This window comes from Ipomoea nil, unplaced genomic scaffold, assembly GCF_001879475.1.
Source record: "Ipomoea nil cultivar Tokyo-kokei standard unplaced genomic scaffold, Asagao_1.1 scaffold0176, whole genome shotgun sequence".
In the NCBI taxonomy this organism is placed as follows: Eukaryota; Viridiplantae; Streptophyta; class Magnoliopsida; order Solanales; family Convolvulaceae; genus Ipomoea; species Ipomoea nil.
In genome coordinates, this window is record NW_017616604.1 from 2,342,400 (window position 1) to 2,589,427 (window position 247,028).

Genomic DNA, 247,028 nt, shown 5'->3' on the forward strand with positions numbered 1-247,028 from the left:
CACCAAATTGTAATGGCACATCAAGCAAGTTCTCATTCTTGTTAGGCACTCTTGTCATGGTGTTTCAGCGATGGTGTAACAGTGCAAGAGCATGAAGTGGGCGGGGCGACAATGTTGTCCATCACGTTTGTTTCCAGTAAAACAGAAAAGGGAAGGCTTAAAAACACCTGCAAAAACACGGAAGCACAGAAATGTATAAAAGCTACACTAACATGGCAGCCATGGATTAAGGAGTCACAGTTTTTTTAGACAAAAGAGAAGGTTAAAAGATGGTAATAACAATTTGGTACCTGTTAAGCCGTTAAGGTATGTTCTGCTGCTGCTCTTTATGCACTTTCTAAATGCCACTCCTAGTTATGAGTCTTGACAAATAAGAAAAGATCATCATGAAACATACACCTGAGTGCTTAGATTGGAACCACAGCATATATGCATGCGTACATCTAAAAAAACGTAGCTTAAAGATGTCACACCAACTATTTAATTTTGCAAGGAAAATTGGAAAGGAACTTAATAATCAAAATAAGGCTCAGACTTATTGTTCTGACATGCATAGTAGAGAAGACCGCCGTGGCTGCCAAGTGCCAACCCAGTTACACCAGTGAGATATCTGTCAGGCCTTCCAGACAGCTCCACCAGCAGGGTGGTTTTCCATGCTAGATGAACTTCTAAAATTAAACATCACAGCCACACTCCTAACCAATATCAGAAGTTGCAGCACAGGTGGCAATGATGATATCGATAAGAGTGAGGATGAGGATGGAGAAGCTAAGTTGGATCTCAACCCTGGGTCTAACCCAAAGCTTAAACTACATATACAGACAGATTACTATACTATATGGGTTGTTTAACTTTGGGAAAATCATAGGTATACAGAGATGGGCAACCAACCACAGAATTCCCAAATCCCCTACAGCCTTAGTCATCCGTATCAAAGTTGAGAAAATTGAAAACAGTGAATCTCTATAGATATTTGATACCTCCATATACATATAGAGACAGTTAATTAGATCCTTGCCTAAGATCTTGAAGCCAAGTGTAGAGGATGTGGAGAGCCAGTAACATTGTACATGAGAATTTAACAAAGTGGGGAGGCCTTAGATAAAGAACCAGGATTCAGGGTTCATCTCTTTTTCCTTTTCAACAAGTATTATTCACAACCATCAAATTTTCCCTTCCAGAAGTGCTATCCAACCATGTCTGACTGAATTGTCCCTATCCAAAAAAAATTCAAACAAAACAAAACTTTGGCTTTGCACATACAACAATGTTTGCTTATAGTTCAATCACACACACGGTATTAATGGTGCTATATATGACCACACAAACACACACACATTTACATATATATTAGTTCAACACATTCATGAAGAGTAAGGATGGAGGCTCAGATCTTTTACATGATTGGGCAAAAGTAGAGTAACACCGCCATGGCTACAAACATCAATTTTGTGCATGTTTACCTTGCCAAGATACAAGTTTTGTGATCTCCATGCCCATGAAACTCTAAGAAAGGTTTTACCACCATCACAGCCTACCAAGATTAACAGTGACATTAAGTGTATTTCAATGAGCAGAAAGCAATGAAATTCAAGGTCCCCCTGCCATGAATGCATTGGTTGCCCAATAAACTCTAGAACATCATCTTCACAGCCTCATGATCCCCATCCATGAAAAATCAGAAAATAAGAACAAGGATAATCATGATGAAGAAGAAGAAGATGATAAATAAGGTTACATGGTTCTACAGCATAATTTGCCAATAAGGGGAAGCTGGGCTGGATATCAACCCTAACTCAAAACCAAACCCTAAACCCACATACGTATACAGGACACATTGGCCTGTATTCATATTCAACCAAAGAAAAATTATGTAAGGGCTGTTAATTCTGAAATACAGACATACAGAGATGGGCAACCACCCTTAAAAAGCCCCAAAACCTCCTGCACCATCATTCATTTCTGAAAAGCAATTAAATCTCATGACAGAGATTTGATGCAAAGTGTACAAAATTTCCAAGCCAAATATAAAAGGTTTGGCCAAAATTGTCAAAATGCATAAATGTTTTTTTTTTTTTTCAACAGCATCTTCTGGAATGAAGAGTAAGAATGGAGGCTCAGATCTTGTATATATGAATGGGCAAGAGGAGAGAGACACCGCCATGGCTGCAAACCTCAGTTTCATCCAGATTTGCCCTGCCAAGATACGGATCACATTGCCTCTAAGCCCATGGAACACTAAATAGCTCTTACTAAAATCATCATAGCCTATTGGTGGGAAAGTAACAACACCTCTAATAGAAGCGTCAATTGCAAATCAATTGTTATACCAAGGACCATAAAGGACAGCAAATATATCGTTATACCATGGACCAGAAAGCATAGCACATATATACTAGTACTACTACTCCGTACTGCATTTCAAAAGGGTAATTTATTTTGACGATTAGGGGAAATCATTGGCATGCAGAGGGGAGAAATCACCCTTAGAAACTTCGCATCCCCCTGCAGCCTCTCAAAGGATTAGAGCGTGTGGCGAAGAACCACGTTGTCGATGGCCCGAATCCCTCCTCGCCCACAACCGGCCTAAAGGGAAGTACTTTCCCCCTAGTGGTGTGACAATCATGGTCAGGATAGCGAACCAAATTGGACCTGGTCTTAACTTCATGAGCTGAAACTCATTCAGTGTGACTATAGATCCAATTTTATCATCAAAATGAGTCTCAGATCTGTCATTTAGACAGGCATGGTAGAGAAGACAACCCCCATGGCTGCAATCCAGTTCGCACATGAGATATATCTCGGGATCACAAATCGCCACGCCATAAAGGGATCGGCTTTTCTCCATCCCCAGTGAACTCTAGAAATTCATCATCACAGACTCACACGTAACCGAAAATCACAGGTTATCAGACACTTAAGTCCCATGAATTTCGTGGTTGCTGTGGCAGTGGCGGTGGCGCCGATGAAAAAGAGGGCAAGAAGGATGAAGATGAATGAGAATTAAAGCATGTGCTCCATCTCAACAAAAGCCTAAGCTGATAGTTGATTACTCGGATATCAGCAGCCAATACGCTGGGGTAATCCAAGATTCCGTGAACCAAACGCCCCATTGGAGTCAGTAGTACTCAAAAAAACTCTAAACAGTGATACCAAACAGAGCCATAGATAGATCACAGATATATATATATATATATATATATATATATATATATATATATATATATATATATATATATATATATATATATATACATACATAATAAGGGTTGTTTACATTGTGGAAAATCATCGGCTTACAGAGACGGGCAACCACCCTTAGAAATCCCCATGGCTCTCTGCAACCTCATTCTTCTCCAGAATTCATTGTTGATAAGTAGCAGGAGGCTCAGATTTTCGCCTATTTAATCAAGAAAAGGAGCTAAACTGCCAGGCTGCTAACAACAGTTGTCTAGAGAAAAATGGAGAAAGAATTTAAGAAGAAACAGTTAGGCTCAACTTATAATCTTCCTCCATCACCCAGACCTTCTGAGTTGCCAAGCCAAGCTAATGGAATAGCTCAAAGTCTTTTCAAACAATTATTATTACTAAAAAAGGTATCATCACAGCCTCCTCAGTATTGCAAGTTTCTTTCTCCCCTTTTCAGTGGCAAACAAATTAAGACTAGTGAAGGAGATGCAAATATTTTCTAACAGAAGCACAGAAATAAGGGGGCGTTTAGTTCAAATCAGTATATGTATATAATTGGAGAAGGAAGATGTTTTTTTTTTGTCCCTTCAAGCCGATAGTTAGATAACATGTTTATAGTTTATATTATATGTTCATCATATATTTGTTGTGTGTATAATTCACCATAAAGGGCTGTTTCGCAATTTGCTGATTATGATGAAATCAGTGGCTATGTTTCAGAGAGGGGCAACCACCCTTAAGAACTCCCATGCCTCTCTGAATTTGAGCCTCATTCTCACAACAGAGATTTCACAAGATGCCAAACAAATTGATAAGCACCCCATACCATGGGCCCATGGCCATCAAGAAATCTCAGCTGCACATCTCCAAAACAACACAACTACTCAAAGATTTGCTAAGCAAGTCATATTGACTCATATATATAAGTTGCGGACGAATGCGGCACGATGGTGCCTAAGTTGCAGACGAATGCGGAACGATGGTGCCTAAGTTGCGAACGAACCGGGAACAGCCCAGCTTTATATATGACTATACGTGGGGTAACCCAGCGAATTGAAATCTCTATTCTTTTCAAGAGACCATGAGGACACGGCTACTTACTATTGAAATTTTCATTCTTTACAGCTGAAATTCCAACCAAAACAGACAATGGAACAGGTTTTAATGTTTTATAAACCACAAGGTCCTAGTTCGATTCACGGAATCATCAGCAGAACTACTGCAGTTGCGAGGCTCAGATTCGAGCTTCAAAATATCATCACAGCCTTGTTGAACTAAACACAGACTTAGGGGGTGTATTCCATCAAGATTTTATCTCCCACCAATACGGCCCGGATCTAAACCACAGAACCTGATCACGCAACCATGGCTGCAAAATCTGCTAAGCTACGGGTCATCTCTGTCGCCGATTTGATTCAGACTGGGCTTTTGATAGACCAACCATCAATGATCATACGCGAGGCTCAGATTTGCTGCTGGGCAGAGGGTTATTCCTACACCGCCATGGCTGCAAACAAGCCGGGTAGCCTGTTTGCCCCGCCAAGATACGGGTTGGATCAGTCCGTGCCCGATAAATCCGCTCAGAGAGAATCATCACAGCCTCATGAATCCAGGATTACCAAAAAAAAAAAAAAAAAAAAAAGAAAGAGGATATTATTATTGTTGTTTCAGGGAAAATTGAAGAAATTGTAAAGAAGCTCAGAAAGACTGAGAGCGTCAGCTTCAGAACATCTGAGGGCTAAACCCTGAGATTTGGGGGTTATGTTAATGTTGCATTATCCATACTTCAATTCCATGAAAGAGGGCTGTTGAATTGTTTTGGAGATGAAATCAATGGCGTAGCAGAGAGGGTCAACCACCCTCCAAGAAACCCTAATCTCTCTGCATGCCTCATTCATGTGTGTTATGTGGATGTGAACCAAAGTACCAACACAAACAATGGAAAAAGTTCAACCTTTTGGTAACCAAATGTAAAATTAAAATTTATTAAAATTTATTAATTAATAATATTATTTCTATATTCACGTATTAACCTAATTGGTAAATCTATTAATTGATACGGAGTAATATTTTTTCTTTATATTCATTTATTTATATTGCGTAATTATATATAGATATGTATACTATTTATATTCCTTATATTCATGTATTCATTTATTTATATTTACTAACATACAACTTTTACAGCTCTAATATTTATCCTTACCTAGGATATTTCTCCATTGAAGACTTGCATAACTATTAGACTACAATATAATCGTCTAGTTTCAATAATGTGTAAATATAATCGGTGATATTAAGTTTTTTTTAAAGGCACAAGTGTCAAATAGGCTCATCTACTACTGCGAAGTGCTCAATTTCCACCACGAACTAAATTAAGTGTCAAATAGGTTCATCTACGAGTTAAATTTGTTCAATTGACTTTTTTTTACAGGTTAATAACAGGTTACCTATTTAATTATTAAAATAAATAAATAAAATAAAATAAAAAAGAATACAGCCACCGGCTGTATTCTTTTTTTTTTTTTAATAATAATTTTTAAATTATTTTGAAATTATTTTTTTTAATAATTGAATTGGTAACCTGCAAAAAAAAAAAAAGTCAATTACCTGCAAAAAAAGCTAATTGAACAAATTTAGTAGGTAAGTGTGGTTAATTAGTCTTTAATTTAATTTAGTTCATGGTGGGAATTGAGCACTTGATAATAGTACATGGGCCTATTTGACACTTCTCCCTTTTTTAAATGAAAAATTGCTATATATCTAGACAAAAAAAATATATCTTCCATACAAATGAAGAAGGATGACAATTCATTTCTATAACTGAGTTGTTAGAGAGCGAACACATTTGCCTAATTTATGAAAATACTAAATAATGATAAATAAAATCTTCAAAGTTATAGCACCGCATGCGTACATCTAGATATTAGCTATTAATATGAGCAATTATTTGCACAAATTCAAGCAATGATAACATCAAAATATATAAACGATCCAAATTATATCTTTAATTGTACTATATAATATTTGATGTTCTAATTTAAATAATTATATATCGATTCATATATTCTTAATATATTACAACAAATCCATTCCGTGCATCGCACGGGTGCAAATACTAGTTATTGTAATACCCTTTCGTAATTTTGTCTCCAGATGACTATGAAATCAGCATATTGATTGCATTTCCTAAAGACGAATCATAGTAGTCCAATCCGATTAAAAAAATTTTACAATTAGTTAATAAAGTTTCGTCTCAGGCCTATCTTATATGGTCCCCATAAAGGCGTTGATAACAGTTTCAGAGTCGAGTTCCACGTGCACCACACTGAGGCCCAAATCTCGCACTAATGATAAACTCTCATGAAGTTCCCAAAACTCCGCGACAAAGCTTGTAGTTTTGCCAATTTTCACAGTAAAGCCATGGATCCAATTCCCTTCATGGTCCTTGATGATCTCACCAACACTCCCTAGTCTAGTGACCGCTTTTCAGTGCACCAGTGATCAATTTAACCTTGCTTGCGATCAGGAGAGTTCACGTAACCTACGTTGAATATTGCGATCCATATCCACTCGCCTCTCTAGAAGTTGATCAGCTTCCTTTGCATCCTGCTTTGCCTTTTGGATCACCTCCATCGCCAACTAGTGTTTCCCGTTGAAAACAAGATCATTACGAGCTTTCCACAATTACCAAACCACGTAGACGAACAAGGATTCTCACTGCACATTATCTTTCATTTTATTAACGTTTGCACAAATAGCCTCCAACCAGATTGTCGGTAAAGAAAAGTCAATCGATCTAGTTATAATAGGCGAATTGCACCATTAAATTAAAGTCGAAAACAAAAATTAAAATAAATAAATGTTCAGTATAGTTTTTAAATAATAAATAATTAATACTTTAGTTTAATTGTTATAATCTACTAATCTACTAAATATAATAAAAATCAATGTTTGTAAAATTATAACAAGGTGAGAATAAAAATTAGAGTCAAATATGCCATTTAACTGCATACGATAATGCAATTAGGCCACTTAATCTAAAAGTTCTACAATTAAATCTCTAAACTAACCAAAATTATTTCAATTTACAGATTTCTAACAGGTCACTCAAATTTAAAATAATTTTTTAAAAATAATATTTTTGTTTAAAAGGACTTCGTATTCTTCGTCTCCGGCCACTACCGGATCAGGAGCCTGGTTCTGTGTAGAGAGTACCCATTAGATCTAACAAAGCGATTAGAAGACTTGCACACAATGCAAAGGAAAATCTGTTGGATTTCTGCATTTGGGTGCAAATTGGAATGGTGTGTCTAAGCAAGCTGGTTAGGCTTGTTTATCTTTTATGGGTAAGTTAGTTGTTGATAGGCCCTAGGAGATTGATTAGGTATTCAGGTTCCCGAAACGCGAACTCTATATGATATTTAGGTACGAAATGCGAACTCGATATTCAGGTACGAAACGCGAATTCTATACGAAGAATCATTCTTCATCTCCACAATTGAAGAAGAAGAAATTCTTCGCCTCCGGTGGGAGATGAAGTCCTACTTTTTTTTTTTTTTTGAGAATATTAAATAATTATTTTTTAAAATTACATTATCGATCTATTCGACCCTTATTCCTAAAAATTGTGTTGATTTAATAATGCAAATTAATAATTCGTACATTTTAACTTATTCATGGTATATAACGACAAAGACATTTTCAAAATTACTATTATATATATATATATATATATAATATATATGATGGATTTAATTAACTCGGGATGGACCCGAATCAATAAACCCGGATAAGAATATAATAAGAATAATAAACGAATAATATAGAACGATTTCGTAAAGGTCGCTGGGGACCGTATATTATATTTGCCGTAGTATTTGGCTATTACAAAGATCCGATAGGACAAAGTGTGTAATAAGTGTAGAATATGTAATGAATCGCCCTTTCTTAGGACAAGGAGGGGGGTTTTTATAAAAGCTAACCCCCCAACCGCCTCCCCCTATCGGGGGTGGTTAGATCTCACTTTGACCGGGCCCGGGCGGACCGGGTCGGGTCGGGTCCCGAGCTTGGGTGTGGTGCCGAGCTCGGGTAGGACCGAGCACCGCGTAGGTCGGCTCGGGTCGGGGCACCTCCATGGTGCTCCGGGTCCGTGTTGGTCTTGGGCACCTCCATGGTCCCCCGGGTCCGTGTTGCTCTTGGGCACCTCCGTGGTCCCCCGGGTCCCTGTTGCTCTTGGGCTCCACCAAGGTGCTCCGGGTCCATGTTGCTACCCCGGGTCGGGTCGTGGGTATATATATATATATATATATATATATATATATATATATATATATATATATATATATATATATATATATATATATATATATATATATATATATATATAGGGTGCGGATCCCATGATACCCCCATATTAAATGAGATCATGAGATCACATCCCATCCATTAATACATTTGTAATGGAAGGATGAGATTGAATGAGAAATATAGTGTAAATAAGGCCATATTTAAAGCTGAAGGGTTAAAAAGTAATTGTATTAATGTGTTAATTTTGGTTAGAATTAGAATGAAATCTTTGACACAATAATAAACCAAATAATTAATGGAAATAAGTAGTAATCCATTATTGTTAGTAGCTGTAGCATTCAGACTGTGAAAACAAAGTGGCGAAGCACAAGGACAGTCCAGAAATTGGGGATGACGACACAAAACACGGGTATGTGCTGGTGTTTTTATTTTTAGATAGTTATTGCACGTCGATCTGTGCATTTTGGATCTGTGGCGTCTGCATAAGAGCGTATAACGCATTTGTATTTTGATTTTGTTGATGTGTTATGAGCTATTTATATGAAACACTAACACGAAGGGATGGGGGCGGGGGGGGGGGGGGGGGGGGGATCTTGTTTCTGATTTTAATTAAAAAGAAAAATGTTTAAGCCATTGGGTAATGGGTTTAGTTTTAGTGTGTGCGTGTGTTTATATTGGTGTGTGCAGTTTATAGATTAAGGGGAGTTGGAATTGTATTGTCGTTAATGTTGTATCTGAAATTATTATTATTAGGGGTGTTCGTGTAATGATATTGATTTTTCATTTCGAATGAATTAGAGGGTATATGTATTATTTGGTTGTTTTGCTATGCAACGTTTGGTTGTTTATACACGCTGGTGTGTGCGTTTACGTGGGAAAGTGTGTGCATCGACCAGGATGGCACGCACAAACCTCATCCCATAGTGAAAATGCACACGCCAATAGACAACAATGCACAAATTGTTATTTACGGTGGTGTGTGCATTACTATGCAATGGTGTGTGCAAGTTACTGTACCCCGGACTTTGCATGACGTTTTTAATTTTTTTTATTTGGTTTTATTAAAAAAAAATTGTTACTTAGAGTGAGTGTGAATTCATGGTGGTTTTTTTTTTTTTTTTTTTGGTTAATTATTAAATGAATGCCAAAGCAGTGGGCATCTGAGTTTAACGATTGTGTGTGCATAGGTGTGTGCATATTATAGGTCTGAGAACATTGCATCTTTTTTTTACCAAAATTGTTATTAGGTGTGTGTGTGAATTCATGTTGTTGTTTTTTTAAAAGAACAAAGAAAAGAAAAAAGTACTTGTCTTCAGTTTTTTTGTTTTACCAAAATTGTTATTTACGGTGGTGTGTGCACTGATATGCAGTAGCGTGTGCAAGTTACTGCACACCAAACTTTGCATGGCATTTTTTTTTTAAATAAATAATTGATATTTAGAGTTAGTGTGAATTCATGTTGGTTTTTTAGTTTTTAGTTTTTATTTTTTATTTTTTTAAATGAATACCAAAGCAACAGGCATATGATTTTTACGGTGGTGTATGCATAGTTGTGGTATGACGTGCGCATTGGTGTGTGAATATGATTTTTGTATACGCGTTTGCATTTCTGAGTGGATATAAAGTGCATAGTAGATATGCGTTTCGTTCTTTTTTTTTTTTTGAATTTACTGCGTAGGTGGAGTGCTATTCCTTTTTGTGTGATAAGACTTGTCTCGTGTTCGTGATTTTATGTAGTTATTCACAATGCACATACTTAATGCCTAACTTGCATCGACCTTTACTCACACTAGCAAAAAAGGGAAAAAAAGTTCAGATCAAGTCATTCAGCAAACTCTATTATGCTACGGAGGCACGTCATTACTATCATGCACAAAGAAAAATGTGGCACTTCCTAGAAGTGCAACTTCATCCATTCTGTACAATATATAGAGATACAAATACACAATCACATGTGTTTCCAATTAAACAGAGAGATTCCGGAAGTGGATGGGTGTCACAAACTTGTATTTGCAAGCAGAACTCCACGAAAAAAAACACGTTGACCGAAGTGGTAATTAATATACTAAGGTATTCTTCAAGCAGACAAATTCAGTGGTAATATACTACTTTCACATTGCAAGATCTTTACATAGAAATCTTGATCTTTCCTTTCAAGAGAGCATTATTAATCATAACTGAGCAGATATTTGAAAGGTCGAAGGATACTCCATTCGAGGAAAATGGAACAAGTAACAAATTGCTTGCCCAACAAGCCTCTAAAGGTCCAACATATTTCCATTAATTTAGATAGCAATTCCACATATCAAAAACAGCAAACCAAATCAATTCAATAAAAATTCTGGTCACAATACATTATACCTGATATGAAATGAATACCTAAAAAAGCGTTATTAAGGAAATTATAAAAGAAATATAAGATATTCAAGATTAAATTGCTCATACCAAGCATCAACACCACCAGTTGTTGCAATTGCTTCTCCGTTTCTATCATCAAATGACAAGTTCCACAATGCTCCTGCAACTTCTTGCCTATTTCAGAGCAGATAAAAATGCTCAAAGTAAGATAATGGATAAGCTTTTATCATGAAATTGGAATTAGAGGCCTGAAAATTATTTAACTTGCTTATGCCAGTCAGTCGATTGACTACTGTATAACAAATATGTAACAACAAAATCTAGCGGTAATAAATTGACTTCGCGCTAAAGTCTTTCAAGAAATGGAAAAAGTATATGTTCGATACCTAAACACGCCAATAAATTGTCATCGAAAAGGTCAAACAATGCCGTAGCACGCACCAATCTTATGCAAAAACTTATGTGCATTTAATTAGGATGAAAATAATGAGCAGTAGTACGTGTAGTTGCAACCTCCTATCAATAAACTTGAAATAGTGCTCATGTGATCTAATCTGATCTGGTGGTGGCTATAGATTGTTGAGTGTTATCAACCAGGTTGGTTAACATAAACTCCCCAAAACTCACGCCGGAACCACAAATAGGTTATTAAAAATAAAAAATAAAAAACAGAACTGTACAACAAAAACCCTAAACACCCTAGCGCCCACCACCGCCACACCCCGACACCACCCCCAACTACCGTAAAAACCCCCATACAAAAAACTCTCCCACCGGGAACAAAACCCTAGGCCGAAAAATGTAGAACGCATAATAACTTACCAAAAAAAAAAAAAAAAAAAAAGAAAGAAAGAAGGAAAACAACACAAAAAAGACCGGGGAAGTCGGAATACCTTGAGGGGATCCGGAAGAACTGCCCTTTTGAAGCTTAGAATGCCTGATAGAAGAACCCGCCATGTAGACTACCTGGATGACACGGACAGACCGGCACTGGAGAGGGACGAGCTCGCCAAAACGGAGGAGGCCACCTACCTTGCGTCGTTGAGTGCAGAACAATCTATAGGAGAGAAACTGAAGAGACACGAGCAAGGGGTGAGAGAAATATATTGAAAATTGATTTGAGAACCAAAATTAACGCTAAAACCCTCTACAGATGGCGTCATTAATTAAGGAAAAGTAATAAATACAGTGAGAAAATACCAAAACTGCCCTAACTACATATAAACTCTATCAGCACGTGGCATCAAATACAATAAACTGAAACTTTAAAAACTCAAAATAAACGAACAAAATGTCATCTCACCGACTCATCAAATTAGGCGTCTCATTGGATCCAATATATATATATATATATATATATATATATATATATATATATATATATATATATAAACTTTAATAACAAAATATTTTGTATTTTGTTAACTTACTATGAACCTTTTGTTTTTAGATTTTAAAGAGTTTTTTCCCAAAATGGTCCCTCGACTATCGCTCATTCTCAATTTTGCATTTTGACTTTTAATTGCACTCAATGTGGTCCCTTGACTTTTAAAAACTCCCCCAAATTGGTCCTCCGTTAGAAATTTCGTCTATTGAGTGTTAAAATGAAGGGCATTTTTGTCCGTTTACCTGTTATATGCCTAATATACTCTAAAAAATAGTCGAGGGACCATTTTGGGAATAGTCGAGGGACCATTTTGGGAAAAATTTATTTATTTATTTCCATTTTTTTAAGACTATCATATTAGAATTCCTATAGATTTTTTTTCTTACAAATATAAATAGTTTTTAAACTTTCTCTACAATTTTTCCTTCTGTCTAAACATACAAATTTTTCCTCTATCCCTATCAAGTTTTACAATAAGTTTCGTACTTTGGTAAAAAAGTTTAACTTTCAAATTTAAGTTTATTAATATTCATATATAAAATACAAACAAACTTCAAAATGACAAGAACTTGTAATATTGAAAAATGATGAGGCTTTAGGTTTAGAATTGCTTGTTTTGTGCTAATTATTTTTGCATTTGGTTTATTTTACTTGTCCTTTAACACATAAAATTGATAGCCATAGTTGTAGACTCTCTTTAGCATGATGTACTTCTTGGTAGATAGGCATTTGGAAATGGTAGTTATGATTTGTACTAACTTTGGAATGAAACTAATGGCCTTGCAAGTTAAGTTAAGCCAACTTTTCAAAAATATTTTCTAAGATTTTGTCATTGACCGAGAAGTGACGCGTACTTCTCAGTTCCAAGAAGTGCTAGAAGCATAGCGATTGATTGTAAAAATAATAATTTTATTTTCAAAGGCATACTGACCGAGAAATGAAGCATACATTTTGGGTGTCTAAACTGATAAAAATAGTAATGTTATTTTTATTAGTAAAAATAATATTTAATGTAATACATAGTGATTGATTGTCTATTGAAGTTTGTGTGTGTGTGTGTGTGTGTGTGTGTGTGAACATAAAAAGTATATGAGTATTATATTTTTGAAACTTACGGAACTTATTGTAAAACTTGATAGGAATAGAGGGAAGTTGGTATGTTTAGATAGAAGGAAAAAATTTGTAGAGAAAGTTTAAAATTTTGACTTTTGATTGTGGATTTTAACTATTTATATTTGTAAGAAAAAGAATGTATAGAAATTCTAATTTGATAGTCTTAAAAAATGAAAATAAACAAAAATGAAATAAATAAATGAGTTTTTCCCAAAATGATCCCTCGACTATTCCCAAAATGGTCCCTTGACTATTTTTCAGAGTATATTAGGCATATAATAGGTAAACGGACGAAAATGCCCTTCATTTTAACACTCAATAGACGAAATTTCTAACGGAGGATCGATTTGGGGGAGTTTTTAAAAGTCAAGGGACCATATTGTGTGCAATTAAAAGTCGAAATGCAAAATTGAGAATGAGCGATAGTCAAGGGACCATTTTGGGAAAAAACTCGATTTTAAAAATATGATCAAATGTCAGCATTTTATACATTTTCACTTTGAATTGAAATAATTTTGTAAGTAAAAAATTAAAATTAAAATTTTCAACATTAAGAGTCGAAGATTAACCTTGAAATTACCATTATACAGCTGATGAATGGTGAGTAGCAAAATTAACTCTCCTGTTCAGAGTAAAATTACAAAGATTATTGAATAACAAAAGATCTCTCTTTTCTTTTTCAAAAAAAAAAAAATGATCTCTTATTTGGCTTTCTTAACATATTTTCATAACCTAATTAGTTATAGTGATTTTACAACAAGAACAACAACAACAAAACACTCCACCTGCTGCTAGCTCTTGAGTCCAATCAGAGATGTAATGGAATCACAAGTTGACACTAAAAGATGCAATACAAAACCAAATTGTAATGGCACATCAAGCAAGTTGTCATTCTTGTTAGGCACTCTTGTCATGGTGTTTCAGCGATGGTGTAACAGGGCAGGAGCATGAAGTGGGCGGGGCAAGAATGTTGTCTATCGCATTTGTTTCCAGTGAAACTCCGAAGGGATGGCTTAAAAATGCCTGCAAAAACACGAAAGCGCAGAAATGGATCAAAGCAACACTAACATGGAAGCCATGGATTAAGGAGTCACAAGTTTTTTAGACAAAAGAGAAGGTTAAAAGATGGTAATAACAGTTTGGTACCTGTTAAGCCGTTAAGGTATGTTCTGCCGCTGCTCTTTATGCACTTTCTAAATGCCACTCCTAGTTATGAATTTTGACAAATAAGAAATGATCATCATGAAACAGACAACTAAGTGCTTAGATTGGAACCACAGCTTATATGCATGCGTACATCTAAAAAAAACGTAGCTAAAAGATGTCATGCCAGCTATTTAATTTGCAGGGAAAATTGGAAAAGGAACTTAATAATAAACTTGTAGAGAGCAAACCCTTAATCCCTCTGTGGCCTCATTTCCTTCTTGAGTTGAAACTCCATTTACTTTGTGAGTCTAAGCAATTTCATTATCAAAATAAGGCTCACATTTATTGTTCTGACATGCATAGTAGAGAAGACAACCCAGTTACACCAGTGAGATATCTGTCAGGCCTTCCAGACGGCTCCACTGGCAGGGTGGTTTTCCATGCTATAGATGAACTTCTAAAATAAATCATCACAGCCTCACTCCTAAAGTCCTAGCCAATATCAGAAGTTGCAGCACAGGTGGCAATGATGATATCAATAAGAGTGAGGATGAGGATGGAGAAGCTAAGTTGGATCTCAACCCTGGGTCTAACCCAAAGCTTAAACCACATATACAGACAGATTACTATACTATATGGGTTGTTACCTGTGGGAAATTCAGAGGCATACAGACACACACACACACATTTGCTTAGAGTTCAATCAAAAACACACACGGTATTAATGGTGCTATATACGACCACACACACACACACACACATTTACATATATATTAGTTCAACACATTCATGAAGAGTAAGGATGGAGGCTCAGATCTTTTACATGATTGGGCAAAAGTAGCGTAACACCGCCATGGCTGCAAACATTAATTTTGTGCATGTTTACCCTGCCAAGATACAAGTTTTGTTATCTCCATGCCCATGAAACTCTAAGAAAGGTTTTACCACCATCACAGCCTACCAAGATTAACAGTGACATTAAGAGTATTTCAATGAGCAGAGAGCAATGTACTTCAAGGCCCCCCTGCCATGAATGCATTGGTGGCCCAATAAACTCTAGAACATCATCTTCACAGCCCCGTGATCCCCATCCGTGAAAAATCAGAAAATAAGAACAAGGATAACCACGAAGAAGAAGAAGAAGAAGAAGAAGATAAATAAGGTGACACGGTTCCACAGCATAATTTGCCAATAAGGGGAAGCTGGGCTGGATATCAACCCTAACTCAAAACCAAACCCCAAACCCACATACGTATACAGGACACATTGGCCTGTATTCATATTCAACCAAAGAAAAATTATGTAAGGGCTGTTAATTCTGAAATACAGACATACAGAGATGGGCAACCACCCTTAAAATGCCCCAAAACCTCCTGCACCATCATTCATTTCTGAAAAGCAATTAAATCTCATGACAGAGATTTGATGCAAAGTGTACAAAATTTCCATGCCAAATATAAAAGGTTTGGCCAAAATTGTCAAAATGCATAAATGTTTTTTTTTTTTTCAACAGCATCTTCTGGAATGAAGAGTAAGAATGGAGGCTCAGATCTTGTATATATGAATGGGCAAGAGGAGAGAGACACCGCCATGGCTGCAAACCTCAGTTTCATCCGGATTTGCCCTGCCAAGATACGGATCACATTGCCTCTAAGCCCATGAAACACTAAATAACTCTTACTAAAATCATCATAGCCTATTGGTGGGAAAGTAACAACACCTCTAATAGAAGCGTCAATTGCAAATCAATTGTTATACCATGGACCATAAAGGACAGCAAATATATCGTTATACCATGGACCAGAAAGCATAGCACATATATACTAGTACTACTACTCCGTACTGCATTTCAAAAGGGTAATTTATTTTGATGATTAGGGGAAATCATTGGCATGCAGAGGGGAGAAATCACCCTTAGAAACTTCGCATCCCCCTGCAGCCTCTCAGAGGATTAGAGCGTGTGGCGACAAACCACGTTGTCGATGGCCCGAATCCCTCCTCGCCCACAACCGGCCTAAAAGGAAGTACTTTCCCCCTAGTTGTGTGACAATCATGGTCGGGATAGCGAACCAAATTGGACCTGGTCTTAACTTCATGAGCTGAAACTCATTCAGTGTGACTATAGATCCAATTTTATCATCAAAATGAGTCTAAGATCTGTCATTTAGACAGGGGCATGGTAGAGAAGACAACCCCCATGGCTGCAATCCAGATCGCACATGAGACATATCTCGGGATCAAAAATCGCCAGGCCATAAAGGGATTGGCTTCTCTCCATCCCCAGTGAACTCTAGAAATTCATCATCACAGCCTCACACGTAACCGAAAATCACAGGTTATCAGACGCTTAAGTCCCATGAATTTCGTGGTTGCTGTGGCAGTGATGGTGGCGCCGATGAAAAAGAGGGCAAGAAGGATGAAGATGAATGAGAATTAAAGCATGTGCTCCATCTCAACAAAAGCCTAAGCTGATAGTTGATTACACATTAATAGCTATATGCTCACAATGAGAAGCTACCGATTGCTCGGATCTCAGCAGCCAATACGCTGGGGTAAGATTCCGTGAACCAAACGCCCCATTGGAGTCAGTAGTACTCAAAAAAACTCTAAACAGTGATACCAAACAGAGCCATAGATAGATCACAGATATATATATATATATATATATATATATATATATATATATATATATATATATATATATATATATATATACATACATAATAAGGGTTGTTTACATTGTGGAAAATCATCGGCTTACAGAGATGGGCAACCACTCTTAGAAATCCCCATGGCTCTCTGCAACCTCATTCTTCTCCAGAATTCACTATTGATAGTAGCAGGAGGCTCAGATTTTCGCCTATTTAATCAAGAAAAGGAGCTAAACTGCCAGGCTGCTAACAACAGTTGTCTAGAGAAAAATGGAGAAAGAATTTAAGAAGAAACGGTTAGGCTCAACTTATAATCTTCCTCCATCACCCAGACCTTCTGAGTTGCCAAGCCAAGCTAATGGAATAGCTCAAAGTCTTTTCAAACAATTATTATTACTAAAAAAGGTATCATCACAGCCTCCTTAGTATTGCAAGTTTCTTTCTCTCCTTTTCAGTGGCAAACAAATTAAGACTAGTAAAGGAGATGCAAATATTTTCTACCGGAAGCACACAAATAAGGGGGCGTTTAGTTCAAATCAGTATATGTATATAATTGAAGAAGGAAGATGTTTTTTTTGTCACAGCTAAAGTTCAAGCTGATAGCTAGACAACATGTTTATAGTTTATATTATATGCTCATTATATATTCACCATAAAGGGCTGTTTCACAATTTGCTGATTATGATGAAATCAGTGGCTATGTTTCAGAGAGGGGCAACCACCCTTAAGAACTCCCATGCCTCTCTGAACTTGAGCCTCATTCTCACAACAGAGATTTCACAAGATGCCAAACAAATTGATAAGCACCCCACATTATGCATGGGCCCATGGCTATCAAGAAATCTCAGCTGCACATCTCCAAAACAACACTTAATACAACTACTCAATGATTTGCTAAGCAAGTCATATATATAAGTTGCAGACGAATGCGGAACGATATGATGTGCCTAAGTTGCAGACGAATGCGGAACGATATGATGTGCCTAAGTTGCGGAACGATGGTGCCTAAGTTGCGGACGAATGCAATACGATGGTGCCTAAGTTGCTGACGAACCAGGAACAGCCCAGCCTTATATATGACTATACGTGGGGTAACCCAGCCAATTGAAATCTCTATTCTTTTCAAGAGACCATGAGGACATGGCTACTTACCACTGAAATCTCCATTCTTTTCAGCTGAAAATCCAACCAAAAAAGACATCAGAACAGGTTTTTATATAAACCATGAGACCCAGGTTCGATTCATGCAATCATCACCATAGCTACTACAGCTGTGAGGCTCAGATTTGAACTTCAAAACATCATCACAGCCTTGTTGAACTAATTGCAGCCCTAGGGGGCTGTATTCCATCAAAACTTCCACCAATACTGCCCAGATCTGAACCACAGAACCTGACAACGCAACCATGGCAGCAAAATTCGCCAAGATACGGGTCATCTCTGTCGCCGATTCGATTCCGACTGGGCTTACGATGATCGAGGCTCAGATTTGGTGCTGGGCAGAGGGTTATTCCTACACCGCCATGGCTGCAAAGAAGCCGGGTAGCCTGTTTGCCCCGCCAAGATACGGGTCGGATAGGTCCATGCCCGATAAATCCGCTCAGAGAGAAAAAGAACAGTATCATCACAGCCTCATGAATCCAGGATTACCAAAAAAGAAAAGGATATCATTATTGTTGTTTGAGGGAAAATTGATGAAATTATAAAGAAGCTCAGAAAGAAAGAGAGCGTCAGCTTCAGAACCACGAAATCTGAGGGCTAAACCCTGAGAGTTGGGGGGTATGTTAATGTCGCAATATCCATACTTTAATTCCATGAAAGAGGGCTGTTGAATTGTTTTGGAGATGAAATCAGTGGCGTAGCAGAGAGGGTCAACCATCCTCCAAGAAACCCTAATCTCTCTGCATGCCTCATTCATGTGTGTTGGATGCCAACACAGACAATGGAAAAAGTTCAACCTTTTGGAAGAAGACAATGGAAAGAGTTCTATTACAGCGTAGATCCTTGGAACTGCTCATGAGGGGATGTTTGGTTCATGGAAAATTTTCCTTAAAGTAAAGAAAAATGTAGTTTTCTTGTGTTTGGTTTATGAAATTTATTTTTCAATGGAAAATGAATTTCTCAAATTTGAGGAAAACAAAATTCTTGGTTGGACCAAGTATTTTGTTTTTCATGGAAGATGGGAAAAAAAATTGAGATGGAATGCCTATTTTACCTTTACTTTCTTTTTTAATTATATTACTATTATTAATTTGTAGGGACATATAGGTCTTTATACTCATTATTCCTTACAATTCCAAATCTAACCAAACAATATTAGTATTCCCAGTAATTCTTTTTCCACCAACCAAACAATGAAATTCATCTTCCTAGTAATTATTTTTCCATGGAATTCCAATTCCACTTCCTTTAAAATATTTTTCGCGAACCAAACGAGTTCTGAGTGTTCCATTTGGTACTTATTTGTCTTACTAGTTTTTTCTAAACACTTTGTGCGAAAACTATTAATTGCTGTGAAGTTTTATTTTTTTGATTTGATGAAGTGTCATAAGTATATATATATATATATATATATATATATATATATATATATATATATATATATATATATATATATATATAATCCTTCTATTTTATTTTTCGGCCGAATCGTTATACAAAACTTATTTGGTAACCAAATGTAAAATAAAAATTAATTAAAATTTATTAATTAATAATATTGTTTCCATATTCACGTATTAATCTAATTGGTAAATCTATTAATTGATAATATTTTTTCTTTATATTCATTTATTCATTTATTTATATCTTCCTTATACTTATATTTGGGAGTTGTCATTTGCCCCTCAAAAATGGCACCACTTGCTTACCATTGATTTCAAATCTAATGGATGAAATTTTTTTATCTAATTTTTGATTTATTTTTTCATTTTAATTGCCCTCAATTTTTAAAGAAATATCAACTTTACCATTACTTTTTTGTATTCTTCCTCTTTGCCTTGATGTGATCTTTGTCTTTTTTTTTTCCCATCATTCCAACACCTCATTCTTTTTTTCTTTCTTTTTTTTTTTTCAACATTTTTTTTAGAAAACCACTACATTATTTTAGCTAACATCTTCATTCTCTCCCTCAAAACCAAATCTAATGTCATCCCCCATGTTCCTAATTCAATTCTTGTATATCATGTTAGTATCTAAATAACTTATTTATGTATTCTTATTTATTTTGTCATATAACAATTACTAAAAATTATATATATTATTATTTAAAAATTAGAACATACTCGGATCGTTTTAAAAATAAAAAATAAAAAATTAGAACATATATAATAATTGATTATTGGGCATGACTTTTCGCGCAAAGCGCGTGCCCTTGACTAGTTGAGTAATTATATATAGATATGTATACTATTTATATTACTTATATTCATTTATTCATTTATTTATATTTACTAACATACAACTTTTACAGCTCTAATGTTTATCCTTACCTAGGATATTTCTCCATTGAAGACTTGCAGAGCTATTAGATTGCAATTGGTGTGCACCTATATGAAGTTCCATAGAGAAAGCGGAGTGAGACCTAAAATCTAGAGAGTGCATGTTTCACGATCAAGATGTATTTTTTTTCAATTTTTCTTTTTTCTACGACTCCAATGTTTATCCTTGCTCAGAATATTTCTGAATTGAAGACTTTCAGAGCTATTAGATGGTGATTGGTGTGCAACTATATAAAGTCCTATAGAGAAAGGGAGTGATTCCATAAAATCTAGAGAGTGCATATTTCATGATTAAATAGTTTTTTTTTATTGTGTTTTTTTTCTAGAACTCGTGTTGTATATGAAATTGAGAAAAAGATGCATTACAAAGTTGCTTCCTATACTGCAAAAATAAATTGCAAAATAACACTTTTCTTTTTTACTCCATTGTAGGGAACTTCATGCTCATATACCAAGGGAGCATGTTGGTAAGTACTGTAAGCTTTTCAAAGAATGAAAAATTTATGTCATTCAAAATTTTGTGGTGATAAGTAATTTCTATATTTACAAAAAATGCACTCATTATTTTATGTTGTAATTCAACTATGCTACATTGGTTAAAGAATAAAAAAAAATGACAATTTTCCTAGACAAATTTATTTATTGAAATCATTTTCATCTTTGAAGTATGTAGATGATAAACAGTTCGTTGGTGAGTTTCATTTACAATTTTTTTTTTTTTTTTTTTTTTTGTATTAACATGTTTGGCGTTGTTGGTAGGGTCGTTGAGATATACTCCCCATTGGATAATATCATTGCAGGGAAGCCTTCTTAACTTATTGATTTTCTAATTGTACGTGGATACAAAGTAAATTATCTAATTTTGTTATTTTTATTGTATGTATTTTTTATTAAATAGTTTATTTGTTTATAGGGACAATCAATTGAAGGTAGATCAACATATACCAAGAGTTGAAACCTTTTTTTAATTCTCGCCTTGCAAATCATATGGTTGTTCTTATGCAATTGTGTAGAGTTAATAATGATACAAAGAGTTAATCTAAACACGAAGTGTTTTAATTTTTCTTTATATTTGAAAGTGTTTGAATAAGGACAAGTAATGAATGTTCTTTTTTATTAGCCGGTAATGTCAAAATATGTAACTCTTGATACACAGCTCCTTTTCAATCAGAATTTTCAGAGTTTTGTGATTTTCTCGAAAAGTAAATTTATTATGTCTTAATCATTATCATAATGTTTTTATCATTTATTTTTGTACATATTTTGTTTATGATTGTCATTTTTTTTTCTTTTCAGTTTATGTGTTGACTAGACCCCTCTAAAAAATATTATTGATATTTATGAGATGATTGAGATAAACAGTAGCAATAAAACATTTTTTTAAAAAAATTGATGGAGTGCATCAAATTTTTTTAAATGATTTATTAGTATTTTTTTTTTGAAAGTTACTGGTCCTATTACATTGTAGTATCTGTTCATATTTTCTAATCATCTTTTGCCACTTTATCATTAGTATTTTTTTTTTGAAACTTACTGGTCCTATTACATTGTAGTATCTGTTCATATACTTTCTCAACCTACTAAAACACAAAGAACCAATAATGCCTCCACTAAGGCTCGAACTCATAATCTTCCAAATGGAAGTCCAACCCGGGTACCATTAGACCACATAGTCCTGATAATGATTTATTAGTATAAATTGCCACACTTTAAAATGTATTTTTTTAATGTTAATAAATAAATTAGCTTTAAATAATACATTAATTAAAATCCAAAGGATAAGCAAAGTATAGGCTCTGTTTGGCAAACCTAGCTGGAATGCCTGAATAGCTATAAGTTAGGAGCTGAAAGCTGAAGAGCTGTTAAGCTAGCTGTTATGATTGAAAGTGTTTGGTAAAATTAGCTTTTTGATAAGCAAATAAATGTAAAAAGACTAAAAAGGACATCTTTATAAAATTTAAATTAGTTTGTTTACATATTAAATTTTAACATTTTGCATTTAAAAAAAAATTACATTTTGAAATAAAACTATTAGCATAATCATGATTTAGCATCTCATAATGAAGTAGCAATATTGTTGCAAATATCATAATAATAATAATAATAATAATAATAATAATAATAATAATAATAATAATAATAATAATAATAATAATAATATTGTGGATGAGGCGGTGACTACTTTCTGCCGGGATTTCATTCAGACTGCCAGTTTACCAAGCAAGGCTAACGATACTTACATTGTTTTAATACCGAAGAAGTCTTTCCCTGAGACCATGAAAGATTTGCGGCCAATAGCGCTGTGCAATGTGGTGTACAAGATCGCTGCCAAGGTATGTGCAAATAGGTTGAAACCCCTACTAGAAGGGATCATCTCACAGGCTTATACCAGGACGCTTAATAACTGACAACATAATGCTAGCCTATGAGGCACATCACTACTGATAACACTCATTCTTGACTTCTTTTAACCCCATGTTTTAAGTCCATTTTGTACATAAAGTGCCCTTAACTAAGTGTTAATTGAGACTCATTTGTGTGATTTATTTTCTTAGGTACAATTATTCACAATGAGTAAAGAATGGAGCACTTTGGAGCATTTCAAGTCTATTTTGGAGTCAAGGAAGCAGTGCAAGAAAGAATGGAGAATTGGAGCAACATTTAAAAAATGGATTCAGGATAACTGACATGGCCGTGTACATGGCCGTGTCAGCACATGGCCATGTCTGAAGAAATTTGGCACGGCCGTGCCAATCTGAGGCAGAATGCCTCAGATTTTGGCTGAAAATTGGACACGGCCGGGGACACGGCCGTGTGCCTGGCCATGTCGCTGCGCGGAAATTTGACAGCTTTTTAATACCTTTTGTTCTGTTTTTTTTAGAGAAGTTAGAACCCTAGAGAGCAAAAACTCATTCCATTTCACTTCCTTTCATTTCCTTAGCTTAGATTAGTCTAGTATTACATCTCAAACTCATCTTCCAAGCTTGTAATCACGGATTGGAGTAGGATTCAACCACAAAATCTTCATCTTCAATAGAGAAGTTTCTTACTCTTCTTTTTAAGCTTTTGTGCAATGTTTATGATACTTTCTTGTGCTTTGTTTTTATTTATGTTTATGAACTGTGAGTAGTTCGTTTTTGGGCTTGGATTAGGGTGATGTTGCCAACCTAGATGCTAAATAGGTGATTATTGCATAAGGGGGAAGATATCTAACCTAGGGTTCATTTGTTTGTGAAGGATTTATGTTGAATCTTGTTAATATTTGGTACGTAACTCTTATTAACTTGCTTTTGGATAGTTTTTCTCTACAATGAAAGTTGGGGGAAGAATTTAAGCCTCTCCTTTCTCTAAACCCATTTTCTTTCTATGAAAATAGGGAAGAATTGGGGGCCTAAATGCTTATGTGCTTTGAGAGCTAGGATTTGATACACCATGAAAGTGGGGCAATCCTTGCTCTAATCCTTGTTTATTAGCTTATGAAAATGGCTTTAAGCTAGGATTTTTATGTGCTTTGCCCTTATGTTCCCTTGGTTGATGTTCTCCCCTAATCCCTAAGTTGTTAAAGCATCTAGAAGGCAACATCCCCTAATTTGAGCCCATCTTTAATCATTGTGTTTACTTGTGTTTAAATTACTTTGTCTCAACTAGATTTTTAGCCTTTAATTGTTGACATTACCCAACCATGAATTTGAATTTGCTTGGATTCTTGTGGGTTCCAATACTTTGGTGCCTAGAATTTTAGTTGTCACTCAAGTACGTGCCATAGTCCCAATCCCTTGCGGAACGACAAATTTACACCCGTTACTCACCATCTCTTTCCCATACATCAACTTTTTGGCGCCGTTGCCGGGGATTGGTTTATTTGGTTGTATTGTGTGATTTCTTTTTCTTTCTAGCATTAGAGTTAGTGAACTCTAAGGAGATCAAGTTTTTATTTTTCCTTTGTTCGTTCGTTTTGAATTGTGACTAAGTGCTTCCAAGGTTGTCTTTCCTTGAGTTTGGTTGTAGGTACTTCTCTTGGTGCATGCAAACTAGGTCTAAAGGAAGCCAAGACCTTCACCCTTTCAACCAAGAACTCTCAAGGGAGCTAAGGAGACAAAGAAGAGACTTGCTCGGTTGGTTGAAGGAGTTTGAATCATTAGAGATAAACATGGAGACGGGTGACACTAGCAATCCCGGTCAAATCTCACCCAATGATACAAGCACCCAACATAGCCCGAGACAAGGGGAATTCAATGAAGCTCATGCTAATGTCTCTCAAGTGCCAATTGCTCCCGTTCAATTACCGGCACAAGACTTCATGGCAAATCCTAATGTCAATCCTTATGTTGGAGGAGGAATGGGGTTTCCACAAGCTCAATACCCATTTTATCCTAACATGAATCAAGGGGGCATTCCTCGAGGGTATGGGCAACCTCAACAACAACAAGGCCAAGGGGTTGGTATGCAAAATCTTCTTCACCAAATGAACCCCAACTTTGCCAATCCTATGTTCAACATGCCTCAAAACTTTCCACAAGGAGTTCCTCCTATTTTCTATCAAGGTGTTCCACAAAGGCAACCCATGGCGGCCCATCTAGCTCCGGAGTTTGAAGAAGAGGATTGCATTGTTTACCCGGGGGTGGATGCCAACAATTTTGAACTCAAGACTTCTCTTATCCAAATGGTTCAAGCCAATCAATTTGGAGGTTCAAGGGTTGAGGATCCTAAGGCTCATGTTGTACACTTTGATCGGATTTGTCAAACAATCAAGATGAATGGGATTCCTAGTGATGCAATAAAGTTGAGGCTATTCCCTTTTTCATTGAGAGACCAAGCATTGAGTTGGCTCAATTCCTTTCCGGCCAACCATTTCACAACTTGGGAACAACTTTACAAGGCCTTCATGCAAGAGTATTGTCCTCCTTCCAAGGCCGCCAAATTGAAGAAACAAATTCAAAATTTTCAACAATTTGGAAATGAGAATTTGTATGAAGCTTGGAAAAGATTTAAGGAGTTGAGAAGACAATGTCCAAAGAATTTGCTAACTCCGGGGGATTTTATCTCATCCTTTTATGAGGGATTGTTGGATAGCTCAAAAACCATTCTTGACACATCTTCATTTGGAGGCATTTTTATTGATATGGGTCCGGAGTATGGTGAACAATTGATTGAGAGGATCACTTCTAACACGGCATATTGGTATAATGAAAGAAGTGACCCACCCAAGAAAGAAAAAACCGCCGGGATGTTTGAGGTTGAAGAAAAGATGGCCATGCAAGCTCAATTGGATTCAATTCAACACATGCTCAAGAATATGATGCAAGCTCCGAAGCAAAATGTGCAAGCGGTGACTCAAACTTCTCCTCAAGTATCTTACATGTCTACTCCGTATTCCTTGCCACAAGCTACTTGCAGTTCTCCCGGTTCTCAAAGTATGGCACTAGTAGCTTGTTGTGCCATATGTGGAGGAGCTCATGCTTCTCAAGCTTGTCAATTGTTAGATCCTAGTGGCCAAGGCTCTTTATCAAACATGGAGCAAGTGGATATGATTGGGTATTCTAGACCCCAAAACCAAGGGCAAGGATATGGAAATTATGGTCAACAAGGAAGGAATCAATTTGGGTCTTCTTGGAACAATCACGGTGTGCAAGGAAGGAATCCACCTCCGGGTTTTCAAGGAAATCAAGGAAATAGAGGTGGAAATCAATTGAATCAACAATGGAGAGGAAATCAAGGACATGGAAACAATCAAAATCAACAGGGATCCTCTCAACCTTCTCAAGATGTGGACATGAAGACATTAATGAACATGATGATGTCTCAAATGTCTCAAATTAGCAAGTTGCAATCTCAAGTGGAGAATCTACAAGCCCAAAATCAAGGAGGAGGCACTCAAGGGTCTACACAAGCCTCATCTTCTAGTGGTAGACTTCCGGCTAACACCGAAAATCCTAGAAATCATGTCAACGCCATCACCACTAGAAGTGGAAAATCTTTGAAAGATCCACCTTTTCCTTCTAATGATCTTACACTTGAAGAAGATGTTGAGAAAGATGAAGATGAAGAAAGGCCAAATGAAGAGGAAATTGAAAAAATTCTTGAAAGTGAAAATGATGATGAACCTCTAATTCAAGGAAACAAGTCAAAAGGGAAGGAGCCAATTCAAGAAGGAAACAACTCAAGTAAGAAGAATGTGAACAAGGGCAAGCAAATAGATGACTCGGTGATTCCTTGCAACTTGTTGCCATTTCCACAAAGGTTGTGGAAAACAAAAGAAACCGAGAGAGAAAACAAGTTTAAAACAATGCTTGATAAGTTGGAGATTTCTATGCCCTTTGTGGAAGCCATTACTCAAATACCTTCATACAAAAAATTCTTGAAGGATATTTTGAGTAACAAGAAGAGATTGGAGAAGAGTGCGGTAGTGGACCTTAGTGAGGGAGCTTTGACATGTGCCGTTCTCCAAAAGAATTTGCCTCCTAAGTTGAAAGATCCGGGAAGTTTTTCTATCTCTTGCATTGTTGGAGGATTTGTGGTGAGCCGTGCTTTGTGTGATCTTGGAGCTAGTGTGAGCCTTATGCCATACTCTCTATGCAAGAGGCTCAATCTTGGAGAGCCCAAGCCCACTACCATGACACTCCAAATGGCGGACCGTTCCATCAAGCGCCCGGTGGGAGTACTTGAAGATATCCCGGTCATGATTGATCAATACTACATCCCGGGAGATTTCGTGATTCTTGACATAGAGGAAGATGCCAAGGTTCCAATAATCCTTGGTAGGCCATTTCTAGCCACCGTCGGGGCAATCATAGATGTCAAAAGAGGGAAGCTTGTGATGGAGGTAGCCGGCCATAAAATTGAGTTTGACATCTTCAAGATGGCCAAACACCAACCTTCTTACATTGATGAGTGCAACATGGTGGAAGCCATAGAAGAATGTGTTGGAGAGGTACTTGGGATTGGAGGAGATAACCAAGGAAGCTCTCTTGTGGGAAATTTCTTTGAAAAGTTGGGAGAGTGCACCCAAATCAAGGTGGACCTTGGCATGCAAGAGTGGAGAAGCAACTTTGAAAACATGACGGGAGCTCTTGCCATTCTTGAACCCCTTGGAGAGGAGCATGCCCCAAAGGTAGAATTAAAACCTTTACCTCCAAATCTCCGGTATGCTTTTCTTGGCTCTAACTCTACTTACCCGGTGATTATTAATTCTTCTTTGCACAATGATGAAATTGATAAATTGCTTAATGTGCTTAGAAAACATAGGAGGGCAATTGGGTACACAATTGGGGATTTGATTGGCATTGATCCTAAGTATTGCATGCATAGAATCTATTTAGAGGACAATGCCAAGCCCATTGTGGAGCCCCTTAGGAGGTTGAATCCTAACTTGAAAGATGTGGTAAAGAAAGAGATTCTAAAGTTGCTTGAGGCCGACATTATATACCCTATTTCGGATAGCAAGTGGGTTAGTCCCATACATGTTGTTCCGAAAAAGGGTGGTATAACGGTCATTGAAAATGAGAATAATGAGTTGATTCCTACTAGACTTGTTACCGGACACCGAATGTGCATTGATTATAGAAAATTGAACAAGTCTACTAGGAAGGATCACTACCCCCTCCCATTTATTGACCAATTGCTTGAAAGAATGTCCAAAAACGAATATTTTTGCTTCTTAGATGGATTTTCAGGATATTTTCAGATTTCTATCCACCCCGAGGACCAAGAGATGACCACGTTCACATGGCAATATGGCACCTTTGCCTTTAAAAGGATGTCATTTGGTTTGTGTAACGCGCCGGCCACTTTTCAAAGATGCATGATGGCTATTTTCTCCGAGTTGGTGGAGGAGATCATGGAGGTGTTCATGGATGACTTCTCCGTTTATGGGAAGTCATTTGATGAATGTTTAATCAATCTTGACAAAGTTTTGTGTAGGTGCCAAGAGGTGAATCTCGTGCTAAATTGGGAGAAGTGCCACTTCATGGCAACCGAAGGAATAGTTCTTGGGCACAAGGTCTCGGCAAGAGGAATTGAGGTGGACCCGGCAAAGATAGAAGTTATATCAAAATTACCACCGCCGACCACTGTGAAGGGAGTGAGAAGTTTTCTTGGGCATGCCGGGTTCTATAGAAGATTCATAAAAGACTTCTCCAAGCTTGCAAAGCCCCTTACTCATTTGCTTGCCAAAGATGTTGATTTTCATTTTGATGAGTCTTGCCTTGTAGCATTTGACAAGTTGAAGGAGGCCCTATGCCATGCTCCCATCATTCAACCCCCCGATTGGAGTCTTCCGTTTGAGTTAATGTGTGATGCAAGCGACTATGCGGTTGGGGCGGTATTGTGCCAAAAGAGGAACCGGAGCTACCATGTGATCCACTATGCAAGCCATACGCTTGATGAAGCCCAAGTGAATTACGCAACAACCGAGAAGGAGCTCCTAGCGGTGGTGTTTGCCATGGACAAATTTCGATCTTATCTCATGGGAAGCAAGGTGATAGTTCACACCGATCATGCGGCTTTGAAGTACTTGTTCCAAAAGAAAGATGCCAAGCCAAGGTTGATCCGTTGGGTTCTTCTTCTTCAAGAGTTTGATTTGGAAATAAGAGACAAAAAAGGCTCTGAGAATGTTGTGGCGGACCACCTTTCAAGACTTGAAGGACACAAGGAAAATGAGTTGCCCATTGATGACTCATTCAAGGGAGAAACACTTTTTATTTTGAGTGAATTGGGAAGAAATTATGTTCCTTGGTTCGCGGACATTGTGAATTACCTTGTGAGCGGGTACATCCCAAAGGATTTCAATTTCAACAAGAAAAAGAGATTTTTGCATGATGTGAGAGATTACTTTTGGGATGAGCCCCTATTGTTTAAGAGATGTGCCGATGGAATTGTGAGAAGGTGCATACCGGAGGAGGAATTTCTAAGTGTTTTGAATCATTGCCACTCTTCACCATATGGAGGACACATGAGTGCCGACCGCACGGCTCTAAAAGTGCTACAATCCGGTTTATTTTGGCCTACTTTGTTTGCTACCGCTAGAGAGTTTGTGCGTAAGTGTGAAAATTGCCAAAGGACCGGCAACATTGGAAGAAGACATGAGATGCCTCAAAAGGGTATACTTGAAGTGGAGTTGTTTGATGTGTGGGGGATGGACTTCATGGGTCCATTTCCTCCTTCTTTTGGGAATGAGTATATCCTTGTAGCGGTGGATTATGTGTCAAAGTGGGTAGAAGCAATTGCAACTCCGAGGAATGACTCAAAGACCGTGCTCAAGTTTGTCAAGAAGAACATATTCTCCCGGTTTGGCATGCCAAGAGCTTTCATAACCGACAGTGGCACACATTTTTGCAACAAGCTTTTGGAGAAACTTCTTCTCAAATATGGTATTCATCACCGGCTCTCTACGCCCTACCATTCACAAACTTGTGGGCAAGTAGAGTTGGCCAATAGGGAAATCAAATCTATTCTTGAAAAGGTGGTGAGTCCAACAAGAAAGGATTGGTCTTTGAAGCTAGATGATGCACTATGGGCCCTAAGGACCGCATTCAAGACTCCTATTGGCGTTTCTCCGTTTAAACTTGTGTTCGGGAAGTCATGTCATTTGCCGGTTGAGTATGAACACAAGGCATATTGGGCGGTTTCAAGATTGAATTTGGATGAGGACTCGGCAAGAGAAAAGAGGTTGTTACAATTGAATGAGCTTGAAGAGTTCCGGATGGATGCCTATGAAAATGCAAGGATCTACAAGGAAAGGACCAAGTACTTTCATGATAAGAGAATTTTGAGAAGGAACTTTGAACCGGGGGACCAAGTGTTACTCTACAATTCAAGGCTCAAGTTGTTTCCCGGTAAACTCAAGTCAAGATGGTCGGGCCCTTTCCGAGTAGTGGAACATTACCCATCGGGCGCCGTTTCAATTGTGGCTAAGTCGGGAGATCCTTTTATGGTCAATAGGCAAAGGTTGAAGCTCTTTAATGAGCCGGAATTTAAAGAAAAGGAGGCCAATGCGGTTTTGGATCTCTTCTATCCCACCTACACTTGAATATGAAAGGTCAAGTCGAGCTAGCGACGTTAAACGTAGCTCTTCATGGGAGGCACCCCATGTTATCCTTTATATTCTTGCATTTTTCTTTATTGTCATCTTACTTTATTCCCTTATATGTTTTTGATGTGTTTTAGAGTTAGAAATGTGTCTCTTGTTGTTTCTTGTGAATCCCTTGATTTTTATTGTGTCAATTTTGCTTGCATTTGAGGGGTGAATTTATTGGTTTCAAGTGGATTAAATTGGAGAGTAATTGCGTGAGAATTGATTTTTATTGCTTAGCAAGGGTTGGGAAAGATTTAAATTTACTTGGTGTTGTTTTGACTAAGTTTTGGAGTTGTTTGAACTTCTTGTTGATTGATTTGCACAGAAAAACAGAGTAGTTTGTTTTTTTTCACTCAGATGACACGGCCAGTGGCATGGCCATGCCACTGACCGTGTATTTTTGGCTCCCATTCCAGTAGCCACTGGAAATTTGCACATTTTAAGACACGGCCATGGGCATGGCCGTGTCATGTTTTCTATTAAAAAAAAAAAAAAGTCAAACCAAAAATTTTTTGCAGCAGTTTTTTTTTTTTTTTTTTTTCTTTCCTTTTCCACGTTTCTTCTTCCCTTTCCCGTGACCCCATTTCCCTGCCATATTCCTTACAAAATCTCTTTTTATTCCTAGAATCTTCTCCTTTCCCAAAACATCAATTCACCCCTTCTTTATTTCTCCCTTCCACGCAACATGAACACACTCTGTTTGGAGAGCAATACATAGCCATAGCGATCTTTTTTTTTCTCCTCTCTGTTGCGTGGAAAATCTGCAAGGAAGACCAACTTTTGCTCTCATCTTCTTCTTAAAACCAAACAAGCAAGGTGTGATTTTCTCTTTCTTAAATGTTGTTGTTTTGCTTCTATGATATGTACATTGTTATAGTGAAATTCTTGAAAGCTTACCTTACTTGTTCATATCTCTTTGCTAAAATCTTCATCTTCTTAAAAAAAAAAAAAAAAAATTGCAGAACAGACATGGCCAGAGACACGGCCATGTCTCTGGCCGTGTACAGTTTACAGCACACACTGCCGGCGAGACATGGCCGTGTCTCATATTTCATAGCATTTATTTTATTTTATTTTATTTTTCCTTTGCTTCTGAATGTTTGAAAGGATCCTCTTGACTCTCCTATGCATTGCTTGTGAATATTTGCCCTCTTCTCACACCATTTTGTGCATAAGCCCTCAATCTCTCATCTCACTTCTTTGTACTTCCTTTGTTCCAATCTTAATTGTTGCATCTTATTAATTGGAGAACAAGTTTGCTGTATTTCTAGATGCCAAAGAAGAAGACAGTGGCCAAAAAGAGCACCCCACAAATTCCTACCCGTCACGGAAGTGGGAATTTAACTTCTAAATCCAATGATGTGAAGGCTCGCTATGAATGCTTTGCCAACAAAAAGATTTTCAAGCCTTACGTCATCAACATGGAGGTGCTCAAGGGCTATGGCATACATGATGAGGTTGAGGCATTAATGGAGTCACCAGAATGGAGATTCTTACTTGTGGATTTTAGGGAAGATATCCATGAGGATTTGCTCCATGAAGTGATGGCAACTCTCCAAGTACCGGCAAGTTATGCTCATTCATCTACCAAATGCATCCATTTCTCGGTGGGCAAAACTGCATTCCATTATAGTTTTGATGACTTAAGTGAGGCCATGGGGTTTGATGAAATACAAGACCTTTCTCAAGAAGATAAGAGCAACAGATTGATGGATGTCCCAGATCCTGAAGCTTTTTGGAGGGAATTGACCAGTGGAAAGACATCTTTCACAAGCTCAAAGAGCAATTCCACTGAGTTCACCAAGAGGGAGCATAAATTTCTGCAATACGTCCTTGCTCGTTCTATTTGTGGGAGAAAAGCGTCTAGTGGAAAGGTTACCAATACGGACCTATTGTGCTTGTTTGGGATTATAAAGAGAAAGAGCATTCACATGGGGTATGTTCTAGGTTGTTTATTCCAAAATCAATACCCCGAGAAAGGAAACTCAATTTTTCTAGGTCCGTATGTCACCCGCCTCATCAAGAATTCCAACAAGGTGCAAATTGTGGAGCCGGTCTTTGGAAAACTAACTGTTATCACGGATGGTATTTTAAAGAAGGTGTTTCCATCCTCGTCATCCAAGAAGAAAGAGAAGAGGCCTCGACTTAGTGAAGTTGAGGATGAGGAAGAGGAAGAGAGTGAATCAGAAGGAGAACCCGTGGTAGTTGGTGAGGGGGCATCCTCTGCTAGCATGACACCATTCAAAACTCAAGTTCTTGCCCGTCTGGATGCTATGCAACTTGAACAACGGGAACAACGGGTGCATTTTGACAACCGTTTTGATGCATTGTACAACCATGTCACCAATCGTCATGCATACTATCACCCACCTGGGGGCCCTGACCAACCCTATGATCCTCGATACCATGGATTCTGATGATGCTTTTGTGAAGCTGGTTCTTTGTTTGGTTGTGGTTTTGGTTATGGGATCGTGTTCAAAACTTTTGCTGCTTTAACTTTCAAACTTTAATTTTCAGCCTTTATTTACCTTTAATTCTTAGCATGCTTATTAGTCTAGATATTTTGCCTTAGTAGTCTTCTAGTATGCTTCTTTTATACCCCAAGCTTGAGCCTTACCCCTTTGTGCATATTATTCTTGATTCTTATTCTCGTTTTGATTCTACATTGGGGACGTTGCAGTCTTTAAGTGTGGGGGAGCGAATAGTTTGGGTGTTTTCTAAAAAATTGAAAAAAAAAAATTGAAAAATTGAAAATTTTGAAACTTTTGCTTGAATGACTCATTGAGTTTTGTGTGATTAAATTGCCTATCTATGCTTGAAATTGTGATCACTCCCTACTTGTTGGTTTGTGGTTTGATTTGGGGGTGCTTGTTGCAATGCAATTTGTGATTGATGATTTGAGGTTTACTACATGATTGGTCTATTCTCTTGCCAATTGCCTTGTTAACCACTTAATAAATGAATAAATTTTTGATCTTGTGTGTTATGCTGTGCTAGTGAAGGCTTATGTGAGATTCCGGTCATGGTTGTTTTGCTAGAACTTGCCTAATTACTCCCCGAGTGAAGCTTAAGATTTGCATGTTTTGAAATGATTTAGGCCATTTTTGTTTAGCTCAAGCCTTTAAGCCTACCCATTAAATGTGTGTTTATCCCTAGTTGTCCCCTTTGAGCCTTTTGTTTGTTTAATAAGTGCTAAGCACTTGTCCCATCTTTATGATTGTTTTTCCTTGTGTTAACCCTCATCTTTTAACCTTCAACCCTTAGCCAAAAATTATTTTCCTCCACCCTTGAGAGAATTGAGCATTTGTTCTTTTTCATAGAAGAGACTTTTATTGGAGTTTGTTTGCTAGCAATCCTCTAGATGATTTTGTCTTAGTGTGGGGGTCTTGGTTCATTGAATAAGTTGTTTGTGGATTTGAAAAGAAAAAAAAAATGAAGGGATGAATGAGAAAAAAAAAAAACAAAAAAAAAAAAAAAAACAAAAAAAAAAGTGTTGAAAAAAAAAAATGAAAAGAAAAGGAAGAAGAATAAAAGCTTAAAGTTTGATTCTATTTTGTGTTGAAAGTTGTACTCAACCCCACCTCTTTAGAATGTTGTTTTGTATCAATTGTAAATTGCTCCTTTGTTCTTAGTTGTCATGTCTCTTCTAGCTCCAATTGTGAATAAATGTGAAATTCTCTCCTTTGTTTTATTCCTATACCCCTTCTTTGTTAGCCATGCACCCTTAGCCCCATTACAAGCCTAATAAAAGACCTATTTGATCTTAGCATGCATCCTTAGAGTTGAGCTAGTGGGAGTATGAAGGGCAAGCCTATGGAATCTCATTCAAAGCCAAGTTTTGCATAATCTTAACTTAGTATAGTGCACACTTGATCTTCTCACACTTAAATAATTTTGGTGCTTGGTTATTGGCTTGAGAATGGAACTTGTGTGGGATGCTAAAATGATTCTTGAAACAAGTTGTGTTGTAGCAAGTAGGTTTGTGGATTGATAAGTTGTGCAAGTTGGGAGTGTGATCAATTTCATTGCTTGGATGGTGATTTGTCTTTGCTTGAGGACAAGCAAAAATTCTAGTGTGGGGGAGTTGATAACACTCATTCTTGACTTCTTTTAACCCCATGTTTTAAGTCCATTTTGTACATAAAGTGCCCTTAACTAAGTGTTAATTGAGACTCATTTGTGTGATTTATTTTCTTAGGTACAATTATTCACAATGAGTAAAGAATGGAGCACTTTGGAGCATTTCAAGTCTATTTTGGAGTCAAGGAAGCAGTGCAAGAAAGAATGGAGAATTGGAGCAACATTTAAAAAATGGATTCAGGACAACTGACATGGCCGTGTCAGCACATGGCCATGTCTGAAGAAATTTGGCACGGCCGTGCCAATCTGAGGCAGAATGCCTCAGATTTTGGCTGAAAATTGGACACGGCCGGGGACACGGCCGTGTGCCTGGCCATGTCGCTGCGCGGAAATTTGACAGCTTTTTAATACCTTTTGTTCTGTTTTTTTTTAGAGAAGTTAGAACCCTAGAGAGCAAAAACTCATTCCATTTCACTTCATTTCATTTCCTTAGCTTAGATTAGTCTAGTATTACATCTCAAACTCATCTTCCAAGCTTGTAATCACGGATTGGAGTAGGATTCAACCACAAAATCTTCATCTTCAATAGAGAAGTTTCTTACTCTTCTTTTTAAGCTTTTGTGCAATGTTTATGATACTTTCTTGTGCTTTGTTTTTATTTATGTTTATGAAGTGTGAGTAGTTCGTTTTTGGGCTTGGATTAGGGTGATGTTGCCAACCTAGATGCTAAATAGGTGATTATTGCATAAGGGGGAAGATATCTAACCTAGGGTTCATTTGTTTGTGAAGGATTTATGTTGAATCTTGTTAATATTTGGTACGTAACTCTTATTAACTTGCTTTTGGATAGTTTTTCTCTACAATGAAAGTTGGGGGAAGAATTTAAGCCTCTCCTTTCTCTAAACCCATTTTCTTTCTATGAAAATAGGGAAGAATTGGGGGCCTAAATGCTTATGTGCTTTGAGAGCTAGGATTTGATACACCATGAAAGTGGGGCAATCCTTGCTCTAATCCTTGTTTATTAGCTTATGAAAATGGCTTTAAGCTAGGATTTTTATGTGCTTTGCCCTTATGTTCCCTTGGTTGATGTTCTCCCCTAATCCCTAAGTTGTTAAAGCATCTAGAAGGCAACATCCCCTAATTTGAGCCCATCTTTAATCATTGTGTTTACTTGTGTTTAAATTACTTTGTCTCAACTAGATTTTTAGCCTTTAATTGTTGACATTACCCAACCATGAATTTGAATTTGCTTGGATTCTTGTGGGTTCCAATACTTTGGTGCCTAGAATTTTAGTTGTCACTCAAGTACGTGCCATAGTCCCAATCCCTTGCGGAACGACAAATTTACACCCGTTACTCACCATCTCTTTCCCATACATCAACTACTTACACAGGAAAACACAAGGAAGGGACGGAGTGGCTGCCCTTAAAGTAGACATGAGTAAGGCCTACGATCGAGTTGAGTGGAATTTTCTTGAAGCTATGATAGAGAAATTGGGTTTTGCAAGGCGGTGGATAAACATACTAATGGAAACGGTGCGATCGGTCCAATATAAAATACTACACGAGCAGCAGCAGTTGGGACCCATAGTACCGGGTATAGGCTTGCGCCAAGGAGATCCAATGTCTCCATACCTTTTCCTTTTGATAGCAGAAGGGCTTAGTGCCCTCATTGAGAGGCGTGTGCAAATGCGTGAACTGCATGGGGTTCGCGTGTTGCACGGGGAGCACCGCAAATATCACACTTACTCTTTGCGGATGATTGCTTCTTGTTTCTTCATGCTAGTGTCCAGGAAGGTGAATGCATGAGGCGAGTTTTGGATATATATTCAAGAGCATCCGGTCAGAAGATCAATTACGATAAATCTATGGTATGCTATAGTACGAATGTAAGGCAGCCTGCCCGACATGCGGTAAACCAGATCCTTGGCGTAACAGAGGTCAGAGGGTGACACTACTGGGAAATACTTAGGGCTGCCATCTCTTGTTGGGAGGAGAAAGAAGCATATTTTGGGCTTCTTAAACGACCGAATACTGACCAAGATTCGCAGTTGGAATGCAAAGTTTCTGTCACGAGCTGGGCGAGAGGTACTACTTAAAAACGTTATCCAAGCTATGCCTAGTTATGCAATGATGGTGTTTCTGCTGCCTGTGGGTATATGCAAGGAGATTGAGGTTCTCATGAATGGGTATTGGTGGTAGGGATCAGTTGGCTCTGGCAGGGGTGTGAAGTGGAGATCCTGGGATGGTCTAGCTGCTCCGAAATCTGCGGGAGGAATGGGTTTCCGCAAGTTGCGTGAGATGAACGTGGCATTACTTGGTAAGCAAGCATGGAGATTAATCAGTAAGCCAGACTCCTTGGTAGCAAAAGTGTACAAAGCCCGTTATTTTGCAAACTGCTCATTTTTTTATGCTTCACCAGGTAGTAACCCGTCTTTCATCTGGAGAAGTCTCCTTGAGGTCCAAAGTGTTATGTGTGATGGGTGTAGACGTAGCATTGGGGACGACACTGGCACAACGGTTGGGGGGCATGCATGGCTACCGGTAGAAGACGGACCCGTACATCCAAACTCATTTAAGTGCCGAGGATTATGAAGCCCCGGTAGTAAGTCTTTTTAATACTCAAGGTACGGGATGTAATGTGGGTAGAATTATGAATACTTTTGAAGCCCGTGATGCTAATCTGATTTTAAATATTCCCATCTCCTTGCGTAAACCACGAGACTCGTGGTACTGGTATTATGATAAAAAAGGTGAGTGCACAGTTAAATCGTGCTATAAGTAGTTATGTGGTATGGTGTATGATGAAAGACCCTGGTCTCGTGTTTGGAATTTATTTGTACCGCCTAAGGTCAAGCAATTTTGCTGGCAGTTGGCTTCTTCCTACTTACCGACCAGGGATGCCCTACAAACAAAGAATATTCATTGTGCTTTATCTTGTCATATGTGCAGGAGGGATCCTGAGAGTGCCTATCATATCTTTGCCCAATGCTCGGAAGCGGTGCGAGTTTGGAACTTACTCGGCATACCTGTGTCGAGAGTTGCTAATGGTAACACTGTTGAATGGTTCTTTGGTGTAGTAAAACTTTTAAGTGGTGAAAAGCTTCCAAAGTTTGTTATGGCATGTTGGGGAATTTGGTGTAGTATAAATGAATATGTTTGGCAGGGGGTTGTTTTCGAAATGCATGTTATGTTGCACAGAGCAATCACCTACTGGCAAAATTATGTTCATGCTAATACTAAGGACAATGCAGGTGACTCGCTCACTGAAGTTCAACATTGGACCCGTCCGGATTATGGGAGGATAAAGCTCAACACAGATGCGTCATTGGATTTATCAAATAACAGGATGGGGTTAGGGTGGGTTCTGCGAGATCATGATGGAGTTTTCTTGGCAGCAAAGAATGTGAGGCTAGACGGGACCTATACCGTTAATGAAGCCGAGGCTATAAGTGTGAGGGAGGCTCTGAGCTGGCTTAAGGATACAGGTCTGGGCAATGTTGATGTGGAAATGGACTCCAAAACTATTTTTTATTCTCTTTCAGCTTCCTCTTTTATTTCAACTTTCGGTCTTTTAGTTCATGATGTAAAAGAATTGGCATCCATGGTTGATGATGTCCAATTCCGTTTTGTTAGACGATCTGTGAATTGTGCTGCTTACACTGTTGCTATGGCGGCATTTTCTGAGTCAGATCACGGGGAATGGTTTGATATCCCACCAGCTTTCCTTGTAAACTTTCTTTCTCGTGATTTAATGCATTAAGTCTTTGTTATCAAATAATAATAATAATCACTACAAGAATATTAGTATTTAGCGATGTTTTTTAAACGTCGGTAAAAATAAAAATGCGTCGCCAAATGTCTTTACTGACGAAATAAAAACGTCATCCGGACCGTCGGGTTAGCGGCGTATGGAAAGGTATTACTGACGAAGTTAATTTTTCGTCACAAAATATTACTATTACTGACGTTTTTGCATGGTCTTGATAATGTCATGGAATACATACTTTTTGAAATGAAATATTAACAAAACGTCGGTAATAGTTTGTGACGAAGTAAAATATTTCGTCAGCAAATGTGTCTTTACTGACGTTTTCCATACAATTATACTTGTCATGAATAAATTTAATTGGTGACGAAAAATGAAATGCGTCAATAAAATTACATTTACTGACGATTGTATACATTATTATGTTGTCATTAAAAAAATTAATTGATGACAAAATAACAATTTGTCAGTAAAAAGGCATTTACTGACGTTTTTTTTTTTCATATTAGTTGTCATCGCAAAATTTTATATTTGGGAATATTTACAATTTTTTTTTTAATAATTGATGATAATTTACATATACTTGTATATAAAAAGGTTTACACAACAACTTCATGTAATTGAGAACAAAATATTTTAGCATCAATTAAATGTTCAAAATAGAAGAATATTTTTCATAGTATTACAAGGATGTAATGTGATACAAATGATTCTTAAATATGGTCTGATTAGACACGAGAATATATACAATTCTATGCACATAAGTAATAATTATCATGTTTAGAGGCCGGCACTTTGGAAGTCCTTTGTCTTGGGAAGAAGGCCTGATTTGATGAGTACATCTAGATATGCAATAATTCCCTGCCACTGAAAAACATAAATATTTTCAAGCATGAATAATAAATTATTCAAAACTATATATTTAACTATGGTACAAGTATTTTTAATTTTAAATATTTAAAATATACAATGATGGTGGTGGTGGTAGTACTCTTTAGTCTTTATTCCTTTGGGTGGTGGATTCAGGACTCAGGAGCAAAAATGATTAAGACAAACTCAATAAATAGAAACAAAATTACTACCAGCAGAGAACTAAAGGTCCCCAATTGAAAAAGGCAGCCAGATTATATCAATACACATAAATTGTGGATTAGGACTAAGTAGTTGTGGTAGAAACAGAAGTTCAGATGCTTTTAGAAAGAATTTGTTTCCCTATGTGACTAAAGTTTTTCCTTCATTTTTATTTGGGTAGCTTAGTACGTATATCATTTACTCAGTTATCTGATTGTTACAGCACAATAGTCAATAGGGAGAGGGAGACAAGACAGTGTGGTACTTTTTAGCACACCTTGATAACCACTACTCAATGCTAAATGCTTAACCCTTGCCAACCTCCACATGGCTCTATTGAGCCTAAGAATGATCAACACATATAATGTAAATCCAACATTGGTTCATACCTGTGTATGGCGAAAACTGTTCACCTTGACCACACCAACTGCTACCAGTCCTTTCTCTGCTCTACTTTGTCTCTGTGATCCTGGTTCTTCTACATGAATGTTCAGATAAAGCAAAGTGGGTCAAAGGGTGAGCTACATGAATTTCTAAACCTCTCGTAGCAAAACCTTTTGAACCAAACAAATGAATCAATGCCATAAATGTTTCATGGAGAGGCCGTAGACCTTCACTCAACTCCCTTCTATGCATGAAAAGTGATAGTCTGAAGCTGGTTTTTTTCATGAAAGATAAGTTTTCTTTTTCTATGCAATTTGGACAATTTGACCCAACTAAACATAAAATTTTCATTTTTCCAGTGAGGTATTTAGAAATTTTAACTCTATTTACACTAAAATAAATAATCATATTGTGCACATCCAAAATATACTATCGGTTAAAATTCTAGTGGTGTCAACTGGCCCACTAGTTCAAAGGGGTGGCTTTGCCACTGATCTGGAGAACACTTTATTTACTCCAACAGGTGAAACTTGTTTGCCTGTATAATGTTTCAAGATACTTTGGTCAAGTCAATAATGGATAGTGCACACTATTTTACACCAAGTAAACATGCTATAAATGTCTGGCATACAATAACATCTAACTCTACAAATGGAAGAACTTTGAATATGAGAAATACATTTTGCGACTGACCTATCATAAGACTCAGCCCTTGTATATACTTGGATCACCCAATTATAAGTCTCTGTATCAAGTTTCATATGAGCTGCAAAAAAAAAAAAGAAAAAAAAAAGAAAAAAAAAAGCTAATATTAAGTTTATACTGGTAAATTTAAAAGAATAGGATACTGTTTTGATCTAATAAGAAGTAATCAAGCCACAAGCACAAACAAGAAGTCCTGCCTGCATTAATCAAGTTACATAAAAAGTAACTTAGGTATCTGCATTCTGCTCAAATACTTGTAGAAGCCAAAATAGCATGTAATAATGCTATGTCAAAACCCAAATTAAGGCTATGATTACTTTATCTCACAGGAGTGTGATAAGAAAGACATTGAAGATAGTTTTATCCTATACCATGACCATCCAATGGCCAAATAAGATAAACTTCCTGTACCACAATTCGAATGGATGAGTTTAATTTGTTGTGCATTAAGGACTACCCTAAAAGGAAGTAGTGTACTTGTGTGTGCAGATCACTTTTCAATCCTGTTAGGTAACAGGGCAAAGAAAAAAGATTATTTACTTTAGGTAACTCTAGAGAGTGTAATTTGTTGTCTTCATATGGAACAAAGTTTATCATTGTTCAATGCTTAGCCAAGTTATTAGCTTATGATATCTAGATTTAAGCATGCACATTATGAGAGATAGGAAGCAAACATGTTAAACAAATCTGCAGCAATAGAAGCAGAAAAGAATCACCTACGAAAAAGGAGGGACATGAATTCATGAAAGAGGAGGAGGTTTAAGTAAAAGCCTGACAAGAGAAATGAAGAGACAAACCTTCTCCATATTCCATGTTTTCAAAGGTTGCAAATGCAACTTCAGGTATACCACATATAGCCTAGCACAAAAAAGGGACAGGAAAAATAATTGTTATGTTAGGTGAGTTCTCATCAGCCAAAATGAAAATGATCATAAAATATTCCTTTTCTGCAATTATTGATGCAGTAGTTTATACTAGGAATCAATCAATAAAAGAAGTAAACCCAACTATCAAATAAAGAACATCATGCCCAAAACTCAACCCAACTGTCAACTAAATGATTTATCTTTCATTGTTCCTTTATATGCCTATCTCTTTTGCCTTTTGTTTCCAGGGGTATCTGAATTCAAAACATCATTTGAAGACATTTATAACCCTGAAAAAAGCTAATAGAGAGTAGTATATCTACACAAAGACATCTTCACTTATGAGGCTTATGCATAATAGATTGCAGCTACAGAACAATAATAAGACCAAAAATCTTAATAAACAAGGAAAAAATATCATATGAATTAATAGCCAATTGTTAAATTTTCTTTGCCAAATAACATCAAATAGTTACAGAATACTTTTGAAAATTTTTTAATTCACAACTTTCAAATATGGAAAATTCAACAATAAAATTACTAGAAAAAACATATAGATTTAGGGCTTAATGAAATTATGAGATAGAGATAAATGGATTAGGAATTTAGGGATTAGGGTTTATGATTTGAGGACTAACCTGTGACGGCATTGGAGACGTCGACTAGTGAGGCGACGGGAAGAGTGTCGATGACGGCAGAGACGGGAAGATGGTGTCCTGTCTCGACGGCGGCAGCAGCTGGAAGAGGCAACTTTTGTGGAGGAGCGATGGTAATGGGAAGAGGAGTTGGCTGACTCGACGGTGGCTTAGATGGCGAGGGAAAGTTGAGATGGAGGAGACCAGAGAGCTGAGATGGCGATGGATGGCAAAGCTTTAGTTTGTAGTGAGGTGTGAAATACTCGTTCAAGATGTGAACGACTCTAGAGTCTGATATTTTAGACATCTTTTTTTTAATTTCTAAAGAGATTGTATTTTAATGGCACCAAAGGATAAATAGTTTTCCCGCACAAATATTTTCACCTTTCCTGACGTTTTATGTTAAAATTGATTTTTAAAATAGAACATTTAGGGACGTTTATTATAAAATGTCATTGATTCTATATTTTTACTGACAAAAAAATTATATTTCATCAGCAAATATCACCCAACAAAATTATTATCTCTACCAAAATATATAGTGACGTTATTTAATATAACGTCGCAAATTGTTATATTTAGCGATGTTTTCTAAAGCGTCGTTAAAATTTTCGCCGGGAAATGAAAGATTTGTTGTAGTGAATAATACTAATAATAATAATAATAATAATAATAATAATAATAATAATAATAATAATAATAATAATATTTGCGGTGAAAGTTGCGGATAAAAGAGAATGAGAAAAGAGTTTTAATTGAGAAGAGTAAATTATGTCATTTCTTTAAAATAATAAGGATAAAGATGAAAAAAAAAAGTTAGGAAGATAGGAGCTTATTTTGGGAACATTATCAAATAGAACTTATAGCATATTAGTAGCTTAAAATAAGCTATAAGCTCCTAACTAAGCTCTGCCAAACAAAGCCATAATTAAAGTATAAAATAAAGCCAAAGTTGTACATGTTTGCAAAGTGATGGAGCATTGTAATAGTCTTAGTGCATCCAAATAAAGGCATAATTTAACTGATTATTTCTTTCTTATCTCACATTAAAGGTTCAATACTGTAGATATATATAAAGTATTAGTAATAACATTGATACTGCTAAATGTGTATATAACTAATTATTTATTGATTTAGGATCAAAGAGTGCCCTATATGATCTTATAGCTCAAATTTTACTTCCATATATATTATAAATAACCAACATACATCAGTATTATCTTATCTTCATATGAACAAAACTCATCATCCTTGAAGTGGTGAAAACAATTAAGAGCCCCTCACTACAATTTTTCTCTCTGTAATCACAGTTTCTTTCGTATAACTTAAAAAATAAATGCTTCACATATCATAGTAAATTGAATTATAATATAGTAGAAAATAGGAATTAATATTATTGGTAAAGCATATATTAGTTGAAATTGTACTTATCTTTAGTAAATCTTTTTTTACACTTCTAGAAGATTCTTTTGAGCCTTCAACATGTGTGCATGTTCACATACAGAATTATAAACTGCAATTTTTAGATTGAATTCATCTTTCATGCGTAGCTGTATTTTCACTAACTAATTTAATAAAGCTTATTTTGTAAGCAAATGTAAAATGTATATTAACTAAAATCTTGGTAATATTGTTTTCATATTCACGTATTAACGTAATAGCATAATACCATATAGAAAAGACATATTAGTTATATTCTATAATATAATAATATTTTTGGTAACATTATTGTTTGCAAATTCTCCGTATTTTTTACATATTTATAATACCGTGTAGAAAAGACATTAGTTAATTAGGTAATAACATATATAATAGCATACTTGGTAATATTATGTATGGTATTACCGTATAGAATTTTTGAATGTTTATCACCAACTAATTTAATACAACTTATTTTGTAAGCAAATGTAAAATAGAAATTAACTAAAATCTTGGTAATATTGTTTCCATATTCAATGTTGTCACGTACTAACATAATACCCTATATTAACCAATTTAAACAATTTATAATATAACCAATTCATATATATATATATATTCTACAACTTCACTGTCAAATCTATACTATAATTAAAAACAAAATCATATTTACTTGATTTTCTGCCCAAACAATAATAAATAGTAAAGGTAAATTAAAAAAAAAAAAAAAGAATGAAAAAAAAAAAGAAACATAAATATTTTCACGATAATATTCTACATCATCAATTAAAAATGGAATGAAAATTTGGTAAATTGGAAAAAGAAAAGAAATGAATATTAATAATTCACTGAAAATTAAAAATGAAAAAAAGGAATTGAATTTAGGTTAATTGGAAAAGGAAATGAATATTAATAATTCACCTAAAATGTATTTGTTGATGTTTTTGAAATTTTTCACAAGAAATTCACATTATGATGAATATATACATTTTTAATTTTATATAAGGATATTTAATGCTATTTTACAACTATTTTGTACTTGTGTTATTTAGTTAACATGTATTTTCAATTGTTTCCAATCTCGTATAAAAGTATGTTGTTTAGTGGTCCTATAAGTTTTGAAAATGAATGTGACAAATGTTGTAACTATTAGAGGGTGTAATATTTTTATTTTGTTGTTTGCTGAATTGAACATACGTCTAAAAATAAGTAATAGAAGTTGTTTTGTTTGAGAATACCATTTTTGTTACATATAAAATGACCTATTTTATGAAGAAAGCACATTGATGTAAAAGCAATTCTAAATGAATAAATTTTGTTTTAATGTATGCATTGTAAAACACATTAACTTGCAATTCATCTAAAACCAACAATGGGAATAAACAGAGGGAAGTAAGAACCTGAAGGTGGCGGAGACGGAGAAGAGATAACAGAGGGCGGAATAACAGACTACAGTTTTAGAGATAGAAACAAATAAAATGATGAAATTATTCTATGGTGCCTTCAGTGTCCAATGAACAGTTTAAATAGCTATATACATCCTAACATCAAGCAATATTCCAAAACTAAATAAAGTAATAAATGAAAATAAAACAAAAAATTCTTAATTATAGACATAATCATAGCAATTAAGAAAAAAAGGTAATGAAAGTCCTCTGTTGGGTTCTTCGTACAAACTGACAAATTGTTGTGTTGTGTACATGAAAATTCAAATATAATGGAAGCAGAAAAAAACTAGGTTTAATTGTTGTGAAAGACTTTTCACTTTTAATTAATATAAACTTATTATTTATTTATATGAAATTACATATTGCTTGATTAGACACAATATTGATAATGAGGGCCTGCATGCAATTTGAAAGAACTATACTAAACTGCAGTGCCTCACCATCAAGGACTGCCATCAAATTATATAAAATTAACAAAAATATTAAATAATTTACCTTTGATTAAATTTGAAAGAAAGAAGGCAGTAGTGATTCCACTTAAATATTGAAGCGCAATTCATGTTCATACCCATTGAATGCCGTTGATTGCAGCTCTTCTTCCCGCGGTTGAGAAGGTAATGAAGAGGATTTCGCTGATTGTAGATCCCAATTGTTGGTATAGAGATGGGTAATGAAAGATGAGCGGATGAATGATGGGAGGAATCTGCGGAGAAGAGACAATGAAAAATGAGTGGATCAATGGTGGGAGGAATCTGCATAGAAATTGAGTGGAAGATTATTGTGATTTGCAAAGAATCTGCGGAGAAGGGGCAATGAAAAATGAGCGGGTGAATGGTGGGAGGAATCTGCATAGAAATTGAGTGGAAGATTATTGTGATTTGCAGATCCGGGTAATATATTCTAAAATGAAATAAGATAAGCTGAGGAATTATAGGAAATATGAAAGGAAAATGAGTGTTATCTAATTTTTTTCTTCCCAAATTTTACCTGACCAACTGAGCTGTCCATTCGAGCTTATCTAATTCTTTTCATTAGCATTTTGGTTGTTTTCTCTAAAGACATAAGAGATCATAGTACTCCAATTTGATTAAGAGATTTCTGCCATCAGTTAGCAAGGTTCCAGTCTGAAGTCTACCTTATGTGGTCCCCATGAAGGCGTTGATAAACGGCTTCAGAGCCGAGTTCCACATCCACCGCATTGAGCCCCATATCTTGCACTAGTAACAAGCCCTTACGAAGTTTCCAAAGCTCCGCAACAAAGCTTGCCGTTTTTCCAATTTTCGCATGAAAGCCAAGAATCCAATTCCCTTCATGATCCCGCCAACACCCCATATCCCTGTGATCGCTTTTCGGGCCGCATCCTTGTTCAATTTAACATTGCCTGCGGCTGTGGGAGTCCACGGAACCAAACGTTGAATACTGCAATCCATAACCACTCGCCTCTCTAGAAGTCGATCAACTTCCTTTGCATCCTTCTTTGCCTTTTGGATCATCTCCATTGCCAACTAATGTTTCCCGTTGAAGACAAGGTCATTACGAGCTTTCCACAACTGCCAAACCACGTAGACGAACAAGGATCCCCACGTCACATTGTCTTCCATTTTATTAATGTTTGCACAATTAGTCTCCAACCAAATTGCCGGTAAAGAGAAGTCAGCCGACCTAGTTATAATAGGTTAATTGTGCCATTAAATTAAGCCCAATAAAAAAAATTAAAATAAATAAATGCACAGTACAAATTTTAAATAATAAATAATTAATACTAATTTAATTGTTATAATAATAATATAAAAAAATGTTCATCATTGTTTTTTTTGAAAAGAATAAGTAAAATAAGTAAAAATTCGGGTTGGACTTCCATTTGGAAGGTTGTAAGTTCGAGCCTCAGTGGAGGCGTTATTAGCTCTCTGTGTTTCAGTAGGTTGAGAAAGTATATGAACAGATACTACAATGTAATAGAGCTAGTAGCATTCAAAAAAAAAAAAAAAAAAAGTAAAGATTCAATTAAAGCAAAGGTTCAATACAAGCAGGAACAAAATGAGACCATATAGAAGGACCAGTAGCAGAACGAGCAGCTCTAACCATAGCATGAGCTAACTGATTCTCTGATCTATGAACAAACTGAATAGACACAAATGCAAAGTGTCGTTTAAGGTCGCGGCATTGCTGGATAACGCAACCCGCACTGAAAAAATCCAAAAGAGAACCATTAAAGAACTTGCAGACGGTTTGGCAATCTGATAGAACCACCACATTCGAAAGCCGTCGTTCATAAGCCCACGAAAGAGCCTCCTTAATCGCGATAGCCTCTGCTAGGTGGGCATCCTGTACACACCGTATTGGACCATTCTTCGCCGCAACATAATTGCCATCACTGTCCTTTAGGACAACTCCATAGCTTGCTAGGTCGTCATTTGGGAATACAGCTGCGTCAACCAACAAAGTGAAAGCATCATCTGGGACTACTGCATGAGTTCGTGCGGCCGAATTCAGAGCTGAAGCAGATATGCGGTTCCCAGCAAGGGGCTGCCAACTTTCCAGTGTTCTAAGAGCTTCCATACTAGCTACTGCTGCATTCCAATTCTTTAGAGACCAAACCACACAGTTTCGTTCACACCAAATACACCAAAGCCTAGCAGCACATTGGATCATAACAGTTTCGTCTCCCATTAATCTTCCTGCTAGCCAATCTTCAAGACCCTCATCACCTATATGCATCAAACAATTTGGAAGAGATTGCCAAAGAGCAGTAACCTAGGTACAATCACACATTAGATGCCTCAAAGATTCATCATAAAGGTGACAGAGGGGGCAAATGGTGTCCACCTCAACATGACGGGTCGCCAACATAGTCAAAGTGGGTAAAACTCCATGCAAACACCTCCATAAAAAATTCTTCACATTAGGCAGGATTTTCAGTTCCCATATTGCCTTCCATGTTGTCGACGTTGTCCCCGTAGCGTTCTCCTCCGTCAGTAAACGATAGCCTTGTTTCACTGAGTACATACCTCGTATGTCACCATGCCAACACCACTGATCTTCAAAGGTAATTGCAACTGGTATTTTCATGATAAGATCAACATCCCTTGGCTCAAATATTGTAGACAGTAGGTCCGAATTCCAGTCATTTAAGTTTGGATCAATCAGATCACTCACCTTCATAGCTGGATGGTCAATAGTAGCAGGTGTGTGTATAAATGGATCAGTAGTGCAAGGCGGCCAAGGTTGATTCCAGACAGTGGTTGATACCCCATTACCAATTCTTCGATAGCATCCTTTTTTCAATACCTCTTGGCCTGCTAAAATAGAACGCCAACAATAGCTAGGATTGGCTCCAATGATAGCCTCCATAAAATCAGAATGTGGGTAGTATCTAGCTTTATATATTTGTGATATTAAAGTCTGTACATAAATGAAAAAAAAAATGGTAATTTTGAAAATGTCTTATAATTGTACAATGAAATTAAAATGTACAAGTTATCAACTAACATTATTACACCAACATAATTTTTGTTCTTAGTTCGTTATTTGATGAAATGAGAATTAATTATATCAAAATTAGCTTACATATTATTATACAAAATAAAAAATGTTATACTATCTAACTAATTTATAAGAGAGAATTTAAGACACATATTTAAATTATGTTTCTTTTATCTATTAAACTTTTTGCATGGTGTACATTTTTTCTTTTTCTTTTTTTTTTTTTGGGTACATTTTGCATGGTGTACTATAATAATAGTTATAATCTCACAAATCCACGGAGATAAGAGATTTTGGAATTATATAGTGTGTATCGATGGGTATCAGCAATGGTATGTTGAAGATGGAGAGAGATTAGATTTTGAAATTAGTTGTAACGTGTTGATGGAGATCGGCAATAGCGAATTATATATGGAGATTAGAATATTTTGAAATTAATTGTTACGTAATAATGGAGATTGGTGCTTAAGGATCATATGGAGATTGATTGTAGTATAACTACAAACACCTAGTAAGAGGTAAAAATGTCAAAATGATAGATATAGATTTTGGTATTCAACTTAAGATTTTATGAAATTATGAATATATAATGTTATTAAAAAAGATAAAGTTTCAAATATATATATATATATATATATATATATATATATATATATATATATATATATATATATATATGAAGACGATGGAGTATATAATTTTGGTAGAGGGCTTAAAGGCATTGGGGTCCATTGATCCACCATGTCCAATATGACTCCATCCCTACATTTGCTTTTACATTGTGAAGCTTAAGACTGTAATACTCTCTAACTTTAAAAATGTCTCACTTTCTATACATATACTTAAAATAAATAAAAAATAAAATAAAATAAAAAACAGAAGAACTGCCAAATGATAGCAAAAACTACGGAATGCAAGCTTGCATTTCAGCTTTAAACAAAAATTGATTTTGTTTTTCCACCTCATCCTGAAGTCCTACTTTTATGGTTGAGGACAATCTAATTCCATAATTATTATACCAGTAACCATTGTCTATATTATATTATAATATTAGACCACTATATATAAATTTTATGGTTCATTTTTAGATATTTTTAGATATACTATTAAGAATGAACATTTTTGATACATTAAAAATATACTTGTGGTCGTATAGTTGTGACCCCTCAAATAAAAGGTTCAAACTCTTGTGCTTCAATAGGTTGAGAACGTATGTATGAACATATACTACATTATAATAGAGTCAATAGTATTCAAAAAAAATAAAAACACATTTAGTATACTAAAAATGAATATTTATTAATGATTCATTTTTCAATATAAACCATAATCCACGATAGAATGATTGGTAAGAATGTAATATTTTTTAGTATTATAAAATTTTTCTATAATTCTAAAATATTATCAACCAATTTGACAAATATGCTTCCTAATTTTCGAAGTTATGACACATTTTTTTAAAAAAAAATGTCCAAGATTTATTTGTTTAGAGAAAAAAAAAAAAAAAAAAAAAAAAGATCAAATGTCAACATTTTAGACATTTTCACTCGACATTAAAAGTTGAAGATTAATCTTGAAATTACCGTTATTATACAACCTATGAATGGTGAGTAGCAAAATTAACTCTCCTGTTGAGAGTAAAATTACAAAGACTTTTGAATAACAAAAGATGTCTTATTTGGTTTTCTTAACATATTTTCATAACCAAAGTAGTTATAGTGATAACAACAACATAACACTCCACCTGCTAGCTCTTGAGTCCAATCTGAGATGTAATGGAATCACAAGTTGACACTAAAAGATCCCATCTGCATGCAATACAACACCAAATTGTAATGGCACATCAAGCAAGTTGTCATTCTTGTTAGGTGCTCTTGTCATGGTGTTTCATCGATGGTGTAACAGTGCATGAGCATGAAGTGGGCGGGGCGACAATGTTGTCTATCATGTTTGTTTCCAGTAAAACTGCAAAGGGATGCGTTAAAAATGCCTGCAAAAACAAGGAAACGCAGAAATGAATCAAAGCAACACTAACATGGCAGCCATGCATTAAGGAACCAGCATGAAACAGACAACGCAGAAATGAATCAATGCCACTCCTAGTTATGCGTTTTGACAAATCAGAAAGATCATGAAACAGACAACTAAGGGCTTGAATTGGAACCAGCATATATGCATGCGTACATCTAAAAAAGAAAACATAGCTTAAAGATGTCATGCCAACTATTAATTTGCAGGGAAAATTGGAAAAGGAACTTAATAATAAACTTGTAGAAAGAGCAAACCCTTAATCCTTCAGTGGCCTCATTTCCTTCTTGAGTTGAAACTCCATTTACTTTGCGAGTCTAAGCAAACTTGTAGAAAGAGCAAACCCTTAATCCTTCAGTGGCCTCATTTCCTTCTTGAGTTGAAACTCCATTTACTTTGCGAGTCTAAGCAATTTTATTATAAAAATAAGGCTCACATTTATTGTTCTGACATGCATAGTAGAGAAGACAACCCAGTTACACCAGTGAGATATCTGTCAGGCCTTCCAGACGGCTCCACTGGCAGGGTGGTTTTCCATGCTATAGATGAACTTCTAAAATAAATCATCACAGCCTCACTCCTAAAGTCCTAGCCAATATCAGAAGTTGCAGCACAGGTGGCAATGATGATATCAATAAGAGTGAGGATGAGGATGGAGAAGCTAAGTTGGATCTCAACCCTGGGTCTAACCCAAAGCTTAAACCACATATACAGACAGATTACTATACTATATGGGTTGTTACCTGTGGGAAATTCAGAGGCATACAGACACACACACATTTGCTTAGAGTTCAATCACAAACACACACGGTATTAATGGTGCTATATATGACCCCCCACACACACATTTACATATATATTAGTTCATCACATTCATGAAGAGTAAGGATGGAGGCTCAGATCTTTTACATGATTGGGCAAAAGTAGAGTAACACTGCCATGCTAAGTTGGATCTCAACCCTGGGTCTAACCCAAAGCTTAAACTACATATACAGACAAATTACTATATGGGTTGTTAACTTTGGGAAAATCATAGGCATACAGAGATGGGCAACCAACCACAGAATTCCCAAATCCCCTACAGCCTTAGTCATCCGTATCTGAGAAAATTGAAAACAGTGAATCTCTATAGATATTTGATACCTCCATATACATATAGAGACAGTTAATAAGATTCTTCCCTAAGATCTTGAAGCCAAGTGTAGAGGATGTGGAGTGTCAGTAACATTGTACATGAGAATTTAACAAAGTGGGGAGGCCTTAGATAAAGAACCAGGATTCAAGGTTTGTCTCTTTTTCCTTTTCTTTGGCAAAGGGTCGATGGCATTACCTTCAATTGGAAACAGACAATTAGATGTTCAAAGAGATCAACCATCAAATTTTCCCTTGCAGAAGTGCTATCCAACCATATCTCACTGAATTGTCCCTATCCAAAAAAAAAAAAAAAAAAAAAAAAAAAAAAAAAAAAAAAAAAACAAAACTTTGGCTTTGCACATACAACAATGTTTGCATATAGTTCAATCACACACACACAGTATTAATGGTGCTATATACTATATCACACACACACATTTACATATATATTAGTTCAACACATTCATGAAGAGTAAGGATGGAGGCTCAGATCTTTTACATGATTGGGCAAAAGTAGAGTAACACAGCCATGGCTGCAAACATCAATTTTGTGCATGTTTACCCTGCCAAGATACAAGTTTTGTTATCTCCATGCCCATGAAACTCTAAGAAAGGTTTTACCACCATCACAGCCTACCAAGATTAACAGTGACATTAAGGGGGCGTTTGGTTCAGGTTATATAAGATAACCAAGGGAATGTGACATTCCAAAGCTCACATTCCGGTGTTTGGTTCATATTATCTCAGGGAATCTAACATTCCCAAGGAATGTCACATTCCCTCCACATAGGATTTTGAAGGGAATGTGATTCCCTTCAAAATCTTAGGTAATCTAAGATAACCTTGGTTATGTTAGTTATATATATATATATATATATATATATATATATATATATATTTGTAATTATATATATATCTTTTTTTTATTTTTATTATGTTATGTTAGTTTATAAAATAATTTTGTTTTTCAAGTTCAAGATTTTAGTTAATATTTTAAAATCATGTGATTATATATGATACCGTTATCTTATTTATTTATTTTAATTTTTAAATTTATTAAAATATATGAAAATATGTTAAGGATATTACAGTGTGTATAAAAGATAACCATAAACCAAACATCATTATATTACATACCCCAATTTTAACCAAACACAGGAATCTAACATTCCCAGTAATCTAACATTCCCAGCAATCTAACATTCCCTAAGGTAATCTTACATTCCGTGAACCAAACGACCCCTAAGAGTATTTCAATGAGCAGAAAACAATGTACGTTGTATATAATAATAACAATAACAACAACAAAGATAGTGCGTGGATTGCAAATATGATAATATGAAGTGAGAGAGTATTGCAAGGATAAACAAAGCATAATAGTACACTGTAATATCCAGTACTAGATTCCAAAAGGGTTGTTGATTTTGAAGAGAGTTGGGGAAATCATTGGCATACAGATGGGCAACCACCCGAAGAAAATCACATCCTTATGCAGCCTTGTTTCCTTCCTGAGTTGAAACACTGCTTTCATGGTCAACCCATACACAATTTTATTATTATCAAAATTAGGCTCAGATGTGTATTTAGACAGGCATAGTAGAGAAGACAACAACCATGGCTGCCAACCCAGTTGCACTAGTGACATATCACTCTTGCCTTCAAGGTCACCCTGCCATGAATGTGCATTGGTTGCCCAATAAACACTCTAGAACTTCATCTTCACAGCCCCGTGATCCCCATCCCATCCATGAAAAATCAGAAAATGAGAACAAGGATAATCATGATGAAGAAGAAGAAGATAAATAAGGTGACACGGATGCACAGCATAATTTGCCAATAAGGGGAAGCTGGGCTGGATATCAACCCTAACTCAAAACCAAACCCTAAATCCACATACGTATACAGGACACATTGGCCTGTATTCATATTCAACCAAAGAAAAATTATGTAAGGGCTGTTAATTGCTGAAATACAGACATACAGAGATGGGCAACCACCCTTAAAAAGCCCCAAAACCTCCTGCACCATCATTCATTTCTGAAAAGCAATTAAATCTCATGACAGAGATTTGATGCAAAGTGTACAAAATTTCCATGCCAAATATAAAAGGTTTGGCCAAAATTGTCACAATGCATAAATGTCTGCACTTTTTTTCAACAGCATCTTCTGGAATGAAGAGTAAGAATGGAGGCTCAGATCTTCTATATATGAATGGGCAAGAGGAGAGAGACACCGCCATGGCTGCAAACTTCAGTTTCAACCGGATTTGCCCTGCCAAGATACGGATCACATTGCCTCTAAGACCATGAAACTCTAAAGAGCTCTTCCTACCATCATCACAGCCTATTGGTGGGAAAGTAACAACGCCTCTAATAGAAGTGTCAATTCAAATCAATCGTTATACCATGGACCATAAAGGACAGCAAATATATCGTTATACCATGGACAAGAAAGCACAGCACATATATACTAGTACTACTCTATACTGCATTTCAAAAGGGTAATTGATTTTGACAATTAGGGAAGATCATTGGCATGCAGAGGGGAGGAATCACCCTTAGAAACTTCGCATCCCCCTGCAGCCTCTCAGTGGATTAGAGCGTGTGGCGACAACAACGAACTACATTGTTGATGGCCCAAATCCCTCCTCGCCCACAACCGGCCTAAAGGGAATTACTTTTCCCCCTAGGAGTGTGGCAATCATGGTCGGGATAGCGAACAAAATTGGACCTGGTCTTTCCTTCATGAGCTGAAACTCATTTACTATAGATCCAATTTTATCATCAAAATGAGTCTCAGATCTGTCATTTAGACAGGCATGGTAGACAAGACAATCCCCATGGCTGCAATCCAGATCACACATGAGATATATCTTGGGATCACAAATCGCCACGCCATAAAGGATCGGCTTCTCTTCATGCCCAGTGAACTCTAGAAATTCATCATCACAGACTCACACGTAGCCAAAAATCACTGGTTAATCAGATGCTTAAGTCCCATGAATTTCGTGGTGGCTGTGGCTGTGGTGGTAGGGCCGAACGAAAAAGAGGGCGAGAAGGATGAAGATGAATGAGAAGCTACCAATTGCTCGGATCTTGGCAGCCAATACGATGGGATAATCCAAGATTCCATGAAACAAACACCCCCTAAGAATGTGGAAGTGAATTGTATGGATAAAGGGGATGTTTGGTAAATGGTTGTTAGCTGATTGGGTTAGTGGGTTGAACTAGTTGATAGCATTAGCTGATTGTTGAAAAGTTTTGGTAAATTAGCTCTTAGCTAGGTGTTATCTGATTGCATACAAAATGACTTTCTTAAAAAGCTAATAAAAAAAGAACAACTTTTTGAATTTTAGCATTTTGGAGCAAAGATAGCTAATAGGCTAACTATTTTACCAAACAAGGCCAAAGATAGCTTAAGCTCTAAACAGCGACACCAAACAGAGCCATAGATAGATCATATATATATATACATACATACATAAGGGCTGTTTACATTGTGGAAAATCATCGGCTTACAGAGACAGGCAACCACCCTTAGAAATCCCCATGGCTCTCTGCAACCTCATTCTTCTTCTTCTCCAAAATCCACTGTTGACGATAACTAAGGGGAAGCTGGGCTGGATATCAACCCTAACTCAAAACCAAACCCTAAACCCACATATGTAACAGGACACATTGGCCTGCATTCATATTCACCAAAAAAAAAAAAATTATGTAAGGGTTGTTAATTGCTGAAATACAGACATACAGAGATGGGCAACCACCCTTAAAAAGCCCCAAAACCTCCTGCACCATCATTCATTTCTGAGGTGCGAAAACTGAAAAGAATTAAACCTCATGACAGAGATTTGATGCAAAGTGTACAAAATTTCCATGCCAAATATAAAAGGTTTTGCCAAAATTGTCACAATGCATAAATGTTTGATTTTTTTTTTTTCAACATCTCCTCGAATGAAGAGTAAGAATGAAGGCTCAGATCTTGTATATATGAATGGGCAAGAGGAGAGAGACACCGCCATGGCTGCAAACCTCAGTTCCATCTGGATTTGCCCTGCCAAGATACGGATCACATTGCCTCTAAGCCCATGAAACACTAAATAGCTCTTCCTACAATCATCACAGCCTATTGGTGGGAAAGTAACAGCGCCTCTAATAGAAGCGTGAATTGCAAACCAATTGTTATACCATGGACCATAAAGGACAGCAGATATATCGTTATACCATGGACCAGAAAGCACAGCACATATATACTAGTACTACCCCGTACTGCATTTCAAAAGGGTAATTGATTTTGACGGTTAGGGGAGATCATTGGCATGCAGAGGGGAGAAATCACCCTTAGAAACTTCGCATCCCCCTGCAGCCTCTCAGCGGATTAGAGCAGAGCGTGTGGCGACATGAGTCTCAGATCTGTCATTTAGAGAGGCATGGTAGAGAAGACAATCCCCATGGCTGCGATCACAAATCACCACGCCATAAAGGGATCGGCTTCTCTCCATCCCCAGTGAACTCTAGAAATTCATCATCACAGACTCACACGTAACCGAAAATCACTGGTTAATCAGATGATTAAGTCCCATGAATTTCGTGGTGGCTGTGGGCCTATGGCGGTGGTGGTGGCGGTGGCGCCGAATGAAAAAGAGGGCGAGAAGGGTGATGATGAATGAGAAGCTACCGATTTCTCGGATCTCAGCAGCCAATACGCTGGGGTAATCCAAGATTCCGTGAACCAAACGCCTCCTTAGAGTCAGTAGTACTCAAAAAAGCTCTAAACAGCGATACCAAACAGAGCCATAGATAGATCACAGATATATATATACATACATACATAATAAGGGTTGTTTACATTGTGGAAAATCATCGGCTTACAGAGACGGGCAACCACCCTTAGAAATCCCCATGGCTCTCTGCAACCTCATTCTTCTCCAGAATCCATTGTTGACGAGAGGACCCGAAACATTTATATCGACCCGTTATTTTTACTACTTTTTACTTGTGCACATCCATTTTTACAATTTATATTTTTCGGCCTGCATTATTGATGTAATTTCACTTTTAGGCTCTAAACTATAAGATTGCTCTTTACTTTTTTTTTTTTTTTCTACCAATACAATCTCTACTTTCTAAACCTACTGAAACACAAAAAGTCAGCATCACTTCCACTAAGACTCGAATCGACAACTTATTAGAGAAACTACAAATTTGGGTGGATATATATTGGATAAAATGCAATCATGTTATTAGTACTAGTTTTTTACGCGTATTGCGCGATTGAGATAATGCTCAATGTTTTTTTTTAATAAGTACTTTAAAGTATATCAAGGCAAGATTATATTGGAATTGTTTATGCATAGATAATTGAATGTTGAATTTGTGTATTTTAAATAGATAATTATAAGTTTACAAATGCAAAATAATATAGTCAAGATTGATTATAATTGTCAATAAAATAATTGTATATGTATGGTTAAAACCAAATACGGGATATAAGGGAGAGCAAATAACCGCTGGTCAAATCCGTTAACACGCGCTAACCGCTAACTGCTGATTGTCAAACAAGGACATTGTGAGACAGTTCTCACTTCAATTTGTTATGTCATGTGTGATTTGAATACTACCCTTTTTGTCAACAAATCCCTCAAATAGTTAATATGATTAGCTTTATTAATTATATATATATTTTTTAATTTTTTCATGGTATTAATAAAATACTTGGTAAATAAATATATAGCATTATTTTGTATTATAACTTTGATATTTAATTAAAAAATAGTGCACAAAAAAGATAATAGACAATGCAGTGAATATAATCATTTGATGAATTTGAATGTAAAGAATTTTTACATTGGAGAAATATAAAGACAATATAACTAATAAAATTATTTCTTTTAATTAATTTATTGATAATGAATAATTTTTTTAATAAAGACATTGTAGGGATAATTAGTGAATATAACTAATGATATTATTTCTCTTATTTAATTTATTGATAATGAATAATTTATTTTTTTTAAATAAAGACATTGTAAACACATAATTCTAAATTAAAGAAATGCATGTATATATATTATTTTTTGTTGTAGCTACTAATTAAATTATTATTTAATTTAATAAGAATAAAATAGAGTACTAATTATGCAAACTTTGATTGGGATGAGGTTCGAACCTGAGACCTTTCTTATTGAAATCAATGAGTAAGTTAACGGTGAACTAACAGAAATTAACGGAAAAGATAATATTTAATGGAAAAGTTAACGGATAATCATATTCATTAAGGATAAATTAGGAAATCTTAAGGAAAAATTAAAATCTGATCAATCTGAGCCAATCATTTGATTAAAAAATTTGACCACCATCTTTTCTATCCATTAAAGGCCTAACTCTCTTGAGCTCTTATTAGTATATATATATATATATATATATATATATATATATATATATATATATATATATATAGAATAAAATTCTGGTGCACCCCATTCTTAAAGTGTGTACCGTGTGCATTCATCACAACCGTACAGTTTAAAATGATCAATGGTTGTTAGTGAGGGTGCATAGGCTAGTGTGTGTCGCGTTTTAGAATAAAGTTCTTCCCATTTTTCAATTGCAGATGCGATAACAGGGGAGTAGAATTCTAATTGGGTTTTATCTCATCTTCAACCTCCAGTAGCTCGTTCTCTCTCTATTCCTCTCGCCATTGCAGGTTGATTGTCGAGAGCTAATGGCCCGTCCAAGTGGATATCGTCGAGTGAAGATTGGTAGGGATGGGCGTCCGGTCACGCCGGCAACGCCGCCGGCAGCTGGGTCGCACAGGGTTGCGGTGGGGAATCGGATCTTTAAGCGACGATCAGGCCGTCGTCCGTCGTGTTCGGCTGCTCGTGGGTTCTGCGATCGTCCAGCTTCCGGGGTGGCGTCTAGGGTCGTTGCAAGGAGACGATTGGCACAGTGGGGTTAGTTCCATTTCGTTTGTGTTGTTTCCCATTTTTTTTTCCTATTTTTTTAATTCCTTCGTTGAATTAGGGGGGTTGGGGGTGATGCACACAGAATGGGAATTCATCCACTCCCCTTCTCCACCAATTAAAGTAACAACATTGAAGATTGCGAACCAAATTCCAGGACTACCACATTTGCATGATTACCTAATGTGCTCAAATTAGATAATGGTGTTAAACAAATAGGTGAATGTGTACTGCACTAATCTATGGTACATAGAACTGCACTAGATTAGGGGGTACAAGTTTAGACAGTGTAGGTATGTAATAGCAAAAAACAACATGCACGGGTGAAACAAATAGGTGAATGTATACTGCACTAATCTATGGTACCTAGAACTGCACTAGATTCAGGGGTACAAGTTTAGACAGTGTAGGTGTGTAATAGCAGAAAACAGTTGTATGTTGGGCAAGTTTAGGTGAGTGTCATTAGCAATAATAGATAGATTAGCAATAACAGATTCTTATGCATTATAATGATACTACGTTCAGAATTTTTTATTTCCTCGTTATCTTGCCACGTTTGTGTCCCCGTGGTGAGTATTGCAGAAATAGAATCAAACTGTGCAGTAGACTAGGGGGTGCAAGTGCTGATTTAGACAGTGTAGATTTTTAATATTTGAAAACAGCTGTATGTTGGGCAAGTTTAGGTCAGTGTCATTATAATAGATTAGCAATAACAGATTTTTATGCATTATAAATATATGTATTTATACACTTTTAGTTGGAAGCGAATTATGTTGGCATAGTGTTATACAGATTGTGTATATTTGGATATGTGTAGAAGTGTGGTATTATATATATATATTCGAGCTTGGTGGGGTAAACAAATTATTTGGTATAAAAATAATGTTTAATTAACTTTGGTCATGGAGGATTTATCACATATAAAAATTATATTTAATTAACGTTGGGTTGTCTCAGGTCGGGATGCACCGCAAGTGGGTTTATTAACTGATGACGGGGGTGTGTCTGGTGAGGACTTCTACTCCCCGCCGCAGGTCCTCGATGATGTGGAGTATGAAGGATCTTTGCGGGCTGAGACTGGACATGTGGTCTGCCCGTTTCCCCATATCAACACGCGGGGGATGCCCAAGGAACTCGTGCGGGTTGTCGGTTCATTAACACAGCAGCAGATGGAGGATGTCAACAGTATTGGGTTGGGGAGCCTTCTAGGCTTGCGTATCAAGGAGTTACCACTTCGCCTTGGATATTGGTTGGTGTCTTGTTTCAACCCTTCGACAATGGAGTTGGACTTGGGCGGTGGGAGATGCATCAAAATTACCAAGGAGGACGTTGCAGCTGTATTGGGACTCCCAAATGGTACAATACCCGTCACAGAGCGTGGTACACATGCTGTAGGCCCTGACCTGTACCAATGGAGGGCCGAGGTGAAGCAACAGAGAGGGAGGGTCACAATTAAGGCGTTGAGCACATTGATGTTAGGTCTCAAAGAGGGTGGGGTTTGGTTTAAACGTCACTTTAGTGTGGTCGCTGTAAGCACTCTAGTTTCAAGCACCCCCAATGGCTATGTAAATCAGAAGATTGTGCACATGTTCAGTGACGTAACCAAGATCAAGGATTTGGATTTGTGCGGGTATCTGTTGCACTCGTTGGTTACCACACATGCTAGCTGGTTGGAGAACACCGCTCGCCCATTTACGGGACCATTGCTCTTTCTAACGGTAAGTGTTATTTTCTGATAGAACATATGTGGGAATGTACGTTGTTAATTATTGGTTGGTAATGTGTGGGTAATCTGGTTGGTGCAGCTCTTATATGTCGATAGGGTGGTGGTCATCGCACGGGATGTGCCGAGGACAGTCCCAGCATTGGACGGGTGGACCATGGAGCAGATTACAACACGGGAGTGCCGAGAGGTTAGTTTAGGGGCGTTTGGGACTGGCCGAGTGGAAGCACCTTTGCGTGCATCAAGCTGTCCAACGACAATGGGGTCGACCAGGACGAGGACATGGGTAGTCCAACCGGGAGGGCAACGGAACAACGGTATGCAGTCGGTGCACCCTGTGCCTGCGTTGGCGCATAACCAGGTATGCCAAGAATATCAAGTTGTATTTTATGTTGGAAAACAGTTTCAAGATAGTTTAATTCCACGTGTGTTGTAGGGCTTTGACGAAGAGCTTGCATCCATCATCGGAGACCTACTCTCAGTTGCTTCACTGGTGGTTGATCGGGTCGGTGCTGCAGTGGAATTGTTGCGTGGGATAATTCACGAGCCCAAACCTAGGGAGACACCTCAACCCCCCACCCCGGCAGTGGTTGACCACGAGGAAGCGATGTGGCATGACCCTGAGTTTTTCAGGGAGTTGGACCGTCTCGAGAAAGAGGCGATAGAGTCTATTGGGGGGGTTGATGCTCCTAGTTTTAGCCTAGGACTGACCCAAGAGCTGTCCACGCAGAATCTGGAAAAAAACAGGGCGCGGGCGCGGGCGCGGGGTGTTGGCACACCGTCTCCCCAGGTTTGTGACTAAACTTTCTAATTGTCGTGTGCTACTATGGTTACTTACGTGTATCATGAATTCCGGTGCAGGTACATCTACAGATGCAGCAGATGCAGCCATCCCCCGAATGTGTAGGCTCGGTGAAGGGGGATGTGGCTGTTCGCAAAGGGAGGGGTCCGATCGTTCAGGAGGAGTATCAGTTTGGCATGGTTTTTAGCACCACTGACGGTAACCCTACCATTCCTCTTCCACCTGTGCATGTTGTTTGGCTGTGGGTGTTCGGCTGCCGGCACGGTGACAGGTAAGCGGGGTTCTTGGATCTGAATACTCGTTTTGTCATTTTGTTTGCGGTGGATGTGCTTGCTATAGATAGGGTCTCATGTGCGGCATAATTGGTGCTAGGAATTCAAGGGGGTCAAATGTGTGTAAAATATATGCTGCGTGTAAATATATCTGTGATCTGTTGTGTATTAAATAATTAAGTATATACTATTGCTTGTTTTTCTTTTCCTGCTGTTATCGCAGTACCGTTTAAAATTTTTCTGCACAACAATAAATGCCACGAAGCAATCAACTGCTGTTTTTTTTTTTTAATATTATTAACAGTCTGGGTTATCTGTGTAGCAATGAGGTGCTCTTCCAACATATCAAGCGGAAAGCAAGATGGTCAGATTTCAAAACTTTGAGGGAAAGGACTAACGTGGCAAAGGTTATAGTGGATGCATGGTGCAGCGTGCTCAATCTTCGCGAAAAAAACAAGCGGGATGATGAACCTTCCCGCATTTTTTTCACGACTAGTACCACGGTGAGTATCTTAACCCCTATCTCATGAGCCCATTGCCCTGGTCAATGGTATAAACTACTGGAGTATAACATATCTTGTTGTAGATTGGCACCGTCGTTGCCACTTCTGCCAGCCAAGATGAGAGAGTAAGATGGTTTACGAGGCATCTAGATGAGGAACTGAAGGCTACGAACCATGTAGACATGGCGACTATAGATATGGTAATGGTCTAGAAACTTTAAAATAATGTTTGCACAACGATGTGTATCATAGAACACCGCGATAACTAACGCGATCGAGTTGATATTGTATAGTTTATTTTCCCAATAATGCACAAGGGTCGGTATTACATGATGAGCATAAGTTTCAAGCACTCCAGGTTTGATATTATCGACAGCTCGTCCACGAACAGACCGAACCAAGAGATGTATGGCAGTGCACCACAAGAGTTGGTACGTGATAAACTAAATGGCCTTTCTGAATTGGTGAAATTTAGCTTACCGATTTTTTTTTTTTGGGGCAGATTGATTTACTGAGCACATACCTAGTTAGCAAACAACAGACGCTTCGTGCATTCAGACTAGAAAGCATGAAACCAAAAAGGATGCAAATGGCATGGAGAGACACCACGTCTACCCTCGACTCTGCGGTGTTTACAATGCGACACATGGAGTCATACATTGGGCAAAGGTGCAGACACTGGAACTGTGGGTTGCAGCGGGGTAACAGCCAGAATCTACTGGATCTACGCAAGCGTTTCATGCACAACATACTTATGTGCGGGGTCAATGAACACATGGTGGATATAGTCTCTCGTGTTAGCAATAGTTAGGGAGTACAATTTTTGGTTTGGTCACAATTGGTTTACGTAGTATTGGGTGTTATTTTAGCTAACTATTATGGGTGCAATAAGGATGTGGTTTGGGTCATCCTTTTTCTACTCACACACGCTGGATTGTGTAGGGAGTAAGGGTTCATTTTTATTGTCAATCTGGTGGTGCCTCAAGCCATATATCTATGGTATTAAAATCTTTCGATTATAATGACCCAACCAGATCACAAATTGTTGCCTTTTGGGGAACCAAATCTGAAATACATGCATGCCTTATACCAAATTAGACAATAGGTGACAAGTGTCTCACACATTGGTCACAATAATAAGTTTATTAATATTCCCTTAGTTTATTAATATTCCCTTTGGGACATGCATCAGTAACTTAACCAGAATATCTTGGATTCTGTATCAATAAAAAACATCAACTTAAAGTACTCCTAATGCCTCTTTGACAACGTTAATATGTACTGGGTAAGGAGAACAAAACGAAATAACTCAACACCAATTAAACTAAAATGGATCAAACAGTGCATTGTTCACTGGTCATTTTCAGTTGTCTGTGCAAAAGCTGTGCACTGCGCAATACAAATAAAGCTAAATCAACTAATCTAGAATGCAACAAGCACTGCGTAAGACAAGTTAAGCTAAATCAACTAAGCTAAAATGCAACAAGCACGAAGACAAACAAATCAAATTTATGCTAAATCAACTAAGCTGAACCGTATTGGACTTGGAAGGACAACTACGGGCATTATGTCGCTCGTACTCACCGCACAGCCCACACTTTCGGCCAACTTTGGCACTGTTCTCTATGGCTATCTCTCGGCTGCTTTTAAGACGCTTCCCACTCCCTTTGTTCTTAGCTTGGGCCGGTGCTTTAATAGTTATGAATGCCGGTGGTTGCACCCCACATAACGCCTCGATCGCAGCACTGTTACCCTTTGCCGTCTCGGTGCTTGAACCGTCACTTGAAAATTCCACACAAAGCTCTTTCAATACCTGCACCATTCGGGCTTGTCGTGTTGTGCTCTCACCCACTAGCCCTACACATGTGTTTATCTCATACCACAATTCTGTTGCATTTGTTTTTATGGCGTGCCTGGTTGGGCGTGGCCCTCTACAGGAACCGCAACTCAGGTGTTTGCGCCAACGGTCTACGATGTACTGGGCTGGTAACTGCTCGAGTTGTGCACTCTTGAACACCAAAAACATATGTCGGCAAATCAACCACATTCGTTGGAACATCTTGCAGCTGCAAAAAGTACTACACCCATCCGGCGTGTAGCGTACGGTGTACTTGGTAGGGGAGTCATTTGTGATGTCGTAAAAAATGTCCCCACCAACCTCGCGGATACCCACAACTTGGCAATTGAAACATGCCGCTTCAATCTCTTCTTGCATATCGTAGAAAATAGCGAGTGTGAACAACTGTGCAGCGTTCCACTCTAATGCCAAAGGAGTTTTAAACTCAGGCATGTACCCCTCGCACTTGGCATCTAATTTCGTTTGATTATGGTGCTGAGTTTCAAGGACACTCTCAAATTGAATGTAGAACTGAACCAAACTGGAACGGGGACGGGTGAATTTCCCATAAACGCTGTTCTGTGCCTCAGACCGGGATGTGGTGCGTACCAAACCACTCAATGGCAAATCAGAAAAAAAACGCAGGAATCCATTGCTCTCTTTCTACAAACAATTTACGAAACCACCGGTGCTCAGTCAGGTTGTATTTCTCCATTAGCAATTGCCATTGTGCTTCGAAATCGCTGCTGGAGATTCGTTCGTTCCAGACAATATCATTCAAACTCTTGCGGAACACCTCATTCTGTGCTAATTCAGGCCCAACTTTTTCACTCACCTTCGTCATAATTAGACCTGGCAATTATGGACACGACCCGTTAACACGACACGAAACCGGACACGAAAATAACGGGTTAGTGTTTAGCCTTAACATGTCCCGGGTCGTTAACGGGTTGACCTGTTAAGGACCCGTTATGTTTCGTGTCTTAACGGGTCAACCTGTTAAACCTATTAAGAACCCGTTTAACCCGTTAATATTATCGTGTTAACCCGTTTACACGAACCCGTTTACACAAACCTGTTTAGAACCCGCTAAGAACCATTGTCATGAATGAGATTACAAAAGATATCATGAACATGAGTACATGACTAAGGATGAATTTACTACATTAGGCTAAAATCCTACACCAATTATTGACGTTCAACAATATGAAGTTTTAACTTTTATTGTGTTCAATTTTATTCTAAAACTAGGCATGGACTTCTTTAATTATGATTTTTGGATATTATTTTATTATTTTATGAATGTTATAAATTGAATATTTTTTTAGTTTGTTTGATTGATTTAATTGTAGGTTTTATTTCTTTTATATATAACTTAACTTTAAATTTTAGTTTTTTTTTAATATATTAATAGGTTTAGTGGGTTTAAACGTGTTTCGTGTCATATCGTGTTGACACGACCCGAAACCTATTAACAAAACGTATCTATCGTGTCAACCCGTTTAACCCGTTAACAAATCGTGTTCGTGTACGTGTTACAAATTTGGACCCGTTAACCTTATCGTGTCGTGTTCGTGTTTAGCCTTATCGTGTTCGTGTCATTATCGTGTCGACCCGTTAACGAACCCGTATACACGAATTGCCAGGTTTAGTCATAATGTGCCACATACAGTAGCGGTGACGACACTCAGGTATAACCTGGTTTATAGCAATCTTCATAGCTGGGTCTTGGTCGGTGACAACACATAGTGGAGACCGTGTCGTTGCACTGATGAGTCTCTCCAGTAGCCAGCTATATGACTCCGCATCCTCTCTAGTGATTAAACCGGCGGCGAAAGTAATGGAACGCTTGTGGTTGTCCACTCCAGTAAATGGCACAAACACCAAATTATATCTGCATTGCGGAACAAAAATTAATAGTTCAGATATCCATAAAAAAAAACACATAACAAAACGGGGGATAACACACCTGTTCGTGCTGTACGTTGCATCAAACGAGATCACATCACCATAACAAGAAAAACTACCCCTACCGATAGGGTCCGCCCAAAAGAGTCGTGAAAGTCAATTTTCTTCGTCGAGGTGGTAATCGAAAAAGAAACCGTCACAGAGTTCACGTTTTGTTTTCAACCGCTCAATAATCAGTTCACCGTCAACTACGTCAACATACTTTTGCAAGTCCCGCTTAAAATTGTGGAACTCCATCTCAGTTGCACCAACGTTCTCAAACGAACCGGCCACCTCCTTACATAACTTAAATCCGGCTGAAGAACCAACGTTTGCCTTAACACAGTTTGCTAAAAATGCTTGTTGGGCCACATTAAGCTTCCGGTTACACCGCATAAATAATTTAGCACCCTCCGAGCACAAACTATGGTTGTGTTCCTCGATAAATATAGACACCATAAACTCCCCGGTACTCACTTTCTTGAATCCCAGCTTAGCGCGGCACCCCACTCTATTAGAAATCCGTCTCCTTCGTTGCTTGTTGTTACCATTGCTAACACTAACTTCTAGTATGGGTTTGCTCCGGCCACCTCCTTTGGCTCCTTGTCTGCTACATACTAAATGCCGGGAAATGATTTCATTATCACGATTTCGCTTACCATTATTATGCCTGATGTCGAATCCACCAGCTCGTCCGTAGGTCTCGTAAAATTTGATTCCTTCGTCTAGGGTGTTAAAACGCTGCCCGACGGCGGGCAACAAGTTGGCGTCAACATTCGGTATCCAATATTGTTTAACTGTAGTATTAATCCTCGTGCTGTGCGTTGCATCCCCGGTGCCTGAATCACTTCTAAGTAACCCTACAGTAGGTGCACAATAACTTTGTTAATCAACATGCATTAAAGGTGGATAAAAATGCATTCTGTACATTTCAGGTTCGGCTAATAGCATGCAAAAAAAAAAAAAAAAAAAACACCAACATGCATGAACCATAGCAAAGCTTGAGGCATGTGTATGTGTGTAGATTATAAATTGTATTAAGTGGGGCATGCCTTGGGTTGCAGTCATCCGAACAATAAAAACAGGGGGCAGAAGGAAAAAAAAAACACCAACATGCATGAACCATAGCAAAGCTTGAGCCATGTGTATGTGTGTAGATTATAAATGGTATTAAGGGGGACATGCCTTGGGATGCAGTCATCCGAACAACAAAAACAAGGGGCGGAAGAAAAAAAAAACAAACATGCATGAACCATACCAAAGAACTATAGACGCACGCATACTGGCATTTAACTAACAGAAGAAAAAAAAACACGGCAACCTCCGGAGCGTACCCGGCCAGTTCACGGAAGAGATACGAAATCGCAGCAAGATAAAAATAACAATACAAACACAAAATAAAAGGGGGGGGGGGGGAGTATGGAACCTGTATCCGCCGTCATCCCTGCTGCGGCAACCGCCGGAGGTGCTGCACCGTGCGTAGCCATTGTTCTGAAGATGGGGAGGAGATTGGGAGTGTTAGCCGAGGAACTAATGTCTGTGGAAGGTTTCAATTGGTCGGAAGTTGGGGAAGATACTGGTTCGTAGAGTTGTGATAGAGAGAAACTAACGTAATGGTAGAATTCAAATCCTTCGCAAACTAAATGACAAAGGGGTTACCGCCAGGGGGGAGTGCGCATGTGTCTCGGTGCGCCGTAAGGGAATGTGCGCTAATTTGTGGGTTGTCAGATGCACAAAATCAATGCTCCAGATTAAAGTGCACAGTACACACTTTAAGAATAGAGTGCACCAGAAAATTAGCCTATATATATATATATATATATATATATATATATATATATATATAAGTAGATAGTAGATAGATAGTAAATAGTAGATATTGATCATAAAAAGTATTTGAGGTCATCTAATAATATATTGTAATTGATTAATTATAAATCATTAAGTTATTTATGTATATTTTTATGACAGCATGATGTTTTTTACTTACAAGAGCAATAGGCGGTGGAAGTATTAGCTAATCTTACTTGTAGCTAGGGTTGAGTATCGGACGGATCATATCAGAACGGTTCGGATGGCGGGATGTTAATCTGAACAGATTTCAGATGATAGTTTTGAATACACAATCCTTTGTTTAAATTATACTTATTCGTTCGATTTTGATGTACATCGGTTCGGTTCGGACCGGTTGAATATCCGCATGTTAGTCGGTTTTAAACAAAACTAAAAAGTAATTTAAAAATCTACTGAAACACAAAGAGCTAATAACACCCCCACTAAAGCTCAAACTTACAACCTTCCAAATGGAAGTCCAACCCAGGTACCATTAGACCACATAGTCCTGGTATTTAAAAATCAACCTAAAATGCTCATTAATTGAAAAAGTAAAACTGATACTAAATTAGCAATTACTAATTTAGTATTTAACTGATAGTCTAATAGACTAATACTCTAATACTAACTTAGTAATTAGTATTACTAAGTAGTCTATTAACTAACAGTCTATGTGTATAACAAAAGTTAAATAAGTTAATACATATTTACAGATCAAAAGGATGGATTACAGATTTACAAAATACACAAGTGTCAAGTGTCAAACACTCAAGCAGATCAACAAAATACTTACATTTAATCTTTTACACTTTACAGCAAGTCAGCAACTGAACAACAGATGATGAGTCCTAGACCTACTCTTCTTCCTGTGAATTGTGACAAGTTAGTGAAAAGAATTAGCACACAAGCAAGCATTAGAATTCTAAATTAAACACGGAAAAGGGATTATATATTTATATAGTTGGCTCAGTAAACATTATTCCATATCAATTTTGGATTAAGGGAAAATTGCTACAATAACCAATAAGTATAGAGCAACATATCAACTTAATCATTTTCATATTATAGGTAGAAGTTTCACCATAGCCACGGAAAAGGGACAATTGGACAAAGATAATAAAATAGAAACATTACCAACCAAAATACCAGATGCACAAGGGACTTGGGGCAGCAACTTACTAAAAGTTACCAAGCCTTCAAATTAGTGCAACATTACCATTATCATACATTCATACTTACAGTGGTCCAATGCAAGCAAATGATCAAGCCAACAACTTAATAAAATCAGTTACTATGGCCTCAAAAAATACCAAGTGAGATTAGATTGTAATTGAGTCAAATACTGTAAAGATTGCAATAAATCAGACACAAGTAATTGAGTAAATGAGTAATGTAAAGCATAACATTACAGGAATCGTAGCCAGTGTAAAACCAAGAGACCTCCCACTTCCACCATCACCACTTAACTCTGCAAAATAAGCAATTTTCAATTAGAAATAAGGAATGTAACATGTGAAAAAACTAAAGGAAATCTAGTGTAAACAATTTTACCTTTTTCAAACCTCTCAAACTCTTATAGGTTCTCCTTAATACATAAGGGAGTATTTTACTGTCTAAGCCAATCATGGGTACACACCAAAACTCCACAATTTTTAGAGTTAATGAACTTCTAAAATGATCCAATACTCTCACAGATGTACTGAAGGCAGATTCAAAGACAACAGTTGAGATTGGGATGACTAGGACATCCCTAGCAAGCTTAGACAGTATAGGAAACCTTTCAGAGTTAATCTTCCACCATCTAAATATATCGAAGGAGTCTTCCTCTTCAACTATTGCCTCACTCAAGTATATATCCAACTCAGTTTTTTTTTTCTTACACCGAAACTCCAATCTTTGTTTTTTTTTTTTTTTTTTTAATTTGGGACTTGAGTAATGTTGTGGCCTACCAACAGAGGCAGATGCAGACACAGAAGAATCACTACCAACAGAGGCAGATGAAGATTGAGTAGAAGCAAGAACATAAGGAACACCAGAACTGACAGAATAATCATCAAATAACTCAGTCAAACCAGCAAGTACTTTATCATAATATGGTTTACCCTTTTCCTCACCATACATATGATTAAGTTGAGTAAGTGTGACAACCCAAAATGTTTTCTCCAAATTTCTATTTAATAAATATTCAAAATAAAATTTATTTTTATTCCTACGATAATTTTTGGCCGAATGAGTAATAAAATATTTTAAACTCTTTCCGAAATGATTTAGTATAAAATATTTATATATTTATTTATGATTTTGAAAGCACTATTTAATTAATAATATATTTATCTTCCAAAATCTTGACCCAAAAGTTAATCTGAGTAAAACCTGAGAAACTGATAAACTAGTTTGACTCAGACTTGACTTCAAAATAAACCCAACAATATTTTATTAGTGAAATTCCTCCAACCTTAAATCCCTAACCCATATCTTCTACCCTAACATTGTATATTTACATTTACCCCCAAAACCCTAACTATAAAAGATATCATTTTCCCTTGTTTCACTATTCATTCCTTAAAATTCAGCAGCACTCACTCCCTCAATCTCTCGTGACTCTCTCTTGGTTTCTCTTCTTCATGGAGTTCTTCTTCTTCCCAAGCTCTAGGGTTCAAGATTTGGTAAATCTCCTTCTCTCTTTCTTCTTCCTCCTTCTCTCTTCTTCCTAGCTTCTCATAGTAAATATGTGTATGTTTGTTGTATGTGTTGTTTGGTTGGAGTCTTAAGAAGATGGTGAATGAAAAGACCTAGCTTGAGGATAAAGATGGTTGAATCTTGAGGTTAAAGCTAAGAAGTTTGATATATAACCCATGGATTCCCAAATCTATTATTTTGCCCTAAGTTATGTGATTTAGTTGTTTATGTGTGTATATGTGTTTTGGGTAATTAGAATGATGAAATGTATGTTATTTGATGCTTAAAGTGATGAAATTTGGTGTTGTGATGCTATGTGTTTTATTATGGACTTTTGGTGTATCATCTGTGTTGCTTAAGGAAGGCAGAGACCCATCTCTGTGCAGCCACGGAGCTTAGTAACGGATCTTCACAAGATTTATTACCAAGGTTTGTAGTAGCTCATCGTTATAATACCAGTGTGTATCGTGTTAAGGCCTAGGATCAATTCTCATAGTTGACAATTTTTTTTTAGCTTTAGTTGTTGTTGTTATACTTTGGTAAAATTGTTTAAGGTAGGATTTGAACCCCTACTCTCATATAGTTTCATAATTAATAATTAAAGTCCTTTTCTAATTGAGCAATATCAATCTTTGTGTGTGTGTGTGTGTGTATATATATATATATATATATATATATATATATATATATATATATATATATATATATATATATATATATATATATATAAAATTATGTATAATTGTATATATTTGCTTATATAGATATTTGAAGCTTATCTTATGACTTTTCTAAAACTACTTAGTTATTAAGACCTTATATTTTGGGAAATACTATGTATCTTTAAAGGTTTAACTTAAGAACTTTTGATCTATAAAAGGTATAACTATGGACTCTCAAACTAGTTTTTGCTCTGATTTATTGAGGTTTGGAGGTGTGTTTTGTTGCTTTGAGTTGTTTACAGGTGAAGAAGAAGGCACTGGTGCACACTGTCTGTGCACCAGTTGTTTATACCATTATGTGTATTTGTTTATACAATTATGTACATTCATGTATACAATTATGTGTATTCTAGTATAAAATTTATGTACATTTTTTAACATGAGATTTTTTTTAAAGAAAATTAACCGCCAACACAGGGTAGCAAAATTTCAAAAATAAAAAATAAAAAATTGAAATAACGTCGTTTTGCATCAGGACACACAATGCAATGTGTGCCCTGGTGCACGATATAAATTGCCGGCCACGAGTCATCACGGCAGAAATATCTTTGGCTTAAGTGTAGTCTAGGATTATACGGTTGGACCTTCTATTCATAATGTAATAGGATTGTGCCTCATATTTCTAATGTAACAAGGGCTCCCAACATGAGGTAATCTAGAAATTTATTTTCTTTTAGGGGCTATAAGCTCACTTTTATAAACAGACCTCGTACATATGGGGAATGAAAAAGCAATGTTTAGCAATACAAAATATTCATTATCTCTAGATTTCATTTATGCTCATTATTTTAACGGTTGTGTTGGTGAGCCGTTGACTATCCAAAAGTCATAAAACTTAACAAGGAATATATCAAGATAAAGTGACTTTATTTATATTATTTCATGACGATAAAAAATCAACACTTACTATCAAAATGTGTATATTGGGTAAAACACTTGTTATGTAATAGCCCATTGTTGAGCAATGTGCAATCCAACTATCAGCTTAGGCTTTTAGTTGAGATGGAGCACATGCTTCAATTTGGTATCAGAGCCAGACCAAAGTTCATGAGTTTGAATCTCTACGTCACCCATAAGCGACTACGGTCCACGTGTTGTTTGGAACCCACCGCACACGTGAGGGGGCGTGTTAGCCAAAACATTGAGCTTGTCACGGAGAGAGTTAAAAATGAAGAGACGACGGAGACTTTGTGAAAATATCCCGCTAGTTGATCCTTGGTTGAAATAAAGTGCATTTCTAACTCCTTTTTGGCTACTTTATCGCGAACAAAATGATAGTCAATCTCAATGTGCTTCGTGCGGGCATGAAACACTGTATTGGCACATAAATAAGTAGCTCCCAAATTATCACACCATAGTCGAGGAGGAGACGCGGGAGGGATGCCAATTTCGTGTAACAGAGAAACGAGCCATGTAACTTCTGCAGATACATCAACGAGTCCCTTGTATTCTGCTTCAGTCGAAGAACGTGCCACAGTCTGTTGCTTCCGACAAACCCAAGATATAAGATTACTGCCCAAGAACACAACAAAGCCACTAGTAGATTTGTGATCATTCGGATCGTCAGCCCAATCTGAGTCAGAATAGGCGTGAATATCCATAAATGTAGACTGAGAAATACGCAGGCCAAGATTCAAGGTGCCTTTGACATACCGCGGGACTCTCTTTAGAGAGGCCCAGTCTGTAGTAGTGGGAGCATGCATATGTTGACACAAGAGATTAACAACATAAGATAGATCCGGACGAGTTACCGTAATATACTGGAGAGCACCAACAAGACTCCTGTATTGTGTTGGATCGACATAAGGAACGATCACGTCGTCTGTGATTTTCGTAGAAGAGACAGGCGTGATTACTTGCTTGCAGTCCACCACGCCAGCACGTTTGAGAATATCCTTCATAGACCGTTGTTGGGATAAAAGCATACCGCCAGATAACGGGACAATTTCTATTCCCAAGAAGAAAGAAGGCACACCATATCACGAACCTTAAATTCAAGTGCTAATTTATCAATAAGAGCAGTAACACGATCTGAGTCAAAACCCATAATTAAAATGTCATCAACATACCCCAAGAGATAAAGAAGAATATTGTCACAAGAATAGATAAAAAGAGACACATCCGTTTTAGAAGGCGAGAAGCCCACAGAGACAAGAAAATCATGTAGCCTTGTGAACCATGCACGTGGAGTCTGTTTGAGACCGTATAGAGATTTTTTAAGCAAACATACATGATTAGGTAACGACTTATCCTCATAACCAGGTGGCTATCGCATGTAAACAGTTTCAGCTAGCTCGCCATTTAAAAAGGCGTTGTGAATATCCAACTGGCGAATAGACCACCCACGAGATATAGCTAAAGATAAGAGAAGAAAAACCGTAGTGAGCTTAACCACATGACTAAAGGTCTCAAAAAAGTCCTCTCTAGCAACCTGATTAAAACCCTTGGCTACTAACCTTGCTTTATGACGGTCTATTGAACCATCGTCCTTCCGTTTGGTTCTGAAAACCCACTTGCAACCAACAACATTCATACCTGGTTGAGATGGAACGAGACGCCACGTATGATTATGGACCAAGGCCTTGAACTCCGCGTCCATTGCATCACGCCACTCAGGAAACTTGACCGCCTGAGAGTAACAGGTAGGCTCCGGCAATATAGTGGAAATAGTGGTTAAGGCAACATGTTGATGTGGGCCGGAGCTGCGAGTGTTCATGTTATGCGACCGAGGAGGCGGAGTAGCACGTCGAGGACGTCCGCGCGGCCTGCCGCGCTGCTCAACCTGCTGGTTCGAGACAGTCCGGTCTCTCGATGCAGACTGCTCGTGATGGTGACCGGCATCACCGCTAGAAGCCGCCACGGGCTCGTGAATCTGCCGAGCGCCATCAGTAACCGTGGCCGAGACATCACTTCCTTGGCCCGTCACAATTGGTGCAGTAGTCCACGGTTCGGAATGCGGTGTAGCAACCTGTGAGGCAATAGGAGAAACAAAGGGAAACACAGTCTCATCAAATCGCACGTGACGACAGATAAAAACCTTGTTAGTGTTAGTGTCCAAACAACGATAGCCACGATAAGACGGATGATAGCCTAGAAAGACACAGGGAGATGAACAAAACTGGAGTTCATTGAGATTATAAGGACGTAGGACAGGAAAGCACAAACAGTCAAACACTCACAAGTAAGAGTAGGACGGAGGAGATAAACGGAAGTGAGAGGACTCATCAGACAGAACACGAGTAGGCATTTTATTAATTAGATACACAGCAGTTTCAAAAGCATAGTCCTAAAAACGAGACGGGACAAATGCTTGAGCCATTAAAGACAACCTTGTCTCAACAACATGACGATGTCTGCGTTCTACTCGACCATTTTGCTCGTGAGTATACGCACAGGATTGCCTGTGGCGAATACCCAGCGAAGCAAGAGTGGAACCAAACTTTTTATATTCTCCCCCTAAACCAGATTGAAAGGAAATAATCTTGTGAGAAAAAGAACGTTCAACGAGTGACCGAAACTTATCAAATATAGCATATAAATCATATTTAGCACGCATGGGATAATACCATATATAACGAGTGTAATCATCCACAAACAACACAAAATATTTATAGCCAGATGCAGAAAGTAATGACGCTGGATCCCAAATATCTGAATAAATTAATTCCAAAGGATGTGTACTAGTAGTTTCGACACGAGTCAAAGGAAAACCAGAGGATTTTCCCAATTGACAAGAGGAACAGACATTGGGAAGATCACTAGAATTAAATGTACCAATAGACGAAGACGCTAAAATTTTACGTAAGACTCGAGAATGAGGATGCCCCAACCGCATGTGCCAAACGTACGAGGATCACACAGCAACAAACGCAATAGGAGCTGAGAAGAACGCAGGCCATGTGTAGAGACCCCCAGACACATGTCCCTTAAAAAGAACTTTCCTGGTCAAAATGTCTTTCACATAGAAACAAAGGGGATGAAACTCAAAGAAAACATTATTGTCCTTTGCAAAACGCTGGACAGATAATAGAGAAGAAGAGAGACCAGGGACATGTAAAACATTATGTAATTTAAAAGACCTAGAATTAGTAGCTAACGAAGCGGAACCAACATTAACAATAGGCAAACCTGTACCACTGCCGACTCGCAGAGTCTCCGGGCCATCATAACTTGTCGCAGAAGTCATCAAAGAAGAATCAGATGTAGCATAATTTGTAGCACCAGTGTCAGGGAACCACTGATGAGGATCGTTGGAATCGCCATTATCACCAAAGACAGCTACATTAGCCTGAAAACCCGGAGCCCCTGAATAACGCCGAAAACAGTTGGCTCCCGTGTGACCAAAACATTTACAAATTTGACAAGGATCATCATAGCGCCAAAAACAATTGGCTCCCGTGTGACCAAAACATTTACAAATTTGACACGGATCATCATAACGCCAAAAACAATTGGCTCCCATGTAGCCGAAACTTTTACAAATTTGACACGGATCATCAATGCCACGTCGTTGACTGGACCGCTTCTCATACGGTGTATCTTGGTTCGATGCCATCGGCTACTGCTACGAAGCGAGGTGACATGGATGTTGGAAAAGAAAACCCTAGCTAACTGATACCAGATGATAATATAATTGTGTTGTATTCAATAATAATGTTTGAGAGTACATGGAGCGAATATATAGAGATGCTAGATAGAATCCTAGTCTAACACGAATAATATAGTCCTAGTCTAATATGAATAATATAGTCCTAGTCTAATATGAATAATATAGTCCTAATACTCATAAACTACATAATAGATGCAAAATGTAAACTCAATATGGGTAAAATTTGATCATGTTATTCAAATGTGTATATTGGATAAATTATGATCCTATTATGTAATAGCTCATAGACTACACAAGAAAGGTAAATCACAAATTCAAATTGGGCAAATTATGTTTATCTTATCCAAATATGTATTGATATATATGAAATACAGATCGCATGTTGTATCCCGAGTAGAATGAAGAGTCATTTACGCTCATTAGTCATATTCGACCTGAGTGGGTTGCAACATAAAATTCCCACTTGCACAATTAGATTTTTTGTTTTTTTTGTTTTTTTTTTTTTTGTTTTTGTTTGGTTTTGTTTTTGTTTTTGTTTTTGTTTTGTTTTGGTAAAGTCCCTTAAGGTCGGAAAGTGTAAAGGGTGAAAGTATCCATCTTGACCGATCAATTAGGAGATGAAGTAACTAAGAAAAGTACCTCCCAACGCACGCTAATTGTCTGGTTAACATGTCAAACTTATAAAGGTACATGACTCATTGCCCCTTGTCGTCAAATGCACGTGAGCCACGTGAAAAGCATGTTAAAGGATCAGCACGTGTCTCGGAATCTCCTCTATATATAGAGCATACATTGCACTTAAAAGGGGCCAAGGGGGAAGAAAGATCGACAATCACCAGCTTTTTACTTAAATCCCGATCATCTATAGTACATTAGCATCATTCTGTATAACAATTAACTAATTACTTTACGAACATATAATCAATAATATCTTTTACTTGTTTTATTAATTTCAAAACTCTGTATTTACACTATTATGTATCTAGGTGAATTTTACTATATCTTATATAATAATTCACATACTATATAAAATAAGGTAAATTGCAATCTCAATTGAGTAAATTCAATTTCTATTATTTAATATGTACATTAAATAAATTTGATCACTTTATATAATATTTAACATAAGAAGAGGTAAACACAATTTGTAATTTGTAGTCCCTACTTCCTATCATAGTAAATTCGAACATTGGTCGGTGGTGGGTCTAGATTTTATAGTAAAGTTTGCATTAGATTTTATAATAATTGAAAAGTAGAAAAGAAAAAGCGACCAAATTTACATGTCTTCCACCTCGTCGCTCCCCAGTCCCCCACTCATTCTCTCTCTTTGCAGATCCCAATGCATGTATCATGTATGCTTCCTGGCTATCAAGTACTCAAGTGAAAAATCTTGAGCTGATGAAACCCTCAAAAATCCATCATTAACCAGTGAGCTGTGAGCCCCATAGACTTCCATTCTTCTACTAATCATTGCAATCTTCCACTCAAACAGAGAGAGAAGCTAATAAATGGATGGGGGGAGAAGAAAGGGTGTGGTGCCGTCAGGCTCTGTTTGGGAGAGCAGGATTAGACTTGATGAAGTCAAAGGTGGGATAAAAGCCCTTATCAACACTTCCCAAACTGAAGAAGAATCTGAAAACCCACAAGAAATTGATGGCCAAAATGCTGCCTTTTCTCCCCCTAGCAATGATGGTGTCCATGAAGAAGATGGGAAATCCAGTGTGGGCCCAAAACCCAGCCCTGTTGGAGCAAGTGGGAAGAGGAAGACTTGGAAAGCTGAGAGCTTTGAGGGAGCCCCAATCCAGATTGCCAGGAAATCAACAAGATCTGATCTCACCAAGAGTTTTGATGAGGAGAAGTTCAAGGAATTGGGTGTGAAAAATCCAATTCAGAGCAAGAAATCAAGATCCCAAGAGGGGATTGAAAGAAGCTCATCTGAGAAACTAAAGTCAAGATCTGGGCTGCAGAAACAGAAAGTGAAGTCCTTGTTGAATGACAGTGGAACTGAGAAGAATTCTCAAGTGAAGAGGGTTAAATCTGAAAACACACTTTCTCTTCATCCACTAAACACAGATTCAGCATCAAGCAAGGATTTTGATGAGAATGTGAAGAGTTGTGAGGGTGTAGATGAACCAAAGAATGCAACATTTTATGAAAATAAGGTTGTTCAAGGGGAGGAGTCAAAATCTGAGGGAAATAAGGTTGTTGATGAGTCCAAAAATAAGCTTAAAGAGTGTTTGCCCAATAATGAGAAAAAACCAACTGAGGTTCAGAAAACAAAATCTGATGAGAATTCTAAAGAACCAAAAGTGGCCATTGATCTGGTCAAATCTACACCTAAAGTGGAAGGGGATGATTCTGATAGAGACCAATGGGAAGAAGCTGAAGAGAAACCTGAGATTAAGGTTGAGAATAAGAATGTTGTTAAGGAAATCAGTGCATCATCAGAAAAAGAAAAGCCTAAAAACATTGTGACAGTAGAGAAGAAGCTTCATCATAGCAATACAAGAGTTGTGCCCATCTCACCAATAGAGAAGAAACAGCCTTCCCAAATCACAGGCCATGCCAGAATTCACCCCACTCCATCAAGAACCAAACCAGGTTACCACAGTTGGGATCTGAATGATGATTCTTTGAAAATAATGATAATATAAAAAACCAACAATTTTAATTATTTTGATTTAATATATTCACAACTTGGGATTTTAATTATGTTATTTTGGTGCTTCTCAGTTCCAGCATCAGAGGAATCCCATAAAACTCATAGACCTCACAGCAGACTGCAGAGCTATGGTAAGTTATCAATTTTTTTGGACTGAGTTATTTGAGTTCAAAAAGTTGCTACAATGTACAAAATTTCATATTTTTAGGTCTGATTTGTTATCCCGGTTTTTGAAAATATTTCAGCTGATTTAGTGTTGTGGAGAGATATAACAAAATCAGCATTTGTGTTTGGTGTTGGAACATTTCTGATTATTTCATCTTCATATGTTCAAGACTTTAATGTGAGGTTTGAATCTTTCACCCATAAAAAAATGAGAGCTTTTTTCTTATGGAAACTAAAAAAGAAAAGAAAGTTCAAGGCTCAGTAGCTAACTTTCTTCGGTTTAACTTTCACAGCATGACTTCTGTGCTTTCATACATGGGTCTAGTATATCTTGCTGTAATTTTCACATTCAGATCCTTTTTTCACAGGTAATTTGATAAAACAAAGTTTACTGTTTTGTAGCCTTTCCATCCCATTTAGTTCTCTAACTTTATATTTCTATATCTTATATTAAATAAAAAAAATTAAATAGGGGAACCATACAAGTAGGCGAGACAAGTGATTATGTTGTTGGAGAAGATGAAGCAGTCCGGGTAGTAAAATTCGTACTCCCTTGCATAAACGAGTTCCTCTTGAATATCAGAGCCTTATTCTCTGGAGACCCTGCAACAACAATGAAGGTAAAGTTGTTTCTTTTTTCATGTTTTTGGAACTTTTACCTCGTTATAACTTCAAATCTTCAATAATTGAGCTCCCTTTTGTTTCACCATTTTGAAACCTTTATTAGAATTCAACAAAACTTTTTCCATTTGCAGATGGCAGTGCTGCTCTTTATTTTGGCACAATGTGGCAGCTCCATAACCGTATGGAAAATGGCTAAATTGGGTAAGTGTTTTTTACTATGAGTTGAGTGCGAAGAATGTGAATTCCATGGGAAGATAAAGATTATTTCGTGTTACTCATTTTACTTGAAAAAACTTTGTTCTTTTGTCGGTGAAATGCAGTGTAAAAAGTACATGAATGGGTAAATTTTCCTAGTGTCTGAACTTTCTTTGGTATATTGAACTCACCAAGAATCATTTGCTGACACAAATGGCTTGTGTTTGTGACTTTGTGTAGGCTTTTTTGGCGTTTTCATTGTCCCAAAAGTCTGCTCTTCCTACTCCTCTCAGTTAACTGCATTTGGTAAAATTCTATACTCCCCTTTAATCCCTTTACTTTTTTTTTTTACTGCTAGTATATGAAATTCCTCACATGGTGACTTGCTGACATGATACGATACTTTCAATGGCTCAGTACTTCTTTCTCCTAACCTAGAATTTTTGAGAATGGCCCCGGTCCTCCTACCTAAGAGGCCACTGAGTCGCTGTGATTTACCCCTCTACCATCCTGTCAAGCCGGGGTGTTGAGGCCCTTGGGGCAAAGGAATTTCTGAGAGTGACACTTTTTTTTTTTTTTTTTTTCGTAAAGCTTTAGTCTTGAAATTTCTTGAAACAAATGTTTTTGCTTCTTGTAATAGTATCTTTTAATGGTCCCCACATAAATGAATCTTTTATTTATTTTTCATCAAACTATATTTAAAGGTCCCCAAAATTCCACAAACAATAAAGAGAGACAGAAGGAGAAGATATTTCCTTTCAAAAAGTTCAAAATTTATTATCTTTTTTATTCTTGGACATACTTTTCCCTTTTTCCTCAAATTTTTGTTTTACTAATTTGTTATCTTATGATTGATGATTCTAAAGTATCCAATGCTGATTATTGTGAACAAGAAATGGACCCTTTCATTCATGAGTAGTAATTTGGCCGGCCTGGTTTCCTTCTTTTGTTCAAGGGATGATGAAATGTTCCAAAAAGTATGCAATTAGAACGACAAGTCTCAAATTTTTTTTTTTCCCCTAAAATATTGAAATGAAACGTGATTTCTGTATAGGTACACTTTGGATTCGGCGCTTAAAAAACTCATGGGAATCGTGCACTCATAAGAAAGCCATTGCATTTGGCATCTTCACGCTGGCATGGAATTTATCTTCGGCCATTGCTCGAATTTGGGCAGGTAAAAGATTGCCAAAAAAAATTACTTAGAAATCTAAAATTTCATGGGTTTGTTAAATTAATGTATTCCTGCAATGCAGTTTTCATGTTGTATGTGGCATTCAGATACTATCAGCAATCTTTGATGAGAGAATCTGTTGGGTCTAAGCCCGTAGATTCCAGACAACTTGGGAGGAGAACCAATTTAACAGTGAACGCAAACAAGCTGAAGAAACCTATGTAAGAGTTACTTCATATGTGTTACAAGTTTAGTACACTTGCCAAAAACCCAAAAGGTAGCTCAGGTCGCAAATGAGCTTCTTTGTGGTGACGATCCTAAGGATAACCCGCGCGATACCCACAGGTGACAATTCCCTTTGAGTCAGCTCTCATGCCTCCTGGAACGAACGGAGATTAGTCAGGTGGACCTGGACCATATGGACGGAGAAAGACCTGAAACAACTCGTGGTTTAAAAAAAAAAGTATACACTTACCAAAAGTAGTCGGGTCTAAGTCCGGAAATTTTACCTTTGAAAATAAAAGAAAATGTAGTATATGTACTTGTTTGAATTTCAACTTTATAGAGGGATTCAAGAGCTAAGAGACCTAAGAAGTAAAATTTTACTATTTTTTCTTTCTTTTGAACTTTTTTTTTTTTTTTTTTTTTTTTTTTTGTGGGAAATTTCTTTTGAACTTTTCGTAAGTAAACATTGACTTTTTTTAAAAAGAAATATGTTAATTTCATATTTTAAGCTTCTGCTTTGTAACATAACCTCTGAAATTAAGAATAATTTTAATATTTATGTTTGTTAGTTTCTTTTACTAATACTAGTATTCTACTATTTTGGGTGACGAGAGAAATTTACCACTGTTATTCGAGAATGTGTAATAAGTAAACTACGTTGCTTTATAATAGCTCGTAAATTACATAGGTGATGTAAATTGTACTAAGAAGATCATGTGTGACTAAAAAGGCATTGACAAGAATCAAAATTTGAGAATTATGCTTCATTCATTTGATCGCTATTATTCTTTCACTTTTAACCCTCTCGAGAGTAAACTTGTAATAGGAATAGGATTGAGATTTAACGGATTAATCTCATCTTGTTAGATACGAAAGTTAGGCAAATTATATTATGCACCGCGCGTCTTTTTTTTAAATGAAAATTAACAGTGTTTATTTTTGCCGTTTCGCACCCTTTTACAAAAAGTAACTGTTATTCAGTGTCATTTTGTATACACTGCAGTTTCAGTTGAACACAACTACAGTTTCATTTTGATATAACTATAGTTTCATTCGATATTTATAGACTCAAATATGTGAAAATGTTATTTTATTTTATTTTATATACACTATAGTTTTATTAAAACACAACTACATGATCATTTTGATATAATTACAGCTTCATTGTACAATATACACTCAAATATGTGAAATATTATTCAGTTTCAGTTTATATACACTGCAGTTTCATTTCACTATAACTACAGTATCATTTTGATATAACTGCAGTGTCGGTTTGGATATACTGTAGTGTCAGTTGGTGTTTAATACACCAAACAAACGGACTCCGTTAACTCTAACGGCGGGCCGTTTCTTTACTTAAAAAAACGGCGTCGTATATGGGCCGCGGTGCATAATCGATTATGCACCGCGGTCTATAATATAACAACTGCGAAAGTTAGTTTTAGGCCGGTGTCTTTGGTTCTCTAATTCTTAGATTGGACTCAACATTTGGGCCTAGGTTGGCTTTTCCACATGGGCTAGAGCCATTTCTCAACTAATCCATCATCTTGATATGGGGTTGTTATACCATGGACCAGGTTGCAAGGTGGACTATAGTGGCAATATATATCCTACACTACGGCGCGCGTTGCATTGTGCGCCCAGATGCAAAACGACGTCGTTTCAATTTTTTATTTTTTTTTTGAAATTTCCCGCCTCAGTGTTTGGCAGTTAATTTTTCTTTAAAAAAAACCCATGTTCAAAAATGTACATAATGTTATACATGAATGTACATAATTGTATACATGAATGTACATAATTGTACAACAAAATATACATACTGTTTTTTAAAAGAAATACACATAATCTAACATAATACATAATAAACATAAACTTTTAACCTAATACACATCAACTCTTAACATAATACACAAAAATTTCCTGATTCGGATGTACATAATTGTATAAAAAAAGTGTACATAATTGTATGAACAAATATACATAATCGTATGAACAAATATACATAATCACAGCAACTTCCTACCGCGCCTCCCAAAACGACGTCGTTTTGGGAGGCGCGGCGCGCACAGTGCTACGCGCGCCGTGGTGTAGGGTATAACGATTGGACTATAGTCCTAAACGATGTATAAATTATGTATTTTTAGTATTAGAATTGTAAACTTCTAGAATATAAATTGTATTTCTAAATCAAAACACATAACATCTGTAGAAGGGAATTTGTGAATACAATACATGTCTGCATGGGTAGCTTAGTTGGTCACATGGGTGAAGTTTGGGAACAACAACAATTGTGAATACAATACAGAGTCATCAAATCCTATAAATGTTAATATTGTGTGACAGCAGTATTTGAAAGAAACTTGTGAATACAAAACAAGGTAATCAATTACATATATGTTAACATTATGTGTTCGTAGTATACAAATTGTGAATTTTTAAAATATAAGTTGTGAACATTTAGTATGTAAATTGTGAACATTTTTACTCGGGTCCACCATGCAATGTGAACCCGGATCCACAAAATAATTTTCCCTTGATGTGTTATAAGTTTGTAAAATTATCATATATATATATATATATATATATATATATATATATATATATATATATATATATATATATATATATATATATATATATATATATATATATATATATTTGAAAGCAAACCAATATGGTTATATTAGAGATAAACCGAAATAGAGTCGGGAGGGACAGAGTCCCAATACATTGCCGTAGTCTGATCAAAAGCTGCGGATGCTAAAGTATGAGCTAATAAATTCTGCGATCTAGGAACAAAAATAACTAAGCAGGTAAAAATAATAGACATGCTAGCTTTGCAGCTATGAATAGCATATCCAATATATGATCGGGGCGGAGTCCCTAGTGAGGGTATGTAGCACTTCAACGTTTGGCAATCTGTGTAAAGTTGGATGGCCTGCTCACCACGTGCTCGTAACCATGATAATGCTTCTTTGCACGCAACTGCTTCGGCCATGAGGGGAGATAAGCAATTTGGTAAGGGGGCGCAGAATGCCGCCACATAGCTTCCGTCCTCGTTGAGCAAAACCGCACCCACCGTGGCAGAATTTATGGAATGATGATATCCAGCGTCCACATAACACCTCTTCGATCGTGCAGCAGCCGTAATCCCCGTAGCTGTAGACGTCGAGGTAGCAGTTCCGGGTGGCAGCAGCAGTGGGAGGGCGGCGGTACCGGCTGCGGCAGTGTTGTCGGTCCTTGTCACGGCGGTTGTGTGGACGGCTCGCCATGTTGGCAACCGTCATAGTGATCAGCTTCCCGGGCAACGGTAAACAGGCATCCCAAACAGCTCCCTTTCGTTCTCTCCAGATGTGATATAGGATTGCAGCTGCATATATAATTCCATTAGTGTCTAGAACATTTAAGATTGCACTAAACCACTCATGAAAAACATTTGTCACAATATTGGGGATTGGAAGGTTAGATCGGGTCCATATGGAACTTGCATAACCACACGTTACTAATGAGTGCATAGTGTCCTCTTGCATGATTCAACACAGGGCACAAGTTGGATCAACATCCACCCTCTTTATAAGCAAATTGGTGGTAGTGGGAAGAATATCACTTATAGCTCTCCATAAAAATGTCTTCCATTCCGGGAGAATTTTTAGCTTCTATAGGGTAAGCCATTTATCAAAATCCCATTATTGCTACTCGTATAATTTCCAATAATTTGCTTATAACCGTTCTTTACAGAGTAGCATCCGTTTAGGTCCCCATGCCAGTACCACACATCATCATAATCTGGAGAAACTGGTATCTTTAAAATTCTAGGCACATCACTTGGTTGAAAGATATCAGCTACAATATGAGGGTCCCATGTCCTAGTATCCTGATCAATCAATCCTCTCACTTTAGCTCCTGCCAACTGGGGTGGCATCTCCGTACGGATCATAGGGCCCAAGTCATCCTGCAGCCACGGATGCTCCCATATTAAGGTAGAATTTTCATTTCCAATACTGCGTCTCACCCCACCACATACCATATCTTTAGCTGCCATAATACTACGCCAACAATAGCTTGGGTTGTTTCCTAAGCATGCTTCAGAGAAAGTCTGCTTAGGATAATATCTTGCATTATAGACACGAGATAGAGCAAGTGTTAGTAAGCATCCTCCACGCCTGCTTACCTAGCATTGCTAAATTAAAAGCTCTCAAATCTTTGAAACCCATACCTCCATATTTCTTTGGGATACACAATCTATCCCATGCTTTCTAGCTTCAGAGAAAGTCTGCTTAGGATAATATCTTGCATTATAGACACGAGATACTAAAGAGCAAGTGTTAGTAAGCATCCTCCACGCCTGCTTACCTAGCATTGCTAAATTAAATGCTCTCAAATCTTTGAAACCAGACCTCCATATTTCTTTGGGATACACAATCTATCCCATGCTTTCTAGTGAATGTTCCGGTCAGTACCGGATCCCCACCAATAATGATTCATTACCCGTTCAATGGCTGTGCAAACAGATATAGGTAGCAAAAAAACTCACATTGAAAAAGTAGGCATAGCCTGAGCTACACTTTTCAATAGGATTTCTTTACCTGCCTGTGACAGTAGCTTCTTATTCCATGACCCAATCCGCTGCCGGATTTTATCCTCGATATTCGCAAAAGCTGCTTTCTTATTTCTCCCAACAAATGATGGCAAACCCAGATATTTCCCGAAGTTAGGAGCCCGGACAACTCCTAAAATCTGTGCCACTTCCTCCCTATTATTCTCACATGTATTCTTACTGTAGCATATATTGGATTTATTATAATTGACCACCTGTCCTGACAAATTCTCATAAATAGATAGACAGTTCTTAATCTCTGTAGCTTCCTGCATATTAGCCTTGAAGAACAACAGGCTATCATCTGCAAAAAATAAGTGTGAGATCTGGGCCCCCCTAGCAACCCTGCATCCATGAATCAAAACATCATCCTGTGCATGCTGTAATAACAAGGAAAGTCCCTCCGCACAGATAATAAACAAATAGGGGAATAGGGGATCACCCTGTCTTAATCCATGCGTGGGCGTGACCCGATTACTCCTGGATCCATTAATCAGAAACTTATAGGATACAGTAGAAACACACAGCATAATTAGCTCGACCCACATATCTTCAAAACCCAGAGCCACAAGCATTCCTCGCAGAAAGGGCCACTCCATTTAGTCATAAGCTTTGACCATATCAAACTTTAGGGCCCCCAACCTACCGCCCCACATTGCTTTCTATTAAAAAAAGTGGCCTACCTCTGCAGCTATTAATATATTATCTGTAATAAGCCTATCAGGTATAAAAGCACTTTGTGAGTCAGATATAATATTTTCCATGATAGGTTTCATCCTGTGAGTAATCATTTTAGTCATAACTCTGTAAATCACATTACTCAAAACTATTGGTCTTAGATCAGTGACTAGCTCATGAGTATTTTTCTTAGGAATTAACACAACATCTATCTCATTTAAACTAGGGGAAAGGACATGGAATTTAAGCAATTCACTATAAAATTTGAAACATCTCCTCCCACTACATCCCAGAAGTGCTGATTAAACTCGGGTTCATTCCCATTTGATAGTAAAATTATCATATTTGATTTCATCTACCCTAATTGTTTCGCTATTTTTGATATTTTGAAATAGGATTTATATCTCTAATGAATGAAAAAAGGCCATCCCCATTTGATAGTAAACTATAAACATCATTATTAACTCATTGTCATCCTTTTTGCAATACAAATGTATATATAACCGCCTACTCAATTAAGAACAAAACGCAACTCTCGTGTTGCTGGTCCCTGTGCTCTCGTGTGAACCTGCACCCCAACGGTCTGAAACCCGAAAGTTCAGCCTGTTGTGAAGATTAAACTCATCTGTTACGGAATTAATACTGTTTTAATTTCAATTTTAAATCTGAGTTTAATCCTACTTAGTGGGTGGCTGTTACAAGTGTTACACAATTAGTTTTAATACCAATTTAATGGCCATGTTGAATGCTATCACTCCAACATCCCTATATAAAGAGAGGTAGAGCAGTAGCATTTTAAACAGAACTAGAAACAAAGGAACTCCAGTAACTTTTAGCTTCTCAAAACTCTGCTTCTACTCTCTTCTTTACCAACCAGTGTTCTTGCTCTTGCTTTGTTTGCCGGGTTCTTTGTTTAGGTGCTTAAACAAAGAATCGTAGCATGTTTTATCTTGGGAAACCTAGGCTACAACGCTCCTAGCACTTAAGGGAGGTAGCAAATAAGGTTTTAAGGAAAAGAACAATCTGTTCAACTCGTGCTAACCCTTACCCAGATTTTTCCACATTTTTCTTCCCAGTTTTTCTGTTTTTTCTCATCTAATAATAATCTTTCCGTAGGATTATTATTTTGGGATTTTCTACCTTTTTACCCAACACTAATTATGAATAAAATGTTTGTTACATAAAAAGTATAATACTTTTGAAGAAAAATGTAATACTTTACATCTTGACTCACCCGTCACACGGATAAAGATCAGTGAGGCGGTATCACATAAAAATCACTCTTATATTTTATATTTGTACTTCGAATGTATTTAATGTTCATATGTGATAATAACGTCCATATTCATCTTATTCAATGTTACATAGTACCTATGACACTGTCACAGTTAAACTCCATTATAAGTCCAAGCTAAGGAAGAATGAAGGAAAGCACCGATGTTCTTGTCGGCATGGACACAGTTAAAATTGGGTGTGATCAATCTGGTTCAGTAATGAACGAACCAGATCATATACTATATATCTTGTTTTGTAAGATCAATAATGTTGTTGTGACTTCTTTGTCTGAAACGATATGGCAGTTTATTAAGGGTTCAAACATGCACACACTTGTGTCTTGTAGTGGAAGTTGGTTAAGAATAGTTGATTTTGGTCGGATCACTTAAATTTAATTTGAATGACAACTCAAATTCTTGATAAGTATTATTTTTGATATCGAGATAATATTACATGTATTAACTGACACAACTTTATATGATTAACTTGTAATGAGATTGAACAATTCATAAATATAAAAAAAATTGTGATATTTATTTATTAGCTAGGATTCTAAAGAGTGCAAAATCACTGCAAATTATGTTTAAGTATTAGCATTTCTAGAAACGTTACCATATGTCTAATTTATGACTCAATATATAAATTATATATACCTTATGTCGATATTTAACTACTAAAATATCAATGTATCATCTACTAGGGAGTAGGAATGACAAATTGTCATGTATTCAACCATTCCTCTAGAGCTTTGAACTTTAATAAGGTCAAAATTCATACCTCTAAGTGGATTCAAATTGATGTAGTAAATATGGGGTTTATACTACTCGATATAGCAATTCAACGACTATCGTCTAACCTACCCGAACACAACTTAACTAGTCAACCAACTCAAAATAAGTTCATCATAAGCTTTGTTTTGCTAGCAATGCATGGTGCAAGATTTGAGATTTGTGATAGGAATTAAGGTCAAATCTTGCACCATGCATTGCTAGCAAAACAAAGCTTATGATGAACTTATTTTGAGTTGGTTGACTAGTTAAGTTGTGTTCGGGTAGGTTAGACGATAGTCGTTGATAATCTTATTTGGGATGAGTTTGGGTAGTAGTGAAATCCTGTTTCCAATACTCAATTGTGTTTCTCTCTCTCTCTCTCTCTCTCTTTTAACCGTTTCAAATGTAGGTGTTTGGAATTGATATATACACTATTCATTATTTGAGCTCAAGACACGTATTCGAGTAGTTATAAATGTATTCAGTTTGAAAATGACTTTAACGGATAAGTGTGCTATCCGTTTGCCATTCCTATCTTCTATTTCTCACATAGATAATTTCTCCATTACTTATACTTTTTGGATAGTTTTTATATGATTATGTGAAATCAAGACAAAAATTTATAAGATTTAGGTCAAGTTTATCAAATAGTATATTGTAGGTAATTCAAACATCATTGTCATAAATCTCAAGTCTGTCCAAGTAAAATTATCCTTTTAAATATGGAGAAATCATTTTTTATCGAGGCTAGGGATAGTATATATAATAATGTTATGGTGGCAATTGGGAAGACCATGACACAAATAAATAAAAAGTGAAGCAACTTGCAATATTTTATGTGTCTGTTTTGTTGCTTATGGAATAATAATAACAACAACAATACCAACCATTAGTGATTTGATGGGAGTGAAATCAATGTTTTTTAAAAAAAAAAAAAATTAAATAAAGTTTCAAATTTGAGTTTTATGAATGAAACAATGAGTGTTTAGAGAGTTATGATATAGTTAAAATTCGAGTAATTCATAATGTCATTAATATAATTAAGATATTCCAGTATAATGCAATTAGATAATGTCGGGAAATTTTTTACAGAGATTTTTTTCTTGATTTTGAGTCCTATCAATTTTTCACATTCAGAGGTGCATGACTATCAAATTCCGGTGACATTTAGTTCTCAAATCAAATGTCTCTCCCGTCTTGTTTGATTTTTATTGATGCTAACTTTTTTTTTTTTTTTTTTGAATGCTACTGGCTCTATTACTATACTTTCTCAACCTACTGAAACACAAAGAACCAATAACACCTCCATTGAGGCTTGAACTCATAACCTTACAAATAGAAGTCCAACCCGGGTACCATTAGACCACATAGTTTTGGTAATGATGCTAACTTTAAGATCACTGTATTTTATTGTGTTGACATGCTACTTAAATTTAAATAACTCACAAGATTATCGAGTAGGGATTTCAACTAAAGTTGCAGAAAAATTCATCAAAAACATCAAATGTGGGGAAGGAATTTGATAGAGACTGCACGCACCAAATGTAAATTAAAACATTATTGGTAATTAAAAATTAAACCAAATAATGTTAGAGATGTACAATACTCAATAGACCAATAATACGTCTTGTGTAATGCCGTCTCATGTGATACATTAACAATATTGCAAAAATTGTCCTAGGCGCTAGGCGGTGGTCGACCACCTAGAATTTTGGCAAAATCGCTGTTCTAGGCGGCTGACCGCCTAGGTGCCTACCTAGGTTGCGGCGACCTAGGCAGATATTAGGCTACCAATTAGTTATGTTTTGTTTTTTTTTTTTAAATGGGTTATTTCGCTAAAACCGATACCGTTTTTAGTGAAATAACCATAAATTGTTCAAATTGGTTGCAAACCCAAATAGTGTAATAAAAAAAAATTGAAATCAGGTACTCTAATATTAATACTTTGTGAGATTGTAACTTTGTGTTGTGTTTTGATTCTTTAAATATTTATACAATTTACAATTCTAGATGTTTTAATATTTTAGTATTAACTATTAAAGTATTAAATAGTTTATAATTACCAAAGTCTTAAATTTTTTTTTGAAAAGAGCCTGTGCGGCATTTATTGAAAGTAAGATGAAATAGAGTCTGGCGGGCCAGAGTCTGAATACATAGCAGTTGAGTAATTAAAAGCCGAAGTTGCTAAAGTGTGTGCTAAGTAATTATCTGATCTACGAATAAAACTTAATGAAACATAATCAAAGGTAACCATTCGGTTTCTGCAGCTATCAATGGCATAGCCAAGGTATGAGCGAGGTGTATCATTCGCAAGTGATAAATATTGTTGAAGTGTTAAGCAGTCCGTTAAGATGTCGACCGATCTCTCTCCACGATCCCATAACCAAGATAAAACTTCTTTACATGCAACTGCTTCTGCCATAAGAGGGGAGAAACAGTCTATCATCGGTATTTGTAGAGCTGAGATATACAATCCCTGTCCGTCTAGGAGAATTGCCCCTATAGCTGCTTTACTCGTGGTGTGGAAATACGCCGCATCAAAGTAGCATCGGTGCCGCACGCCTCCATGGCTTATAGATGAGGAGCTGGCCGTGTGGCTTTCGGTGGCCACGGCAGTAGGCACCTGGACTGGAAGCCGAACAGCAGCAGCGTGACCGATTGCCCCTTGGGCTTGTTCGGCGTTTGCCGTGGCAGATCCCCGTACGGCTGGTCGCGTGCGGTCCGGGTGTGCAAGTCGCCACGCCCGGATCGCTGTGGTTACAGTAGCAATCATCTTCCGTGGTCTGGGTAAGCATGCATCCCACACAGCCCCATTTCTCGCTCGCCATATATAATATAATAGGCCCACTGCATAAATAATTCCATCATCATCTAAGATATTTAATATTTCATTAAACCAAACATGAAAAATATCTGTGACACTATTGGAGATTGGAAGGTGAGATTGTGCCCAAATGTTCATTGTATAATCACATCTAACTAAAGAGTGCATAGTATCCTCATGCACGATTCCACACATAGCACATGTTGGATCAATCTCCACTCTCTTTATAATCAGGTTCTTTGTAGTGGGTAATATATCATTCAAGGCTCTCCATAAAAATGTTTTCCATCTTGGGGGTATTTTGAGCTTCCATAATTTGGGCCATTTATCAAACATCCCTGTTGTTTGAACATAGCTCCCCACTATTTGCCTGTAACCACTTCTAACCGAGTATTCACCTGTTTTGTCTCCATACCAATACCACACATCCTCATAATCTGGCGACACAGGTATTTTCAATATTCGTGTCACATCCGCTGGAATAAAAATATCTGTTAAAATGTCATGATCCCATGATCCCGTTTCCTGATCCATTAAGCCCATAACTGTTGCCTGCGCCAATTGTGGTGGTTTTTCAGTAATTATTTTCGCATTATTCTCATCCTGAAGCCAAGGATGATCACATATCAGGGTTGCCCTTTCATTTCCAATCCTGCGCCTAACTCCTCCACAAATTAGTTCCTGGGCAGCCATAATACTACGCCAACAGAAACTTGGGTTATTCCCTAAACAAGCATCGAACGATCCTTTAGGATAATACCTGGCTTTAAATATTCTTGATACCAAGGACTCAGGTTTCGTGAGTAAACGTCAGGCCTGTTTCCCAGCATGGCTAAATTAAAGGCACGCAATTCTTTAAATCCCAACCCCCCATATTTCTTAGGGATTTATCCCACGCCTTCCGGTTGATGCCCTGGTCATCTTTAGACCTCCACCAGTAACGGTTCATAGTTCTCTCAATAGCTGTGCAAACATTCATAGGTAATAAAAAGACACTCATCGAAAAGGTGGGCATAGTCGCATAGATTGTGCCACACTTTTCAATAAAATCTCCTTACCTGCTTGTGATAACAACTTCTTATTCCATGACCCAATTATTTGTCTAATCTTGTCCTCAATATATGAGAAAACAGCTCTCCTATTTCTGCCCACAAATGATGGAAGCCCTAGTGTCACGCCCCACTTCTAGGACATGACTCGGTGGTACCGTTACATGAAAACTTGTAACAATACGAAGCCTAACCGCACGTATCTCTCGAAACCTTCATAACAACACTTAAATACATAACAATTCCACAACCCAAAATGACAAAATATAAGCAACTAGTTCTTCCCAAAAGCTCATTTAATCCACACACAAATATTTACAATCATGAGTAGTATGTCCAAAATACATCACAAGCACAACGGGTTACCAAAAATACAAGGGTTAAAGTGAATATCCAAAAGAAACAAAAATTCGTGATAAGCTCCAACACTAGGACTAAGTCTCCTAGTTTCAAAAGTCACCTTCGAGACCCCACCACTTGTGCTCATGCTATTCACATGTCCTTACTACTCTGAAACACGAGAAAATAAAATACAAATAATGAGCTAATGCCCAGTAAGTGATACTCCTCTCAACCTCGGATCAAGTAAACCCAAAATAATACAAAATGCTTTAGAGTAATAACTCGATGCAAAACTCGATCTTTAAACTATATCGAAGTCATAATATACTTTCGTCATACTATACACAAGTTCACAAAACAAGAAACTTTAGCTACGTGGGCATCAACAATATTTCATAATACAATACTTTCAAAAGCACAAACCATTCCTTAACATATGACTCATTGGCAACCTACAACCACCATTATATTCTGTGGCACATGCCATTATTGGTATAATGGTCCAAAAAGACTCGACGATTCGGAATGAGTCGGGCTCAATGATTCAGAATGAGCTGGATGGAACGTTCCAATAAATAATTCAAAAGACTCGACGATTCGGAATGAGTCAAGCTCGACGATTCGGAATGAGCAATTAGGAATGTTCCAAGCCAAACAAAACAAACAACAAAATGTAGGTTGCCTCATGAGTTTGATCAAATAATCAAAATAGTTCTTATAATCAAATAGCCCGATGTAGCAAAAATCATTTCCTTAAAATCACATAACAAAGTACATATTTCCAAAATAGATAATAAGTTTATCAAACTAAGAAATATGCAAGGTTTAAACCATTCTCAAAATAATAATTTTCTTAGTACATAACTCTTTAAAAATCATAGAATGGTTTATTAAACCAAAGTAATTTCAAAGGGATTGAAATGGCTTAGTTGGAAAGAACTTAAATTAATAAGCATGAGGTTAAGGGTTTAAGTCTCACTTTAATTAAATAATTCATTTAATTAGCATATATTACATATATAAAATAAACATAAGCCATATTAGCAAGCAAAATCGAACTCTAGATCAATAAACTCTAGCACAGTAGCCATAAACCATTCTACCATCACTACACATGGTGATAATTTCAGTCAGAAATTTAGCTTAACTCTCATTCTGAAAACACAGTCCAACAAACCCAAACACCTTCTCAATCCAGACTTCAGCTTAGCATTTCAAACCCAAAAACATATCATAGTCCAAAATATCTTTAACTCATACTAACCCTAAAATGGATATTCAAAGTAGTTGAGATTATTATCCCATAATAAGTTATGGGTTTTGCAAAATAAGGAGAGAAGAGTTAATCACTTACCTAAAACATCCAAATCTTAGCTATTTAGCTCGCCAAATATTCCTTGTCAAAAATTCCTAATATTTGCAAACATCAATCTTAGGGCTCAAATGATAAACCCAACTCAAAGAGCGAAATATGAAGGTCAAACTCACCTAGAATACTCCAATAGCTTTGAGATCTAAGCTTGAAGAAGATGGAGATCAAAGCTTCAAGGTTTTTCCATTCCTCTATCAATCTAGCCAATATTATCTTTTTCTTCTTTCAAATGAGATGGTCTTCCAAGTTAAAAGAGATTCCTTAAGCTTTAAGGATAAAGAGGGGTAATTTAGTAAATTCATCCAATATCAATTTTAATAACCTTTGACTTGTTGACCTATTTTAAAAGATAGTGGGTATTACACCTAGATACTTTCCAAAATTTGGAGCCTGCACCACTCCCAAGATACTGGCAACCTCCTCCCTGTCCTCATCACGTGTGTTCTTACTATAGCAAATACTTGATTTATAGTAATTCACTGCTTGCCCAGACATTTCCTCATACACTGATAAACATCGCTTTACCACTCCAGCCTCTTGGGCAGTTGCTCTAAAGAAGAGTAAACTGTCATCTGCAAAGAATAAATGGGATATAGGGGGGGCTCCTCTAGCTACTCTGCAACCATGTAATTCTCCCCTTGTCTGGGCCTGTTGTAACAATAATGAAAGTCCTTCAGCACAAATAATAAAGAGATAGGGTGACAGGGGATCACCCTGCCTCAAACCTCGAGTTGGACTGATTTGTTCACTTCGTGTTCCCCCAACCAATATACTGTACGAGACTGAGGTTACACATAACATTATTAACTCCACCCATCTTTCATCAAATCCCAACGCTAGCATCATATTACGCAGAAAGGGTCACTCCATCCGATCATAGGCTTTCGCCATATCCAGTTTCAAAGCCCCCCATCCTGTGATTCCACATTGCTTTCTGTTCAAAAAATGACCAACTTCGGCAGCAATCAAAATATTATCTGTTATTAATCTGTCAGATATAAAAGCACTCTGGGTGTCAGATATAATATCCCCCATGAGTGGCTTCATTCTGGCAGCTATGACCTTAGCCACAATCCTGTAGATCACATTACTTAACGCTATCGGTCTATAGTCCGAGACCACTTCAGGGGTTTTCTTTTTGGGGATCAGGATTATATTCGTATCATTTAGGCTAGCAGGAAACGAGCGAGTATTAAGACAATTCACAATATAGGTCGACACATCACCACCCACTACATCCCAGAAATGCTGGTAGAAACCCGGATTCATTCCATCCGGTCCTGGTGCTTTGTCAGGAAACATAGAAAATAGAGCATTCTTAACCTCAATAACATCAAAGGGTCGCAAGAGCGTCTCATTCTGTACCTGTGTTACTCGAGAGCCTATATTTCCAAAGAACTCCCCATTATCATTAGGAGAACCGGAGCTAAAGATATTCCGATAATAGTTCAAGATAATATTCCTCATAGCCTCTCCCTCAACCCAATTCACACTATCATTCATAATCTTAACAATAGTATTCTTTTTCTTGCGATAAGATGCATACCTGTGATAAAATTTCGTGTTCGCATCCGCATCCTTAAGCCAATGCTGCTTGGCCCTCTACCTCCAGTATGCATCCTCCTGGGCTTCAATACGATTCAGGCACTCCTCTAAACGTTGAAATTCAGCCAATGAGGCTGGGTCATTACACCCCCTTAGACGTAACTGCTCCTTTCGTAGGTTCCTTATTCGTTCACCAAACTTATGAAATCGATCTCCTCCCCAGCGCGCTAAACGATTTCCACAAAGAGAAATACATTCCTGCAAACTCCTTCCTCCACCTTCATTCCACGACTTTTCCACGACATCTCTACATCCTTCATCATGCAGCCATGCCATTTCAAAATGAAACCCTCTTCTCAAACCACCCCTCCTCTCCCGAAGATTCAGAATCCCAAGGAAAAGAGCATAATGATCCGATTTTCGGGTTAATATATTCTGCACACTAGCATCCGGCACTTTCTCACGCCAGCTCTGGTTAGCCAAAACTTTGTCTAACCTTTCCTCTATCCAATTTGGTGTGCCTTTTCCTTAAATTAATTTTATTTAAAAAAAAAAAAAAAACACCTAGGCGCTAGGCGCTCCCCAGACGCCCAAAGAACACCTAGCGATTTTTACAACCTTGTACACAATAATTTTTAATTAAAATGTAATTTCTTATATGTTCATAGAAAAATATTACATTTCAACTAAAAAATATTACATGTATCATATAAAAAGTGTCACACAAAACTAATTCAGAGACTAAAAATGGAAGAAATATATATTACATCTAATTATTGGAAGAGAAAGTAAATTAATAATAATAACAATAAATTATGTCGGTTGAGTAGTTTCTACTCTTCCAATACCTCATGAATGCAAATCATTAAACACCCATCCAGGCCACCTCTTGCTTCATGGTAACCTCATGAGTAATTATATTGAATACTGCTGTATGAATTATATCCTTATATTTGTGTCTTTTGCCTTGTCCTCCCTATGATCTGATTTTTTATTTTTTTATTTTTTATTTAGGTGAGAATGGAATCTCGTCTTCATTATCCAAAAGTGTGCATTAGATAAATATCGAGTCACTTTCGTGTAAGCTCGCAAACCATATAAGAGAGGTAAATTGCACTAAAAATATCCTGTATTGCAATGAGAATCACACAATTGAGAGGGTGTTGACAATAATTAAACTTGTAATCTGACTTTTAGGTACGAGAATCATGTTTCACTCACTCGATCTCTTTTAGGGGCAAATAAAAATATTTTAAAATCTTAATTGCATGATGCACAATAGAGTTGTTGCAGCCAAGTCCCTAGGTCCAAGGTTGTAACGAGTGATGATATAGATGGGAAAAGTAATACTACACAATCCATAATCCTTTTTGGATGGGTCCACTAAGGGAATGCCATTATGATTTATTCACCCAAACAGCTCATTATGTATTTATGTGGATGTTACCATCACAGTGTTCCCCTTTACAGATGGTAAAAAGTGAATTTAATGATATCACAATTTCCATATGTTATCAATACACACATTTTATAATTTAGTATTCATCATACTATTAAAATTAATATATTGACAATAATATATATATATATATATATATATATATATATATATATATATATATATATATTATTGTCAAGATCAACGCTTATCAATTACTACCACGCCAAAATTAAAGCTACTCGGCCCTCTAAACATCGACCGCATATCATGATTCTAATTATGCAATGGGACTCAATCCTCCAAGTCTTGTTAATTAGAATCAAATGCTTACTACGGCATTAAAAGCTATATTTGGTAGTAAAGACGTAATTTTATTTCTTTATACTGCATTTCAATAGTAGAATACTGAACTCGACTCTCCAAATCTTCACCCAACAATTATTTTATAATACTCAATTTACATTATCATATTATAAAAACTATAGTGACTATTATTGTATTTTATCTTTTGCTAATTATAAGTAATAAAAAAAACATAAACAGTGAATATATGTTGTATACGATTGTATGCTATGTTGATAGGATGAGTTTCATATTTTTTTATGGACAAAGGTCACACAGTGATGATAACAAAAAGTACATTTTTTATTTTTTAATATATTAAAAGTACACCAAGACTTTGTCGTTTAGTGGCACCAAGTTGTACTTAGCTTTCATATGAGAGATTGTGGGTTTGAGTTTTGGGTTCGAGTTTTAGTGGGGTGATATTGACTCTTTCTGTGTCTATCACAGAGTCAGTAATGCTATAAAACAATACTAAAAATACATTATACAAAATAATAATATACTTTCCTTAAATATAATGTACATTTTAATAAATTAAAAGAACATTATTTGTATATTGATGGTATATTATTTGATGGTATAATTCACACAATAATGATTGTTTTTTTTTTTTTTTTAAATTTATGAATGACAGATGTATGTTTAGGTGATCTGCACTTGTATGAGTACCTTTGTGTATATGTGTAAAAAATTAGTATGCAAAATATTATATAAAAACATGCATGCATGCATGGATATTTTGATGCATGGATATTTTGAATTCTTTATGGTTGAATTTACATGCATGCAGGGTGGATCCAAAAGGGGACAATTGGAGCAGTTGCCCCCTTTCACCCCTTTATATATATATTTATATATTTATATATATATATATATATATATATATATATATATATATATATATATATATATATATAGTACGGAGTAGTAATTTATATATAGAAAAATGTATATACAAATACTAGATGTTTAGGTACTTTAGTTGGTTGTTCCATTAAATTAAAATGTAGTACTATATGTCATGATCAAGTCCTATTAGCAATACTTTCTTTTATAGGAGACTATATTTGTGATTCATATCAAATTCTCATATTTTGCTGTAGACATTTTTTAATTCATTTGAATTTTGCCACCACTAAAAAAAATTCTTTGATCTGTCCCATGCATGCATAGTATCTTATGAAACTTTAAAACATTTATACAAAGTACGTAACAAGAAGGTTGGTAATCATCTAAGTTGGTCAGACAGTTGATTTAGAAACCTCCTTAATTAGTTTGAGTCGCTTATCCTATGGACAATTTGAATTGATTTACTCACTAGGGTTACAAGTCGGACTTTTCTCAGAACACACTCTCGAATAGCGAGGACATATTTTCTTAGGTAAATAAATAAATAAAAAAGCTTGGTATAAATATAACTACATTATGTTACAAAATTTTACATTTATACATAGGGATTGGACTTTCTTGTAAATCAAAGAAGCTTGGTATAAAGATAACTACATTAAGTTACAAGAATATACATTTATACTACTTATGTATATATAGTATATACAAAGATTTGTCAAAAAAAAAATGTATACATACAAACATAAGCTTTGCTTTGTTAGCAACTATAGGTTGTAGGGTTCAAATTTACCAAAAAAATGAACTAGTTTGGTTGGCATGAGTGACCATACACTTCCATCCCTTAAGAGAGGCCAGAAGTTCAAAATCTCCTTTCTTATGAAAAAATCAATATGATCAGTATTTTGTCCCTTAATTGAGCCTACCCGGTGCAAACGAAAATTAGTCTAAGTATGGTATGAACTTAAATGTGCCTCCTATATTTAGGGTCTACTCATGACACACCTCGTGATCTGACACGCCTTATTGTGGAGGCATATTTCACTATTTACCTGATTTATCTTCTCCACCAGTCTCTCTGACAGGAGCGGGACTTAAAATTAGGTTTCAAACTTATGTATATATACAAACATATTCAAGTATATGTATTAAATGATGAAACAATGTAATCAATAACAAACTTTTTTTGCTTCTTCTTCAAATGGACCTCTTTAATTTGCATTCATTTACAACTATATTGCTTGTTGCCTGTTGTGAAGCAGTTGGACCTGGTAGGACCTGTGATGCCACTATATATGGAGGTCAACCACTGCATTCATCACTAGTAAATGTGGAAGGAAGATGCAGTAGAATTAATTGTTCACCGTAGTAAAAATTCTAACTCAATTACTTTATGACTTTACTGATGTGACTTGAATCCAAATTAATTTTACTGTGATGAAACTGACTTTATGAGGTCATCGAACCTATGACATCTTATTTGGAAGAGTTATAGAGGTACTAGTGAACTACAAGCTACTTGGTAAGAAAGAGTGATTTATTTTAACAAGTTATAATAATTTTAGGGAGAAAATGGGAGCTCTAATTAGCTGGAATCTTCCTTTCTTATCACAACAATGATTAAATTACTAAATAATTTTAAAAATCTCAAAGGAAGATGATTCTAATGGAAACAAAATCTGGAATATTTTATTTCTATGAACAACCACAGTGCTAGAATTAGAGTTTATTTAGTATCAATTCAGAGTACATTCTGATAACGAATTCGAACTTTTTCAGAAATAAATGAGTTTTTCTTTTTTTGAAATCAATGAGTTTATTTAGTAGATTTATAATTTAAGATTTTTTACTAAATAATTTAAAATCTTTGCAATTAAAGATCAATATATTTCTAAAATACATTAAAATATTTATTAAATGTAAAGATTTGACTTTTAAAATTAGAAAATCATCAAACACAAAAATAAGTAATGACAAGTCTATTTAGTTATGTATAATACATGAATAGTAAGATGACAAACAAAATAAGACAAAAAGAATAAATTATGCCAGCATGACTGGTGTTTATTACCTTCCTTTTAGGGTTCCTAGTCTCATTGAAACTGTAAATAATTTTGTTTTTTTTTTTGAAGTTTATAATGCTGTAAAAAAAAAAAAAAAAAAATCTTGGCAGAGGGGCCTTAAATCGAGTCTAATCATTACTCGATTGGATTAATCTTGTTCAATATTTCGTAGTGTGCAAGTATGTATATATGCGCGTGTGTGTTATGTGTATGTATGTGTGTATCAGTCGTTATATTATGGAATAAGGTTCAAATTGGTCACTGAACGTAACCTGAAAATGCAATTAGGTTACTGAACGAAAAAAAAGTGCAATTAGGCCACTGAACACTCCAAAAATGTACAATTTCACATGATAGCAGGTTACCCTCAATTTTAGCAGGGTATCTGCTTACGTGGCAGCTGAGTTGGCATTTTTAATAAATTTTAATTAATTTTTAATAAATTTTAATAATAACTTTTTATTAAATTTTTTTTTTAAAAATAAAAACGACTTTATTTTATTTTTTATTTAATTTTTTCTAATTTTTTTTAATAAAATTTATTATTAAAATTAATTATTAAAAATTATTTAAAAATTATTAAAAATGACAACTAAGCTACCACGTAAGCAGGTAACCTGCTAAAATTGATGGTAACCTGCTATCCGGTAAAATTGCATACGTTTGGAGAGTTCAGTGGCCTAATTGCACATTTTTTGAGTGTTCAATGGCCTAATTGCACTTTTTTTCGTTTAGTGGCCTAATTGCATTTTCAGGTTACGTTCAGTGGCCAATTTGAACCTTATTCCTTATATTATAGACCGCGGTGCATGTGCACCGCGGTCAAAAACGACGCCGTTTCTTTAAGTAAAGAAACGGTCCGCCGTTAGAGTTAACGGAGTCCGTTTGCTTGGTATATTAAACACTAACTGACATTACAGTATATCCAAACCGACACTGCAGTTATATCAAAATGATACTGTAGTTATAGTGAAATGAAACTGCAGTGTATATAAACTGAAACTGAATAACATTTCACATATTTGAGTGTATATTGTACAATGAAGCTGTAATTATATCAAAATGATCATGTAGTTGTGTTTTAATGAAACTATAGTGTATATAAAATAAAATTAAATAACATTTTCACATATTTGAGTCTATAAATATCGAATGAAACTATAATTATATCAAAATGAAACTGTAGTTGTGTTCAACTGAAACTGCAGTGTATACAAAATGACACTGAATAACAGAGTTACTTTTTGCAAAAGGGTGCGAAACGGCGGAAATAAACACTGTTAATTTTCATTTAAAAAAAAAAGACACGCGGTGCATAATCGATTATGCACCGCGGTGCATAATATAATTTCCTGTGTGTATATATATTTATAGTTAATTCAATTTTTTGTCCTGAATTTATAAGTATCTATTTACGGTTATAGTCATTTTTTTCAAAGCATCCCTTTTAGTTATAATATTATTGTGACATGACTATTTTTAGTCATCTACCAACATAACAGTTTAAATGTTGTTAAATACAATGATATTTTGGTCTTTAATTATATTTTAAAAAAAAATATAAAAATAAAAATATAGCAGGTCAATCCACTTTGTATTAAAAAAAAATCGAAATGTCTTTATATTTAACAGCATTAAACGATTTTGTTGACGAAAGACAAAAAATAATCATACCACAAAAATATTATGACCAAACGAAAATGTTCAAATAAAAAATGACTAATTATGGACTGTCACATATAAATGTATGAAAAAAATGAAATAAACTCATATATATATATATATATATATATATATATATATATATATATATATATATATATATATATATATATATATATATATATATATATATATATAGTTGCTACTTATTTCCTTTTATAACGCTATAATTTTATTAAAATAAAATATCTAGGGGAGATGGGTAGTCCCAAATAATACTTGACCAAGTGTATATACTAGTATTGTTCCAAACAAGGCTTAACTCAGTGTAGATACTGGTGTAATATAAATAAATAAATAAATAAATAAATAAATAAGGTTGTTAATTATTTGGTTTTATAAATTTTATAATTTTTTTTTTAAAATTATGATATTGCACTGTAATATTGTAGAAGTTTGAAAATATGATTAAAATGGGAATTTTATTTATGATTCTAGGTTGAAAAAAATTGCATATCCATTAAATATTTTGACCAAAGTATAATTTTCTCCATGATATTGTATTCAAGAGAAAAAAAAAAAAAGGCAAGACTTGAAAGACCATATATTCATTCAATCCTGCAGCAGAATCATTAATTTCCACCAACAGCTCTCTGCTAAATCCATTATTCATCACCCAAAAGCCCCTTTCCTTCATTCCTTTTCATTTATGAACCTCAAACTTTAATGCCTCACCCCTACCTCACCAGTGTCAATTTGCTGCCCCCAACTAGATTCTAAAAACAAAGTTAAAAAAGAAAATTGCTTTTGTGTTCTCTGTTTCACTTCAAAGTAGCTTTTGTTGTTTCATTTGAGGAGGGATGTTCTAAGAATTTTGGAGCATCTCAAGTGCTATTCAGCTTTGGGTTTTGTTTTCTGTGTTGGGTTCATTAGACATGCATGGTTCTCTGACAAGGTAAGTTTTGTAAGTTCACATTCTTTTGTTTTTCTTTTCTATCATACTGTATTGTCCTCACAATCCCACACTTTCTTTCTTTTCCTATACTGCAGCCTTTCACTTGTGTGCCACTTCCACTGGTTCTTGGCTCAAACCCACTGCTCAAGATTTGATTTTTGACCAGAAATAAAATTATTTTATGTTATGTGGTTTTGGTTTTAGCAGATGTCTTTGGAATCTGTGTTGGTTTTTGATAAGGTTTGAAAAGAGAGTGGTAATAGTCTGAGAAAGGAGACTTTTTGGGGTTGTTGACTTGTTGGTGTTTTTCAATTCTGAGGGGAAATTAAGAAATTTCCCTTTTAAAGAACAGTAGCCGTACAGATTGGCGCCTAATACTCTGATGGGGGTTGGAATTTTGGGGTTTTTTCTGGTGGTTTCTGTGTGTTTTAGGCCATTGGTTTGCCAGCAACCCAACACTGATGGGTTCTTTGTCTCCAGTTTTCTGCAAAATATGGGTTTGAAGTCTTCCAAAGTTCACAACTTTTCTGCTCACTTTTGTTCTTGGCAAGGTGTGTTCTGTGACTCCAAAGAGGAAAGGGTTGTCAGGTTGGTGGCTACTGGGTTGGGTCTATCTGGTGTGGTTTCTGAGAACACCATTGGCAAGCTCACAATGCTTGAGATATTGGATCTAAGTAACAATAATCTCACTGCTTTGCCTTCTGATATTTGGAGTTTGGGTTCTTTGAAGTTCCTTAACCTGTCATTCAACCATCTCTCTGGGGTTCTCTCTAGTAACATTGGGAATTTCGCTAAACTCGAAAGCTTGGACCTTTCTCACAACAATTTCTCTGGGAGCTTGCCAGAAGCAATGAGTTCTCTTTTAAGTTTGCAGTCTCTTAATCTGAGCCGAAACGGTTTTGATTCAAAGGTTCCTTCAGGGATTATGAACTGCCACTCCCTGGTTTCCCTTGACCTTTCAGGGAACAAGCTCGGTGATTCTCTCCATGATGGCTTTGGTGCCGCGTTTCCTAAGCTTCAGTTCTTGAATCTTGCGGAGAATGAGATTCATGGGAAGGATTCGGTTTTATCGGGGATGGTTTCACTCACTTATCTCAATGTTTCAGGCAATTTGTTCAAGGGCTCTGTTGTTGGTGTTTTTGGAGGTCCATTGGAGGTGGTTGATTTGAGCAGAAACCAGTTTCAAGGCCACTTTTCTCAGGTAAACCTTGGCTCCAATTTCAGCTGGTCTAATCTGGTTTATATCGATTTATCTGAGAATCAGCTTAGTGGAGAAATTTTCATGGAGTTAAATAGTGCTCAGAACCTTAAACACTTGAATCTTGCATACAACCGATTTTCCCATCAACGATTTCCACATATTGGTATGGTTCGTGATCTGGAATACCTGAATTTGTCTTCGACCAATTTAATTGGTGAAATCCCGAGTGAACTTTCGTTACTTAGTAGCTTGAAAACACTTGATATTTCCAGAAACCATCTTAGCAGTCATATTCCCATGTTAAACACGAAAAAGTTGAAAATCCTTGATGTTTCGTACAACAATTTGAGCGGTGAAATCCCGCTATCCCTTGTTGAGATACTTCCATCGATGATTAGGTTTAACTTCTCCTACAACAATGTGACCTTTTGTTCTTCGCAAATCCCCCCTGCTACCCTTCAATCGGCTTTCATTGGGTCATCTGATGGGTGTCCCATTGCTGCTAATCCTTCTCTTTTCAAAGGAAAAGCCTCGAAGCACAGGGGACTTAAACTTGTTTTGGCTTTAACCTTTTCCCTAACCTTTTCCATAGTTGTTATTCTTCTGGCCTTGCTGTTTCTAGCCTTTGGTTGTCGTCGAAAACCCACAAAATGGGCTGTAAAGCAGAGTTCTTGTAAGGAAGAGCAAAGCATGTCGGGCCCATTCTCATTTCGGACCGATTCCACCACTTGGGTTGCTGATGTGAAGCAAGCTAACTCGGTTCCCGTGGTGATCTTCGAGAAGCCGTTGTTGAATTTGACGTTTTCAGACCTCTTGTCTGCAACTTCTAATTTCGACCAAGGCACGTTGCTGGCTGAAGGAAGGTTCGGGCCTGTTTATCGAGGATATTTACCCGGTGGCATTCATGTGGCTGTCAAAGTCTTGGTTCATGGATCAACTATGACTAACCAAGAAGCTGCAAGGGAGCTTGAATACCTCGGGCGGATTAAACATCCTAACCTTGTCCCCTTGACGGGTTACTGCCTGGCGGGAGAGCAAAGAATCGCTATTTATGATTACATGGAAAATGGGAATTTGCATAATCTGCTTCACGACCTTCCACTCGGGGTCCAAACAACCGAGGATTGGAGCACAGACACCTGGGAACTGCAGGACGACAGTAATGGTATTCAGAATGTCGGGTCCGAGGGATTGTTAACCACTTGGGTATTCAGACATAAAATTGCACTTGGCACGGCAAGAGCCCTCGCGTTTCTCCATCATGGCTGCTCGCCTCCAATCATACACCGAGATGTCAAGGCTAGCAGCGTGTATCTTGACTGTAGCCTCGAGCCCAGGCTTTCTGATTTTGGACTAGCTAAAATCTTCGGGAATGGTCTTGAAGATGAGATTGCTCGGGGTTCACCTGGATACATACCACCCGAGTTTCTCCAACCAGCTGAGACAAGCTCCCCTAAAACCCCAACTCCAAAATCCGATGTCTATGGATTTGGTGTCATTCTCTTCGAGCTACTAACTGGTAAAAAACCCGTTGGAGATGATTACCCAGAAGAGAAAGACGGGAATTTGGTTATTTGGGTGAGAGGATTAGTGAGGAAAAACCAGGGATTAAGAGCTATTGATCCAAAAATCCATGGAACAGCACCAGAAACACAGATGGAAGAAGCCTTGAAGATTGGTTATTTATGCACAGCAGACTCTCCTTCAAAGCGGCCAAGTATGCAGCAGGTAGTTGGACTTCTCAAGGATATCGAGAGCATTACAAAGCAATGAGGACCGATCGAGATCTAAGTAATCTCGACTTCATAATCCTCCTCATCTGTCTGCTTTCCATTTTGAGTTCCCATAGCGGGGACTGTACAGTACTCCAAGCTTTTTGTTTGCCATGTTTCTCATATATATATCTAATTTATATGCATATTCTTGGCACTTGATGAACAGCAGATCATTCCAAATTTCCAATTATTTTCACTTCTTTCTCTCCGCTTTGATTCATTTTCGAGCTTTTTGGCACATCTTATCTGTTTCCCGGTTTTCTTTCACTCTGAAAAAGCAATTTGCTAGTGTCAAATGTTACTACAATTATAGTTGCATATAATCATGCTTTAGTCACTATGCTTAAGTCTTCAAATTTTATGCAGTGAAGTTTTCTTCTTCACCCAAGTCCTCATCTTTTCTGCAATTTGCCTATTTATATTATACTTTGAAGCTTGATAACAATGACTGTTTTGTGAGTGTTTTTGTGTGTATGGGACATAAAATCTGCCATTTTTGTGCTTGTTTTGTGGTAGAAGGGTTTGTTAGGTCTACAAGAGGAAGCCATGGAGTTGCTACAACTCAAAGTTACATCACTTATTGCCATGATCTTTCTTCTCATACTTGATTGGATCTTTTTATATTTGATAATATGAGTATGTCTTTATAATGGTCAATTCATGAACACTCAAGAAATATATATAGATAATTATGTTGTCATATCAGGATGAAAAGGTAAGATCTTGCCAATCTTACTAGACACTTTAAGCATGGGTATGCCTTCATAATGTTGACTAATGCTAACCTTATCAATTAGGGGTGTACATGTTGCATATATAATATGCAAACATAAATCTATAATCTAACTATTAGTTTAGACTTTTAGTTGAAACGTAGTACATCATTTGAGTTAATATCAGAGCCAACCCCCCATACACAAGGTCATAGATTCGTGGCTTTGAATCTTTATATCACTCATAAAAAGAAAATACGGTTCACATGTTTCGTGGAGTTCATAAAAAGGTAACTGATCCACACAAGTTAGAGGGCACGTTGAGTTTATAATATATAAGGGCGGATCTACAATGGGGGTAGATGCCCCCTCCCCCACCCTCATCCCCTTTATATATATATATATATATATATATATATATATATATATATATATATATAGAGGTCCCTTATGTATATACATAGTAAACACTTATATTTATTAAATATACCTAAATTTAATCAAAGGTTGGGCTAGCTTAGATGGTGATGTATGTTGTTTCCATCTCAAATGTCATAAGTTTAAATAAATCCTAAAGCATGAATTTTTTAAATTTTGTGTCATTTATAATGTGTTTTCTATTCGAACCATTTTATCTAATTAATTATATTTCATTTTTTTTTTACCGTGTTTTGATGTATTTTGATTAATTTTTTTTTTAATCCCTATTCAACAATATTTATCGTGTTTCATTTTCTCTTTCAAAATATCTGATTAGTTTTAATCTTTTACCCCACTGAATAAGATTTCTAGATTCGCCCAATTTGCAATCCAACTTTAATTAGTTTAAATTTTTAGTTAAGATGGAGTACAGAATTATACAATTGATTAATTCGGTAACTGTGATATGAACTTTTAATTAATTGGAATTTTAAATAGTTTAATGGTTAATCAAATCAAAATATGTAAGAATTGAATAATGAAAATAACTTAATGAGTTAATACTCAAAATTGTCCTCGACTATAGTGGTTTTTCTCAATTTTGTCCTAAACGACTTTGATGACTTAATATAGTCCCAGAGTTTTGTGTTTTTACTCAGTTTAGTCCCAAATTTTTGTATTTTTGCTCAATTTAGTCACACATTTGTTATTCCATCCATTTGTTGTTAAATAAATAGACAATTCAGTCATTTTAATATTAGCATCTCTTTACTCGTAGACATGTGAAGTGCGACATCTCTCTTTTTTTACGAATTACTCACAGAATAACTCTTAAACCTGCGAATATAAAATTTGATTCGTAGGTCTAGGAGTAATTCTGGGTGTAATTCGTGCAAGAAAGAAGGATTTCTCACTTCGCATGTTGAAAGTAAAAAGAGGTCGATATTGATATTATTGAATTGTCCCTTTTTTTAACACCAATTTGACAGAATAACAAACGGAGGACTAAATTGAGCGAAACACAAAAGTCTGAGACAATATTAGGTCACCAAAGTCATTTAGGACAAAATTAAGAAAAACCACTATATTCGAGGACAATTTTGAGTATTATAAGTTAGCATAATGAACAAACCTTCTATTATGACTTTTTCTCCGATCCTAATCACACTATAATGATTCTCTTTATATATTCATTGTATTATTCCTCGTTTGATGGACCTTTTATATCCCTATAAATAGTATCTTCGTGTATATTATATTATTAAGTATTCAATAACAATTAATTCTTCCAAAGTTATTATTCTTTTTAGATTTATTGTTCTCGTCTGGTATCAACAAACCTAAAAAATTCATGGCTGCCAACCCAACTCCCACCACCGATGACACTATGCCGTCACCAACCATAGGTGACTTAATGTCCTCTTCTCATACCCTCTTTGATATATCATCTACCTAAGGGCGAAACCAGGATTTGTTGGTGCGGGGGGCCAATCATAATTTGAGAGAGAATAACGATGAATTGAGAATAATTAACAACATAACTTGAGGGTAAAACTTCTCTACCAACTTGCAAACGTCATCAATTTTGAATGATATATGCATCTCTTTTGGATCTAACGATGAACTGAGAATAATTAACTTCATTGCTTTATCATCAAACCTATTGCTCAACTCTTGTAATTGAGAATCAATCACGGCATTAAAAATATCATATTTGTAATGTTGCCCAATTGTTAATTCATCTTGTTGATGCCTAGACCTTCCTCTTCTTGCAATATATTAAGCATCAAAATTCGGCACAATTATGTTGACAGTTTCACAAAAAGACTTCACACTTGCAATTAATTCATCCTTCACTGTCTTTTAAATTTTGAATAAGCAACTTAGTAGATGACACAAGATGCATTAAACATTGTAAAAACCCTTTAAACAAATTTGAAATTAGAAGTGTGGATCAAAAAGGAAAAAATTCATTAATTTTAGATAAATGAATATGGGAAAAAAAAAGAATAAGAAATATGTATAAGCCATATTTTTGGCATATACATATTTCAAGAAGAAGAAATTTTGAGCATGTTAGATAATATGTGATTGTGTATGTCCAAGAAAAAGAAATCATATTTTTTGCCGGGGTTAGTTGTGAACTTGCGAATCAAATAAGATTTTGAAAGATTAGTTTAAAAGTTTTTTGTTTGGAGAGTGCAGATACTTTGGTGAAGTAATTGTTATGCTGTGGAACTGCGTCCACCTTGTAAGGTGGACATGGTTCTATGCTCATAATTAATGAACTATATGTTTATAATTACAAAGCTATATATTCATAATTTTTGAACTTCATATTCATAGTTATTGAACTTTATATTCACAATTACAGAACTCTATGTTTATAATTACTGAACTATAGGTTCATAATTATAAAGCTATATATTCATAATTTTTGAACTTCAAATATTCACAATTATTGAATCTCTATATTCATAATTACAGAACTATATGTTCATAATTATGTTCACAACTCTATGCTCATAACTATAGATCTTTATGCTCATAATTTTTGAACTATATATTCATAATTATGAAAAATTTTGAAATCGTATCCACCTTACAAGGTGGAAACGATGTAAGGTGAACACGCCACAGTATAATTATCATAATTTGCCTTGGCGAAGGGGGCCAAAAATATAATAATAATATACTATTAATATTTTTTTGAGGGGGAAGGGGGGCCAAGGGCCCAAGACGCCAAGATATAGTTTTCCTCTAAATCATCCACCCATATTATTATTAAATAAATTTTTTGGGGGAGGGGGGCCAAGGCCCGGCCCCCTGCAGTACTAACGTCCCTCCGCCCCTGCATCTACCCCTCCACCATTCATAAATACCCTATAGACAATTCATCACTTTGTATCCATAAAACTTACATCCTCTAATTATTTATTCTGGAAGACCCATCTTGTTTTGTTTCTTCGAGGGCAAGATTTCAGTGGTTATGTAAATGACACACTCATGTGTCCAACTTCTTTTATTAACGCCCCGGATAGATTTTCCTTAGTATGTAGCCAATCTTGCGGTTCAAAATTGAGTACATCAGGATGCATATATTTTGTCAATGCTCATCTCATCGTCTCTATCCGATGAGGTTATGTACGTTGTTGTGGGTCATACCACGTCCCGTGCCCTGTGGTTAGCTATTGAAGATGCATTTGGGTCTTCCTCTCTGGCACGTTCTTTGAGTCTCCTTAGTCAGTTGCAGTCTTTGTGCCAAGGAGATTCCACAACGAGTGAATATCTTGACAAAGTCAAGGTTTTAATTAGACTACTTGCCGAAGCTGGTCGACCAATTGTATTATATGAACATAATCTCTATCTTTTCAAGGACCTCCAACCTGAGTATCGCACGATGGTTTCATCGTTTACTACCAGGGAACCAACTCAATGATTACCTCACTGCACATCGGTTTATATATGTCGATGATGTCTCTTTAGCTACTCCTTCAGCCTAGCCGTCAATACTTGTTGAGAGAACAAATACCAACCACTGCATCTTCGCAACAGTACAATTTTACTCAAAATCGTGGTCGTGGACATGGAAATAAAGGAGGCCGAGGTCGTGGACACAGTCGGGGTTAGGTTCTAAAGTGTTAGATCTACAACAATTTTGGTCGTACTGCTCTACAATGTTACCAGAGATACTCAGGTTCCCCCATTCCTCGGCCAAATTTGACTTATGCAAATGATCTAGCTGCGCTCCGTTTTCTCAGAATTGACTTCCTGACATTAGAGCTACACATCATGTCACTCTAGACTCCTCTTCGCTACAACCAGTGGAAACCCACATCGGCAATGACACTCTTCAAGTTGATAGTGGTAAATGTTTGAATATTTCTAGTATTGAAAACACTTCATTATCCCTTCAATACCGTACCCCACGTTGTGTATATCTCTCAGAGAGAAAAGATAATTTTTTTTTTTTTTTTGCAGACTATTACATAAAAGTGATGTTTATTTAATAATCACTCATTCACACACACACACAAAAAAAAAAAAAAAAAAAATCACTTTGAAATATTACTCAGTGAGACATGCTTATCCACAATTTATTATGGTTGTGATGATTCTTATATCACATCACTTTAATTGTAATGTTCCATAGTGTGGTTTCAACATTCAAATATTTGCTGCAAGTCAAATTTATATCGCTTCTTCTCATCATCTTTCTACTCGTACTAATTCAACACATGCAATTTAATATATATATATATATATATATATATATATATATATATATATATATATATATATATATATATATATAATTGTACTGATTATATGTAAGATACTTGATAATAGTAATGAGTTTAAGCATTGAAATTTAAATGGTAATGAGAATCAAATACTTGGTAGTAATAATGAGTTTAAGTAAAAAGAATCACTTGGTAGTAAATAAGAATTAGAATCAAAATAAATAAAAATAAAATAAATAAATAAATAAATATATATATATATATATATATATATATATATATATGTGTGTGTGTGTGTGTGTGTGTGTGTGTGTGTGTGTGTATGTGTGTGTGTGTGTGTGTGTGTGTGTGTGTGTGTGTGTGTGTTAAAATTCCATATTTAATGTATGGATAATGACCTTTTTATTTTTGTTTTCATTTTTTCCTTATTTTTGATTCTATTGTTCAAAAGTAGAAGAGTAAAAGGGTAATGGATTTAGTAATTATTAAAGGATTTAATTCTAATAGTAGGATAATAAAATTAGGCAAACAAACATACTATGAGTATCAAAAGTTCAAAACTCATAGTAGGGTGCACAAGTCCGATCCCTAACCAAACACCAACTTAGTATAGTCTAATAATATGTGTGATTATCTGTTCTATACTTTCTCAAACATTCTTAATCTTGCGACTACCCATTTGGAATAGTAATAGATGTGTCATCAAGTTATATAGTAGACTAGTAGTTGGCTGATTTTATCAAATAATAAAAAGACATATTATTATTTAGGCTAAAGTGTCATCCCGCACCATGAGTCATTCCCGGTTATTCATGCCGCACCATGATCGTTAATAAGTGATATTTAGATCCATAAACCATTCTTTTTTTTTTTGCCTAGAACTTTTTATAGGTTTCCCGATAATCATGATGACATGACACGGTAATAAGCTGATGTGGTCTTATTTCTCGGTCCAAGTGTTTTTTATTTTTTTATTTTTAAAAAGAAAACTAAACGGTTTTCCTAAGAGTTAATTCCAGCAATGGTCCCTCGAGTATGTTGATTTTCCACATTTAGTCCCTGTCTTTTAATTTGGACAATTTAACCACCCAACTATTAAAATTTTTCCAATTGAGATCCTTCCGTCAATTGTTGTTAAGTGAGCGTCAATTTCAGGGGCAAATGGATACTTTTACTTACTCAGCGTATTTCTCCCCATCTATTGGCCACGCCGCCGTGAAAACGCAACAACTAGTTCCAGTTCCTAGGATGCTAATGCCTATGACCATATCTCTGCTCACAAGCTGGTGGTGAGGGATGTGATGTCCGATTTTTCCGGCTCCAGTCGAGTAATTGCAGGTGTTGTTGTGGATATGTTCAGCACAAACATGATTGATGTTGCCGATGAGTTTGGACTTCCCAACTACGTGATTTATACCTCCGACGCTGGCTTTCTTGGACTCAAGTTTTACGCCCAGACGCTCAAAGATGATTACGGCCGGGACATTGCCGACTACCGAGGCTCAGAAGCGGAGCTGTCGGTTCCGAGTTTCGCGCACCCTGTACCGGCTAAGGTCTTGCCTACTCCCGTGCTGGACAAATATGGCCTTTTGATGGTCCAAGACTGAGCTCGAATGATCAGACGAACAAAATGAATTCTGATTAACACATTCTTGAAGCTAGAGGCGCACGCGATTGCATCTCTATCTGACGAGAAGTTCCCGTCCATTTACGAGGAAAAGGAAGAAGAAGATGAAGAACGAGTTTTAATGTCATCATTATTATGACCATTCCCCGCCTTCCTCATTTCGTCGAGATTTCTGAACGGAAAACTTTGGGTCGGGCCGCCGAACCCCTTTTTTCTAAGTTTCTGGCATCTCAAGAAAGGGAGAATGCAGGATTTTCCATAACAGGATGAAAATAGCGGCCAAGCCTAAACTGAAAGCCTGCAAAACTCTAAGAATCTCCATTTTCTATATAATTTAATAGTCGGATGGTTATATTGTCTAAATTAAAAGATGGAGACTAAATGTGAAAAATCAACATACTGGGAGACCATTACTGGAATTAACTCATTTCCCTAATTCCTACCCCAAACTCTAATTCGGTATTGTCGGAAACGGCTTTGCACTGGTGGTCGCCGACACCTCCGCCGTGCACAGCATTCTCGTCCACAAATCCAACGAGGATAAAATCATGATCCTCGATTCTCACAAGCTCATGGGCGCTAGCGGCAAAGCCGACGACCGTGTTCAATTTACGGAATACATTCAGAAGAATGTAGCGTTGTATAGTTCCGCAACGACATTCCTTTGACGACCGCCGCTGCCGCGAACTTCACCAGAGGCGAGCTTGCCACTGCCTTGCGAAAAGAATCTATACTTTGTGAATATCCTCCTGGCTGGCTATGATAAGGAGACATGCCCTTCTCTATACTCTGTAATCGGCATCAAATGCAAGGATGGAATCGTCATGGGCCGGTGTGGAGAAGCTGATTGCTTCGAAGATGATGTTGCCAGTATCTAATCGGCGAATCACTTCGTTCGTCGCCATTCCGACATTTGCTGCTGATGGGAGGCAAATTGTTGCAATAACTAAATCTGAAGCAACCAGCTAGCTATCTATGGTGAACCTATTCCAGTGAAAGAACTTGCTAGTTAATAGTTATGTACACTTTATTATGGTGGCTCTGGCCTTTTGGTTGTGGGGTGATTCTTGAAGGATATGATAGAGATGGACCACAGTTACGTTGTACATGCTTGAACCTTCTGGAGTTTCTTATAGGTACTTTGGTGCTGCCATTGGAAAGGGCAGGTAAGCTATTAAAATTGAAATTGAGATATTGAAAAACCTTTTGCTATGGACCTGTCATTGAAGAAGTTAATACTGAGCCGGTGGTGGAACGCGTGAAGGAGGAAGACGACCACGACATAATGTGTTCAACAGCCCGAATTCCGATACCTATATATGTCATATTTGGAGAGGCAAAGATTGAATATTTGAGCTCTCAGCTTCAGTCCCAGGCATGAAAATGAAAGCAGGCTTTGCGTGCAAGGTAGATAGTCCACGCTGTCAGCAAGAATGCTAGAAGAAAAATGAAAAATGAAAAAAAAAAAAAGTCCATGTCAACATATGATAACCTTTAACCGGTAGGCAACCTATAAAAAATTCTAAGCGAACAAAAATTAATAGTTTATGAATCTAAATATCACTTATTAAAGATCATGGTGCAGCATGAATAACCAGAAATGGTTCAGAGTGCGGGATGACACTTTAGCCTATTATTTAACACCAAAATGAAGTCTTATCTCTGTCCCATTTTATATGTCATACTTACTATTCATTGGTCAATCAACTCTTTCTTCTTTGTTTATTTTCTTTAGTATTTTTTTATTATTTTTAATTTGATTTTTTGTGTAGTTTCTAAATATATAAACTTTGTATAATAATAATAAACTTAATATTATGAAAAATTGTATTAAAAATAATTTCAGTTAAGTCTCATTAATCAAATCAGAAACATAAAATGAAACGAAAGGAGTATCAAATATCTTAAATGAGTTAATACCCAAAGTCGTCCTCGACTATAGTGGTTTTTCTCAATTTCGTCCTAAACGACTTTGGTGACCTAATATCGTCCCAGACTTTTGTGTTTCGCTCAATTTAGTCCTCCATTTGTTATTTCGTCAAAATTGGTGTTAAATAAAGGGACAATTCAGTAATGTCAATATTGATCTCTCTTTACTTTCAACTTGTGAAGTGTGAAATTCCTCTTTCTTGTACGAATTACACCCAGAATTACTCCCGGACCTACAAATCAAATTTTATATTCGCAGTTTTAGGAGTAATTCTGGGAGTAATTCGTAAAAAAAAAAAAGGGATTTCGCAGTTCACATGTCTTTGAGTAAAGAGATGCCATTATTAAAATTACTGAATTGTCTATTTATTTAACATCAAATGGACAGAATAACAAATGAGGGACTAAATTGAGCAAAAACACAAAAGTCTGGGACTAAATTGAGCGAAACACAAAAGTCTGGGACGATATTAGGTCACCAAAGTCGTTTAGGACGAAATTGAGAAAAACCACTATAGTCGAGGACGATTTTGGGTATTAATAGAAAATGATTTTAAAGTTATTACAGGAATAGAAACGTGTTACTATTACTAGATGCAATATAGATGTGTACATTATGTTTTCTTTCTTATACACTCATAAATTATTTCAAATTTTATAAAATTCCTATTTTTTTGAAACAAAAGAACATATTTCATTAAATCATTAAACTGGCGATACAATCAGGAGGTACAAAAGACCAAAATCTCGAGTCAGCCGAAGAATCAGTTGCCCGTGCAAGAACATGAGCCACTTGGTTCGCTGATCTCTAAAATTCCTATTAGTTGTTAACACATTTAAATATAATATATACATTGTGCATAATTTGTTATATATTTACAAATTCTTTCAATTTTTTATTATTTGTATTATCTTTTTTCTCTTTATACATTTTACAATTTTTTTTTCTCATAATAATTCTAACACTTGTGCTTTTACATTTATTTTAATTATATAATTCCGTTATCATTTTTATTTATTGAGTATTTTTACTGGATGTAAACCAACTTAGGTTATCCATAGTTGATCGTTCAAATCAAGAAAGAAAATAGGATGCTCATGTTGGAAGTCATATTTGTAACCGTGTGGTTACCAAGTCAACAGTCTGACCAACTTTATTGAGATTGTCATTTTGCTTGTGGTTATGTTTGACAAACCTATTTGAAAAGTTATAAGCTAGAAAACTGAAGAACCGTTAAACTAGTTAATTATACTTAAAAGTGTTTGGTAAAATTAACTTTTTGATAAACTGATAAATGTAAAAAGATTAAAAATGACATCTTTCATAAAATTTAAATATGTTGTTTCCATATTAAAATTTAACATTCTGAAATGAAACTATTAGCATAATCATGATCTAGCATCCCATAATGAAGTAGCAATATTGTTGCGAATCTCTTGTATCTCAATAGAGATCTCACTTAAATTTTTGTTGATTGATATATTACTATTTGAATCTTGAAGTTCATCAGGCGGTATGTAATTTGGATGCTGCTCAAGCACATTGAACATCATGTCATCTTGTAAATTCTCTTTTGAATATAATTATGTAGTGCAAATGTGACCATAATAACATTAATTTGGGTCTCCGCACTAAACTGTGACATTTAGCAAGTATCTTCTATTTCTTTTTCAATACTCCAAACGACCTCTTAATAAACTTTGAACAAAAAAATGTGGACAAGTGAAGCATAAAATATTATAGAATTCTATAATATTTTAGTATAGAATTGGAGTATAATTCTATAATATTCTATACTCCGATACTCCAAACGACTTCTCTTTTTCAATACTCCAAATGACCTCTCAATATAGAATTTTATAAAATATTATAGAACTCATATGATTGTATAGAATTTTAGGAAGAATTTTAGAAATATAATCATAGTCATACGATCAAGTAGATCTTCACCATCCGTTGAGAATGCTGATGAGTATAAATAACCTCATGAGCTTTGTTTTGTAACAATTCAAGTGGCCCTAGTTGTTAGAATGATGAGGAAGAATGATGTTTGGGGGTGAAGGAGTCGCACACTTATTTAAAATAATAAGGATAAAGATGAAAAAAATTAAAAACTACTAACTTATTTTTTAAACTTTACATAAAATAACGATTAAAAATAAGGTATTATTTTATAATTTTGTTGTAGTACGCGGCAAAAAGAAAAAGAATGAATTAACAAATTTGCAAACTTGGGTACTAGACATGAAGTTGTCAAATTTTTATTATTTTATAATTTTGTTGTAGTCATTATCTCAAAGCAGTCATTTTCTTTTTTCCAAACTCCTATAGAGAGAGTGACAGGTTGTAGAGAGAAAGCTATCGGCCATGTCTGACGAGCACCATTTCGAGTCGAAGGCAGATGCAGGGGCATCCAAGACCTTCCCGCAGCAAGCTGGTACCATCCGAAAGAATGGCTACCTAGTCATCAAATCTCGCCCTTGCAAGGTCTTCTTCTTCCTTACATCTATCTGTAGATATGCATATTGACTCTGGTAGATGATCTCTCCGGATTTTATGAATGTCTGCTCTCTATTTTGAATGGGTCTTTGTCTAAATTCGAGATCTAGATGTATATGATTTGTTTGTGCGCATGTGTTTATGTGTATAATCTATCTGTGATTTTATTGTAATGGAGGTAACAGTAGAATTTTTGTTGATTATCTCATCATCGGGACTGGAATGGTCTCGATTCAATGGTAGTTTAGCACTTCAATTTTGAGTCTTAGTGATTGCTTTTGGTACATAGTGCTGTTTTTCTCTGCCATTAGCTGTTAGGCAATATGGGGTTATGAATTAGCCACAGGGAAATGATGGGTGACCTCAATTTTGGTTCTTAGCCCCTCAGATAACACTCTTTTGAACCTACTTTCAAAAATGATCTGCCATGTTGGATGCATTGTATTTTAGATTTGACCACTAGAGCAAAGACTTATATTTAGTGAAAAGTGGTGTTTCACATTCAGGTAAAAAAAATTGTGCAAGTATGCTTTTTTATTAAGGCTATACTTGATTGTGAATGTTGTTAGCCCAGATGTGTCAAATCAATGTATTTCAATATTAAGCTTTACTTTTTTAGTTAAAAATTGTATGTTATTGTAATGAATTTCTCAGGCTTTGGAGCTGCCAACTAGCAATATTGGTCCTTAATTTTTGATAGACATTACTTCTTTTAGTTGACATTCTTAAATGAAGCGTTCATTAATCATTTTCTTCTACTTAACTATCATTTTCTAATCAAAGATGTGAATGCAGGAGAAATTTTGATATTCAAAGCTGGAAGACACTTTAATATGACTGTAGCGCAGGCTGTTCTTTTTGTTAATAAAAAATCTATTATAGGTTTCACTGTTTTGTTTTTGGGTAACTTGGAAAACTGTAGCTCCTTAATTTATTGGTCTACTTTTCTGCTGTGGGTTGCCTAGTTCTGTTAAAGAGGATTTTGACTTTTTTGTGAATAGGTTGTTGAGGTCTCCACTTCAAAAACCGGCAAGCATGGGCATGCTAAGTGTCACTTTGTGGCAATTGATATTTTCAATGGGAAGAAACTTGAAGATATTGTTCCTTCTTCTCACAATTGTGATGTAATTCAATTTTGGCCTTTTTCTATTTTTATTCGTTTTTGCTTTTGTATATTGTATATTTTATGCTTTAAGTTTGATTTCTCGTGTATGCCTACTTTTTTTCATCAGGTTCCTCATGTTAATCGCACCGACTACCAGCTGATTGACATCTCGGAAGATGGTTTTGTAAGTTGCCTACTCAAATTCATATCTGAAAATTTTAAATAAGACTGGTTTTATTAACAAAATGGGAAAATCTATGGGTCCTAATTTGGAAGTCGGTGAGGGTTGATGACTTTTTTTCTAACTCACTACCATTCCTCTCAACATAAATACTACATTGAATCTAAATCTCGTAACAAATGCCAAGGCAATTTTTCATTCTTTCACCTTTTAAGTTTGGAACGGGATAGCTTTTTCTATTATTTTCTTCTTGTACTTAGCTCAGATTTAGGAATTTGGGAATGCTGCATTGTTTTAGGTGTCTCTTCTTACCGAAAACGGGAACACCAAAGATGACTTGAGGCTTCCCACCGATGAAGCTCTGCTTGGCCAGGTAATTGATTGTAACAAAACAGGAATAGTAAACTAAAACTGATTTTCTCATATGTATTAATGTTTGCTTGTTACTGCAATTGATGATTGGCATCTACTTGTGCACAGATTAAAGGTGGATTTGATGAAGGAAAGGATCTTATTTTGACTGTTATGTCTGCAATGGGAGAAGAGCAGATTTGTACGGTGAAAGACATTGGTAAAACTAATTAAGTCGCATGATTTCCAACCCTATCGAAAGCATATCTCTCAAGCGAACCGTTCTCAGAAGAAAGTTTAGCTTCATATCTCTTAAGCGAACCGTTCCCTAAAGAAAGTTTAGCGAGACAGTGAGCTTGAGATTTGCAGCAGCAGGGATGGAGATTTTACTCTTTTTGGTTATGTTTTATTTCTGTGCTCAACTGTTGCAATTTTTTTTGGTGAGGAAAGAGAGGTTGAGCCTCAACTATCTAACTCTGCAGTTAAATTCAATCTTATGTGCATGATTCCTTCCTTCCCTTATGAAGAAAATGGCATTATGAAAGAATCTCCTTGTGATTTTTGTCTCTAATGCAAAGGTTGATTTAGAATAGGTCTTGTGTGTCTTTTATGCTCATCAGATTATAATTGTTCTTATATTATATTTTAAGGAAAATTGATGCTTATTGACATGGCACTACAATGTTTGTTTTTTTGCGTCGAGTATTGTGGGGACAATATTCGGTATAAATTCAAAAGCACAAAATAGGGATAATATTCGGTATTAGCTCTTGAGAGCCCTAGAGAGAAAATTCTAGAGAGAAGAGTGGTGCTGTCCCTTTTTTAACACTCCCCCTCAGCACTGACTCTTCTCGGTCATCCAAAGCTGTTTTCTTCAATCTGCAAATTTTGTAGGAGCCAAGCCTTTCGTGAAAATATCGACTACTTGATCATCTGTCTTGACCGAATCTCGATTTTGCCTTGTAACACCTCCTCCCTCAGGAAATGATAATGAACTTCTACATGTTTGGTCCTCGCGTGGAATACCAGGTTCTCTGCCATCCGAATAGCTGATATATTATCACAATGAAGTATCACTGGATAGTCACTAGGCTGATGCAGAGGTACTTGAGTAAGCAAATGTGGAGGAGAGGTACTTGAGTAAGCAAATGTGGAGGTACTGGGTTATATTTAGTGTAAAAAGCATGGTGTCACATGCTTATATTTAGTGCAAAAGACAGGTGTCGATTGATATAAATGGCTTTTTTATTTTTTTTTAATATATAAATATACTTAAACTACTATAATAATATAAGATATACATGATACATCAAAACAAAACAAATACAAAAATGTCAAAACAAAACAAATACAAAAATGTCAAATTTGATTCCTTCTACAATGGGTCATTGATTCTGAAGCAAGTGATCATATATCAGGTAATCTCAGTATTTTTTCAAATATCATTCCTTTAAATATGGTACTACGGCTACCTTAGCATATGGTTCGTACACCTCTATTTTGGGTAAAGGCAATGTTAGTGTCAGTCTTCCATTCAATTTACTGTCAATATGTCAAATTACCCGAAACCTAAATTGTTGTGTTATGCTCTTTCATGGTTATTGTTTTTTTGTTTTGTTTTGTTTTTTTTTTTCAGGATCTCTTGATGAAGAAGATTATTGGTAAAGGGAAGAAAACTGGTGGATTGCATGTGTTAGAACAACTTTCTCAATTTTATGAAGTGTTTCGACCGGTTTATTGGGCAGTACGTTTTCTTTTCTATTACATTGTCGGCATAGTCACCCACATTTGCCTATCTTAAAGAAGTTATGTCCGGCCCGGTCCGGGGTTAGAATCTTTATCTATCTTTTAATGTGAGTCATATGAACTTACTAAACATTGTCGGGTATCTTACTCTCCTAGAGTCAATAATAGGATAGAGTATTTATTCCAGTTTGATTCATTCCGATGTATGCATGTGGTTGATGAGGGCTTTGTCAAGTTGGTTAAAGTTTTCCTTTCATAAAGGGATTTTTTTATTTTTATAAGTGTAATCTCAACCTAAATTAACGATGAAAGAGATAAATACAATAATACGATGGATAATTTAGGGTCGGTCAATGAATGTATAATTAAGTGTGAGTTCAGCTTAGAAAAAAAAATAGTCATTTAATCCCAATGATAAATCTCTTAAAGTGGTTTGGTTGTTGTACGTGCTTCCAGCTTGAGGGGTATCAAATTGATCCAAAATGATGTTCTTCTGCTTTTGATGATTCCATTTTCACTACGCAACTTCCCTTGTGAATAGCTATTTCTCTTTTTTATGTGATGTTTTGCCTTCAAACATATGATTTACTTCCACCGAAAAAAGAAAAGAAAGGAAAAAAAAATTAAACAACAAGGCCAATAAGCCCAAAGAAAGAGAGCCCGCAAATTATGCCATGGAATCATGTTCACTGAGAATGGTGACACAAGGCAAAACAACGTCGTTTTTAGGCAAAAAAAAAAAAAATCGTGGATGTGGAGTTAACGGCGCGCGTTTGATCAAATTATGAATTTTCTGTTATGAGATTATGAATTTTATGAAAATTCATAATCTCATAACAGAAAATTCATAATCGCATAACAGAAAATTCATAATCTCACAACTGAAAATTCATAATCTCATAACAGAAAATTCATAATCTTATAACAGAAAATTCATAATCTCATGGTTCCAAAGTGAATGTGTAGGCATGGTTCCAAAGTGAGTGTGCAGGCATGGATTCATAATTTATGAATGTCCGTGATTTCGGACGGGAATATGTAGGCATGGTTCCAAAGTGAATGTGCAGGCATGAATTCATAATTTATGAATGTCCGAAATTATGAATGTAATGAAAATTCATAATCTCATAACAGAAAATTCATAATCGCATAACAGAAAATTCATAATCTCATAACTGAAAATTCATAATCTCATAACAGAAAATTCATAATCTTATAACAGAAAATTCATAATCTCATGGTTCCAAAGTGAATGTGTAGGCATGGTTCCAAAGTGAATGTGCAGGCATGGATTCATAATTTATGAATGTCCGTGATTTCGGACGGGAATGTGTAGGCATGGTTCCAAAGTGAATGTGCAGGCATGAATTCATAATTTATGAATGTCCGAAATCTTTGTTCACCTCAAATTAAAGTGAAACCACAAAATGTGAAAATAAAGAAGAAAAGTCACGCAATTAATTAAGAAAAAAAAAAAATAACGGTGTACTAACACCGTTGGAACCGTGTTCACCATGAATGGTGAACACGGTTCCATGGCATAACGTCCCAAGAGAGCCTAGCCTTTCTAATTCACTACTCACTAGTTAACATAATGATTTACCCTGAAATGAAAGTAAGTTTGACAATATTCAGTTCACAACTCTCTAAAAACTGGATTTATGTAGTAACAAAATACCTGTCATAGTGTATATATATATATAGTCCGCATCGGCCCTGGGCATAACTGCCAAGGGCCAGTGCACATTGAGTCCCCAAAAATTGGGAGTCGAATTGTTTTATATATAGAGAGAGCTGATGTAATGCATGGAAATTTGGGCCATTTTGTTATTTATTAATTGCTTCAATCAAGGCTAAATTTTGGCCAATTACATTAACTTAAAAAAAAAAGGAAAGTATGTATACAATATATTCTCTGATTCTCTATTCCCTAATCTCTACTAGTGTATTCAATCATGACTTTTGTAGAGTTTTAAAAACTTTTAAAATGATAGATTTTAATAAACTTTGATTGACTTTCATAGAGTCGTTCAAAACTTTTTAAAACTTTATAAGACTCTATAAAAGTCTATATAAAAAACATTCATAGACTTTTATCAACTTTTTATTTTAAAAAGTCTACAAAAGTCATTGAAATTCTAAATTGAATACATCCTTACAAACTTTTAATAATTTTGATTCTTATCATTTATAATTTTATTACAAAACATTTATAATATATCATAAAATTCTTCTTATTATATATTTCTTCACTCACAACAACATTCTCAACATTATTATTTTTATCCATAGTATGCTAAGACTTATATGCTAATTACTTATATATATATTATTAATAAACATCAACAAAAAAAAAAACTATTTCATTAGAAATTCATAACAATATTGAACAATAAAATTTATAATAAAAGAATTGATCAAATAAAATATTTAAAAGTCTTAATCGAATACCACACGACTTTTAAAGACTCTTTAAAAATCTTGATTGAATACCGCCTAACTTTTACAGACTCTCTAAAAGTTTAAATTGAATACCTCTAAACTTTTAAAGTTCATAAAAGTCTTTAAAACTCTACAAAGTCATGATTGAATACACCCCCCCCCCCCTAAGTATTTGACAAACTAGTATAGCACTCGTGCAATGCATGGATAGTAACATATATTCAATAATTATATTATTTATTAAATTTAAATAATGTAAATAAATAAATAAATACTCAAAATATTATATAATATTTTAAAATATCTTATTATGATAAAGTATGTATAATACCTAATATCAAATTTTGCTTTATAATGATTTAGTGTTGGAATTAATTTTTTTTTTAAAAAAAAAGACCATATGCACATCACTTGTCAAACTACAAAAATATCATGAGCATACAAAGAGAACTATACCAAAAAATCACACAGAGTAGACCTAACTTGTGCGTATTTATAAGCAAGTTAAGGGACATCTAAAAGCTATAGTGCAAAGTGACTTTGTTAAACACATTTTGAATTTAAAAATTTTAATTAAATGCAGTCAGCACAACAAATAATGTATTTGGCTACCCAAAAGTATTAGAATTTGCATATACTAAACTATTACACTAAATATAATGTAATATTAGTAAGTGAAGGCTATGTATATTTTTTAAGGTTTCTTTTTTGAGAAAAAAAAAAAGAAACCTTTGGGCGTTTGGTTCAGGTTATATAAGATAACCAGGGGAATGTGACATTCCAAAACCCACATTCCTATGTTTGGTTCATATTATCTTAGGGAATATAACATTCCCAAGGAATGTCACATTCCCTCCACATAGGATTTTGAAGGGATGTGAGGATAACAAATTATTGTGTGGATCGTGGTCTACATAGTGTTATGTGGACCATAATAAAATGTACAATATTATTTTTGTAGCATTATTTTTGAAGTGTGTTGTAGCATTATTTTTGGGATCAAATCAATTTCAATATTTTTCATTATACTGCCGTGGCTCTTCAGTTCCTATATTGCTAGAGTTTCCTCCATCGCTGCAACGCAAGGGTTAGGCGGACTCCTCCAGTTTTTGCGAGCGCGCTCTTCTCCGGTGCCGGTCTGTACGTGTCGTCCAGGCAGTTGATCTACATGGCGTCGGAAGGGGAGTTCTTCCGGTTCCACTCAAGGTATTTCGAGTTCCATATCTTTTTTTGTGTGGGTTTCCGGTTTTCGACATGGGTTTTAAATATATTTCTGGTATTTTTGGTATGGAATCAATTGTCAATATATTTCTCTCACCCCTTGCCGTGTATCTTCAGTTTCTCTTCTATCAGACGGTTCTGCGCTCAGCGACGCAAGGAAGGCGGCCTCCTCCGTTTTGGCTAGCTCATCCCTCTCCGGTGCCGGTCTGTCCGTTTAGTGATTGAAGTTAGTGATTGAATTATGGATTTCATGATTTATCTGAGGGGGTTTAATTGTAGGGAGTGGAGAAGTTGATAGCCTCGAGGATGATATTGTCCGGATCGAATAGAAGAATTCACTCTGTTCATCGCCATTCTGGCATGGTACTGCCGTTTTTTCTTCTTTTACTCTTTGTTCTGTATTAATATTAATCGCGGATGCACACACATATATAAATAGATATAATATTAACATCAAGAATAACCTATTTATTTAAATTAACTTAATTCTAATTTTTATATTGACGTTGTTGGTTTCAACTTTGATACACTACTATTTTGTGTAAAAGAATATGTTTTCTTTTGTGTTTGATGATGTTTGGGGATTTGGTTTTTGTCAACTTTTGGCTCTGTATTTTCATTAATGAAGGTAACTCTAAGAAAAATTTTGGGCACATTGCATTTAGATGTCCTGTGATTTTGTCATCCTTGTCTATTCAATTGAATGAGAGTGCATATACATGGTATCCATCCTTTTTACTCATGATTAGCGATAATCAAGGGAGGTTGTTAGCTCACTCCCCTCCCTTCCATTCATATGAATGTGGCTGTGTTCTCAGTGTGTATATAGATGTACAGAACACTAGTGGAAGTACAGTTAAATAAAAGATAATCATCTCTCTCTCCCGCTCTCTAAGTTTTTCACTCATTTTTTACTGGGAATTCATTCTCCTGTCCTTACAGTGACGGAACTGTAATTAGCACACGCCATTGCATACAAATGCACACACCGACGTACATAATTATTCTGGACAAAACCAAAGCCAATTCAATACACCCAGTCTCATGCACACACCAAAATCTCTGTATGCACAGACCTAATTTACAGCCCACCAAACCACCCCACATCTACGCCTAGTCCACTTATTTCGCATTATTTAAACACATTTTAAGCAAAAACAAAACATGCGTGGATTCAATCTCCATCCAAATAACAACTTTGCTAATTATATAACAATTAAAATCCCAAAACGTTAACATGATGGCATTCTTAAGACTGCAACTCAACCACTTGCACAGGCAGTTACATGGCAATGCACACACCCCCATGCATAATAATTCTGCCCCATACCACAATCCGTTCCGTCATCAGTTGCTTCATTGGGGCCTGGATCGCACAGACCAATAAAATATTTTATATATTTTTATAAATAATTGAATACGTCATGACAATCACGCACACACCGAATTAAAATTCATAAATCATACATCATATAGAAATTCGTTTTAATAATACGCACACAGCCGTTGCACACACCTAAACACATACACGCACAGACCAGTGCAGATTGAACCTACGGTGCATTGTAAAACAATTAATAATACTCTTGCTGTCTTTTTTTCATTCAAAACAAACTACAAATATCAATCCCAACAACAGCCATGCACATAGCATTGTTAATAAACAACTTCGGTACCTAATAAAAACCTAACACTAGGTATCTTTTTAATCTTCACTGTTATAAATAAAAACTACGTCATGAATTAGAATACACATTTGATTATAGTTTCTGTAACAATTATTAAACCTGAACCAAAATATGCACACGTAACTTACACGCACACACCACCATTAAATATAACTCTAGTTGACGAATAAAAAAACCAGCACTTCCACTTTTTAAATCTTTTTCTTGACAAACAACCCACCAACATGACTTCACGCACACACCAAATACTTATCTGGGTTTTTAAATACCAAAAAATAAAAATAAAAATAAAAATCAAATCTCCCATCCATTCAATTTGCACATGTCAAAGCACATATACGCACACACCACCGTAATATATGCCACATGTTGGGGGAGAATTAAAGTTTTTGCACTATTTAATTCTTTTCCTTCAAAAAAAGTCGGCGACATGTATTAATGCACACACCTACTAATCATGTTCAAAGCAAAAAAAAAAAAAAAAAAAACCTTCAGAGCCACAGACTAGTAAATATGCACATGCCAAATACCTAACACGCGCACACCACCGTTATAGATACCTCTTGTTAACAAATAAAAACAACAAGTCCTTCCAATTTTAAAAACATCCAACCAACATGAACTCACGTACACACCAAATATTAATCTCGGGTTTTAAAATTAAAAAATTTAAAAAGTAAAACCCCCATCCATTCAATTTGCACACGCCAAAACACATATACGCATACACTACCGTAATATACGCCACATATCGGAAACAAAAAAAAAAAAAACAAAAAAAAAACCCCAATTTCACTATTTAAGTCTTTTTCTCAAAAACAAACCCACAACGTATACTAACGCAAACACCAACTAATAATCTTGAAAACCCTAAAAAAATTGCAAAGAACCAAGTTCATACAAAATGCACACACCATCGATCTTACTCGCACACACCGCTGTAATATACGCCACATGACAAAAAAAAAAAAAAAAAAAAAAAAAAAAAAAAAAAAAACCTGTTGCACTGTTTAAGTCTTTTTTCCCAAAAACAAACCCACAACGTATACTAACGCACACACCAACTAATAATCTTGAAAACCTTAAAAAAATTGCATAGGACCAAGTCCATACAAAATGCACACGCCATCGATCTTACTCGCACACACCACGGTAAAGAATTAGCAAAAAAAAAATTAATTACAGTTGCACGTACATTTACTATCCATTTGCAAGCTCTGAATTGATGTCGTATTCAGCCTACTCTATGCACATTATCTCTTCAACAGCTCTATACACATGTTATAACTAGTTGTTGCCATTTATATTGTCCCTAATATCAAGCTAATGATTTCAATTTGATTCTCACCAAATTTAAACACATGACTACAATTACTTGTTTATCCTTCTAGTTTAAATATATCCTTAATTAATTTACATTTCTCTTTCAATCTTAACCATTTATTAACAATGAATTAATGGATGTGATTAGATCTCATGATCTCATGCATCATAGGGGTCTCACTGGATTCGCACCTTAGCGGTTCTAGTGAGACTACCATGATATATGAGATCATGAGATCTCATCACATCCATTAACACATTCCCAATGGATGGTTGAGATTGAAAGATTCCTTTAAACTAATTAAGGACATTTTGAAAACATAAGGATTAAAAAGTAATTCTAGTATTGAGTTTATTTTTGGTTAGGATTAAATTGAAATTTTAAGCATAATATTAGGTGAAATATTAAAGGTAACAACTAGTAATAATTTGTATTGAGAGCTGAGAAAAAATTCAACGTGTCTAAAGTATGTAATGAGTTTATAGTTGATTATGTACGACGGTGTGTGCGTGTGTGTAGCATGGCGTGTAGAAATCTTATGAATGAGTTTTTTTTTTAATTTATTTTTGTGTAATTTGAAGAAAATAGTTTATATGTGTGTGCGTCAATTCATATATATAGTTTGTTTTTAAAGAATAAGATTGTAAGAGTACTACGTATTTTTTTTTTAATTTTATTTTATTTGGATACCGGAGTTGAAATTACGGTGGTGTGTGCGAATATGTACTTTGGCATGTGCAAAGTTTAGGGATGGGGGCATTGCGATTTACAAAAAAAAAAAAAACGAACATTAATAATATGTGTGTGCATGACTTTTTGTTTATGTTTTGTTATTAAGAAAACAATTGTAAGTGTACTATTTCTTGGTTGGTTTTATGCACCGGAGTGGTAATGTACGGTGGTGTGTGCATATATGTGCAACAGCGGGTGACGGTGTTATTATAATTTTGTATTTATTCGTGGAATTTGAGTTTTGGATAAAAGTAATTGTTACTAAGTGTGACCATGAATGATCCACGTTTTTTGATATACTAAAACTTAATTTAAGAATGCAGAAGCAATGTAAAAAATTATTTTACGTTGGTGTGTGCGTGTATGTGAGCTGGCGTGTGCAAATTCTATGGATGAGATTTTTTTTTTTTTTTTTTGCTTTTTTTTTTTTAACGCAAATATTTAATATGTATGTGCGTGAATTCATGTTGTTAGTTTGTTTTTAAAGAAGAAGATTGTAAGAGTACTATGTGTTGTTTATTTTTTTTGGTTCACCATGTTAGAGTCTTAATATTATTATGTGGTTGTGCTGAGTCTTGCTTGTACATAGCCTAGAGTTTAGGAAGCTCTTTAGAGTTCTCTTGTTTTAGGACTCTTGGTTTTACAGTTTCAATCAATTAATTCTTTCCCCGTAACTTCATCTCGTATCAGCCTAATTCTTACCGATCCTAAGCCATGTCGACACATTCATCAGAACGTACGAACAGTGCTGCCAATCTTCCCTCCCCGATCACCACAAACAACTTAACATCCGCTCACCACTTCATCTCCCTAAAACTTACAAACAGAAATTTTTTATTTTGGCGCACACAAATCGTACCGTTCCTACGTGGGCAAGGGCTCATCGGTTACGTTGAGGGTGACATCCCGTGTCCACCCGCCACCATCGCAGCGGCCCCCTCCGGTGATGGCTCCAGCAGCTCGTCTCCATCACCGCTCTCGAATTCGGCTCACGCGCAATGGACACAACAGGATCAATCGATCCTCAGTCTCCTCGTCTCCTCCCTCTCGGATGAATGCATGCATTTGGCGGTTGGCCGTGAGACTTCCAGGGACGTGTGGCTGTCCATCACTGTCGCGCTTGGCTCATCAACGCGTGCCCGGTGTCTAAACCTTCTCGGTCAATTCCAATCTCTCCGACAAGGAGACAGTTCGGCGGCCGAGTACTTGGGTCGTGCGCAGCTTCTGGTCGAACAACTCTCGCAAGCAGGTAGGCCTATGTCCCTCGACGAACAAAATTTATATGTGTTCAGGGGATTGAGGCCGGAATTCAGAGCGGTGGCGGCGTCTCTCACGGTTACGGGATCGCCGGTGACCATCCCTCAACTCGCGGACTTCCTCCAGGCGCAGGAGTTCATTTATGCAGACGAGTTCCTCCCGGTCGATCAGCATCGGAACTCCTCTCCAGTCGCCATGTACGCCGGGCAGGGCCAGAACCGCCGGCAGAACAGCAATGGCGGTGGCCGTGGGCAGCATCGCGGCCGCGGGCAGAACAGAGGACGCGGCGGCCGGGGGCAGAATCGCGGAGGTGGTGGTGGTTCCCCTCGCTGTCAGATATGCAGGTGTCATGGACATACCGCCGTGTATTGCTCCAAGAGATACAACACCCAGCCGCCGGCACCACCGCAGGCCCACGTTGCGACCACCGGAGACGACGGGGCAGGTTCTGCGTCGGAGACGTGGTTCCCGGACACCGGTGCAACTGCACACGCCACACCGGACTCCGGGATGATCGGCCAGGCCGAGGAGTACACTGGAGGCGATGTCCTTCGGGTTGGAAACGGTACAGGTTTGGGAATTTCCTCTGTTGGACATGCATCTATTCCGTCGGTTTCTAAAAATTTAAAACTCTCAAATATTCTGCATGTCCCGAAATTGTTTGTTCCCCTTCTTTCTGTTCATCGTTTTACAAGTGATAATGCAGTGTTTTTTGAATTTCACAATACTTATTTTGTTGTTAAGGATTCAATTACCAAGGAGGTACTTCTTAAGGGTCCCAGTACGGATGGCCTGTACAAACTGTCAATTCCGCGATCTCACGTTGCTTTCCTGAGTTCCCGGGCATCTCCCAATATTTGGCATCAGCGGTTGGGTCATCCACACTCAAAAGTGCTCCAGAAAATACTACCACAGTGTCCAGTCACCACAAGTCGTTCCAGTTCGTCTGAATTATGTTCCGCTTGCCAACTCGGCAAATCTTCCCGATTCCCATTAGATAGGGTTTCTTTTATTTCAAATAATGTACTGGACCTTGTATACACGGACATTTGGGGGCCGTCACCTGTTATTTCGGTGAGCGGCTTCAAGTATTTCGTTTTATTCGTGGATGATTATTCACGATTCTGCTAGTTTTACCCACTTCGGCTAAAATAAGATATTTATAGTGTTTTTCATTCTTTTCGGGTCATGGTAGAACGTCAGTTCTCACGTTCTATCAAGGCAATACAGTCAGATTTAGGCGGTGAATATCGCCGTCTGCACAATGTCTTTGAGTCGTTGGGTATAGTACATCGCCAATCGTGTGCCTATACCCACGAGCAAAATGGGCGCGTAGAACGTCGCAATCGGCACATTGTCGAGACGGGTCTCGCTTTATTAGCCGAAGGGTCTGTTCCTATTAAACACTGGGACTCAGCCTTTGAAACAGCCACTTATCTAATCAATCGGCTACCATGCTCCGCACTCAAGTTTGAAAGCCCTCACTACCGACTATACAAAACCACACCTTCATACACTTTCATAAGAGTCTATGGGTGTCGTTGCTTTCCCTACCTACGCCCATACAACAAACACAAAATTGAGTTTCGGTCAACCCCATGTGTTTTCCTAGGGTACCCCCCGTCCTTTAGAGGTTACAGATGCATGGACCTCAGCACAGGAAAAACCTTTATCTGTAGACATGTCCGTTTTGATGAAAATATATTTCCTTTTGCCACAAGTACAGGTAATCCAGAAGTCGTGCACCAAGCCGATATACCATGGGCTTCTGGTCCTATTGTGTCACAGGCTGGACCTCCCACACCGCCGGCTGCACCCTTGGATGTTGATCATCCTCCCTTAGCCATTGAGGCACCACCAGCTGCACCCAAGCACGGCCGTGGTCGCCCAAGGAAGAACCCCCCGCAACCATAACAACCACAGCAACCGCAAGAGCATGGCCATATCATGCGGCTACGACGTATGACAAGGGGTGCAGATGAACAGTTTCAAGCTCTCACGGCGTCTGTGGATCCAACTTGCTATACGCAGGCCGTGGGGCACTCACAATGGCGAGAGGCAATGGACCAAGAGTTCAACGCCCTGATTCACAACGAGACCTGGCAACTTGTCCCGGCTCGACCAGACATGAATGTAATCAGGTGTAAGTGGGTGTATCGCACCAAACGCAAGGCAGACGGCACCATAGAGCGCTACAAGGCGCGCTTGGTAGCCAAAGGTTTCAATCAAGTCGCTGGAGAGGACTTTTTTGATACATACAGTCCTGTGGTCAAACCGACTACAGTACGCTTGCTCCTGTCCTTCGCCGTTTCACGCAATTGGACCCTCCGCCAACTCGACGTCCATAACGCCTTTTTAAATGGGCGCTTGGCTGAAACCGTGTACATGCGGCAGCCACCGGGCTATGAAGATCCTCTACATCCGGATCATGTGTGCCACCTGCGGCGGTCTCTATATGGCTTGAAACAGGCACCACGAGCCTGGTTCAAGCGTCTGTATGATTTTCTAATCTCTACAGGATTCAAGTCGTCAAAGACTGACGTATCGCTGTTCCACTACACCACTGGGACGTCACGGGTCTTCTTACTTGTCTACGTGGATGATATCATCCTTATGGGCGATGACGCTGCACTCATCGACACAGTGTTACACCGCTTGAGTACCACGTTCAAGATCCGGGATCTCGGCGTACCAAGCTTCTTTTTGGGCATTGAGACCATTCCGATAGAAGGCGGGCTTCTGCTGTCTCAACGGCGTTATATGAGTGATCTCCTGAAGCGCGCAGGCATGACTGACTGCAAGCCTCTGGCTACTCCAGCTGCTCTTACACAGCCTGTAACACCATCCACAGAGGACTTTGACAACCCCACTCAGTATCGCCGCCTAGTTGGAGCGCTCCAGTACCTGACGATAACACGTCCGGATCTCTCCTATGCTGTCAATCGCCTGTGTCAATTCATGCATACACCAACTGCTGACCATTGGGCCCTTCTGAAACGTGTCCTCCGATATGTTAAGGGTACGATTACACATGGTCTTCGCCTGACTGCCTCGGCCTCAGCAGATATTCACGCCTACTAAGATTCAGACTTGGCGGGTTGTCCTGTAGATCGCAAGTCCACCAGTGGGTATGCAGTGTTTCTAGGGACCAACCTTGTCTCTTGGGTCTCGCACAAGCAACGGACGGTGGCGCGCTCGTCAACAGAGGCAGAATACAAGGGTCTCGCCGATGTTGCTGCAGAAGTCACGTGGATTGCCTCTCTTCTACGTGAGCTGGGCCTCCACTCCGGCGTACCACCCACGCTATGGTGTGACAATCTCGGGGCCACCTACTTATGTGCTAATCCGGTGTTCCATGCCCGCACAAAACACGTAGAAATCGACTTCCACTTTGTTCGAGATAAAGTGACTTCTGGCGAGTTCCTGGTCAACTTTGTCTCCACCAAAGACCAGCTTGCGGATATCTTCACGAAGCCCCTTCCGGGACCACGCTTTGCAGCGCTTCGGGACAAGCTCAATGTGGCTTCTCATCCACCTTGTGCTTGAGGGGGAGTGTTAGAGTCTTAATATTATTATGTGGTTGTGCTGAGTCTTGCTTGTACATAGCCTAGAGTTTAGGAAGCTCTTTAGAGTTCTCTTGTTTTAGGACTCTTGGTTTTACAGTTTCAATCAATTAATTCTTTCCCCGTAACTTCATCCACCAAAGTGTAACTTACGGTGGTCTGTGCGATTTTGTTATTTGGCGTGTGCAAAGGTTTGGGATGGGGGCTTTGATATTTATTTTTTTTATAAAACAATCATTAATATTAGGTGTGTGCGTGGATTTTTTGTTTACGTTTTGATTTTAAGGAAAAGATTGTAAGTGTACTATTCCTTGTTTTTTATTTTTGTGCACCGGAGTGGTAATGTACGGTGGTGTGTGCGTATATGTGTAACAGCGTGTGCGAGTTATTGTAATGCGGTCTAGGAATGACGGTGTTATAACAATGTTTTTATTTTTTTATTTTGGGTTTTGTATTAAAATAATTGGAATTCAGAGTGAGCATGAATGATCAACGTTTTATGTTATGTTAAAATTTATTTTAAAAATGCAGAAGCAATGGGCGTGTTAGTTTGACGAAATTGTGTGCGTACTTGTGAAAAGGCGTGTGCATATTACAATATTGTGGTCAATGCAACCGTTGTTTGTTTAAAATTTTTACGAAAACTCTAATTACATGTGCGTGTGCATTCACGATGTTTTTTTTTTAATTAAAAAATATAAAAAAATTCTAAAATTACGTGGCATTGGGTTATTTTTTTTGTTCCGAAATTATTTACTTATGGTGATGTGCATGGTCAACTCAATCGTTTCTTGTTTTACTGTAATTACATGTGTGTGCATGGTCAACTCAACCGTTACTTCTTTGGGGCGTGTGCATAACGCATCCAACACCAATGCAATATACGAATCTGATTTTGATATTTATGTTGTTAGTTAATTGTTATTCGTTGGTGGATGTGTGCATTGGTTTGATATGGCTTGTGTATTGGTTTGATATGGCTTGTGCATTGGTTTGATATGGCTTGTGCATTGGTCTGGTATGGCGTGTGCATTGGTGTGTGAATAAGATTTTTGTATACGCTTTGCATTTCCGAGTAGATATAAAGTGCATAGTAGATATCGTATTGTGCATTTCGATTTTTATTTTTATTTTTTGAATTTACTGCGTAGGTAGAGTGCTATTTCTTTTTGTGTGATAACACTTGTCTCGTGTTCGTGATTTTATGTAGTCATGCACAATGCACATACTTCATGCCTAACTTGCATCCACCTTTTCCCCCACTCCCAGTTTATATTTTGTGTGTTAGACTAGAACCTTCTGAATAACACACACACCACACAGCTGACTCGCACATGCAAAAGTTTCATGGTAAAATCATTCACGTTCCAGAATATCAATTTAGCAAAGCATTAAAAATTTGGCATCAAACAGCTTACGCAACATTATTTTGCAAAGGATAACCAAAACCATAAATTACCAACAATAAAGAATAAAATGAAAGGAAAAATGGTTGCCTTATAATTTGCTGCTAACCAAGAAAATTGCCTAGAATTCTTTGTTAAAGCCAATGAGATCTGCTCGCAGCCGCACCAAAAGCTACTGCCCGAATTTTACTCCGTTCACCGCCGGAAACATTGAACCACCGCCTGTAATTTGAAGCACACCCCCACAAACCCAAAAATCCCACTGGAAACCCAGACCCCCGCAGAAAATAAGAAAAAAAAAAAAAAAAAAACAGGCCACATAAAAAATAAAAAAATAAAAAACAGACCAAACCTTCCAAAGAACTCCGAAATGCAAGTAAATAAAGGAGTGGAATTCAATGAAGAAAGAAATACCCAGAACATCAACGGAAGAGCCAGCCATAGAGAATCCAAGAAGAAAACCGACAACAGAGAGGGGCGGCGGCAGAGAGCGACACTGGAAGCCTATAATACGAGGAGTTCGGGCAGCTCCGATTATCGTTAAGAAGAATACACGCATAAGGAAATCTCCTAAAATAACTCATAATTCAAATTGGTAAATAATTAATGACAATGAGAAATTACTACAAAGCCCCCAAACATAATAAAAAAGCAGCGGCAAAGACTAAAAAACTCTTAATCTGAATCTTTAAAATAATAAAAAGGATGCTCAAGATCGAATCTCACGATCTCACCTACTTAGGGTGATCTCACTGGATCCAATATATATATATATATATATATATATATATATATATATATATATATATATATATATATATATATATATATATATATATAATTATTTTGTAATTATATTTTTTTTATTATGTTATGTTAGCATATAAAATAATTTTGTTTCTCAAGTTCAAGATTTTAGTTAATATTCTAAAATCATGTAATTATATATGATACCGTTATCTTATTTATTTATTTTAATTTTTAAATTCATTAAAATATATGAAAATATGTTAAGGATATTATAGTGTGTGTGTGTGTATATATAAAAGATAACCCTAAATCGAACATGATTATATTACGTACCTCAATTTTAACCAAACACATGAATCTAACATTCCGTGAACCAAACGACCCCTAAGGTTTCTAAGGTAATATATTTCTTTAGTAAATGCAGGTCATGCGTGTTGCTTCCATGGTGGACCAGGGTCACCTTCCATGGTGGATCCTGGTCCAAAACGAAATCGGTTTATATCAAATGTTCAATTAGTACATCATATTTAATAACATTATCATAGACTATGTTCATAATATTTGTTCTATATGTTCATAATATTCATTCTATATGTTCATAAAAATAAAGCCTAATGTTCATAGACAATATACTATGAATGCGTCATGTTTAGTAATACTCATTGTGTGCTATACTCATAATATTTGTTCTATATGTCTATAAACATAAACATTCATGTTAATTTATTAAAAAACATTAATGTTAATAAACACTAAACTAAATATACATCCTTGAGAATAGGGGAAATCACATATCCTGTATATATTTACATCCACTCTATACTAAGTTCATAATGTTCATAAAAACAAAGTTTAATGTATATAAATATTACTATAGACACATCATGTTTAATAATATTCATCTCGTACTATGTTCATAATATTTACAAAAAAATTTCACTTTTCGTCCCTTGACAATTATACATGAATCACATTTGGTCCTTGATATTATTAAAATTTTCTAATTAGGTGTATAACTATGTAATTTGTATCACATTTGGTATTGTCGTCCAATTTCCCAGCTTAGTATTGCCGAAAGTGCGACCAAATGTGATACAAATTACATAGTCATGCACCTAATTAGAAAATTATATTAATCAAGAACCAAATGTGATTCATATATAATAGTCAGTGGACTAAAAGTGAAATTTATTCTAATACTAGTTCTTATACGCACTTTCCACGAATGGAATTGATAGGATATACGCCCGACCCGTTCGGTTTCACTTCCCGACCAGAGTCCCGTGTGATCCACCGCTCGTCCAATCAGCCTGCGTTGAGTGGCCTTTGCTTGACCGACTTAATTAGTCCGACCGCCAGCATCCGACCGGATACTCTTGTGTGCTTGATTGAATCCGTTTTGCGCCCTCCACGCGTCAACAGCAGCAGGTGCCAGAAAGACAGTTCTTAGCTAAAGACACGTATGTGCAACATGGTCGACATGCCGAAGGCCCGGATTTTGTTCCCCCCACCCCCCACCCCCCCCACCCCCCGCGCAACTATCGCGCTAAGTGAGGGGACTTTTGGACAGAAACAAAGAGACCCTAGAGAGCTTCCCGACCGCCACTCAGTCGTATTTAGAGATAGGTCGTCCCTCTGATCTATGTATTAGTACTATCATTTTGGCGCCGTCTGTGGGGACCCGATACTAGAAGTCGCGAACGACGAAGATCAATCTCCGATCATGTATCCATTCATGTATCAGCAGGATGAGGACGCGGTCAGTTCATCCGACCACCAGGCTCGGCGTGGCCCAGCCGTTGACCTCAACCTTTCACCCGGACAACAGGTAACGCCTGATCCGGTCAACTTTATACACCCTGCACAGCAGATGCCCGGTCAACATTACCCTTATCCGGGATTCCCGCAAGCCACCCCTGCCACCGCTTATGGCTATTGGCCTGGAACGCCAATCTACTACCAACCAGGACCTTATGCCCTATTCCCAAGCATGTATCCGCAGCCGCCCTACAACCCTGCATATAAAACTCTAGTCCCGGCCCCTCAGCAACCAACTGGATTACAGACCGAGTCCGAACTCCAGCCTGGCCACCAGGCTCGTCGCCCGGCTCGCTCGCGGTTGGGGTCACAGGGGGTCCGAGACGACCCACGGCGGGAACCGGGACCGCAAACACAACAGGTGGAGGACTCGGAACCACAAGTGCAGCGAGCAAGCGCCTTTGAAAGACTTCGGCCGCCGATGCATCAGCGCCTAGGACCTCAGGATGGCGATCGAAGGTCGGTTGATTCACCCATGAGAACGGTCAGCCGCGGAGATTCCTCTTAGGCCGGTGTTTCTCGAGCACCTCGACGCCGAAGAACCCGGGAGCTCGGAATACAGTGCAGTCCGAAGCGCAATGATTATTAGATCAGGTTCGCAAGAGTTTAATAGGTGGCAACAGGAACACGGGTCGGGCTCGACAGAAGTCGCCACCCCGTTGTTGCGAACACCGTTCACAGCTGACGTCATGGCTCAACCGTACCCTCATGACTTGCGCATCCGTGGTGCCAAAGATTATGACGGGAAGACCGATCCGGAGGTTCACGTCAATTCGTATTTTGGCAATATGCTAACGATGGGAGTGACGGACGCGTTTATGTGTTGTGCATTTTATTCCACTTTAACTGGACGGGCCACCGAGTGGTTCAAGTCATTAGAACCCAGTTCCATCACCTGTTTCGCCAGCCTGGCCACCAAGTTCGTTCGAAAGTTCGTTACATCCAAGTCCATCCGAAAACATTTTATGTATTTGGAGAAGGTGAAGCAATTGGAGGGAGAAACATTAACGGATATTTTTATCAAGTGGAACAGCGCTATCAGAGAAGTCGAGCCTATGGATGACCTCACTCGTCCCTTCGGGCAGGAGGCCTATATCAAGATTTCATCTTACACCCACCCTCGACATATGAAGAGGCTATCCGCCGAGTGACCAATTATGTCAATGCTGGAGAGGCGAATGCGGCCAAACGCTCGCAAGAAGTTGGCCCTAGCCAGAAGCCGTCCGGGCGGCCCGAGAATCGTCAATCGGATCAGTCGGGTAAAGGTCGCGGCCGTCATGTTGATTTTACTCCCCTGAATCGCTCAGCTGCGGGAGGCCCTACAATATGCTCAATTGTGCAATTTAATCCGCCTTCCTGAACCATCAAGAGATGGTCGGGATAAATCAAAACATTGCGCGTATCATCGATCCAGAGGACATGACATCGAGGAATGCACAACTTTAAAGCAATTGTTAGAAGATTTATTGCAGGTTGGAAAATTGGATCGGTTGGTGGATAAGAAAGATGAAGGCAGTCAGTTTTCATGGAGAATGCCTTCCAAGAAAACTTATCAGGCGGGGAAGGATAAAGGCTCGGATCACGAACCTCCACCGATTAAACAGGTTATTCAGGTGATCTTTGGGGGGATAGAAGATAGTGCTCGATCGGGAGAGCGTCTGCCGGTCGGAATTATTGAATCCCGAGAAACTGGGAAGAGGCAAAAAATAGAGCCGATCACGTTCACATTGGAAAATCAGTCTGAAAACATGGATCAGGAAATAGAGGTCCTAGTTGTCACCGTCGACATTATGGGAATCGATGTGCAAAGAGTGATGGTCGACACCGGCAGTAGCGTTAATGTCCTGTACCTTGACGTTTTTCAAAAGCTTAATCTAAACCTAGCAGAATTGACTCCGATCGCTACTCCGTTGTCGGGGTTCACCGGAGATACAATCCACCCGGAAGGAAAGATAAGCTTGCCAGTGGAGATTGGGTCTCCAGCTCAATTAGTCAAGACGATGATGGAATTCGTCGTGGTGAATCTACAATGTGTACATAATGCTATTCTGGGCCTCCGGCCATTATGAAAATTGGAGGAATTATCTCTATGTCACACCTGTGTATGAAGTTTCCTACCCCCGCCGGCGTGGGAGTCTTCCGGGGAGATGTTCAGACCGCTCAAAAGTGTTATTCTCGGGCGGTGAATAGGCGAGATACTGGAACCTCGCAGGTCAATACTATTGCCAAGGACCCACATGAAGGACACAAGGAACAGCCCGAGCCATCTGAAGAAGTAGAAGAAGTCCTGCTCCGTAGTGACCAGCCCGATCGGAAAGTTAAGATTGGAAAGTCTTTAGCCCCTCAGTTGCGGAATGAGATTTTGTTAGTACTTCATGAATTCACGGACATTTTCGCCTGGGGACCAGAAGACATGCCGGGTATTGACCGAGCCGTCATCTGCCATCATTTGGCTGTTAACTCGAATACGAAACCGGTAAAGCAAAAGACCCGTCACCTTTCGAGCGATCGACGGGGGTTAGTCCGAGAAGAGGTAAAGAAAATGGTGTCAATCGGTCATATTCGGCCCGTTATTTATCCGGATTGGGTGGCGAACATAGTATTAGTTCCTAAACCCCCGTCATGGCGGATGTGTATCGACTTCACTGATTTGAACAAGGCTTGCCCGTTAGACCCATACCTCTACCCAGTATATATCAGATGGTCGATGAGACAGCTGGGGCTGAGTTGATGAGCTTCATGGATGTATTCAAAGGCTATCATCAAGTCATGATGGCCCAAGAGGAAGAAATCAAGACTTCCTTTTGTTACCCCGGATGGTTTATATAGTTATAGGGTCATGCCCTTCGGGTTACGAAACTTCGGGGCAACTTATCAACGGATGGTTAATACCTTGTTCGAGAAGTTGATATGCCATACCATGGAAGCCTACATCGACGATATGTTGGTCAAAAGCCGAAACCGATCAAACCACGCTCGAGATCTTCGCCAATGCTTTGAGATCATGAGCACATATCAGCTGTGTTTGAACCCGAACAAGTGCACATTTGCTGTCCAGACGGAAAATTTTTTGGGTTTTATGATGAATAAGAGCGGAATCGAGCCTAACCCTACGAAGGTAAAGGCTATCCTCGACATGAAAGCACCCTCTACCGTTCGGGAAGTCCAACAATTGAACGGGCGACTCGCGGCCTTAAGTCGTTTTCTCTCCAAGTTGGCCGAGCGAGCAATGCCCTTCTTTAAGGTCCTGAAGAAGATCACTGGCTTCGTTTGGGATGATGGCTGTCACTCGGCATTCAACGAACTGAAGGAATACATGATGTCCCCGATTGCCTTGGCCAAACCTGAGCCTGGCGAAGATTTGGATGTATACTTGGCCGTGTCCGACCGAGCTGTGAGTGCGGTGCTATGCCGGACTAATAAGGAGGGAGTGCAACGACTTGTATATTATGTCAGCCATGCCTTACAGGGACCGGAGCTCCGATACTCCCGGATGGAGAAGGCGGTTTTTGCACTCTACACAGCCGCAAAAAAGTTGGCCCCGTATTTCCAAGGACGCACCATAAGAGTCTTGGCCGATCAACCAATCGGGGCCGTCCTTCGAACGGCATCTTCGTCAGGTCGATTAGTTAAATGAGTCATGATGTTTACCCAGTTTGTCATAGATTATAAGCCTCGACCGGCCATTAAAGGTCACGCCTTAGCAGATTTTGTGGTCGAGTGTATCGCCCGCGATACCCAGCCGCGTGACACGGAGGATCACGGCGCTGCATGGTGGGAGGTAGCCACTGATGGATCCAGCGGGAAGAAAGGCTCGAGGGGGAGGAGTGATGATCACGAGCCCTGAGGGATTTAAAGTCTATTATGCCCTGATATATCACTTCACCCATGAGTTCTCGGGTCATGTCATGATACTTTCAACTCGCTCTTTTTTCACTTTCGTGACCTCTCATGACTCCCGAAACATGCCTTTGTGTCAAGATGACTTCAAAACACATCCAAATGAGCTCCAATTTACATGATGTTACAACCAATGCCTCCAAATCACCTAAACAACACAAATGAATCAAATAAGCACATATTTAGCTTCCAATTAACATGAAATCATGAGTTTCATATCAATTATGCACATAAAAGTACTAAGAATTAGTGCTTATCAAATCGCAAGTGGTAATCCTTTGCACATCTCTACTATCTCTCTAGCAATCTTTTCAAATTCAAGGGACAAAATTATTCTCTTAGACAACACCTTGTAGTAGAAAATGTTCTAACATTCATATGATCACAGAAAACACTTGTTATGACAAAAATTATTACATGAGCTAGCATACTCGACCATATTTATAAGTTGTGTGGTCAACAATATTCGACTTCCATTGTTATTGTCCTGAAAACATCTCATTAAATCATCTCAAACTCCAGTACTCCATATGTCATTTATTACAATCAAATACCTTTGACCTTTGAGACATTTGTATACTCGCTCAACTAATTCATTGCTTTCAAAGACCCCTGGGGCAAGAGAATGTAATATGGATTGGAACACTTGTCTCGAATTATACTCTTGTGAGATAGTAACCCAAGCTCGACAATCAAAGTGAGAAATGAATGAAGCATCTTCATAAATCTTTCTAGCTAAGGTGGTTTTACCACTGTCGCCCATTCCCACAATTGAGAAAATTTCTTGTTTCGACGATTGCTGGTTCAGCTTGTCCATTGTCATGTTGAGCTCATCATCATAGCCCACTATTTTGATTGTTGACATTAGCTCTGTTTGGTAATATAGTTAGCTTATCACCCAATTTTGGCTTGTTTAACCACTATTAGTTGTTTGACTTTGTTAAATAGCCAATATGTGTGTTTGATTAATTAGCTTTTTGTAATAGCTCATTGCTCCAAAATGCTAAAATTCAAAAAGATGCTCAAAGTAAGTTTTTCAATCAGCTTTTTGAGAAAGTCATTTTGCATGCACTACGCCAAAAACGTCATTTAGCAGTGGTTATTTTGTTGTTTAGCGGTGGTTTAACCTCTACGATATGGTTAACGGCGGTTATCCATCCGTTACTAAATAGTGTGTCGAGAAGTATTTAGCGGCGATTTTCATCAACCTTGGGAATTATTCACTAGATTTTATTAGCGGCGGTGATAGTACTAATTCCCCCGGTATACGGGTGTATGTACTAGATGTAAATGTATGTGTATAGGAATGTATGAACAAGAAGGAACAACACAAGAAATAGCTCAAATCTCCCTCTTTTATTAATATTGTATTCTTCTATGTAGCTTTTGAGAGGAAAGGGAAGATCATGTAATGTATAGAGAGAGAGAGCCGAGAGAGGAGAGTCCAAAAGGAGGATCCCCCATTTGAAGGGCTAAATGCCCTTTTATAGGGCTATTGAGGTCGCGGGTTTGACCCGTCACCTTTGATCCCGACCCGTAGGCCACGATCCGAACCGCGAGACCCTGACCCGACTGTAAGCGATGGCACAGACCTGGGGTATATAATTTATCATAAAGCCCCCACAGCCCGTGCTCTGACGACGAGTTACCGAGGAAGGGTTCGCGCTGGAAAAACTGGTTACACGATCCGTGACATGTGCCGGTTGCCTCGTTAAAAACCTTAGGCTAACAAAAAACCCAGTGGGAAAAATTTTAGCCAAGGGAAAAGAGTACAACGCTAAACACAGTCTAGTGGACCAAAAGGGAGTGCCCGACCCAATGGTCGGACTTGCAACGCAACTTGCGAAAGGCTAAACTCAACCGGTCCGATGAGTGGACTGCTGAACGTGACCGGGTGGTCGATTTGATTGCGATCTGGAGATCTATTTAACCAACTACGGGGTTGGACTTGCTTACGATCGAGAGATTGAATTTACTCGGGCGAAATGTTAATCGGCGAAACGAATGCGATTTGATCAACGAACGCGTCAAACGCAAAGGCGACACGAACGCAAATCGACCGATGAACGAGGTAAGTGTTTTGGGAATCGCGACTCGACCAACGAGCGAGGTAAGCTTTTTGGCAAACGCGATTAGACCGATGAGCGAGGTATTCGGCCGAGAAGAACACAACCGAGTGATCGGGTGATCAACCTCTAACTCGTAGGTCTTGAAGCCGAGATACGATCCCATTCTACCTGGACCGGCGATGGTAATGCCAACCTAACCGATCGAAGGAAATGCCTACCTTGTTGGGCTTAAAACCGAGATACGATCTCGGGCTAACTAGATCGGTGGTGGCAATGCTGGCCTGACCGGATTTAGAGCGCCAGTGGTGGCAAAGCCAACCTGACTGGTCTTTGAAAGGCCGAAGGTGGCAGGCAGTGCCAACCCACTTGGGAAAACTAAGAAGTGAACGAGCTACCCGAGCCGATGTAGCCCCCACTCCCGTAGGTGCGAGAATCGTCAGCATAAGGGAGTGGAGCCGACGGGTTGCCGAGTTCGCTTCTCTAACTTTGATTGCGATCGGGAAAAGACCCGAGGATTTGGTGCTAAAGCATCGAGCTACACCCACAATGTCGAGGATCGGGAAACGACATCGCGATCGAGAAATGACTCGACCGGGTTCGCGATGCGAGTGCACCCGGCTATATCCACCACGTCGACGATCGGGAACGACATCGCTAACGAGAAGTACATACACATCGCTGAAAAGCGGTAAAACATCGCACAAAGGCGGTAAACACATCGCTAAAGAACGGCATCGCAAAGAAGCGAGATAAATACATCGCTGTGGAGCGGCATCGCTAAGAAGTGGAATATACATCGCTAAGAAGCGACATCGCCAAAAGGCGGTAAACACATCGCTAAAGAGCGGCATCACTAAGAAGTGGAATATACATCGCTAAGAAGCGGCATCGCCAAGAGGCGGTAAACACATTGCTAAAGAGCGGCATTGCCAAGAGGCGGTAAATACATCGCTAAAAAGCGGTATCAACCAGTATAACCGGACTCATAGCTCCGGTGGTGGCAATGCCGACCTAACCGGTCGTAGAGTGCCAGTGGTGGCGAGGCCAACCTAACTGGTCTTAGAAACGCCGGAGGTGGCAGTGCCGACCTACCCGGTCCAAAAAAAGCGCGTAGCTTACTTTCACTTCTCGCCGGAGGTGGCAGTACCGACCTACTCGGACTAAAAAAAGTGTGTAGCTTACTTTCACTTCTCGCCGGAGGTGGCAGTACCAACCTACTCGGACTAAAAAAGCGCGTAGCTTACTTTCACTTCTCGCCGAAGGTGGTAGTGCCGACCTACTCGGTCTAAAAACGCGCATAGTAGGCCGACCAGGCGCATGGCCTCAGGAGACCCACATACCAGTATGCCTTACCCGGACGATGCCGTAGTACGACTATTCGCCGGGTATGAAGCCTGTCCGTCGAGTAAAGATCATTTCGGATTGCCCGGGTGAAATTTGAGCGACTTTGTAGTCGTAGGGTTTTTACCCCTATCGGTCGGTGCTGAATGTGGGGCATTTACCCTCATCGGTTTTAACCGGAAAGTTGGTCTCGGTGCTATCAGGCAAGTTTTAACGACATTGTGGTCGTTGGGTTTTTACCCCCATCGATCGGTGCCGAATGGGGGGCATTTACCCTCATCGGTTTTAACCGGAAAGTTTAACGACGTTGCGGTCGTAAGCTGGAGGCAGCGTGACCGACCTGTCCGAGCTTAGGGTGCCGGTGGTGAAAATACCGACCTAACCGGACTTATTACAAATAAATTCTAACTAGTACAAATTTCTAAGTATAAATCTATGGTCCGTACAAATCATAATCTAATAGAATTTTCTAAGTAAAGACCTATAACTTGTACGACCAATAACGTAGCCTATACAAATTTACTAGGACTTAAGTAAATATAGAGCTACGTCTTATACAATTTACAACTTAGGAATCGATTGCAAATTCCTTTGACTTTACTTCGCCGGTCAAATTGAAGCTATAAAAATGGAACGGACTCCAAGCGTTCTGCCTTTTCTTTGCCACATAATTTAATTTTCAGCTCCTGGGGTTTCACGCCACCGCCACCCACGACGAATAAGAGTGCATGCATGCACTTTTCCACTTTTAGTTTCCTCTCTCCTCTGTACCACCGCCACCTACAACCAATAAGATTGCATGCATGCACTTTTCCACTTCTTGCTTATTTACACTCTACCCCCTAGTGTTGAAGATGGAAAACCATAGCCCAATCTCCAGGACATTCCACTACTCATCTTTCAGGACCTGCAAAGCTATAACAAAAATAAAACCTTTGGTACAACTGAGAACATGAGAACGCGAACGTGGAAAACGTGTTTGGTAACAACCCAAGCTTTCCTAACAGAGACTGAATCCAGGTGACCTCAGCCGCAACGTCAGCTAGGGCTTTGTATTCAGCTTCGGTTGAAGAGCGGGCCACCGTACGCTGCTTCCTAGAGACCCAAGACAGTAAATTGGGACCTAAAAACGCAGCATACCCTCCAGTTGATCGCCTGTCAATGGAGCAGCCAGCCCAGTCTGAGTCTGAGAAGGCGTGCACGACTGGTGTAGCTGAGGGGCCGAGACGAAGACCAAGGTCCAGAGTACCCTGGATGTAACGCAGGACCCGCTTGAGCGCCACCCAGTTTTCTTGGGTCGGTGCATGCATGAATTGACAAAGCCTGTTAACAGCATAAGCCAAATCTGGGAGTGTAATTAACAAATACATAAGCGAACCAACAAGTTGTCGATATGGCGTGGGATCATCAAGAGCAGCTGAAGGCGTAATCGTGTGCTGAGCAGCCACAGCGATGGGTGTGGCCAGGGGTTTACAGGACTCCATGCCCGCCTTCCATAGAAGCTCGTCATGTAGCGCTTTTGATATAGCACTAGACTGCCGGCCTTATCAATGGCTTCAATACCCGGAAAAAACCTTGGTTTGCCAAGGTCACGAATGCGAAACACATCTGAAAGTTTTACTAGTATATCTTGTATCATATCTGGATCATTCCCCATTAGGAAAATATCGTCCACATACACAAGTAAATAAGCACGAGTATTTCCTGAACATAAATAAACAAAGTCCGTTTTGGACGGGGAAAAACCAATCTGAAGCAGGTAGTCATGGAGTCTTGTGAACCAGGCCCGTGGGGCCTGTTTTAAGCCGTACAACGACCGTTGCAGCTTACACACATGGTCTGGATAGTTCGGAATCACGAACCCGGGCGGTTGCTTCATGTAAAGGTCTTCAGTTACATAGCCATTTAAAAAAGCGTTGTGGACGTCAAGTTGACGCATAGTCCACCGATTGGAAACAGCATAGGACAACAAAATTCTGACAGTTGTCGGCTTCACTACAGGATTGTATGTTTCCACGTAGTCCTGTCCGGGTATTTGATTGAACCCCTTGGCTACCAAGCGGGCCTTATAACGCTCGATGGTGCCATTAGAGTTCCTTTTGATGCGGAACACCCATTTACTCCCTATTACATTCATACCGGGGTAATACGGTACCAGATTCCAAGTGTGGTTGTTAATTAAAGCATTAAATTCCACGGACATGGCATCCTGCCATTGTGGTAGTCGAACAGCTTGAGAATGGCATGATGGCTCGTCATCATCAATGGACGCAACCAAGGCCGTCGGTTGCCGCCTCTGTGCATCAGTAGTTGTCCGCAAGCGCATAACATGCGTGCGGATGAGAGGTCGCTGCTGGCGTTGTCGGCGACGGCGAGTTGTCATCGTGGAAGAGGTGGACGGCTGAAAAGAAGACATGGCCGCACCTGCTGTCGAAGACGATGTAGGGACTAGCCGACCTGTTTGATGAGCATCGGAAGCAGGAACCGCCGTTGCAGAACAGGTTGGTGGCGCCATATGACGTTGTAGGGGGGCACACGCCCATGGTTGTTGCGTATCACCTGTGGTAGAGGAAGGCGGCATCGGCTTAGCAAATGGGAGCACCGTCTCATTGAAGCGAACATGGTGGGCAATGTACATCCGGCTAGAGGACAGATCTAGGCTCCTGTATCCAGAGAAAGAGTCCGGGTATCCAAGAAAGACACACGGCACAGTGCGATAGTCCATCTTGTGAGTGTTATAAGGCCGGAGATTAGGAAAACACTCGCACCCAAACACTCGTAACATCGTATAATTGGGTTGTTGATTATAGACCTTGTAGTACGAACTTGAGCCCCCAAAAACAGTAGAAGTCATGCGGTTTATTTAAAACACTGCTGACTCAAAGGAATATGACCAGTATTTTTGGGGAACGCGACCATGAGCTAACATAGCTAGGCCTGTTTCAACCACATGCCGGTTGCGGCGTTCTACACGCCCATTTTGTTCGTGTGTATGTGAGCACGACTTTCTATGATTTATACCTACAGCGGCAAGAGCCGTACTTAACTTGAGATACTCACCCCCCACGTCTATTTGGACACATTTAATCGAGGTGGAGAATTGTTTTTCCACCAAGACACGAAACCTAGCAAATATTGAGTACAAATCTGACTTAAGATGCATAGGATATATCCACATAAATCTGGAAAAATCGTCTACGAAGAGCACAAAGTATTTATGCCCATCCACAGACGGGTCCGGTGCTGGACCCCAAATATCCGAAAAAATTAAATCTAGAAACTTTGTACTCGATTTTTCAAGCCGTGACAATGGGAAGCGTGCGGACTTGCCCATCTGACACGCAGTACACAATTTATTTAAAGATTGAAAAGAACCTATAACTGGACAGGAAGATAGAATTTGTTTTAACACACGGGAGTGTGGATGCCCAAGGCGTTCATGCCAAATCTCTGGAGACGCTTTGGCTGACACAAAAACTGCTGGTTTGGAGAGATTCAACGAGTACATCCCTTGTGTGCTAGGACCCCTAAGAAGTGTTTGCTGTGTGGAACGGTCCTTCACAACAAAATAATTGGGGTGAAATTCAAAAATACGTCATTATCTTGAGTAAATTTTTGAACAAAAAGAAGAGACGCACGTAATTTAGGAACATGCAACACTTGATTTAGAAACAGAGACCGAGACTTAGAATTAAACGAAACGGAACCCGTGTTTTTATTTTTTAATAAGAAAACCTAACCCATCTCCGATGTGTAGCGACTCACCACCGGCATACGGTTCGACTCCGACTAGGCTGTCGGCATTGGGAGTTGCATGAGCGTTAGCGCCCGTATCCGGCAGCCAAACATTCGAGAAGGGGGCAGTGCCGATATCATTTTGCTGAGGTTGGTAGACCACATGCGCCTAAGGTGTCGGATTTGCAGGACGTTGGCCGCCAAAATCCTCGAACCACCGGTAGCACGTGAGAGCGGTGTAACCAGGGATGTCACATATCTGACAGCGTATGCCGCCGCGCCCCCGTTGTCCTCTACCTCGCTGGCCACGGTGGTTGCGTCCACGTCCTCTCCCGCCGTCGGACTGGCCTCTGGAATTCGACGGCTGCTGTGCTACCATCGCGACAGCTGGAGACGGAGCATGCGGCAGTGTGTCTTTTTCAGGAAACAGATAGATGTGAGTGTTGAGAAGATCCGCCACCGCTGGAATGGTAAGCGGAGCAGACTTAGTGGTTAGGGATGCCACTAGTGACCGGTATTCCAACCGGAGTCCCCTGAAGATGTGGAGGTTCTGCTCATCCAGACCAAGAGGACGGCCAGCTTGTGCAAGTTGTTCTATCAGAACTTGCGCACGCCCTAAATATTGAGAAGGTGTGGAGTCACCTTGTTGAAGCCCCTGCAACTGAGTTAGTAAACTCAACGTGCGAGACCGGGAAGTAGAGCCCAGAGCCGTCTCCGCCGCAACCCAAACACCTCTGGACGTGGAGTGTCCAATCGCCAGGTAAAGAACTTCCTCCGAGAACGAGGAAAACTACATGCTCAAGATCGATTGATTTTGCTGTACCCAGGCTGCATGAAGAGGATTCACCGTTGGAGACGCCGTCGATGTGGTGGCGGCAAAGAACTCTGGTGGGCAGGCGTTGGTACCATCGACAAACCCATAAAGATTCTGGCCTCGCAAGAACGGCACAAGCTGCGCTCTCCAGAACAAGTAGTTCGTGGCTGTCAGCTTGATGGATACGTAGAGGTGAGCCTGGTGAAGGGCATTGGGCGGTCGCTGATCGGCGACCGTGACTACGTCCGACGAGGGGGTGGTCGTGGCTACTGCTTCGGTGGTGGCATTGGTGGGATTGGCCATAGGATCAAAATAAGGCTGATACCAAGTGAATTAGAATAGTGTATTATATTATTCTCCGTGAACGTACAAGAGTTTATATAACTAGTCTAAGCACCACAATAGGTGGAGCAGTACAAGATAAGCTGAGGACTCTAACAACTCTAAACAACCTTAACCAATAAACATTTAATTCAAAATATGTGCACCAATACCCTGAGCGGATAGTAAGCAAATTCCCGATTGTGGCTGAGACTCCGTTCCATTCGCATCCCAACTCTAATTTGGATCGGTGAAATAAAGTCAAGGCTGCAATAGTTGAATTTTATAAATTTGTACTCTAATTTTATAATGTAATTTTCAAAATTATAGAATTTGTATAGGCTAAGTCATAGTTCGTGCAAGTTATAGGCCCAACCTTAGAAAATTGTATTAGATTATAAGTGGTATGGGTCATAACTTTGTATTTAAAAATTGTAATAATTAGAATATAATTGTAATAAGTCCAGTTAGGTCGGTATTTCCACCACCGGCACCCTAAGCTCGGACAGGTCGGTCACGCCGCCTCCAGCTTACGACCGCAATGTCGGTAAACTTTCCGGTTAAAACCGATGAGGGCGACAAGCCCGACGACCACAATGTCGCTAAAACTTGCCCGATAGCACCGGGACCAACTTTCCGGTTAAAACCGATGAGGGTAAATGCCCCCCATTCGGCACCGACCGATAGGGGTAAAAACCCAACGACCGCAATGTCGCTAAACTTTTTCCCGGCACTGACCGATGAGGGCAGTAGCCCGACGACGAGACCACGCCCTAAGTTCGCACGGCCGGTAATTCCACTGCCACACGCCCTTATCCTTAAGTGCGTCTGACAGTGGGGGGCTGGACAGGGTAGGTCGGTCGATTGAGGAGCGGCCGGGTCAAATCGTCTGCTCGGGTAACATAATGATATGTGGATCGCCTGAGGCCATGCGCCCGGTCGGCTTACTGGTATGTGGGTCACCTGAGGCCATGCGCCCGGTCGGCCTGGAGCGGCCGGTTCAACTCGTCTGCTCGGGTAACATACTGATATGTGGGTCACCTGAGGCCATGCGCCCGGTCGGCCAACGCACTTCTTTAGTCCAAGTAGGTCGGCACTACCACCTCCGGCGAGAAGTGAAAGTAAGCTACGCGCTTTTTTAGACCGAGTAGGTCGGCACTGCCACCTCCGACATTTTTTAAGACCAGTTAGGTTTCCCTCGCCACCACTGGCACTCTGCGACCGGTTAGGTCGGCATTACCACCACCGGAGCTATGAGTCCAGTTATACTGGTTGATACCGCCTCTTGGCGATGCCGCGTTTTAGCGATGTTTTTTTCGCTTTTTAGCGATGTGTTTACTGCTTCTTAGCGATGCCGCTCTCCAACGATGTATTTATCCCGCTTCTTAGTGATGCCGCTCTTTAGCGATGTATCTATACCGCTTCTTAGCAATGCCGCTCTCCAGCGATGTATTTATCCCGCTTCTTAGCGATGCCGCTCTTTAGCGATGTATCTATACTGCTTCTTAGCGATGCCGCTCTCCAGTGATGTATTTATCCCGCTTCTTAGCGATGCCGCTATTTAGCGATATATCTATACCGCTTCTTAGCGATGCCACTCTCCAGCGATGTATTTATCCCGCTTCTTAGCGATGCCGCTTTTCAGCGATGTATATACCGCTTCTTAGCGATGTCGCTCTTTAGCGATGTGTTTACCACCTTTGGGCGATCCCGCTTTTAGCGATGTGTTTACCGCCTTTGTGCGATGTTTTTACCGCTTTTTAGCGATATGTATGTACCGCTCGTTAGCGGTGTCGTTCCCGATCGTCGACGTGGTGGATATGGCCGGGTGCACTCGCATCGCGAACCTGGTCGAGTCATTTCCCGATCGTCAATGATGTGGGTGTAGCTCGGTGCTTTAGCACCAAACCCGGGTGGGTCTTTTCCCGATCGGCAACCCGTCGTATCTACTCCCTTATGCTGACGATTCTCGCACCTACGGGAGTGGAGGGCTACACCGGCCCGAGTAGCACGTTCGTCGGTCGAATCACGTTTATTTCGCCCGAGTAACGTTTCGCCCGAGTAAATCCAATCTCTCAATCGTAAGCAAATCCAACCCCGTAGTTGGTCAAATAGATCTCCATATCGCAATCGAATCGACAACCCGGTCGCACCCGGCAGTCCAGTCGTTGAACCGGTTGAGTTTGACCTTTCACAAGTTGCGTTGCAAGTCCGACCACTGGGTCGGGCGCTCCTTTTTTGGTCCACCAAACTGTCTTTAGCGTTGTACTCTTTTCCTTGGCTAAAGTTTTTTCCCACTGGGTTTTTTGTTAGCCTAAGGTTTTTAACGAGGCAACCAGCACATGTCACAGACCGTGTATCTAGTTTTTCCAGCCCAAACCCTTCCTCGGCAACTTGTCGTCAGAGCACGGGCTGTGGGGGCTTTATGATAAGTTATATACCCTGGGTCCGTGCCATCGCTTACAGTCTGGTCGGGGTCTCGCGGTTCGGGTCTTTGCCTACGGGTCAAAGTCAAAGTTGGCGGGTCAAACCTGCCACCGGGCGTATAAAAGGGCTTTTTGGCCCACAAAGTAGAAGAGGTCATTCGATTCACTCTCGGACCCTCACTCTCTAATCTAAGCATACTACTCTCCAATCTCTCTATGCAAAATGGATCTGAGAACATAACATTGAATAAAATACCCCTTTTTCATATCTGCTTGTCTGCGGTGGTGGTGCGGCGGTTGCTTGTCGATGGTTAGGAATCATAACACTGCAGAAGTGAAGACTGTTAACAAACACGAGAGGTGAATAGAGAAGCTTAGTAGTGTATTGGTTGCGATGTTGGTTTCCCAGTGTGTGCATCTGGGTTCGAATCTCTTCCTATTTCCAGTAATTGTTTTCCAAAATTGAATTTTTCCCCAGAATTTTTAGTAGCTCTTTGGTTGTTGATGAGAACGTAGCTCTTTGTCACGATCCCCACAGACGGCGCCAAAATGATAGTACTAATTCCCCCGATATACGGGTGTATGTACTAGGCTATTTCACTTTGGCATTTAGCGGCGGTAACCGCAGCTAAATATATCTAAATTTATTTATTGCTTTAAAATATTTGTGGCAATTATTAAGTGTCGCTAATAATTGTTATTTTTTTTCATAATTAATTGTGTGTGTGTGTGTGTTTTTTTTTTTTTTTTGGAGTTTTAAAACCACCAATAAATATATATATTTATTTTATAATTACATAGTTAAATTTTTATAAGAGAAAATTTCAATTTTGGTCATATGACTATAGGGGCTTTGTTAATTTCAGCACTTGACTTTTAAAAGTGTCAATTTAGTATCTTGACTATGCAATTTTTATCAATTTTGGTCACTCCAGTCAAATTGCTGGTCAAATTTCGTCGAAAATTTTAACAGTTAAAATAATAAGGGTATTTTAGTCATTTCACATCTCTTCCTTCTTCTCCGACGAATTCATTTTTTCCGGCGAATCCGTCACAGCAGCACACCTTCCATCGCATCAATTTCACCATTTTAAATTCTTTGAAATATGAGAGTTGAATTATTTCGTTTCCTGCGAAATCCATCGCTCCGGGAGGGGTGAATTTCGTTTCATATACTCATTCAAATTATTCAGTCTTCATTAGATGGCGCAATGTGGATTTTTGCAAGCTGCTAAGGATAAAATGAGTTTCTTCATCTTCTCATGGGTGGCGTCATGGATCAAGTTGCCGTCGGAGTCGAACTTCGCAGGAGGCTGTAAAGATTGCCGAGACGCCCAATCAACCGCGTTTAAAAAAAAAAAAAAAAATTAAAGGTGCTGATAGAAAACAGCAGTACATTATTGTGGCACATTTATGGTTAGGTTTAATTTCAGTTCACTATATGTTAATTTGATCTTTTTATGTTTGGAGGTACGTACCGGCGATAATGTTGAAAGCATCGCAGCGCACCTCATCCTCGGATTCGCTGGAAACGATGAATTCGCCTGAGAAGAAGGAAGAGATGTGAAATGACTAAAATACCCTCATTATTTTAACTGTTAAAATTTTTCGACGAAATTTGGCCGAAAATTTGACCGGAGTGACCAAAATTGATAAAAATTGTATAGTCAAGGTACTAAATTGACACTTTTGAAAGTCAGGTGCTGAAATTAACAAAACCCCTATAGTCATATGATCAAAATTGAAATTTTCTCATTTTTATAATTACCATTTAGTTATATTTTCTCATAAATCTCAATATTCAAATATGTATTGCAGTCACAAATAAGCTTTTTATATACACATTTAATTTGAAAGAAAGTCAAGTGTAAACTACTATTCGTTAAATAATAACATTAAATATGATTCAGTAATATTTGGAGCATAGTATGCTATATATCAATTAAATTTCATAGAAAACAAAAAAGTATTTTAATATGAAAATATAAAACAACATAATTTATTCAATCGAATATATCATGTAGAAGATTGTCATCAACATAATGACTAGAGGATGAATGTTGTTTTGGTGCTTGTTTCCTTCATCTAGTACCTACATTAAAAAGTTACGGAGTACTGCTTAAAGTTCTCCCATAAACAAGGAGTGGATAAAAGATGTCAATGGGTGAAGCTCACAGCGTACCTCACATTTGATCAATCTTGTAATCAATTAACTTTACTGTGATTACCTTGACAACCCATGGCTCCACCTTATTGTAATCAATGTGCAGTCATAAATGCACCAACTTGATCAGTAATGAAATTGAATTAATCAAATAACTGTGTCTCTGTTTGCATGTCCGATCCCAGAAAAAAAAAAACAAAAAAAAGGCTAATTGAAACATTACATAAAAGATTTTACCTGCAGAACATCCTTGATCACAGAATAAGGAATTTGACCAGATTCACTAGAGCCTATATTATAAGAAAATGTAAAGTCAGTAAAAATGAATTGTATGCACCCAACACATAGGAACGTATAGTTACCATAGCTTTTCAATAGTGGAATTTGCTGGTTGGAAATCCAGGTATGCATCCAACCTCTGAGTCAAAAAGATCTTAAGAAGTTGATACACCGTACCAGAGCATATTTAGCATCATTCTCCAATTGTGCAAAAGCAGGTATATCGAGTAAATCACACTGCCATGTAAAACAACTCACAATCATTGAGAATCCATGACAGAACCGAATAAATAATGCTTCTAAACTAAAAACCTAATAGGTTAATACACACGGGAATCTCAAATAGAAAATTACAACCATATATAAGAGAAGATGTCAACACTTAAGCCAACCAACCTCATCTCAAAAAGAAAATAAAAACTGCTCTGTAATTATGAAGACTAACTAGATTGTACCGCACGGCCAAGCTTGTGTTGAAGTCTTCAGATTACAGTGCTGGGGCGAGAAGTAGCATTTATCCCCGAAACAATATTTTTTTACAATCACTCATACAAATACTACTACTACTACTCAAGCCTAGAGTAGTGTTAAGGTACTTCACACTATAAAGCATTTGTAACCCACATCAAGCATAAAGAAGATGGGTGTTGAAAGAAACAGAGGCAAACAAAACAAAACTGCAAATTCCTAACCTTAAAAGATTATTAAAATCTTGAATGGCAGCTCTATGATAACACAACAGAAGTATCCTTTTGCTAAGCTTAACAATTAAACTAACACTTGTTTAACAAAGAAAAAAAACAAGAGCCTTACCCTTCAAATGAATTAGCCATTCCTCTTCCAATCAATTAATAAATCAAAGATATCCTAATTACCTACCAACTTAAAACAAAGTAATTACAAATTGCAAAATCATTTAACAAAACATCATAATTTGAAAATTCCATCACTGTAATTTGAAAAAATCAAAAATCTTTAGATCCAATACATGATAATTTCCTCCACACTTATTATGAACAAATACGGTGACAATGGGTCCCCTCGTAGGACTAACCTGCCCTGTCACAACACCATTTACTAGCACATTATATTTTATCTTTGAGATACATACCATAATCAACCTTATCACCCAATCCTCCTCAAACCCTAGCTTTCGGAGCATGCACTCCTAGAAGCCCCACCCGCCTGTCCAGTGTGCACCCTACTCTCACCTTAAATAACCAGTGGGCCTGAAAACAAAAAATTTAAAAGGAGAAAACTTACTCAATATGAAAGTATAAAGGGTATTGTATATGTGTATAGTCTATCTGTACTCTTGTATCGTTCTATTGTGAATACACTTACAGTTTGATGCGTTGGTAAAACCTCTGGGCAACATACCATTTGAATATGGTTTAGAAATTAATCGCTGAAATTGATATAAATTTTGATTAAAATGATGAAAAATAAGGATTCAAAAATAAATCTTAATTTAATATTATTTTTGAAAAGCCAAGGTAGATATAGAAATCTGACCCAGAAATATCAACAACAAATGTGTCATTTCCATACTCTTGCTGCTCATTTTGAATACGCTTAACAGATGATATAAGTGACTCTAAACAACTTTCTAATTTGATTGATTTGAGAGTAGTTATTTCTACAAAATCACTAGGAATTTCTTTCAAATCTATGTCACAAAGGACTAGATTTTCAAGGACGGGAAAATGATTACTAGTGGCTTCCCAATATTGTAGAGGACTCCCATATATCTTCAAGAACTTTAATTGACGAAATCCTCCATCTTTGGGTTTCCATTTTTGATCCTTAACAGCACATCTATACAATGTGAGGTCCTCAAGCTTAGACAACTTACCAATAACATCCATATCCTTCCATTTTAAATATGTTTTCGAGAAACTTAACACCTTAAGATTTGGCCAAAAATTCTCTAGGCTTAGCATCCCCATAGAATAAATAGTTCTAAACTCCGGAAGTTCGACATCATCAACCACCAGTGTTTCCACTTTATATAAATAGACAAGACTTTCAAACCAATTGGGAGCTTTGCATTTAATTTTATCATTAGTAGTAACTTTCAATGTCCTTAGATTTGGGATCCTCAAGAACAACTCCATTGTACAACTCCTATAATCCAACCATCTAATGCTCTCCAAATTATGATGAACCGATCTTGGAGGAACTAGTGTAACGATTCCATTAACATAGAGATTCCTTAATTGAGGTAATCCCCAAATATCAAGGGGTACACATGGTGAATAATTAAAAACTCGTAGCTCCTGTAGATTCCGCATCATGAACAAAGGCAGATAATGAATATTTAACCCACACTTAATAGTTAAGAATCTCAGATGCACTAGACCCACAATCTCCAAAAAAATATTATGGACATTTATCTGCACACTGGATACTTCCAATGCCCTTAAAAACTTAAAATGTGCATACACCCCCACCCGTCTTGAAGTCCTGCCAAAATAAATTCTATCAATCAGTGAAGAAGTGTTGGTAGTAGGAGTTATAGTGTTGTAACTGCAAATTCTTGATTGGATGCTCCATGGTTGAGATATATGGGAAGACTTTATTGATTCATTTCTCTTCCACCTCAAACTAATTATATCATAACCCTTCTTGAAACATAAAAGATTTTCTTTTTGGGCTTCTCTCAAAGCCAATTCACGCAAGACATCATGCATTTGATATAATTCTATATCATTTCTGTCTCGACGAATTAGAACAAGATTTCTATCCACAAGATCTTGAAAGTTCCTCCTTGCCACACCTTCCAAGCTCTCATCAGACATCAAAACCTTTAGAAATCCCTCCCGAACCCAAAAATCAACCATCGTCTGTTCAGAAACCACATAATCTTCTGGAAAACACCCAAATGACAAAAAACAAAGTTTAAGGTGATGAGGCAAGAAGGTGTAACTCAAATCAATGATGTTCTCACCCTGCTGATTAGAATGATCTAAACTCAAAGCAGGGACACATTTTGCAATATGCTCCCATTCATGAATAGTTTGGTTGGAGTTTGAGAGGAGTCCAGCAACCACAACAATTGCAAGAGGTAATCCTTTGCACTTGTCTACTATCTCTCTACCAATTTTTTCAAATTCAGGGGACAGTAGAGTTATTGATCTCTTACACACCTTGCTCTGAAAAAGATTCCAACTTTCATTTGAATCCAAAAAGCGCAAGGTATGGCAAAAATTATTACCTGGATTAGCATAATCAGCCACATTTTTTTGCCGAGTGGTCAACAATATTCGACTTCCAGTATTGTCATCCTGAAAACATCTCATTAAATCATCCCAGACATCTGTACTCCAAATATCATCTACTATGATCAAATACCTTCGATGTTTTAGAAGCCTGTATACTTTCTCAGCCAATTCGTAGTTGCTAGCACCATTGTTGTCACTGGCCCCGGGGGCAAGAGAATGAAGCAGGCATTGGAACACTTGTGTTGGATTATAGTCCTGTGAGATGGTAACCCAAGCTCGACAATCAAACCAAGAAATGATTGAGGCATCTTCATAAATCTTTCTAGCTAAGGTGGTTTTACCGATGCCACCCATTCCCACAATTGAGACAATTTCTCGTTTTGAGGATTGCTGGCTCAGGTAGTCCATTATGGTGTTGAACTCATCATCGCAGCCCACCATTTTGATTGCAGACTTTGAATCACCAACAGTAATGTTATCAAGTTCCAGCCCTCTAAGAGAAGCAGGATTGTTGTTTTGTGAGTTGTTGGATTGGTGGTATGCATTATTCTTAACCTTGAACATCTCTTTGTTGATGTAAGATGTGAGGCTAATTCCTTGGATGAAGAGTTGACGAATCCTTTGTGTAGCATGTATCCGTTGTTTCATGTATTTGTTGAGATAAGAGGCTCTCAGTTCTTGTCTGATTACACTTTCTGCTTCATACAACATATTCCTCCTTCTCTCTGCCTCATCATCGCTTTTCCTTTCCCGTCTGAAAAAAAATTTCACCTTTTTCTTTATTTGAGACGACACGCGCCTTACGGGCCCAATGAAGTACCTATGAAGTACTTCATTCTTGCTCTCTTGTTCATCATCATCCTCACTCTCTGTTTCATAATGGAAAATTTTTTTGGCATAGAGTTGATGCTGCGTGCAAAAGGATTTGACCCTTTTGTTTATATGAGGCGGCATGCTTGATACCGGCAGCGTGAAGTGCTTCCCTATGATCTCCATCACAGAATTGAAATCCACAGTTTCCAAGCCGCCTTTAATTGCTCGATTCAATAACGGAAGAAGCTTTTTAGCAGAGTGAAGCCTAAGCTTCATGGATTTCCCCAGGTAAAACAATCTCAATTGGTGTTCCATTTGGAACCTTAGTTCAACCGAGACATATCCCACTTGTGCTTCCAAAGCTTTGATAGCTTCATCACAGTCCCCCACTTTGAAATCTTGTTGAAGAGAGGTTTGCAAAGAAGAAAGATTTTTGTAAAGTAATCTGACCTTTGTTTTGTTGCGAAGAGGGAAACGAGGAGTGGGTTGGAGGAAGTGTTGATGGAGTACTGTGTCCATTAAAATGGTTACAGCACCAAAAGCCGCCATAGCCAGTGATGTTGCTCTTAGAAGAGGTAATGAAGAAATGAGGGAGGAATTTTTGCAGACCAGAGTATAGGATAAACACAAGTTTTTTTTTTTTTTTTTTTGGAAAAATAGAATTATTTTAGTCACCTTCATGAATTATTGCATCTGAGTTGTAAGTCAACAACTACTCCCCCACTTATTCTGTGTAATTAGTGGGGAATTTTTTGTTTAATTTGTTTCCCCTTAAAATTAAGCTGCCAAAAGTAGCGGATTACGAAGACGGAGCCATTCCGGCCTTTTTTTTTCTTTCTCCACCCAAGTCACCAACTCCACTTTCTTTCTTTTATTTCTTTTCTTATGGTGTCTTTTTCTTTTTGCTTTTACTTTATTCTTTTTCTAATTATTTCTCCTTTTGCCACCAACTTCTTTCCATTTCCCATCTCGTGTTTATTTTCAGTCTTTACAATCTTTAATTTTTAATTACTTTTTTTTTTTTTAGGTATGACCGTTGGTGAGGAGATTTGATCAACCACAAAGGTATAAACCATTTATGGTGAAATTTAGGCACTAACCAGGGAATTCACTGGAAGGCATGTCATAGATTATGTATCCCTAAGAAGTATGGTGGGTTGGGCTTTAAGGAGCTCAGAGCTTTTAATTTAGCAATGTTGGGGAAGCAGGCATGGCGACTACTAACAAAACCTGAATCCCTAGAAGCGCATGTCTATAAAGCCAGGTATTATCCGAAAGATACTTTTTCAGAAGCATCCCTTAGGAATAATCCAAGTTTTTGTTGGCGAAGTATTATGGCAGCAAGAAGCATGGTTTGTAGTGGAGTACGGCGGAGGATAGGGAATGGGCAGGATACGAGAATATGGGATCACCCCTGGCTGCTGGATGAGCAGGAACCAATGATCCAAACGAAAATGCCTCCACAATTGGCTAATGCACGAGTGGTAGGTTTAATTGACCAGGATACTGGGACATGGGATGCCTCAATTTTATCTGATATTTTTTTGCCAGAGGATGTATCCAGAATAATGAAGATTCCGGTATCACCAGAATATGCAGACACATGGTATTGGCATGATGATCCTAGAGGGATCTATTCTGTGAAGAGTGGGTATAGATGCATTGTTGGGAGGTATGATAATACGAATACCACCTTTAATAAATGGCAGGTGCTGTGGAAACTTAAAATCCCCCAAATGGAGAGCCTTTCTATGGAGAGCCCTAAGTGATATTCTGCCTACGACTATGAACCTGATTAACAAAAGAGTTGATATTGAGCCAAATTGTGCCCATGTGTGGGATGATGCATGAGGATACGATGCATGCATTAGTTTTATGTGATTTTGCCAAGACCGTATGGGGGCAAGCCAACCTCCCAATCCCTGTTATTCAGTCGAATATTTTTATGAGTGGTTTAATGTGATCTTGGATAATCTAGACACTGATGGTCTGATGTATGCAGCTGCAATTCTATATCACATTTGGATGGCAAGGAACAATGCGGTATGGGATGCCTACGTGTCAATGCCGAAGAAGACTTTGATAACGGCTACCTCCACATTGCAAGCTTGGCGTGCCGTGCACCACTTACCCGAACACCATGCTGCCGCCCCAACACAAACCCACACGGCCCTCGCCACTGCCGAACACCACGCTGCGTCACCGCACGGTGCAGCCATCTCGCCGATGCTATGTGGATGCGAGCTATCACCATTCCTCAAATACGGCCAGGGTAGGTGCAATTTTATTGGATGGAAATGGTGGATACATCTCCGCCTATGCTTCTTCGCTTCCAAGTTGTTTCTCGTATCTTATGGTAGAGGCATTCGCGTGTAAGGAAGCTTTGTCTTGGCTAAATGATCGTGGTGAGGATTCTGTGGAACTACACACGGACTGTTTAATGGTCAAGCAATATCTGACTTCTACGGCTCGTCCTGATCGAACATATATTGGCTATGCAATAGATAGTTGCGGGAATTTAATTTCTTCTTTACATTCTTGTTTAGTTGCTTTTGTTCCTAGATCGGAGAACTTTTTAGCACATGCTCTAGCTACCTCAGCTATTAGTCAGTATACAGCTATGTATTGGGATTTACTCCCACCAGCTACAATTTCACACTACTTTGAATAAAATGTCACCCTGGCTCCTTTCAAAAAAATAAAACCTACATAGTAGTATTGTTGCAAATTCATTACACAAATGGTCAAATTCATTACGCGTTCTCATCAACTACTTCTTGAGTTCTTGATCACACAAACATTCAAGTTCTTCAATTTTCTTGACAGATAATTACAAGTACGTATAAATTCACAATTCTTGTTTATTGGCACGGCTTAATAATTTTGAATAATATATTCAAGAATATGTTTCTTGATTAATTATTTATTCATAGTGGTTTAAAATAAATTCTTTTTTGTTCCTTAGAATTTTATAATTATGTTTTCTAGAAAATATTCATATGGGTCTGAGAAGCGTAAAAGGAAAAGAAGAATTGATCAACTAACTCGGATCAATCTCAAAAGGGAGCTCTTGAAAAATTCATTACAAAAGAAATTCAAATATATGATCAAAAAGAAGCTACTAAGAGCATCTCCAACCCATCCAACTCTAAAACACCAAATTTTTTTAGCAAATGTCACATCAAAAGGAATATTCTCAGCATATTCTCACACCAAATTTTATTCATCTCCAACCCATTTACACCAAAACACCAAACTTTTACACTAAAATAATTTTATTTTTCAATTATTAGTTCGAATTTAGTTAGTTTAATATAATTTAGTTCGAACTTAATTAGTTTAATATAAAATATAATTTGTAATGTAAATAACAATTTTTATTAACATTAATTTTTTTATAATATTAATTATTTTAAAAATTTTAATTTATTCCATAATAATATAGTATACAACATCATCTAGTACATTTAATTATCGGAATTACTAAATCGTTCCCACAAATGCTCAATCAATGCATTACGGAGTTCATAATGAACTTCTTTATCTTTAAATTGTCTGATATCAATATTATGTCATATGTATTTTAATTTTTATTATGTTCTAGTCATATTTGATGTATATTGTATGTATTTTAATTTTTATTATGTTCTAGTTATGTTTAATACATTTGAAATTTTAATTAATATATATTCAATATTAGTCTTGTTTTGATCGTCTTAACGAGATCTTTAAAATGGTATAATTTATATGTAATAATACAAAATTTAAATATAAGTATTTAACAAAATAAAAAATTACATATAAAACAAATAAAGGATACATTTGGAATTATAAAAAAGAGCAAGGGCAAAATGGTACTTTCCTCACCCTTTTATATTTGACGCAGATGAACAGTGTCACGCCAAATATGGCGCAGCACTGTTCATTAACGCTAAAAAGTTTGGCGAGATGGCGTTTTAGCGATGCACATTGGAGATGAAATTTTTTGGCAAAATGGTGGAATGGCGCTGAAATTTGCAGTTTTACCGCCGGTTGGAGATGCTCTAAGGAAAAATTGTTAAATGCTAATCTTCATATAGAAGATTCAGGTGATTGTGAGACAGTTGTTTGGTAGATGATTTTGCTCTACCCATAAAACTTTTTAAGTGAAATTTTAGATTTAAATTTTTATACAATATTTATATTTTGACATAATTTTTTTTAAACAATTATTATTTATATATAAGAATTACTTAAAAAGGGGTCCAAATTGAGATATCGAATAGCACCCCTATTTTTATTGGAATAACCATGTATATAGTTTAAAATATATTAAATGTATGGAGGGGTAAGGTACTATTCATTCAATATGCTGTTAGGGTCCTACAATCCAAAAGAAACAAAATCTATAATATTTTTTCATGAACAAACCTAACATCAAATCCGTTCTAGTCTAGTTGGTTAGGATATTTGGCTCTCACCCGAAAGACCCCGGTTCGATTCCCGGCAACGGAAATAGTAAAAGTGAAACATGAAACAATCATCTTTGATATCCACTGCGCTTTATATAAACATATATTTCATTTTGTATCCAGAATTCCAGATTACACAAGTATTAGTACCACACTTTTGTAGCTTCAGCTTCTTCAACATTGATAATTTCAATCTCATATATTTCATTTTGTATCCAGAATTCCAGATTACACAAGTATTAGTACCACACTTTTGTAGCTTCAGCTTCTTCAACATTGATAATTTCAATCAACATTTACCGAGCCCGAGATTTCGTGAGATCCACTGCTCCACAATATTGTATATATGAACAAAGAATGCTCACCAGTTGATCAAAAATCTTTCCTCAGAGGGTAGCTGCCATATATGTAAGAGCCAAATCCCCAAAATGTAATGATCAAAGATAGGATCTTGAAACCACTCATGGGGTCACTCAGCAATATGACAGCTGCAATGTTTGTGACTGGCACTCTTATGGCGTTGAGGACGCCAGCCAGCACGGTGGACGAGAGGAACAGAACCGCGGTGCTTCCCAGAATGCCTAACTGGAACGTTATGATGCCCCAGATGATGACTTGGTAGTACGAACTTTGACCGCCTATAAAAGTTCGAGCCTCGGATTTCATCCCTTGGAAGTCGTTGCTCACGACCATCCCGATTGTTGTGAACACGAAGGCGAAGAAGGAGACCATGATTTGTTGTTCCAACACCACATGGAACGACCTTCTGCCTAGTAGTTTCACGAAAACCAACTCCGATAGTGCAAAGATTAGCCCGTGAAGAGCGGATCCCAGAATATCCCACACAAAGCCCATCGCATATTGATGGTCTGTGATGTACGAATATCTGTCTGAATCAGAATCAAGGGCAACGATGACCATAGCAGCAGTAATGATCACAATAGAATTAATGATTGATGCATTGATCTTATTTTTCACCAGAAGGAATCCAAATAATGCAGAAAAGATCAGTGATGTCGATGCCAGAAGAGCAGCAGTTGAAGCCGGAAGGTAGGCATAGGCGTAAGCATACATGAGGTTGTCAGCCGAGCTTAAGAAGCCCAACCCGATATAGCATATAGTTAATTTCAGGTCTAGTGGAGTAGGATATATTCGAAGAACGAAGTACATAGGAACTAAGATTAGTGCAATCATAGGCCACCCTGCAACCGCAACCCACGAAATTATCCACTTGCTCTTCCCACCGTTGGCAAAATAAAGTCTAGACAAGAGGCTAGAAGCGGGGAATGCAATAAGCATTGCTGCACAACTTAGGAGTAGAAGAACCCAGTGCGAGATTGGCTTGCTTCTATAAGCATCCCAAACCATGGTCCTATAGGCAGAAATCTTTTGCCGTATTGATTGTGGCTGTGAGCCTTCCATTTGTTCCTCTAAAGAGAGTCAATAATCACAGAACATCACTGATCAAAACTTGAATAAAGCACAATAAATGGTAAAGACAAAGAATCAAATATACATAAATCAGAAACAAATTCAGGTGCTGATGTGATGCTTCAAATCTTCACATAACTCAGAATTGCTCGAGGCTTTAACCCTTTTCCCCTCCCGTTTCCCTTTTATGCACTTAGCTGCTTAAGGACTTCCACTAAGAATTAGCTACTGGGGAGGATTTCTAAAGGACTAATGCTGATTTGTACAACAAAATGAGCAATTGTCAAGCAAAATATTGAAATGGTTAATGTCCCAAATTACCCATAAAATGAGAATCATTGCATGGCTCTCACATAATCACATTGATAGTCATTTTCACCGCTTTATTTCTCTAAGAATTGATGGAGCATAGAAACTCTAGTTAGGAGGCATATTCTTAAAATACCAATAATAGGTGTGTAGTTCATGGTTACTTATATATAAAAGAAAATTAATACAGAGTAAATAAACTGTATAGTTCACAAGCGTATAGATATTGATATAGATTTCAGAAGGCGTTTCCAAAATAGTTTAGAAAGCAAGGTGCCAGGGATAGGTAATCAACCTCAATTTGTGCCCCTTTTTCATGGTGTAACGAAAACCAATAAAAATGAGAATAACCACTTAAGCTGCATAGATTACAAAGAATTAATATACTGAGAGGTAGCTGAATTGTTACTACAAGTGAACCGCTTCATAGACCTCATGAAACACAGTGACTACAAATCCAGGAGACTATGGCGGTTGAGACTTAAAACTCAAATTTCATTGTTTCCTCTTTAGTATTACTTCCCACCAAAAAGACAAGTGGATGAGAAGGATTGAAGGGGCAAAAGGAAGAACTAAACATTGTTGAAGCATGTGCTAATAATCTAGTACTCTAGATGGGATAAAGAAAAAAACAAGAAAATATTTTCGGAAAGTTTGCTAGCACTTCAATATTCCCATTTCTCGAATGCTTCTGGAAAACTAAGAGGAGCGTTTTGGCTTCTCCAATTTGTCAGTATAAACTAATCTCAAAACGAATTCCCCAAGACCATATGAACCTTTGGGAATCACCCCATCAGTATTAAAACATTCCAAGCCATGCCTAAAAGGTTAATGCTAGTTCTGTAGATTCTGAAGTACCCAAATGCAATAAAGATTAAAGAACAGCACGATCAACCATTCAAATCCTCATATACATACATACATACACATATACATAATAATAAAATCCTCAGAAACGCAGAGTCATGAACACTCACAAACCCATGATTAATTCTACTCCATAAAACGTGGATAATTTTTTTTTTTGTTTTGATAACCCAGGTTTCCCGACTTCGGTGGACTATATCCTGGACCTATGAACCTGCTCCAGACCCATGAGATAAATCGAGTCAATCTAGTTTCAAAGACTCAATATCAAACTATACACTTCTGCCCAAGAAGAGCACAACCCAAACCCATACCCCATTGTGGATAATTCAACACCACAAACGAGGAGGGAACAAACATAATACAACAAATTAATAAACAAAAGAAAACAATAAATAAATAACTCAACAAAAATAATTCTGCTCAGAAGTCAGATCTGAAATTCCACATCCAACAGCAGATATGAGAAAACCCCAAATTTATCTATCAGCCGCCATATCCATCCAATTATGCAACTTGAAAGCCATAATTTAGCTTAATTAAACCAAAATAAATTCCGACTAATGCATACACACATACATGTATATATTCAAAGAATTAGGGAAAATTGAACGAACCCATAACCGGAACGAGCAATGCTTCCTGCATGAAGCACTCTGAAATGCAAACAATTCTGAATTCTGGTGCCCCGAATTCCAAGCTGAGAAGTGGAATGGCAGTTCAGACTGGGGACAGGAAACCTGGAGACTGGAGTTTTTTATATTATGGGAAAGAATTATGTGACTGTCCACTGTTCAACTGACGGAGAATAAGAAAATGAAGAAAACGTGAAATCTTGTGCTGCTGGAAACCAAGAACTATTGGATACTATAATACTGTTGTAGCTGATTCACTGTTTCAACTTTGAAAAAAATGAATTATGTCACTATCTGGCTGGTTAATTTGATATTGTTCGAATCAAATCCATATTATAAGGTCTAATTTTGATTCGTAATCGATTTGAAAGCATACATTTTGATAAAATAAAGACTAAATAGGGGAGCCTACCCAATTTTGCATCGACTTTGTGGTCAAGTGATATGAAGTGACTCTCTTCGAATGAAATGTCATAAGTTCCAGCTTCAATGAGGACGGTATTGACACTCTTTTTGTGTCTCAATGGAGGCGGTATAAATGAACAAATACTCACAAAAAAATCTTTGCATCGACCATAGTAATAAAAATAAAAATTAAATATATATCTCTAATATCTTATTATATTTATCTGAAATAGATAATTGAGTGATAGGGTATGATTTTTGTATCAGAACTGCACAACGTTATGAGTTGAATTTTTTAATATCTTTTTATTAAGTATGTCGCAAATGATTTTTCTAGTGTAATGTAATAACTATCTATAAAAGTGAAGTTTATTTATTCATACCAATAATAAACTTTGTATATTTCACTGGTCATTAAAAGAATTTTTTAAAAACATTTTTAGGCTTAACAAAATTTAACATTTTTAATCAATCATGTTAAGTTGAAAATGATGATTAACAATGTGAAAAATTTGTGTGCACTATGATTATATATATATTTTAAATTGTAAATTAAAATATAAAAATAATTATCTGAATCATGAAAGAATAACACGGCATTAGAAAAAAAAAAAAAAAGAATAGCACTATTTTGTTCTCGATTTTCCTTCAAGGATGATGAGGGTTTCTTTGTCTATAGATCTAAGACCAAAACAACATGATAGCCACTTATAATTCTTCTATTAATTTTCTAATTAAAGATATGACACATATGTGACGATTTCTTACGAATTTAACTTTCAAATAGACAAAAAATACTCATAAGTTATTGTGTTAATGATAATATGAAGATGGTTGGTTTAAAATATTAATAACAATATTTTGATCAATTCATACATGTTTTTTAAGTTTTTTTTTTTTTAAATCGATTGCTTAATTATTATTTTCATGTACTCAACAAATTATTATTTTCATAAAATTTGCATGTTTATTTAAATATTTATATTACTAAATATGATGACTTTAGTCAACCTAATGTATAAAGAGATAATACCTAAATATGTTATTTATAACCAATTGTTCATTTTCACTTTTCTTCTACTCAATCTTATTATATTGGGATATTATATTACATTATTTAATTAAAGATTCGCCATTCACTTTGTAACTATACCCAAAAAAAAAAAAAAAAAAAAAAAAAAGTTGTATTCTCTTACAAATTAAAGAGTTAAATTTGATCATAAATAATATGGTATTCTTATTATAATTGACACAAATTACCTCATAAACACTTACAACCTAAAATATAATTATCAACAATAATTTTTCTACATGAATTTGGATGGCAACTATGAGTAACTTTTTACATGACGTTGATTCTATTTTAGTATGAACTTGTCTATTTATGTATTTTATTTTTTCGTTGTTAAACAATTGATTATATTAGTTCGGTGCTATATATTTTATTTGAATGCACAAATGTGTATGTATGACAATATAAAAGTTGGTATAATAAGCTAAACAAAAAGTTAATTGTGTGATTTATCAAATGGAATAATATCCTGCCAAGCATCTTGTACTCAGACAACATTCGGGTTGGACTCCTATATAGAAAATTATTATGAGTTCGAGTCTCACTGGAGGTGTTATTGACTCTTTGTGCTTCAGTAGGTTGAGAAAGTAATTATAAACAAATACTACATTTTAATAGATTCAGTGGCATTAAAAAAAATAAAATAGAATAATATCCTTAAAAATTAAGATTAACTAAAAACAATTGTGTTTCATAAAATCAAAGTACAAGAAGTCAAGAATTGTTGGTTACTTCTTGAACTCATCTTTTTAGTAGGATTGCATCTCCCAACTCCCTGCGTAGAAGTACATGGTGTCATCTCGCCACTCGCCTCTGTCCTCTCTCGGTCTCCTCTCTGCGGCTCCGTCAGCTTCACGGACCACGGTAGTCTTCTTCAGTTCTCCGTCTTCATTACTTGCGAATTTCTTTGACCTGCAAATCAGTTCATTTGCCCTAATTACTTGCTAATTTTGCCCTAATTACTTCCTTAATTCTGTTTTCTGTTTTTGCAGATTTTGAGGATTTGGGCAGATTGCAGATTTGTGGAGAAAGATTGAATCTTTGATTTGTGGAGAAGCCCATATGTGGGGAAAGATTGAATCTTTGGGTTGTTTGGAACTGAAAGTCTAGAGGTTGGGTCTACAAACAATGTCTTTGGGGTTCCAAGCTACTGCGCTGGTGGCTTCGCCATCCTGCGGCAATGCTATTGCCTGGTCGGACGAGAATTTGTTGGCAGTGGCTTCTGGTCACCTTGTTTCCATCCTGGTAAAAATGTTTTCTTCAGTTTTTTAATTCTAGGTCTTATAGTTTTGTCGTTTGATGGAGTGAAATTTGTCTAACCTCCAATCTTTTAGAACCCAGCTAAGCTTTTTGGAGCTCGAGGTCTTATTACAATCCCTGCCAGCAAGCCTTTTCATCTTGGGTTGATTGGCAAAAAAGGTAAATTTGTGCAATTCTTTATGCCATGGAATAGATTAGTGTTACTTTTTCCATGGTGTTCTTCAAAGGCTCAATATTAAGTTTTTGAGAAATTCAATAGACTGGTAAGAGCCTACTTGCCCACAGAAAGGCAAAATTCTCTTGCCACAAGGGCGCCAGACCCCGGCCTGACAGGATAGGGGAGGGGTGGATCACGGTGACTTAGTGGCTCATTAGGTGGTAAGCACCACACTGGTGCCCACAAGGAGCCCACCACATTGGGTGCCAAACAGACTGGTGGATGTAGTCGAGCAAGCTTAGGGTTTTTTTTTTTTTTGTTATGATTATGCATTTTATATAGTATTGATGCAATTTTTCAATCAATTTATGCTCATATTTGTTCCTTCTTGGGGTTTGGACAGACTTGCTTTCTGGCTGTTTATTACCTACTTGTGTATCACGGGACATTCGCCCTTGTGTTAGGTCAATTTCTTGGTCTCCTATTGGATTTGCTCCAAATGCAAGGTTTGCGCTTCTAACCATTACTAGTCTACTATTATCTGTATCAGTTTTCTGTTGTTAATACGTCTTGATGATTTGTTTAACTTGATAAACAGTTGTTTGCTTGCAATATGCACCAACGAGGGGCGTGTAAAGGTTTACCGCATGCCTTTCCGGGAGTTTAGAGTTGAGTGGGTAGAGGTATGCACAGGAAACGTGTTGATATTTTCTTTTGTTATCGTAACTTGTCTTCTGTTTGGTGTTATAGCCTTCTTCCTTTAACGTTAATAGGTAATGGATATATCTGAGATGCTATACGATTATCTTGAAAAAGCCAATTTCGAGGTGTCAAGCATATCTTCAAATGTTCCAGATGTAAGCGGATAACTTACTTTTGTGATATCTTTTATTACCTTTTTAGACATTCTTTCTCTTGTAATTCCGTGTTTTTTTTTTTTTTTTTTTTCATCTAGATAATTTATTCTTTTTCCCGATTTGATAAACAGACAACTGAAGCTGACAATGACCCAGATGACGATGTGCCAATATCTCAGTTCATGAAAGCAAATAAGAAACGGAAACTGAAAGCCTTGACTGTAACGTACACCATTTGCTACTGTTTCACTTATGTTATGTAGCTTAAAATATGAGGGGAATTATATTGTGGGAATCTTTAGATTTAAAGATTCACATCACATTCAGAAAAAAGCGGGGAAAAAAAAGAGAAACTAACCAGCTTTCCTTTAATAATTTGATTTGATTAGACCAAAATTTGCTTATGATACTTTTAATTCCCATACATAGGTGGTAGAAAAAGATTCAAATCATGTTCCGGCATCTGAGGCAAAACGCTCCAAGGCAGCATCACGAAATTCTGGTCCTCCATTAATCACTGCTGAAGAATATGCATCTCGTAATGCAATGCTATCTTTGCTCACTGTTGCTTGGTCACCCTATCTACAATCGGCTTGTGGGGCCCGTATACCTTCGACAGATGGCTGTACAGTGCTTGCGGTTGGAGGGAAGTCTGGTAGACTATCATTCTGGAGATTCCGTAAACCACAATGCTACTCCACGCAGAGTGGTACAGATTCAAATTCGGCATCGCTTTTGGGTTTCCTTCAAGCTCATGACACTTGGGTTACGGCAATAACTTGGACATTACAAGTTTCTGACGCTTCAAATCCTCGAGTTTTGCTTTGCACGGGGAGTTCTGATGGGAGGTTAGTACTCATAGCGGATACAATGATTACCCGTAAGATCTTATAAGTTCCCGTGTGACATTTTCTGAGGCTTATCTTATATTAAACTTCAATTGATAGTGTGAAGATTTGGCGGGCGTGTAATAGAGAACTTCAGGATTCTTCCGACATTAGTCATGATTCTTTCTCTCTTTTAAAAGAGGTCAAATTTCATTAGAGCATTATATTTTTATTTCTTTGTTCAGTTATAAGGGGACACAATAAAATCTATTTTTTGCCTATTGGTGACAGGTTACAGTCATCGATTATGCACCGGTCTCTGTGCTTTCAGTCATTGTGCCTTTAGATTCACCAAGAAAAACGTGTTTAGCTATCGGGAAAGGATCGGGATCGATTGATGTGTGGGTTTGTGAGACACCTAACAGCACATTTGAGAAAGCTGGCTCATACCACGGGCATAATCACATCGTGAGTTCTTATTATTGATCCATGTTTTGTTTGCGTAATTGTTACCCTAAACTTGTGTAAATTTCCCAGGTCACGGGTTTAGCCTGGGCTTTTGATGGTCGTTGTCTTTACAGCTGCAGCCAGGTAATCTCCTTTCCCTTACCAAAGATCCTTAATAAGAAAATAAAATAAAGAACTCAAAGCTTTTAAGTCGTTCAACCTATGGGATCAAGATGAATAATTCGGTTCTTTTTCTGAATAATGTACAGGACAACTCCCTTTGCAGCTGGATATTTATGGAAAATTCCCTACGACAAGTTCCTTTTCCATCAAATACTCCCGTAGTGAAGAACCCTGCTGATGTAAGGCATCCCGCCATGTATCTTAGTTTCACTCTTTTGTGGTTATCAGCCATCTTTTTCAACGGTGATGAGAAATTTTTTCTGCAGGTGCCAAATGCTTTTGATTCGTGTTTTGGTCTTGCGGTATCTCCTGGAAATCTCGTCCTTGCTGTGGTAGCTTTCTGCCCGTTAAAAATGCTTGTCTGGCCGTTATTTTAACTCTTTAGTCCATTTCTGATCCATTTCTTATTCATCCACCGTTCACCGCTTATGCAGGTTCATGGCTATGATGTTGAACAACTAAATCCAATGTACGAGGCAAGGTCAGTTTGTTAAATTTCCGTTTCCTTCATTATCTTCGTCATTAATTGCTTCTTTTGAGCTATAAGGAATTTTCTTAGAGGAGTTTCTTGATGATTGCTAAAATACCCAGGGCTTGTAAAGCTGCAGTAGCATTCCTATGGATTGGGGGGCAGCATCTAGATACTTTCCCCGATTTACTTCCAGATTGCAATGTAGAATCTTTCCCCGGTTTCTCCGAGCAAGAAATGATCAGTTGGGAAAATAATATAATATGGTCGCTACGCCAATGTGAGCATCTAGAAAAGGCGGTAGTTGTGTGGGATGTTATAGCAGCACTCTCGGCCTTCAATCAGTCCGTTCCTAAATATGTAGAACGTGTACTGTTAAAATGGTTGGCGTCTATATTTAGATCCCAATCCGGGATTTCTACGATCTTATCCGAGGCCTCCAGACATCTCCCGAGGATTGCATCCCGAGTGTTGCAACTCCTCAACATCATTACCAATCAGGTAGCGTTGAAGAAGCCGGAGGCAGATAAAACGATCAGCGAACAGTGTGACTTGAGAAGTTCCAACGAAGCTGAAGAGGAACAAATGACGTTGTGGATGCAATTGCAATCGAACATTGAAAAGGAATTAAGGGAACGGCTCGTTGGGTTAAGCCTGTCTGTTATTTTGAGTCTCGTATCTAATTCTAATGAGAATAATGGTCACGAGGAGTTTGGATGTTGGACTCCTATTGGATCAGCGCAGATGGAGAAATGGGTCAATCTTAATAGAGCAGATGTGAACGAGCATCTAAAACTCCTCGCAGAAAAAGTTGGAAAAACCAAGAAAAGGTACGCTTACGCTTACGTTATCTTTTCCCGTGATAAATGTGTTTATGCTATGACGTAGATAAATATTTGATTGACTCCATCTGAACAGAAAACTTCGCTCCATTTGCGAATACAAAACGGAAGAGGAATGCAACTTCTGCTCGGCTTTAGTTCCATTAGACTCTCCAGAAAACGCGTTTTGTCGAGGAGAGAAGACCGATGCTGGAACCGGACCGAGTCATAAGCTGTTGCGCTGTGCTGTTTCCATGCGGGTATGCCTCCCGACTCCTTCATGGCATTGCGTGTGTTGTAAGAGATCGGCCTCACAACTCGTGCCATCGGCCCTCTTTGCACTGCCAGAATATCCTTCTGATTTCGAGTCTTTTGTCGGGCGTTGCGCACACGAAAAACCAGTGAAACCTTTGTGTCCTTTTTGTGGGATTCTTGTGCAGAGACTGCAACCGGAATTTCTATTGTCTCCATCTCCGGTGTAGATTGTATCTTATGTAGAACTTAAACGCTAACTTCGAGTTAGGCTAATTTCAGATCTTGTATGTAACATTAGCTTTTTACTATCATTTCCAAATAAATAAATGAGTAAATACCCAAAATGGTCCCTCGACTATAGCTAAATTCACAAATTGGTCCTTAACTTTCAATTTTAACCAATTAAGTCCTTAACTTTGCAATTTTGACACGATTTGGTCCTCCATCTATTTGACCGTTTGTTGACTGTGATTGACGATTTCCAGAAGAACCTTCAGCTTTCGTCGGAGCACGTGGACGCCTCCAGGATGACGTTGCACCCGTTCGGAAACACGTCGTCTTCTTCGCTCTGGTACGAACTCAACTACATTGAATCCAAAGGGAGGATGAAGAAAGGCGACCGGATTTGGTAGATTGCTTTCGGCAGTGGATTCGAATGTAACAGTGCGGTTTGGAAATACAACTAGAATCTTAAAAAACCGATGGACCATGAAATTACATATATATCCTCAAAAATCACAGTCAACAAACGGTCAAATAAACAGAGGACCAAATTGTGTTAAAATTACAAAGTTAAAGACTTAATTGGTTGAAATTGAAAGTCGATGACCAATTTGTGAATTTAGTTATAGTCGAGGGACCATTTTGGGTATTTATTCTAAATAAATAAATAATTGGTTGAAAGGATGAGTAGAGAATGGAAGGGTGTTTGATTTGTTGTTTTGCTGGAACGATTTGAAGATAAGAGGAAAGCTGATTGGTCTATAATTTTGAAGGGTTGCAGCAGGAACATGTTGGGTAATTGGGTTGGTTGGTTTTGCACTCTTATCTAACCTTTCTTTGAGAAATGATAAGTTATGGAACAATGTCTCGGTTACTTCCACACAAGTGATTGAGAGAACAAAAAGCTCGTGCAGGGTATGTTAAACTTAATACAGATGCTGCACCATTTGATCACCAAAACAATAGGATGGGGCCTGGGCTGTGTCTTAAGCCATGGAGACGAAGCTACCTTTGTCCTCGTGGCCAGAGACCCACCGGCCATGGAGACGAATTGTCTCAGGCCGTTCTCTTTTTTTTTTAATTAATTATTTTATTTAATTTTTGTTTAATCGGTAACCGCCATGTCAACGTAATTTAAGGTAAATGTGTCATTTTGGCTTTAATTGTATAAGTTTGTGTTGTTCAGGGACCCAATTACATGACAATTTATATCGTGAACCACGGCGCACATAGCAATGTGTGTCCAGGCACAAAACACGCGCGTTTCATGCTTACGTCACTCCGTCCGTTCGAACAGACCAAACCCCATTATGTGTATTCAGTTAAAAATTTATGTGTATTGTGTTATGAGTTTATGTGTATTCAGTTAAGAGTTTATGTGTATTATGTTAACCAAATCCCATTATGTGTATTCAGTTAAAAGTTTATGCGTATTATGTTATGACTTTATGTGTATTCTGTTATGACTTTATGTGCATTTGAAACAGAGGATTTTTAGGTTTTTTTTTTTTTTTTAATAACAAAACGACATCGTTTATTACAGTTTGGTATACCCACATATACAATCTACACCTACACCAAGACTCAAACCCAAAACCTCCCACATAGGGGAGCAACCGGATACCAATGTCCCACAAGGTCCTTGGTATTGAATATTTGAATGTCTTATTTGGCCATTATTCCTTTTATATATTTTGGTGTTGTTGTTGTTGTTGTTATTATTATTATTATTATTTTGAAAATTATTATTATTATTATTATTAGTTAATCCGGGTGAAGTTGGAATATTTCAAAATAATCCTAAATTATTTAAGAAAATGAAGATAATCACATTACTGACGGCATATCAACTTTGAGGTAATATACCATTATCACGTAACTCATAATAACTTAAACCAAATAAGGTAATATACTAATATAGCATTGCCAACGCCCCTAATTAATGAAAAGAAATCTACAACCAACATCCATACTTGTACTTCCCCTTTGCTTACAAGTTTCAAATTAGCACAAATATAGTTGTAGATAGTAATTAAAAACTAACCTTACATTAGTTCCTAAATAAAAAACTAAAACGCTAACTTCTAGTTAGGAACGAATGTCGAATCTGTATGTAAGGTTAATTTTTAATTACTATCATTTCCAAAAATAAATAAATAACAAAGTTACGAACTAATTTCAAATCTTGTATATAGTATGTACGTTTAACTTTTTTTAATTACTATTATTTCCAAAAATAAATAAATAACAAAATTTGCTTAGCTTGAAACGATGAGCACAATATATTTTTTTTAGATAATTGAGTGAAACCCGCAATTATTACTCGATATATATTGTTTTACTGTTTTAGATGATTAGTGAAACTAGCGTTATGTTGTGGAACTGTGCCCACCTTGCAATGTGAGATTAGTTGTAGATTCATAGTTTCTATACTGTAGAATCATAAAATTTATAATGTAGATTCATAATTTTTAAACCATAAATTCATAATTTAAATACAGTAGATTCATAATTTCTATACAGTAGATTCATAATATCAGTACTGTAGATTCATAACTTAAACATATAGTTTTGTTAATACAAAGTTCAACAATTGGATATATGAACATCGAAAATTATGAACATATAGCTCTATATTTATGAATATATATTTATAAAATTATGAACATATAGCTCTATATTTATGAACATATATTTATAAAATTATGAACATATAGCTCTATCACATGTTCACAAACCTAATAGTGTAGATTCAGAATTTCTAAACTGTGCGATTGCGAAGAGAGAAACGCCGTTAACGGCAAGTGAAAAACAATTTTTTTTTTTTTATAATTAGAACGGCGTCATTTTCGTTGCAAACAACGCCGTTGTGGAGTTTCCACGACATAATTTTCCGTGAAACTTGCAGTCACTACTCGATAGTGTACTGACGTATTGTGCATATGGTAAATGTTATTTTTGTGAGTGAAACCTGCAATCACTATCCGATAGTGAACATAGGGTAAATGTTATTTTTGTATAATATATACCGACGCTAAATTAAAAAAGTGTTACTCTGTATTAGTAATAATTAAATTCATGACTTCTGATCTTAATACAAAAATCATGCTTTACTTACCAACATATCAACTCTTTTTGAGGCTGCTATTACTACTTTTTATATTATTTTTTGTTGTTAACAAAAACGAAGAAACAGTAACCAAGTGATTGTTCCAATTAAAAAAATGAAAGTTTTAGAGTTTATAAATTACAGAGTTGCCAAGGACCATGTGATTTAGTGCCACCAGATCTCTTTCTTATATGGGACAATGTGGGTTCAAGTCTCAGAGGTATTGAGGTAGTATTAATCAACTTTTTGTATAGTGGTTCAATAGATTGAAAAAGTAGCTATAAACATATACTACATTATAACTCACAGATCCCATTTTGCTTATAATATGCCACCATAGCACTTGGTCACCACTACGTACACAAACGTAACAATTTGTCACCATTGCGTAATTTTTTCATTTGCTTTGCATTTTCATTTTTGTATCACAACAGTATAAAAATAATCATAATTTGCTCTGATTCATGATAACATAATCAGCATATGTCAATTAACATGGAACAAAAATTAAATCCTAATTTTTGTACTAACAATAATAATAATAATAATAATAATAATAATAGTAATAATAGTAATAGTAATAGTAATAGTAATAGTAATAGTAATAATAATAGTAATACTAATAATAGTAATACTAATAATAGTAATAATAATAATAATAATAATAATAATAATAATAATAATAATAATAATAATAATAATAATAATAATAATAATAATAATAATAATTGATAGGGTATATATATTACCCAGTCGGATTACCGTATATCTGCTAGGGTATAATTGATATATCGTAGATGTCACTTTTCGAGCAGATCCGACCTCATCAGGCTTAACCCGATCCGATCCCACAAGTAAAATAGCTATCTGCAACCTTCAGTAATTGTACCACGTTCCATGCACTCAAGGCTGGCATTCTCAAGCGCGATACTAGGGTTGATCAACCCGAACTCGAGACCCTTTTCCTTAAAAAAACAAACGATCATTCACATCACCTGCTCAATCACATTAGAACCCGACATGTCAAGAATCTCCGTGCACTTTGGCCTAGCTAGCTATCAGGTGAGTCTCCACCCCCGCCCATGTTAGGCACGTGGCAGACATACCGGCTGTCCGGCATGGGTCCCTTCTAGATTTTTATAAATAGTGCATTTAATGTTTTTTTTTTTTTTTTTTTTTTGAAAGAGTGCTTAATGCTAGATAGCAGGGAGATTTTTTATCTTTCTCATTAGCAACACACTCAAGTTCAAAAATCTCCGACTTACTGTCTAACTACCCAAGCTCACATACCTATGTATATAATCTTACTTGCATACACCAACATATTTACCACATCAGTAATGGATGGTAGACTTATTACACGATATAAGTGTTGCTCTTGCAATTGATGAGCTCCTATAGTGATGATAATGATAATGTAATATTAAATTTTAATTGTATTTTTAATAATAATAATAATAATAATAATAATAATAATAATAATATACCTTGCATTGGCGGTTAATTTCTTTTTTTAAAAATCTCATGTTAAAAAATGTACATAATTTTATACTAGAATACACATAATTATATACATGAATGTACATAATTGTATAACAAAATACACATACTTTTTTTTTTTAAAGATAATACATATAATCTAACATAATACATAATATACATAATATTTTAACATAATAAACATCAACACTTAACATAATATACAAAATTTTCTGTTTTGGATGTATATAATTGTATAAACAAATACACATAATTACGTCTACTCCCTTCATAACTTACCAAAACGATGTTGTTTTGTGAGGCGCAGGGCACACAGTGCTATGTGTGCCGTGGTGCAGAGTATAACGATTGCTCATTTAGAGAGGTTGCTCCCACACACTGCTGCTACTCAATCCTTGGTCATTCTTTCCAACTTTCACCTCTATAACCAGTTGAGCTGTCCATGCTGGCTGGATAAATAAATCATGGTTGACTTCTACGTATATATATATATTTTTAATTTAATAATTTAATTCATTTAAATAAATATTGTCACATCAATATTTTTGCCGGGTCATTTTCGTTAATTCCCAATTAAGAAACATTTATTGAAAATGGAATTACAACCAAATTGGGAGGATTTAGGACTTGCTATTAAGTGTATAAATATGGATGGGTCACTTGTGTTATATCATAAACAAATCATAAATTATGAATCAATTCGTCATGTTTTCTCCCACATTTTTCGCTTTGATTATTTTTGTGTTGGCAACAGGTAAGCCATATTTCTTTAATTTCAATGTTATCTATAGTTGAATTACACTTACTATTTTGTTTTACAGAAAATGTTGTAACCATGACCTAAGGTATACAAGATAAAATCTGTTCCGAAATCCTAGTAAGTAAAGTGTCTTAAGGAAATAAATCAATCTAGGCAAGTTCTAGCTTATCGGTTCAATTGAGAGGCCAATAAATAGCCCTAATTGAGAGTTGAACTTGTGACTAAGGTCACAATGTCACTGTTGAAAATCTCGATGTTTCCGTCCAACCATAATGTTAGTCGGTATTTTAATAAAAATCTCAACTTTACGCCGCTAAAGTTTAGGGGACGGATCAAAAAGTTGGTTAGAAGTTCAGTCCAAAGAATGTTGGATGGAAATTCCGTCCAACGTCCAGAGTTGGAAGGAAATTCCGTCTAAAATGTAGTGTTGGTTGGTAAGCCTGAATTGATTGGTAGGTGAAAAGTAAAAATGATAGGTATTTTTAATTTTTTGTCCAACAACAACGTTGGAAAGAAATGAAAATATTTCATGTCCACCCTGCGTATTTCAGCTCACTTTTTTACAACTTGCTTCTTAATTACTCTATTCTCTTGTTTCAAACTTGCTTCTTCATTCAAAATTAGCATGGGTAACAACATAAAGTGTGATTTTTGACCAAGTGCATTCAAATTCAGGTATGATTTGAAGATAATAGCTTTTAATTTGTGTTTGTATTTTTTTTTTTAAATGTATATATCTACTCTTGCAATGCTATTATATTTCTTTTATCATAGTTATATATATTTTAATTCAGTTATATATATATATATATATATATATATATATATATATATATATATATATATATATGTAATTCAATACCCGACCAACTCAGTTGGGGGCGAAGTCCAATTACGCATACTACTTTTTTTTTTTTTTTTTTTTTTTTTTTTACACTATACGTGGTTGTTAACATAAATGGGAAAAAGATAGACAAGTGATCGCCTTAAATATAAATATAAATAAACTGAACAAAAGAGTTTATTTTTAATATTTATTTATTTTAATTTCTAATCTTATTTGCTAACGCCCAAAAAAAAATATTACATTTACTAAAACCTATTACATCTATTAAGTGTTTGGTTCGAAAGCCTATTCCTATACATGTATTATCTTTTTGTTAAAACAACTTATTTCTAAATATATATCTTTTTTTTATCACATTTTTAAATTATTTAAAAATATTTTCTATAAATTTTTTGCTGTGTAGCCCAAATCCTTTATATAATAAAGCTATATGGTTTGAGAAATAATTAATGTTACAATTAATGCCACAACATCTTTTATTATAAAAAAAAAAAAGCACAACATTTAAAAAATAAAATAGCTATATATATTATATAATCATATAAAAAATATACTTTTGAAAAATAAAATAGCTATATATTATATAATCATATAAAATATGTGTTCAATTAGAGTTTAAATTTACACATACAAAATTTGAAATTTGCTTTCCAAATGTAATTATCTTAGTTATTATTCGTATTGTGAAAATTAGAATATAGATGAAATACAATAAAGAATAAATCAATGTAATTATGTAAATTCTCTCTAGAAGTTTATTTGAATATGCACATAATTAGATATTATATTAATCATACAAAATTTTAATTTTAATTTTAATTTTAATTGTAATTTTGTATTCTATAAAAATAATAAATACTTGACCAATGGAAGCTCAAAAATATTATTATATTAAATAATTTAAAATATTTTAATTTTTATATTTTTTTATTTATATTTATAATAACATAATTTTTTTCCGTGCATCGCGCGGGTGAATTACTAGTTATATATAAAGAACAACATTTTAAAATAAAATGGCAAAGGTGGGGAGAGTCGAATGCAGTCCATTGATGTCCGGGGAGGGAATTTAATGATGTTTTTTTTTTTTCTTTTTTCTTTTTTTATAAATACATTTAATTAAAGGAAGAGGATAAATAAAATGTAACTCAATTAAGTTACATTTCAGTCTCATGTTAAAATTAAACATTCTTCCAAAAGGTTGAACCTCAACTCTAAGGGCCCGCACATCCCGACCCGACAGAGCATTTGGGAGGATGTAGTTAAAATTAAACATTGCTCTTCTGAAAGGATGGCTGAGTGTTGGAGTAAAATTTACGTTATTAGATGATCACGAATTTGATCCTTGCTGACACATTCTCGGTTGAGCTCTTTGCACAGAGCTTTTCTAGTGTAAACTATTACAGCCTTACCGGATAGTAGAATTTACTTAGGCCCTATTTGGTAAAATAGTCAGCCTATCAGTCAATTTTGACTTATTTGATCACTATTAATTGTTTGACTCGGTTAAAAAATCAATATAAGTGTTTAGTTAATTAGCTTTTTGTAACTTCAAAATGCTAAAATTCAAAAAGCTGCTCAAAGTAACTTTTTCAATTAATTTTTAAGAAAAGAAATTATATCAAACAGCTATTATCTAACAACTAATTTATCAAACATCTTTCTACAATCAGCTAATGTTACCAACTAGTTATACCCTTTAATTAACCCAATTAACTAATAATTAACAACTATAAACTAACAGTTATTTACCAAGCAGGGCCTTAATATACATTCTTAGATAGTGATTATGAATTATTTGAATTGATATACGGAGTATATATTATGTCACAAGCTTAATAAATGTCGCAATATTAGGGGCGTATTCATGTGGCAATATGGCTCTGTCGACTTTTCAAGGAGTGGGCATAAACGATACGGTGTCGTACGAGGTGTCACGAGACTATCAATGCGTGGCGAATTTTGGACCGTGCGATACCGAATTCTGTGATGTAGATTGTTGTAGCAGGCTTTGCTTGAGTTCATACAACGAACAAAATCCATGTTTCCTATGTAGAGGATCTCCTATCAAGTTCTGTATTTGTTATCATGATTGCTACTGATAACTTACACCTTATTTAAATATAAATAATGTATTCCTCAAAAAATATATAAATAATGTATCTTACCTCTAAATATTCAATGATGAATCAATAAAATATCACTCTCTGTTTTAGTTATTAGTATTTACATGAAGGAAGACCTTTTGCGACCGGTTCAATCAAGAAGGTGTTGGTAAAACCAAATTCATGTATAGTGGCGGTAGGGAATTTAAAATTGTTTGGACAATTCGGGATTTATCTCCTTCATGGGCCTTGCGGCAAGTTCATGAGTTTAGGATATAGTCTAGAAAAATAAGAAAAATTGTATTATTAAAAGAGCAAAAAAAAAATTTGTGACTTTCAACTACGAAAATCATGCATGTTTTATCCACTCGTTCACGTTTTTGGGACTAAACATAAGATATTTGTGAAATAATTTTTAGACGTCAATAATGAGAGTAACAACATCTTTCGTATCAATAGCGAGGGTATACTTTTAAAATAAGTATATAAAATTAAAATTTCGTTACTAAATCATAAATCTTTGACGAGTAATTTTTAACCCTCACAAACATGCAAATAATACATTGCAGCCTCTTCATTTATTTTACCGAATTACATGAGCATCCGTAGATGGAGAAGATCAAGATTGCAATATACAATTTGTTTTCATTGTATTTATAGCTGTAAAATGTGATAAACATAATTTGGAAGATTTTCAAAAGGAAAGTGTAATTAATTATTTAAAGTTTTTAAATAGTAATTCTAAATGTCATTTTTGTCCAAATGTTTAATATTACTAAAATAACCCTAATTTTGGGTGGGAAAACTTGTCCACACACTTCTGTTATTATATATATATATATATATATATATATATATATATATATATATAGAGAGAGAGAGAGAGAGAGAGGGGCGCGATCTCGTGCGAATGGCTGCCCATGTGCGAAATGTGAACCAAACAACGCGTGCCACGTGTCTTACTTTCACCTACAAGTGCACCTACTTTTACCTACAAGTGAATGTAATTTTGCCTCTACTTTCACCTACAAGTGCACCTACTTTCACCTACAAATGCACCTACTTTCACCTAGGTGCACCTAGTTGTAACAATATGTGCACCTAGATCTGGACACGTGGCGCGTGCTGATTGGTTAGCATTTTCGCACCAATAAATAAATAACTATATATATATATATATATATATATATATATATATATATATATATATATATATATATATATATAAAATTTAACTTTAATTGTATTACAATTTACATAAGTGAGGGTTTTCTTTTTTCCTGGGTGATGAGGGAAACTTGCATTTATTATTTGAGAGTCTATACTGGGTAAATCTCATCTTGTGACTTTAGTCGGCAAATTACCACAAGGAGGTAAACCAACTTAGGTTGTTCATAGCTAATTAACTCGCTCAAAATAAGAAAATTAATAGGCTATTCCCATTGAAAGTCGAAGGCTATCAAATCAACAACTCGACCAACTTTATTGGAATTGCCCTATATCATAGAATGCAATAGTCAAACTAGTAACATCCAAAAACGTATAGTAATACACCGAAAGCATGCATCATCATCATTTAATATATAAACATCAATGAAGAATTAGATATTAGTTGAAAATTAGGAAACATTTAATGAAAATGGAATCTACAACCAAATTGTGTGGATTTCAGACTTGCTTGCATCCGTGGAGATATAAGTATGGATGGGTCACTTGTGTACAATGTTCTTGTAATAAACAAATCATAAGTTTAGTTTTCTGGGAATCACTTTGCTATGTTCTCACCAACATTTCGCGCTTTGATTATTCTTGTTTTGGCAACCGGTAAGTCATGTTTCTTCAAGTTCAATGGGTATCTTTTTTTATTTTGGGGGAAATGCTCCGGGAGGTGATGGGAACTGGCCCGAGGAGAATCGTCAGTTGTGGGAATCTAACCCGGGTTATCTCAAAATTTCTCTCTCAAAGAAAACTCATTTGTCACTTGAGCTATCACCCCAGGTTCAATGGGTATCTTTAGTTGAATTAAAATTACTGCTCTTTTTGCCTAAAAAGGATAATTGAGTGGATGGAGCATGATTCTCATACTAGAAAATCAAGAGTTTGACTCTTGCCAACACTTTTTGATCGAGTCAGACATACAAAAAAAAAATTTAGTGCGATTTGTTCCATATAGGTTTTGGCTTTCCGTTCGCTCTAGAAAGACTTTATGTGACAGGTTTGACTGAAAGGGTTCACTGCTGGAAATTATTGAATTTCCGACCATCTGAAAGTTATCTTAAATCAAGTAGAAAGTTTTGTTCCGACCATTTTTGGTATCCGGAAAAACCTTTGTTGCTATTTCCGACCACTTTTTGCTTTCAACTTGATTTAAGATCACTTTTAGGTGGTCAAAAATTTCATAATTTCCAGTAGTTTGACAAGAATAAATCCGTAACTTTTGAATTAGATTCAAATCCAAGTCGATAATCAGAAATGAGATGTAACTTAATATTAAGGTAACCCTAATTCGGTGTTGGAATTCTAGAATGATCGAGATTAGGCTGTGTTTGTTTTGAATATATAGGATTTACTATTCATATTTTAGGAATTCATCATCTTAAGGCTAATGAATACCATGGGAGAAGGTGGTGTAAGGCTAGTCGTCCTATCATAATCTTTAAGACAAAATTTGAAACTAAACTAATTAGAAAATGGACAAAAAAAAAAAGGAGGTCTTATCTGATTTGGATTTGATTTTGTTGTAGGCACTAACGCATAAGTATTTGAGGGTATGTTGACGAGTTAAAATGCATCCCACAATTTACGCCATCCACCATTCTCTAAGGCATGAGTGGTGAAAGGCTATTAAGTTTGGGGTTAAAACATAAAAAAAAAAAAAAAAAGAATATGAGTTTAGGCAGTAAAGATTTTGGAGAAAATGAGTTTTTAGTTCTTCAATTGTTCGTTGCTAGTTGTTTTAGTCACTAGCGTTTTATGTTGCAATATACACTCCTAACTCTTCAAAAAAAATTATAGTTTTAACTCCTAAACCACAAAACTAATAAACTCTATTAAATTTTTACTTAGTACATCAGTATTTTAGTATAGAGTACTTTTTAATTTTCTTCTTTAATATCAATATTTCATTTGTAAAATATAAAATTTTATTTTAACATGTTCGTGTAGGGAAAATATGGACGATGTACCACAATTGAAAAAGAAAAATATAGGGAAGAAAGTTGTCAATTTTTTATTTTGCAGATGAAATATCAAAATGGAAAAAGTTATAAAGAATAAAGATAATAAATTTTTAAAATGATCATTTACTAAGTAAAATTGTAATAGAATTCAATAATTTTGTTGTTCCATGTGTTAAAACTTCAACTGTTTTGAAGAGTTAATGGTATCACTGAAAAGTTAGAGGGTAAAACAACTAATTAATCAGGAACAATTTAGGGACTAAAAATGCATTTTTTTTTCTAAAAAATTTGTATTTTATTATGTTGTGAGGCTAATAAATGTTGTTGCAACATTAGGTGCGTATTCATGTGGCAATATAGCTCCGTCGAGTTTTGAAGGGGTCGGAAGTAACGCGACGATTCCGTATGGAGTGATGGGAGACTATCAATGCGTGGGGAATTTTGGACCGTGTGATGACGGCCATTGCTCCGTGGATTGCTGTAAAAGGCTTTGCTTGAGTTCATACAGCGGACTTAATCCATGTTTCCTCTGTCAAGGCTTCCCTATCAAGTTCTGCATTTGTTATCATGACTGCTATTAGTATCTTAATTACCTCCTAACTATTTAATGATATGATGATAAGAAGAAGATATCCTAGCTTATTCGGATCGAGATTAATCGATCTGATGATCGTTGATGTTGTGATAGTGTTGTATATCGTGTGATGAACCTATAAAGTATTATCTGTATTTTATACTTGCGTTTTATCTTACTGATTATTAAAATTGAAGGGTTTAGTGACTCGTAGCCTCGTTGGGTGTTAGTTTTAAGGGAAAATTGTAATTTATGCATATTACAAATATACCAATTATCAATGTCACTCATGAACTATTAGTGGGTAACTGTTGCCCCTTAATTTTCAAAACACGACATATATTGCCATTCTCCTAATAAGAAGAAGGAGAAACATTGTTGTCGTCGGCGAAAGGAGATCAAACAAAGAAAGAAAAATAGAGGAAAAAAAAATATGGTCTTCGAATAGGAAAAATGGCGGATAACCACATTTATACCACTAATAATTCATGGGACGGGCAATATATGTCACGTTTTGAAACTTGGGAGGAACATTTACACCACTAATAATTCAGGGTCACATTAATAATTGACATAAGTGTGATGCGCATAAATTACAATTTTTCCTAATTTTAATATTAAGTTGGTCATGTGTATAATATTTGTGAGGGTAAATAATTTGTAATTATGTATGAGGATCAAATATCGTTAATCTTATGGGATAAGTTTGTTTGAGTATAAGTACATGACGTGGTAGTGACAGAGTAACAATATCAGAATTAGAAATCGAGTCTGGATTATATTACATGCAATAAACTCCTATTATTTGTAATTAGTCTTTTTAAAATACTAAACATATCGTCAAATACAATTGTTATGCCATGGACCCGGCACCTTCAGGTCCAAAACGACGCAGTTTTACACGTCTGGAATAACAGTGTTGTTAGTGGCACTGCTTCCTCAGCCAATACCACTTTTTTTTTTTTTTTTTTTTTTTTTTGTAAATATAGAGTTCAAAAATTGTGAATATAGAGTTCTGTAATTGTGAATATAGAGTTCATTAATTGTGAATATAGAGTTATGAAATTGTGAATATAGAGTTCTGTAATTGTTAATATATAGTTTTGTAATTTATGCCCCTCATAGATATGTCAATTATCAATGTCACTCCTTAATTATTAGTGGTGTAAATGTTGCTCCACAATTTTCAAAACATGACATATATTGCCCTTCTCCTAAAAGAAAGAAGGAGAAACATTGTTGTCGGTGAAAGGAGATCAAACAAAGAAAAAAAATGAAGGGAAAAAAATATAATTTTCGAACAGGGAAAACGACAGGTAATCACATTTACACCACTAATAATTCAAGTGAGAAGCAATATATGTCACGTTTTGAAAATTGAGGGGCAACTTTTACACCACTAATAATTCAGGCTGACATTGATAATTGATATATTTATAATGCGCATAAATTACAATTTTCCCTAATTTTAATATTAAGTTGGTCATGTGTATGATATTTGTGAGGGTAAATAATATGTAATAATGTATGAGGATCAAATGTTGTTAATCTTATGGGATAAGTTTGTTTGAGTATAAGTACATGAAGTGGTAGTGACAGAGTAACAATATCAGAATTAGAAATTGGGCAAATTATGCTGTGCACCATGCATGGTGCATACGGTTGCGAAAAGACGTCGTTTTACTTTTTTTTTTTTTTTTTTTTTTTAAAAAAGATGAGAAAATGACACTTTTTTTCCCATGTGTTATATACCTATAGCATTTTTTCTCCCTAAATTATTGAAGTGATTGTTTTTCCCCCTGAAATGTTAAATGGACATATTTACCCTTAAACTAAATATTTAATTTATTTTTTTTTTCTCCAACAAATTATGACCATAATTTGGATCAAACCAAACAAACACTATAGAAACCAAACCGAAATATTCCAATTACAATTTAGAATCGAAATTCGATATTTAGATCGAGTTTATTAAAATCGTGAACCGGAACGGACGGTTCATGTTCCGAACTGAAAAAATAAAATACATTTATTGTTGAATTTATACTATTTTAAAATAAAAAATAAGATTTTAAAATAAAGACGTTTCAAAATCGCGAATCGAATCCGGAACCGCCGGTTCACGGTTCAAGATTCAATTTTTTTGATACATAATTTTAATAAATTGACATTTAAATATTGGGTTCTAGATTTGAATTATAACCGAAAACTATTAATTCGATTGCTTTAGTATCCGGTTCAATTCAAACCGATCCGTGGTCATCCCTACGTATACGCAATAATTTGTTGGAGTAGTAAAATAAATAAAATGTGTACTTTAAGGGTATAAATGTCAATTTAATATATCATGGGGGAAAAGCACCACTTTTAGAATAATTGAGGGGGCTAATGTGCTTACCTAAATAATTTAGAGGGAAAAAGTGCTATAAGTATATAACTCAGGGGTAAAAAGTGTCATTTTCCCAAAAAAAAAATCATTTTTAAGCCGTTAGTTACATAAATATATGTTCATAATTTTATAATTTCACATTCTGGATGTATAGTTAAGAAGTTATGGATGTGTAGTTATGCAATTTTGAATGTATAGTTATGAAGTTATGGATGTGTAGTTATGCAATTCTGAATGTATAGTTATGAAGTTATGGATGTGTAGTTATGCATGCAATTCTGAATGTATAGTTATGAAGTTATGGATGTCTAGTTATGCAATTCTGAATGTATAGTTATAAAGTTATGGATGTATAGTTCAAATTATGCCCAACATAACGCCGTTAACGGCAATCGAAACTGATTTTTTTTTTTTAAGTTGGACGTCACATGGTGCACACGGTTGCACAGCATAACGCTCCTAGAAATCGAGTCTGGATTATATTACACTAGTATTTCCCGTACAATACCAATTAGTCAAAAACAATTAGGCAGGCGTGGAGACATGTTAGTATCTGTTGAAATATACTTTCTCAATCTACTAAAGTCTAACGAATCAATATCGCCTTCATTGAGGTTTGAACCCATAATCTCTCATTTGGGAGAGTCACTTAGGAAATTAAATATTAGTAAATATTTCAAATTAGGAAATATTTCAAATTGGTAGAGTCAATCCACTTTGGCGTGTGGATTAGATATTATTTGCAAATTAGGAAATATTTAATGAAAATGGAAACTACAACCAAATTGTGTGGATTTCAGACTTGAATTGCTGGCATCCGTGGAGGTATAACTGTATAAGTATGGATGGGTCACTACTCACTACTCACTACTCACTACTCACTTGTGTACAACGTTCTTGTAATAAACAAAACAAATCATAAGTTTAGTTTTCTGGGAATCACTTTGCTATGTTCTCACCAACATTTTGTGCTTTGATTATTCTTGTTTTTGCAACCGGTAAGTCATTTTTCTTTAAGTTCAATGGGTATCTTTAGTTGAATTAAAAATACTGCTCTTTTGGTCCAAAAAGGGTAATCGAATGGGTGGAACATGATTCTGATCTCATAGCAAAAGATCAAGAATTTGACTCTTGCCAACATTTTCTTGATCGAGCCAGACACACAAAAAGTTTTTAGTGCGATTTACTCCACATAGTTTTGGCTTTCCCTTCACTCTAAAAAGATTCTATGTGACAGGTATGACTGAAAGGTATTGACAAGAATAAACTCATGACTTTTGAATTAGATTTAAATCTAAGCCGATAATTAGAATTGAGATGTAACTTAATATTAAGTTATACACTAATTCCGTGTTGGAATTCAACAATGAGATGAGGTTGCGTTTGTTTTGAATATATAGGATTTGCTATTCATATTTTCGGAATTCATCATCTTTAAGGCTAATGAATATCATGGAAAAAAAGTTAGTAAATGAGTATTTTAAAATTTTAATAGAATTTAATAGTTTTGTTGTTCTATGGATTAAAACTGCAACATTTTTGAAGAGTTAATAATAAATATTACAACACTAAAAATTTAGAAAGTAAAATGATTGACCATGAACAATTTAAGGACTAAAAATGCATTTTTCTAAAAATATTATGTATTTTATATTGTGAGACTAATAAATGTTGCAACATTAGGTGCGTATTCATGTGGCAATGGTATATCTCCATCGAGTTTTGAAGCGGCCGGAAGTAACGCGACGTTTCCGTACGAAGTGATGACGTCAGACTATCAATGCGTGGGAAATTTTGGACCGTGCGATGACGGCTATTGCTCCGAGGATTGCTGTAAAAGGCTTTGCTTGAGTTCATACAGCGGACTTAATCCATGTTACCTCTGTCAAGGACATCCTATCAAGTTTTGCATTTGTTATCATGATTGTTATTAGTATCTTACTTTGAAGAAGATATCCTAGTTTATTCGGAGATAAATCAATATGATATTGATGTTTTGATAGTCTTGTATATCGTCTGATGAATCTATAAAGTATTTTTTGTAGACTTTACTTTTTTTTTTTTTTTTGAACTTTGAACATGTTTGAGTGGACAATAATAATGGCTAGCTACATATTATAGAGTGGCCCATTATAAAGTATAATTGGGCTTGACAAAATCTAGCCCAATAATAATGGGCCACTCTATAATAGTCTTGTATATCGTCTGAGGAAATTTAACGGTACTGTTGCCCGTGTCCAGCATGCATGTTGGACACGGGTCTATAACATAACGATTGATAGAATCCCAATCAAGTTTAATAGCTGACCCAATAAATCCTGTGAAAATTTTACAATTCTTTTTATTTTTACTTTTGAAAATAATTTATTTTTCGTATGTCATACGGTAATTATAGGATTCATCTCAATTTGTTGGTCGTGCTTACTTTTTATCCCTAAATTATAATTGACGTTGTAAATTTTATCTTTTTTCTAACATGTTATGCTCACTTCTCGTTACTAAGCTATAACTGATGTTGCAAAATTCTGTCCCTAATATTTTGTTAGAAAAACTATGAAATTTACAATATCAGTTATAACTTGAAAACAAAAAATGAGCACGATCAACAAATGAGAATCAATCTTAATTTATTGATGAAAAGTATAATTTTTTCTTTTTTCTTTTTTTAAGTAAACAAAGCTTCGAGTGAGAATATGAAACTTGGGGCTAAAAGTTCATATTATTATCATACAAAAAAATGCTGCCACCGTAATAAATGAGTAACGAATTCATGCCCTAACTTTATCTCAACTCTCCAGTCACCGTCCATGACTTTCTATTTGATCACCATCGCAATATTTCTCCTAGCCCTCTTCATAAGCTTTCTCTCCATCCTTGGTTATTGTTTTTTTCTTCAGATTTCTCTCTTGAGGTGCTCACTGGATTGTTCTCCAACCATGCACCCCAGCTTTTTATCCAATCACATTCTTACCTTTTTTTCTTATCACCTTTCTGACTTTCTCTCTAATCACCATCTACGACTTTCTCTTTAGCTATTATCTTGAACTTTCTGTTTGGGACTTGAGCACCGTCTCAAACTTTATCTCCAACCATCATTTTCAACTTTCTCTCGTTTAAAAGAGTAAATACCAAAAATGGTCCCTCGACTATAGCTAAATTCACAAATTGGTCCTCGACTTTCAATTTTACCTAATTAACTCCTTAACTTTGCAATTTTAACACAATTTGGTCCTCTGTCTATTTGACCGTTTGTTGACTGTGAATTTTGAAGATATATATGTAATTTCATGGTCCATCGTCGGGTTTTTAAGGTTCCGCTTGCATTTTCAGACCTCACTGTTACATTTTAATCCACTGTCGAAAGCAATCTACCAAATCCGGTCGCCTTTCTTCATCCTCCCTTTGGATTCAATGTAGTTGAGTTCGTACCAGAGCGAAGAAGATGACGTGTTTCCAAACCGGTGCAACGTCATCCTGGAGGCCTCCACGTGCTCCGACGAGAGCTGAAGGTTCTTCTGGAGATTGTCGATCACGGTCAACAAATGGTCAAATAGATGGAGGACCAAATCATGTCAAAATTGCAAAGTTAAGGACTTAATTGGTTGAAATTGAAAGTCGAGGACCAATTTGTAAATTTAGCTATAGTTGAGGGACCATTTTAGGTATTTACTCCGTTTAAAATTATGTTTATATATATATATATATATATATATATATATATATATATATATATATATATATATATATATATATATATTTTAAATGTGTTTTAAAAAGAAATTTCGAAGATTGAAAAAACAAAATGAAAGTTTTGAGAAATGAAAAATGGAGAAATAAAGTAAACGGAATACTTTGTACCCACCAATAGAAGCAAACGGCGTTAATAAAGAGTTACATGCACTCTCAAATTATACTCCTTCATTTGTACTCCGGTGGCAAACTAGGATTGATTATTTTCTATCATGTGGATACACAGAAAAATATTTACATCAAAAATTTGTGAGAGAAAGTACAAATTGAGAGTATAAAATAAGAGTACACCAAATATTTTTCGTTAATAAAATGATCCAAAAAGACCACCTGACGTTAGGCAACACCAGTCAACAACACGCAGTGTCAGTCAGCGAGTCTGTCACGCTGATTGAGTGTTAAAAAAAGATCCGATCCCAACCCAACGGTTCATAATTCTTTGATTTTTTTTACAACTTTTAATTAATTTTAATTATTCGGATTCGTATGACTTACTTTTTCTTTTTATTCCCCCTTATTGCCCCTCCAATATCTGCTTGCACCAATCCCCTTTAGCCCCTTTTAACAATTGAATATAAATTATTACTCCGTATTATTTTTTAAGATGGGGTGGCAGAGGATGGAACTCTGGATAACTTGTAGAATCTGTATTACTTAACTTCTAAAGCTAAGAGACTAGGTGGATCTGCGCTAACCAATTGCGCTAAAATTTATTTATTTTTATATATCTATCTTTTCTTCTTCTTCTTCTTCTTTTTCTTCTTCTTCTTCTTTTGACAAGGAAAACTATATACAGTATTTGCAAATGTTCATTTGGTAAACTTTGTTAATGTGTAATAACTTGTAAATTACAGAAATGAAAGTGTTGACAATAATTGAACTCCTCACATAGCCACCTATTTCTCGACAAAATTAAATTTATTACTTAATTTGTTTTTTTTTTTTAATTTTCAGAATTGTCCATTTTTCTTTCTTCCCATCATTAACAAAATATTCATCTATCTCCATATTATCATGATATACACACACACAACATTTTTTTTAAAGCGTTGTCAAGAAAGTCGGATAGTTATGCTCTCCATCCGTATGCACCATGCATGGTGCATACGGATGCCAAAACGACGTCGTTTTATTAAAAAACGCGCGTCTCCTTTTTAAAAAAATTTTAGGTTTGATTCCCAGCAACAACATTATATTGTTCATTCATTCTGGAATTTTAGTTCATAGATTATGGAATTATAGTTCATTGATTATGGAATTATAGTTCATCGAATATGGAATTGTAGTTCATCGATTCTGAAATTTTAGTTTATAGATTATGGAATTTTAGTTCATTCATTCTGAAATTTTTAGTTCATAGATTAGATTATGGAATTATAGTTCATATGTTGTTGCTGAGAATCGAACCTGATTTTTTTTTTTTAAGGGGAGACGCGCGTTTTAATAAAACGACGTCGTTTTTGCATCCGTATGCACCATACATGGTGCATACGGATGCACAACATAATTTGCCAAGAAAGTAGGGGAAAGTTACCCACCACTTTCAAAATATTTGTATATAACATAAAATATATCCGAATCAATAACCTATTAAGTTCACATAAAATTTAGTTTAGATAATATTAATAATTTTGTGAGCTAATATATAAAATATTTTTAGATATATTCATTTGAACGACATGTATATAAATATATAATTTTTACTTTAAATTATAATATCGTAATATATGTGAAATTTCAATATCTGATATCCGGACTAAACTTGTATTATAATATAACATAACTAAAAATATCCGAATCAATAATCAATTGAGTTCAATCAAAATATAAAACTTGGTATAGAGTTCAATTTTTAATTTTGATAATGTGAATAATGTCTAACTTTAAGCATAAACAAATAAGTTATGTTTAAATAAGTAATGTAAGTAGAAAAGATAGAAGATGATGATAAGTAAAAGAATATGATAATGAATGTAATTATAACAATGAAAAAATATGTAAGTAGATAATGGTGAGAATGTAGTTATAGTGACATATAGCTAAATAGATGATAGATGATTATGTTTTCCATCTAAAAAACAGTTTTTAATAGTTTTACAGTTTCTAAAATTGGAAAATTGTTTCTTGTTTTCAAAATAGTTTTATAGTTTCCTAGAAAATTGTAAAATTATTTATTGTTTTCAAAACAAAAAATTGTGCTAGTAAACATGTTTTTTGTTCTCTAATTTTTCAATTTTCTAGAAAATTAGATAACTTTTACAGTTAGTAACGAGACAACTTTTTTAATATATTTAGTTTTAGACTATTAAGTTTATACCAAGATTATGTGGTTTAATGGTACTCGGGTTGGATTTTTATTTGGAAAGTTATGAGTTCGAGCCTCAGTGGAGGCGTTAACATTTAAAAAAAAAAATATCAATTTAGTTATTATATTTGAATATTTCTATTATTTTAGGTTGAGTAAGTATATTTGAACAGATACTACAATGTAATAGAGTTAGTATCATTCAAAAAAATATAATTAGTAAATTTTATTATGGAAGTAATGTAAATATTATTTAATTTCTTTTTTAATAAGATATTATATAAACTCGGAGATGAAAAAATAAGGGTGTTGCTATTTGCACCCCCTTTGACCAAAAGTAGGTATAAAGTATTTTGAAGTTATAAAAAGGTGAAAACTTTTAATAATTAATAGGTGGTGTAAATAGCTAAATAAGGGTCATTTTACTATTTGCACCACTTGGTCAAACCTCATTTATGATGTGTGATTAATAATATTTTAATTCAAACTCTAATTAATTAAAATATTAAATTAAAAAAAATTGAACCCCGTCACTGTTTTGCTTGTTTTTGTTTTTTTGTTTTTTTTTTTTTTTGTTTTTGATTTTTTAATGCTAATTATTTATGAAATATTTTTTTAAGTTTTTATTTTCAATACATATATTTTTAAGTTTCTATTGTCAATACATTTTTTTTGTTCAATATATATTTTTTGTTCAATACATATTTTTTCAAAGTTGCTAATTGTAATACATATTTTTTTTAAGTTTATAATTTCAATATATATATTTTTTAAACAATTATTCAATATTGATGTTTGTGAGATGAAATTACTGGTAATTTGGGTGTCAGAGAATACAAATTGGACTCATATGACTATATATATGTGTGGTGGCTCTATTTGGCAGAGCTTATTTAGGAGCTTATAGCTTATTTTAAGCTACTAATAAGCTATAAACTATGTTTTGTAATGTTCATAAAATAAGCTTCTAGCTTAAAATAAGAGCTTATTTTGGAACGCTACTTTAGGTAGCGTTTCAAAATAAGTTCCTAGCTTCCTAACTTTTTTTCCATCTTTATCCTTATTATTTTAAAGAAATGACATAATTTACCCTTCTCAATTAAAACTTTTTTCTCTTCTCTTTTAATTTATCTGCAACTTTCACCGCAAATATTATAATTCAAATATCTTTTTACCAACCGTTGATATAATTCGCTGGTCAAATCCGCTAACGCTAACCGCTAACTGCTGATTGTCAAACAAGGATATCGTGACGTAGTTCTCACTTCAATTTGTTGTGTGATTTGAATACTTTCTTTGTCAACAAATCCCTCAAGTAGTTAATATGATTGGCTTTATTAATTATATTTTTTAAAATTTTTCATGGTATTAATAAAATACTTGGTAAATAAACATATAACATTACTTATATTATAACTTTGATATTTAATTAAAAAACAGTGCACAAAAAAAAGATAATAGACAATGTAGTGAATATAATCAATTAATAAATCTGAATGTAAAGAATTTTTACATTGGAGAAAAATAAAGACAATATAACTAATAAAATTATTTCTCTTAATTAATTTAAAGACAAAATGTTAAATTTTAATATGTAAACAAACTAATGTAAACAGAGCCTATGTATCACACAATCTATAAGTCATGGATCATTAGATAGAAGATTTTTTTTTTTTTTTACAATAATCATAATCAAAGCCAGTTACTTAGTTACAATGATCAAAATCAAAGTCATAGACATTATGAGGTATTTTAAGTTGTTATTTGAATTGTTATTTATTTCTATGAGTGTTGCTATTTGTATTTTAAGCCAGTTTGTTCTTCCTTGCTAGGTAATTAGGACTCATTTAAATTAGATATAATTTCTCAATTGACTAAATAACAATCTCATTGTTCCATTTCAAGAGAGAAAATTATAGTATAAAGAGTACTGAATTTGTGATTTTATTTATTGGGTGACTTGTGAGTCTATCTATATACTGAATTAATTTAATTTGTTGTGAATAGAGTTGTAAATTAATCAATTTATTGTATTTACAGTAATACAATATAAAAAAGATAGGTAGAAAATCAATTTATTGAGTAATATTGAGTACATAGAGCAACATATACTACAAAGAATACACAATTGTAGGAAACTATTTTACAAAGACGGAAGAACGACCATAAATACAAAATTCAAAATAGAAAGAGTGTAGGAACACATGCAGTAGACTTATTTTATGATTAGAAGCCTTTGACCTCCACTTATTTTATGATTAGAATTTTAACTACATCAAAATTGTTAGAACTCTAACCCATATATCTTTATAAAATTGTTACAGTATTTACAGTATAAAAAGATAAGTAGAAAATCAATTTATATTTCAAAGTCTCAATAGAACTATAACCCACATATCTTTATAGAATTTTAACTACATTAAAATTGTTAGAACTCTAACCCACATATATCTTTATAAAAGATAGGTAGAAAATCAATTTATATTTATTTATTTCAAATATCACTAGTAATCATTTTATATTTCAATTTATAGTTAAATCAATTTAAAATAATATATACAACAAATTTGAGTTATAAAAAAATTAAAATAACAAAATTAATTATTATTTCTCTTTATTTAAAATTAAAACATAAACAAAAATAAGTATTGAAAATATAAACTTAAAAAAAGATGTATCGAACAAAAAAAAAGATGTATTGAAAATAGAAATTTAAAAAAAATATGTATTAAAAATAAAAATTTTAAAAAATATTGAACAAAATAATTATGCATTAAAACATAATAATAATAATAATAATAATAATAATAATAATAATAATATAATAATAATAATAATAATAAAAAGAGATTGATTATTAAATAAAAATAAAAAATAAAGATTAATGTTTGACTACATTTAATGAGGTGGTGCAAAAAGCACTTTTTTATTTGCACCACCTATAAAGCTATTACACCTATTAAATAGGGGGGGTGTAAATAGCAAAATGGGTGGTGTAAATAGAACTCCCAAAAATAAATAAACATTAAAGTAAAGGAGTGCTCATAGTAAAACAAACCACTATTTCCACGCTCCACTAAAGAGTAAGAGGAAATATAAAACAACAGAACAAAAAGTAATAACCAACAGAACTATTCGAAATACCTTTACCTTCTCTCTCTCTCTATTCTCTGCACGCAGAAAGTGCATTGTTGGGGCTCGGGAATCCGCCATGGATGACACCGGAGAAGCGTCTAAGCCATCTCTGCAGCTCCAAAATACATGCGCCGACAGCGGCGGCGGAGTTGGCGGTGGTGATGAGCCTAGTGGAGCGACGACTGGAACTGAGACTTCAGAAGAAGCTGAAGTGGGAGGTTCTGACTCCGAAGAAACCCTAGATACGGTGGACTCGCCTTCCATACAGTTGAATAAGAGTGCTAGCCGACCGGATTCCCTTGCTTCCTCCTCCTCGCACGTGCTCTCTGGTACTTCTGATTCTCTCTACTTTACAGTGTGAATTTGAATTTTCGATTTCATAGTTTTTCTGTGAGACTGTGCATGCTTGATAATTTCAATGCGCATATCGTTTTCTGGCTATACTGCACGTTTGTAATCATTTTGTTGTATTCTGCGCAGAAGTTCCAATCGAGTATAGCTTGCACCCGACCGAATTCCTGAAGGAAATCAAGGTGAATTTATTTAACAATATTTATTTATTTATTTACTTTATATCTACATGATTACTGAACTCCTGTTCCCTGCTGCCTAGTTTATTTGGAAATGAGCAGGTTATGAAGTGTGTTGGCGTATTCCTATCCTTAACTGGTTTTCATTTGAAATATGGAGTAAAAAGTGCGCATATAGTTTGTTTACCACTTGGGAATTATCTGTTGTGAGAGTAGGTTATCAAAGTAGTAATTTCATAAGCGTGTATCAATGAGAAGTGTGAGTGGTATGGTGTTTGTAATTGGAGCAGTCTTGCTGCTTGCCAATTCCTGAAGTGCTTGGCACTTTTAACCCTGAATTCAGAAATTATAGCATCTTGTTTTGTATATTGGAAGCAATAGCAAAAAGTAGAGGGCATAAGAAACCTGGTTGGACCCTTACTAAGCCGTGGACAGCTTTGTTATGGTCATGCTCAATGCAAAAGCTGCTGCAAAAAAATAATTGGAACTTTAACATTATATACCTAAATGATGTGTGTGAATAAACTTTTAACAACACATTATTCTATATGGTACAGTGTTGGAACTACTTTTCTTTGGCATATGGAAGGCTGATTTAAGCTACTAATCTAGAAAGAAATGAACTAATTAATATAAAAATGTAAGTAATCAAAAATTTCAAATTTTTATTAGAAGCACATTGTAAGCCTTGATGCAACAATCAAAACGGTTATCTGTTCTATATCCAATTATGGATTATATGGTAGTGACCTACAAAACAAAGTCAAGAGCCATGTTGAGGACCTTATGTCAATACTTGATTCAGGTTTCTGATAAGCAGAGTGCATCTTTAGATATATGATAGCTTAATATGGCATGTAGAACATGTATTTGGAGGGATCATGGATTTAGACCATGTGATAGGCTGGCTTAGATGTGCTTGGGCCATGGTGCTGACTAACTGACCAACCATATCTGCAATGAGTCTGAACCTTTCTTGTGGGTTATTTGTCTCTTTGGGCCTTTTTCCTACAAGAAGGATCACTATATAGTAAACCTTAACTCCTTAAGGAATTCAATTGATCCCTGAAGGTCTGCCTTATTCTTCTCCACTTTGTTTTTGTTAATTTGATGCTGATGTGAATTCTTATCAGAGTAGTTAGAGGAATGTGAAACATTAATCAGCATCTCAGTGACCTGTGAGGGCTTTACTGAAGCTTAACCAAAGACACATGAATGAAACAAAATTTACTTCACAATCCTATTAATACTGAGTTTCACCCATTTAACAGTATCCATCACTTGCTCTATGCAACAAATTCATGGACAGGATTCTAAAAACAATTGAAATGTTATGCTGAATAGGCACCTAAATGGATCCCGAGCTATGGTAGTTCATTCTGCACCTGGTTACTGCCCTTGGCTTTTATAGTTGCCATGTTAGAGCATGTTGGGTAAACTATTTTTTGGGCCTTACTATTTTCTGTGTATACAAAAATGAGAGAAATAAGATTCAGAATCTCTAACTTTAGATTGACTTGGGGTGTTTATATTTTAGCTATTTTATGTTCATTCAAATTCAAACATTTGTTCAAACTTCAGAGCTGTTCATGTGATGTTAAAACATGCTATTAAAGATCTAGAAATGCTCATAGGAGTTTCACATATGAACTTTTATGTTGATCTTAATTAAATTCCTCAGGATGAGGTTGGCATTTCTAACCAGAAAGCTTCAACTGTTCAAGCTCAAAGGCGGAACCAACTGCAGTCTGCTGATGATCCATCTGTGTTGGAATTATCTCCAACTTCTGTTACACAGTCCATTTCATCCATTCCCAGCCCAACTCCAGGAGAGCGAAGATTGTCTCCATTAGAGAACAGAAATGGCGCATGCATCCAAGAAGTAGATAACCAGAATTCTTCCAACTCCAAAGCGTTATCTCTTGTTCCTGTCTTAAAGATACAAGCACCTGATGGGTACAATTGGCGGAAATATGGTCAAAAGCAAGTGAAGAGTCCTCAAGGTTCTCGGAGCTATTACAGATGCACATATTCTGACTGCTGTGCAAAAAAGATTGAGTGTTCTGATCACACTAACCGTGTTACAGAGATTGTTTATAGAAGTCCTCACAATCATGAGCCACCCCGAAAAGTAAATACCCCTAAAGTAAACACCCCTAAAGTAAACAAGCTTGCAATCTCATCTATGCCTCGTAGTCAGGATAGCAAAGTAGCTCGCCTAAATAGTAATGCTGATGAGACAGTGCCGTCCACTTCAAAGAAACATGTTAAAGAAACAACACCAATATCGGAGACAAAGCAGCGGGATTCCTCTGGATTGGATGACAATGCTGAAACTAATGTTAAAGGGGAGGATTGTGATGAACCTACACAGAAGAAAAGGTGAGTCTGTGGAGCTTTGTCTCATACTGACATTCCATCTTACTTGTATTCTATGGCTAATCCATTTAACTTTAAAAAAAAAAAACAAAAACAAAAACAAAACAAAACAAAACTATTCACCTTACATCATTTCTCACCTTTAAATTTCAGATTGAAGAAATGTTCCTCAAGTCCTGAGTCTCTTCCTAAACCTGGCAAGAAAGCAAAATTGGTTGTTCACGCTGGTGGTGATGTGGGAATCTCAAGTGATGGCTATAGGTGGCGCAAGTATGGACAAAAAATGGTGAAGGGTAATCCCCATCCCAGGTTAGTTACTGCTTTTAGCGTTATATATTGATAGATTTATTTTTTTGGTTTTGTGTAATTTAGAGATATAGTAATGTCATATTCGGTTTTTATATTTAATTAACAAGTTCCTTTCCTGTTGTGTCTCATTTTCTGTATTCAAACACTTAATTGAATGAGAGGAATGTGGGAGCAGAGGTCCTATAGGAAAAGATGCTTTATACAAAAGGAAATAGTGTCTATAAAGCAAGTGTGCTTTCAATGTGTGTTCAAGAAATAGAAAAAGGAAGCAAAGCAGAGTGCCTGAATTATAAATATCTATCCTCACCAAAATGTACTCTGTATATGCCATGTCATTTGTCTGTGTTTCTAAAGAGCACAAACAATTTCTTACTCTCATACTGAATGGATTTCAGGAACTATTATCGGTGCACTTCGGCTGGATGTCCTGTTCGGAAGCACATTGAGAGGGCTGTAGACAACACGACTGCTGTCATTATAACCTATAAGGGGGTTCATGATCATGGCATGCCAGTACCTAAGAAACGTTATGGCCAACCTAGTGCTCCCCTAGTTGCTGCGACAGCCTCCGCTTCCATGACTGATTCGCAGACTAAGAAATCTGAACCAACCACCCAGTGGTCAGTAGACAAAGAGGGTGCATTAACAGGCGAGACATTGGAGCATGAAGGGGAGAAAACCGTGGAATCAGCTAAAACTCTATTGAGTATTGGATTTGAAATCAAGCCTTGTTGAAACCCCCCTTTTCGACTTTGATCTTGTTTCTTATTATTTCTCCTAGAGCTGCGGTTTTTTTTTTTTTTTTTTCAGTAGTGTGTATCTTTTTCCCCATGTTCTGTATCTTTGCATTCGAAATCTGTAGGCTTGAACATATTGATAGCCGTGGGGCAGTGTATAAATGATTGTACTCATCTTCTCTGTAAATTGCTATGTATCAAATGAATTCAAATAGAACAGATCAAGGATCAGCCACACCTGCTGATTCTGCTCCCCTCCACTTTCTTAACTTTATTCATTACTGTGCATAAAGAGTACATTTGATATTTTGTACACTCGTAGCGGTAAGTTGGTATTCCCACTTCTGCGAGGGCTCAAGTCTCAACCAGAATATCTTATATTATCTTGCTAAATTGTCATCTTGCACCATGCCGGTCTCAAGTCTCAAGTATCTCGTATCTGATGTGGATCTTCTTTTTAAGTCAATCCCCAAATTTTTAAGTCAACCCCCCCCCATCCCCCTCTCCTGTCGGCTGGCGGAGAAAAGCTTTGCTGTCACCTTCATCAACACCCATTCTGTGCACTACCACCTCATCAAGAGCAACCGCTGCGACAATGGCATGTTCTCCAGCATTCGCAAGCCCGGCCTCGACATCCGCTATGTCACCATCTATGATGGCCTCCCGCCAAAGTGAGATAGGGCGGTGAACCACAACTAGTTCATGGCCGTGCGCTCCTGCATGTCTATTAATTGGATCGGGTTCTTTATTCCATTCGTTTCTTGGGCTTTTATTTTTATTTTTTATTTTTTTTCATTTTCTTTTTATGAAAGTTTTTCCATTAATTTCTTGTAATTGTATTCATACTCCAACATTGAAAAACTCATATGAGGTGTTATGTTGTTTTTTCTTAAATTTTTGAGTGATGAAGTTTACCTGCACGCAAGTCGCCCGGCCACATATAGATTTGACGAGATCAGTAAGCGTACCTAAGATAAAGCTAGCCATGGTGGGGTTTGTTCGCTCAATGAAGACTATGTGGCGATAAAGCTAGCCATGGAGAGGTTTGTTCGCTCAATGAAAACTATGTGGCCTGTCTACTTATCCATGACTTTAGTAGGTTTCCCGTTGACAAAGTGTTTTTTTTAATTTAATTTTTTGATTTTCGAATGTATTGAGTGAATGGATATGAAGTGATCACATAAATTATATTGGAGTTAAATAAATTACTGCAACTGTTTAGCGGGAATGGGGATTGCAGGATGGTTGCGATTCAACACCATACATTGAAAAACTCATATGAGGTGTTATGTTGTTTCTTCTTAAATTTCTGAGTGATGAAGTTTACCTGCACGCAAGTCGCACGGCCACATATAGATTTGACGAGGATCAGTAAGCGTACCTAAGATAAAGCTAGCCATGGTGGGGTTTGTTCGCTCAATGAAGACTATGTGGCGATAAAGCTAGCCATGGAGAGGTTTGTTCGCTCAATGAAGACTATGTGGCTTGTCTACTTATCCATGACTTTAGTAGGTTTCCCGTTGACAAATTGTTTTTTTTTTAATTTAATTTTTTGATTTTCAAATGTATTGAGTAAATGATTATGAAGTGATCCGCATAAATTATATTGGAGTTGAATAAATTACTGCAAGTGTTTTGCGGGAATGGGGATTGCAGGATGGTTGCGATTCAACACCATACATTGAAAAACTCATATGAGGTGTTATGTTGTTTTTTCTTAAATTTCTGAGTGATGAAGTTTACCTGCACGCAAGTCGCCCGGCCACATATAGATTTGACGAGGATCAGTAAGCGTACCTAAGATAAAGCTAGCCATGGTGGGGTTTGTTCGCTCAATGAAGACTATGTGGCGATAAAGCTAGCCAAGGAGAGGTTTGTTCGCTCAATGAAGACTATGTGGCATGTCTACTTATCCATGACTTTAGTATGTTTCCCGTTGACAAAGTGTTTTTTTTTTTAATTTAATTTTTTGATTTCCGAATGTATTGAGTGAATGGATATGAAGTGATCGCATAAATTATATTGGAGTTAAATAAATTACTGCAACTGTTTAGCGGGAATGGGGATTGCAGGATGTTTGCGATTCAACACCATACATTGAAAAACTCATATGATGTGTTATGTTGTTTTTTCTTAAATTTCTGAGTGATGAAGTTTACCTGCACGCAAGTCGCTCGGCCACATATAGATTTAACGAGGATCAGTAAGCGTACATAAGATAAAGCTAGCCATGGTGGGGTTTGTTCGCTCAATGAAGACTATGTGGCGATAAAGCTAGCCATGGAGAGGTTTGTTCGCTCAATGAAGACTATGTGGCCTGTCTACTTATCCATGACTTTAGTAGGTTTTCCGTTGACAAAATGTTTTTTTTTTAATTTAATTTTTTGATTTTCGAATGTATTGAGTGAATGGATATGAAGTGATCACATAAATTATATTGGAGTTAAATAAATTACTGCAAGTGTTTAGCGGGAATGGGGATTGCAGGATGGTTGCGATTCAACACCATACATTGAAAAACTCATATGAGGTGTTATGTTGTTTTTTCTTAAATTTCTGAGTGATGAAGTTTACCTGCACGCAAGTCGCCCGGCCACATATAGATTTGACGAGGATCAGTAAGCGTACCTAAGATAAAGCTAGCCATGGTGGGGTTTGTTTGCTCAATGAAGACTATGTGGCGATAAAGCTTGCCAAGGAGAGGTTTGTTCGCTCAATGAAGACTATGTGGCCTGTCTACTTATCCATGACTTTAGTAGGTTTCCCGTTGACAAAGTGTTTTTTTTTAATTTAATTTTTTGATTTTCGAATGTATTGAGTGAATGGATATGAGGTGATCGCATAAATTATATTGGAGTTAAATAAATTACTGCAAGTGTTTAGCGGGAATGGGGATTGCAGGATGGTTGCGATTCAACACCATACATTGAAAAACTCATATGAGGTGTTATGTTGTTTCTTCTTAAATTTCTGAGTGATGAAGTTTACCTGCACGCAAGTCGCCCGGCCACATATAGATTTAACGAGGTCAGTAAGCGTACATAAAATAAAGCTAGCCATGGTGGGGTTTGTTCGCTCAATGAAGACTATGTGGCGATAAAGCTAGCCATGGAGAGGTTTGTTCGCTCAATGAAGACTATGTGGCATGTCTACTTATCCATGACTTTAGTAGGTTTCCCGTTGACAAAATGTTTTTTTTTTTAATTTAATTTTTTGATTTTCGAATGTATTGAGTGAATGGATATGAAGTGATCACATAAATTATATTGGAGTTAAATAAATTACTACAAGTGTTTAGCGGGAATGGGGATTGCAGGATGGTTGCGATTCAACACCATACATTGAAAAATTCATATGATGTGTTATGTTGTTTCTTCTTAAATATCTCAGTGATGAAGTTTACCTGCACGCAAGTCGCCCGGCCACATATAGATTTGACGAGGATCAGTAAGCTTACCTAAGATAAAGCTAGTCATTGTGAGGTTTGTTCGCTCAATGAAGACTATGTGGCGATAAAGCTAGCTATGGTGAGGTTTGTTCGCTCAATGAAGACTATGTGGCATGTCTACTTATCCATGACTTTAGTAGGTTTCCCGTTGACAAAGTGTCTTTTTTGGTTTTTTTTTTTAATTTAATTTTTTGATTTTTGAATGTATTGAGTGAATGGATATGAAGTGATTGCATAAATTATAGCGGAGTTAAATAAATTAATGAAAGTGTTTAGCGAGAATGGGGATTGCAGGATGGTTGCGATTCAACAGCATACATTGAAAAACTCATATGAGGTGTTATGTTGTTTCTTCTTAAATTTCCGACTGATGAAGTTTACCTGCATGCAAGTCGCCTGGCCACATATAGATTTGACGAGGATCAGTAAGCGTACCTAAGATAAAGCTAGCCATGGTGGGGTTTGTTCGCTCAATGAAGACTATGTGGCGATAAAGCTAGCCATGGTGAGATTTGTTCGCTCAATGAAGACTATGTGGCATGTCTACTTATCCATGACTTTCGTAGGTTTCCCGTTGACAAAGTGTCTTTTTTTTCTTAATTTAATTTTTTTGATTTTCGAATGGATTGAGTGAATGGATATGAAGTGATCGCATAAATTGTATTGGAGTTAAATAAATTACTGCAGTGTTTAGCTGGAATCAGGATTGTAGGATGGTTGCGATTCAACACCATACTATCATGTAGGTATATATGCAGTTAGTTTCCTTAAAAACACTGATGTATGTATGTTGTTTGGTTGGTTAGTTGCAGGGGGGAGCAAAAGTAGGGCGGCTTGAGAAGAGGAATGTAAAACTGGGGATGCTCCTCCTGGTGATAAACATTTGTATTACACTTTTAAGTGTAGCGGTGTTGACATGGTGGAGGAGGAAAGAGTTCTTCCACATAAACTCCCAAATCTTACTCCCTAAATTTTACTCCATGATGTGCGTTCTGATAAGCTACTTTTTTCATGTGGATCCCAATACAAAAGTATTTTGTTTGTGGGAGTATAAGTTGGAAGTATAAAATGGGAGTACACATAGTATTTTCCAGGAGGAAAGTAATGATGTGTGTAAAAGCAGCACTGATCAAGGAGAACGAAGCCACAGAAGAGGCGGGGAGGAAGAGCATGAGCAAGAGCGTGGCGGTGGCCAATGCAAGCCACGAGGTGCGGACTGCTCTTGTAGGGATAACTGGTTTATAAGAAAAGAAAAAAGCCCATATCAGCATAGATTACCTGTAACTTGTAAATAACTTGTCAAAACATAGTTATTGAAAGGTTAGGGTGCAACATGAAGAATCCATAATAATTCATGGTGCAGGATGACACTTTAGTCTATCTTATATTATATTTGTCATGTGCAATCCTTTGAATTTACAATTTTATATTTACTTATTATTATTTATTTATTTATTTATTTATTTATTTATTTATTTGTGGTTTGATTGGTTGGGCAATTGGGTTGATTGTGACCTAATTTACATTTAACTTGTAATGGTTATAGGTCTCTTATTATGTAAAAATTTAATCCTGCAATCTAACCATGAGGCATACTTATTGTCATTAATGAAGCTTTAAACACTATGAAAGGGGAGCAAGTTAGCTTAGTGAAGGGTGGCAAAACAACCAGCTGTGAGCAGGAAAGGAAACTGCCATTTCATTTCCAGAGGGACTCTCTTGTTCCCCCATCTACACCTTTCAAGAATTGAGTGAGGGCCCTATAATCACAAATGCACTGTTGAGAAAACCACATCCTATATCCTATATAAATGAAAAATAAGATGAAACCAACAACCTTTTGGAATAGAATTAAACAAATCCCATAAAACAGGGGTCCCTCCATTTCTGTTAATGTTGTCTCCAGCACTGGGGACACAGTTGAAATGATGATGGGTTTGATTATGGAAACAGAGGACTCATCAACTGTTCATCTTTTGCTATATCTGTAAAAGCTGGCTCTGATGAGTCAATGTAAGTTTCAGCTGTCCAACACATTCTATGAACACAGCTACAGGTCCCTACATCTTGCTGCATTATTGCTTTGCTTTTGTTACAAAAATGATGGCATTGCAAGAAAAATATGGCTTGCTTTAAAAATAATTTTTTTTAAAATTCCTACTCCGCATTATATTACACCCGAATTTAGGTTAAAGGTATATCCCGACAATCCTAGATATAAATATTTATAGTTGTTTTTTGAATGACGAGGAGAATCCACAGTCACTACACTAGAGAGTATGCATTAAGAAATTCTCCCCTTGTAAGTTGTAACTCTAGCCGGTAAATGACTACAAGAAGGTAAAAAGAAAACCTGCAACCACTATTTAACCTAGTCGGCAAATAATCACAATGAGGTAAAGGGAAACTCGCAACCAGTGTTGTAAAAATCAGCCTAGGCGGCCCTAGGTCAATGCGATTTTAACCCTAGGCGGGTTTTAGTTGGCTGGCCGACTAGGTGCCGATTTGGGCACCTAACTCCGCCTAGTTGGTTCTTAACTTGGGCGAGTGGTATTTTTTGTCTGCTTGGTTGCTCCTCTTATATATTCCTCTAGCCATGTACTCAACTAACTATCTAACATATGTAGTTGACTAGTTTGTTGGATTATAATAGTCTAACAACTTACAACCCTGAGTGGGAAAAGTGAAGACGATATACTCAAATTACTTGAACGCCTAGGAGGCGCTGCCTAGGCACCCGACTAGTGCCTAACACCTTTTGCAACATTGCTTGCAGCCACTACCTAAGGATATGCACTGAGTAAATCCTATCGTGTGACCCTAGCCGACAAATGAGGAGGTAAAGTGAAACTCATAGCCACTACTTGATGATGTGCATTGAGTAACCCCACTTTGTAACCCTAGTTGGCAAATGACCACAAGGAGTTAAAGGGAAATCCACTATCACTAACTGGGGTGTTCATTGAGTAAACCCCGCATTGTGATCCTAACCAGCAAATGACCACAAGGAGATAAACCAACTTAAGTTGGTCATAGCTGACCATCTCAAACCAAGACGGCTAATAGGCCATTCTCACTGGGAATCAAACTTGAAACCTTAACAACTGACTAACTTAACTGAGATTGCTCCTAACAATCTTGTATATAAATATTTATAGCTGCTTTAAGTCATGTTCATCAAAATTATGAATAGTTTGTTCACTTCTTCTCCTGAGCATGTCTACTGATGAACATTCACGATTTTAATAGATAAGACTTAATTTACATTTATGATGAATGTCTGTACAAAGGGGTACAAAGGATGGTGAGATGGGGTGCACAATATACCAGTTGTTCACATGGTAAATATGAAGATGAGTAAAAATTTATTTCCAGGTGATCTACAAAACAATAATGCAGACTGTCAAATTCTTCAAACACTTGAAACATGTTCATTCAGTGTCTGCAGCAGAGCTTCAAACAATTAACTTGATCATTCAGAAGAGAAACTTAACTCGTCGATCGATCTACACATCTCTGACTCTTTTGCCCCCTCGTCGCCTCTCTCCCCAGCTTCATCGGGCTCCTGTTTCCCGAGAGCTGCTGCTGCAATGCATTCTTGGAATCTAAAGCAGCTGACGAGATGGTCATTTGTTATCCCGGCAGCCTGCATGAACGAGTAAATGACTGTTGGCCCGACGCCCCTAAACCCTCTCCTCACTAGGTCCTTGCTAATCACATCAGCTTTTGGCGTTTTCACTGGAACCTGACGAGGATAACTGAATCTGCTAACCGTCGGTTTGTGGTTCACAAAACCCCAGATATAATTGTCGAACGACCCAAATTCTTGTATAATCTGGGAAAAAAAACGGAAAGGAATCACTAGGATAATGATACAACTGTTCTGCAGTTATTATTACAATGACAAGATAGAACTCCTATAATGACAATGTCCTTTGCCTATGTAGACCCAGAAAAACCCCGGGCAGTCAGAAACAACACTTAATTTCCACCTAATCCGCCCTATATTGTACATTTTCTTGTCTCAAGCAAATGCAACAAGAATAAAAGAAGTGGTCCATATCGGGAAAACAAAAATCACGAGGATTTGGCATGGGGTATGAACAGTACTCGAAACAGTAGTAACTACATCAAAGCAGTGATGAGAAGACTAGATTCATTGCTTCCGTTTATTGGCTTTAAATACATATGGCGGCAGATCCATATTAACAACTTCACAACTTGTGGTGCTCGGTTTTTAACTATTATTAACTCGCAATGGATCTAGCTAGGAAAGGCTCTTATAGTCTTGATTACTAGGACTAGTTAGATTTAACCTTAAAAGTTAAGCATCACATTAAACCTGAGTTACCGTTAAAAAAAAAAAAAAAAGTTTATACCTTGGACACTTGACGAGCATTCTCAATGATGGTTCGGAGTTTTAGCTCTGACAATAGTGAGCTTGCAGTACTCCCGGGTGCTATTATTTTCCTCTCGTTAAACTTTGCAACAGCTACAGGGTCGAAATCTGCAAATACTTCCCTGCATCAAGAAACTTATCATAATATAAGGAATTTTAAGGAATTAAAGGGAACAAGGTAAAATAGAAAAAAGGGTTATCCATTTTTCTGTTGTGAATGTTTAATACAGAAATATTTTAGATAAACAGGATCTTAAAGCTCGGGGGCACCTGAATATGTGTCTTTTACTGAGAATAGAAGGCCATGTAAGTTCCGCCAGAGCCCCACATAGAACGAGGAGCTCAAATAATTTCCTACAAAAATTCAACAATAGTTAGCAAAGGGCGAAATCCTCCGTTCTATGAAGAATGCTGCAAAAGACATTGCTTTGCAGTGACATACTTATCATCATGTACAGGAACTCCCCATTCTTCATCATGGAAATTAGCATAAGACGGGTCTGGTTGAACCAAATAAAAACAAAACCGTGAGATATCAGAAATTCAAATTACAGACAGTTTGCATATAAATAGACTTTTTTTTAGTACTACTGACTCTGTTACAATGTAGTATCTGTTCATAGCTACTTTCTCAACCTACTGAAGCACAAAGAGTCAATATTGTCCCCACCGTTCTTTTATTTTTCTAACTTTGATGCCGGATATTCTAGATAATATAAAGAATTAACATGCAAAACCACTTGTTCTTGATTCATATAGCTTAGAAAAAGTCCATACAAAAGTTTAAAGCAAATCTAAACCGGGAAATCAGTTTTGAAGTGACTAAACAACAGGGTTCCATGTCAAACAAGGATAGACTCGGCTTCAAATTCCAAGTCTTTGCATCTAATTCTTACTTCATATCACTTCTGTATCTGTATAATTGAAGTGTTTGTCTTAATCTTTTCTCCGTTGACATAAATTTGTTCTGGTTCTCAGTGTTACTCACGAATGGCATAAAGCTTTTCCAAAATATCATTACTATCAGCGCATTATGAACTATTAGTTTCACATCTATTGGCAATAGCTACTAACACAGTGCAATTCTAGTAATCGGGGCTAATGGTGCAGGCTTAAACAAGTCAAGATAACAAATTTCCAACATTCATAAACGTCAAAATGTTATTAAACTAGAGAAACGAGAACGAACCAGTATTTGGTGTCACCCAGGCACACCTTTTCTTGGAGTGTACACTATCAGGTGAATGTGATGAATCCGAAACAACAACAACTTTAGACCTCGAGCTCGACTGCTTCCTCCGGGAAGAAGCACTGCTGCTTGTTCTATATATCTGACCCGTGGAAGCCCTGCTACGGAATGAATCTGTTGAAGCATCGGATGAACATGACGCACTGAGAGACAAATTAGAATGCATCAAGAACTCGTGTCTACGAAGCATGGATTGAACACCACTCTTATCCTTCTCCACCATATCTCCCTTTTTCGAAGGCTTAGAAAGAGGTCTTTGAACACCTCCAGCAGGTACATAAACTGCCATTTCTTCTGAATCAGACACATTCTTAGACCTTACCCTTGTAGCCCCTGACATTGGATTAACAAAAATTTCAACTTTAGCTTTCCAAATTCCTTCACTTTACTGATTCTAGCAAGCTTTTACAGTCGCCAAGTTGTCAAATCCCCAAGCGAAAATATTGAATATCTTCCAAAACAACTGCATTGCAATAATCCCTTCCAAATACACCAAATGTTGAAAGGAAAACAGCCCAAAACAATGACCCTCAAAATCCATTAAAATTGCAGAAATCACACAACAAATCCAAAATAGGTCCTGAAAACTCCCACAAGAAAGCCAAATGGAGTCAATCCAATACACCCCATTACCACATTCCTGCTAACCACCCCCAAATTCCCAAAGATAGTTTCTCAAAAACCAAGCTTCAAGAACCCCATTTCAGGATCCTCCAAGAACTCAGCACTCCCACATTTGTATCTCCATCACCACTGACTAAGACAAATTTCTGGTCCACTCATTTACATACAAAGAAAGATGCTCAGCATATCAAGTATCAACTAAGCTACTCAATATATCTATTGTTTATTTTATTTTATGTGTATATATAGAAAGATACAAGTATTTCAACTATACTATGTAAAGACAGCTCTGACTCTCTGAGTGTTGGTGGGTGGGGGAAGAATTGGTATAAGAGTGCACCTAAAAAAAGGAATATATTCCTTCTCTCTCTCTCTCTCTCTCTCTCTCTCTCTCTCAGAGTGCAACAAGGAACTGAAATATTGTCTTTTCAGTGCTACACTATTTTATACATGTATTGGATAGGTTTAGAAACAGAAAAGGCTGACATTCAAGCATTCAACGACTGATAACAATGATGAACGCTATTAAAAATTCATTCTTTTAATATTCTTTTGCTTGTCGAGTGGGATTTTTGTTAAAAAGAAAGTGTAATATACAAAATGTGGGGAAATGGAGGTTTGGGTTTGATCCGTAGAGTAGAAGGAGAAATGCTTTTGCTGTGAACTTGTGGAGAGAGAGAGAGAGAGAGAGAGAGGAGACAGCGAAACAAGAAGCGAATCAGAGAGAGACAAGAGAGGGTTGTTGCCTTAAGTCCTTAACTTATTTTTTGGGAGTGAGTGACGGTGACCGGCTGGACCGGCACAATAGCTACCATGTTGTCGGGGACGGTTCAGCCGGTCCAATTTGTGAAAATAAATAACACTTTTAGTCTATTAATTATAGAGCATATATCAATTTTGATCTCACGAGTATTAGTAAAATGACAATTTTGGTTCACATGTTTAATTCATACCAATTTTCATCAATGATTATTGTTTTAGTACCAATTTTCATCCACGATTATTATTTTAGTACCAATTTTCATCCACGACTATTGTTTTAGTACCAAAATTCATCACCCCGATCACTCATTCGTTCAAGACATGTCGAAATCTACAAAATTTTAAGGGTATTTTTGTCATTTCCAACTTAAGATCCCAATTTGAGTCATCGTTTTCAACTTAAGATCCCAATTTGAGATGAATAATCAGATTTAAGCCTTAAGATCGATCTCAATTCGTAGTTCCCCACATCATCTTACCTTAATTTGAAGAGGAGAACTGTGAATTGGGATCAACCTTAGGACTTAAATCTCTTTATTCAAGCTCAACTTGGGATCTTAATTTGAAAATGACGAAAACACGCTTAATAATTTCATATTTTGACTTTTCTTAAACGGAGGGGGTGACCGGTGTGATGAATTTTTGGCACTAAAATAATAGTCTTGGATGAAAATTAGTAATAAGACAATAGTCATTGATGAAAATTAGTAGGAATTAAATATGTGGATCAAAACTGTCATTTTGCTAATACTCGTGGGACCAAAATTGGTATTTGCTCATTAATTATAATAATATGAGCAAATACATATTTTGGTCCTACGAGTATTAGCAAAATAACGGTTTTGGTCCACATGTTTAATCCCTACAAAATTTCATCCATGACATTTGTTTTAGTACCAATTTTTATCAATGACTATTATTTTAGTACCAAAATTCATCATGCAAGTCATCCCCTTCATTTAAGACATGCCAAAATCTAAAGATTTCAATGACATTTTTTTATCATTTTCAACTTAAGATTCCAATTTGAGCATGAATAAAGGGATTTAAGCCCTAAGACCGATCTCAATTCGCAGTTCTCATCCTCATCATACCTTAATTTAAGGAGGAGAACTGTGAATTAGGATAGATCTTAGGGCTTAAATTTTTCTATTCATGCTCAAATTGTGATCTTAATTTGAAAATGTCGAAAATACCCTTAATAATTTCATATTTCGTGCGTGTCTTAAACGAATGGGTGACCGGCTAATTTTGGCACTAAACTAATAGTCGTGGATAAAAATTGGTACTAAAATAATAATCGTGGATAAAAATTAGTATGAATTAAACATGTGGAGCAAAACTGTCATTTTGCTAATAGTCATTGGATCAAAATTGGTATTTGCTCTAATAATATAGTGAATTCAATTTCACAATTATAACCATCTCTATTTTTTATTTTTTAATTATTAATATAGAAGTAATTTTTCTTATGATTTTTATTAGTAGTTGGTATGGTACTGCTAATTAAATTTTTTTGAACCTAAAAGTCCCATTAATTATATAATTATCTAAACGTGTCATAAATCAAACATAATAATACCTATATCAGCATCATACTCGGTTAACATGCCTGCAAGTTCTTTAACTCAATCCAAAACCTAATTAATATATTCAAAAATAATAATTTTATATATTTTTGGCTAATAAATGTATAATACTTAATTTTTTCTAAAAATTTGTTTAGTACAACATGAAATATGGGTTCGAGTACGAGTACTTCATTGTTACCTTAATTCAAGACAAGTATTCATTTATATATTTGAATATGATTAGTCACTATATAAACTTGTACAGTGTACTTATGCAATTTGACTTGTTGTCCTCTCTAATATTTATTCAATCAAATTATTAAAGACAATGAATTTATATATAAAAGTTTAATTTTTAAGGCTAAAATTGTAAAATCACCTCAATCCTCTCATATTTCATTTTTTTTTTTTTTTCACATGAGAGCATTTCATGCATTCACATTATTATTATTTGGGTTAAAGTCATAGAAATTGTTGAAAATTATGTATTTTGTTTTAAAAGTTTGTCTATTATATGAAAAAAATATAGGAAGAAAGAATAAAACTAAAATAAACATACAAATTTAACCATGAGAAATTAAGTTTTGATATATAAATTAATTATTTTTAACAATTTCATTTTAAATTTTTAATAGAAAAGAAAAGGAATAAGGGTCAAATAGGTCATCCAATTGCACACTAACATGCAATTAGATCACCAAACTCAAAAAAGCTACAATTAGGTCCCTGAACTATACAAATTCATGCAATTTCACAAAAAATTAAAAGTTCTCCATGACTGGCCGGAGTCCGGAGACTCCTTCGTCTACGGCTGTTTTTTTTAAAAATAATTTATTATTTAAAATTATTAAAATAAAAATTTAAAAATTATTTGTAATTCTGTAACCGGCACAACAGGTAAACAAGTCATTTTTGGTGAAATTGCATGAATTTGAATAGTTCAGGGACATAATTAGAACTTTTTTGAATTGGGTGGTCTAATTGCATTTTAGTGTGTAGTTGGATAACCTATTTGACCTTTATTCCCAAAAAAAAAAAAAAATTATTAGGAGAGAATCAAAACTTGATATTACAACATACTTTGTCGGTCGGGTCGACCCGTCCAAAATTCCTAATTAATCTCACATTCTCAAGTCTGTCGCCACACGGCCCACACTCCTCTGCTCTCCACGGCTCTGCTCCACCGCCGCCCCCGCCGCCAACCGCCCAGCTCAGTCCAAGCCTCCTTCCTCTGTCTTCGATATCTCCTTCTTCGCTCTACACTTTGTCGCGAAATAGACGACCACAGCTCCTCCTGAGGTTTGCCTTCTCATCACCGCCCCTCCGCCATTGTATATATATTTGTATGTATACATTAATATAGTTATATAATGTTTATATATACATAATACACTGTTGATTAAGAATTAAAAAAAAAAATCAAAAGGAGGGGGTGGTGTGGCGTGGCGGGAGCCGCCTAGCCCGCGGGCCTACGTGGGGGAACTGAGCCAGTAAACCCTAGGCCCGTTAAGGAGTGGACTTTTTTGGCCTGTCCTGTTTAGGCCCACGGGCTGGCGGGCTTTGGCTAGTCCCGTCCCGCCAACCCATATTAACAGCTCTATGTACACTTTTCACAAATCAATGGCATGAACCTCAGGGGTGAATGTGAAATTATTGAAAAGTAGCAGAACCTTGTACAGCGCAGCATTTTGTGATTTGTCTGTGTGTGGGGTTTAGTGTTTAGGGTTTAAGCTCATCATCTCTTCCCGCCATCTCATCTTCACAGCTGCCGGAAGCCTCAATTGTCTCCCCCATCACAAAGCAGTTGATACAACTCTTGGTTGCTGCTTGTGTGAGCCGTAATTTCAGTTTCAAATATGGGGAAACAACGGTTTACCAGAAAGACAGGTTTCCTGCTTGATATCTTCAATCATCCCTACTATTTTGATTGAGATTGATTTTTTTTTTTTAAAGGTGCATTTTCAGCTTGTGTATTAATGACAGTTAACATTTGATTTTTATTTTTATTTTTACCTGTAATTGGAAAAATATAGGTGGAAAGAGACGAAAAAATCAAGAGCCCTTTCGGAAGAACAAGCGCCGTGCCAAAGATGAAAAAATTGAAGAAAGTCCATTGTCAAGTGCTTCAGGTTAGTTGATTAAAGTACTCCATATAATATTTGGAAAAAGAAAATATTTTATTTGCAAAAGTTGGTATCTTTTGTTTTTTTTTTCATAGATGATTCATCGGATGAGAACATAGAGGAAGAATCAGGAATTTCGGATGAAAAAGAAGAAATAGTGAGTTATAGAGAGCCCACAATGTATGAAAACCTGTTGCGGTCATTGAGGTAAATAATCTCTGTTCTATTGCAATGCTAAAGGTTAAACACTTGCCAATATTCTCAATCCTGAAGTTGGAAACTTTAGGGGTATTCACCGTCGCCAGACAATCACCTTGTTGCATGTTTTAGTGTCTATCCTTAAGTCCATAAGAGAGACTATATGCAATGCAAAGGCTAGTCTCCTGTTTATGTTGAGAATTTTGAATTTGGGAAATATAAAGCCTTAAAGAATGTCAGTTTAATAAGTATTTTAATTCTTGAATGTCCATGAGAATCCTTGATGTTTTCTGGAAGGAGTTAAATGGAATGCTATTAAGTCATAAAGCCCATTCTCCCTCCTGCACTTAAAGTTGTATTTCATCTCAGACTTTGTGATTGAATTGGTTTACTTTTGTATAACTATCCCACCCAACCTTCACCTTAAAACTATTCTTCTGATTATTGAGATATTTCCAACATTTTGGAACATCTAACTTCATAGTTCTCAAGGAATTGAAGTACCAAAGGAGTAAGTAACTTTCCGTGTTGATATAGGCTACGCAATATCCTTTCCACTTGCACAATGTTCTAGAAGCCCATAAGATGGACACATGTAGATTTTATTTGTATGTATAGATGTATAGATTTGCATCTGCATGTGTGTGCACTTGTTGTTGTCCTTCATACTTCTTTAGCTAAATGACATGCGCTTGGTAGGTTTTGACTTTGAATTTTCAGTGAAAGAATTGAGTTGCATATTAATATTAATAGTTAACTAGATGCCAAGTTAAGGGCTACTCTAAATAGGGAAAGCCGGAAAGCCAATGGGGACTACTCTTAATTGAAGAGGAGGAAAGTTTACTTACCCAAAAAGACTTAAGATGAAGAGAGTATACTTAGTAGCCAATGAAATGTATTGTATCACAAACTATTTTTCTTTACCTCTAGTGGGCATGAGCTATGTGGTGGGAGCGGTTAATGATGGTATTTCTGGTTTTCTCTGTTCATTTGCTATGAGATTTATTAAATGAAAATATAACAATTAAAGAATTCATTTGATCAAGTAATGTATTCCTTATTCCTTCACAAATTGCTTTGCCTTGTGTAGGCAAAAAGAAGCGGTTTCAACTAACTCAGAAGACGAATTAGATGATGATCTGGAATCAGGTGATGGATCTGGAGAAGGTGAGGAACCTAATGACTGGTGAAAAGCTTTGACAATATATTTTTAGTTTTGCAAACTTCCTTTTGTTTTATATCCCTCCAATTGTAAGTTACGGTAACTTCCCATTGTCTTCAATTGCTTTCTTAAATGGCCACATGTAATTTGTTGTTTAGAGGGTAGTTTTAGTATTGAAAACTGAGGCCATGAGGTTGTGGAGATAAAAAGATGTCCTCTGGTGGAATGGGATGCTTGTGTTCATTTCTAAATCTTTCAATTAATCTAATATCTTCTTTCTTCAAATGGTAGAGTGTGAAAGCGAGTCTTCGGGACCTAGTGATGTCGGAGATGACCACCGAGAATCTGATTTGGGAGTTGATGCTGATTCTGAGGCCTCAGATACAGATGAAGAATATGATGTGAGAGTAAATGATCAGCCTGTTGAGGAGCCATCAATAAACACAAGGTGCACGAGTTTGAGATGCTCTTTCATCTATTTGTTTTCTTTCGTTCTTCTAAATTGTTATGATCACTGCAACGCTTTAATAGTTACCATACATTTGATATACCATAGTATAATTCCAATATTCACCCCCTTCTAGCCCCATATGAACCGTTAGTGATGTACCAAAAAAAAACAAAACTGCATGATATATTGTTGTGGAGTCTAATTCATTCTGTTACCTTAGTTCTCTGATGGCTGCTTACTTGGCAATATGGCTCTAGTATGCAATGGAAATTATTATTCCTTCTACCTATTAAAAAGCAGCATTTTTTTTTTAGAATGATTATTGAACTTTTGCTTTTCATGTGTGTTATAGTGCAGTCTTCACCTAGAAAACACGGACTCCAAATTTATGGATGTCTTCCAGAGATTGACACACCAGGACATGTTGGACACTCCAACTTTCGAGTCCTATGTTTTTAACAATTTTATATTTATTTATAGGAAACATGTATTCAGGTCAATTCACAAACATTGATATTTGGGCACAATTTGGCCACTGTTTTAATCAGATTCAGGGGCAAATTCATAAATTGATTGAATTTTGATAAGATATACCCTGTGTAAATTTTTCATTCCTTGATATGTATTGTATCCATGCTATAACTTTCCTTTCATTTATAGTGGTAAATTAAAACGCTTGTTAAATTTTGAATTTTATATTTCTATATCCAATGCTAGTTGAATTGCTGCAAATGACTCTTAAATTCAGGAATACATGTCTTTTCTAAACTGCATGCTTGATTTTTATACTTGTAGCACTTTTCACAATCATTTGAACTACAAGCTATCTAAAGAAGAGGCTAACAAGCTTTTGGAAAAGAAATTGAACTACAAATGGGAGTCAGAGGCGTCAAATTGCAAGTGGAGGGGTACAGGTGAATGCTTTTTGAAGGTAAGTCTGTCTTGTTTTGCCTATAATTATATGCCTCCTTCCCCTCTGAACTGGTATATTTCTTGGGATACCATTCTTGCATTATTCATTTATGTGTGGTTGTTATAAAGTTCGAGAACATTTATTTATTGATATTAAATTTTTTTTTTCCATTTTTGCACCTTTCTGATTGAATTTCATATATATATATATATATATATATATATATATATATATATATATATATATATATATATATATAGATACATACATACATACATACATAGAATACATTACCACCTTATCCTGTGGGTTGGAAGTTGGAACTGCATTCCAACATACTGGCTGTCTGCCTGTCTCGTTGACCTATAAATCCTGATGATTTGACAAGGGATTGTATTTGGACAATTGATATTTTTTTTTCTGTGTAATTCAATTAGTTCTTTCCTTGTATTGCCATTTTAGTCATCAGGTTGATTTTCCAGCCAAATTTTGTAACATGCTTCCATTGTGATTATGTTAGTTTTAGACTTTTAGTGAATGGTACACTTGCCTTACGCATGTGTGTGTGTGTATTTCTCGAGAAGAAAAAAAGCCTGATACTTTGTGCTGATGACTAGATCCAACTACTGTTCCTGAGTTTCAGCCATGAGAATTTTTAACATTTTCTTGTACAACAGTACATTAAAATGTCTTATACTGCAACATATTAAATTCATGTATTTGTTGTCCAGTTCCTTCAAAGTTTTCTATTGGTTAGGTTCTAAAACATCTTTCTTTGCCCTTCTATATGGTGTGCAGGAAGTAGATGCAAGTTCTGGTCTCAAACCAATAATGTATAAGCATTGGTTGGACATTTATAAGGAGTCTGGCAGCCAAGATTTTCATTCATCCAGGCAGAGATCGTTCTTCTCAATTTGTAAGTGAAGCTGATATATGGCTTGCTGATTTGCGTACAAATGCAAAAAAGAAAGAGTTGATAAGCTTTATCTTTTCTATGCTTGGTTCTCCTTTCCAGACCCCATAGTTTTTATTGCTATCCTTTCTGTTGGAGGGGGAAGGGGGATTTCTTTCAGAATCCATTTCTGTGATTAACTTTTTCTTTCATGCTATCTAGTGTTGTAATTGCTCATTATATCTCTGATACGTAGGCAACAGCTATCGAGATATATTGCATCATAACAAGAAGCCATTTTATCTCAAAGGCCGTGAAGAGGATGCTAGCATCATGGATGCATATATTGCGCACTCAGTAAGATCATTCTTTTCCATTATAGACATCGTTTTCTTCAGTTTTCTTGCTGAAATTCAAAATTCCATCCCCATCCTTTGATAAGTCAAAGATATACTGTTTTGCAGCTCAATCATGTATTCATGACTAGGGACCTTGTGAAGAAGAATGAAGCAAAACTAGCTAAGCTAGAAGGGAAAGGTGAAGCTATGAATAATGAAGCTTTTCTTGACCATGGGTTTACTCGTCCTAAGGTATTCTTTCTGTGTTGAGTAACAAGTGATGAACTTGAGTTTTCTAAGGTGAAGATACGTTTGGCATGAACTATATGCTAGTATAGGGGTTCTATGTGCATATATTTATTTTATTTCCCAGCTGAAATTATTCCAAAAGCTGATCCTTTTCAAAGGACATTCTCTTATCATATTTCTTTATAGTTTACATAAGCTTACAGGATTGCCTTGCTGGTCACTGATGCCACTTTTACAAGTTAACTGAATTTCATATCACCTTATGTAGTAATCTGATATTTATTGAACCAGCTTTAATTAGTTGTAGTTTTTGTTTAGGTTTTGATTCTTCTGCCACTTGCAAGCATTGCACTTCGAGTAGTTCAGAGGTTGATCGAGTTAACACCTCCAAAGTACAAGGTATATCAACTTGTTTGAATTAGGCAGCAAGAAGCTCATTTTACATATTCAAAGTTGTCAAACCTCATTTGTCATTTTGGGGAAAAGTGGGAACCTTATATGTGCTCATAGAGTCACTGCTTTTGAGTATTAATAGCAATATAGTATGTTAACCCATCCCATTTGAAATTGTCCGCAAAATTTAATTTAATACTCCGTATTATAGGAACTGCTATTACTTGAATTATGATTATGATGTCAATGCATGTGTGATACAATTATACTAACATAAGGAATGAATTTCTGGCTATTTGGCTAGGTCTGTTCATTCATGTGTCAGGATTAGTATCGTGGGAATGGTTTTCAGATGTGGTTTTGGATGGGCTTGTTAGTGTAGTTGTTAGCTTAGTTTTTAATGTTATGTGATTGGACAATCTTTGTTAGGACCCATTTATACCAGTCTTACATCATGATGATTACAAATTCTAAATATGCTATACTACTGACTTGTCAACGACTGAGATGAGTTTTTAATTTATAGATGACTTGTCAACTAGACAACTGCTGAGATGATATCCTTTACACTTTATGCACTTATTATTCTCCCTCGTTTTTTAATGGAAAGGCTCCAAGAAACCAAACTCTAACTCTGGAATTGCTTGTTGCTTTTATTTGATTGTCTGTAATTTTAGTCCCAAATTTTTGTGGTGTTGGTTTCCTCAGACTAACATAGAGGAGCGTGAACGCTTTTTTCGAGAGTTTGGAAGTGCGGCAACTGAAGATGACAATGACGATGGAAAGACCTCTAAACCTTCTGACTACAAAGCATTGTTTGGAGGGAATAACAATGACCATTTCATGTTTGGTATTAAGTTTACCAGGTATGTTTTTTATTTTTGTTTTGTTTTGTTTTTTGTTTTTTTTGTTTTTTTTTTTTTTTTGTTTTGTTTCAGACTTACTTCCTCTTGAAAAAAAATTATATGGAAGCCATGTACAGTACCTCTTATGCTTTTTACTTTTCCATATCCTCCTTTTTATTCATTGTCAATGTTCTTTGTGTGTGTGTGTGTGTGTGTGTGTGTGTGTGTGTGTGTGTGTGTGTGTATATATAGTTTTCATTATTTATTTATTGATATCTTGTAGGAGGAGTATACGATTATATGGTGACTTCTATTCTTCAGATATGATTATTGCGTCTCCTCTTGGTTTAGTCACTGTAAGCTTTCTCATGTGTGCTTCTTTTTAATAATGTGTTACTGTAATTAAAAAATTTGATGATCTGTTGTAATACTTTAATGCTTGGTTACCCTCCATTTCTGGGGATTTGTTTAATAATGTCATGCAAGTCCAAATAAATAAAGTGCACCCCTTTGGTCTTCAGTGTTATGTTTTTATTTTAGTTTATTTGTCATTTTTCATTTGTTATATGTGCTGCTATCATGGTGTACTTGCTCCCATTCTAACATATAACACTTTTTCTCACATATCTATAATTTGACTAGATATCTTTATGTACTTCAGAAAATTGGGGAAGCTGAAGTAAATAAAGAGAAAGATGTCGATTATCTTTCTTCTATAGAGGTAATTCTGTCTCCAGGATTGCACTGATATCTTAATGATGCTCATTACTTTTGTTCAAGTACTTAGGACGAGGTTCATACCTTCTTAAATACTAAGGGAGTTTGTTTTTAAACAGATTCTAATTATTGATCATGCAGATATCATATTAATGCAGGTATGCTACAAACTATTTATGTGCATTTGGTGTATGTATTTGCCTTCTTTTTTTTAATAATAATAATAAATTTGTTTTCCATTTCTTATTTCAAACTATTTTTGGTAGAATTGGTCACATGTGAACACGGTAGTCAAGCAATTGAACCAGATACCTTCTCAGCAGCGTGGAACGGATATTATGCGCATAAGACAATGGTATGTTTGTTATAAGCTGCATTTTTTGTTTGTTGTATTGATTTCCCCAATCCTCTCATTTTCCCATGGGGTCTCTTACCCTCACAAATTGTAAATACTATTTTAAAGATTAATCATATCATCTCTTTGAATTTTGATTTGATTTCAAATGATGACTGTAGGTACTTAGATGGACAAGCACCATTCTACAGACAAACAATGATTTTTAGTTCACATGTAAACCCAGGTGACAAACCTGATATGATCTATTTATGCAATGATAATCCGTTAAGGCAACTATTAAAAACTTCAGTAGTAATAGTGATTAACCTTTCTTTTTCCTTTTTAACCCTTCTGCAGATATCAATGCTTTATTCAACCACCATTGCCTCAACTATGAGGGAAAGGTTTGTATATCATATATTGAGACATTGAGTAGTGTTTTGTTGACATTAATTAAGATCTTATTCTGGTGATAATTGTTGGGCAGCATGAGAATGGTTAAATTTCTAGTAGGATGATTTACCTCTGAGAGTTGGGTTTTCTATCATGATATGTTATAAGTTGCTCTCTCTTTATTTGCATAGTCTTCTCATTTAGATCAACTATTGGGAGCCGGGAGGGTATCCATAATTCCTATTAATGAAAAAAAAATTTCTGACCATGGCATGACCACTTCAACAAGGAGCCATTTATACATGGGCTGAACTTGCAAAACATATTATATGCTTGACAATAATTTTTAAGTCATTGATGTAAACTAAAAACCAAGAGTACCATTAGCACTGCTCTTTTGGTTAGACATTTTCCAGCACTGTTGTAACTTCTCTTTTTATCATTGAGCTTTTACTTTAAATGAATATTCTTATGTAATCATAAGAAGCTAACAAGTAATATAAATCGAAGGAAGAAATGAAGAATTAAATGGGGTTAAGCAAATTTTCCTAAATAAAAGTCGACCATTTCTGTTAAAAGGATTCTCAATTAGGAATTGTCTTTGCAGGTTAAAGTGGTATGTGACAATAAAGGTGTTCTACCAAAAGTAGTGCTTCAAATACGCCAGGTATATTTGATAGGTTTTATATCTACTATATATGGCCAGCTAAACCTATATGCTCCTTGATACTATGTGGGTACTTTTCCTAGGCTGTGCTCAATGATGTCAGATATCATGGTCTCAATTTTCCCAAACAGCTTTGACAAGATTTATATTTATTTTAATTGCTTCTTACTTGATTGGCTTGCATGCTACTGTTTTCCTCCCACCTTCTTTGTTTTGGTTACACTATGCTTTACGCTTTTTGGGTAACAAATTTTTTGTTAGTGTTGTCACAGTGGAATATTTAGTTGTGCACATGCACTTTTCCCGTTCACCCTCAAATGTGTTTTCCTACTTCTTGACCCTACAGGTTTATGAACGTTTCGATACTAAGACAATAGAAGATGCAGATGAATCTCGTTTTGAATATTTTACTAAACAGGTAAGTCTCTCATTTGGTTTATTGGGTTATCTATGTAGACAATGGTCCAATACATAATTTCATGTCTCGCTCCTTCAACTAAGGAATTATTGATTGCATGCTGAAGAGGGCTTGTCACACGGACCTATTTTACTTTAATGATAAAAATCTCCTTCGGTAAGGTAGTCAACCAGGTTGTTCAACTATAAGATATTAAGATGTAAATGAGGTCCACTAGAGATTAAGGAGAGCAATATACAATTCCATTTTTTATATTAGAAGCATAAGTTCATCAGCTTGTAAAGAATGAAAATACGAGTAACTTAAAACTTGGAAAATATAAACATTAAAGTACCTAGTACCTACACGATTCTGTCATTTCAAGATCAGTATTAACCTCAGTGGTGTTTAGTAATTGATTAGTACTATCATCAGTCAGCATTAAGTTATTATGTTCATATGTTGAAGGAAAATAACAAAAGTCTATTCCATTGTATCTTATTCCCTGATTGACTAATTGTTTCAATGTTTTTAAGGGGAAGATTCGTTTCCTTAAGACTGACATGATTACATTAGTGATTTTAAGATGAATCGATTTGAAAATCATTGGCTTTTTATTTAAGATTATATTTTCAAATATAATGTTGAATTTGAGAGGAGAAACTACAGTTTTACATACTCTGTACTTCTGCAGGTGTATCCTAAGATAAAAGATTCAATACAGGTATCTCTTTATTGGGTTTGACAAATACTTATCCTCCTCCCTTCCTCTCATATACCTCTTCCTCTTTCTATAACTAATCTAATATTGAACATTTCTATAATACTCTCTCAATACAGGGTGGCACCATGATATTCATTAGTTCTTACTTTGATTTTGTCCGGTTAAGAAATTTCCTGAAGTCACAGGAGGCGTCGTTTTGTATGCTGGGAGAGTAAGGAACTATCTTCTGTTTTTTTTTTTTTTTTTTTTTTTTTTTTTGGGGGGGGGGGGGGGGGGGGGGGGTGAATAAGCATGGATTTTTTATTTTTGGGCAAGCGCAATCTTTTGGAAGTGAACCATTATATATTTAGAAGTTCCACTCTATTTTGTTTTACTATGTATCTAGGTACACAAAACAAAGTGATATCTCTCGCGCAAGAGTTTGGTTCTTTAATGGAAATCGGAAAATCATGCTCTACACTGAGAGAGCTCACTTCTATCACAGATACAAGGTTCTCATTTCCTTATTTCCAGAAGTGTGATTTCTTTGATTTTTTATTTTTTTCTGATATTCATTTTTCACATCAAGATCTCTTTTTTACTATCACCATCATTTCATTATGCCTGGGAGTTTTGCACTGATGTTTATCTTTCAATTGTTCTTTGGTAAAGATTCGTGGCATTCAAAACCTGATCATCTATTCGCTGCCAGAGAGGAAAGAAATTTACCCTGAGGTTAGCACAGTTTTTTTTTTCTCCCCCTTACAGTCATCGTAGTAGTTCAAAATATCATTCAGGGTATCATTGTTTTTATTGTGTCGCAGATTGCTAATATGCTACAAGGCACGACTTGCACAGTTTTGTTTTCTCGCTTTGACCTCCTCCGGGTATTGTCTTATTCAGCCACCCTCTTTTCCTCGTCTCAGTCTGACTTTTTTGTAACTCCTGAAATGCATTCCGTCATCTTTCTGTTACGAGTCATTGCTCATTCATTTGTCGTTGCCATTCAGCTTGAAAGAATCGTCGGTTCTGCTGCTGCAAAACGGATGGTATCCTCAGACCAAGGCATGTTCATCTTTGCTTAAAATTAGATCAACAGTTGATGCATGGATCCCAGGAAGCTTGAGAGCAGTAGTTGCATGAATTCCTTGCTCCAAAATTTTGTACCTCACAAGTTTTTCTTTCAAAATTTTTGGGAAAGACTTCACTGAATCAATCCAATTGTCATTTATTTTGCTTTCTAGTCATAGATAGGAACAACTTGTGTACCCAATGTATTCAATCTTTAGATTGTTGTGTTTATTATAAACAATAATTAAAATTTGATTCTGACTTCCTTCAGGCATTTTTATATTTGATAAGATCATTTTCTTAGTGTAGTTTACCTCTTTTATTTTCATATTTGTTAAGATAATTTTTCTAAAATAATTTATCTCTTTTCTGTAATTTACATGGTTAAAAAATCGCTAGCCGTTTTTTAGGAGCTCGTGAGTCCGGTCACTTCGTTTCTTTTTCCTTTTCCCCGTCATTTTGATTTTTGGGCAAGTCATTTCGTTTTTTGGCCAAGTTGCTTTTCTTTTTGTTCAATTCACTTTCTTTTCCTTTTTCCTATGTAAGTTTTGGAAATACCCCATTCATTGGTCCGAAATCAACATCTATGAGACTATAAATTGAAAGGTTCGAGTGATAAACTTTACAATCAGTTTAAAATCAATAGGTTTTCAAATTGTTCATTTGAAAAAATTGAATTACTTCTTGCTTTTAATAACAAAGATTCTTATTTCTTAATGATATTCTACGATCAAGACTCCTAAAAATCAAATCAAGACAATTTCACTAAATCCCATATGCTTAAGCAACGATTAATTGGTCCCTAAATATTTGTGTATTTTTTATTTTTAAAATTATTTTTAATTTTTTTTTTTTAATTTTAAGACTTATATTAATTATTTAATATTATAATAGTCAATACTAAAATATTAAATATTTTTAAAAAACATCTCAAATTTGAAGAATTTAAAATTATTTCACTCAAAACAATGTCATTTTGAGTGAAATAACGTATTTAAAAAAAAAAAAAAAAAAACAATAACTAATCAGCCAACTAGGTCACCTAGTCGGTGCCTAAAAAGCTTAGTCGGCCATCTAAATTACCAATTACTGTGATACGTTCGTTAGGTGGCAGGCTACAGAATTTTTGCAACACCGGTAATTTGTTGGTTTTTACATCTGTATGGGGAAAAAGGGCCTTTTAGTCTATTAATTGTGCTTCATCTGTATCAAATAACAAAGAAATATTCTTGCAATAACATAATTGCAGTCTATGAATGATCAGAAACACAGGACATTAAGGGATAATGGGAAAAAAAAAAAGATCACTGGATAAACAAGCCACAGCTGAACTGTTTGTTGTCCAGAATAATTTATAGTGTATGCAGGGATGGGCAGTTCTAATGGTGCAATCTTCCATCATAAGATTCGAAAGTGACACCTGAAAGTTATCCCAACATCATTGTTAGTTAATTGTGGTCCAGATCAAGAATAAGAAAGACACTTGAAATAGGAATACGCTCTATGAAATTCGTGGCGATAAATTAGCATACCCTAGCAAGCCGCGCCCCTCCCATGCTCTAGGTGTCACCGATAAGTTAACCAGAGTGCCCTGTCTAATAACCACCATTGATATTGCACGGCCCTGATTTCTCTGTGCTTCACCTGCAAGCCTTTGCAATAAGTTATCACTGGACTCCATATCACCAAATTTTACGACCTGATCCCCAAGTTGCACTCCATCTTCTGCTGCTGGGGATGCCTCAGTAATTTCATCAACCAGAGCAAAGGGTTTGCTAACAATATCAACATCCATGGCACTACTTGGAGTAGTTGTGGCAATGAAATTGGAAGACGTAGAGGATGTAAGGTTCCCTGCAGAGATTTGAACATTAGAGACGTATTACTCAAGTCTAAAGCTGAAAAGTACTTGATCTATAACGCTGCTATACATCTGAACAGTGAATTTCCGACAACCACAAATCAAAAGTAACACTTACAATGTTATAACCATTAGCCACTATTTTCTGAAGATTTGAAGAGGACTAATGATGAAAATATGAAAATCAATGCAATCAGTATGTACTTGTTAAAACATGCAGAGCACAACTATATCAAACTATGATATAAACATATTGTACACGGAGGGGCATGCCAACAAAAGAGCCACCTCCTCCGTTCAATACATATTCCCTTATACGGAGTATTTTTTCACAGGTGTATTTGACTCAACTTGTAGCATGCATGAATAACAGAATAAGAATATGAAAAAGAAAGGAACTTGCACTTACGCCATCACTATAACACTCAAACAAAGGACTTCTTTGGGAGCAATCTAGCCAAGTTGGTGAGGCAATTGACTTTGTAACAACAAGGTTACAAGTTCGACTCCCGACATGAGCGGCCTAAAGGCCTTCATGGTTTGAGCCACTCAGATATGGATAATCTAGGCTATTTTAGCTCTTTTGCTGGCTAGGGTCACAAGGCGGGGTTTACGCCATGCACACCACACCCTCAGGTAGTGGCTACAGTTTCAGACATCACTCAGAAAGAAAAAAAAAAAAAAAAAAAACAGATAAACAAATGACTTCTTTACATAGAGTGGCAAATACCAGAATCTTGAGAAGGTCCAGAAGCAAGCCTAGCCGAATGCAGAACTTGGATGTTTTGGCTTATTTTCTCTGTGACATTCTTGTGATCATTCCGCAGCACTGCATTTGTGGGAAAAAGGCTTCAGCAAGAGTGATTGCACAATAGAAAAAAAAAAAAAAAAAAAAAATTCCATCAACATTACCAACTTAAGTTTATAAACACAACTATCTGCTAGCTAAAATTCACCATGAAAACAAACGTCATGGAAGTTACCTGCAAGTCTTTGCCGATTAGCACGAATACTCATAATATCAACATCTTCTCTAGGGAAGCCCTAAATTATAAGAGAGGCGGATGAAGCCCACATTTAAAAAAAATTAAAAAAAAAAATCATTCAATGTAGAAGAATCCATTCAAATTGAAACTTAGAGCAGTTTCACATCCACCACTTGGGCGGCGCTCCATCCTACAAACCACAATTTATTATATATAATGTTGAGAAAGTGAGAGGGGGCGCTTACCTCTGAATCGAGAAGATTACCGGAGAGGCCAGGGCCTCCGGGACAGCAGAGGCTTTCAATAATTGCATTCATCTCAAGCTCCATGGCAGTCCTCAGCTCCATCAGCTTCGTCGTCTCTGCTTTCAGGTTCGTTCCCACCATTTTTCTCTGCAAAATTTCCACTAGGGTTTTTCTGCTCCAGAGCTAAACAAGCTTTCCAGAAATGTGAGACAATCAATATTCAATATGGTGGGTTTCTTGCCCGGGGGTTCAACACTCACGTGCGACGCACGCCCCCCTACTTTTTTTTTTTTTTTTTCCCAATTTCTAATAAAACTCCTAATTTAAACAAAATTTTAAATTTTAGGCATTTTAGTTATCAGGACTATGTGGTCTAATGGTACCCGGGTTGGACTTCCATTTGGAAGATTATTATGAGTTCGAACCTCTTATTGATTCTTTGTGTTTCAGTAGGTTGAGAAAGTATATGGACAGATACTACAATGTAATAGAGTCAGTCACTTTCAAAAAAAAAAAGTTATCATGTTAAATATATTGTACTCAGTTGACAAATGTCATAGGTCCAAAATATTGTTATAAAATTCATTAATAATGGATTTAATAGAGATGTCACCCGTGACACTCTAAATAAAAGATTATATATAAAGACATAATAAATTAGTTTATTCTGACCCATTTGTTCCTAATGGTTCATTTGCCCCATTGATTATTTAGCAATTATTATTGTATGGATCATACTCTCAAATAATGTATATTCAATATAAAAATAATATATTTTTAGTATATTAAAAATGTACATTGTATTCACAAAAAATATATTATTTTGTATAATGTATATTCAGTACATGAATAATGTACTTTTTATTATGATTTACACAGCACTGTAAATAACCATTATTTGGTGTTGTTTTATGTTTGTTTGAATTTTTGTTGTATTGTTTTGTCGGTTTTTATTAGTTAACGTTAGGACATATGCTTGTGTCTAGTTTTGTATTTTAAAAAAAAATATTATAACAAAATTAGTTTTTATTTATTTAAATTTTTATTTTTAATAAAATATTGCTTAACATGGAAATAAAATAAGAGCATTAAATTAAAAATACGATTTTATTTTTCACCTATACATATATATTTATTCCGTATGTTACGCAGTGGAGTGGTAAAAAAACGTGAACCGACACCAACACTACTCCTAGAGTCGTAGGTTATGTTCCACAGTGACCCATGTCAACACACACATATATAGGACCACCCGAACGTCCATATATATATTCTAGACTAGACTAGATATATATAGAGAGAGAGAGAGATAGTTTTAGAAAGAGAAAGGGTGAGAGGAGAAGATCTAGATCTTGAAGGATTAGTTTGAGGTGAGAGTTGTAAGCCATGGAGGTTGCAAGACCTCAGTTGATTCCGCCATGGATCTCTGTCTGCTTCTTCTTCTCCTTGTGTTTCTTCTCCAAGGTTCACTCTTTCTACCTCCCTGGTGTCGCTCCCCAAGATTTCAAACAGGTATATATATAGCTCTACATACAAACATACATACAGTGTATATATTAATTGATCTCACCAGCATTTTTGGTGGAATGGCTTAACGTTAGTTTGTTAAGGTTGTTTTACATTGTCGTTTATAGAAAAGATTTGAGCTTTTTTGTATAGATGAAGTATGCTATGCACCTAGAGTGTAAACAAGCAAGTTAATTGCCATTATGGATGCAAAACTTGATCTTAAAGATAACAGTTTTAATGTTGTGAAGTCTTATTGATTCAAATATGAGATCAGAAGTTCAGGCAATTGATGGGGTATTTGGATGTTACAAGTCTTGATTTACTTGATTAGTATAGTGTGAACACCCTTTGTAATCAAACTATTATTGGCCTACAATGAATTGGTCATTTCAAGATAATGGTGAACTAACCAATCATGCTCACATTTTGCTTTGGGTCATTTGCAAGTAATTTGGGATATAATGATTGTTTGAGGTAATTTTTCTTGATTTATTGACTGATTTTGCTGACGATGTTTTTAAGACCAAGTCTATCCAATGGCAAGCACGATTTTAATCCACCCGAACACTTCCCCTAATAAAAGGGGGTTGTGAGGAAACTACCTCACTTCGTTGAGTGATGAGGGAAACCCACAACTACAGTCCGAGGGTGTGCACTGGGTAAATCCCGCCTTGTGAGGACCTAAACTAGTCTAGGTTGCCCATAGCTGACCATCTCAATCCAAGAAGTCTGAGGGTGTACACCGGTTAAATCCTGCCTTGCGAGGACCTAAACTAGTCTAGGTTGCCCATAGCTGATCAGCTCAATCCAAGAAGGCCAATAGGCTGTTCCCGCTAAACTACCTCATTTTTATAATAAAATTATGAGCTATGTGGAGATCAAAGAATTTTTTGGGCTTCCTTAATGAAGCTCTCTTATGAGGTAAGCTTACCTTTTTCTTTTGCAGGGTGATCCTTTGAAAGTGAAAGTGAACAAACTGACCTCTACTAAAACTCAACTTCCCTATTCGTTCTACTCCCTTCCTTACTGCAAGCCAGGCCACATTGTGGACAGTGCGGAGAATCTTGGTGAAGTTCTTCGTGGTGATCGTATTGAGAACTCTGTTTTTGAGGTTAGTTAATTTTGTTGTAAAATAAGAGAAACAGGCATAATGAAATTTGATCCCTATTACACTGTAACTTCTTAGTTCTGAAGCATGGAAACTAAGTTCTAACTTCTAAGTGAGGTTGTTGTATGCAGTTTCATATGAGGGAACAAGAAACATGCAAAGTTGCATGCCGTATTGTTCTTGATGCAAAAGCGGCTAAAGAGTTTAAGGAGAAGATAGACGATGAGTATCGGGTGAATATGTAAGAAACTCTTTTGAAGTTTTTCTCGTGCAACAGTTTTTGTCAAGTAATCATTTGTGTCTAACATGGGTTTATGTAATTCGTAGGATTTTGGATAATCTTCCACTAGTGATGCCCATAAAGAGGCCAGATCTGGACTCTATTGTCTATCAACATGGATTTCATGTTGGTTTGAAAGGACAATATGCTGGAGTATGTATCGGATCTATTTCGGTTTTTTTAGTGGCTGGTGTTTGAACTTTGTGACATTTCTAATGTTGGGTTGTTTTGATGGAATCTTATGTTTTTCTTTTCATAGAGCAAAGAGGAAAAGTTTTTCATCCACAACCACTTGGCATTCACGGTTAAGTTTCACAAGGATGAACAAACAGATGCTGCAAGAATTGTTGGATTTGAAGTCAAGCCTTTCAGGTCAGATACTGCCACATATATCTGTACTTTTCCTCTGTTAGCTTTTATATGTTATGCTTTTATATGTTATAATTTAAGATTGGGTCAGGTCACTCAACTGGGCTATAATGCACATGGGCCAAACCACCCTAAAAGATTGAATCCTTGTGTTAGCTTGTAGTGGACCGAACAAGCTCTAATACCATGTTATAATGCACATGGGCAAAACCACACTAAAAGATTGAATCCAACCAATTAGAAAGTCTAACCCATGGCTTTATAAACCCATATGTTCTCTCTTATTTTATCAATGTGGGACTCTTAACAGTATGCTGATCTTTTAACTATGTTTTTCATTGCTCCAGCGTGAAACATGAATATGACGGGAAATGGAAAGACAATACACAGCTGAAAACGTGTGATGTCAACGCTAAACGCACTGTTACAAGCTCTGATTCTCCCCAAGAGGTTGAAGAAAACAAGGAAATAATCTTCACATACGATGTTAAGTTTGAGGTAACATATATTTTAAACAATGCATAGAAAAAAAAAGTTCTCTTTCTTGAAAACTGGCGATGTAATTACTTCTCAAACTTGCAGGAGAGTGATATCAAGTGGGCATCCAGATGGGACTCCTATCTTCTAATGGCTGATGATCAGATTCACTGGTTCTCGATTGTAAATTCTTTGATGATCGTACTTTTCCTATCGGGAATGGTGGCAATGATCATGTTGCGAACTCTCTACCGTGATATCTCGAAATACAACCAATTGGAGACCCAGGAAGAAGCTCAAGAAGAAACGGGATGGAAGCTGGTCCATGGCGATGTCTTCAGGGCTCCAACAAACTCGGATTTGCTATGTGTATATGTTGGAACTGGAGTTCAGTTCTTGTGCATGACACTAGTGACTATGATATTTGCTGCTCTTGGATTCTTATCGCCTTCGAACCGTGGAGGATTGATGACTGCTATGCTTCTTCTGTGGGCATTTATGGGTGTGTTTGCTGGGTACGCATCGGCTCGTCTCTACAAGATGTTTAAAGGATCGGATTGGAAGAAAATCACGCTCTGGACAGCGTTCATGTTCCCGGGAACAGTTTTCGCCGTTTTCTTTGTGCTGAATGCTATAATTTGGGGCGAGAAATCTTCAGGGGCTGTACCATTTGGAACCATGTTTGCGTTGGTTTTCTTGTGGTTTGGAATCTCAGTCCCGCTCGTTTTCGTTGGTAGTTATGTTGGATTCAAGAAGCCAGCTATTGAGGAGCCCGTCAAAACGAATAAAATCCCACGACAGATACCCGAGCAGGCCTGGTACATGAATCCGGTTTTCTCCATCTTGACCGGAGGCATATTGCCGTTTGGAGCTGTATTTATCGAGCTCTTTTTCATCCTTACTTCCATCTGGTTGAATCAGTTCTACTACATCTTCGGGTTCCTCTTCATCGTGTTTGTCATCCTGATCGTCACCTGTGCTGAGATCACGATCGTTCTGTGCTATTTCCAGCTATGCAGCGAGGACTACCTCTGGTGGTGGAGATCATACCTTACTGCAGCTTCATCGGCGCTCTACCTCTTCCTTTATGCAGCGTTCTATTTCTTTACTAAGCTCGAGATCACAAAGCTCGTTTCTGGCATTCTCTATTTCGGGTACATGCTGATTGCATCATATGCTTTCTTTGTGCTGACTGGAACTATCGGGTTCTATGCTTGCTTTTGGTTCACAAGGCTCATCTACTCATCGGTTAAGATCGACTAAATGGGCTGATAGTAACAAAGAAACCACATTGTATCTCTATATTGATGCATGCTTCGATTTTTCAGCAGAAATACATGCTTGTGAATACGGGCTACTTTCGAGGCTTGTTTTGTCTCTTTGTCATTCTCTACTGTTGAGCATTTGAAGAGTTAGACACAATGTTTAGAATTCTTTTGAGGAAAACATGTAATGCACTTATGAACTCACAAGTTGGTTATGTTGCTGACAACTACTATGATTCTATGAATGAAAATGTTTGTATTATTTAGTTATTTATGTTCCTTAGCCCTTAGTACTTGATCTCTTATGGATGATTGTTTGTTTTCAAGTTATAGGTGCAACACCATCTATCAATCCAAGGATGAATGTGTGTTGGTTGGGTTGTTTTCAAGTTTTAACGGGAGCAGTCTATTGGCGTGTTTAGTTTGAGATGGTCAATTATGGATAATTTAGACTGGTTTACTTCTTTGTGGTTATTTGTTGACAAGTTTGAGACAGATAACTATGAGCAATTTAGACTGATTTACCTTCTTGTGTTCATTTGTTGACTACAATTGCAAAACTTGGTGCATTACTTTTGGATAATGTTAGAGTTATAAATTAAACTTTTTTGGAATAAGAGTTAAATTATACATAAACAATTCAAATAGTATCTGAATTAATCTCATAGTGATGAAATACTTTCAATCTCTACCAACCAGTGACTTGTGAACAAAAGGGGGAATAATGAACATAGTATAAATGGCTTTAGATTTGGGGTGAAAGCACATATCTCAATCTCTAAAAGCAAATATGTATATATATAATATATATAGTTATAAAATACAGTAATTGCCAGAAACATGAGAGCTACAACAATGTGACATCCTATTATACATACTTGGCCCATTGCAAGCACACAAGATCAGTAAGGAAGTTGATTAACTAATCTGCATCTGCACTAAAATCAGGTTCTGGGGGTTTCTGCAGCTTCACCAATTCCCTCGCACTCTTAAGGTTGCGGTTCCTATGAACGCCGCGGAGAGCATTGGCGGCAAACTTCGATGCCAAAAAGGTTGCACGAATGCTGTAGGTACCACCGCTAGCTTGGCTAGCGGCTTTAGCCAACTCCTCGGCTTCTTCCTCCTTTCTTTGAAGCTCCATGAGTTTCCTCTTGATGTAGCGCCGCCATGCTGCTTGGATGAAACAGGCGGCCCAAGTCCTCCATTGCTGCGAGTAAAACCGGAAGGTGTGTTGGACCTGCCTGCTGTGGAGGCGTCTGAATTGGCTGGCGACGAATTTCAGCTCGTCAGCTGCCAGGGCGAAAGCCTCCACCTCTGTTAAAGCCTTCACTGTGCGAGTCGAGGATGGGAGATTGACGCCAGATTTGGGGTCTAGCGCCCAGGTCAGGAGCTCCTCGCCGCAAAAGTCTCCCTCTTTTAACAAACTACGGTTGAAAAACCCGCTTCTCCCGCCATCAGTTGTCACACTCTCAAGGCGACCCCGTATGATAAAGAGCATTTCATCAACTGGATCTCCTTCTCGAACAATGTATGTATTCTCAATGTACAGGCAAGGTTTCAGGCGTTCACAAATGGCATCGAGCAATCTCTCATCCATATTCTCGAAGAGAGGCACCTACAAAATATCATCAAAAGATATAATATTTGGGAAACATGTCTCAAATCAATATATAAGACGGCACAGTTGAGGCAAAAAAACAAAATACAAAGTTACCCTCTTCACTAAAGCCAAGCAGAGATGACGTTTGATCTCCCTTCTGAGATCCTTTGGTAAACTTTGAACTATAGCTTCTTCATCCACTCCACGTGTTTCTAGCCACTTGTATTGATCGTAGCGCCTAACTCTCTCCCGGAGTTCTGGGGGGAGCAAGCGATGATGCATCCATTGCTCTGAGTCACGCCTTTTAACCCTCATCTCTTCTAGTCGGATGGTAAGAGACTGGAGATACGTCTGTAATACAAAAGCACGGAATTTCTTAACACAAGTATGCCATTTAATTAAAATTTATTTTAACCATGAAAGTGTGTTGCATTTCATTATTTTTAATGAAGACTAAATATATCCTGTCTTTTTTTTTTTTTTAGTACTACTGACTCTGTTACAATGTAGTATCTGTTCATAACTACTTTCTCAACCTACTGGTCCTGGAGCACAAAGAGTCAATACTGGGCTCGAACCGATGACCTCCCATTTGGGAGAGCTCCTTTGTGCCACTAGACCACAAGGTCATTGGCAAATAGATCCTTTGTCTACATCTATTTTTATCAAAAAGTTGGATATTTCATTTTATTGAAGAATATTTCGAACATGTCCAAAACAAGTCCATATTCCTAGTGAACTTAATAGTAAGGCAGCAATGATTCTGTAGGCCAAGTAAAATTAGATATTACCTGCATGTTGCCAATAAGTAATGCAAAGAGAATCAGACCAAATATGGCGAGTGCAATCGAGAATATGGACTCCCCGGGATATGTGCTAGTTTCAAGGCCTTGACCAAGTGTACTGCAAGCAGAACAAAGAGAGTGAAGAAAGGACAATTTTCGGGAATATATCAGTCGGCAGGATTGCTTTGTCATGTAGCCTTCAAAGATGTTCTAAAATAGAGGTGGAAGGCATGCCCAGAAACGAATCCCGCTTATACAGAAACAGACATAATACAATATATTTAAAAATATATATGATTAAAAATAAAGCAAAAAAGTTATCCAATATATTGAGAGATGACCAACAACAGCGACAGTCTTTTCTTTAAAAATAAAAATTAAAATTAAAGACACGGGGTATCCGGGTAACATTTACCATATGCCCAAGCTTACATTGCATGGTATATCCACATGATGTGGCAAATGGCATTAGCATTCAGGTTCAGCACAAACGAACTTCATATTCATTTTCGTTTTATTGCATGTTCATTTGATCTAGCAAATGAATATAAATGCCAACTAAAATGAACACAAAGGTTGTTCATTGTATTGAATTGCATGTTCATTTGAATTAAACAATATCTTCATATTTAGTGAGCACACGGACAATGGCACAAGGTGGAACTAGCATTGTATGTATGGGAGCACCACAAACTAATTAGGTAGTCTAGTAGGTGGAGAACGAAAATACCTCAAATTCTGCAGTCCCCACCACAAACAGTAACAATATTTAGACAAGAACTTCATAGAGTAAACTATGCCAGATGATAGGGCACTCTTGAAAATTCCAAAATCAAATGGTGGATTATCCCCATCTAGAGTGCATGATTCATTTAGAACTTTTTGGCTGAAACTGCTCCAAGTATCATATCCTTTCATGCCTTGATTGCCACAATATAAGAAATCAGTATCACATGTTGTTCCGTTATGATGACAAGCTTTTTGCCAACATGTATCGTAGCGCTCCACAGATAACAAGTACCATAAAGCCCCAACTACCTGCCGAAGAAAAAATTAAAAAAAAAAAATTTAAAAAAAAAAAAAAAAAAAAACAGGAGGAAAAGGTCATTTCTAGCTAGTGCATGGTTGCAAACCCACACTTGCTATTGTTTGAAAATAGAATAGATGCAAATATGAAACTTTCAAAAATCACTCATTTAGGCAACTGTAGAATTTTCTCTTTGGGCTAAGGATCTAAATCACACGGAAATCATATGAATTGGAAAAACAAAAAGGTCATGTCTGACTCTACACTAAGAGGTGATCCATAAATAGGTAATACCCAAAATGCCGGAGACTCAACTTTGAAAGGAACATACTACTGTCATGTAATAAAGAAGAATAGCTTACATGACTAGCAAGCATGTACAACAGCAAGTAGCTCACAGCACCAGCCCATGCAGTTTCAGCAAAGACACCAGCAGTCCTTTTCAGTTCTGAAGTTAAGGGTAAAACTCGAGCACACCTAGGCACATACTGGAATAAAATGATAAAAAGCAATGCCTGTTTTGTAGCTAGTACATCTGACCCTTTTGATCTCTGTAGAAATCTCCAGACTACAATCTGGAAATATCCATGAAACAAAAACACTACCAGGTCAGAAGAAATAAAGGACATAAGAAATCATTAGATGTCAAAAACCACAATTTATATTAGCATGTCCTACATGTTAAGTAGAAAAAGAAGAAAATATGATATCACGAAATGAGAAAAAGTCATTGTTATAGGCCAGGATATCTAGGATCGCGTCACAGGCTTAGAAACTTAAGAATAAAAAACGAAGCTTTTCTGGAGTGCTTCTTCTCCCCAAATGAAGCGTTTTTTTTGGTGTGCTTCTTCTCCCCCAAATGAAGCGTTTTTATGGAGTGCTTCTTCTCCCCCAATCTTCCATTTAATAGGAAGCCCAAAATACAAATTTCCCAGATGTTCCCCTTCTTCAAGTACATAGGTAGGTATATATACAACACTATAAAATCACCCACTAACCCACTACTGTATTATAACTACCCATGATCCCACTACAAACTAATAATAAGGTAAAGTGCTCTAACTATAAACTACCTAAGGAAGTGGTCATCCCACTACTATAATAATACTAATAATAATAACTGCAACAACACTTGTATCAGTCATTGACAAAATTTATGGCATATACAAAAGGAATTGAAAAATAAATTAAAAGTAGTTGCAAAAGGGCAACTAGTGACTAGAAAGCTAACTTAGGTAACCCCCAATACGGGGAACAAAAAAGGATATAGGGCATTTAGGAATTTTACTTAACTAAAACTCAAGCAATGATAAACAATAGCTCTAGTTCTATGAGAGAATTACATGCTATAGCAAGTAAATTCGTAGATAGCCGCAATTTTACTGTTCTACAAACCTGAGGCAAAGGTAGCACCGCAAGAAAATCAATGATAAAATAGGTGCGCAGGTATCGTTTAGCAATTTGTCCAGGATCTATTACAAGCTCACCCCGACCAAAAACCCGAGATGATGGAGCAATATAAGCTGTGCGAAATTGAAGGGCCATATGAAAGAGATAGAAAGCATCGATAACCGTTCGCAACGTTGTCGCTATTATAGCCAACTTTCGATCAATCCCAAGACAATTTGACTGATCATTAAAAACTGGAAGGTAGAAAAACAGAGGATCCACAGAGACGCCCAGGATACATGATATGACAAATAGCCTATTCCACAAAACAAGGAATTTATCCTGAGGGTCAAATATCTTCTTGTCTGAAGCTTTAAGATCTTCAGGAAAAACAGCTCGAGACACACCAAAGCCCAGAGATCGACCAATTGACTTAAGACCTTCAGAACCTTTTCTCATTCCTTTCTTGAAAGAACTTGATGTACCTGTAGTTGTAGGACCAGCACGTTTTAAACCCTCAACACCAAAGCTACATTTGTTTGCTGCTACTGATGCTGCCGGTGAGGAAAGCCTGGAATCCAAGTCATCCAGCCTACATCCATAAAAGTACAAATACATAACAATTAAATGGAAACCAATAAATAGAGCATGTTAAGGACAAACACTATTTCTTCTTGACAGAGAAGAAAATTGGAGTTACTGCACCCTTGTTTTCAACTTCGTGTATATGCAAAGAGCAAAAGTTGCTTTACATCTCAACCAAATCTTATTTCCAATACATTTTGAGTTGGCTTCACGAATTCTGTTTGTCCATTATCTTTTATTACTCCTAGAATTTCTCTGCCTACCACTTTAGCACTACTTTGAATCACCAAGGTTTTTAATGTACTTATCTTTCAGTGTTTTCCACTTTCAAATTCACCATATAATTATTCGGTTGGGTACTTCTTCTTCTTCTTCTTCTTCTTCTTCTTCTTCTTCTTTTTTTTTTTTTTTTTAATTTGCTTCTCCTATCCATTTCATTATATGAATATCAACCATTATATATTTTTCCTTTTTGCAAGAACACTACTTACGGTCTTTGTTTAACTACTACTTACTCAGCTTAACCTAGCAATGTTTATACATCTTCACAGAGTTTGATCTCCACTCCACAGAAGCAGAGCTATAAACAAGCCAGCCTAGCATGTTTCAGTTAGCTCAGTTAGCAATCAGGTTTGACATGGCTCATTTGGAAAACAACCTAAACAATTAACTCGAGCTCTGATTGACTAAAACACTAACAAACTTGAGCTTGGTTGGGTTCAGCTTGTTTGGTTTAGTTCCAATTTAAAACAAAGGTTCCTATATCAGTATTCACCTATTTATATGCACATTGTTCAATATGTGAATTAACAATACACAAAATAACTAAAAATTCAATGTAAAAATTTACTTTTTACCTAGTCACTTTTCTCTTTATAAATCCAATGTGGATATTAATTAGGTGTTGAATGTAAGGCATATTTTAGGAGGCAAGAAAAAAAAAATTAGAAAAATTAAAATTTTGGGAAGTATTTGTATAGTTGGCAAAAAAAAAAGTATATGCATATACTTATACATGCATACATATTTATGCAACAGCACCTCCTAAATTGAACCTAGTACATGTTTGGCTCTTAAAGGAATGAGCCTAAAATGATGGTTGGCTTGATTCCTTTAGTCATTATACCCATATGTGAATCAAGCCTGACAAGCTAAGTCAAAAAAAGCCTGCCAAGCCTACTAGATTGTTACCAGCTCTACACGCAAGTAAGAAAGTGGCTTATGTTTCTTCCATGTCAAAGGTAACCAAATGCAAATCTTTTTTTATTTTTTCCTAAAGCATGTACCATTGTACCCTCTCAAACCTAATTCATAGGCTTTGGAAAACTCCAGCAATTAAAGCAGAAGAGGTCTGCATACATACAACAGAAGATGAAAGTTCTTATCTTCCAGCTACTCCACCCCTTTCCATGTTAAACCAATATCTAGCACTGATTAAAATTCAATATTAACTATACATCCCTGATATATTATGATTTACTTAAGAACTATATTTTTTTGTAATAATATCAAGAAGAGGAAGATAAATAAAGGTGGAGAAAAGAAGAAGCATAAAATGATATCCTATAGTATAACATATGCAGTGCGTGTGTAGTGTAGTGTTAATACCTTACAAACTTTTCTCGCTGTCCACCCAGATACTGAGACTTAGCACCACAATCGAACATATTGTACAATCATAAAACACATAAACCTACTGCAGTCAAAAAGAAAAGTTAATATTAGGGATCAGAAGCAGAAAAGTTAAGACATTGGCATTAATACTTCTTTGAATATACAAGGAAATTAGCAACGGCTACTTCTTTATCCTTTTCATGCTGCTTCAGCAGCCAGTGCAAAGAACTAATTAAAAGCGGGAATACAATAATGAAGAAAATAACTTTAACTAAAATTTGGTGACAATAACATTCATTGAAATTTCCTTATTTAATTAATATAGCAGAGTTCACAGAAAGTAGGGAATATGTCACCAAATTGTCACATAGCCTTTAATATATATATTTTTTTGGAAATACATAGCCTTTAATATTAGTAAGTCAACTTTAAGAAAACACAAAGAAATCATCAAAGGCTAGAGTGAGTTATTCATATCTCTAGCACTAAGAAGCTCATATTTCAGGGTAGAAATTACTCAAATTAGTAATCCTTTCTTGTAAATTTGCAATAAGGGGTTCCTTATTTCTTATTTTCCTTTTATATATATATATATATATATATATATATATATATATATATATATATATATATATATATATATATTTCCTTTATTGCTTTTGTGACATGTCAAGGGAGAGGGGAAACAAGAACAGTTATTTCGGAGTGCTTTAACTAACAAAGCTGAAACAGAAGCACTCAGGCTCATTATAAAACCTTAACCCGTTTTGTTCACTTAGAACCTAACAAATTCATCACTTTTCAAAACCTTTAATAGAAAAGTCTAAAACTTCCAGTATTAAATGTTTACTAATCTGACCCCATAGTCTCCGGATCCACCTGAAGATAGATATTCGAGGTTCCCACATATCACTACAAAAAAACTCATTAAATTCCTATAAACTTGTGCATCTTGTGTATACCTGGTTATCAACTTAGGGTTTATTTTCCCAAAACTGATCCAAATCTTAATTTATTATTAGAGTTCTAGTTTTCCAGAAATGGAATACTGCAGCTGAACCAAAATTGAATAAAAATTTGTCATTTTTAAAGTAACCCACTACGGCACTACCCCATAACAAATCTCCAATAATCTCAACACCAACAGAAGGGGGGGAAGCGGTAAATTTTATGAAATTTCGCCAAACAACAGATCTTCTTTGAGCAATTCACAAGGAAAAGTGCATAGCTGAGCAGAAACTTCACATACACACCAAAAATGGTAAACACAACAGTAGCAGAAGAATCGGGTGACCATTAATTTGAATATGGAACTAAAAACCGAGCTTTTCTTTACTTGTTCCACAAATTCTCGTTTATTCTATTAGATCAGAGGGGTAAACTTACAAATTACAATAAGAGGTAATGAGATGAGTCCATGGTGGGGAAGCGAGGTCGCCGGCGAGTTGGTTGTGAGGTCCGGCGGGGCGACGTGAGCGACGGATATGAAGTCAAAGTTTATCTGGAAGAGCTAATAGTTTGGGTAGACAGGTTGGACCAAAGTGGGAAGAAACGAAGTGCGAAAGTAGGGTCAACTATACAACAGCAAGTTGCAAAATCCGATATTTTGTAATCTCTCTTGTTCATAAAATTTTGGGAAATTAGTGATTATTATATATATTTTTATGCGTTTCTAGTTCCAGTCACCGTGAAATTTTGTTTCTTTCGTTTTTTTTTGTTTTTTTTTTTTTTTTTTTTTTGTTTTTTTTTTTTTTTTAATACTGATCAATTTTTGCCGGACTAATCCTAAATTCATAGGACCATGTTTCTAGAACAATAGAGATAAATCACAAGTCGTGCAATTAACTTATCAATTAGGTCCTACTCTTTATGTGCACACAATGACAAAAATGATCTAATTTAAACCTTCAAGTGTTCTTGAGCTTTTTCTCATACACGTTTTCAGTGAAATTCGAACTCTACATTATCACTTCCAGGCTCTGTTTGGCAAACCTAGCTGAAAAGCTATAAGCTATGAGCTGATAGCTGAAAAGCTATAAGCTCGGAGCTGAAAATTGAAGAGCTGTTAAGCTAGCTATTATGATTGAAAGTGTTTGGTAAAATTAGCTTTTTGATAAGTTGATAAATGTAAAAAGACTAAAAAGGATACCTTCATAAAATTTAAATTAGTTTGTTTACATATTAAAATTTAACATTTCGTCTTCCAAAAAAAGTAAACACTTTTTAAAATAAAACTATTAGCATGATCATGATCTAGCATCCCATAATGAAATAGCAATATTGTTGTGAATCTCCTTCATCTGCATAGAGGTGTGACTTAAATTTTCGTTGATGGAGATATTACTACTTGAATCTTGAAGTTCATCGGGCGGTATGTAATCTGGATGCTGCTCAAGCACATTAAACATCATGTCATCTTGTGAATTCTTCCGAATATAATTATGTAGTGCAAATGTGGCCATAATAACATCAATTTGGGTCTCCTCACTAAACTGCGGCATTTTAGCAAGTATCTTCAATCTCTTATTCAATACTCCAAATGATCTCGCACAACTTCGAAGAAAAGAGTGTGCACGATTGAATGCTTCTTGAGCATTAGTTGGCGGCTCTTGTTCAAATTGAGATTGAAGCCATATTGCTAATTTAAAAATAACAACAACAACAATAATAATAATAATAATAATAATAATAATAATAATAATAATAATAATAATAATAATAATAATAATAATAAGCTAAAGTTTCAACATAATTGTTTAGCCGGAAACAAGACTAAGGAAGGGATTTACGTGAAAGTTGGGATAGGGAAAGAGAAAGGGTTTTAATTCATAAGGTTAAAATATGTCATTACTTTAAAATAATAAGGGTAAAGATGAAAAAAAAAAAAAGTTAGGAAGCTAGTAGCTTATTTTGAAACGCTACCTAAAGTAGCGTTCCAAAATAAGCTCTTATTTTAAGCTAGGAGCTTATTTTGGGAACATTAGCAAACAGAGCTTATAGCTTATTAGTAGCTTAAAATAAGCTACAAGCTCCTAGTTTAGCGTTGCCAAACAGAGCCTGGTTTACGTTGATGACATCATTATGATGGGCAGCGACGCCGGCTTAGTCAGTCATTTACTAAGTCGCTTAGCTTCAACCTTCAAGATTCGGGATCTGGGTAAACCGGGGTTTTTTTTGGTATCGAGGCAATTGACACTGGTGATGGAATGGTTCTCTCTCAGCGCCGTTATATGACAGATCTATTGAACAGGTCTGAGATGGTGGACTGCAAACCACTTACTACACCGGCATCCGTTTCTCAACCAGTTACTCCGTCAGAACAGTTGTATGAGAATGCGTCCAATCTTGTTGTGTTAATTTATTAGGTAATTATCATTTTGATATGTTTATTTTGGTCTTGTTTGGCAATCAATACATAGCGGTTAGCGGATAACATATTGTATTAACGGTTAACGAATAGCAAATTGTAAAAAGATATATGGTAACATTAGTTGTTAACATGTAAAATAACCATAATAATAATAATAATCTTAACTATAATATAGACATATGGTTTGGTGAGCAATTATTGTTACAATTATTATTTTGGTGAGCAATTATTTTGCTACAATTATTATCTATATCCTTATTATTATTGTATTCTTTAATTTTTGGATCTTCTATATTATTACTAGCATTTTGTACGCGCGATGCGCGAAAATTTATGCCCAATATTAAAATATTTGTAAGTAACAAAATTTTAAAAATTAGTTAAAATTATGTTTTGCCCAATATATTTGAATAATATAGTGATCAAAACAAAAAAAAAAATTTATATTTTTATATAATAATAATTTACAAATAATACTAAGCTAACATACACCCACATATATGATATATTGATATGGATACACAAATAATATACATACATATTATATATATACATACATATTATATATATATATATATATATATATATATATATATATATATATATATATATATAAAATTTAACATTCATATAAATATTTAATTAAAATATAATTTATAATTAAATTAATTATTATATGGTAATTTTAATAAAATAATAATTAAAAATAGGAAAAAGATATGATAGATGTAGGCGTATGGTAAGATTGGTAGATATATTAAAAACTAACGGTGTTATAACGGTATAAGGGTGATTTTGTCCAATGCAAATGAATGTACAACAATTAAAGCAAAATGTATATATTTATTAGCATATAAAAAAGGGACAAAAATCAAGGACATAACTTGTATTGACACTTATTATGTTTTTAGATTTAGAAAATAGTGATGATGATTAATAGTCATTTATATTTATAAATAATTGTTTGGTCTTTAAAGGTCAATTGTATGTTGTTACATCTAGAGTTAGAAATCTCAAAGGTCTAAAAATTTTGATCCGTGGTGACTCTGAAAATTGTAATTCAATTACTATTGTAGTTTACTAATTAAGTTTTTAAAAATTTGTATTATTAAATACTATGTACTAAATTTTTAATATAGTTTAAGATTTATAGTAATCACTCACCTTAAATATCAATTCTTATTTTAATTATAAATGTATTTATGTTCATAATTTTATCATAGCAATTCACACATAATAATTATTAAATAACAAAATTTTTATATATGAATAAACCTCATATAAGGTATATTTTTATAACATATTTCTCGTGCATCGCACGGGACAAATATAATAATAATAATAATAATAATAATAATAATAATAATTATTATTATTATTATTATTATTATTATTATTATTATTATAGATAAATGGAATTATTAATAATAATAATAATAATTATTATTATTATTATTATTATAAAATGAATTAATAATAATCTTATTATTATTATTATTAAAAGAAATTAGAAAGGAAAAACAAAAACAAAAAAAAAAAAAAAAAAAAAAAACCAAAAAAAAAACCAAAAAAAAACCAAAAAAAAAAAAAAAAAAACAAAAACAAAAACAAAAAAAGGCGGGGGAACATAAGGGGTCCCCCTTAATTTAGCCTCAAGGCTCCTTGTATTTTGCTAACCTGCTCGGCAGGCAAGCAAGCTTGAGAAGGTTAAAAGGCTTCTCATTAAACATGCCATAAAGGTATCATTAATAATTACAATCCAAGTTTTTTTTTTTTTTTTTTTAATAATAATAAGAGTGTTTTGGAAAAAGAAGTGAAACGTTTATAATTTTAGGGTGTGTTTGGAAACCTGGAAAATGAGTTCTGGAAATCATTTTCCAAGTTTTCAGTGTTTGGATGTGCCTGGAAAATCAAGTCAACGGAAATCATTTTCCGTTGACTTTGGAAAATAGGCTTGTTTTGGAGGAAAATGACTTCCCTTTTTTTGGGGGGAAGTCATTTTCCAACTTTTACACCAACATCACACCACCACCAACATCATCAACACCATACCACTACCACCATCACCACCACTACTGCCGCCGCCACCACCACTATACCACCGCAACCACCGCCACCACACCACCACCACTACCACCACCAACACCATACCACCGCAACCACTACCACCACCAACACCATACCACCGCAACCACTACCACCACCAACACCATACCACCGCTGCCGCCACCACCACCATACCACCGCTGCCGCCACCACCACCATACCACCGCAACCACCACCACCACCATACCACCGCAACCACTGTCGCCGCCACCACCACCACTACCACCACCGTCGCCGCCGCCACCATACCACCGCAACCATCGTCACCGCCACCACCACCACCATACCGCCGCCGCCGCCACCACCACCATACCACCGTAACCACCGTCGCCGCCACCACCATCACCATACCACCGTTGCCGCCACTACCACCATACCACCGCAACCACCACCACCATCACACCACCGCCGCCACCACCACGACCATACCACCACCACCATACCACCGCAACCACCGTCGCCGCCACCACCACCACCACCATACCATTACAACCATCGCCACCACACTACCACCACTGCCACCACTGTCATACCACTACCAGTTATTATTATTATTATTATTATTATTATTATTATTATTATTATTATTATTATTATTATTATTATTATATATAACAAATAACACCACTACCACTACACCACCACCACCACCATCATAATATTTTTGATATATTATTAGTTATTATTTTATTATATTTAAAATTATTATTATATTATTATATATTATTATACATGTTGTAATATTCTAAATAAAATAATTAAAATGTTTAATTATACAATTCTACTCATTTTCCAGAAAATGAACCAAACACACAAAAACAGTTTTCCAGAATGCAACCAAACATTGGAAAGGAAAATATTTTCCGGAAAATGACTCATTTTCCAGAAAACATTTTCCAGAAGTCATTTTCCAGCTTTCCAAACGGACCCTTAGTGGATTGGAGAAAACCATTACTCCCGATGTTGGATTACCAAACAACATTAATGATGTTTTGACTAAGTTAAAACGTTATTAATAGCAGATTTCATATTTACCAAACAAGTCCTTTATAAGTTATACCTTATTATAAATTATTTTTCAAAATTATAAATGTGTATTTTTTTTCCCTAAATTTGAAGTGTGATATTTATTTTTTTAAAATACAAATTATAAACAAATCGATTGAGTCAAAGGAAAAAATTTTTATTTATTTTAGAATGAATTGAAAACTCTAACGTTATATTATAAACCTTAATTGGTCATTATATTTGTCCCCACCATTTTAAACAACTGTTTCTTTTCACCCTTCAATCAAATATCTCCCAATTGAACTTCATAAAACCTTAAACAGAGTGATGATGAAAAACTAACAATAGAAAATTTTTGTAACTTCATAAAACCTTAAACGATTCTTGTATTTAGATAGCCATAAGTGATCATTTTTAACACAATGTACTTCCCATGTGGTTTGGGTCACACTCTATTTCCAATTAATTGCCATAATTTACTAAAAATTTGTATGACGTTACTCATTATATAGTGTTTAAAAATATAAATATAAAATTCAACCAATTTATGACTAATAACATATAAAGTATAATAAACTATAAAAGTCGACCATAGAAGCATGTAATTAAGTTCCCTAATAAAACAAAATTGGCAGTAGCAGCAAAGCAAGACGACCGCACACCGTCGCCACAACCATCGGCGGCCCATTGTTGCTGTTAGCCTCTGGAGGTAAGGCTACCGGAGGGGGAGAACCAGGCGAGGTGTGTTTGGGAGACAAAACCACGACCGCAAGCTTCTGTCCATTCTCGCAGTGGTCATCCTGTCCGCTGATGAAGAAAATCGCCCCCGACCGTTCCAACACAACCTCGGTGTTCCCGTTGCTGTTGTAGGATTTGATAGGGTTTTTTGTGTTGCAGTTTTTGTAGTCATCCTCATTCACTTCTAGCACCGAGTCATTATTGCATGGATACTTGAAAACTACACACATTACATCATAAGTTTGTCGAGAAAAATAAATAATTGTCAAATATTTTATTCTTTTATCGAGAAAATTGATAATTTATCAAATATTGTATCCAGTATTAAATATAATTATTGGTACAATAGAGTGTCAACCATCTTAGAACATCCTCATTTGTTTGGTTTTTAGATTGTTTTTTGTCACCTCCATGTAGGAAATGAAATGTTTGGTTTTTAGATTGTTTTTTGTCACCTCCATGTAGGAAATGAAAGGGAGAGGAGGAGAAATAAAAGGGGAAAAACAAGAAGAAGAAAAAAAAGATTAACAAAAAAAAAAAAAATACTATTCTATTATTCATGCGCCTAGGCACAACAATTGCACCCAACGCAGGGCATCACTTTTTCCAGCTTCTTCTCAATCAATGGGACCACTAAAAACCAACCATTATATGAATTTAAAAAAAAAAAAAAAAAAAAAAAAAAAAAAAAAAAAAAAAGCCACCTTCAACCCCCCTTAGTTACAATTTACAAACACCATCCCTTAGTTTTTAGGTCCAGAAAAAAAAAAAAAAAAAAAAAAAAAAAAAAAAAAAAAAAACTCTAATAGAGATGTTTTAATAGTACAAGTTGAAGCAATTGATCACATACCAAGAATGTATCCGATCTTGAATCGATTTTCGCCGGCCCAACAATTGTACTCATCAGGAGATGAAGGGATCTTCCACCCTGATTGACCACCAACCACAAACTCCTTTGCCTCACACAAACCTGCAGCACTCAAAAACACAAGCCCTAAAGC

General features: G+C 36.4%; 14 protein-coding genes, 5 long non-coding RNA genes and 1 other non-coding gene across 38 annotated transcripts in view; 9 read left to right on the forward strand and 11 right to left on the reverse strand.

Moving 5' to 3' along the window:
- Positions 1-764, reverse strand: part of LOC109177250 — a 990-nt gene extending 226 nt beyond the window's left edge. Inside the window, exons 1-3 of the long non-coding RNA XR_002053553.1 lie at positions 549-764; positions 291-362; positions 1-167 (exon numbers count right to left, since the gene is read on the reverse strand). The exon at positions 1-167 is cut by the window's left edge and continues 226 nt beyond it. This is a non-coding gene — a long non-coding RNA (uncharacterized LOC109177250). The remainder of the gene's footprint in view (positions 168-290; positions 363-548) is intronic.
- The window catches only part of LOC109177223, a 28,175-nt gene extending 24,785 nt beyond the window's left edge, over positions 1-3,390 (reverse strand). Inside the window, exon 1 of the long non-coding RNA XR_002053545.1 lies at positions 3,260-3,390. This is a non-coding gene — a long non-coding RNA (uncharacterized LOC109177223). The remainder of the gene's footprint in view (positions 1-3,259) is intronic.
- A 10,526-nt stretch (positions 3,391-13,916) lies between these two features.
- Positions 13,917-14,909, reverse strand: LOC109177211. Its single transcript, XR_002053543.1, has 2 exons — positions 14,504-14,909; positions 13,917-14,380 (listed from the first exon to the last, which is right to left on the reverse strand). It is a non-coding gene; the product is annotated as an uncharacterized LOC109177211 (long non-coding RNA).
- A 24,283-nt stretch (positions 14,910-39,192) lies between these two features.
- Positions 39,193-41,621, reverse strand: LOC109177230. Of its 3 annotated transcripts, none has more exons than XR_002053548.1 (3): positions 41,533-41,621; positions 40,036-40,124; positions 39,193-39,442 (listed from the first exon to the last, which is right to left on the reverse strand). It is a non-coding gene; the product is annotated as an uncharacterized LOC109177230 (long non-coding RNA). The 3 variants fall into 3 exon arrangements; XR_002053547.1 differs by lacking the exon at positions 41,533-41,621 and adding an exon at positions 40,724-40,809; XR_002053546.1 differs by lacking the exon at positions 41,533-41,621 and having other exon boundaries at positions 40,036-40,766.
- An 8,553-nt stretch (positions 41,622-50,174) lies between these two features.
- Positions 50,175-56,735, reverse strand: LOC109177157. 7 transcript variants are annotated; one of them, XM_019326472.1, is made up of 6 exons: positions 56,597-56,735; positions 55,244-55,430; positions 52,248-52,311; positions 51,945-52,040; positions 50,959-51,018; positions 50,175-50,576 (listed from the first exon to the last, which is right to left on the reverse strand). In XM_019326472.1, coding segments are annotated over exons 2-6 (348 nt in total). In that variant the 5' UTR covers positions 55,246-55,430; positions 56,597-56,735; the 3' UTR covers positions 50,175-50,450. The 7 variants fall into 7 exon arrangements, 3 of the variants coding, with proteins under 3 accessions (XP_019182017.1, XP_019182015.1, XP_019182010.1); XM_019326470.1 differs by having other exon boundaries at positions 56,579-56,735; XM_019326465.1 differs by having other exon boundaries at positions 56,426-56,735.
- Positions 56,736-76,894: 20,159 nt separating this feature from the next.
- LOC109177274 (reticulon-like protein B21) lies at positions 76,895-81,075 on the forward strand. Of its 2 annotated transcripts, none has more exons than XM_019326592.1 (9): positions 76,895-78,237; positions 78,370-78,429; positions 78,544-78,646; positions 78,757-78,831; positions 78,936-79,083; positions 79,219-79,288; positions 79,523-79,588; positions 80,337-80,459; positions 80,564-80,687. In XM_019326592.1, exons 1-9 carry the CDS (start codon positions 77,145-77,147, stop codon positions 80,581-80,583), a joined length of 1,758 nt encoding a protein of 585 aa, XP_019182137.1. In that variant the 5' UTR covers positions 76,895-77,144; the 3' UTR covers positions 80,584-80,687. The 2 variants fall into 2 exon arrangements, with proteins under 2 accessions (XP_019182137.1, XP_019182131.1); XM_019326586.1 differs by having other exon boundaries at positions 76,896-78,237; positions 80,539-81,075.
- A 20,988-nt stretch (positions 81,076-102,063) lies between these two features.
- Positions 102,064-105,627, forward strand: LOC109177296 (probable LRR receptor-like serine/threonine-protein kinase At2g24230). Of its 2 annotated transcripts, none has more exons than XM_019326612.1 (2): positions 102,064-102,448; positions 102,544-105,627. In XM_019326612.1, the coding sequence occupies exon 2, from the start codon at positions 102,831-102,833 to the stop codon at positions 105,420-105,422; it is 2,592 nt and encodes an 863-aa protein (XP_019182157.1). In that variant the 5' UTR covers positions 102,064-102,448; positions 102,544-102,830; the 3' UTR covers positions 105,423-105,627. The 2 variants fall into 2 exon arrangements, with proteins under 2 accessions (XP_019182157.1, XP_019182163.1); XM_019326618.1 differs by having other exon boundaries at positions 102,656-105,627.
- Positions 105,628-116,658: 11,031 nt separating this feature from the next.
- Positions 116,659-119,041, forward strand: LOC109177340 (eukaryotic translation initiation factor 5A-1/2-like). 2 transcript variants are annotated; one of them, XR_002053571.1, is made up of 6 exons: positions 116,659-116,845; positions 117,859-117,981; positions 118,090-118,146; positions 118,442-118,516; positions 118,624-118,790; positions 118,833-119,038. XR_002053571.1 is itself a non-coding variant. In XM_019326669.1 (5 exons), exons 1-5 carry the CDS (start codon positions 116,726-116,728, stop codon positions 118,726-118,728), a joined length of 480 nt encoding a protein of 159 aa, XP_019182214.1. In that variant the 5' UTR covers positions 116,659-116,725; the 3' UTR covers positions 118,729-119,041. The 2 variants fall into 2 exon arrangements, 1 of the variants encoding a protein (XP_019182214.1); XM_019326669.1 differs by having other exon boundaries at positions 118,624-119,041.
- Positions 119,042-132,226: 13,185 nt separating this feature from the next.
- On the reverse strand, positions 132,227-157,535 carry LOC109177312 (putative late blight resistance protein homolog R1A-4). 4 transcript variants are annotated; one of them, XR_002053566.1, is made up of 7 exons: positions 155,006-157,535; positions 154,835-154,898; positions 154,602-154,719; positions 153,574-153,727; positions 153,449-153,501; positions 153,230-153,296; positions 152,935-153,139 (listed from the first exon to the last, which is right to left on the reverse strand). XR_002053566.1 is itself a non-coding variant. In XM_019326644.1 (4 exons), the coding sequence occupies exons 1-2, from the start codon at positions 157,423-157,425 to the stop codon at positions 154,366-154,368; spliced, it is 2,427 nt and encodes an 808-aa protein (XP_019182189.1). In that variant the 5' UTR covers positions 157,426-157,535; the 3' UTR covers positions 132,227-132,236; positions 144,839-144,842. The 4 variants fall into 4 exon arrangements, 2 of the variants coding, with proteins under 2 accessions (XP_019182189.1, XP_019182176.1); XR_002053562.1 differs by lacking the exon at positions 154,835-154,898; XM_019326644.1 differs by lacking the exons at positions 152,935-153,139; positions 153,230-153,296; positions 153,449-153,501; ... (1 more) ...; positions 154,602-154,719; positions 154,835-154,898 and adding exons at positions 132,227-132,236; positions 144,839-144,842; positions 154,366-154,372.
- Positions 157,536-161,948: 4,413 nt separating this feature from the next.
- On the forward strand, positions 161,949-162,021 carry TRNAE-CUC. Its single transcript has one exon. It is a non-coding gene; the product is annotated as a tRNA-Glu (tRNA).
- A 12-nt stretch (positions 162,022-162,033) lies between these two features.
- LOC109177330 (probable purine permease 5) lies at positions 162,034-165,561 on the reverse strand. Its single transcript, XM_019326657.1, has 2 exons — positions 165,203-165,561; positions 162,034-163,408 (listed from the first exon to the last, which is right to left on the reverse strand). The coding sequence occupies exons 1-2, from the start codon at positions 165,231-165,233 to the stop codon at positions 162,351-162,353; spliced, it is 1,089 nt and encodes a 362-aa protein (XP_019182202.1). The 5' UTR covers positions 165,234-165,561; the 3' UTR covers positions 162,034-162,350.
- A 1,902-nt stretch (positions 165,562-167,463) lies between these two features.
- LOC109177286 lies at positions 167,464-174,378 on the forward strand. Of its 2 annotated transcripts, XM_019326601.1 has the most exons (17): positions 167,464-167,561; positions 167,690-167,942; positions 168,032-168,116; positions 168,518-168,620; positions 168,713-168,797; positions 168,888-168,971; positions 169,103-169,192; positions 169,401-169,819; positions 169,919-170,000; positions 170,090-170,266; positions 170,336-170,389; positions 170,515-170,607; positions 170,695-170,760; positions 170,863-170,909; positions 171,020-171,727; positions 171,816-172,240; positions 174,361-174,378. In XM_019326601.1, the coding sequence occupies exons 2-16, from the start codon at positions 167,826-167,828 to the stop codon at positions 172,198-172,200; spliced, it is 2,595 nt and encodes an 864-aa protein (XP_019182146.1). In that variant the 5' UTR covers positions 167,464-167,561; positions 167,690-167,825; the 3' UTR covers positions 172,201-172,240; positions 174,361-174,378. The 2 variants fall into 2 exon arrangements, with proteins under 2 accessions (XP_019182146.1, XP_019182143.1); XM_019326598.1 differs by lacking the exon at positions 174,361-174,378 and having other exon boundaries at positions 171,816-172,292.
- A 7,856-nt stretch (positions 174,379-182,234) lies between these two features.
- Positions 182,235-184,429, forward strand: LOC109178246. The gene is made up of 2 exons (XR_002053688.1): positions 182,235-182,340; positions 184,032-184,429. It is a non-coding gene; the product is annotated as an uncharacterized LOC109178246 (long non-coding RNA).
- An 11,409-nt stretch (positions 184,430-195,838) lies between these two features.
- LOC109177347 (probable WRKY transcription factor 32) lies at positions 195,839-200,072 on the forward strand. Its single transcript, XM_019326685.1, has 5 exons — positions 195,839-196,177; positions 196,329-196,381; positions 198,060-198,760; positions 198,911-199,066; positions 199,462-200,072. The coding sequence occupies exons 1-5, from the start codon at positions 195,925-195,927 to the stop codon at positions 199,799-199,801; spliced, it is 1,503 nt and encodes a 500-aa protein (XP_019182230.1). The 5' UTR covers positions 195,839-195,924; the 3' UTR covers positions 199,802-200,072.
- A 6,419-nt stretch (positions 200,073-206,491) lies between these two features.
- Positions 206,492-210,230, reverse strand: LOC109177393 (DNA-3-methyladenine glycosylase 1). The gene is made up of 5 exons (XM_019326760.1): positions 208,840-210,230; positions 208,093-208,150; positions 207,921-208,004; positions 207,631-207,772; positions 206,492-207,086 (listed from the first exon to the last, which is right to left on the reverse strand). The coding sequence occupies exons 1-5, from the start codon at positions 209,237-209,239 to the stop codon at positions 206,724-206,726; spliced, it is 1,047 nt and encodes a 348-aa protein (XP_019182305.1). The 5' UTR covers positions 209,240-210,230; the 3' UTR covers positions 206,492-206,723.
- Positions 210,231-212,993: 2,763 nt separating this feature from the next.
- Positions 212,994-223,970, forward strand: LOC109177364 (digestive organ expansion factor homolog). Of its 3 annotated transcripts, XM_019326736.1 has the most exons (26): positions 212,994-213,155; positions 213,622-213,743; positions 213,890-213,985; positions 214,075-214,186; positions 215,268-215,344; positions 215,631-215,787; positions 216,586-216,721; positions 217,502-217,619; positions 217,852-217,952; positions 218,060-218,185; positions 218,501-218,581; positions 219,284-219,441; positions 219,704-219,776; positions 220,082-220,141; positions 220,257-220,295; positions 220,404-220,492; positions 220,654-220,718; positions 220,832-220,878; positions 221,475-221,534; positions 221,881-221,952; positions 222,626-222,655; positions 222,772-222,866; positions 223,041-223,146; positions 223,307-223,369; positions 223,459-223,521; positions 223,645-223,970. In XM_019326736.1, exons 2-26 carry the CDS (start codon positions 213,713-213,715, stop codon positions 223,717-223,719), a joined length of 2,130 nt encoding a protein of 709 aa, XP_019182281.1. In that variant the 5' UTR covers positions 212,994-213,155; positions 213,622-213,712; the 3' UTR covers positions 223,720-223,970. The 3 variants fall into 3 exon arrangements, with proteins under 3 accessions (XP_019182281.1, XP_019182266.1, XP_019182274.1); XM_019326721.1 differs by lacking the exon at positions 212,994-213,155 and having other exon boundaries at positions 213,474-213,743; positions 215,265-215,344; XM_019326729.1 differs by lacking the exon at positions 212,994-213,155 and having other exon boundaries at positions 213,474-213,743.
- An 898-nt stretch (positions 223,971-224,868) lies between these two features.
- LOC109177399 (26S proteasome non-ATPase regulatory subunit 9) lies at positions 224,869-227,011 on the reverse strand. Its single transcript, XM_019326774.1, has 5 exons — positions 226,798-227,011; positions 226,550-226,610; positions 226,297-226,395; positions 225,238-225,559; positions 224,869-225,125 (listed from the first exon to the last, which is right to left on the reverse strand). Exons 1-5 carry the CDS (start codon positions 226,936-226,938, stop codon positions 225,104-225,106), a joined length of 645 nt encoding a protein of 214 aa, XP_019182319.1. The 5' UTR covers positions 226,939-227,011; the 3' UTR covers positions 224,869-225,103.
- Positions 227,012-228,054: 1,043 nt separating this feature from the next.
- Positions 228,055-232,079, forward strand: LOC109177384 (transmembrane 9 superfamily member 8-like). Its single transcript, XM_019326748.1, has 7 exons — positions 228,055-228,309; positions 229,253-229,417; positions 229,546-229,655; positions 229,742-229,847; positions 229,954-230,066; positions 230,411-230,561; positions 230,646-232,079. Exons 1-7 carry the CDS (start codon positions 228,184-228,186, stop codon positions 231,801-231,803), a joined length of 1,929 nt encoding a protein of 642 aa, XP_019182293.1. The 5' UTR covers positions 228,055-228,183; the 3' UTR covers positions 231,804-232,079.
- Positions 232,080-232,522: 443 nt separating this feature from the next.
- On the reverse strand, positions 232,523-240,423 carry LOC109177354 (probable cyclic nucleotide-gated ion channel 5). 2 transcript variants are annotated; one of them, XM_019326708.1, is made up of 8 exons: positions 240,192-240,423; positions 238,800-238,884; positions 236,613-237,198; positions 235,580-235,792; positions 234,921-235,228; positions 234,197-234,308; positions 233,520-233,756; positions 232,523-233,420 (listed from the first exon to the last, which is right to left on the reverse strand). In XM_019326708.1, exons 2-8 carry the CDS (start codon positions 238,856-238,858, stop codon positions 232,728-232,730), a joined length of 2,208 nt encoding a protein of 735 aa, XP_019182253.1. In that variant the 5' UTR covers positions 238,859-238,884; positions 240,192-240,423; the 3' UTR covers positions 232,523-232,727. The 2 variants fall into 2 exon arrangements, with proteins under 2 accessions (XP_019182253.1, XP_019182244.1); XM_019326699.1 differs by having other exon boundaries at positions 238,800-238,887.
- Positions 240,424-245,885: 5,462 nt separating this feature from the next.
- Positions 245,886-247,025, reverse strand: LOC109178228 (early nodulin-like protein 1; the record flags this gene model as incomplete). Its single annotated transcript, XM_019327841.1, has 2 exons — positions 245,886-246,247; positions 246,878-247,025. Coding segments are annotated over 2 exons (492 nt in total), but the record flags the coding sequence as incomplete, so codon positions are not given.
- Positions 247,026-247,028: the final 3 nt, after the last annotated feature.

Bases quoted from the DNA above. Each gene is read 5' to 3' on its own strand.
- LOC109177393 (XM_019326760.1), bottom strand. From the start codon at position 209,239: ATGTCAGGGGCTACAAGGGTAAGGTCTAAGAATGTGTCTGATTCAGAA. The intron at 208,005-208,092 runs GTATGTCACTGC...GAATTTTTGTAG, and splicing joins GTTCCTGTACATGATGATAA to GAAATTATTTGAGCTCCTCG. The intron at 207,087-207,630 runs GTATAAACTTTT...TTTTTTTCCCAG, and splicing joins ATGCTCGTCAAGTGTCCAAG to ATTATACAAGAATTTGGGTC.
- LOC109177157 (XM_019326472.1), bottom strand. The intron at 51,019-51,944 runs GTAATGCCATCG...AAAATTGCTTAG, and splicing joins TTGTCTGTTTCCAATTGAAG to ACTCGCAAAGTAAATGGAGT. The intron at 50,577-50,958 runs GTTTGCTCTTTC...TTGTTTTTGCAG, and splicing joins AGGCCACTGAAGGATTAAGG to GCATTTTTAACGCATCCCTT.
- LOC109177354 (XM_019326708.1), bottom strand. From the start codon at position 238,858: ATGTTCGATTGTGGTGCTAAGTCTCAGTATCTGGGTGGACAGCGAGAA. The intron at 234,309-234,920 runs GTATTTTCGTTC...TTCTGCTTGCAG, and splicing joins TGGGGACTGCAGAATTTGAG to TACACTTGGTCAAGGCCTTG. The intron at 233,421-233,519 runs GTAACTTTGTAT...GATATTTTGTAG, and splicing joins GCTTGGCTTTAGTGAAGAGG to GTGCCTCTCTTCGAGAATAT.
- LOC109177347 (XM_019326685.1), top strand. From the start codon at position 195,925: ATGGATGACACCGGAGAAGCGTCTAAGCCATCTCTGCAGCTCCAAAAT. The intron at 196,178-196,328 runs GTACTTCTGATT...TATTCTGCGCAG, and splicing joins CTCCTCGCACGTGCTCTCTG to AAGTTCCAATCGAGTATAGC. The intron at 199,067-199,461 runs GTTAGTTACTGC...AATGGATTTCAG, and splicing joins AAGGGTAATCCCCATCCCAG to GAACTATTATCGGTGCACTT.
- LOC109177330 (XM_019326657.1), bottom strand. From the start codon at position 165,233: ATGCAGGAAGCATTGCTCGTTCCGGTTATGG. The intron at 163,409-165,202 runs GTTCGTTCAATT...GACTCTCTTTAG, and splicing joins ATTGCTCGTTCCGGTTATGG to AGGAACAAATGGAAGGCTCA.
- LOC109177274 (XM_019326586.1), top strand. From the start codon at position 77,145: ATGGATGGGGGGAGAAGAAAGGGTGTGGTGCCGTCAGGCTCTGTTTGG. The intron at 78,238-78,369 runs GTTACCACAGTT...GGTGCTTCTCAG, and splicing joins TCCATCAAGAACCAAACCAG to TTCCAGCATCAGAGGAATCC. The intron at 78,430-78,543 runs GTAAGTTATCAA...AAAATATTTCAG, and splicing joins CAGCAGACTGCAGAGCTATG to CTGATTTAGTGTTGTGGAGA.
- LOC109177364 (XM_019326721.1), top strand. From the start codon at position 213,713: ATGGGGAAACAACGGTTTACCAGAAAGACAG. The intron at 221,953-222,625 runs GTAAGTCTCTCA...GTACTTCTGCAG, and splicing joins TTGAATATTTTACTAAACAG to GTGTATCCTAAGATAAAAGA. The intron at 223,147-223,306 runs GTTCTCATTTCC...TCTTTGGTAAAG, and splicing joins ACTTCTATCACAGATACAAG to ATTCGTGGCATTCAAAACCT.
- LOC109177286 (XM_019326601.1), top strand. From the start codon at position 167,826: ATGTCTTTGGGGTTCCAAGCTACTGCGCTGGTGGCTTCGCCATCCTGC. The intron at 167,943-168,031 runs GTAAAAATGTTT...CCAATCTTTTAG, and splicing joins GTCACCTTGTTTCCATCCTG to AACCCAGCTAAGCTTTTTGG. The intron at 169,193-169,400 runs GTAACGTACACC...TCCCATACATAG, and splicing joins GGAAACTGAAAGCCTTGACT to GTGGTAGAAAAAGATTCAAA.
- LOC109177312 (XM_019326631.1), bottom strand. From the start codon at position 157,425: ATGTTGTATGAAGCAGAAAGTGTAATCAGACAAGAACTGAGAGCCTCT. The intron at 154,720-155,005 runs GTCAGATTTCTA...TTTTGTTTTCAG, and splicing joins TTTGTTGTTGATATTTCTGG to GCCCACTGGTTATTTAAGGT.
- LOC109177384 (XM_019326748.1), top strand. From the start codon at position 228,184: ATGGAGGTTGCAAGACCTCAGTTGATTCCGCCATGGATCTCTGTCTGC. The intron at 229,418-229,545 runs GTTAGTTAATTT...TGTTGTATGCAG, and splicing joins TTGAGAACTCTGTTTTTGAG to TTTCATATGAGGGAACAAGA. The intron at 229,848-229,953 runs GTATGTATCGGA...TTCTTTTCATAG, and splicing joins TGAAAGGACAATATGCTGGA to AGCAAAGAGGAAAAGTTTTT.
- LOC109177399 (XM_019326774.1), bottom strand. From the start codon at position 226,938: ATGGTGGGAACGAACCTGAAAGCAGAGACGACGAAGCTGATGGAGCTG. The intron at 226,611-226,797 runs GTAAGCGCCCCC...CTTATAATTTAG, and splicing joins GTAATCTTCTCGATTCAGAG to GGCTTCCCTAGAGAAGATGT. The intron at 225,560-226,296 runs GTATTTGCCACT...AAATCTCTGCAG, and splicing joins TGGACCTTCTCAAGATTCTG to GGAACCTTACATCCTCTACG.
- LOC109177296 (XM_019326612.1), top strand. From the start codon at position 102,831: ATGGGGGTTGGAATTTTGGGGTTTTTTCTGGTGGTTTCTGTGTGTTTT.
- LOC109177340 (XM_019326669.1), top strand. From the start codon at position 116,726: ATGTCTGACGAGCACCATTTCGAGTCGAAGGCAGATGCAGGGGCATCC. The intron at 118,147-118,441 runs GTAAGTTGCCTA...GCATTGTTTTAG, and splicing joins ACATCTCGGAAGATGGTTTT to GTGTCTCTTCTTACCGAAAA. The intron at 118,517-118,623 runs GTAATTGATTGT...ACTTGTGCACAG, and splicing joins ATGAAGCTCTGCTTGGCCAG to ATTAAAGGTGGATTTGATGA.